General features: G+C 49.7%; 2 protein-coding genes across 7 annotated transcripts; both read right to left on the bottom strand.

Moving 5' to 3' along the window:
- Positions 1–42,429: 42,429 nt before the first annotated feature.
- LOC131563233 (uncharacterized) lies at positions 42,430–252,888 on the bottom strand. 4 transcript variants are annotated; one of them, XM_058813176.1, is made up of 2 exons: positions 251,329–252,888; positions 42,430–48,493 (listed from the first exon to the last, which is right to left on the bottom strand). In XM_058813176.1, the coding sequence occupies exon 2, from the start codon at positions 46,451–46,453 to the stop codon at positions 44,816–44,818; it is 1,638 nt and encodes a 545-aa protein (XP_058669159.1). In that variant the 5' UTR covers positions 46,454–48,493; positions 251,329–252,888; the 3' UTR covers positions 42,430–44,815. The 4 variants fall into 4 exon arrangements, with proteins under 4 accessions (XP_058669159.1, XP_058669161.1, XP_058669162.1 ...); XM_058813178.1 differs by lacking the exon at positions 251,329–252,888 and adding an exon at positions 49,798–50,034 and having other exon boundaries at positions 42,430–46,956; XM_058813179.1 differs by lacking the exon at positions 251,329–252,888 and adding an exon at positions 49,798–50,018 and having other exon boundaries at positions 42,430–46,576.
- On the bottom strand, positions 245,603–252,880 carry LOC131563232 (uncharacterized). 3 transcript variants are annotated; one of them, XM_058813173.1, is made up of 2 exons: positions 252,686–252,880; positions 245,603–249,875 (listed from the first exon to the last, which is right to left on the bottom strand). In XM_058813173.1, exon 2 carries the CDS (start codon positions 249,370–249,372, stop codon positions 247,735–247,737), a length of 1,638 nt encoding a protein of 545 aa, XP_058669156.1. In that variant the 5' UTR covers positions 249,373–249,875; positions 252,686–252,880; the 3' UTR covers positions 245,603–247,734. The 3 variants fall into 3 exon arrangements, with proteins under 3 accessions (XP_058669156.1, XP_058669157.1, XP_058669158.1); XM_058813174.1 differs by having other exon boundaries at positions 245,603–249,495; positions 252,686–252,833; XM_058813175.1 differs by having other exon boundaries at positions 245,603–249,465; positions 252,686–252,723.
- Positions 252,889–280,894: the final 28,006 nt, after the last annotated feature.

Below are 280,894 nucleotides of genomic sequence, written 5' to 3'. Positions count from 1 at the left end.
CCTAAAAGCGGAATTGGACACTCAGGTACATATAAAAATTCGTGAGTTATAATCTTGTTTCCAAAACACAAATCTAGGGGTTGCAGGAAAGGCCGTTTTTCCTCTTTCCCTGTAGCGCCGACTATTGTCGTTTCCTTGTTCCCAATTTGTCCTTGCAAATCATTCAATACAGGAAAAGTAGCTCCAGTATCTATTAGAAATCTGACCTCTTTATGCCCTAACTGTATATTTACAACAGGTTCCTTAACTTGTTCTACTGGTTCTATGTCTAGTCAGCTGGTATACTCTCCCAGGACCATCTCCTTGGTAGCCTGCTGGAACTGATTGCCCTGGTCAAACTGGTTATTCAAACTTGGGCAATTTTGCTTCCAATGCCCCTCCTGCTTACAATATGCACACTGATTCAGGCTTACCCCTTGGGTAACTGGTCTCCTACCCCGACCATTCCTGTTACGCCCCCTGAAATCTGGGTTCCCTCTGCCCTGTATTACTGCCAAAAGATTCTGCTGCTGCCTTTTACTAGCTTCTTTTTCCCGATTGTTATATACCTTCCAGACGACCTCGAGTAACTTATCCAAATTCCTTAATTCTTCCCCTTCTAATTTTTGCAATTTTCTACGAATGTCATCCTGTGATTGGCCCAAGAATATGAGAGCAAGCTGAACCTTTGCTTGCTCTGTATCCATTTGAAGGTCTGTATATTTCCTTGCTACCTCCTTAAGCCTCTCCAAAAACGCAGTGGGAGATTCCTTCTTTTCCTGTCGAACCTCATATAGTTTGAACCAATTTATAGTTTTGGGGACAGCATTCTGAACTCCTATTTGGATCCACTCTTGGTATTTCCATAATCTCCTCATATCGCATAATAAATTAGGGTCCCAATTTAGATCCTCAATTGGGAAATTCACATCTAAATTCCCTGTTACCAGCCCATTTCTAATATCTTCTCTTGCCCTCTCTTTGGCTGCCTTAAGTACCATTTCTTTTTCACTAGAATCCATCAGAGTATCTAATATTACTTGTACGTCATCCCAGTCAGGATTTTGAGTTTTCATAACCATTTTACTACGCGTGCCACTTTATCAGGATTTTCTCTATAAGTTCCGGCTGACTGTTTCCAAATAACTAAGTCTGCCAGGGAAAAAGGCACTTTTACAAATACTGGCCCTTCCACTCTGACACCTTGTCGCAAGGGGGCAATCACAGTCCGTTTTTGTTTCCTTATGCCATCTCTATGCACAGCTGGAGCAAGCTTTGCTCGACCCCAGGTTCTATGGGCTATTGGGGTCACTGATTCATTACCATCGCTATCTTTTTCACTCGCATACCTCTTTCCCCTTTCTATCACAGTTAGGTTTTACTCATCTTCCGAGGAAGAGGGATCAGGTGATGATGGGAGAGGAGGATAAAGAGGGAAAGGTGTACTAGATGAGACAGGTTCAGGGGTATGTGGGTGAGGAGCAGGTAGTGGGATAGGGTTAGGTTCTCTTGTTCCTATTGGAGCTACTTGTAAATCAATATCTGTATAATTTTCCCTACTCAAGCTTTCTCTTAATGCCAAGTGTTCTAAAGAACTATCCTCACAAACCCCACACTTTGCAGATGTTTTAACCACTATTAATCCACATTGATCCTGCCATTCTGGCTTTCCCCGTAAGTAGAAAAACAGATCAACATATGGGACTTCATCCTATTTTCCTTCTTATTTACAAAATGACATTAACTGCGAAATAGTGTTATATTGCAGAGTACCGTATTTTGGCCATTTTTCACCGTTCTCCAAGGCATATTCTGGCCACCATGAATTACAATAATCAATCAACTTAGTTTTACGTAATCCTTCCCCAAAGTTACCTTGTTTCCAAAGCGCTAATAAGGACCCCAAAGGAGAATTTTGCGGGATAGGGGTGTTACTGCCCAAAATCCTTTTAAGTTTCTCCATTTCAAAAATACCACAAATGCCGAACCCGCAACGCTTTCGCGATTGTCTTACAGAACAGCGCCTAGGCTTACACCAACAGGAATTCCTTTAGCCCAACCAAGCGTAGCTTTCGCTGCGTCTTATTGGCAGGCATCCAAACCAAAGTAAAAAGCACCTTACCTTTCTCCCGGGGACGTTTGTGAGCAGTGGAAGCGGTCGCGGCCGATGGGCTCCCCAAGAATCCCTCGGTGCTGGCTAGAGCATGATTGAGTCGCAAACTCGCTCAGCAGCACTCACAAGGGTCCCTTCTGGGGTTGCCAAAATGTTAGCATTCAAAAACACATAATCACAGAGCGATTATATGCGGTGCTTTTTATTAAGACCTCTGGGAATCGGGGTATATTCAACCCAAATCTGACTCCGACCATACATCCGAAATGATCGTGTTTTATACTCTATCGTTACATAACTTTCATGTTAATTATTAAACTTATATTGTTCTATTGTATACATAAATTTAGCCCCTCTCTGAATTTCCAACATAGTTTCTCACTATTCTTCTTATGGTTATAGAAGAATTACATTTAATTACTAAACAATCATCACATCTAACAATTATATAATTTATCATACTGCTTATGCAGGTGCAGTTGATCTGGGAAATCACAAAGCCTAACATTTTAGATTCTATCTTTAACTTTTTCCAGGGTTCCACTATCACTATGGCAAATCCAGGACAGAGGCCACCTATTGGTTATGTGAGTGTTCCCCTAAAGACCGGGGATGTCAGGGAGTTTAAGAAGGAGATGGGTACACTGATAGAGGACCCCGTCGGAGGCAGAAAAGTTAGATCAGTTTTTGGGACCAAACACATATACCTGGGTGCAGATGCAGTCTATGCTAGGAATTTTGTTTACAAGAGAAGATAGAGAGATGATCAGACAGGCAGGAATGTGGATTTGGGACAGAGAACTGAGGGACAAGGGCGGAGTGATCAGAAATGCCCTATCCAGGATCCAAATTGGAATAATCAGAATGCAGAGCATAGGTAGAATATGAGTGATCTCCGGTGGATAATTGTTCAAGGAATTTGTGGGTCAGTGCCTAGGGGGCATAATATAGGAAAAGCTTTGAGTGAGCAGCAGAGAAAGAATGAGTCCCCGGCAGAATGGTTAGAGATATTAAAGAAAGACTTGCAATTATATTCAGGCATAGATACTGATACTGCAGCGGGGCAGGTTCTTTAAAAACTCAGTTTGTAGCAAAATCTTGGGGAGACATCATGAAGAAGCTGGAAAAATTAGAAGATTGGCAGGACAGGGGACTTCAGGAATTACTGAGAGAAGCACAAAAGGTGTATGTAAGGAGAGATGAGGAAAAGCAGAAGGCAGATGCATGAATTTTGGTGGCGGCAGTTAAAGAAATGCAGGCAGCTTTGATTACAGAAAAACCTGCAGGAAAGAACAGAGCAGATGTCAGGATCTATTTTTAGGAACACAGGACCCATGTGTTTTTCTTGCCACAAGAAGGGGCATTTAAAAATTCTTGCCCTACCTTGAGGGGTGCAGGACCCACCTGTTTTTACTGTCATAAAAAGGGGCACCTACAAAAAAGATTTAGGAAGAAACAGCAAGAGGAGAAAAATTTTCAGGAGGATTAGGGAGGTCAGGGGCTCTATTTAATGAAGGGGACCAAAACACCACCAGAAGAGCCCTTGATAAAGTTCAAGATAGGTCCCCATAGTAAAGAAGTTGTATTTTTAGTGGATACTGGAGCTTCTCGGGCAACACTTAGAAAATTACCCCAGGGATGTAAGATAAGTCATGAGCGAGTTCCAGTAATTGGAGTTAAGGGAGAGGCTTTTCCCGTTCCTGTAATTAAAGGGGTGCAAATTGAAACAGATGACAAATTTGGAGTAAATGATTTATTGTTGATACTGGAGGCCGAGAATAATTCATTAGGCAGAGATCTAATAATAGCCTTGGATTTACAGATAAAACCCTGTGAAGAAAAACTTAAAAGTTATTCTTTAACTGGAGAGGATAATCTGGAAATTAATGATACAGTTTGGCATTCGGGTGAAGGGGGGAACCTCAACATTCCGCCTATTAAAATTGAAATACAGAATCGAGAAGTATCAATCTGAGTGAAGCAATATTCAATATCACTAGAGGGGCGGAAGGGATTAAAACCAGTGATTGAAAATTTAATACAGCAAGGAATATTAGAACCTTGCACGTCACCCCCTAATACTCACATCTTACGGGTAAAGAAACCTGACGGGAGTTACAGGCTGGTTCAAGATTTAAGGGCAATAAAACAAAGGACTATTACACATTTTCCAATAGTGGCTAACCCATATACTTTGTTGAGTCAATTGCCTCCTAATTACATGTGGTATAGTGTGGTGGATTTAAAAGATGCCTTTTGGACTTGCCCTTTGGATGAAGGCAGTAGAGATTATTTTGCTTTTGAGTGGGAAGATTGGGAGACAGGTAGAAGAGAACAGCTCAGGTGGACGGTACTACCGCAGGGTTTCACTGAGTCACCTAATCTTTTTGGGAGAGCATTAGAAAATCTCTTAAAAACTTTTGAGTTGCCTGAAGGAATCAAGTTGTTACAGTATGTGGATGATTTGTTATTAGCAGAGGAAACGGAGGAGAAAACTAGGAGGAGCACTATTCATTTGCTGAATTTTTTAGGTGAAAATGGTCTGAAAATATTCAGATCCAAATTACAGTTTGTGGAGTCAGAAGTCATGTACTTAGGTCATTGGATCAGTAAGGCAAAGAAAAAGCTGGACCCTGAGAGAGTTTGAAGAATATGAAACATGGGACCCCTGAAATAAAAAATAAGACAGTTTTTAGGTCTTTTGGGTTATTGCAGACAGTGGATTGAAGGATTTAGTGGAGAAGTGAAATTTTTGTATGAAAAATTGCCTACAAACCATTTTAAGTGGACTACGGAGGATTAGAAAAAATTTGAAGAGGTTAAAGAAGTTTTGTTGCAGGCTCCTGTACTAAGTCTTCCTGATTTGGGAAAACCCTTTCAGTTATTTGTAAGTACAACTCATCAGACAGCCTATGGGGTACTGACTCAAGACTGGGCAGGAAGCTTGAAACCAGTGGGCTATTGTTCAAAACTATTAAATCCAGTTAGTAAAGGCTGGCCATCATGTTTAAGGCTTTGGTAGTGCCTGCGTTGCTAGTGGAAGAGGCCCAAAAAGTAACCTTTGGTGCACCTTTGGAAGTATACACTCCTCACAATATTAGGGGAATTTTAGCACAAAAAGCTGAAAAATGGTTAAGAGATAGACGAATACTGAAGTACGAGGCTGTCTTGATTACCTCCCCTGAATTAGACTTGAAGGTGACACAAGTACAGAGCCCTGCTCAATTTCTTTATGGGGATCCAGGGGAACAGCTGGTACATGATTGCATAGAGGTTACAGAATTACAAACAAAAATACGTCCAGATTTGGGAGACCAAGAATTACAAAGGGGAGAAAAGTTAGTTACAGATGCGTCATCTCGGGTAGTGAGTGGGAAAAGAAAATCAGGTTATGCTATAATCAGTGGGGGACAGCTTGAGGTAAAGGAGTCTGGTCCCCTTAGTCCATCCTGGTCAGCACAAGCTTGTGAACTTAATGCATTAGTCCGTGCATCATTAATACTAAAAGGGAGAGAAGGGACTATTTATATGGACTCCAGATATGCTTTCAGTGTAGTACATACTTTTGGAAAAATTTGGAAGGAAAGGAGACTTATAAGCACTCAAGGAAAAGGGTTAGTACACGAGAGATTGATAATTCAGATACTTGAAGCTTTAAAGGGCCCAAAGAGAATAGCAGTGGTTCATGTAAAGGGGCACCAGAGAGGGAGGGATATTAGAGTCAGAGGAAATAATCCGGCCAATGAAGAAGCAAGAAGAGCAGCCTTAAGGAAAAGAGATACCGAAATCCTGACATTAAAAGAAACAGACATTCAGCAGGAGACACTTTCCCTTTCACTAGCAGAACTGGCAGCTATAAGGAAATTAGGAGCAACATTTAAGGAGGGAAAGTGGGTTCTTCCTGATGGCAGGATTATGATGCCAAAGCCAGTGGCACGTCAGATCTTAGATAACTTGCACAGACAGACACACTGGGGAACAAGAGCCCTTTGTGATCACTTTTTAAAATTTTATGGGTGTATAGAGATATTTGAAAGTGGAAAACAAATTACGCAGGGGTGTCTAAGTATGTGTTGAGGAGCCCTCTCTCTGGAGGACACAAAACAGCCTACAGGCCATTTGAAAAAATCCAGGCTGACTTCACAGAATTGTCTAAAGTGGGTCAGTGGAAGTATTTGTTAGTTATAATAGATCAATTAACTCTGTGGGAGAAGCATTTCCAGCAGCTTGGGCTACAGCTCAAACGGTGGCTAAAATATTGTTAGAACATGTAATTCCAAGATTTGGATTAGTGAGGGTCATTGATTCAGACCAGGGTACGCATTTCACTGCAATTTTAGAAACTGAGATTGATAACACCTGTTGTTAAAAGACCTCAGAGACAAGTAAAACATTGGGAGTGCGGTGAACATGGTTTAAAGTGTCATCTCTGGATGTGTATTGTTTGCGCACTTTGCTTTAACTTATGGTTGAGAGTAACTAAGAGGGAAGAGAAGGAGAGACGATTGATTTGTTGGTTTTGCTATGGTTATGTATTTAGCTGGCTAACTATAGAACGCATTGCTAGTGATTTTTTGAAATACCTTTGAGACTGGGACCCTTCCAGCAACAATTGGATTAACAGAGAACTTAGATCAATTGGTTCTTGCTATATTTGCTGTAGCACAAATAAGAGAACGAGCAATTAATGGCTTTATAGACCAGTGTCTTATAATCAATAGTTGTTGTGGAGAAGAAGTCTATATACCACATCGTAGGCACATTCCAGGGGCATATTAGTGCTACGAGTTTGCCTATTGGTGGCGACTTAATGAACTCCCCGCCCTTGAAGCAGAAAATAATTGGTAAAATCCTATTGTGGTTGGCACATCCCTGAGATTTTGGAAAATACAGGTTTATGGTGTTTCAGCCTAACCTTTTCCCTGTTCTTTTAATTTTAATTATCTTTTCTTAACCAGTCTGAACTGGGAAATGGCATTTAAAAGGGGAAAAGCAAGCTCTGAGAGGCTATGGGTACCAAGGAAACTAAAACCACCAGTGACTAGATCCCGGGATATTACCTTTGCTACTGAGAAGACTGGCATCTCGGCCCTTGGTTGCAACCCAAGGGGCCTTGAGAATGGTAGAAAGGTAGATTTCCTGAGGATTATTTTCACTGTGTTTATTATAGTACCCTGGACAGTTGGCCAAAGCCAGAAAGCCACACTGGACAGAGTTCAAGAAATGAAAGGATCGGCAATGAAAAAGCAAACAGAGAAAAACCAAGTCCCAGCAATTTCAACATTTGTGACTATTGCAATCACCCTGTTTGGATTAGGGACAAAATAGAATCTGTGTTAGTTCTGTCTGCTACAATTGCAGCAGCTTTATAGATGTTTGTGTTAAAAAGGGAAAGATGTATTGGGTAAGGAAAAATTTGGAATACAATGAATGAGCTCCTTATCCCCATGGCGATCAGATTTGCCCTCAATTCGAAAGATTCTTTTGTTTTGAAAGCGATGATAATGGAGATGATCCAAGTATAGGCATAGGAGGCTGGGAAATAAGAGAAAAATTAAAAGAGAACAGGAAAGAAGAAAAGGAACCAAAGGGGAATAGAGGAAAGAACAGGAGAAAAAAAGAGTCAAAAGAACTGGCCAAATTGTATAAACAACTAAAACAGCACTACAAAGATTGGGACCTGCCAGCCTCAAAAAGAATCCGTTTGTGGGATTGATGCAAGAGATTGCCGCAGAATTGGGATTATCCAAATGTTGGATTTATGGGGGTCTAAAAATGGCTGAAACATGGCTGTGGAAAGGTGAGAGCTTAGCTCCAGAGCAATTTTTAAAATGAACCACACCCAAATTTCTGGAACATTGAAGAGACCTGAAGGATAGATTTTAAGCCATCAAGTAATTGGAACCATTTGTATAACCCGAGAAGGAAAGAAATGTAATAAAATAGTGCAGCATACTCCTGTTAAGTCCACATTAGTAGTCAATACGGACAATGGTTCAAAAGTTTGGCGACCTGAAATTCCTGATGGATATGGGGGACCAATAAAAGAAACAAACTGTGAGTGGGATGATCAAATTGATTTATGCTGGTACAGAAGTCCTGGAGCTAACCCCTACCAATCCATCAGCAGCCTGAGGTCTTATTGGGAACAGCCAGAGAAAACTGATAAGAAATGGAAAGCCCCATAGGGGATATATCAGATTTGTGGGCAACGAGCATACAGTGAGTTACCTCAAAAATGGGGAGGAACCTCTACCTTAGGAGTAATACAACCCTCCTTCTTTGTTCTACTGAGGTCTAGGAGCAATACGTTAGGAACTCCATTGTATGAAACCCTGCAGCGGAAGAAAAGATATTTGAATTTCAATTTTCCAACAGCGGGGGGGAACCAAAAATGGGGAGAGGACAAATGGCCTGCAGAAAGAATTATAGCATATTATGACCCAGCAACATGGGCTCAGGACGGGCCATGGGGATATAGGACCCCAATTTACCTGTTGAATTGATTGATAAGGCTCCAAGCAGTAGTGGAAGTGGTGTCAAATAACACCTCCGGTGCCCTAAAATTGCTGGCCAGGCAATATTCACAAATGCGGGCGTTTGTGTACCAAAACAGGATTGCCCTAGACTATCTGTTAGCAGAAGGAGGAGGAGTTTCTGGGAGATTTAATTAATCTGAGTGCTGCATAGAAATTGATGATTATGGAGAAGCTATCACCGAACATGCGGAGGAAATTAAAAGGGTGGCTCATGTGCCAGTACAAAAGTAGAATTCAATCTTGAAAGCAGATTGGTGAGATAACCTCTTTGGAGGTGTTTGGTGGAAAAAGTTAGGATTCACGTTGTTATGTTCAGTTTTGGGACTTTTGTTTCTGCCTTGTATGATTCCATGTTTCAGTAGGCTAATTCACTCGTGATTCAAGGGATGCAGATTACAACAATGCCTCTAGATCCAGAATCAGCAGTGAAAGGAAAACCAAGATCTATAATGGTAGTAAGAGCTAAATCGACCTGTGTTAAAGAACAAGGAACCAATTAACTGTGGGCAGGACCCGGAGAGATTGAAATAACACAGGAAATGCTAACCAAATTTGAAAAAGAGTGTGAAAAACTAAAGGCAGCGAGAGAAATGCTAGGAAAGTTTGAAGTTGAAATGAGACAACAAGAAAATCCAAAATCTGAAGAATATAAAGGATATCGGGGCACAGTTTTTTGATAAAGCACAAATCAGTGATGAGGAAGAGAAATGAGGGATTTGTGGTAAATAAGTATGGTTCGTGCTGACAAAATTAAAACAGTAATCAATATTCATACAGTAATTAATATTTGGAAATAATAACACAGTTAAAACGTGTCATGCCCAGAAAGAAAGGGAGAGGAGGGGTTCGACCCCCCTCTTTCCTGCAGATGTTCAAAGCAGGAAAAAGCAAGAGATATCAGGTACTAAAAATTAAGAGAAAGAAAGGAAAATCTGGTTGGGACCCAGGAAAATGCCAGCTATAAGAGATTTATTGCTTTGAAGCTTAAATATAATATTATGTTCGTTTTGGCTTGCATTATGCTAGCTTAGTGCACATGTGTAACCCAAAAGTGAATCAAAAGACATCGAAGAAGAGGACAGCCTTCATCCAAAGATGACCCCCAAAAAGGGGTGCGACCACCAAAAGAATGGTGGAGCATGCGTGGTAAAGGTGGTGATGAGGGCGGAGGTAGAAGTGTGATGAATCGAAAATGGGAGGAGATGCCATTGGCATATGGCATAGAAGAGGAGAATCTTCAATTGGCAAGCTTGTTCGTGAGGTGGCAAGGGTCCAAGAACCTTGCAACCCGTACCCCACAGTTATCTTTTGCTTATGCACTATTATTGGAACCAAATGATCCCTTATTTTTAATCAAATTATACTGTCAATATTTCAAGTGTATCCAATTTTATATATTTTCTAAACTATTCAATTAGATTTGCTAATACCTCTAATATTGTTGGGTTTTTCTGATGATGGGGTAATTGGGCAAACATAACAATGAGCACAAAGCCTTTATTTCTGCAAGCTCAGGGATGCTGGGGGGATCTTTGCACCATCAGGCCCAGGTACAAGTCTCTGGATCCTCTAAAGGAACAGAGCCAGCCCCCTTGAGTGGGAGAAGGTGCGGCCTCAGTTGCAGCCCCGGGTGCCTCCTGTGGGCCAGGGCACGGCCCTGGCTGTAAATGTGTTGGGCTGCAGCACAGGGCCAGGGCGGAGCTCAGCAGCCTCATCAGAGCCCAGGGCCGCGGCCGTTGCCTGCCGGGGCCCGAGCCTGGCCCGGCCCAGCCTGGCCTGAGCAGCCCGGCCTGGCCCCAGAGGATGGGCTCTGTCCGCCCGCTGTGCCCGCAGGCCGGGCCCAAGGCTTTGCAAGAGGCTTTCTCCCAGCTTTGCAAAACCTCGGCCAAGTGACCCTTTGCTGTGCTGAGAAGAGTAAAAAACCTCCTCAAATGTAACCTCGCTGCACACCTCAAGAGGGATGCCTGCACACCTTAGGAGTGGCCATCAATACTCCTTTGTGATTCATGGGTGACCCCGGCATCCCTCGGTAGGGACCCGAAAATATCACTGTGTGTCTCATGAGGGATCCCTTCACCCCTCAGCAGGGACCCCAAAATATCACTGTGTACCTCATGAGGGACCCCTTCACCTCTGAGCACAGACCCCAAAATATCACATTGTGTCTCATGAGGTTCAGGCCCAGATCATCCCCCAGAAGGCAATGTACCCTCAGCCAAGAAACGCTCAGCATGGGCTCCCCCAGCCCTCCGGGCCCCGCCGCTGGTCACAGCAGCCCCTGCCTGGCTCCTGCCTGCCCCCACTGTGGGCATCCGTGGCTGCTCCTGGGCACAGAGCTGAGCCAGTGCTGCTGCCGGCTGGGCTTTGCACATGCTACCACCCGGACAGAGCTGTGAAAACTCAATTTCTTTATTAAAACATCAAATGTGGGCCAAGTCCTGCCCTGGCAGACAGGGGCTGGCCAACTTCAGTGCTGGCCAGGGAACAGGACGATGGGGCTCAGGGGAAGAGGGTCTCGTCTGGGAGGGGTGGGTTTTGGGAAGGGTTCATGACGGTGCTGCAGCCACAGAAGAGCAGAGAGGGGCAGACATGGAGAATTGGGATAAGAGGTCGGAAGAACTTTGCCTGAGATGTTAGGCTCCTCTTCTGACAATGAACAGGAGCACCTGTGGAGAGAGGAGGTGGCTGAGGCCCCAGCTGCCAGTGGGACACAGGGACCCTCCTGCACAGCAGGGCCCAGAGCTGGCAAGGCTCCCCAGCACGGCTGGAGCTGCTGGCACAGCTTGGCCCAGCTGCACAGCTGCCCCTCAAGGCCCCGGCGAGCAGGGCACGGCTCTGGGCAGGCTCCCTGGCCAGGAGCGGGCCCCAGAGCGCCTCTGCCTTTCAAGGGCAATCTTGTCCCTGCTCTTTCTCCTCCCCACCATGCTTTGCCTCTGCCCTGTGGCCCTGGGGCTGCTCTTGGCCAGGAAGCCTCAGTGGGAGCCAGCACTGCCTGCGGCCCCAGTGGGCCCCCCAGGACAAGGCCCAGCAATTAGGAGGCCAATGAAAGCTCTGGGCAGCAGCAGAACCCTTAGCAGAGTTCTTTGGACAACCATGGACTGGCCACAACTCCACACTAGCCTCACTGGGAATGTTCCCTGACTATGAGCAGTCTTTAAAGGAAGCTGTTTGAGGTAGAGAATCACAAAACACTCACAATTTTCTCTTCCAGCAAAACCAGATTGGTGCACAGCAAATCAACAGGCAAAGTGCTGCACCAGACACAATGGCCATCAACTTCACCAAACAAGGTTTTTCCCAGCAGAAAACTCTTCTCCAGATGTTGTCAGCACATGTTGAGGTGCCGGCTGCATCTGTGAGAGCAGTGGGGAGTGTGAGCCCATGATGTGCTGCACTGCTGAGCTAGCAGCACGGTGGATACAGCTAGGACGTTCTCACTCCCTGTTTCCCCCTGAGCTGGGGCCTGCAGGCACCTTGCTGCCCCTTGGCACACGACTGCTCAGTACCCGAACCCCTGAGCCTGCATGCCATAATTCCTCTGTGCTGTGCCCTTCTGCCCCAAGCAATACTTGTCAAAGGCATGGAAAAAGACAAGAAAAATGCCCAGGGTTTGGAGCTGCACCAGGGCCCTCCCTCCTGCAAACAGCTGCCTCTCTGCATCTACCCAGAGACTGGGAAATCGCAGGGGATCTCAGGTCTGTGGTGCAGCTTGGGCTCCCTGTCAGCTGATGCCCAATGCCTTCCTGCAGAGGCTGGGGAAAAGCTGCAGCCAGGCCAGGCTGGCAAACAGCCCTGCAAGGCATGCAAGCAGCAGTGGGGCAGTGAGGCTGCCATGGATCCCTTCCTGCTGTGCCGAGCACGGCGTGTCCAGATGTGCAGCCAAAGCCCCCGGCTGCTAAGCCCCAGGACAAGGCTGAGGGAATGCACCCACCACACTGGCTGTCCACATCACTCCGTTTTTTTTCTGGATGTTGGGATTCCTTCAGGGACTCACTCGCTCCTCCAGGTTTGCTCTTCCTTCTCAGGGGACCTTAAGAGAAATATTTCCATTTCCCGGGAATGGATGCCACAAAAGCAGGGCTCAGCCCATGGTGTCAGCAGGGACACCTGTCTCTGTCCTGTCACCTGCAGGCCGAGTTTTGGGCTCTGAGCTGGCAGCTCTCCCAAGGGAAAGGCCTTGACGACCGTCACCATCTCTCTGTGGCCCAGTAATGGGTATGTGTCGCAGAAATTTCTCCACAGAAATCCTTTATTTCACATTTCTGTGTCTTCGGGAGCCAGAGGCCCCCGAAGATAAGGTAAACAATTATTATCAGCTGCTGTGGAATGCAATAGGATTCACCTTGATTGGCTCATTTTCTATGTTGATAATTAAGGGCCAATCATCAGTTCAAGCCAGGGGACTGAGTCCTTGGCCACAACTTTGTTGTGGGTTCTTTTCTATCTCTTCTTAGCTTAGCTAGCTGCTCTGCAAACCTCTCTTTATATTCTTTTTAGTATAACTATAATGTATTATATCATATATTAATAAATCAAGCCTTCTGATCAAGATACAAGATTCACCGTCTCTCTCTCACCAGCAGCGACCCACTCAGGTCGCTGTAATAGGTATGGGCTTGGAATCCAGATCAACGTCATCAACAGGATCATTGTCATCATCAGGATCATCTTCATCATCACGTTCATCTGCAAAGAAAGGCAGGACAGAACAGCTCCTGTGACACTGCTGAATATTCTCCTTCAGGCCCGAGTGGCAGTGAGGGCACCTGGGTGATTGGTGCCCTCCAAGGCACTCCCTCAGCTCTGCCTTCCACTCAGGAGCAGGGCCAGGGGCACCTCGTGCCTGCAGTGGCCCCACACTGGGATGGAAGGAGCCCCCTGTGGGGCAGTTGGGGCAGAAAGGACTCCCTGGAGCTACTGCAGCTCCAAACATAGCCCCAGGCAGGGCCAGGGCTTGGCAGTGGCAGCAGGAGCAGCTCAGGCTCCCTGGGGCTGGCAAAGGAGCTGAGAAAGGCTCAGCCAGGGGCACAGCCCTGGGCCCGGCCCCTTCCCTCTCTGCTCTTCTCTGTGGCTGCACAGAGCACACAGAAGGACACAGTGGCATTGCACATGGGAGGAGGATGGACAGATAAATACTCCTTCCTCCCACTGACAGCGATACTGTGGGACCAGTGTTGGGTACAAGAGGTGAAATTTGGAGGCCAGGATTCCCAGAATCCATCAAACATCAGAGGATCTTAAGGGAAATGATGCTCTAACATTACTTGGGCAATGTTTACTCTGTTAGGAAAGGATTGCTGATAGCCTACCTTCACCAAGCTCTAACATCCTTATGCCGTGCTTTACCACCATTCCCAAATGATGCAAGTCAGGATCCCAGTCTAGAAAGGAGCACAGATGGGAACCGTTCCATGCTGTGCTGGGATCCCCTTCTGTAGGGAACCCAGCACTGGAAGGGGGTCAGGTAATGCTGCGTGTCAGCAATGCCAAGCAGCAGAGAGGGCAGCTCAAGCCTCAGCAGGGCTCAGGCCCAGAGGCACAGCAATTACCTCCTGTGGCTGTGCCTGGCATGGCCTCCCTTCCTGCAGCAGAGGCAGCCAATGAGCCCCTGCTTCCTCCGGGAAACTGCGCCTTCAGTGCATCCTCTCCTTCCATCTCTGCAGAAAGGAAAAGAGAAAGCTGGATCAGGTGGGGCTGTTCCCCAATGGGAAGGTGGCACCTTCAGGAAGCAATGCTTGCCCAAGTAATGGATAAGATGCAGAAGAAAGATCAGGTTACTGGGGCGGCTCAAGAGCCCTCCCTTTTCCAAAGAACTGCCCCTCCAGGTGTGCTCAGAGACCGGAAAATTGCAAGGGATCTCAAGCCCATGTTGCAGTTGGTGCTCTCTGTCATCAGATGCCCAATGCCTTCCTGCAGAGGCTGGGGAGAAGCTGCAGCCAGGCCAGGCTGGCAAACAGCCCTGCAGGGCGTGGAAGCAGCAGCGGGGCAGCCAGGCTGCCATGGATCCCTTCCCGCTGTGCCGGGCACGGCATGTCCAGATGTGCAGCCAAAGCCCCCGGCTGCTGAGCCCCAGGACAAGGCTGAGGGAATGCACCCACCATGGCGTCTCTCCAGGTCACTCAGGATCCCGGCCATGGGTCTGGACACCTCTAGAGACTTTTTGTCTCCTCCAGGCTTGTTCCTCCCTCTTGGGGGACCTTAAGAGAAGTGTTTGCATGTCAGAAGAGTGGACCCCACAGAAGCAGGGCTCAACCCGTGGGGTCAGCAGGGACACACTACTCACCCCTGTGATGGGAGCTGGGCTTGTGAGCAGCAACCCGGAAAGGAGCCTGAAAAGTCCTCCCTGCAGACACTCCTGTAACCCAACAGCCACAGAAGCTTCTGTCACCTGGTTCCAGCCAGGTTATCAATGATTATCCCCTGAGGGGGGAACATTGACAACATACCTACAGGAGGCTTATGAAGTTGGAAATCCTCATGGAGCCAAGCTGCTGCAGAAACTTTCCTAGCAAGCTCATCTAGAGGGAAGCAATAACCCAAACCCATTTCCATGGTGTCCTGGGATCCCCCCTCTGGTTTTGGGACCTGGGCACTGCAAGGTGGTCAGGTAAGGCTGTGGGAGCCAGATATGAATGGACAAGGCCAGAGCTGCACAGGCTCCTGGTCCCTCTCCACCCTCTTTGCAGGCCCTGTGACACATCCCTGGAGAGGAAACAGGGGCAGCCCCAGGGCCCTGGGGGCTCTCTCCCTCCCCCAGAGGAAACCCTCCCTGAAGGCCTGGGGAAAACCATCCCCAGCGCTTCCCGGGGAGCAGGGAGCGCTCTCCCGGGAAAGGGGAGCCAGGCTGCCGGCTCACCTGCTCGCCGCGCTTGCAGTGGAGCAGCCTGGGCAGCCCTGGCAGGCAGGGCCACGGCCAGGAGGAGCAGGAGGAAGAGGCGCAGAGCAAGGGCCATGCTGCCTTGCCCTCTGCCAGTCCCTCCAGTCTGCCTGGAGACAAGTGCCACATTCCCTCCTGTCAGCAGCTTCCCACTGGCAGCTGGGGCCTCAGCCACCTCTTGTCTCCACAGGTGCTCCTGTGCATCTTCAGAAGAGAGGCCTAGCAACTCGGGCAAAGAGAACTTGACCTGTTATCCCAGGTCTCCACTTATGCCCTTATCTGGCCTGCTGCGGCTGCAGCACCATCAGCGTGGCCTTCCCAAATTACTCTCCCCCAAAACGAGACCCTAAACCTCAGGGCCCCCTTGTCCTGTTCCCCAGCCAGGATTGAAGGTGGGCAGCTCCTGTCTGCCAGGGCCGAGCTTGGTCCACATTTTATATTTCAATAAAGAGATGGAGTTTTCACAGCTCTGTCCAGGTGATAGTAGCAGGAAAGCCCACGCGGCACCAGCACAAGCTGAGTTCCATGGCCAGGAGCAGCCGTGGATGGCCACGGTGTGGGGAGGCAGGAGCCAGGCAGGGGCTGCTGTGACCAGCGGTGGGGCCCCGAGGGCTGGGGGAGCCCATGCTGAGCGTCCCTGGGCTGAGGGCACATTTCCTTCCCTAGCATCAGCTGGGCCTGGGCCTCCTCCAGTGGCATGCCCAGGGAAAGAGGGAAGCCATCGGGAGCTGCTTGCCTTGAGAACAATGGAAAGAGGCTGGACTCTGAAGGAAGTCCTTCATAGCCTGAGGGATGAGCTCAGAGCCCGACAGACACTGCGCCTGTGGCAGCCCCAGATCTCTTATGAGCAGAGAGGGGATTTGCCCCCCAGGCCTCATCTATTCACCCAGGGACACATGGTGAACACAGACACACAGAAGATGGCTCAGCACTGGTGCTGCTCCCTGAGTGTTATGTTTGGGTTTCTCTAAAGGCATGCAGGGGCTTTGGGTCACCTCTGTGCTATGCAGGGGACTGGGGACACCAAGAAGTTGTGCAGGGAGTTTAATGTATGTCGCAAGTTGTGCAGGGGCATCTGTAAAATTGAGCAGAGGTCGTATGTCTTTCTTTGAGGGCATACGGGGATTTAGGGTGGCTGAGGACACCCATAAGATGTGCACGGGGTTTGGGTATCCCCTAAAGCGTGCAGATACCCTGAAGGCCTGTGTTGCATTATTTTTGTCAGCTTTGGCATCAAGTTCTTAATTTTTAAATACGGGCCAAAGGGCAGCAAAGTGCACAGTAGGGAGTTGGTGTCAGCACGGCAGGGCTGCTGCTGCCTGCGAAAGTGGGAATCACAACATGAGTGGAATTTTGGAGTTGACATTGCTCTTATATGTAGAACCAAAAAAAGTCTCACTTTTGCAATATCGTGTAACTCAGTTGTGAAAAAATCCCAGCTTGCAAATAGGTCCTGGGCGGGACATCCTCTCCTTGCTGGAAGAGCACCACTGGAGATCAATTCCAGCTAAATCCTGCCCAAGGCATGAGGTCACAGCAGGCTCTGAGGTCACAGATGTCCCAGACCCGGTGGTTGCACAGCAGCACAAGGAGTGAGCAGTCAGTGCTTGAGCACAACTGTTGCGGCAGCAGCAGCGGCGCTGGCAGCAGTGGTGCTGACATTGGGACAGCGGTGTCAGGACAGCGGTGGCAGCAAGAGCTGCGGGACTGGCAGAGGGCAAGGCAGCATGGCCCTTGCTCTGCGCCTCTTCCTCCTGCTCCTCCTGGCCGTGGCCCTGCCTGCCAGGGCTGCCCAGGCTGCTCCGCTGCAAGCGCGGCGAGCAGGTGAGCCGGCAGCCTGGCTCCCCTTTCCCGGGACAGCGCTCCCTGCTCCCCGGGAAGCGCTGGGGATGGTTTTCCCCAGGCCTTCAGGGAGGGTTTCCTCTGGGGGAGGGAGACAAGCCCCAGGGCCCTGGGCAGCCCCAGTTTCCTCTCCAGGGATGTGTCACAGGGCCTGCAAAGAGGGTGGAGAGTGACCAGGACCAGCCCAGAGCTCCCCAGGCCCCTGTGCAGCTCTGCCCTTTTCCATTGACATCTGGCTCCCAAAGACTTACCCGACCACCTTGCAGTGCCCAGGTCCCAAAAGCAGAGGGGGGATCCCAGGACACCATGGAAATGGTTTTGTGTGTTTGCTTCCCTCTAGATGAGCTTGCTAGGAAGGTTTCTCCAGCAGCTTGGCTCCATGAGGATTTCCAGCCTCTTCCGCCTCCTGCAGGTACATTGTCAATGTTCCCCTAAGCGGATAATCCTTGACAACCTGGCAGGAACCAGGTGACAGAAGCTTCTGTGGCTGTTGTGTTACAGGAGTCTCTGCAGAGAGGACTTATCAAGCTCCTTTCTGGGTTGCTGCTCAGAAGCCCAGCTCCCATCGCAGGGGTGAGTAGTGTGTCCCTGCTGACCCCACGGGCTGAACCCTTCTTCTGTGGGATCCACTCTTCTGACATGCAAACACGTCACTTAAGGTCCTCTGAGAGGGAGGAACAAGCCTGGAGGAGGCACTAATTCCCTAGAGGCGTTGCAATACATGGAAAGGACCCTGAGTGACCTGGAGAGACGCCGTGGTGGGTGCATTTCCCTCAGCCTTGTCCTGGGGCTCAGCAGCCGGGGGCTTTGGCTGCACATCTGGACACGCCGTGCCCGGCACAGCAGGAAGGGATCCATGGCAGCCTCACTGCCCCGCTGCTGCTTCCACGCCCTGCAGGGCTGTTTGCCAGCCTGGCCTGGCTGCAGCTTCTCCCCAGCCTCTGCAGGAAGGCATTGGGCATCAACTAAGTGAGAGCCCAAACTGCACCATGGGCCTGGGATTTCCCATTCTCTGGGAGATCTGGAGGGGCAGATATTTTGAGGAGGGAGGGCCCTGAGGCAGCCCCAAGGGCCTTGGCCTTTCCCTGATCCTTATCCATGTCTTTCACAAGTGATACTCCTTGAAGATGCCAGCTCCCCAGTGGGCAATGGCTCCACCTGGTCTGGCTGTCCCTTTTCCTTTCTCCAGAGATGGACCAAAAGTCTTTCCGGAAGGCAGCACATCCTGGAGGACGCAATGTACCCGTGCTAGCCACTGATACAGGAAGTGAGGAGATGCCAGACAGTGCCACAGAAGGTGATTGCTGTGCCAGGCTCAGCCCGGATAAGCAGTCCTGCTGGGGTCCCTCCTTGTGGGACATGTCCTGAAACCTGGGAGAGACTGCAGGGGGTGCCCATTGTGGGGAAAGGGCAGAGGGGGAGGGCAAAGATCCATTGTGTTTTTAGAGGGCCTGACTCTGTGGCCTGGGGCTGGGGGAGCTGTCACAGGGCAGGGAGGGCCAGGGCTGGCAGTGGCTGCTCAGGGATGGCTTTGGCCCGTGTCCCTCCAAGCAGCCACTGCCCAAGCAGCTGCACTGCCCCCGGGCTCTCCTCCCGGCCTGCTGGGCTTTGTTGGGTGGCACAGCCTGTGCCAAGGGGCGGCAAGGTGCCTGCAGGCCCCAGCTCTGGGGCAAACGGAGAACGTCCTGCCCACATCCACCGTGCTGCCAGCTCAGCAGTGCAGCACAGCACGGGCTGACGCTCCCCATTGCTCCCACAGACGTTGTCACTGAAGCAGGAATATATGGCCCGGATCCAATGCGCCTCCCAAGAATTGTCTGTCCCCAGGATGTGCGCAGGAAATGCATGATAGGCACAGTGGTGATAGTGTTCACTGTGCCACTTGTGCTGATAGGCTGCTATCTTGGCATTCGCAAGCTGTATGAGATCAGACGGTCTGTTGCTGATTTTTCTCCACAGTTTTCTTATAACTTTGCTCCACAGCATTGGTAGCCTGACTCGTAGTCGTGCTGCTGTAGAGTTGTGGCCAGTCCATGGTTGTCCAAAGAACTCTGGGGACGGTTCAGCTGCTGCCCTGAGCTTTCCTTGGCCTCCTCATTGCTGGGCCTTGTCCTGGGGGGCCCGCTGGGGCTGCAGCCAGTGCCGGCTCCCACTGAGGCTGCCTGGCCAAGAGCAGCCCCAGGGGCACAGGGCAGAGGCACAGCAAGTTCTCAGCAGTGTTTGGGCAGCACAGTTCAGGACAGGGCAATGCTTATCTTGTAGCTCATGTAAAGTTTAATGGCAACGGTGTTGCAGCACAAGCAAATATGCTCCAGTTCGGTGTTAAAACAAATCCAGCCTGATGAAGGTTTGGATTTGGCCGTGAAACTTTGCTCTTTTTGTGAGCCCTGTTCTGGATTGATTCCCAATCAGTCTTGGAGCCAATTCTGGGTGAAGGCTCATCCCAGCCCTGAGCGTTGGCAGTTCTGGCCTCAAAGGGACAGCTGAGGCTTCACTGGACATGACTGGGAATCAGGGCTCTATTATCAAAGGGCTTTGAGAAGTTTAAATTCCTATGTTTTTTCTACATGTTTTTCTTTATGAAATTCATTCACTTTTTCTAAACTTAGTTTTGAAACTAACTTGTTTTCCAGTGCCTATTCCAGTTTTTTGGTATAGTGAATGATGGCCCAATTATCCCATGGCTGAATTAAGAGACTGTAAGTACTATAAAATGGAATGAGGTTTACCGTCTTATGTCTTTCACAGACTCATGAAACTTTTGTTGGTTTATGTGACCAACAGAAGAGTTTTTCTCTACTTTTAATTCAAACAAGCGGCAGAGCCGGAACCTGTTGAGAAGAGTCTCTCCACTTCATAGCTAAAGTAAACTGCCAGGGTTCTTTGTTGAGCAATATAAAATCTATATTTTATGTATATACTCCTGTCAAGTTACTGATAGAAACGAGGGATTTGGACTCTGTGGGAAGTACTGACCAGCTGTGCATTGGCTCTCCAAAGCTCAGTCTGTAATAATCTATCTTTTTCAGAAGAGAATGTTCAGTTTCTTCCTGGCACTCACTCTTGCACTCGTACTCAAAAACACTTCTTGAAACAAATTTACAACGGCTCTTTATGGTCCCTTAGTTGACTTTTCTCTCTTTCTCCAGAGATGCCGATGAATACCGGGATGATGGCATTAATAAAGCTGCAAAGCAGATCCTGGAGAAGAGGGCATACATCTGCTCCCACCCTCTGGACAGGACCTTCTGATCCCTCCCTGACAGCAGGCACTCATCACTGGCAGTCAGGGAGGAATTTGCTGCAGTTTCATGATGGAGAGATTAAAAGCATCTGTTAATTAATGTCTTTGATAAATGTAATTGTATAAAAATACTACTTTCTAAACTCTATTTCAAAGGATAAGGATAAATAAAGAGATTTAATTTAAAGCTGAAATTATTTTGTCAGATAGGTAGATGGATATAGGAAGATTGGTAGGTATTAGATTGCTAGATAGTTAAATAACTAAGACAGAAATAGATAGATAGATAGATAGATAGATAGATAGATAGATAGATAGATAGATAGATGTATATGCATGTCTGTTCCTCTTGGAGTTTGATAAAGACAGGGAGAGGAAGTTTGGATGGGGAAATGTTTCTTCCCAGGGAAGGGACTGAGGGACTGTGTGATTTCTCAGTATCTTTTCACTTCAATCAGCTCCTCATTCCCTGAGCAAGTCTGAAAGACTTGGGCAATCAGAACAGTTCTGCTTTGGAGGCCCCTCCAGCTCTCTTGTCCAGCAGCACCACCAGGACACTGAGTCCCCAGTGTCCAGGGAGCTTCTGCTGTCACCCTGAGGGACACCATTGGTCACTGACGTCCATCGGGCCTCTGAGCCATTGACCACAACCCCCTGGATATGACCAGCCAGGCAATTGCTCGTTCTCCAAACTGTGCCTCCATCAGATCCACAGCTCACCAAAGGAGGGACATGAATGCAGGGCAGGGCTGATGTGTCCAGGGCATGGCAGAAGTCCAGAGTGGTGGCATCTCTAGCTCTTCCCTTGTGCACTGGGGTGTAACTTCGCGGCTGGGTCACAGGCAATATGTTCTCTGGCCAGCTCACTGCCTGAGTCCCATGGACAGTCACAAGAGAGGCTGCCCCTGGATCCCTACAGGGACCTTCCCGGCTGGCGGTGCGTACAGGGGCTCGCAGCTCCCTGCAGCCGACACCTGTGGCACGGGTGACACAGCAGCAACCCAGTACGAGGGACTGAGGCAAAGGAACTGAGAGAGAGATCACTTGTTTGAGTTCTAAGGAAGGTTTATGTCCCCAGAGGAGTCAGGGACAACTGACAATAACTGATTTTTAAGGAAGAGAGAGAAGAAGGGGAGGACACAACCTTTTACCAAGGGGAAGGCATTAGGGAAGGAGTGCAGAGCAAGGGCTATCCAACAGAAACCAACAAGGGGAAGGAGCAAACCTTGAAATCCAATCTTGCTTTGAGGAAGGGATGAACTACATGGTACACACCAGAACAAAAGGCTGTGCTGTCTTTGATGGACAGGGGCATTGACATATACTTGGTGAATAAACAACTCAGGACTGAACCACCAGAGAAACCAAATGGGATACGTGGAATGAAACATTACAAACGTATAACAAGGAGTATTTAAAACTTACTACAGAAGAACAAACTGTAAAATAACAGACCGCCACACTGTGGTGTTGCGGTGTGTCTCTATTGTGTTTTCAACTGCAATTCAGTTTCAATGGTCAGTTCAAACCCCCACCCCCCCGGCCCCATCTCTTGTATTGTTATAGCATATTTTATCCTTAATTGCTTGTTCTTTTGCACCTCTCTTGTTGGTTTTGCCCTGGTTTTCCATCTTCCCAAAAACCTGCCCTTTGTTCCAGAATGTTACCTCTTCCTTCTCCCAGTATGAACATGGTCAGTCCCTCCTCATACCTGCCCCTTTCTCCAGAAACTTCCCTGTCATTTTTGTATCCCCTGAGGTCTCATTGGTTTGTTTAAACTCTTCCCCTCCCCTGTAATTCCCAATTGGTTTAAACACTGTATTGCCTGCCTTATGCTTCTCCCCAGGTTTCTCCCAATTTGTTAAAGTTTTGTACCCTCCTCTTGAACCTCCCCTTGTTGAAAAACCCCTTCTAGAGCCTGGACTTGTGTCTTTCTGAGCCTGACCTTCCTGGGCATAAACACCTTTGGGAGTCATACAGAAGACCTCTCCTTGTTCCTTGTCCCTGCCCTTGAAGCATTCCCCCTGTGCCATAGAGCAAATGTGACCTATAGCAGCACCCAAATTGTGTGGCTTTTTGGGGGCAGCCTCCTCCTGGTGACAGTGCTGGGAGCAGCCCAGGCTGAAGAACTCTGGCACTGCGTCACTGAGGCAGCCAATCCATCATGGAAGGGCTCTGGCTTGGTCAGACCGCACACACCCACCCTATGCTCCTCAAGGTTTTTTTTGGCATATCCAAGCATTGAAGAGGTTGGGTGACTTTCCCCCCTGTTTTATTCACTGTGTCCTTTGAGGACCACAAAAGGAAGCAGTGCCTTAAATTGCACATGAAGAGCAAATGGTGAAGTAAAAGCTTCACCTTTCCTATGAAGCCAGAGGACTGTGTTAGCCATGGCCCACCAAAGGTGCCAAATTTCCAGCTGGGAAGCTGCTGACAGGAGGGAATGTGGAACTTGTCTCCAGCCAGAGATCACTCATTCCGCAGCATGCTGGGCTGTGGCTGACAGTGCCTGAGGAGCTCAGAAATCCCTGGATGTGATCTCCTGTGCCAGTGCCCAGAACACAGAGCAGTGAGCTCAGCTTGGGGAGGCAAGGCCAGCCCTTGGACACAACAGCCAGGCAAGCATGAGCTCCCTCCTAGAGAAGGAAAATTCCAGCCATGAGGTCCATCCCCAAGCAGGCCATGAGGTCACAGCAGGATTGTGAGGTCACAGCAGGCTCTGGGGTCACAGAGCCTTGTGGTTCTACAGCATCACAATGTCCAAACCCCCGGTGCCCGGCACAGCGGGAGGGCATCCATGGAAACCTCACTGCCTTGCTGCTGCTTCCATGCCCTGCAGGGCTGTTTTCTGGCCTGGCCTGGCTGCAGCTTCTCCCCAGCCTCTGCAGGAAGGCATTTGGCATCAGCTGGCAGGGAGCCCAAGCTGAAGCATGGGCTTAAGATCTGCTGGGGCTGCAACCAGGGCTCGCTCCCGCTGAGGCTTCCTGGCCAAAAACAGGGCAGAGGCAAAGGAAAATGTGGAGGAGAAAGAGCAGGGATTAGATTGCCCTTGAAAGGCAGAGGCGCTCTGGGGCCCGCTCTTGGCCAGGGAGCCTGCCCAGAGCCGTGCCCTGCTCGCCGGGGCCTTGAGGGACAGCTGTGCAGCTGGGCCAAGCTGTGCCAGTAGCTCCAGCCGTGCTGGGGAGCCTTGCCAGCTCTGGGCCCTGCTGTGCAGGAGGGTCCCTGTGTGCCACTGGCAGCTGGGGCCTCAGCCACCTCCTCTCTCCACAGGTGCTCCTGTGCATCTTCAGAAGAGAGGCCTAGCAACTCGGGCAAAGAGAACTTGGCCTGTTATCCCAGGTCTCCACTTATGCCCTTATCTGCCCTGCCGTGGCTGCAACACCGTCAGAAGGCCTTCTCACATTCCAAATTCGTTTTCCCCTCCAAAACAAGACCCTCTGCCCCAGAGTCCGCAAGTCCTGTTTCCCAGCCAGGAGTGAATGTGGGCAGCCCCTGTCTGCCAGGGTAGGGCTTGGCCCACATTTTATATTTCAATAAAGAAATGGAGTTGTCACAGCTCTGTCCAGATCGTAACAGCCACAAAGGCCACCTGGCAGCAGCACAGGCTGAGCTCCATGGCCAGGAGCAGCCGTGGATGGCCACGGTGTGGGCAGGCAGGAGCCAGGCAGGGGCTGCTGTGACCAGTGGGGGGTCCCCAGGGCTGGGGGAGCCCATGCTGAGCGTCCCTGGGCCGAGGACACATTTCCTTCCCTGGCATCATCTGAGCCCTGGCCCCATGAGGCAGGCATGGATATTTTGGGGTCCCTGCTGAGGGGTGCCGGGGTCACTCATGAATCACAAAGGAGTATTGATGGCCTCTTCTAAAGTGTGCAGGCATCCCTCATGAGGTGTGCAGTGGGGTTACATTTGAGGGTTTTTTTTACTCTTCTCAGCACAGCAAAGGGTCACTTGGCTGAGGTTTTGCAAAGCTGGGAGAAAGCCTCTTGCAAAGCCTTGGGCCCGGCCTGCGGGCACAGCAGACAGGCGGAGCCCATCCCCTGGGGCCAGGCCGGGCTGCTCAGGCCAGGCCGGGCCGGGCCAGGCTCGGGCCCCGGCAGGCAACGGCCATGGCCCTGGGCTCTGATGAGGCTGCTGAGCTCTGCCCTGGCCCTGTGCTGCAGCCCAACACATTTACGGCCAGGGCCGTGCCCTGGCCCACAGGAGGCACCCGGGGCTGCAACTGAGGCCGCGCCTTCTCCCACTCAAGGGGGCTGGCTCTGTTCCTTTGGAGGATCCAGAGCCTTGTACCTGGGCCTGATGGTGCAAAGATCCCCCCAGCATCCCTGAGCTTGCAGAAATAAAGGCTTTGTGCTGATTAATATGAAAAGCTGTATGGGTGGCCTGCAGCTAATGTTCTTTTGTTGCCTGGACCCCAGTCAGTGCTCGAGTCTAAATGAATGACCCAGCCTGAAGCTGGCCTTAAGACTGATTTGATGAGAGGGAGTGAAGATCTGTTGACTGCAAATTCTCCAGGAAAAAAGTACAGGAACTTGGATAATGCTGGTGACAAAAGCAGAGTGCAGAGTTGAACCTGTGAGGCCACCTCAATGCCTCCTCCCCCAACCCTTTTATTTTCATTTTGTTTAATATTCTGAGGGCCAGTTCTTGCATGAAATGGGCCCTCAGGAAAGAGCTGCTGGGCCTCCTGGCTGTGTCTGTTTGTGCTCCCTGTGCTTCTGGTTGCCAAGGTGTCAGGGTCTGTCCTAGTGGACAGATGACCTGATGGTTCGTAGGAATGATCTCAGAGTGCAAAACACCAACACAGTACAACGGGGTTTGCAGTGATAATCAAATCAAATGCAGTTTTATTGAAACAACTACAGCAAAAATGTGATAGAGGGATTAAGGGAGAAAAAGAGAGAGAAAGAGGGGGGGGGAGGGGGGATATAGCTACCAACGCAGAGACGAACTGTACCAACTGTACCAACTGTACCAACTGCACCAATTTTGGTGCAGTCCAGCCGAGGGTCCGCCTGTTACGCTGGGGAGATCAAAAAGGCTCTGGCTAACTCAGAGGTTTTTATTACTGAAAATTGCGAGGGGGGGGAAACAGATACAATAGGGAACAGACGTAACAGGTAGTCCATGTTCTCAGCAGTAAATGAGCTTGATAGATGTAACAGGTAGTTGGTGTTCTCAGCAGTAAATGAGAGCCATTGTTTTCTTGCTCCAGTGGTCACAATCTGCAGGCAAACATCTCGCTTTGGTCAGCTTGCCTCCCCACACACCTCCCCCGGGCTGGGGGTTTCAGTCCCAGTCCTTGGAAGGAGCAGAGGGGCCTTTTTAGGAGTTTCATGTCTCAGTCCTTGATGGAAAAGCTTCTCACATCTCCGTCTGTCTGTCACGGTGGTTGTAAAACAGGCAAGGGTCTTCTATGGGAGACCACCTGAAAGTCAGGAGAAGTCCAGCCAGGCCGAGAGGTGGGACAGCTTCCCAAGCTGCTATTGTTGCAAACGGGCCATGGTGTCCTCTTCTTAGCATACAGCAAACACTCCTGTGGAAACAACAGCTCAAAACTGAGCTTTCAGCTCTCAGGGCCCGTGGCGTGTGACTTTTCTCCTTCAGAGCCAGATATAGAGGGGGGGGGGTCTTCTCTTCAGTGGTCTCCCAAGGACGATCGTGAGGCAGATGAGGGAAAATTAGGACAGACTCTCACACAGGGCCAGCACCTCTGAGGACAGGGCGTCCTGCTCTGGGTGGTGGTGGCAACAGCATGTCCCCAGCAATAAGCCGGTAGCGCAGCCATGGGACAATGGACACTGGCACAGAAATGAGAGATGACAGGTCTAGTTTTCCCCGCCTGAGTTATTTGACAGGTCTTGTGAAGCTGCAGAATCATCCCTGTGAAGAGAGGAGGTGGCTGGGGAATTGGGAAAACAAACAATGGGGTATGCATAAGTTTTTGTAGATGCCCCATTCAGCATAGGCATTTTTAGGAAGTGATTTATTGAAGGAGTTTTGAAGCAACCATTACATTCAAAATGGAGAGGGTCCTCTGGAGCTGAATGATCAAAAGTACATCGAGGTATTAAGTTTAACCTTAACAGATATTGAAATTGAGATGGAAATTGATGAAGAGATACTAAGTCAAGTATTTCCCAGGGTATGGACCTCTGGTGTACCAGGGATGGCGAAAAATGCCTCCTCCATAGTAATTAAGCTTAAGGAAGGGACACAACAAGTCACAATTAGGCAGCAGTACCCCCTAAAGAATGAAGACAGGGAAGGAATCAGTCCAATAATTGAAAATTTTCTGCGGTTAGCATTATTAAAAGAATGCCAATCGGATTTCAATACTCCCATTTTACCTGCAATCTGATGGGTCAGACTGGATAGTACAGGATTTGAGGGCTGTCAATAAAGTAACAGAAGATCTGTATCCTGTGGTAGCCAATCCATATACTTTATGAACTTATTTAACACCTGAGCTAATCTGGTTAACCATTTCAGAATCAAATGATGCCTTCTTTTGCCTCCATATCCACAAAGTCAGACAGAAAATTTTTGCATTCGAATGGGAAAGTTGGCACAAAACCCAGCTCACATGGCCCGTGCTTCCTCAGCGCTTCAAAATTTCCCCTACTCTGTTTGGGGAGCAACTTGCAAAAGATCTGGAGTTTTGGGAAGCTCCACAGGAAGAAGGAAGGCTTTTGTAGTACCTGGATGATCTTCTAGTAGCCACTCGGACGAGGGAAGCATGTCTGGCCTGGACAGTAAGCCTTTTGAATTTCCTAGGACCCCAAGGACACAGAGTATCAAAGAAAAGGCACAGGCAGTGAAAGAGAAAGTAATCTACCTGGGGTACCAGGTGAGTGCTGGGCAACGGATGTCAGGGCAGGCTCGCAAGGAGCCATATGCCAAACCCCAAAACCCCAGACAATAAAGGAACTCCAAACCTTCTTAGGCATGGCAGGGTGGTGCCGGCTGTGGGTTTATACTTATGGACTGCTCGTAAGACTCCTCTATGCTCTTATTGCCAGTGGAAACAGAGATCTCCAGTGGACAAAGGAAGGCACACGGGCCTTTCACCAGCTAAAGAGTGCCCTCATGTCAGCTCCAGCTTTGGGACTTCCAGATGTAAGTGAACCATTCTTTCTGGTTTTCCCATGAAAGACAGGGAATTGCCCTGGGAATATTGGCTCAGGACTTGGGTCCATATCAGAGGGCAGTTGCTTACCTCTCCAAGCAACTAGATGCATCAGCAAAAGGATGGCCAGGTTGCCTCAGAGCTGTAGCAGCAGTCATGCTGAATATTCAAGAGGCATGCAAGTTTACCCTGGGACAAAAATGGCTGTGCTAGTGTCCCACACAGTGTCCGCAGCACTGGAAGCAAAGGGTGGCCTCTGGCTTTCACCACAGAAGTTTCTGAAATACCAGGCCATCATGGTAGAGCAAGATGATGTGGAGATAGTGGTGACTAATATTGTCAACCCAGCTTCTTTTCTCAGTGGAAATCAAGGAGAAGCAGTACACCACGATTGCCTGGAGACCATTGAAGCTACTTACTCCAGATGCCCAGAATTTTAAAGACACTCGTCTAGACGATACAGAGACCTGGTTCACTGATGGCAGTAGTAGCCACGTTGCCAGTGGAAAGCGACATGCTGGATATGCAGTGTCTACCTGCAGAGAAGTAATAGAATCCAGGCCCTTACAGACAGGCACCTCTGCACAGAAGGCAGCGATAATTGCCCTGACCCGTGCCTTGGAAATGGCAAAAGGAAAGAGAATAAACGTATGTACAGACTCAAGGTATGCATTCAGAGTTGTGCATGCACATGGAGCCATCTGGAACGAGAGGGGACTGCTAACCTCACAAAAAGAAGAGACAAGGCAGCTGCTGGAAGCAGTTCAGCTGCCTGAAAAGGCATATTAAGGCACGCCAGAGAGTGAGCTCAGAATTGGAAGAAGGAAATGAGCTAGTGGATGGAGAGGCAAATAAAGCAGCAAAAAGTGGAGTAATTATGGACAGATTTCCCTCAAAAGTAAGCCAAAATATAATAGTACTAATCAAAAGAGACATGCAACCACAAGGGGTGGGCTGCCGTTGAAAGACAGCCAGTAATCCCTTCCCATTTTTGTGATCACTAGTGAAAGAAGAGCACCAGAAAACACACTGGGGCCTAACTACTTAAAAGCTTTTATAAAGTGTGGCTCCTTTCCCAGAATGACTAAGGCTGCCAGTGATACAGAGTGCATCAAAATAAAGTGTTGACTTTTAAGTAGTAGTTTCCACAGGCTTTCTAAAATGCATATCTGATTGAAAGAGTCATTGCCAAGAATTAATCTGCCACTATTACTCAGGTAAACCAACAGTGAGATCCTTGCCTCCAGACAAACCCCAAAAATACCCCCGGCCAAAACTCGGTCAAATTAAGAGAGGCTATGGGCCAGGACAGCTGTAGCAAATTAACTTTTCAGAACTCCCAGAGAAAGGGGGGTATCTGTATTTATTAGTATTGACAGATACATTTTAAGGGTAGCCAGAAGCATTCCCCACCAGAACTGTCAAAGCTCTAGAGGTGACCAGAGTATTATTACAAGAAATAATACCATGCTTCAGAGCTCCATCCACAATATCCTCGGATAGAGGATCACATTTCATTTCCAAAATAGTGCCACCGATTAGTAGCCACCTGGGCATAGATTCATAGATTGAGAACTTCACACTCCATACCACCCACAATCAAGCAGCCAGGTGGAGAAAATGAATCATTTGATTAAGCAGCAGATTGTAAGACTGGGGCAGGATGTTAATCTACCCTGGCCCCAAGCTCTTCCACTGGCACTATTGCGAATGCAAACTAAACCACGAGCTAAAGAAATGCTGAGTCCTTTTGAAATGCTTTATGGAAGACCATATGGAATACAAAAGAGAATGTCCACCCACATTGGAGAGATAACCCTGGCCACCTGCATGCTGGCTTTAAGCAAACAGCTCAGAGAAATTGAGAAACACGTGGCTAGAACTCGGAGCAAAGAGCTAGACAGACCAGTACATAACATACAGTCGAGAGATTATGTATATGTTAAGCCTCTTGCAGAAAAGACTTTGGATGCACAGTGAGAGAGATCACTGCAAGTGCTTCTCACCACCTTCTCTGCAATCCAGACCAAGGAGTAGAATGCCTGGATCCATCACTCTCGAGTGAAGAAAGCCCCAGGAGCCCCTTAGAGAGGGACATCAAGAAACAATGAACTGAGATTAAAACTTACTCAGGCAAAATGAGTATATTGCAGCCAGGGGTAGTTTGTCATTTCAATTACAGAATTGATTTGTATATAATTATAAGTGGAGTCTTAGAATTAGAGAGTACCTCTATCCCAAGCAATGCTGAATGGCCTTGGTCCCAAGCTTTCAATCTGTATACGGGATCCATGGGAGAACTTTCTGAGATAAAAGAGCTAAACCTGTCCACTGTAGTAATTCATGAAGATCAGGTATATGAGGAGCAAGAGTGGCAAGAACGAGAACTGTGGACACTTCAGGAGATCAAGAGAGAAGAAATCAAAATAGAGTGCTAGGTAGTCAATGAGACGGCTTATGAGAAACCAGAGGAAATTAGTGTCTCAACCTCCCCGTATACAGGCACCAAGAAGTTTGTGATAGCCCAAGTGAACCAGACTGTTGGTGTAATTTCTCCTTGATACAGCCTGTAGAAGTGACCTGCCTTTAAGCTCGAGATGCTATAAAGCTCTCATTTAAATTTTAAATCAACACTGCACTTTTTACAATGGCAGGACCTTATACAACCCACACTAGTAATCAAATAGTTCAGACCCAAACCAAACCTGACCCTGAAGTGTGAGAAATAGGCCCCTACGCAGGGAAGAATGTAAGTGAAAACAACTGTTGTTCAATCCAGAATGGTCTCTCAAACGTGTTGAGTTGCTAGTGCAAATTAACTTCTCAAAAATCCAACCAGCCTGCTCCTCTTTCCTAAGAACATCCTTTGAGGGCTGCACAACGTGGTTACAAAGACAGATATACCTCAGGAGCAGAATAAGAAATTATCTAACTGGGATGTTAGGGAATGGATTGAGAGTTTTAAATGGAATTGATTCAGAAATACTGATGAATAAGCTGGCCACTGCAGCAGGTGACCTAGCAAAATTGAAGCAGCCTTATCAGTCAGCTCTATTGGCATTAGGAACTAGGCAGTGGCTGATTTCCAAAGTACTGCCAAAGTGGGAAAAGGCTGGGAGCCAAGACCACAGGGTAATATTAGAAGCATTTGGTACAGTTGGAAATAATGTGTCTTTAGCTTTCAGTTGTATACAAGCACAGTTATAGATGCAGGCAACAGCAGCTCTGATCATATGGGAAGGGGGTGAAGGTAATTTTCCAGCTGAAATTTGGGAAGTTGTCTGGGATAATGTGATTGATTTTGTAAAGAAGTTTCAATCCTGGTGGACTATAGTAAATTTCACCTATGATCCTGCTTCTAATGTGGCCACTGCCTTTGTCCTTACCTAACATAATGCCACTGTTTATGTTATCCGCCCCATCATTGCACTGGGATTAAATAATGAAAAAAGAGTGCTCTACCCTTCAGAACATAGGGTGTGGGCTGGAAAGGTGAATGAAAAGTGGCAAACAGTAAAGTTAGAATCCTGCATTACTAGAGAACAACTGGGATTCATTTGTGAAAGCAATACAATTAATGCCCAAATGTGTGTCTAGACACTGAACAGAGTATTTGCCACTTTGAGATTCATGCAGTCACTGATCAGAAAACTGTGCTCATGTATACTAGTAAAAGTTATGTGTGCCTGAGAACTGCTTGTGCTGCTGTAAAAATTGATAACAACAATATTATTTTGTCTAGAAGAAATAATTTTAATTTTTGTATTGCAATGTTGTTAAGATTATCGGGTGTGATTTTTTGTACATGGCCCCCGTGACATCCCACCAGTTGATTAAAACCAATTACACAATGGAACCAGACTATCACCAACTCCTGTTGGGATGGACCTTACATTGATAAAACAATTAATTAAGCACCAAGACCTACTGCAGATCTCGAAGGAAATTCCAGAAAACAGAGAAAGCCCTAATTACTGTCTCTCATGATACCAAAGAAATAACCAGAATTCTGCAAAGAGTAAAGCAAACTGCAGATCATCACTGGTGGGATGTGATCTTTGGGTGGTCACCAACTGACAATGGAATCCTTAATAAAATGTGTCATCCCATTATAGTTTTGTTAATATTAGCTGGAATAAGCTAATTTTAGGGTTATCCATTATATTGCTAATGTGATATTGGAGAATACTACAGCAAACAGCTGTGTTAACCTCCTTAGCAAAAGTACATGGTAAAGCATTAAGAGACAATTATTGTCATAGGGATTTGCATTAGATAAAAGAATTTACTTATTTTCTAGGAAAGGGGGAAAAAGAGACAGAGTAGAAATTTTTCAGAGTAGAAATCCATTTTGATTTAGGTGAAATGTACATCTTTGAGTTAAGTCTGTAGTTGGAGAACATAGCTGTTTAGTCTGACTGGTAAAAAGCCTAGGCTCAGAGAAACTGCTTCAGTCAAGGACAGAGATAAGGGGGTGGCGGGGGACACAGAGAGAGAGGAACTGCTATGAGAACAGGCCAACCTGACCTGGGAATTCTTTCTGATAAAGATTAACTAGCGGTAAATGTCCAACCAAATTTGTAAAAATGAATATGTATGAACCTATCGTAAAATTGGATGCATATCTATTTGAGAGAGTGATAAAAAAGGATCTGGAGTTCCCAGAGGTACGCATGTCTTTTAAAGAGAGGAATCTCCACATGCATCCAGCACAGTAATAAACATACCAACTTTACAACTTTCACAAAGTCGTGGAGTTGTGTTTATCTCCGCAAAAGAGGCCCCGGTGTCAGCTGGCTCACAGAGACCCTCCTGCACAGCAGGAGATTCCCACTGTGCTCAAAGTTTGCCTCTGAAGACTGAGAGATGAGCTTGTAAGAAATCCCGGAAATTATCAGGGAAAGGGCTTTAAGTCCGTTGTTGTCACTAGGTAAAATTCTCCAGTGGGAAAAGAGCCTCACCAGTACACTGGGTGTCTTGTGATGACTTAGTTCATCTAAGAGTAATGATCACCAATTAAATGCAGTTTTATTTTTTATTCGGCAAGCGTAAAAGTGTTCCAAATTTTTCAGAATTCTATAACTACTTTGAAAAATCCAAAACTACAATAGGAAAAGGGAAGAAATATTTAGGGATATTTTTCTACAAAAAATGTTTCTAAATATTTCTAAAATCTTCTGCTGTGTATAAATGTAAAACAAAGACAAAATGAGGTTGCTTTGTCTCAGGAGCCCCGTGCTCATCTGCTGCCTGCCCAGCCCTGGCTGTGCCCAGACAAGCAGCTCCGCCAGAGCTGGTGGTAGCACAGACACACCTGAGCTGAACCCCAAAGATGTTGCCAGGCTCAGGCCCTTCCCTGCTAGGAGGGCAGCACCTCCTGGCCTGGCTGGACACCAGGGGCAGCACCTTTGGGGACAGAGGCTCCTGCTCTGGGTGGTGATACCAACAAGCTGTCCCTAGCAATGAGCTGGTAATGCAGCCATGGAAGGGACAACGGACACGCGCACGGAGATGCGAGATGACAGGTCCAGTTCTCCCTGGCTTAGGTATTTGGCCAGTCTTGTGAAGCTGCAGAGGCATCCCTGTGGAGAGAGGAGGTGGCTGAGGCCCCAGCTGCCAGTGGCACACAGGGAGCCTCCTGCACAGCAGGGCCCAGAGCTGGCAAGGCTCCCCAGCTTCTCTGGACAATCACAGACTGGCAACAACACCACAGCAGCTTCTCTGGGAATGTTTCCTGTCTACAACATTAGACTTTTAAAAGAAGCTGTTTGAGGGAAAGGTGAACAAAACACTCACCCTTTTCTCTTCCAGCATGTCCAAATTTGGACACAGCATAAGATGAAAATAAGCTCCAAAAAAAGAAGGCCTGCAATTAATCCTATCCAGCAACCACTTCCATGGCCCTTCTGGGAATCAAGAAGATGTGCTGTGGTTCCAGCTGCACCTGTGGGAGCAATGGGGAGCGTCAGCCCGTGCTGTGCTGCACTGCTGAGCTGGCAGCACGGGGGATGCGGGCAGGACGTTCTCCGTTTCCCCCCGAGCTGGGGCCTGCAGGCACCGTGCTGCCCCTTGGCACAGGCTTTGCCACCCAACAAAGCCCAGCAGGCCGGGAGGAGAGCCCGGGGGCAGCGCAGCTGCTTGGGCAGTGGCTGCTTGGAGGGACACGGGCCAAAGCCATCCCTGAGCAGCCACTGCCAGCCCTGGCCCTCCCTGCCCCGTGACAGCTCCCCCAGCCCCAGGGCACAGAGTCAGGCCCTGTCAGGACCCAGTGCAGCCACTGCCCAGTCAGGAGCCAAGGCTGGCTCTGGCCCTGGGCTCGCAGCAGGGCTCCCGCTCAGGGCTGCTCCTGTGCCTTGGGCCTCAGGGCACTCAGGGCCAGCTCCGGAGCAGCTGCAGCAGGAGGGACATTGGTGCATGGGTCCCCTTTCCCTGGAGCTTTGAATGAGCTCCAGAGGTGCCTCCAGCTTTGGCTGCTGCTGGGCTATGCAAGGCCAGGACCTGGTGGAAAGAGGTGCCGCCACACAGCCCTGCTAAATGGCTGACCGTGGCAGAGCAATTACCTCCTGTGCCTGTGCCCATGTCTGGAATCTCCTCCATTCCTGCAGCAGGGGCTGCCAGTCGGCCTCTGCTTGCTTGGGGAAACATTCCCTTCTGTCCTGCCTTTTGCTCCTTCACTTGAAAAAGGAAAAAGTTCAGCTGGATCAGATGGAACAATTTCTGACTTCTTTTGGTGGCATCTTTAGGACATCAGGCTTATCAAAAATGGGGATAAGATTCAAAATCCATCTGGCCTTTTGGGGCTGGGCCAGGGCCCACCTTCCTCCAAATAGCTGCCAGGCCTGAGCAAAAGGTGTGAGGGGATCGCACAGGGCGAGGGCACACACGTGCATGGCTCTGTCCTGGCACCTGCAGCGATGCCCCCCTGGCCGAGCTTTGGGCTCTGAGCTGGCAGCTCTCCCAGGGGAAAGGCCTTGACCTACCCTCACCATCTCCCAGAGGCTCAATCCTGAACGTGGGTTGGGAAGCCGCACCACCTTCACCAACAGGTTCAGCTGCAAAGAAAGGAAGGACAGAACAGCTCCTGTGACACTGTAGGAGATCCTCAGGCTGCAGGAAAGGCTCAGCCCCGGGGCACAGCCCTGGGCCCGGCCCCTTCCCTCTCTGCTCTTCTCCGTGGCTGCACAGAGCACACAGAAGGACACATTGATATTGCACACGGAAGAAGGATGGACATCTACATGCTCCTTCCTCCGACTGACAGTCATCCTGTGGGATTCCTCAGGGCTCCAGAAGGGAGCAGGGCAAAGTTTCCAGAACTGAACAACCTTTAGAGGAACTTAAAGGAAATGCCATATGAGTGAGCTGTTGCCACATAGACATTGATTATTCTGTCAGGAAAGGTACGTTGAGAACTTGTCTCCAGCATCTGACAACATCTTCAAACCACCATTTACCAGCATTTCCAAATAACCCAAGTCATGATCCCAATCTAGAAGGGAGTAGAGATGCTTCAGAACCATTTCCATGATGTGCTGGGATCCCTTTCTGACTTGGGGAATTGGGCAATGCAAGGCTGTGGGGTAAGGCTGTGGGAGCCTGTGGCTCCTGATCACTCTCCAGACACTTTGCAGTCCCTGTGCAACATCCCTGGAGGGGCAGCTGGAGCAGCCCAAGGCCCTGGGGCTCTCTGGCTGTCACACAGGAAACCCTCACTAAATGCTCGGGGAAATCTGCAGTGCCACAGCTATTGCCCCCAACCTCTGTCTCGCCCTCCTGTTTGCCAACCTGCCCAAGGAACAGCTTCCCCAGCCCAAGGGCACATAGCCAGGCTCTGTCAGGACCCAGTGGAGCCTTGCTCTCCCCCTCTGCCCTTTCCCCACCATGGGCACCCCGTGCAGCCGCTCCCAGGTTTCGGGACGTGTCTCCCACGGAGGGAGCCCAGCAGGACAGCTCAGTACCCGAGTGCCCTGAGCCTGCTCGGGACAATTCCTCTGGGCTGTGCCCGCAGTGCCAAGCAGCAGAGAGGGCAGCTCAAGCCTCAGCAGGGCTCAGGCCCAGAGGCACAGCAATTACCTCCTGTGGCTGTGCCTTGCATCGTCTCCCTTCCTGCAGGAAATGCTGCCTTCCACAGAGCCTCTCTGTCCATCCCTTGAGAAAGGAAAAGGCTTGGTGGGATCAGATGCAAACATGGCACATCCAGGTGGCCTCTTCAGGAGGCAATACTTGTCCACAACATGGATAAGAATCAGGAAAATCCTGATCCCCACAAGCCTTTGGGGCTTCCTATGGCCCTCGCTCTGCAAAGCAGCCACACCTCAGGATGTGCTCAGACACCGGGAAAATGCAGGGGATCCATGGTGCAGTTTGGGCTGCCTGTCAGCTGATGCCCAATGCCTTCCTGCAGAGGCTGGGGAGGAGCTGCAGCCAGGCCAGGCTGGCAAACAGCCCTGCAGGGCCTGGAAGCAGCAGCGGGGCAGCCAGGCTGCCATGGATCCCTTCCCGCTGTGCCGGGCACGGCGTGTCCAGATGTGCAGCCAAAGCCCCCGGCTGCTGAGTCCCAGGACAAGGCTGAGGGAAATGCCCTCGCCATTCCCTTTGTGCAGCTCCGTCACGATTTGTTTAAGGATGGTATTTGGCTCATGGGCTTTCTTGTGCCCTGTGGCTTTGTTCTTCCCTTTCAGAGGACCTTAACAGAAAGTGGTTCCATTTCCTATGAATGGATCCCACAGAAGAAGGGCTCAACCTGTGGGGACAGCAGGGACACACTACTCACCCCTGTGATGAGAGCCTGGCTTCGGTGAAGGAACCAGCAAAGGAACAGGAAAAGTCCTCCCTGCAGACGCATCTGTAATACAACAGCCACAGAAGCTTCTGTAACCAGGTTCCTGCCAGGTTGTCAACAATTATTCCGTGGTGGGACAATGAGAACAAACCCGCAGGAGGCTCCAAAGGCTTCAAAACCGTCTTCAGCCAATCTAATGGAGAAATCTTCCTAGCAAGCTCATGTAGAACAGAGCAGAGATGAGAACGTTTTTCAGGGCATGCTGGGATGCCCGTCTGCCTCTGGGAAATGGGCACTGCAAGGGGGTTGGGTAAGGCTGTGGGAGCCAGATGTCAATGGACAAGGCCAAAGCTGCACAGGGGCCTGGGCAGCTCTGGGCAGGCTCCTGGTCACTCTGCACCCTCTTTCCATGCCCTGTGGGACACTCTTGGTGGGGCAGCTGAAGCAGCCCAGGGCCCTGTGGGCTCTCACTCCCACAGCTGCAACTCTTGCTAAAGTCCTGGGGAAAGCTGTAGCAGGCAGTGCCACAGCTATCCCCCTGTCCCTCTGACTCTCCTGCCCTTTCTCCTGCCTTTCCCACCTTCTTCTATCTCTCCATCTCTCTTTGCCTTGGGACCCCTTCCCCATCCCAAGGGCACATGGCCAGGCCCTGTCAGGACCCAGTGGAGCCTTGCTCTCCCCCTCTGCCCTTTCCCCACCATGGGCACCCCGTGCAGCTGCTCCCAGGTTTCGGGACGTGTCTCCCACGGAGGGAGCCCAGCAGGACAGCTCAGTACCCGAGTGCCCTGAGCCTGCTCGGGACAATTCCTCTGGGCTGTGCCCGTCTTGTCTGGGCTGTGCCCACAGTGCCAAGCAGCAGAGAGGGCAGCTCAAGCCGCAGCAGGGCTCAGGCCCAGAGGCACAGCAATTACCTCCTGTGGCTGTGCCTGGCATGGCCTGCCTTCCTGCAGCAGAGGCTGTCAGAGAGCCACTGCTTCCTCCGGGAAATGCACAGCCTTCCTTCTGCACAGCCTCTCCATCTGCTTCTGGAGAAAGGATGAGGTACAGCTGGATTAGGTAGTGCTGTTCCCCTTTGAGGATGGGGAATCTTCAAGAGGCAATGCTTGTCAAAGACATGGTGAAAAATGGTTAGGAAATCCCTATAAAATTTTTGTTTAGGCCAGGGCCCTCTGTACTCCAAACAGCTGCCCCTTCTGATTTGCCTGGAGATGGGAAATTGCAGGGGATCTGCGGTGCATTGTGCAGTTTGGGCTGCCTGCCAGCTGATGCCTCAATCAATCCTGCAGTGGCCGGGGAGAAGCTGCAGCCAGGCCAGGCTGGCAAACAGCCCTGCAGGGCGTGGAAGCAGCAGCGGGGCAGCGAGGCTGCCATGGATCCCTTCCCGCTGTGCCGGGCACGGCGTGTCCAGATGTGCAGCCAGAGCCCCCGGCTGCTGAGCCCCAGGACAAGGCTGAGGGAAATGCACCCACCTTGTCCTGCCTGCTGCATTTCCTTTGTCCTTTGCCTCATGTGTTCATATGACTCATGGGCTTTCTTCTGTCCTGCAGCTTTGTTCTTTCCTTTTAGAGGACATTAGAAAAACATGTTTCCTCCTCCCATTAATGGATCCCACAGAAGCAGGGCTCAGCCTGTGGGGTCAGCAGGGACACACTACTCACCCCTGCGATGGGAGGCAGGCTCCTGTGTAGGAATGAGGGAAGGATCAGGAAGAGTCCTCCCTGCAGACTCATCTGTAACACAAAGGCCACAGAATGTTCTGCCATCTCTGCTCAGCTGCACGGGCACCACTGAGCCGCAGGAGCAGTGAGGGGATCGCGCAGGGCGAGGGCACACACGCGCATGGCTCTGTCCTGGCACCTGCAGCGATGCCCCCCTGGCCGAGCTTTGGGCTCTGAGCTGGCAGCTCTCCCAGGGGAAAGGCCTTGACCTACCCTCACCATCTCCCAGAGGCTCAGTCGTGGACGTGGCTTGGGAAGCCGCACCACCTTCACCAACAGGTTCAGCTGCAAAGAAAGGCAGGACAGAACAGCTCCCGTGGCACTGCAGGAGATCCTCAGGCTGCAGGAAAGGCTCAGCCCCGGGGCACAGCCCTGGGCCCAGCACCTTCCCTCTCTGCTTTTCTCTGTGACTGCACAGCCCGCACGAAAGGACACAGTGGCATTGCACATGGGAGGAGGATGGACGGCTACATGCTCCTTCCTCCCACTGACACTCATCGTGTGGGATCACTCAGGGCTCCAGAAAGGAGCAGGGCAAGGTTTTCAGAACCCTTCTGCCCTGACTTAACCTCTAACGGAAATGGCAGAGGAACGAGCTCTTGCCACTTGGATTCTGATTAATATGTCACTAGAAAGGGAAATTCAGAACTTACCTCCTGCATTCTTCAAGACATTCGAAATATCATTCAACAACAATTCCAAATAATCAAAGCTGCGATCCAAATCTAGAAGGGAGCAAAGACCAGACCCATTTCCATGATGCACTGGCATCCCCTTCTCCCTCCGGGAACTGGGCACTGCAAGGGGGTCAGGAAAGTCCGTGGGGGCCAGATGTCAGTGGACAAGGCCAAAGCTGCACAGGGACCTGGGGAGCTCTGGGCAGGCTCCTGGTCACTCTGCACCCTCTTTGCCGGCACTGTGACACATGCCTGGAGAGGAAACAGGGCCAGCCCCAGGGCCCTGGGGGCTCTCTCCCTCCCCCAGAGGAAACCCTCCCTGAAGGCCTGGGGAAAACCATCCCCAGCGCTTCCCGGGGAGCAGGGAGCGCTGTCCCGGGAAAGGGGAGCCAGGCTGCCGGCTCACCTGCTCGCCGCGCTTGCAGCGGAGCAGCCTGGGCAGCCCTGGCAGGCAGGGCCACGGCCAGGAGGAGCAGGAGGAAGAGGTGCAGAGCAAGGGCCATGCTGCCTTGCCCTCTGCCAGTCCCGCAGCTCTTGCTGCCACCGCTGTCCTGACACCGCTGTCCCAATGTCAGCACCACTGCTGCCAGCGCCGCTGCTGCTGCCACAACAGTTGTGCTCAAGCACTGACTGCTCTCTCCTTGTGCTGCTGTGCAACCACCGGGTCTGGGACATCTGTGACCTCAGAGCCTGCTGTGACCACAGCCTGCTGTGACCCCTGAGCCTGCTGTGACCTCATGGCCTCAGCTGTACCCCTAGACTGTGCCCCCATCTGTACCAATGGGCTGCCCTGATTGTAAATGTTTTGCTTCATCAAAGGGCCATTGCTCAGCAAAACTTTTTGTTTTTCCAGCTTCCATTGCTGGTCGGTCAGGCTGTGTCTCTGAAAATGCTCTTGATTGTTGCAGTTTGAATTTATTTTATTGATTCCTGTTTAAGTGGTTCATGGTTTACCCGTGGGTTTTACCCTCCCTCAAAGCTGTCCCTCATGCCATTCCCCGCCCCTTGTTCCAGCTCTTTCCCTGCCTGCCACGGCACCCCAACCCCTTGCTTCCCGAAGGTGCCTTTGGGCCAATCTCTGACTGCAACAGCCCTTTGGAATTCCCCTATTCTGGAGCCCCCGTGGGCCCATGTGAGCCATCCTCTCCACCCTCCTACCGCAATGGGCCCCAGACACTTGACTAATCCCCTCACTGCTCCCCTGAGGATTCCCTATCGGTCAGCTGTTTGTATGCACCCCCTGACTTGTATCTGTATAAACCCCCTTGCACAATAAATCTAGGGGCTTTTTATCCTATTTCTTTCACCTGGAATAAACTCTTCCTTGCGGAACCTCAGAGGGCCTCCTCCTTTCTCCTCTGCCTGCTCCCTGTCGTGGCTGGTGTCTGGCACAGTAGAGCAAGTGGCTCTAAAGGTTCTGCCTCTGGGAAATCCCTATCCTGAGGCAGTTCCCTACTCCTGCGGTGGTGCCGGAGTTCTGAGAGTTAGCCCGGGTTCCAACTGTCTAGTCACTAACCCCCCTGTCCTGGTTTAGGGCAAATTTGTTAAAGAATCTGCAAAGGAGGGCCCCTCCAGAAAGCAAATCCCACACGGCCCCTCCCCCCCAACCGGTTTGGGAAAAAATTCCTCAGACAGAGGTGGAAAGAACCTGTTTATTTCAGGCACAGCACCCCCCAGCACACAAAATGAACAATACCCGATGACACCGCTCTGGGAAAGATGACAAAATCAGAAAGTCTCTTTCAGGGGTGGTTGCTCTGTTCTCAGTCCCTCCGGCACTGGGGCAGCTGCTGCAGGCAAAAACGGTGCAAATCCTCGGTGTTCCCAGGTCCCAGTCCGGAGCAGGTTTGAGATGGTCGAAGAAAAGGAGAGGAGAAACAGTCCAGGAAGGCATTTGGACTGTTTAGCTAGAGCTAGCTAATAAGCAGAGGCCAAAGCAGAGCAGAAGTGAGAGCAGAAAAGAGAGCAAGCAAAGCAACAAGCTGAAAGCAAGAAGTGAAAACAGCCCTAAGTACTGCCCCTCTCTGTGTCCGTGATAAGAGAAACCCAAACAAAACTTCCACTCTTCAGAGCCAGTCTTAAAGGCACCGAACAGATGAATGGGGATACAAGCATCATAACGTCACCCCAGGACATTCCACCCCTTATCCCCAAATCATCAACGTACTACAACACATCATGCATTATTCATACAAAATTTCCATCTGTTCCCCCAAAATGTACAAGCAATACCCATCATGCCTTCATCACATCCCCACACTGGACCACTGAATCCAGGCCCTATATTACAGAGCTGCAGGATTCCCCCTTTTCACTTTAGTCACTTAAAGCTCCATCTATCACTTGCTCAGACCTTCAACACTTACACATTTCCTTCTCCATCTTCCACTTGCCCAGACCTTCAACACTTACACATTTGCTTCTATCTCATGTCTGTATGGTTTAATGTACAGACGATGGCAGTAACATTCAATGAACAGCGATATTGCACATCATTCTTACCCCACAATCAGATCTCCTTGAGGTACACATCGTGTTGTTCCATCTCTTTGCATTATCCACCACGTGCAACCTGGTCCCTGAGCAAAGACAACCCCACGAATGTGTTTGTCTGTACTCGAGGCAGAGTTGATCCACACAGTCTTCCCTAACAAACCTCTGATATGTACCACTAGACTGGGCAGGACCTGCTCAGTTGGTGGAACCTCGGGTGTTAACTAACCAGGCGGCCTTTGCTAAGTGTTGCTCCCAGTGTTTGAAAGATCCCCCACCCAAAGCTTTCAACTGGGTTTTTAGTAGTCCATTGTACCTCTCCACTTTGCCTGCAGCTGGTGCATGGTAGGGAATATGGTACACCCACTCAATGCCATGTTCCCTAGCCCAGGTGTTGATAAGGCTGTTCTTGAAATGAGTCCCATTGTCTGGCTCAGTCCTCTCAGGGGTACCATGTCTCCACAGGACTTGCTTTTCAAGGCCCACGATGGTGTTCCGGGCTGTAGCATGAGACCCGGGGTAGGTTTCCAACCATCCAGTGGTGGCTTCCACCATGGTCAGCACGTAGCGTTTGCCCTGGCGTGTCTGGGGCAGTGCGATGGAGTCAATCTGCCAGGCCTCCCCATACTTGTACTTGGACCACCACCCACCGTACCACAGGGGCTTCACTCGCTTGGCCTGCTTGATGGCAGCACGCGTCTCACAGTCATGGATACCCTGAGAAATACTGTCCATGGTTCGATCCACCCCTCGGTCTTGTGCCCACCTATAGGTGGCATCTCTGCCCTGGTGGCCTGAGGCATCATGGGCCCATCTAGCTAGGAATAACTCTCCCTTATGCTCCCAATCTAGGTCTATTTTGGACACCCCTATCTTTGCAGCCTGCTCATTGTTTTGGTGCTCCTCATTGGCCCTACTCTTGGGTACGTGGGCATCTACATGGCAGACTTTCACAGGTAGCCTCCCTACCCTGGTAGCAATGTCTTTCCACTCATCAGCAGCCCAAATTGGTTTCCCTCTACGTTGCCAGTGATGCCGAATTTTGCCCCAAAAGGCGAAGAATAACTGGTTAAGAGACTCAGCCTAAGTCAGATAAGCAGGAGGTATTTTATTGCGACGCGTCGGAGAAATCACAAAATGGATTTCTGAGTCTCCCGTAACAAAAGCAGGCTTTTATACAGTTTTGAATATAGGATTACATCAGATCATATGCATAATCGTGAATATTCATAGGGGCGTGTTGTAGGCGGAGCATGGGCGGGGACACCTCTCTTGAGGATCATCTTGGTTGTCGTTCCGGTTGCCTTCATCATGGGCTGGGGTCTCCTGATGGGTCTTCCTCTTTAAACTTTTGAACTTCTTTCCTAATTTGGTCAATTCCCGGTGTACTTGGCTTGGTCTCTATGGCTTGGCAAAGTTCTTAGGGTCAGTTTGACATTGTTGGCTCTGAACATGCTTAGCCCATCAGTTCCCTACTCCTATCTCTCTTTTCTGTCATTGTGTTTCATGCTTTAGCTGATTTATTGCTTTATGTGTTTCCTAATGCTATGCTTTCTTCAAATGCCTCACATTCTATGATTTAACTCATTATTTCTTGAAGGCTATCTGTTTTGGGGTTTCATTCCCCCCTTTTTCTTATAACTTACGAATTCTTTCGTCAAATTTTAATCTTATAGGGCGTTGACATGCTCGTACCATAGCCCATCTTGCTGTGAATCAAAACAGAATGATCAGAGAGACTCATGCAACACATTCTCATGCAACACATTTTTCAAACTCTTCACAATCATGGCCTGGCGCTAAAGCGAAAGTCTATAGCTGCTCTATTCGGCATGATTAACACTTTGCACACCTGTAATTAATAAGCCTAAAACTTCTGTCGTTTTATTTGGCCCATCTTTGGCCTAACATTTCATTTGTTTAGCTCACTAGCTATAATACAACTGCAGCAATGAAATGCATCTCGTGTAGCTTTCACTTTTTTTTTTTCCTTCTTTCTTTTGAGTTTTGCTGTTCCCCACTTTCCTACCTTCAGTCTCTGAAGGTTCTCGATGCACTGACCCAATGCTTGGTCAGGATCTCCCTCAAAGGGCCCTACCACAGATGTTTGGGTCAGTGGGACTTGTTGTCTACACCGGGCAGCCACAATGTGAGAATTTCTCTTTATTTCTAGTCCTTTTAGTTCGTGAATCAAACGCCACCTCACAAAAGCAGTAATTATCTGTTCTGCACTCTCATACAAATTAAGTCCCTCTCTTCCTGGCAAACTTGTAAATTTACTTAACGCTCTAATCTAGCTATGTTCTCTTGCTCATTGGCCATGACACCTCTAACACCAAATTTGCCACACAAGTGCCTGATCATACCAGTAAGTATACCCACACCTAGCACACTTTAGAGCAACTCAAGCACAGCAAAACAAATTACTACAAGCACAACAGGTTGTACTATTCAGTGGTTTGGATTCATCAAATTGCGTGGTAAGAACCCAGTTTATCTAATCTTGTGGTGGGTTTGTTAGGGCTCTGGCAGCTGGTTCACTATATTGCGCGAGAAGCTGGAGGTCTTGCTGTACATTAAAGAAAAGCTTTCTCAGCAGTCGTCGTCCTTCATCTCTTGCTGTTATTCTATTCCACTACCCGACATCTCAGATACGTAAGGCTTTACCTATTTAGCAGGTATCTAGAGAGTCCCTCGAGAACTCAATGATCAGAGTTGTAAAGGTTTGAGGTGGAGTCAGAATTATAATGTCTGCTCCTCTTGTTTGTTCTCTGGAGCTTTCTTGACTCGTGGAGTGGATCTACGTGGTTTGCTCTTTGATCTGAACCGCAGTGAAGGTAGTCAGCAGCACTTGGAAAGCTTCCTCCCACTTCTCTTGTAGGGGTTCTCTTAAAAGATTCTTAACATACCCAATCACCGGGATTAAACTGATGCAATTTGCAATCAGGTTGTTTGGGTTGGTGCTCTATCATCACAGTAGCATTTTTATCAAACTGTTTCTCCACCGTAATTACATAATCGTAAATGTATTGATTACCGATTTGGTCTATGGCGTCCCCATTTACAACTTGCATAGCATAAGGTCTACCATACAAAATTTCAAATGGGCTTAACCTTTCTCTTGATCTCGGTTTGACTCTCAACCTCAGCAGAGCAAAATTTTGGCAATTTGCTGTTTGATAAGATGATTCATCTTTTCTACTTGCTCACTGGCCTGTGGACGGTAAGGCGTGTGTAATTGCTATTTGATTTGTAATGCTTTACTTATTGCTCTCACTACTTTTGCACAGAAATGTGTACCCCTATCCGAAGAAATGCTCTTCGGTACCCCAAACCGTGGAATAATTTCATTCAACAGTACTTTAGTTACCTCTCTTTCCTTATTTGTCCTACAAGGGAATGCTTCAGGCCACCCAGAAAATGTATCAGTTAATACCAACAAATACCGAAACCCCCCTTTTTCTTGGGAGTTCAGAAAAATCAATTTGCCATACTTCACCTGGGAATTTACCTCGATTTATGGCCCCTTGGTGTACCTTGGTTCTCGTATTTGGGTTGTTTTTCAGACACCACTCGCACTGGGACGTAACGTGTTTTACAGTAGTAAATAATTTTGGTCCTGCTATCTTGGTTTGCAAATATTGGTAAAGCGGATCTAGATTCCAGTGGGCCTTCTCATGTTCTGCTTTTACAAACTGCCACATCACATTTCCTGGTACTACTAACTGTCTTGTTTCCAATTGACCCCAACTATTTATTAGGGCCACTATTTCAACTTCCCTAGTTCTTGTGGCAGCCAATTTAGCTTCTGTATCTGCCTTCCTGTTCCCTATTTCTGGAACAGTGTCACCTTTCAGATGTCCCTTACAATGCATTATGGCCACTTGTGCTGGGAGTTGCACCGCCTCTAGCAATCGCAGAACCTCCTCTGCATGTTTGACTGTTTTTCCTTGTGTAGTCAACAGTCCTCTTTCTTTCCAGATGGCCCCATGAGCATGTACAACGGAAAAAGCATATTTAGAGTCTGTCCATATATTAATTTGCATGTTTTCCGCCAATTCCAGGGCTCGAGTCAGAGCTATCAGTTCTGCCTTTTGGGCTGAAGTCCCTGCAGGCAAGGGGTTCGACTCAATTACCCTTTCTGTAGTAGTGACTGCATAGCCAGCCATTCTTACTCCTCGCTTCACGAAGCTGCTGCCATCCGAGAACCAGTTGTCCGCATCTTCGAGCAGCTCTTCTTTGAGATCTGGGCGACTGGAGTAGACGGCTTCAATTGTTTCCAGGCAGTCGTGTTCGATGGGTTCTGCTGGGGCTCTCCCTTCTAGAAATGAAGCTGGGTTCACAATGTTAGTTACCTGAATGGTTACATCATCTGATTCAGCCAGGATGGCCTGGTATTTTAGGAATCTGGAAGGCGACAACCAATGGTTGCCTTTCTGTTCCAGCACAGCCGACACAGTGTGAGATACTAACACAGTCACCTTTTGGCCCAACGTGAGCTTCCTGGCCTCCTCTATGTTAATTATCACTGCGGCCACTGTCCTCAGACAGCCTGGCCATCCTTTACTTACTTCATCCAATCGCTTGGAGAAGTAGGCCACAGCCCTCTTGTGTGGTCCCAACTGCTGTGCTAAGACTCCTAGGGCCATCCCTTGTCGTTCATGGGAGAACAGCCAGAATGGTTTTAATACATCTGGGAGACCTAAGGCCGGTGCTCTCATTAGCTCCAGCTTCAACTTCCTGAAGGCCCCTTCTGCCTCGGGAGTGCAAACTAGAACATCCTTAGTTTCCTTCAACAAATCATACAGTGGTTTAGCGAGTATTCCATACTGGTAGATCCATAGCCGACACCAACCTGTCATCCCCAGAAAGGCGCGCAGATCTCTCACCGTCTCTGGTTTAGACATCTGGCAGATGGCCTCTTTCCTAGCTGCTCCCAGGGATCGCTGTCCTCTGGAGACTTCGTATCCCAGGTACACCACTTCTTTTGCACCAGCTGTGCTTTCTGTTGAGAGACTCGATATCCACTTAAACCCAGGAAATTTAACAAGGAAATAGTCCATTCAATGCATTCTTCTTCTGTCACTGTTGCTATTAGGAGGTCGTCTACATACACTGCAGAAGAGTGCCATCTCCCAGCGGCCTTTCTCACTGTTCTAAGGCAAAAATCTTTTGACTCTCGGGAGCTAAGGGAAGGCAGAAGAATGCGTCTTTCAAATTTAATACGGTGAACCAGGCCAAGTTGTCCTTCAGTCTAGTTAAAAGCGTGTATGGATTAGCGACTATCGGATGTAATGTCTTGGTTATTTCCTTTACTGCTCTCAGATCCTGAACTAGTCTATAAGCTCCATTAGGTTTCTTTACTGGCAGGATCGGTGTATTAAAATCCGATTCGCATTCTATCAATGACCTCAGTTCCAAAAACCTTTTGATTATGGGCTCAATCCCCTTCCTTTCTTCTATCCTCAGAGGGTATTGTTTTCTTACCACTGGTCTTGCCCCAATCGGTGCTGCTTGTTTTGATTTCAGGGGGAATTGTGGAAGGGGCTAGCAGCGGGCCTGTTAGCTAAAGGAAGAAGAAGTAAGAAGAAGAGGCTGATAAGGAGCTTTCTCCAAGGCCTTGGCAGCTTTCCCAGAAGCTTTGGCAGCTTTCCTGGAAGTTTTGGCAGCTTTCCCAGAAGCTCTGGTAGCATGCCAGGTAACTCCCTTGGCATCTGAACTTTCTTCACCAAGTTCCCCATCAGAGCCCCCTTCTACCTCAGCCCCCCCCCCCCCCGTCTGGTATCAGCCCCGACTCTTCGTCCGCATCTTACTCAGTTTCTCTCTCTATTCTCCATTCCTTTAAAGCTTCAAAGAGCGAGTTCCAGGTTACTGCTAAATCAACAGCTGTTTTATCTCCCGCTCGAGCAGTAGCCCAGACTAACGGGTGAGTCTTGCTCAGGATTTGCTCGAAATTGTGATTCTCAGGTTAAGGTTCTACACAGCTGATTGTTAGGCTTAGAACTAGCTGTAATCAGTCGTTCCTCATTTACTTGAAATTCTAATTTGTCTTTGTTGAATTTTATTATGGCTCCCAAGTTCTCCAATAGGTCTCTTCCCAATAAGGACTTTGGTGAATTTGGTAAATATAAGAACTGATGAATTCCCATTTGTTTCCCAATATTGTATTTAATGGGTTTTAAAAAGTAAGGCTTTTCTGGTTGGCCTGTTGCTCTCACAAATTGTACAAATTCATCACTTTTAGGTACCAATTCCTGATTTAAAACCGAAAAAGTTGCTCCCGTATTAATCAAAAGTACTGTTTGAACTGTGCTTTAACCCACTAAGTTAATTGATCTACTATAATTAACAAATATTTCCACCAACCTACTTTAAGCAAGTCTACAAAATCAACTTGGACCTTTTGAAATAGCCGTTAGGCTGTTTTGCATCCTCCAGGGGGAGGGCTTTTAAACACCTTTTTATTTACCATTTAACAGGTGAGACACCCCTGGGTAATTTGCTTTTTAATTTCAAATATCCTCATACACTCAAAGACATTTTAAAAAGTGGTCACAAAAGGCTCTTGTTTCCCAGTATGTCCGTCTATACAAGTTATCTAAAATCAAATGTGCCACTGGTTTTGGCATCATAATTCTATCATCAGGAAAAATTCACTTTTCTTCCTTAAATGTTGCTCCTAATTTCCTTATAGCTGCCAATTTTACTAGCGGAAGGGAAAGAGTCTCCTGCTGAATTTCTATTTTTTTTTTTTTTTTGTAAGGTCATGATTTCAGTATCTCCCTTTCTTAAGGTCGCTCTTTTTGCTTCTTTACCAGCCAAATTATTTCTCTGACTCTAATATCCCTCTCCCTCTGGTGTTTTTTTTTTTATATGAACTATCGCTTTTTTTTTTTTTTTTTTTTTAATTATCAAACCCCCATATATTAACCCCTTCCTTTGAGTGTTTATAAGTCTCCTTCCAAATTTCTCTAAAAGTATGTACTACACTAAAAACCTACTTTGGAGTCTGTATAAATAGTCCCTTTTTGCCTTTTTAAAATTCACAGGCTTGCTTGGAGTCTGTATAAATAGTCCCTTTTTGCCTTTTTAAAATTCACAGGCTTGCGCTGACCAGGAGGGACTAAGGGGACTAGACTCCTTCACCCTAAACTTTTTCCCACTTCACCTGAATGCCAACTCATGTCATTAATTTCTAGATTATCTTCTTCAGGTAAAGAATGAATTTCAAGTTTTCCTTCACAGGGTTTTATCTGTAAATTTAGGGCTAGTATTAGATCTCTGCCTAACATATTCTCCTCGGCCTCTGGTATCAACAATAAATCATTTACTCCAAATTTGTCATTTGTTTCAATTTTCGCTCCTTTTATTACAGGAACAGGGAAAGCTTCTCCTGTGATTCCGATTACTGAAACTCGCTCACAACTTATCTCACATCTCTGGGGTAATTTTGTCACTGTTGACCGAGAAACTCCTGTATTTACTAAAAAGTACAAATTCTTCACTCTGAGGACCTACTCTTAGCTTTATTATCAAGGGCTCTTCTAGGTGTAATTCGGTCCTCTTCGTTAAAGAAAACTCTTGCCCTCTCTGATTTTCTTGAGAAGTTTTCTCATCTTGCTGTTTCTTTCTGCCATTTTTTTGCAGGTGCCCCTTCTTATGACAATAAAAACAGGTAGGTCCCGCACCCTTCAAAGTGGGGCAAGAATTTTTAAAGTGTTTTTTTTCTTGCCGCGGAAAAAAACGCACAGGTCTTGTGTTCCTAAAAATAGATCCTGAATTCCACTGTTTGTCTTTCCCTGCAAATTTTTCTGTATTCAAAGCTGCCTGCATTTCTTGAACTGCTGCCACCAAAATTCTGGCATCTGCTTTCTGCTTTTTCTCATTTCTACTACATGCATCACAGCAACGTTCCTTAGGCTTTGGACCCTTCTTATCCCTTTCCAGGGCTAGTAGAACAGACACATGAAGACCACCAACTAATAGACCAGACAGACACATGAAAACCACCAACTAACAGACCTCTCTCCCATTCTCAGAAAGCAATCTTAGTTCTTGACCCTTAATTCACAGTATTATAACATTAAACACAATGTTAAAAAGTTTCCCACACAATAAAAACAAACTAAAGATACCAAGATAAACAAATACTCCTTCTAGCAGCAGGACTTTAACCTGCGTTTCTATTACCGGGACTCTCACCCAGTAGCAGGACTTTAACCTGCGTTTCTATTACCAGGACTCTAACCCAGTAGCAGGACTTTAACCTGCGTTTCTATTACCATGCCTCTAACCCAGCTGGGATTCTTTACTGGGGCGTCCCCCAGCTTTCCCTTCGGGCGGTCACGTCTGACCCCCGTTTCCCAACAAAGCGCTTTATCCCAAAACCAATAAACAATTCAAATACCTCTTAATTGGAGCAGGAGATGCAGGGAACCCTTCGTCCACCGAAAGCGCCGGTCCGGGGGGGAAGTCTCTTCTGACAAAAAATTCGTCAGGGGCGCCCAGAGAATCCCGACCCCGGACTCGGCCCGGGAGGACCTCTCAAGGCCCGGATCTCCTGTCTGGGCCCATCTGGGTCGCCAGAACATGATGCTGAATTTTGCCCCAAAAGGCGAAGAATAACTGCTTAAGAGACTCAGCCTAAGTCAGATAAGCAGGAGGTATTTTATTGCGACGCGTCGGAGAAATCACAAAATGGATTTCTGAGTCTCCCGTAACAAAAGCAGGCTTTTATACAGTTTTGAATATAGGATTACATCAGATCATATGCATAATCGTGAATATTCATAGGGGGCGTGTTGTAGGCGGAGCGTGGGCGGGGACACCTCTCTTGAGGATCATCTCGGTGGTCGTTCCGGTTGCCTTCATCATGGGCTGGGGTCTCCTGATGGGTCTTCCTCTTTAAACTTTTGAACTTCTTTCCTAATTTGGTCAATTCCCGGTGTACTTGGCTTGGTCTCTATGGCTTGGCAAAGTTCTTAGGGTCAGTTTGACATTGTTGGCTCTGAACATGCTTAGCCCATCAGTTCCCTACTCCTATCTCTCTTTTCTGTCATTGTGTTTCATGCTTTAGCTGATTTATTGCTTTATGTGTTTCCTAATGCTATGCTTTCTTCAAATGCCTCACATTCTATGATTTAACTCATTATTTCTTGAAGGCTATCTGTTTTGGGGTTTCATCAGTTAGCCTTTTTCCACCTCTCCAGCCATCCCCACAGAGCATTGGCTACCATCCATGAATCAGTGTAGAGGTAGAGCTTTGGCCACTTCTCTCTCTCAGCAATGTCTAGGGCCAGCTGAACATCTTTGAGTTCAGCGAGATGGCTTGATCCACCTTCTCCTTTGGTAGCTTGTGCAACCTGTTGTGTGGGGCTCCATACGACTGCTTTCCACTTCCGGTTCATCCCTACGATGCAACAGGAACCGTCAGTGAAAAGAGCTTAGCGTGTTTCCTCTGGGGACACTTGGTTATAGGGAGAAGCCTCTTCAGCACGTGTCACTGGTTCTTGCTCCTCTTCATCTGTGACACCAAAATTCTCACCTTCGGGGCAATTTGTAATTACCTCCAAAATCCCAGGGCGATTCAGTTTACCTATACGGGCGCACTGAGTGATGAGAGCAATCCACTTGCTCCATGTAGCACTGGCGACATGGTGAGTGGACGGAAACTTGCCTTTGAGCACCCACCCCAGCACTGGTAGTCAGGGTGCCAGGAGGAGTTGTGCTTCAGTGCCTATTACCTCCGAGGCAGCCTGGACTCCTTCATAGGCAGCCAAGATTTCCTTCTCTGTTGGAGTGTAGTTGGCTTCAGACTCTCTGTAGCTTCGACTCCAAAATCCCAGTGGTCGACCCCGAGTCTCCACAGACACCTTCTTCCAAAGGCTCCAGGACAAGCCATGGTTCCCGGCTGCAGAGTAGAGCATGTTCTTTACCTCTGGTCCTGTCCTGACTGGGCCAAGGGCTACTGCATGAGCAATCTCCTGCTTGATCTGTGCAAAGGCTTGTTGCTGCTCAGGGCCCCACTGGAAATTGTTCTTCTTGCGGGTGACTCGCGATCTGACTGTACTCAGGAATATGCATCCTCCAAAACGCTATTGCACCCAGGAAAGCTTGTGTCTCTTTCTTATTGGTGGGTGGAGACATTGCTGTGATCTTGTTGACGACATCTGTAGGAATCTGACGCCGTCCATCTTGCCACTTCACTCCCAGGAATTGAATCTCATGAGCTGGTCCCTTTACTTTGCTCTTTTTAATGGCGAAACCAGCTCCCAGGAGGATCTGGATGATTTTCTCCCCTTTCTCAAACACTTCCGCAGCTGTGTTCCCCCACACAGTGATGTCATCAATATATTGCAGGTGTTCTGGAGCCTCACCCTTTTCCAGTGCAGCCTGGATAAGTCCATGGCAGATGGTGGGGCTGTGCTTACACCCCTGGGGCAGTCGCTTCCAGGTGTACTGCACTCCCCTCCATGTGAAGGCAAACTGAGGCCTGCATTCTGCTGCCAGAGGAATGGAGAAAAATGCACTGGCAATGTCTACAGTGGCGTACCACCTTGCTGCCTGGGACTCCAGCTCATACTGGAGCTCTAATATGTCTGGCACGGCAGCACTCAGTGGTGGAGTCACTTCATTCAATGCACGGTAGTCCACAGTCAATCTCCATTCTCCTTCAGATTTTCGCACAGGCCAAATGGGGCTGTTGAAGGGTGACTGGGTCTTGCTGACCACCCCTTGGCTCTCCAGCTCAGGGATCATTTTGTGGATGGGGATCACAGCATCTCGAGTGGTCCTATACTGTTGTCGATGCACTATGGAAGTGGCAATTGGCACTCGTTGCTCTTCTCCCGTCAGGCATCCTACTGCAGATGGATTCTCAGACAACCCAGGCAAGGTGTTCAATTGCTGGATGCCCTCTGTCTCTACAGCAGCTATTCCAAATGCCCATCTGAGTCCCTCTGGGTCTTTGAAGTACCCATTAGAAGGTAGTCTATGCCCAAAATACACGGGGCCTCTGGGCAAGTCACAATAGGATGCTTCTTCCACTCATTTCCCGTTAGGCTCACATCAGCTTCCACCAAAGTGAAATCCTGGGATCCCCCTGGCACACCAGCAATAGAAACAGACTCTGTCCCCACATGTCTTGATGGGATTAATGTGCATGACGCACCAGTATCAACCAAAGCTTTGTAATCCTGTAGTTCCCGTGTGCCAGGCCAACAAATCCACACAGACCAGAAAACACGATTTTCTCTGGCCTCTACCTGGCTAGAGGCAGGGCCCCTCTAAGCCTGGTTATCCTTCTTTCCCTGGGCGTATGTTTTGGATGTTCCTTCGAGGGGATCAGACATGTCATCATCATCATACCTGGCCGTTCGGCTACAGGCAACTGGAGCTGCTTTCCTTCTGGTGGCTTCCTTCAGTTCACGCACCCATCGTGCCATAACAGCGGTACGTTTCCTATCCCACCTTCTCATGTTTTGCTCACAATCACGCAGGTAAAACCACAGCTCAACTCGTGGGGTGTACCTTCTCTCACCATCTGGGAAACGTCTGCCTTGGATACCAGAACCTCGGATCTGTACTGCTGAAATTTGGAGAAAGTCTTCTTTAATCTCCTCTCTAAGCTTCTTATGATTCTCCTCTATCTTATCCTCTAAGTTCTGCAGACGTGTTTCTACCGCTGCGATTCTGGCATGTGTCGGGCCATGCACAGCATCTGCATATGCTTGGAGCTTCCTTGCCATTTCAAGCACAGTCTCACCCCTCTCATCCCTCTTCATGATGGCTAAGGCAGAAGCATATTCATGTGGCCCAAGTCGTACAAGTTTTCGCCACATCGCAGACGTGCATGGTACTAAGTCTGGGTCCCTAGTTGTTACATCATCTGAGAAGATAATCTCTGCCACTGCCATTTCTCTCAGGTGTTGGATCCCTTGCTCTATGGTCTTCCACTGAGTTTGCTGCATATAGAGATCGTCTGCGCACAGGTATCTTTCTGCTACACTTCTGTCGTGGGGTGACAGCCTTTATCCCAATATCGTGGGTGTTGTATGGAGTCCCACTCGACGGGTTGCAGAGGCTACTGAAGGAGAGGGTGAATCCAGTCAATTTGCTGAAATCAAAGCTGTTCAACTGGCCCTAGGTATTGCAGAGAGAGAGAAGTGGCCAAAGCTCTATTTGTATGCCGATTCTTGGATGGTAGCCAACGCTCTATGGGGATGGCTGAAGAGATGGAAAGAGGCCAACTGGCAGCGCAGAGGAAAACCAATTTGGGCTGCGCAAGAGTGGAAAGATATCGCTACTTGGTTAGAGAAGTTACCTGTGAAGGTTCGCCATGTAGATGCCCGTGTCCCCAGAAGTAGAGCTAATGAAGAGCAGCAAAACAACCAGCAAGTACATAAGACTGCAAAGATAGGGGAGTTGAAGATAGATCTCGACTGGGAGCATAAGGTAGAGTTATTCTTAGCACGATGGGCCCATGATGCCTCAGGCCAGCAGGGCAGAGATGCCATCTATAAGTGGGCACGAGACCGAGGGGCGGATCTAACCATGGACAGTATCTCTCAGGTTATTCGTGACTGTGAGACGTGCGCTGCCATTAAGCAGGCCAAGCGGGTGAAGCCCCTCTGGTATGGGGGGCAGTGATCTAAGTACAAATACGGGGAGGCCTGGCAGATTGATTACATCACACTGCCTCAAACCCGCCAAGGCAAGCGCTATGTACTAACCATGGTAGAAGCCACCACGGGATGGTTGGAAACCTACCCTGTGTCTCATGCTACAGCCCGTAACACTATCGTGGGCCTTGAAAAGCAGGTCCTTTGGAGGCACGGTACTCCCGAGAGAATTGAGTTGGATAATGGAACTCATTTTAAAAACAATGTCATTAATACTTGGGCTAGGGAACATGGCATCGAGTGGGTATACCATATCCCCTATCATGCACCAGCTGCAGGGAAAGTGGAAAGGTACAATGGATTGTTAAAAACCACCTTAAAAGCATTGGGTGGGGGGGGGGTCTTTAAAAAACTGGGAGCAGCATTTGGCAAAGGCTACCTGGTTAGTTAACACTCGAGGTTCCACCAACTGAGCGGGTCCTGCTCAGTCTGAGCTCACTAATATAGTAGATGGGGATAAAGCCCCAGTGGCCCATGTCAGAGGTTTGTTGGAAAGACAGTATGGATCAACCCTGCCTCGAGTACAGACAAAACCATCCGTGGGATTGTCTTTGCTCAAGGACCAGGTTATACATGGTGGATAATGCAGAAAGATGGAACAACACGGTGCGTACCTCAGGGAGACCTGATTGTGGGATGAGACTCATATATGAATGTCATTGTTTGTTGAATGTGAGACAGAAGGAAACTGTAAGTATCAAAGGTCTGAGCAAGTAAGATGAGAGGAATGCGTAAGTGTCAAAGGTGTGAGTAAGTGAAATGAAAGTTTTTTATTGTATGTTCACGATATGGGATAAGGGGTGGAGTGTCGTGGGGTGACAGCCTTTATCCCAATATCGTGTGTTGTGTCTGGCAGCTGTGCTTTTTCTCTCTCCCCCCCCCCCGGCCGTCTTGCCGCGGCGGGGCGGGGAGGGAGGAGGGAGTGTGACCGGGGCACTTTCGCTTTTGGCTTCTGGCTGCTTGGCTTGGCTTGCCGCTTGCTTGCTTGCTTCCTTGCCCCTGCCTCGGCCCCTAGCTGATAGGTTTTTTTGCTGCTTTCTGCTTTCTGCGCTGTTTTTTTTTTCTTTTCTTTTGTTCCCTCTTTCTTACCCTCCCCTGAAGATATTGGACAGGCTCCGGACCTGACTTGAGACATCCAGGACCCCCGGAGTCTGAGAGAGAAGCTCAGTGCCCTCTACAACACTGCCTGGTTTCTTTTCTTTTCTTGTGTTGGGGAGTGTTCTTTTGTTACTTGTTAATAAATAGGTTTTGTTTTCCACTTTGCTCCTCCGAGGAATTCCTTCCCGAACCCAGTATTGGGGGAGGGGTGGTTGGAGGTTTGTTTTTTTTGGGGGCTCCCTTTTGGAGATTTCCCCTAATTTGTCCTAAACCAGGACAACTTCTTAGGACCCGTTCCCAGAGGCTGTGAGAGTTAGCCCCCCTCATCATTCCTTGGTCTATGGCAGGATCCTGTGACAGGGATCCCAAATGCCTGGCTTCAGTGCCATCCAGAATTGTAGCCTGGCCTGCAGCGTCCCAGAGACGGAGCAGCCAACTAATTATGGATTCATCAGACCTTCGAGTGTAATCCTTCCGTAGGCCACGAAGGTCCTTCAGGGAATAAGACTCAATATTTGCATCTGATCTTGCACCTGCTGCTTTGACTCCTGATTTTATGTCAGGAGGCGTTGAGGTTCCTTCTCCTTCATCATCATCATCCACTGCTCGATGGGTCTTGTCCGTGCATTTCCCACTTCTAGTGCTGGTAGCAACAGCCATGGGTTTAGATGCTGGCTTTGAGCCTGGAGTGTTAGCTGCAGCCTGAGTCACCGGGATAGTTGCTGATTTATCTCCCTGCCCCCTGCCTCTGTCTGCTGCCCGACAGTATCTAGCAGCGTGCGATAAGCGTATGCCAGGGCCCAGCTCACTGCAATGACCTTCCTCTCCTTAGGCTCATCCTGGTACTTCTCTTTCAGATATTTGCCCACCTCAGCTGGGTTCTGAATTTGTTCATGGGGAAAATCCCAGACTATAGGGTCAGAGAATTCCTTCAGGATTTGGCCCATATCCTCCCATTTCCCACACCACTCAGGATTTTCCACACCGGGGTGTTATCCTGAGTCAGGGGTCTCATCAGCCCGTCTAGAAATCTCAGCCCTCATTCCAGAGAAGCAGCAGGCTGTATAGAGGAAGGTTACCAGACTGAATACCAGAAAGATGGTTTCTTTAACATTGAGGGGAAACTGAACATCCTTCACTAGTGATGCAACAGATTCATAGGAGAAGAAGGAAAGCAGAGGCTGAAAATCCTCATTCCCTGCTGCTCCTCCTGCAACAAACTTGATGCATAACCATAGCCATGAACCATTCATACCTGGAGCAGACCCTAGCATGTTTATAAACTTCTTGCACATCATTGCCACCAAGCCCAGCAGGATAGCTACTCTGGTCACTGCCACTCTTATGTAAAAACTATGTATTAGGGACAATACTAAAGGTATTTCTGGATAAGAAAATAAACCTGGAGACCAGAGAGGTATTAAAATCTCAAAAAACCCTAGGGACATGAAATGCATGCAAACCTTCACCCCAATAGACATTATGAACTCAAAAAGCATGGCTACTATCTGACTTAAATGAACACAGAGTAATAGCAACCAAAATGCAGTCAAAACAGGGTTTTTCCACTCTCTCTCGAGCCCCACGTTGGGCGTCAATATTTTGTCCTGGTTTAGAGCAAATTTGTTAAAGAATCTGCAAAGGAGGGCCCCTCCAGAAAGCAAATCCCACACGGCCCTTCCGCCCAACCGGTTCGGGAAAAAATTCCTCAGACAGAGGTGGAAAGAACCTGTCTATTTACCAGACACAGCACCCCCCAGCACACAAAATGAACAATACCCCATGACACCGCTCTGGGAAAGATGACAAAATCAGAAAGTCTCTTTCGGGGGTGGTTGCTCTGTTCTCAGTCCCTCCGGCACTGGGGCAGCTGCTGCAGGCCAAAACGGTGCAAATCCTCGGTGTTCCCAGGTCCCAGTCCGGAGCAGGTTTGAGATGGTCAAAGAAAAGGAGAGGAGAAACAGTCCAGGAAGGCATTTGGACTGTTTAGCTAGAGCTAGCTAATAAGCAGAGGCCAAAGCAGAGCAGAAGCGAGAGCAGAAAAGAGAGCAAGCAAAGCAGCAAGCTGAAAGCAAGAAGTGAAAACAGCCCTATGTACTGCTCGTCTCTGTGTCCCTGATAAGAGAAACCCAAACAAAACTTCCACTCTTCAAAGCCAGTCTCAAAGGCACAGAACAGATGAATGGGGATACAAGCATCATAACGTCACCCCAGGACATTCCACCCCCGAATGTCCGTGCTTCAGGGCCTGCTCTGGTGCCCTGCCATCTCCCACACCACAATGGGATTCACATACTGCAGCACAGAGTTAGGCTTGTGCAACAGTGAAATGGGTGTGCTCGGCAGCGTTGCTGGAGGTACATCCCTACAGAACTAAAGAAAATGTGTGCGCCAAGCAAGGGCTTCAATAGGCACAGGAATTTTGGAAGGACAAGGTAGCAGAGAACAATGTAAAAATCAGCTGAAAATAAAAGGAGGAAATGCTGAAGGAGTTATTTGTGCACATTTGGAGATTTATTTTTCTTGGGTGCAAAGCAAAATCAAAAGGTCCTAAATGCCCAAAAGATTGGAAATGTGGAACGTCCTCCATAGCAGAGTGTTGGACCTCTGGATCCTTTAAAACAATTTTATGGTGGTGGAACAGTGGCAGCTTGAGCTGGTGCCTCGGGGGGCTCTGAACAAAGAACCCCTGGGCTTTGATACCCTCCCAGGTGAAGTGTGACAGTCTGGGGTACTACTTCTGTGTCCCAGTGCCCGGGCACTGGCTGGCACCACAGGTCCCCATGTGAAATTCAAACTTGTGTTTCGTGTGAGGTACAAACAGGCGCTGTGTGTAGCTGTGAATGCAAAATGTGTGGACACTGACAATGGGAGATCTGTGAATTCTAATAATAACTGAGGAGAATAAAGCATGTAAAAAGGCCTTTGAACCTATCTTTTGTTTGCAATTAACCCTGCTTGATTTAAGAGCATTGGAATTAAGGTGTTAAAGATGTTGCTTTTTGCCTGCGTTTAATTCATAAAGAGTTCTACAATAAAAATCTTCTGAAGTATAATTTTAGAATATAACTTGAATCGTTGAAACTATAGCTCTGGAATATATATAAAGGAAATATGCTTATCTCACGCCTTATTGAAGCAGAGAAAAACAGCTTGAGAAAGGAAGATGAACATCATCTCAAGGATTTATGGTTTCGACCAAAGGGAAGCTGGACATCACTGTTATGAGATTTAGAGTCTCTTCAATTAAAAGGTGGACACACATCTGGGGAGCTGGATCCCACCAGATGGGAGTCGTCTTTCTTCTTTTGGAAACTGGACCACCACCATCTGGGGATACTCCTTTGAGATACATCCTGAGAAATTAAAATCACAATAGTGTATAGAATTGTGATGTAATCATTTGGAATAAAAATTGCTCATGAGTAAAAGATTGGAAATAGAAACTGCGGAAAAAAGGTGATGAGTACCCCTATAAATACCTGTAACCCACAATTATCGGTGTGCAGTTGGAGGGAAAACTTCCCCCACTGTACCCAGCGCTGTATTGCTCATACTTTACCATAATAAATAATAAATTGATTGCTGCTTGATTATTTGCCTAGTCAAGCTTCTTATTCATAACAGATTTGGTGCATTGGCCGGGAATCTCCAAATCCATTGAGGGAGACTCCTGATCTTGGGGAGGCGCCCCACCTTGGAGGCTTCTGCCTCCAGTGGCCTTGAGTGACGGGAGAATCTCTCAGGGAAGAGGAAATCCATAAGGTAAATTATGAGCAAAGAATTTGGAGCTCCCAGAGTAGACTGCAGTAAAATTCACCTGTAATAAACTCGTGCATGAGTTTATTAAACTCTCACCCAGGTGAGAAAAGGAGGCTGTAATTATCGCTTGGTTTGGGGGGATAAGAACGGGTGGGTGTAGGTGTGTAAGAGTGTGAATGGTGTGTGTATGAGACGTGACCTAGTCACGACACGAGTGAGGAGTTCTTCTAACCTCGGTTTCGCTACCCCGCGAGGGGGGCGGCAGGTGAAGGAACAAAGCGTGTGGAAAAGGATTCTCTGTATGTAAAAGGTCGGGGGGGGTGAGATAAGATAATGGTTACGGAGAGGAATTTGTTTTCTTTTCCCGGTAGAGAATCAGAGGCGGGAGGATTTAGAAGGGACTTTTTATTAAGGAAATTCCTGACAAGAAAGGACTAAGGTCTGAACAAGTGAAGTCAAAGCGAGTGAGGGAACACCCGTTTGGTGGAAAAATGGGTCAATGCCAGAGCAAAAACCCAGGAGCTGGTATAAACCAGCAGGAAAATAAAGGTACTGAAAGTACTGGAAAAAGAGGGAGCATTTTGCCGGATATACCCCATGACAAACCCCTTGGGGTAATGTTAAAATTGTAAGATAAATGTGAATCCAGCAGAGGAAAAAAAATAAAGAGAAAATGATACAATATTGTATGGTAGAATGGACTAAGGAAATGATACAACCGGATAATTTATACTGGCCAATGTATGGGTCATCTGAAGGGTGGATCTGTAAAGCCTTGAATGCCTATGTAAATGAAAAGGACCCTATTAACCAAGAAGAAAGCGATTATGCTGCTTTATGGCATGGGTCCTGGCCTACTCCCCTGTATGCATTAAAAACCAAAAAGAAAAGGGATCAGTGGGACCCTTTAGATAACCTTCCCCCCCTTATCTACCACAGCCAGCTGCACTGGCAGAGGTGCCTCATCCAGCACCTAACCCAGCACCCTTTGCACCCATTCCAGCACCCGCTGCACTGCAAGCCCCAGAGGTTCCACGGCTGCTGCCACAAGCCCCGGTGGCTCCACTGCTTCTGCCACAAGCCCCGGTGGCTCCCGTCCCGCTGCCACAAGCCCCGGTGGCTCCACTGCTTCTGCCACAAGCCCCGGTGGCTCCCGTCCCGCTGCCACAAGCCCCGGTGGCTCCGCTCCCCATACTTGATTCACCACCAGCACACAGAATGAGAAGGCAGGAAAGGGCACGAGCAGAAAGCAGTGGGGATAGCAATAAAGAAGGGAAGGGGGGGCAGCTGTACCCATTAAGGAAAGTACCATTAGTAGGAAATCAAGGGACATCAGTCCTTGGGTATGTGCCAGCACCCCTGAACACTGGGGATGTAAGGACTTTTAAAGAAATAAATGGGAAGGTTACTTGAAGATCCTCTGGGGGTGTCTCAAAGGCTAGATCAGTTTCTAAGACCCAGACAGAGATTCAGTCAATTTTACGTAGAGTATACAAATGTATTTGGGATTAGATCCTGATACAGCTGTGGGGAAGCGTTAATCAAAACTCGGTTTGTGGCGAAATCATGGGAGGAAATTAGAAGGGAACTTGGAAAGTTAGACGGCTGGCAGGAGAGAGGTTTGCAAGAATTGTTAAGGGAAGCACAGAGAGAGAGATGAAGAGAAGGTGAAAGCTAAAGCTAAGGTTTTCATGGCTGCAGTAAAAGAGGCTCAGAATGGTAGTGCATCTTCAAGTAATGCTAAAAGCATGAGAAAAATAACAGGTGAGGGTTCTGAAAGACCTACCTGCTTTTACTGTGGTATGGAAGGACATGTTAAAAGGGTTTGCAGGAAGTGAGAGGCAGATCAAAAACTGTTTGTAGAGGAAAATTAAGAGTAGTTCCCCAAGGTGATGAAATCAGCCTTTTAGTAGATACGGCTGCTGAAAGATCAACAAGATTACCAAAAAGATGCAAAATCAGCCGGAAAACAGCTCAAGTAATTAGAGCAAAAGGGGAGGCCTTTAAGGTTCCCATTACTGAACAAGTACTAATTGAAGCAAAAGGACAAGTGGATATTAGGGATCTATTACTAGTTTCAGAAGCAGAATGCAATCTTTTGGGAAGGGACCTGATTATTTCATTAAGAAAAGATAAGGTGAGGACAATTTACACAGACTCAAAATATGCTTTTGGAACTGTGCACACATCTAGATAGAAAGAAGTTTGATAAACACTCAAGGGAAGAAACTGATCCATCAGGAGTTAAAAATCAGAGTGCTTGAAGCCCTGAAAAGACCTAAGAGAATAGCGGTAGTACATGTAAGAGGTCATCAACAAGGGTCAAGCTACGTAGTAAGAAGAAAAAGAGGCAGCTTGTAAACTAAAAAGACTATCCAGCTGAACACTATAGAGGAAATTCAAGAGAAGCTGCCAAAAAGCTATAGTACTCAAGAGGAGGAAGCTATAAAAAAATTAGAAGCTAAGAAAGAGCTGGGAAAATAGATACTCTCAGATAAGAGAGAGATTTTACCTAATGCTTATGCTAGAAGGATTTTAAGCCAGTTGCACCAACATACTCGTCGGGGAACAAGAGCCTTATGTGATCATTTTTTAAAATATTATAGATGTATTGGAATTTTTGAGATAGCAAAACGAATAACACAGGAGTGTTTGACATGTCAAAAAGTTAACAAAAAGGGAATGAGACAAGCTTCAACCGGCGGTAGAAAAATAGCCTACCGACCATTTGAAAGGGTTCAGGTGGATTATACTGAATTACCAAGGGTGGGCAGATGGAAATACTTGTTAATATTAGTAAATCAACTGACCCATTGCGTGGAGGCCTACCCGGCTGCCCCAGCCACGGTGAAGTTTGTAGTTAAAATATTGTTGGAACAAATCATTCCTCGATTTGGGGTTATCAGGGCCATTGATTCTGATCAAGGCTCCCACTTTACTTCCAGCATCATAAAAGGAGTAACAAAAGCCATGGGGATTTCCTGGGAATATCACACCCCTTGGCACCCCCAGAGCTCTGGGAGGGTAGAAAGAATGAACCAAACAATAACACAGCAGTTAACAAAATTAATGATTGAGGCCCAAATGTCATGGGTCAAATGTTTACCTTTAGCATTGCTTAATAGAAGGACACTTCCAAATGCAGATACGGGACTTTCTGCATGTGAGATGCTTTATGGGCTGCCTTATTCCCAGGAAGTACCCCAAACATCAACAGTCATAGCCGATATGACTATTCAAAAGTACATCCAGAAGATGGGACAACGTGTCCTAGAACTAAGGGAGAAAGGCATAATTGCTCAATCAGCCCCTCTCAGATTTAGCAGACATCAAATAAAACCAGGTGACTGGGTGCTGATTAAAAGCTAGAAGGAAGAGAGTTTGTCTCCTAGATGGGAAGGTCCATATTTAACTCTGCTGACCACTGATACAGCTATCTGAACTGCGGAAAAAGGCTGGACCCAGGCGTCGCGGGTCAAAGGCCCAGTGGAACCACCGACAGAGATGGAACCACCGACAGAGACGCCTGCTGAATCCCAGTGGAGAATTGCATCTACCCCCTGAGAACTGAAAATCAAGTTAAAAAGAGACTGATGTATGTCACGAAAACGCTCCTACCTTAAGCTGCAAAACCAATTGTACTCACGAGAGGTAGAATGTACTACTCTAAACTGTAAGTGTTATCCATGGGGTTGTTTTAAGTGTATAGAGTGTGAAGAATTTTGGTATACAAACCTACCAAGGGGACAGATCCCTAATGCTCTCTGCTGTAATTGTATGAAAGAAATAGAGAAAGAAACTGATAAAACTTTGTGGGCTCCAGTAAGGAAAGGATATAGTAAAACAGGAGATAAAGACTGGTGGAGAACCTGGCTACATGGAACAAGAGCAGGAATTGATTTGCAGGAAGTACCAAAAGCCAAATTAGAAAAAGTAGAGTGTGACAAGAGCAATTGGATACCGGACGAATATCAAATTAAAGCAAAAGAAGCCAAGCAGGAAGCCAAGTACCGCTGGAAGAGGGGGAGGCACATACACCAACCCTATTGTAGTCGCACATCCCCTGAACTCAGGGGCCAATTAGCCTGAATTAAAAAGATTCGGACCACAACCAAGATAAATAGAGATCTGAAGGCTCATGAGTCAAAAGGCAAAAATGAAATGGAAAATATCAGTGACTAAATCCCAAGGTATAAACTCTGCTACCGAGAAGATCTACATCTCGGCCCTTGGATGCAACCCAAGGGGCCTTGAGAGAGGTAGAGAGTTCAACCCCTTGAGGATTATTTTCACTGTATTGATCATTGCATCCCAGGCAATGGGCCTTAATAGCCTCACTCCTGAACTCCACATAATCCACGAGCGAGCTGCAGGATCAGAGCCTATTGCTCCAGCTGTCTGTGACAAATGCAATCATACTGTCTGGATTGGGGGAAAAATAGAATCAATGTTCATGGCACATTCCCATGTTAGTGAAGTGTGCTATGACCATAACCAATTAAAGATGTGCACTCTAGGTGGCAAATAAAACTGGGTTGGAGAAAATTTAAAACCTGAAGGTGTAAATGACCCATTGAAAGCCCAAATGGTATACATTAGATTGGTGGACAAAAAGCTTACAGAGAACTGCCCCATAGATAGAAAAGTTGAGATTGATGACTACGGAGAAACCATCCGGGGTTTAGCAGCAGAGATCAAAAGGGTGGCTCATGTCCCTGTCCAAAAACGGAAGTCCATTCTTCAAGCCTCATGGTGAGACCAGATGCTTAGAGGAGGAACTTAGTAGAAGAAAAAAGGGTTCCTGATATTGTCCTCATTAGCTAGGTTATTGTTTCTACCTTGCCTTATTCCATGTTTTATCCAACCAATCCACTCGGTTATTCAAAGCATGCAGATTGCAGTAACTGACTCAGAACTGGCTACCAGAGAAGCTGGTAGATTTGAGAAAAGAGCTAAGATAACCAAAATAATGAAATTAAAGATAAGAGACCAAAAAGAGAAAGCTTCCAAAGTTTTAGCCAGAGTTGAAGCCCAGACACGAATGAGTAAGAGAAATGAAAATTTATACAAGCAGAGGGGGGATTGTGAAATACAAAGTTGTGTTTCGTGTCAGGTACAAACAGGCGATGTGTGTAGTTGTGAATGCGAAATGTGTGGACACCGACAATGGGAGAGCTGTGAATTCTAATAATAACTGAGGGGAATAAAGCATGGAAAAAGGCCTTTGAACTTATCTTTTGTTTGCAATTAACCCTGCTTGATTTAAGAGCATTGGAATTAAGGTGTTAAAGAGGTGTCTTTTTGCTTGCATTTAATGCATAAAAAGCTCTGCTATAATAACCTTCTGAAGTATAATTTTAGAATATAACTTGTATTGTTGAAACTATAGCTTTGGAATATATATAAAGGAAATATGCTTATCTCACGCCTTATTGAAGCAGAGAAAAACAGCTTGAGAGAAGAAGATGAACATCATCTCAAGGGTTTATAGTTTTGACCAAAGGGAAGCTGGACATCACTGTTATGAGATTTAGAGTCTCTTCAATTAAAAGGTGGACACACATCTGGGGAGCTGGATCCCACCAGATGGGAGTCGTCTTTCTTCTTTCGGAAACTGGACCGTCACAATCTGGGGATACTCCTTTGAGATACATCCTGAGAAATTAAAATCACAACAGTGTATGAATTGTGATGTAATAATTTGGAATAAAAATTGCTGATGAGTAAAAGATTGGAAGTAGAAACTGCTTAAAAAAAGTGATGAGTACCCCTATAAATACCTGTAACCCTCAATTATCAGTGTGCAGTTGGAGGGAAAACTTCCCCCACTGTACCCAGCGCTGTATTGCTCATACCTTACCATAATAAATAATAAATTGATTGCTGCTTGAATATTGGCCTAGTCAAGCTTCTTGATCATAACAAGGATAAGGTAGCAGAGAACAATGTAAAAATCAGCTGAAAATAAAAGGAGGAAATGCTGAAAGAGTTATTTGTGCACATTTGGAGATTTATTTTTCTTGGGTGCAAAGCAAAATCAAAAGGTCCTAAATGCCCAAAAGATTGGAAATGTGGAACGTCCTCCATAGCAGAGTGTTGGACCTCTGGATCCTTAAAACAATTTTATGGTGGTGGAACAGTGGCAGCTTGAGCTGGTGCCTCTGGGGGACCCTGAACAAAGAACCCCTGGGCTTTGATACCCTCCCAGGTGAAGTGTGACAGTCTGGGGTACTGCTGCTGTGTCCCAGTGCCCGGGCACTGCCTGGCACCACAGGTCCCCAGAGCCTCTGTGGAGCCATCCCTCTCCTACAGTCAAGTTTGGTCTGTCACATTTGGCTTTTCTCTCTGATGCACTAGCAGGACCACAAGAGCACGTGGTGCTGAGGATGTAAAAATGCCTGTTCTGGCTGGAACATTGCTGTTGTGTGACAGCCTGCAGGCAGAGCGGGCAGCTGGAGGGATGTTGACTCGTGTCCCCGGTGCCAGCCGTGCTGCATACATGAGAGCTGCTGGGTGTTGGTGCTCGCTGGTGTTAGAAATAGGGCCAGGAGAGGAGCTAATTTAAAATGCCTTTATTAAAGACAGCTCTGGGTGGGGAACCCAAGGTGTCACGCACCAAGCCACTGCTCCCACTGGACGACGCTGAGGAGGAAGAGTACAGCTTTGTCTCTCGGCACAGCTGGGCCTTCCATCCTCACCAGAGTCCTTAGGAAGGCAAATATTGGCTTGCAGCCGAGGGCCATCTTCCAAGCTGGGTACTATCAAAATTATGGGGACAGGACGGAATCCAGCTCGGGCCAAGAGTCAGTGGCTTAGTGTGGTTCTGATGGGCTAAAGTCAAAGTTTATGTGCTGGTTTGTTGTTTGGAGAGGGTTCATATAGTTCCCACAGCCTCTCATTTAAATTCAGTCTGGGTGCAAGTCCTCCTGCGAGGAGGGGAGTAGGAAAAGTGGTTCTCGAAGGGAATGGATACAAATCCTGGGTGAGAGGGAAAGGGGAACAAATACAGAGAATGATGGGGAAAGATAAAAATACAGTGTGAAATAGCAACATCTAACAGCGGCAGCTAAAAGCAGGTCTTAGAATACTAACATTCAAAGTTTAACAAATGACTAACACGGGGTACAAATACAGAGTATGACAAGAAGAGATACAAATACAGGTAAAATAGTAACAGGCAAGTCCTAGAACTCTAACAGTCAGTGTTTAACAACAGACCAATATTTCAAATTAAGACCTTATCAATTTCATTAACGTCAACTACCAATGCCAACTCTGAAAAAGAGCTCTCATCTCCAGGATTTCATTCCTCACACTGGGACCCGGCCTGGCCCAGCACTACGGGGAGTTACAAAGCGTCTTCAATGAATCCCTGTGGCATTGTGTGTTTTATACGGGTTTTATTGTAAAGTTGGTTATTTTGGAAATTAGGATTTTGGTTTGACCCTCAGTTCCCCCCATGTTCTCCCTCATAAGGGTTTGTTCCTCCTGCCAGTTACCTGTCCATCATTGTAAGCAGCCCCCTTTCATTTCGAGAAATTTCTCTGTCAATCTTGCCTTACTTAACACATGATTTGTCCCCCGACCCTTCTCCCTCCCCAGTGCCATTGCTATTGCTTGGGTTGTGTCCCTCGCTCCTCCCCTGGGCTTCGTTCATTGGTCCCTTGTGTCCCCGTCGTGTCACGCCCTTCGCCTTTATAACTGCCCCCCCAACAATTTTTCTCTGAAATCGGTGCTGTCCCTGGCTGGGTCAGTAGAGCGGCTGGGCATCCCTACTATTGTCCAGTCCTTCCTTCCTTCGCCTCAGTGCTTTGCAGTGCTGCTCTCGCCTGCGGCGCTGCGCCGCAGACGGAGCCATAAGTCGGGGTCCTGGCAGCGAACCTGGGAGTGGCGGGATTGGTGCTCTCCACCCGTCAGCTGCTGTGGCCGTGGGACGAGACTGCAAATCCCCAGGCGTTAAACCACACGATTTAGCCTGGGATTTTAAGTTGTTTCGCAGTAAATCTTGTAAAAGGCCTGAGCAAGTCTCCTATGAACTGTCTCCCTGGCAAGCCCAGTCCCGGCCCCGAAGGTCCCTCAGCGTTGTCAGGGCAGTGGCAGGAGCCGGCAGCTCGCCCAGAGCGAGTCCCTGCCGCCCGGGATGGCCACAGGAGAGGCGGGCGGGCGGCGCCAGGGCCCTGCGCGGGGCTCCCCAGGCTCCTGTGGCATCGGTTCCGTCCCCTCGGGCGCCGAGCGGAGCCCGGAGCCGCCGCTCTGCCTGCGGGGCTGAGTGTGCCCGGCCCCGAAGGAGGCAGGGCCGGGGCTGTGGCGCCGCCTGCCCGGCGCTCAGCGCCGCCCGTGCCGTGCCCGTGCAGCGCGAGCCGGCGGGGCAGCTCCGGCTCGGCTCGTCGCCAGCGCCGTCCCGGCACGGCGGCTGCCCCAGGGCCGCGGCAGCCCCGAGCCGGACGGGCCCGGAGGGCCTCGGGAGGGAGCGCGGGAGGGCCCCGAGCCCTGCGGGCCTCAGCAAAGACTCCCGCCCCACTGCGGGCAGCAGGAGGGGCGCAAAGCCCCGGGACGCTTATGAGAGCCCACAGCCCTCTCCGCATGTGAAGTGACACCCCAAAACCCCGTCATGTGCCTCAGCAGAGACCCCAGCACCCTGCACACCTTGGGAGAGATCCCTCACTCCGTGCATGCCTCACACAAAATTCCAAATCCTTTGCATGACTTGAAGTGGACCCCAGCACCCCCCGTGCCTCAGAGGGAGCCTGAAATATCCCTGTGTGTCCCACAAGGGACCCCAGCCCCTCGTGCGCCTTATGAGGGTCCCCAAAGCCCCCAGGTGCCTTACGGGGAAGGCCAGGGCAGCTACGGCTAGGGTTCTGACCAGGAAACGGAGTGTGGCTGCAGCTGGGCTGTTGTGCCTCTGGGGCTGTTCATCAGCCCCATCGGGCCCCAAGGCCACACAGCCCTTCCCTTCCCTCCCATTCTGGCCCTCGTCCAGAGGAGAGACCCTGTGCAGCACCCTGCATTGGTGATGGGCCATCAATTAGGTTCTATCAAGTGTGTGTTAATTAGGGTGGGGCTTTGTTTTGCCTGCTGGAATTGCTGGTCAGGCTGTGGCTGTGGAGATGCTCTTGATGGCTTCCCTCTTTTCCTGGGCTTGCCACTGGAGGAGGTGCAGGCCCAGATGATGCCAGGGAAGGAAATGTGCCCTCAGCCCAGGGACGCTCAGCATGGGCTCCCCCAGCCCTGGGGACCCCGCTGCTGGTCACAGCAGCCCCTGCCTGGCTCCTGCCTGCCCACACCGTGGCCATCCACAGCTGCTCCTGGGCACGGAGCTGAGCCAGTGCTGCTGCCGGCTGGGCTTTGCTGCTGCTGCCACCCAGACACTGGGGTGACAGCTCCATCTCTTTATTGCAATAGAAGAACTGATTCGGGATGCTCTCAGTCCGTGGTCAGTTGAGCACTTCCAAATACTTTCCTGGGGCTTTCACCTTTGGCCCCGGATGGAGGGCTGTGCCTGTGGCCTCAAAGCACCACAGCGCTTTCAGGTACAAATGTAAACTGGTCAGATTCAGAGCTGCTGCTACTGCTCTTCCAGCTGTAGAGGTCTTGTGACCAGCCACCAGCTTTCAACTTTTCTTTGAGGTGGTGCCTGTGAAGAGAGGAGGTGGCTGAGGCCCCAGCTGCCAGTGGCACACAGGGAGCCTCCTGCACAGCAAGGCCCAGAGCTGGCAAGGCTCCCCAGCACGGCTGGAGCTGCTGGCACAGCTTGGCCCAGCTGCACAGCTGTCCCTCAAGGCTCCGGCGAGCAGGACGCGGCTCTGGGCAGGCTCCCTGGCCAGGAGCGGGCCCCACAGCGCCTCTGCCTTTCAAGGGCAATCTCGTCCCCGCTCTTTCTCCCCCCCACCTGCTTTGCCTCTGCCCTGTGCCCCTGGGGCTGCTGTGGCCAGGCAGCCTCAGTGGGAGCCAGCACTGGCTGCAGCCCCAGCGGGCCCCCCAGGACAAGGCCCAGCAATTAAGAGGCCAATGAAAGCTCAGAGCAGCAGCAGAACCCTCAGCAGAGTTCTTTGGACAGTCATGGACTGGCCACTCCTACACTGCAGCCTCACTGGGAATGTTTCCTTCCTATGAGAAGCATTTAGTGGGAGCTGTTTGAGGTTGAGAATTACAAAACACGATTTTCTCTTCCAGCAATACCAGATTGCTCATGGCTGGAATTTTCCTTCTCTGGGAGGGAGCTCATCCTGCCTGGCAGTTGTGTCCAATGGCTGGACTTGCCCCCACCCCCAAGCTGAGCTCAGCGCTCTGTGTTCTGGGCACTGGCACAGGAGATCACATCCAGGGATTTCTGAGCTCCTCAGGCACTGCCAGGCACAGCTCTGGCTGGAGACAAGTGCCACATTCCCTCCTGTCAGCAGCTTCCCAGCTGGAAATTTGGCACCTTGGGGAGGCCATGGCTAACACAGTCCTCTGGCTTCATAGGAAAGGTGAAGCTTTTACTTCACCATTTGCTCTTCATGTGCAATTTAAGGCACTGCTTCCTCTTGTGATCCTCAAAGGACACAGCCAATAAAACAGGGGGAAAAACCACCCAACCTCTTCAGTGCTTGGATATGTCAAAGGAAACCTTGAGGAGCACAAGGTGGGTCTGTGCTGCCTGACCAAGCCAGAGCCCTTCCATGATGGAGTGGCTGCCTCAGTGATGCGGTGCCAGAGTTCTTCAGCCTGGGCTGCTCCAAGCACTGTCACCAGGAGGGGGCTGCCCCCAAAAAGCCACACAATTTGGGGTGCGGCTGTAGGGCACAACTGCTGTATGGCACAGGGGGAATGCTTCAAGGGCAGGGACAAGGAACAAGGAGAGGTCTTCTGTATGACTCCCAAAGGTGTTTATGCCCAGGAAGGTCAGGCACAGAAAGACACAAGTCCAGGCTCTAGAAGGGGTTTTTCAGCAAGGGGAGGTTCAAGAGGAGAGTACAAAACTTTAACCAAGTGGGAGAAACCTGGGGAGAAGCATAAGGCAGGCAATACAGTGTTTAAACCAATTGGGAATTACAGGGGAGGGGAAGAGTTTAAACAAACCAATGAGACCTCAGGGGATACAAAAATGACAGGGAAGTTTCTGGAGAAAGGGGCAGGTATGAGGAGGGATTGACATTGCTTCCCTAGGAGAAGGAAGAGGGAACATTGAGGAACAAAGGGCAGGTCTTTGGGAAGATGGAAAACCAGGACAAAACCAACAAGAGAGGTGCAAAGGAACAATCCATTAAGGATAAAATATGCTATAACAATACAAGAGACTGGGAGGGGGGGCGAGTTTTAGAACTGACCATTGAAACTGAATTGCAGTTATAAACACAGTAGAGACACACCGCAACACCCCAGTGTGGTAGTCTGTTATTTTAGTTTGTTCTTCTATAGTAAGTTCTAAATATTCCTTGTAATATGTTTGTAATGCTTCATTCCACATATCCCATTTGGTTTCTCTGGTGGTTCAGTCCTGAGTTTTTTATTGACCAAGCATATGTCAATGCCCCTGTCCAACAAAGCACAGCCTTTTGTTCTGGTGTGTACACCGTCGTTCATCCCCTCCTCAAAGCAAGATTGGATTTCAAGGTTTGCTCCTTCCCCTTGTTGGTTTCTATTGGATAGCCCTTGCCCTGCACTCCTTCCCCAATGCCTACCCCTTGGTCAAAGGTTGTGTCACTCCCCTTCTTCCCTCCCTTCCTTAAAAATCAGTGTTTTGCCCTCAGTTATTGTCGCTTGTCCCTGACTCCTCTGGGGACATAAACCTTCCTTAGAACTCAAACAAGTGATCTCTCTCTCGGTTCCTTCGCCTCGGTCCCTTGTACTGGGTTGCTGCTGTGTCACCCGTGCCACAGGTGTCGGCTGCAGGGAGCTGCGAGCCCCTGTACGCACCGCCAGCCAGGAAGGTCCCTGTAGGGATCCAGGGGCAGCCTCTCTTGTGACTGTCCATGGGACTCAGGCAGTGAGCTGGCCAGAGAACATATTGCCTGTGACCCAGCCGCGAAGTTACACCCCAGTGCACAAGGGAAGAGCTAGAGATGCCACCACTCTGGACTTCTGCCATGCCCTGGACACATCAGCCCTGCCCAGCATCCTTGTCCCTCCTTTGGTGAGCTATGGATCTGATGGAGGCACAGTTTGGAGAACGAGCAATTGCCTGGCTGGTCACATCCAGGGGGTTGTGGTCAATGGCTCAGAGGCCCGATGGACGTCAGTGACCAATGGTGTCCCTCAGGGTGACAGCAGAAGCTCCCTGGACACTGGGGACTCAGTGTCCTGGTGGTGCTGCTGGACAAGAGAGCTGGAGGGGCCTCCAAAGCAGAACTGTTCTGATTGCCCAAGTCTTTCAGACTTGCTCAGTGAATGAGCAGCTGATTGAAGTGAAAAGATACTGAGAAACCACACAGTCCCTCAGTCCCTTCCCTGGGAAGAAACATCTCCCCATCCAAACCTCCCCTCCCTTTCTTTATCCAGCTCCAAGAGGAACAAACATATATATACATCTATCTATCTATCTATCTATCTATCTATCTATCTATCTATCTATGTCTATCTTAGTTATCTAGCTATCTAGCTATCTAAGTATCTATCTTCCTATATATCTACCCATCTGTCTATCTGACAAAATAATTTCAGCTTTAAATTAAATCTCTTTATTTATCCTTATCCTTTGAAGTACTTGTTTAGAAAGAATTTTTATTTTAAACAATTACATTTATTAAATGCATTAAATAACAGATGCTTTTAAGCTGTCCATTATGGAAACTGCAACAAATTCCTCCCTGACTGACAGTCATGAGCACCTCCTGTCAGGGAGGGATCAGAGCGTGTCCAGAGGGTGGGAGCAGATGTATGCCCTCTTCTTCAGGATCTGCTTTGCAGCTTTTTTAATGGAATCCTCCCGATTTTCATCTGCATCTATGGTGAAACAGAGAAAAGTCGTCTAAGGGAGCATAAAGAGCCATTGTAAATTTCTTTCAAGAAGTGGTTTTGAGTACAAATGCAAGAGGGAGTGCCAGGAAGAAATTTAATATTCTCTTCTGAAAAGATTGATTATTACAGACTGAGATTCGCAGAGCCAATGCACTGCTGGTCAGTACATCCCAAAGAGTCCAAATCTCTCATTTCTATCAGTCTCTTGACAGGAGTCTATACATATAATATAGATTTTAGATTGTTCCATAAAGGACCCTGGCAGTTTGCTTTAGCAATGAAGTGAAGTGACTCTGCTCAACAGGTTCCAGCTCTGCTGCTTGTTTGAATTAAAAGCAGAGAAAAACTCTTCTGTTGGTTAATTAACACTACCAAAAGTTTCACGAGTCTGTGAAAGACATAAGAGCAGAAAAATGATTCCATTTTATAGTACTTACAGTCTTCTAATTCAGGCATGGGATAATTAGGCCATCATTCATTATACCAAATAAGGGTATAAAGCACTGGAAAAGAAGTTATATTTTAAACTAAGTTTTAAAACAGTGAATGAATTTCATAAAGAAAACCACATTTTAACACAGAACTGGAGCACATTTGATTGTCCTCCAACACCACTGTTGCCATGAAAGTTTACATGAGCTACTAAATAAGCACTGTCCTGTCCTGAACTGTGCTGCCCAAACACTGCTGAGAACTTGCTGTGCCTCTGCCCTGTGCCCCTGGGGCAGCTCTTGGCCAGGCAGCCTCAGTGGGAGCCAGCACTGGCTGCAGCCCCAGTGGGCCCACCAGGACAAGGCCCAGCAATGAGGAGGCCAAGGAAAGCTCAGAGCAGCAGCAGAACCCTCAGCAGAGTTCTTTGGACAACCATGGACTGGCCACTCCTCCACAGCAGCATGACTACGAGTCAGGCCAGCAATGCTATGGAGCACAGTTATAAGAAAACCGTAGAGAAAAATCAGCAACTGACCGTCTGATCTCATACAGCTTGCGAATGCCAAGATAGCAGCCTATCAGCACAAGTGGCACAGTGAACACTATCACCACTGTGCCTATCATGCATTTCCTGCGCACATCCTGGGGACAGACAATTCTTGGGAGGCGCACAGGATCCGGGCCATATATTCCTGCTTCAGTGATAACGTCTGTGGGAGCAATGGGGAGCGTCAGCCCGTGCAGTGATGGAAAACCATCCCCAGCGCTTCCCGGGGAGCAGGGAGCGCTGTCCCGCGAAAGGGGAGCCAGGCTGCCGGCTCACCTGCTCGCCGCGCTTGCAGCGGAGCAGCCTGGGCAGCCCTGGCAGGCAGGGCCACGGCCAGGAGGAGCAGGAGGAAGAGGCGCAGAGCAAGGGCCATGCTGCCTTGCCCTCTGCCAGTCCCGCAGCGCTTGCTGCCACCGCTGTCCTGACACCGCTGTCCCAATGTCAGCACCACTGCTGCCAGCGCCGCTGCTGCTGCCGCAACAGTTGTGCTCAAGCACTGACTGCTCGCTCCTTGTGCTGCTGACCAACCACGGGGCTCTGGCACCTCTGTGACCTCAGAGCCTGCTGTGACCCCTGAGCCTGCTGTGACCTCATGGCCTCAGCTGTACCCCCAGAGTGGACCCTCAAGTGTAGCAATGGACTGCCTTGGTTGTAAATATTTTGAGGTTGCTTTGTCTGAGGAGCCCCGTGCTCAGCTGCTGCCTGCCCAGCCCTGGCTGTGCCCAGACAAGCAGCTCCGCCAGTGCTGGTGGTAGCAGAGACACACCTGAGAGGAACCCCAAAGATGTTGCCAGGCTCAGGCCCTTCCCTGCTAGGAGGGCAGCACCTCCTGGCCTGGCTGGACACCAGGGGCAGCACCTTTGGGGACAGAGGCTCCTGCGCTGGGTGGTGATACCAACAAGCTGTCCCTAGCAATGAGCTGGTAATGCAGCCGTGGCAGGGACAACAGACACGGGCACGGAGATGCGAGATGACAGGTCCAGTTCCCCCTGGCTGAGGTATTTGGCCAGTCTTGTGAAGCTGCAGATGCATCCCTATGGAGAGAGGAGGTGGCTGAGGCCCCAGCTGCCAGGGGCACACAGGGAGACTCCTGCACAGCAGGGCCCAGAGCTGGCAAGGCTCCCCATCTTCTCTCGACAATCACAGACTGGCAACAACACCACAGCAGCTTCTCTGGAAATGTTTCCTGTCTACAATATTAGACTTTTAAAAGAACGTGTTTGAGGGAAAGGTGAACAAAACACTCACCCTTTTCTCTTCCAGCAAGTCCAAATTTGGACTCAGCATAAGATGAAAATAAACTCCAAAAAGAGAAGGCCTGCAATTAATCCTATCCAGCAGCCTGTTCCCTTACAGAAACCCCTTCCAGGGCCCTTCTGGGAATCAGGAACATGTGCTGTGGTTCCAGCTGCACCTGTGGGAGCAATGGGGAGCGTCAGCCCGTGCTGTGCTGCACTGCTGAGCTGGCAGCACGGTGGATGCGGGCAGGACGTTCTGCGTTTCTCCCAGAGCTGGGGCCTGCAGGCACCTTGCCGCCCCTTGGCACAGTCTGTGCCACCCAACAAAGCCCAGCAGGCCGGGAGGAGAGCCCGGGGGCAGCGCAGCTGCTTGGGCAGTGGCTGCTTGGAGGGACATGGGCCAAAGCCATCCCTGAGCAGCCACTGCCAGCCCTGGCCCTCCCTGCCCCGTGACAGCTCCCCCAGCCCCAGGGAACTGACTGACACAAACTCCACAGCCAGCAAAGAGATTGTCCCAGTAATTGTCTGCTGCTCTTCTTCCCTGCAGTTGGTCCCAGAAACATCCCTCACACTGCTCTAAATGCCCACACATGGGCTGACCAGCCCCTGTGCTTTTCCAGTCTGCTCTCTAAAATTTTGCAGGAAATCCACCAGAAATTACAGGTTTCCTCTGGGAATTGCACACTACCGTTTGCTTCATTTTTTCCCAATACCTGGAATTTCCTGTATATAGTAATGCTCTTAAGGATCTCTGATACTTTTCAGCAATTTTTTTGTACTGAGACAGATGAAACAGCCTTACTGGTTTTACTTTTGGCAGGTCTGGTTTCTTCCTTAGCATGATGGTTTACTTATTATCTACATGTAAACTTATTTTTATTTATGTCTTTTTTTTCCCCAAGCAATTATTTTGACAATCTGTCATTCACTTCTTAGTCACTGTTGCATGTATGAACAATTTTGAATCTCTTTCTATAGGAATATAAAGGTCTCAGAAAGCTGTATTTGTAATTTTGATGGCACTCTGGCTTCACACCACAGGCCTGATTTGTGGCTCAATGCACAGATGCCTGTCTGAATTAAAACAATGTTTGTGAGGCAGCTGAAGAGCTTAGACCTCAGAGATTAAAATTCCTGGGAGGATGAGGAGGAGGAAGAAAGGATAAAAAGGTGTTACCAAAGTCTTCTAGTCTGCCAGAAGTATGGTAGACTACACATGTCTTCAAGTGTCCTTTAATTCCGGAACAACTCTCTACAGTGCCAGACACCAGGACAAATTACTCAAGACTTTGCCTCCCAATGCATCAGCTTTAGTTCTAGTGAGAGGTAGGCCTTAATTCCTGTGCGATTAGAGCAAATCCACAAAGCAACCTTGCCACTGTGTGAATGGAAAGAAGAATTTGCTTGTGAACAGGTGAATATGTCCCACTCAGTCATGACCAAAATTTGCCTTGACTTGGAAGCAAGTAGACAAGGAGCAATGCAGTATTTGGGTTTTATCTAGTGATAAATGGGGCATAAAGTTGTAACAACTTCCCTGTTTTACCGAACACAAGTACTGATACAGCCAATAATGCGCCCACATGAAGGGATCTTCAGGACATTGCTTTATTTCTTAGCCAGGAATAGGCAGCAAAATGGTGGCACTTATCTGAACTGGAAGCCGTGTTCCTCTCCTGTTTTTCCTTTATTGGAATTACCAATGTTATAAATTATCAAATCATGAGCCAAAATTGTCAAAAATTTAGCAAAGGTTTATTAATTTGTCTGTGACACCGAATTTTGGTCCTTGAAACCACCACAGCCAAAGAGACAGCGTCGAGCCTGGGATCGCTGCTGGGTGAACCTGTATCTGACCTCCCGAGTGTCAGAGTCTCCCCCGTTCCCGCACGCTGCTTCTTGCAACGAGGTTTTATGCAGTTTATTCTGCCCGAGGCAAAGATGACCAAATTTCCTTTGTATCTCTTCCCGTGCATTGCTGTTTCTTTCCATGTGCAGAGCTGGACAAAGGCCAAGTCCAGGTGTGCCATCGGCGTCAATCGGTTCAGGGATGCCGTGTATTCAGCTGCATCAGTTTGGCTCCGCTGACTATCTTGATAGATGCAATTGTCAAGGTGATAATCACTCTTAGGTGGCTCCCCATGACTCAAGAAACCAGTGATCATCGCCATGGAAGCTTCTCTTCTTATGTTAACGTGTTGATCATTATCTTAACTTGTGTCCAGGAGCTAGTTGAATCTAAATAGAGAGCTGCTCTGAGCCGGGATGGTCAAAGATATGATTTTGGATTTTGCAATATTTTATACCATTCATTAACAGCATGAATTATCCCTACCATACATTACTCCAATATTGCTGACGGGACGTGCCTTGGCTTGTCTGGCCCCTGCAGCTGAACCAAATCGCAGCAACTGTGGTGTTCCACCCCAGAGACATTTTCGGCCAGCTGGATGTTGCAGCTGGGCGCGTGGGGACAAGTCCAGACATGCCGGGACTCCGGTGCCAGCAGGATGGAGCTTCCTCCCCTGGAGGGTCTGCTCCTCAGGCTGCCCTCTGCCAGAGAAACTTTAAGGCAGTAGTGAAGGAAAGGAGTCAGTTCTGATGGAGGGTTTTAATCCAGAGCTTTATTCTGGCCCAAAGGCCACTGAATCCAGCAACTGCTCCAATGGAACTCCTGGACCGCATGGTTGCTCGCCCTTTTACCCGAGGGAGGGGAGGAGGGAAGGGATAGAGAGCCCACCAACCTGGGACAGGAGAGGGGGTCTCCAGGGACAAATGACACCTGGATGGCCCAATGGCCGCCCTGCCCCCCAGGGTAGAGGGCATCTTTTGAATCTGCCAATCACTCAATGCCCTTCTGGAATTGCAGGATTCAGAGACAGTGCTCAGCAGGGGTAAGACTGGGGAAAGGAGGGATGATGGACACACCTGGGAGGGAATCTTCAGGGGAGAAACCCGGGGTTTTGGGGTAAACCATGAAATCACACTGCAACACTCCTGGAGCACACTGTCTGTTATTTGCAGACTTCACTGCCCAGACCATGAATGCTCTCAGGGCCAATTGCTAAAGGACACAAGTCCCAAAATGCAAGTGCCACCTAATCACCCCAGCACTAATCCAGCACTGCTTTGATGGTGCCCAGGAGCACAGAATGGCTTGGCTTGGAAGGGATATTTAAAGGCCATCTAGTCGAATGTCCTGCAGTGAGCAGGGACACCTTTAAGTAGGTCGGGTTGCTGAGAGCATGAGCTTGAATGTCTGCAGGGATGGATGTCCACCCCTCTGGGCAACCTGTGCCAGGCTTTCAAAACCTACAGTGAAAAAAATGGGTTTCTTTTGTCCAATTTGAATCGACCGTCTTTTGGACTAAAACCATTCTCTCTTGGTCTGCTCACAAAAGGCTCTACTTAAAGTGCTGTCCCATCTCTTTTACAAGCCCCCTTAAGGTACTGAAAGGCAGCAATCAAGTCTCCCTGGAGTCTGCTCTCTTCAAGACTGAACGCCACCAGCTCTCCCAGCCTGCCTCCAAAGCAGAAGGGCTCCAGACCACAGAGCAATTTGTCCCTCCTCTGGACTAGATCCAACTGGACCATGGCTTTCCTGTGTGGGGAGCCCAGAGATGGATGCAGTACTCTGTCGTGGTAGAGACGGAGACAGTACAAAGCAACCCACTCCGTTTCCAGAAGGCTTCAAACCCTGTTTTTATTCTAGCATGCATGCTATTTCTACATTCCTACAAAGCTCATAAGTTTACACTTTACTCACTAGTCACGAGAGACAAGCAAAGTGCTTCTTAGAATAAGCAGTTACAAGTTTTCCTTATTTATCCTACTTTCTTTCTTGCTTTCAGTGTAAAAAACCTTGATAATAAATTCTTTCAGGGGTAAACCTGGATCCTCTTGTCCAAGTTCTCAATGGCTCACAGAGGTCACTGTAAAACCTCTTCCACTGTACTCCAGGTGGGGTCTCACCAGAGCAGAGGGGTGGAATCACCTCCTTCAAGCTGCAGGACACTCTCCTTTGGATGCACATGGCTGGCTCATGTGCCGCCTCTCATCTTGCAGCACCCCCAAGTCCATCTTGGCAGGGCTGCTCTCCATCCCTTCATGGCCCAGCCTGTGAGATCAGCTGGGCTGGGACTGTGTCAAAGCCCTTGGACAGAGCAGCTGGGAAGGACGAGCTCCCGGCCAAAGAAGGCAGATCCCACTCCCCACACACCTCCACCCTGGCCATGAGGTCACAGCAGGCTCTGAGGTCACAGATGTCCCAGACCCGGTGGTTGCACAGCAGCACAAGGAGCGAGCAGTCAGTGCTTGAGCACAACTGTTGCGGCAGCAGCAGCGGCGCTGGCAGCAGTGGTGCTGACATTGGGACAGCGGTGTCAGGACAGCGGTGGCAGCAAGAGCTGCGGGACTGGCAGAGGGCAAGGCAGCATGGCCCTTGCTCTGTGCCTCTTCCTCCTGCTCCTCCTGGCCGAGGCCCTGCCTGCCAGGGCTGCCCAGGCTGCTCCGCTGCAAGCGCGGCGAGCAGGTGAGGCGGCAGCCTGGCTCCCCTTTCCCGGGACAGCGCTCCCTGCTCCCCGGGAAGCGCTGGGGATGGTTTTCCCCAGGCCTTTAGGGAGGGTTTCCTCTGGGGGAGGGAGAGAGCCCCCACGGGCCCTGGGGCTGCCCCTGTTTCCTCTCCAGGGATGTGTCACAGGGCCTGCAAAGAGGGGGGAGGGTGTTCAGGAGCCAGCCCAAAGCTCCCCAGGCCCCTGTGCAGCTCTGCCCTTTTCCATTGACATCTGGCTCCCAAAGACTTACCCGACCACCTTGCAGTGCCCAGGTCCCAAAAGCAGAGGGGGGATCCCAGGACACCATGGAAATGGTTTTGTGTGTTTACTTCCCTCTAGATGAGCTTGCTAGGAAGGTTTCTCCAGCAGCTTGGCTCCATGAGGATTTCCAGCCTCTTCCGCCTCCTGCAGGTACATTGTCAATGTTCCCCTAAGCGGATAATCCTTGACAACCTGGCAGGAACCAGGTGACAGAAGCTTCTGTGGCTGTTGTGTTACAGGAGTCTCTGCAGAGAGGACTTATCAAGCTCCTTTCTGGGTTGCTGCTCAGGAGCCCAGCTACCATTGCAGGGGTGAGTAGTGTGTCCCTGCTGACCCCACGGGCTGAACCCTTCTTCTGTGGGATCCACTCTTCTGACATGCAAACACGTCACTTAAGGTCCTCTGAGAGGGAGGAACAAGCCTGGAGGAGGCACTAATTCCCTAGAGGCGTTGCAATACATGGAAAGGACCCTGAGTGACCTGGAGAGACGCCGTGGTGGGTGCATTTCCCTCAGCCTTGTCCTGGGGCTCAGCAGCCGGGGGCTTTGGCTGCACATCAGGACACGCCGTGCCCAGCACAGTGGGAAGGGATCCATGGCAGCCTGGCTGCCTCGCTGCTGCTTTCACACCCTGCAGGGCTGTTTGCCAGCCTGGCTTGGCTGCAGCTCCTCCCCAGCCTCTGCAGGGAGGCATTGGGCATCTGCTGAAAGGCAGCCAAAACTGCACCATGGGCCTGTGATCCCCTGCAATTTCCTGGTTTCTGAGCACATCTGGAGGTGCAGCTCTTTGGAGGAGGGAGGACCCTGCAGCAGCCCCAATAACCTGATCTTTCTTCAGCATCTTATCCATTACTTGGACACGCAGTGCCTCCTGCAGATGCCACCTTCCCATTGGAGAACAGCCCCCCCTGATCCAGCTGTGCCTTTTCTTTTCTGCAGAGATGGAAGGAGAGGATGCGCTGAAGGCTCAGTTTCCCGGAGGAAGCAGGGGCTCATTGGCAGCCTCTGCTCCAGGAAGGCAGGAGATGCCAGGCACAGCCACAGGAGGTAATTGCTGTGCCTCTGGGCCTGAGCCCTGCTGAGGCTTGAGCTGCCCTCTCTGCTGCTTGGCATTGCTGGCACGCAGCATTACCTGACCCCCTTCCAGTGCTGGCTTCCCTATAGAGGGGGATCCCAGCACAGCATGGAACGGTTCCCATCTGTGCTCCTTTCTAGACTGGGATCCTGAGTTGCGTAGATTGGAAATTCTGGTAAAGCAATACTTAAGGATGCTGGACCTTGGTGAAGGTAGGCTAGCAAAACCCCTTCCCTAACAGAGTAATCATTGTCCAAGTGAAATCCTTGCTCAGAGTAATATTCCTGTGTCATTCCCGTCAAGATCTGCTTAAGTTTGCTAAATTGTGGGAATCCTGTCTTCCAAATTTCTGCTCTTGTGTCCAACAGTGATCCCACAGGATCTCCGTCATAGAGAAAAAGGATCATTTATCTGTCCATCCCCCTGCCATGTGCAATGCCAGTGTGTCCTTCTGTGTGCTCTGTGCAGCCACAGAGAAGAGCAGAGAGGGAAGGGGCTGGGACCAGGGCTGTTCCATGGGGCTGAGCCTTTCTCAGCTCCTTTGCCGGCCCCAGGGAGCCTGAGCTGCTCCTGCTGCCACTGCCAAGCCCTGGCCTTGCCTGGGGCTGGGTTTGGAGCTGCAGCAGCTCCAGGGAGTCCTTTCTGCCCCGACTGCCACACAAGGGGCTCCTTCCATCCCAGTGTGGGGCCACTGCAGGCAGGAGGTGCCCCTGGCTCTGCTCCTGAGTGGAAGGCAGAGCTGAGGGACTGCCTGGGAGGGCACCAATCACCCAGGTGCCCTCACTGCCACTCCAGCAAGAAGTAAAAATGGAACAACTTTCTATTAAGGTCCTCCTAGTTGGATGAACCAAGGTACAGGAGACAAGAAATCCCTGGAGGCAGCCAAACTTCTGGACGAGATGCTCAGTGACCTGGAGAGGCCCCATGGTGAGAGCATTTCCCTCAGCCTTGTCCTGGGGCTCAGCAGCCGGGGGCTGTGGCTGCACATCTGGACACGCCGTGCCCGGCACAGCAGGAAGGGATCCATGGCAGCCTCGCTGCCCCGCTGCTGCTTCCATGCCCTGCAGGGCTGTTTGCCAGCCTGGCCTGGCTGCAGCTTCTCCCCAGCCTCTGCAGGAAGGCATTTGGCATCAGCTAAGTGAGAGTCCAAACTGCACCATGGGCCTGGGATTTCCCATTCTCTGGGCAGATCTGGAGGGGCAGATATTTTGAGGAGGGAGGGCTCTGAGGCAGCCCCAAGGGCCTTGGCCTTTTCCTGATCCCTATCCATGTCTTTCACAAGTGATACTCCTTGAAGATGCCAGCTCCCCAGTGGGCAATGGCTCCACCTGATCCGGCTGTCCCTTTTCCTTTCTCCAGAGATGGACCAAAAGTCTTTCCGGAAGGCAGCACATCCTGGAGGACGCAATGTACCCGTGCTAGCCACTGATACAGGAAGTGAGGAGATGCCAGACAGTGCCACAGAAGGTGATTGCTGTGCCAGGCTCAGCCCGGATGAGCAGTCCTGCTGGGGTCCCTCCTTGTGGGACATGTCCTGAAACCAGCGAGCCACTGCATGGGGTGCCCATGGTGGGGAAAGGGCAGAGGGGGAGGGCAAAGGTCCATTGTGTTTTTAGAGGGCCTGACTCTGTGCCCTGGGGCTGGGGGAGCTGTCACGGGGCAGGGCCAGCCAGGGCTGGCAGTGGCTGCTCAGGGATGGCTTTGGCCCGTGTCCCTCCACGCAGCCACTGCCCAAGCAGCTGCGCTGCCCCCGGGCTCTCCTCCCGGCCTGCTGGGCTTTGTTGAGTGGCACAGCCTGTGCCAAGGGGCGGCAAGGTGCCTGCAGGCCCCAGCTCTGGGGCAAACGGAAAACGTCCTGCCCACATCCACCGTGCTGCCAGCTCAGCAGTGCAGCACAGCACGGGCTCACGCTCCCCATTGCTCCCACAGACGTTATCACTGAAGCAGGAATATATGGCCCGGATCCAATGCGCCTCCCAAGAATTGTCTGTCCCCAGGATGTGCGCAGGAAATGCATGATAGGCACAGTGGTGATAGTGTTCACTGTGCCACTTGTGCTGATAGGCTGCTATCTTGGCATTCGCAAGCTGTATGAGATCAGACGGTCAGTTGCTGATTTTTCTCCACAGTTTTCTTATAACTGTGCTCCACAGCATTGGTAGCCTGACTCGTAGTCTGCTGCTGTGGAGTTGTGGCCAGTCCATGGTTGTCCAAAGAACTCTGGGGACGGTTCAGCTGCTGCCCTGAGCTTTCCTTGGCCTCCTCATTGCTGGGCCTTGTCCTGGGGGGCCCGCTGGGCCTGCAGCCAGTGCTGGCTCCCACTGAGGCTGCCTGGCCAAGAGCAGCCCCAGGGGCACAGGGCAGAGGCACAGCAAGTTCTCAGCAGTGTTTGGGCAGCACAGTTCAGGACAGGGCAATGCCTATTTTGTAGCTCATGTAAAGTTTAATGGCAACGGTGTTGCAGCACAAGCAAATATGCTCCAGTTCGGTGTTAAAACAAATCCAGCCTGATGAAGGTTTGGATTTGGCCGTGAAACTTTGCTCTTTTTGTGAGCCCTGTTCTGGATTGATTCCCAATCAATCTTGGAGCCAATTCTGGGTGAAGGCTCATCCCAGCCCTGAGCGTTGGCAGTTCTGGCCTCAAAGGGACAGCTGAGGCTTCACTGGACATGACTGGGAATCAGGGCTCTATTATCAAAGGGCTTTGAGAAGTTTAAATTCCTATGTTTTTTCTACATGTTTTTCTTTATGAAATTCATTCACTTTTTCTAAACTTAGTTTTGAAACTAACTTGTTTTCCAGTGCCTATTCCAGTTTTTTGGTATAGTGAATGATGGCCCAATTATCCCATGGCTGAATTAAGAGACTGTAAGTACTATAAAATGGAATGAGGTTTACCGTCTTATGTCTTTCACAGACTCATGAAACTTTTGTTGGTTTATGTGACCAACAGAAGAGTTTTTCTCTACTTTTAATTCAAACAAGCGGCAGAGCCGGAACCTGTTGAGAAGAGTCTCTCCACTTCATAGCTAAAGCAAACTGCCAGGGTTCTTTGTTGAGCAATATAAAATCTATATTTTATGTATATACTCCTGTCAAGTTACTGATAGAAACGAGGGATTTGGACTCTGTGGGAAGTACTGACCAGCTGTGCATTGGCTCTCCAAAGCTCAGTCTGTAATAATCTATCTTTTTCAGAAGAGAATGTTCAGTTTCTTCCTGGCACTCACTCTTGCACTCGTACTCAAAAACACTTCTTGAAACAAATTTACAACGGCTCTTTATGCTCCCTTAGTTGATTTTTCTCTCTTTCTCCAGAGATGCCGATGAAAACCGGGATGATGGCATTAAAAAAGCTGCAAAGCAGATCCTGGAGAAGAGGGCATACATCTGCTCCCACCCTCTGGACAGGACCTTCTGATCCCTCCCTGACAGCAGGCACTCATCACTGGCAGTCAGGGAGGAATTTGCTGCAGTTTCATGATGGAGAGATTAAAAGCATCTGTTAATTAATGTCTATGATAAATGTAATTGTATAAAAATACTACTTTCTAAACTCTATTTCAAAGGATAAGGATAAATAAAGAGATTTAATTTAAAGCTGAAATTATTTTGTCAGATAGGTAGATGGATATAGGAAGATTGGTAGGTATTAGATCGCTAGATAGTTAAATAACTAAGACAGAAATAGATAGATAGATAAATAGATAGATAGATAGATAGATAGATAGATAGATAGATAGATGTATATACATGTCTGTTCCTCTTGGAGTGGGATAAAGACAGGGAGAGGAAGTTTGGATGGGGAAATGTTTCTTCCCAGGGAAGGGACTGTGTGGTTTCTCAGTATCTTTTCACTTCAATCAGCTCCTCATTCACTGAGCAAGTCTGAAAGACTTGGGCAATCACAACAGTTCTGCTTTGGAGTCCCTTCCAGCTCTCTTGTCCAGCAGCACCACCAGGACACTGAGTCCCCAGTGTCCAGGGAGCTTCTGCTGTCACCCTGAGGGACACCATTGGTCACTGACGTCCATCGGGCCTCTGAGCCATTGACCACAACCCCCTGGATGTGACCAGCCAGGCAATTGCTCGTTCTCCAAATGGTGCCTCCATCACATCCATAGCTCATCAAAGGAGGGACAAGGATGCAGGGCAGGGCTGATGTGTCCAGGGCATGGCAGAAGTCCAGAGTGGTGGCATCTCTAGCTCTTCCCTTGGGCACTGGGGTGTAACTTCGCGGCTGGGTCACAGGCAATATGTTCTCTGGCCAGCTCACTGCCTGAGTCCCATGGACAGTCACAAGAGAGGCTGCCCCTGGATCCCTACAGGACCTTCCCGGCTGGCGGTGCGTACAGGGGCTCGCAGCTCCCTGCAGCCGACACCTGTGGCACGGGTGACACAGCAGCAACCCAGTACAAGGGACCGAGGCGAAGGAACCGAGAGAGAGATCACTTGTTTGAGTTCTAAGGAAGGTTTATGTCCCCAGAGGAGTCAGGGACAACTGACAATAACTGATTTTTAAGGAAGAGAGAGAAGAAGGGGAGGACACAACCTTTTACCAAGGGGAAGGCATTAGGGAAGGAGTGCAGAGCAAGGGCTATCCAACAGAAACCAACAAGGGGAAGGAGCAAACCTTGAAATCCAATCTTGCTTTGAGGAAGGGATGAACTACAGGGTACACACCAGAACAAAAGGCTGTGCTGTCTTTGATGGACAGGGGCATTGACATATACTTGGTGAATAAACAACTCAGGACTGAACCACCAGAGAAACCAAGTGGGATACGTGGAATGAAACATTACAAACGTATAACAAGGAGTATTTAAAACTTACTACAGAAGAACAAACTGTAAAATAACAGACCGCCACACTGTGGTGTTGCGGTGTGTCTCTATTGTGTTTTCAACTGCAATTCAGTTTCAATGGTCAGTTTAAACCCCCACCCCCCCCGGCCCCATCTCTTGTATTGTTATAGCATATTTTATCCTTAATTGCTTGTTCTTTTGCACCTCTCTTGTTGGTTTTGCCCTGGTTTTCCATCTTCCCAATAACCTGCCCTTTGTTCCTGAATGTTACCTCTTCCTTCTCACAGTATGAACATGGTCAGTCCCTCCTCATGCCTGCCCCTTTCTCCAGAAACTTCCCTGTCATTTTTGTATCCCCTGAGGTCTCATTGGTTTGTTTAAACTCTTCCCCTCCCCTGTAATTCCCAATTGGTTTAAACACTGTATTGCCTGCCTTATGCTTCTCCCCAGGTTTCTCCCAATTTGTTAAAGTTTTGTACCCTCCTCTTGAACCTCCCCTTGTTGAAAAACCCCTTCTAGAGCCTGGACTTGTGTCTTTCTGAGCCTGACCTTCCTGGGCATAAACACCTTTGGGAGTCATACAGAAGACCTCTCCTTGTTCCTTGTCCCTGCCCTTGAAGCATTCCACTTGTGCCATAGAGCAAATGTGACCTATAGCAGCACCCAAATTGTGTGGCTTTTTGGGGGCAGCCTCCTCCTGGTGACAGTGCTTGGAGCAGCCCAGGCTGAAGAACTCTGGCACCGCATCACTGAGGCAGCCACTCCATCATGGAAGGGCTCTGGCTTGGTCAGACCGCACACACCCACCCTATGCTCCTCAAGGTTTTTTTTGGCATATCCAAGCATTGAAGCGGTTGGGTGACTTTCCCCCCTGTTTTATTCACTGTGTCCTTTGAGGACCACAAAAGGAAGCAGTGCCTTAAATTGCACATGAAGAGCAAATGGTGAAGTAAAAGCTTCACCTTTCCTATGAAGCCAGAGGACTGGCCCCCCCAAGGTGCCAAATTTCCAGCTGGGAAGCTGCTGACAGGAGGGAATGTGGAACTTGTCCCCAGCCAGAGATCACTTACTCCTCAGCATGCTGGGATGTTGCTGACAGTGCCTGAGGAGCTCAGAAATCCCTGGATGTGATTTCCTGTGCCAGTGCCCAGAACACAGAGCAGTGAGCTCAGCTTGGGGAGGCAAGGCCAGCCCTTGCACACAACAGCCAGGCAAGCATGAGCTCTCTCCTAGAGAAGGAAAATTCCAGCCATGAGGTCCATCCCCAAGCAGGCCATGAGGTCACAGCAGGATTGTGAGGTCACAGCAGGCTCTGGGGTCACAGAGCCGTGTGGTTCTACAGCATCACAATGTCCAACCCCCGGTGCCCGGCACAGCGGGAGGGCATCCATGGAAACCTCACTGCCCCGCTGCTGCTTCCATGCCCTGCAGGGCTGTTTTCTGGCCTGGCCTGGCTGCAGCTTCTCCCCAGCCTCTGCAGGAAGGCATTTGGCATCAGCTGGCAGGGAGCCCAAGCTGAAGCATGGGCTTAAGATCTGCTGGGGCTGCAGCCAGTGCTGGCTCCCACTGAGGCTTCCTGGCCAAAAACAGGGCAGAGGCAAAGCAAAATGTGGAGGAGAAAGAGCAGGGATTAGATTGCCCTTGAAAGGCAGAGGTGCTCTGGGGCCCGCTCCTGGCCAGGGAGCCTGCCCAGAGCCGCGTCCTGCTCGCCGGGACCTTGAGGGACAGCTGTGCAGCTGGGCCAAACTGTGCCAGTAGCTCCAGCCGTGCTGGGGAGCCTTGCCAGCTCTGGGCCCTGCTGTGCAGGAGGCTCCCTGTGTGCCACTGGCAGCTGAGGCCTCAGCCACCTCTTGTCTCCACAGGTGCTCCTGTGCATCTTCAGAAGAGAGGCCTAGCAACTCGGGGAAAGAGAACTTGGCCTGTTATCCCAGGTCTCCACTTATGCCCTTATCTGCCCTGCCGTGGCTGCAACACCGTCAGAAGGCCTTCTCACATTCCAAATTCGTTTTCCCCTCCAAAACAAGGCCCTCTGCCCCAGAGCCCGCAAGTCCTGTTTCCCAGCCAGGAGTGAATGTGTGCAGCCCCTGTCTGCCAGGGTAGGGCTTGGCCCACATTTTATATTTCAATAAAGAAATGGAGTTGTCACAGCTCTGTCCAGATCGTAACAGCCACAAAGGCCACCTGGCAGCAGCACAGGCTGAGCTCCATGGCCAGGAGCAGCCGTGGATGCCCACGGTGTGGGCAGGCAGGAGCCAGGCAGGGGCTGCTGTGACCAGTGGGGGGTCCCCAGGGCTGGGGGAGCCCATGCTGAGCGTCCCTGGGCCGAGGACACATTTCCTTCCCTGGCATCATCTGAGCCCTGGCCCCATGAGGCAGGCATGGATATTTTGGGGTCCCTGCTGAGGGGTGCCGGGGTCACTCATGAATCACAAAGGAGTATTGATGGCCTCTTCTAAAGTGTGCAGGCATCCCTCATGAGGTGTGCAGTGGGGTTACATTTGAGGGGGTTTTTTACTCTTCTCAGCACAGCAAAGGGTTACTTGGCTGAGGTTTTGCGAAGCTGGGAGAAAGCCTCTTGCAAAGCCTTGGGCCCGGCCTGCGGGCACAGCAGACAGGCGGAGCCCATCCCCTGGGGCCAGGCCGGGCTGCTCAGGCCAGGCCGGGCCGGGCCAGGCTCGGGCCTCGGCAGGCAATGGCCATGGCTCTGGGCTCTGATGAGGCTGCTGAGCTCTGCCCTGGCCCTGTGCTGCAGCCCAGCACATTTACGGCCAGGGCTGTGCCCTGGCCCACAGGAGGCACCCAGGGCTGCAACTGAGGCCGCGCCTTCTCCCACTCAAGGGGGCTGGCTCTGTTCCTTTGGAGGATCCAGAGCCTTGTACCTGGGCCTGATGGTGCAAAGATCCCCCCAGCATCCCTGAGCTTGCAGAAATAAAGGCTTTGTGCTGATTAATATGAAAAGCTGTGTGGGTGGCCTGCAGCTAATGTTCTTTTGTTGCCTGGACCCCAGTCAGTGCTCGAGTCTAAATGAATGACCCAGCCTGAAGCTGGCCTTAAGACTGATTTGATGAGAGGGAGTGAAGCTCTGTTGACTGCAAATTCTCCAGGAAAAAAGTACAGGAACTTGGATAATGCTGGTGACAAAAGCAGAGTGCAGAGTTGAACCTGTGAGGCCACCTCAATGCCTCCTCCCCCAACCCTTTTATTTTCATTTTGTTTAATATTCTGAGGGCCAGTTCTTGCATGAAATGGGCCCTCAGGAAAGAGCTGCTGGGCCTCCTGGCTGTTTCTGTTTGTGCTCCCTGTGCTTCTGGTTGCCAAGGTGTCAGGGTCTGTCCTAGTGGACAGATGACCTGATGGTTGGTAGGAACGATCTCAGAGTGCAAAACACCAACACAGTACAACGGGGTTTGCAGTGATAATCAAATCAAATGCAGTTTTATTGAAACAACTACAGCAAAAATGTGATAGAGGGATTAAGGGAGAGAAAAAGAGAGAGAAAGAGAGAGGGGGGGGGGATATAGCTACCAACGCAGAGACGAACTGTACCAACTGTACCAACTGTACCAACTGCACCAATTTTGGTGCAGTCCAGCCGAGGGTCCGCCTGTTACGCTGGGGAGATCTCAAATGCTCTGGCTAACTCAGAGGTTTTTATTACTGAAAATTGCGAGAGGGGGGAAACAGATACAATAGGGAACAGATGTAACAGGTAGTCCATGTTCTCAGCAGTAAATGAGCTTGATAGATGTAACAGGTAGTCGGTGTTCTCAGCAGTAAATGAGAGCCATTGTTTTCTTGCTCCAGTGGTCACAATCTGCAGGCAAACATCTCGCTTTGGTCAGCTTGCCTCCCCACACACCTCCCCCGAGCTGGGGGTTTCAGTCCCAGTCCTTGGAAGGAGCAGAGGGGCCTTTTTAGGAGTTTCATGTCTCAGTCCTTGATGGAAAAGCTTCTCACATCTCCGTCTGTCTGTCACGGTGGTTGTAAAACAGGCAAGGGTCTTCTATGGGAGACCACCTGAAAGTCAGGAGAAGTCCAGCCAGGCCGAGAGGTGGGACAGCTTCCCAAGCTGCTATTGTTGCAAACGGGCCATGGTGTCCTCTTCTTAGCATACAGCAAACACTCCTGTGGAAACAACAGCTCAAAACTGAGCTTTCAGCTCTCAGGGCCCGTGGCGTGTGACTTTTCTCCTTCAGAGCCAGATATAGAGGGGGGGGGGTCTTCTCTTCAGTGGTCTCCCAAGGATGATCGTGAGGCAGATGAGGGAAAATTAGGACAGACTCTCACACAGGGCCAGCACCTCTGAGGACAGGGCGTCCTGCTCTGGGTGGTGGTGGCAACAGCATGTCCCCAGCAATAAGCTGGTAGCGCAGCCGTGGGACAATGGACACTGGCACAGAAATGAGAGATGACAGGTCTAGTTTTCCCCGCCTGAGTTATTTGACAGGTCTTGTGAAGCTGCAGAATCATCCCTGTGAAGAGAGGAGGTGGCTGGGGAATTGGGAAAACAAACAATGGGGTATGCATAAGTTTTTGTAGATGCCCCATTCAGCATAGGCATTTTTAGGAAGTGATTTATTGAAGGAGTTTTGAAGCAACCATTACATTCAAAAATGGAGAGGGTCCTCTGGAGCTGAATGATCAAAAGTACATCGAGGTATTAAGTTTAACCTTAACAGATATTGAAACTGAGATGGAAATTGATGAAGAGATACTAAGTCAAGTATTTCCCAGGGTATGGACCTCTGGTGTACCAGGGATGGCGAAAAATGCCTCCTCCATAGTAATTAAGCTTAAGGAAGGGACACAACAAGTCACAATTAGGCAGCAGTACCCCCTAAAGAATGAAGACAGGGAAGGAATCAGTCCAATAATCGAAAATTTTCTGCGGTTAGCATTATTAAAAGAATGCCAATCTGATTTCAATACTCCCATTTTACCTGCAATCTGATGGGTCAGACTGGATAGTACAGGATTTGAGGGCTGTCAATAAAGTAACAGAAGATCTGTATCCTGTGGTAGCCAATCCATATACTTTATGAACTTATTTAACCCCTGAGCTAATCTGGTTAACCAATTTAGAATCAAATGATGCCTTCTTTTGCCTCCATATCCACAAAGTCAGACAGAAAATTTTTGCATTCGAATGGGAAAGCCCTAAAAGTGGGCACAAAACCCAGCTCACATAGCCCGTGCCTCATCAGTGCTTCAAAATTTCCCCTACTCTGTTTGGGGAGCAACTTGCAAAAGATCTGGACTTTTGGGAAGCTCCACAGGAAGAAGGAAGGCTTTTGTAGGACCTGGATGATCTTCTAGTAGCCACTCGGACGAGGGAAGCATGTCTGGCCTGGACAGTAAGCCTTTTGAATTTCCTAGGACCCCAAGGACACAGAGTATCAAAGAAAAGGCACAGGCAGTGAAAGAGAAAGTAATCTACCTGGGGTACCAGGTGAGTGCTGGGCAACGGACGTTAGGGCAGACTCGCAAAGAACCATAAGCCAAACCCCAAAACCCCAGACAATAAAGGAACTCCAAACCTTCTTAGGCATGGCAGGGTGGTGCCGGCTGTGGGTTTATACTTATGGACTGCTCGTAAGACTCCTCTATGCTCTTATTGCCAGTGGAAACAGAGATCTCCAGTGGACAAAGGAAGGCACACGGGCCTTTCACCAGCTAAAGAGTGCCCTCATGTCAGCTCCAGCTTTGGGACTTCCAGATGTAAGTGAACCATTCTTTCTGGTTTTCCCATGAAAGACAGGGAATTGCCCTGGGAATATTGGCTCAGGACTTGGGTCCATATCAGAGGGCAGTTGCTTACCTCTCCAAGCAACTAGATGCATCAGCAAAAGGATGGCCAGGTTGCCTCAGAGCTGTAGCAGCAGTCATGCTGAATATTCAAGAGGCATGCAAGTTTACCCTGGGACAAAAATGGCTGTGCTAGTGTCCCACACAGTGTCCGCAGCACTGGAAGCAAAAGGTGGCCTCTGGCTTTCACCACAGAAGTTTCTGAAATACCAGGCCATCATGGTAGAGCAAGATGATGTGGAGATAGTGGTGACTAATATTGTCAACCCAGCTTCTTTTCTCAGTGGAAATCAAGGAGAAGCAGTACACCACGATTGCCTGGAGACCATTGAAGCTACTTACTCCAGATGCCCAGAATTTTAAAGACACTTGTCTAGACGATACAGAGACCTGGTTCACTGATGGCAGTAGTAGCCACGTTGCCAGTGGAAAGCGACATGCTGGATACACAGTGACTGCCTGCAGAGAAGTAATAGAATCCAGGCCCTTACAGACAGACTCCTCTGTGCAGAAGGCAGCGATAATTGCCCTGACCCGTGCCTTGGAAATGGCAAAAGGAAAGAGAATAAACGTATGTACAGACTCAAGGTATGCATTCAGAGTTGTGCATGCACATGGAGCCATCTGGAACGAGAGGGGACTGCTAACCTCACAAAAAGAAGAGACAATGCAGCTGCTGGAAGCAGTTCAGCTGCCTGAAAAGGCATATTAAGGCACACCAGAGAGTGAGCTCAGAATTGGAAGAAGGAAATGAGCTAGTGGATGGAGAGGCAAATAAAGCAGCAAAAAGTGGAGTAATTATGGACAGATTTCCCTCAAAAGTAAGCCAAAATGTAATAGTACTAATCAAAAGAGACATGCAACCACAAGGGGTGGGCTGCCGTTGAAAGACAGCCAGTAATCCCTTCCCATTTTTGTGATCACTAGTGAAAGAAGAGCACCAGAAAACACACTGGGGCCTAACTACTTAAAAGCTTTTATAAAGTGTGGCTCCTTTCCCAGAATGACCAAGACTGCCAGTGATACAGAGTGCATCAAAATAAAGTGTTGACTTTTAAGTAGTAGTTTCCACAGGCTTTCTAAAATGCATATCTGATTGAAAGAATCATTGCCAAGAATTAATCTGCCACTATTACTCAGGTAAACCAACAGTGAGATCCTTGCCTCCAGACAAACCCCAAAAATACCCCCAGGCCGAAACTCGGTCAAATTAAGAGAGGCCATGGGCCAGGACAGCTGTGGCAAATTAACTTTTCAGAACTCCCAGAGAAAGGGGGGTATCAGTATTTATTAGTATTGACAGATACATTTTAAGGGTACCAGAAGCATTCCCCACCAGAACTGTCAAAGCTCTGTCAAAGGTGACCAGGGTATTATTACAAGAAATAATACCATGCTTCAGAGCTCCATCCACAATATCCTCGGATAGAGGATCAATTTCATTTCCAAAATAGTGCCACCGATTAGTAGCCACCTGGGCATAGATTCATAGATTGATCACACTCCATACCACCCGCAATCAAGCCAGGTGGAGAAAATGAATCATTTGATTAAGCAGCAGATTGTAAGACTGGGACAGGATGTTAATCTACTCTGGCCCCTAGCTCTTCCACTGGCACTATTGCGAATGCAAACTTAACCACGAGCTAAAGAAAAGCTGAGTCCTTTTGAAATGCTTTATGGAAGACCATATGGAATACGAAAGAGAATGTCCACCCACATTGGAGAGATAACCCTGGCCACCTGCATGCTGGCTTTAAGCAAACAGCTCAGAGAAATTGAGAAACACGTGGCTAGAACTCGGAGCAAAGAGCTAGACAGACCAGTACATAACATACAGTCGAGAGATTATGTATATGTTAAGCCTCTTGCAGAAAAGACTTTGGATGCACAGTGAGAGATATCACTGCAAGTGCTTCTCACCACCTTCTCTGCAATCCAGACCAAGGAGTAGAATGCCTGGATCCATCACTCTCGAGTGAAGAAAGCCCCAGGAGCCCCTTAGAGAGGGACATCAAGAAACAATGAACTGAGATTAAAACTTACTCAGGCAAAATGAGTATATTGCAGCCAGGGGTAGTTTGTCATTTCAATTACAGAATTGATTTGTATATAATTATAACTGGAGTCTTAGAATTAGAGAGTACCTCTATCCCAAGCAATGCTGAATGGCCTTGGTCCCAAGCTTTCAATCTGTATACTGGATACATGGGAGAACTTTCTAAGATAAAAGAGCTAAACCTGTCCACTGTAGTAATTCATGAAGATCAGGTATATGAGGAGCAAGAGTGGCAAGAACGAGAACTGTGGACACTTCAGGAGATCAAGAGAGAAGAAATCAAAATAGAGTGCTAGGTAGTCAATGAGACGGCTTATGAGAAACCAGAGGAAATTAGTGTCTCAACCTCCCCGTATACAGGCACCAAGAAGTTTGTGATAGCCCAAGTGAACCAGACTGTTGGTGTAATTTCTCCTTGATACAGCCTGTAGAAGTGACCTGCCTTTAAGCTCGAGATGCTATAAAGCTCTCATTTAAATTTAAATAGGTACTACACTTTTTACAATGGCAGGACCTTATACAACCCACACTAGTAATCAAATAGTTCAGACCCAAACCAAACCTGACCCTGAAGTGTGAGAAATAGGCCCCTACGTAGGGAAGAATGTAAGTGAAAACAACTGTTGTTCAATCCAGAATGGTCTCTCAAACCTGTTGAGTTGCTGGTGCAAATTAACTTCTCAAAAATCCAACCAGCCTGCTCCTCTTTCCTAAGAACATCCTTTGAGGGCTGCACAACGTGGTTACAAAGACAGATATAGCTCAGGAGCAGAATAAGAAATTATCTAACTTGGATGTTAGGGAATGGATTGAGAGTTTTAAATGGAATTGATTCAGAAATACTGATGAATAAGCTGGCCACTGCAGCAGGTGACCTAGCAAAATTGAAGCAGCCTTATCAGTCAGCTCTATTGGCATTAGGAACTAGGCAGTGGCAGATTTCCAAAGTACTGCCAAAGTGGGAAAAGGCTGGGAGCCAAGACCACAGGGTAATATTAGAAGCACTTGGTACAGTTGGAAATAATGTGTCTTTAGCTTTCAGTTGTATACAAGCACAGTTATAGATGCAGGCAACAGCAGCTCTGATCATATGGGAAGGGGGTGAAGGTAATTTTCCAGCTGAAATTTGGGAAGTTGTCTGGGATAATGTGATTGATTTTGTAAAGAAGTTTCAATCCTGGTGGACTATAGTAAATTTCACCTATGATCCTGCTTCTAATGTGGCCACTGCCTTTGTTCTTACCTAACATAATGCCACTGTTTATGTTATCCGCCCCATCATTGCACTGGGATTAAATAATGAAAAAAGAGTGCTCTACCCTTCAGAACATAGGGTGTGGGCTGGAAAGGTGAATGAAAAGTGGCAAACAGTAAAGTTAGAATCCTGCATTACTAGAGAACAACTGGGATTCATTTGTGAAAGCAATACAATTAATGCCCAAATGTGTGTCTAGACACTGAACAGAGTATTTACCACTTTGAGATTCATGCAGTCACTGATCAGAAAACTGTGCTCATATATACTAGCAAAAGTTATGTGTGCCTGAGAACTGCTTGTGCTGCTGTAAAAATTGATAACAACAATATTATTTTGTCTAGAAGAAATAATTTTAATTTTTGTATTGCAATGTTGTTAAGATTATCGGGTGTGATTTTTGTACATGGCCCCCGTGACATCCCACCAGTTGATTAAAACCAATTACACAATGGAACCAGACTATCACCAACTCCTGTTGGGATGGACCTTACATTGATAAAACAATTAATTAAGCACCAAGACCTACTGCAGATCTCGAAGGAAATTCCAGAAAACAGAGAAAGCCCTAATTACTGTCTCTCATGATACCAAAGAAATAACCAGAATTCTGCAAAGAGTAAAGCAAACTGCAGATCATCACTGGTGGGATGTGATCTTTGGGTGGTCACCAACTGACAATGGAATCCTTAATAAAATGTGTCATCCCATTGTAGTTTTGTTAATATTAGCTGGAATAAGCTAATTTTAGGGTTATCCATTATATTGCTAATGTGATATTGGAGAATACTACAGCAAACAGCTGTGTTAACCTCCTTAGCAAAAGTACATGGTAAAGCATTAGGAGACAATTATTGTCATAGGGATTTGCATTAGATAAAAGAATTTACTTATTTTCTAGGAAAGGGGGAAAAGAGACCGAGTAGAAATTTTTCAGAGTAGAAATCCATTTTGATTTAGGTGAAATGTACATCTTTGAGTTAAGTCTGTAGTTGGAAAACATAGCTGTTTAGTCTGACTGGTAAAAAGCCTAGGCTCAGAGAAACTGCTTCAGTCAAGGACAGAGATAAGGGGGTGGCGGGGGACACAGAGACAGAGGAACTGCTATGAGAACAGGCCAACCTGACCTGGGAATTCTTTCTGATAAAGATTAACTAGCGGTAAATGTCCAACCAAATTTGTAAAAATGAATATGTAGGAACCTATCGTAAAATTGGATGCATATCTATTTGAGAGAGTGATAAAAAAGGATCTGGAGTTCCCAAAGGTACGCATGTCTTTTAAAGAGAGGAATCTCCACATGCATCCAGCACAGTAATAAACATACCAACTTTACAACTTTCACAAAGTCGTGGAGTTGTGTTTATCTCCGCAAAAGAGGCCCCGGTGTCAGCTGGCTCACAGAGACCCTCCTGCACAGCAGGAGATTCCCTCTGTGCTCAAAGTTTGCCTCTGAAGACTGAGAGATGAGCTTGTAAGAAATCCGGAAATTATCAGGGAAAGGGCTTTAAGTTTGTTGTTGTCACTAGGTAAAAATCTCCAGTGGGAAAAGAGCCTCACCAGTACACTGGGTGTCTTGTGATGACTTAGTTCATCTAAGAGTAATGATCACCAATTAAATGCAGTTTTATTTTTTATTCGGCAAGCGTAAAAGTGTTCCAAATTTTTCAGAATTCTAAAACTACTTTGAAAAATCCAAAACTACAATAAGAAAAGGGAAGAAATATTTAGGGATATTTTTCTACAAAAAATGTTTCTAAATATTTCTAAAATCTTCTGCTGTGTATAAATGTAAAACAAAGACAAAATGAGGTTGCTTTGTCTCAGGAGCCCCGTGCTCAGCTGCTGCCTGCCCAGCCCCGGCTGTGCCCAGACAAGCAGCTCCGCAGTGCTGGTGGTAGCACCAACACACCTGAGCTGAACCCCAAAGATGTTGCCAGGCTCAGGCCCTTCCCTGCTAGGAGGGCAGCACCTCCTGGCCTGGCTGGACACCAGGGGCAGCACCTTTGGGGACAGAGGCTCCTGCTCTGGCTGGTGATACCAACAAGCTGTCCCTAGCAATGAGCTGGTAATGCAGCCGTGGCAGGGACAACAGACACGGGCACGGAGATGCGAGATGACAGGACCAGTTCTCCCTGGCTGAGGTATTTGGCCGGTCTTGTGAAGCTGCAGAGGCATCCCTGTGGAGAGAGGAGGTGGCTGAGGCCCCAGCTGCCAGTGGCACACAGGGAGCCTCCTGCACAGCAGGGCCCAGAGCTGGCAAGGCTCCCCAGCTTCTCTGGACAATCACAGACTGGCAACAACACCACAGCAGCTTCTCTGGGAATGTTTCCTGTCTACAACATTAGACTTTTAAAAGAAGCTGTTTGAGGGAAAGGTGAACAAAACACTCACCCTTTTCTCTTCCAGCAAGTCCAAATTTGGACACAGCATAAGATGAAAATAAGCTCCAAAAAAAGCAGGCCTGCAATTAATCCTATCCAGCAACCCCTTCCATGGCCCTTCTGGGAATCAGGAACATGTGCTGTGGTTCCAGCTGCACCTGTGGGAGCAATGGGGAGTGTCAGCCCGTGCTGTGCTGCACTGCTGAGCTGGCAGCACGGTGGATGTGGGCAGGACGTTCTCCGTTTGCCCCAGAGCTGGGGCCTGCAGGCACCTTGCCGCCCCTTGGCACAGGCTGTGCCACCCAACAAAGCCCAGCAGGCCGGGAGGAGAGCCCAGGGGCAGCGCAGCTGCTTGGGCAGTGGCTGCTTGGAGGGACACGGGCCAAAGCCATCCCTGAGCAGCCACTGCCAGCCCTGGCCCTCCCTGCCCCGTGACAGCTCCCCCAGCCCCAGGGCACAGAGTCAGGCCCTGTCAGGACCCAGTGCAGCCCCTGCCCAGTCAGGAGCCAAGGCTGGCTCTGGCCCTGGGCTCGCGGCAGGGCTCCCGCTCGGGGCTGCTCCTGTGCCTTGGGCCTCTGGGCACTCAGGGCCAGCTCCGGAGCAGCTGCAGCGGGAGGGACGTTGGTGCACGAGTCCCCTTTCCCCGGGGGTGTGAATGAGCTCCAGAGGCCTCCAAGGCTCCAGAGGCTCCTCCAGCTTTGGCTGGTACTGGGCCATGCAAGAGCAGGACCTGGTGGAAAGAGATGCCGCCACACAGCCCTGCTAAATGGCTGACAGTGGCAGAGCAATTACCTCCTGTGCCTGTGCCCATGTCTGGCATCTCCTCCTTTCCTGCAGCAGGGGCTGCCAGTCGGCCTCTGCTTGCTTGGGGAAACACTCCCTTCTGTTCTGCCTTTTGCTCCATCACTTGAGAAAGGAAAAAGTTCAGCTGGATCAGATGGAACAATTTCTGATTTCTTTTGGTGGCATCTTTAGGACATCAGGCTTATCAAAATGGGGATAAGATTCAAAACCATCTGGCCTTTTGGGGCTGGGCCAGGGCCCACCTTCCTCCAAAGAGCTGCAAGGCCTGAGCAGAAGTTTTGAGGGGATTGTGCAGGGTGAGGGCACACACGTGCATGGCTCTGTCCTGGCACCTGCAGCGATGCACCCCTGGCTGAGCTTTGGGCTCTGAGCTGGCAGCTCTCCCAGGGGAAAGGCCTTGACCTACCCTCACCACCTCCCAGAGGCTCAGTTCTGAACGTGGGTTGGGAAGCCAGATCACCTTCACCAACAGGTTCAGCTGCAAAGAAAGGCAGGACAGAACAGCTCCCGTGGCACTGTAGGAGATCCTCAGGCTGCAGGAAAGGCTCAGCCCCGGGGCACAGCCCTGGGCCCGGCCCCTTCCCTCTCTGCTTTTCTCTGTGAATGCACAGCCCGCACGAAAGGACACAGTGGCATTGCACATGGGAGGAGGATGGACGGCTAAATGCTCCTTCCTCCCACTGACAGTCATCCTGTGGGATCACTCAGGGCTCCAGAAAGGAGCAGGGCAAGGTTTTCAGAACCATTCTGCCCTGACTTAAGCTCTAACGAAAATGGCAGATGAACGAGCTCTTGCCACTTGGATACTGATTAATATGTCACTAGAAAGGAAAATTCAGAACTTACCTCCAGCATTCTTCAAGACATTCGAAATATCATTCAACAACAATTCTAAATCATCAAAGTCGCGATCCGAATCTAGAAGGGAGCAAAGACCAGACCCATTTCCATGATGCACTGGCATCCCCTTCTGCCTCCGGGAACTGGGCACTGCAAGGGGGTCAGGAAAGTCCGTGGGGGCCAGATGTCAGTGGACAAGGCCAAACTGCACAGGGGCCTGGGGAGCTCTGGGCTGGCTCCTGGTCACTCTCCACCCTCTTTGCAGACCCTGTGACACATGCCTGGAGAGGAAACAGGGCCAGCCCAGGGCCCGTGGGGGTTCTCTCCTTCCCCCAGAGGAAACCCTCCCTGAAGGCCTGGGGAAAACCATCCCCAGCGCTTCCCGGGGAGCAGGGAGCGCTGTCCCGCGAAAGGGGAGCCAGGCTGCCGGCTCACCTGCTGGCCGCGCTTGCAGCGGAGCAGCCTGGGCAGCCCTGGCAGGCAGGGCCACGGCCAGGAGGAGCAGGAGGAAGAGGCGCAGAGCAAGGGCCATGCTGCCTTGCCCTCTGCCAGTCCCGCAGCAACAGTTGTGCTCAAGCACTGACTGCTCGCTCCTTGTGCTGCTGTGCAACCACGGGGCTCTGGCACCTCTGTGACCTCAGAGCCTGCTGTGACCCCTGAGCCTGCTGTGACCTCATGGCCTCAGCTGTACCCCCAGAGTGGACCCTCAAGTGTAGCAATGGACTGCCTTGGTTGTAAATATTTTGCTTCAATAAAGGGCCACTGCTCAGCAAAACCTTTGTTTTGCCTGCTGACATTGCTGGTCAGGCTGTGTCCCTGGAGATGGTCCAGGCCCAGATGATGCCAGGGAAGGAAATGTGCCCTCAGCCCAGGGATGCTCAGCATGGTCTCCCCCAGCCCTCGGGGCCCCGCTGCTGGTCACAGCAGCCCCTGCCTGGCTCCTGCCTGCCCACACCGTGGGCATCCACGGCTGCTCCTGGGCACGGAGCTGAGCCAGTGCTGTTAAAACTAAGTTTTAAAACAGTGAATGAATTTCATAAAGAAAACCACATTTTAACATAGAACTGGAGCACATTTGCTTGTCCTGCAACACCACTGTTGCCATGAAAGTTTACATGAGCTACTAAATAAGCACTGTAGCACTGTCCTGTCCTGAACTCTGCTGCCCAAACACTGCTGAGAACTTGCCCTCCCTCTGCCCTGTGCCCCTGGGGCTGCCCTTGGCCAGGCAGCCTCAGTGGGAGCCAGCACTGGCTGCAGCCCCAGCGGGGCCCCCAGGACAAGGCCCAGCAATGAGGAGGCAAATGAAAGCACTGGGCAGCAGCAGAACCCTCCCCAGAGTTCTTTGGACAATCATGGATTGGCCACAACTCCACAGCAGCACGACTACGAGTCAGGCTACCAATGCTACGGAGCACAATTGTAACTAAACTGTTGAGAAAAATCAGCAACTGACCATCTCATCTCGATTGCCAGCTTGCGAATGCCAAGATAGCAGCCTATCAGCACAAGTGGCACAGTGCACACTATCACCACTGTGCCTATCATGCACGTCCTCTGCGCATCCTGGGGGCAGACAATTCTTGCGAGGCGCACTGGATCCGGGCCGTATATTCCTGCTTCAGTGAAAACGTCTGAGGGAGCAATGGGGAGCGTCAGCCCGTGCTGTGCTGCACTGCTGAGCTGGCAGCACGGTGGATGCGGGCAGGACGTTCTGCGTTTCCCCCAGAGCTGGGGCCTGCAGGCACCTTGCCGCCCCTTGGCACAGGCTGTGCCACCCAACAAAGCCCAGCAGGCCGGGAGGAGAGCCCGGGGGCAGCGCAGCTGCTTGGGCAGTGGCTGCTTGGAGGGACACGGGCCAAAGCCATCCCTGAGCAGCCACTGCCAGCCCTGGCCCTCCCTGCCCCGTGACAGCTCCCCCAGCCCCAGGGCACAGAGTCAGGCCCTGTCAGGACACAATGGAGCCTTGCTCTCCCCCTCTGTCCTTTCCCCACCATGGGCACCCCATGCAGTGGCTTGCTGGTTTCAGGACATGTCTCACAAGAAGGGACCCCAGCAGGACTGCTTATCCGGGCTGAGCCTGGCACAGCAATCACCTTCTGTGGCACTGTCTGGCATCTCCACACTTCCTGTATCAGTGGCTAGCACGGGTACATTGCGTCCTCCCGGATGTGCAGCCTTCTGGAAAGACTTTTGGTCCATCTCTGGAGAAAGGAAAAGGGACAGCCGGATCAGGTGAAGCCATTGCCCAATGGGGAGGTGACGGCGTCACGATGTACCCCTACTTAAAGGAATAGATAAGGATCAGGGAAAGGCAAGGGCTCTTGGGGCTGCCAATTGGCCCTCCCTCCTCCAAACAGCTGCCCCTCCAGATCTGCACATAGACTGGGAAATTGCAGGGGTGCATTTTGGGCTGCCTGTCAGCAGATGCCAAATGCCTTCGTGCAGAGGCTGGGGAGAAGCTGCAGCCAGGCCAGGCTGGCAAACAGCCCTGCAGGGCGTGGAAGCAGCAGCGAGGCAGCGAGGCTGCCATGGATCCCTTCCTGCTGTGCTGGGCACGGCGTGTCCAGATGTGCAGCCAAAGCCCCCGGCTGCTGAGCCCCAGGACAAGGCTGAGGGAAATGCACCCACCACGGCGCCTCTCCAGGTCATTCAGCATCTTGTCCAGAAGTTTGGCTGCCTCCAGAGATTTCTTCTCTCCTGTATCTTGCTTCTTCAAACTAGGAGGATCTTAACAGAAAAATGTTCCAATTCTCCTTTAGGCCTGAGTGGCAGTGAGGGCACCTGGGTGATTGGTGCCCTCCAAGGCACTCCCTCAGCTCTGCCTTCCCCTCAGGAGCAGAGCCAGGGGCACCTCGTGCCTGCAGTGGCCCCACACTGGGATGGAAGGAGCCCCCTGTGGGGCAGTCGGGGCAGAAAGGACTCCCTGGAGCTGCCAGAAGCTCCAAACCCAGCCCCAGGCAAGGCCAGGGCTTGGCAGTGGCAGCAGGAGCAGCTCAGGCTCCCTGGGGCCAGTAAAGGAGCTGAGAAAGGCTCAGCCACGGGGAACAGCCCTGGGCCCAGCCCCTTCCCTCTGTGCTCCTCTCTGTAGCTGCAGAGACCACACAGAAGGACACACTGGCATTGCACACGGGAGGAGGATGGACAGATAAATGATCCTTACTGCCACTGACAGCGATCCTGTGTTATTAGCAAAAAGGGCCTTTGCAAAATATCCTCAGATGTTTAATGGAGCCGCGCGGTGAAATATTCAGGTCACAGGCACACACACAGGGTGGGTCCAGCATTCTCTCTCTGGGGGCCTGGGGTCTGACCTTGGTCTCAGGGCACTACAAAGGGCCAATCAAGGAAATGGGAGGCAGTGGTTCAGGGACATTGCAAGAGGGGAAGGAGCTCATAGGGTGTAACTTAGGGGATGCGTCCACAGTGGGATCCCTCAGGCTCCAAAAAGAAACAGGAACAGGTTATCAGATTATTTCAACCAAGAGATTCTGTTAAGGGAAAGGGGTCATAAGTGACCTCTTTTCACATAGAAACTGATTATTTTGCCAGGAACAGGAGAACGTACCTCCAGATTTTTCAAGAGGTTTCAAGCCATCATCCGATAGATCATCCAGATAATGCATGTTGCCATCCCAGTCTAGAAGGGAGCACAAACAGACCAGTTTCCATGGTGGGCTGGCATCCCCCTCTGCCGTAGGCAACTGGACACTGCAAGGGCGTCGGGTAAGGCTGTGGGAGCCAGATGTGAATGGACAAGGCCAAAGCTGCACAGGGGCCTGGGGAGCTCTGGGCTGGCTCCTGGTGATTCTCCACCCTCTCTGCCAGCCCTGTGACACATGCCTGGAGAGGAAACAGGGCCAGCCCAGGGCCCGTGGGGGCTCTCTCCCTCCCCCAGAGGAAACCCTCCCTGAAGGCCTGGGGAAAACCATCCCCAGCGCTTCCCGGGGAGCAGGGAGCGCTGTCCCGGGAAAGGGGAGCCAGGCTGCCGGCTCACCTGCTGGCCGCGCTTGCAGCGGAGCAGCCTGGGCAGCCCTTGCAGGCAGGGCCACGGCCAGGAGGAGCAGGAGGAAGAGGCGCAGAGCAAGGGCCATGCTGCCTTGCCCTCTGCCAGTCCCGCAGCTCTTGCTGCCACCGCTGTCCTGACACCGCTGTCCCAATGTCAGCACCACTGCTGCCACCGCCGCTGCTGCTGCCGCAACAGTTGTGCTCAAGCACTGACTGCTCGCTCCTTGTGCTGCTGTGCAACCACGGGGCTCTGGCACCTCTGTGACCTCAGAGCCTGCTGTGACCTCATGGCTGGGGCAGGATTTTGTTAGAATGGATCACAAGAGGTACCCTTCCAGCAAGGAGAGGATGTCCCTCCTGGTACCTATTTGCAATGTCATTTTGTTTTCCACAGGAAGTGAGTTATAAAACATTGGACAAGTGAGGCTTTTCATGGTTCTATATACAACAGCAATTCCAAATCCAAAATCCCACTCATGTTGGTGATTCCCACTATTGCAGGCAGCGGCAGCCCTGCCATGCTAACACCGAGTCCCTGCTCTGTGCTGTGCGGCCATTTGGCCCGTGTTTAAAAAGTGAAGAACTTGATGCCAAAGCTGACAAAAATTATGCAACACGGGACATCAGGGTACCTGCACGCTTTAGGGGACACCCAAACACCGTGCACATCGCATGGGTGTCCTCAGCCACCCTAAAATCCCCCTGTGGCCTCCACAAGAGACCCCCAAGCCCTGCTCAATTTACAGCTGTCCCTCAGCTGTCCCCTGCACACCTTTGGACATACATTAAATTCCCTGCACAATTTCTTGGTGTCCCCAGTCCCCTGCACAGCACAGAGGTGACCCAAAGCCCCTGCATGCCTTTAGAGGCACCCAAACATAACACTCAGGGAGCAGCACCAGTGCTGAGCCATCTTCTCTGTGTGTGTCTGTGTTCACCATGTGTCCCTGGGTGAACAGATGAGGCCTGGGGGGCAAATCCCCACTCTGCTCATAAGAGATCCGGGGCTGCCACAGGCCCAGTGTCTGTCGGGCTCTGAGCTCATCCCTCAGGCTATGAAGGACTTCCTTCAGAGTCCAGCCTCTTTCCATTGTTCTCAAGGCAAGCACCTCCCGATGGCTTCCCTCTTTCCCTGGGCATGCCACTGGAGGAGGCCCAGGCCCAGCTGATGCCAGGGAAGGAAATGTGCCCTCAGCCCAGGGACGCTCAGCATGGGCTCCCCCAGCCCTCGGGGCCCCGCCGCTGGTCACAGCAGCCCCTGCCTGGCTCCTGCCTGCCCACACCGTGGGCATCCACGCCTGCTCCTGGCCATGGAGCTCAGCCCGTGCTGCTGCCAGGTGGGCTTTCCTGCTGCTGCTGCTGCCACCCGGACACTGGGCTGGCAGCTCCATCTCTTCATAGCAACAGAAGAGCTCATTCGGGAAGTGCTGCAGTGCCAGATTTCTTCAGCCCGACTAGCTGCCAACACCACCACCCAGAGTGGGCCGCCCCCAGAAAACTGTCAGCTCTGGGGTTTGGCTGTAGGGCACAGCTGCTTTACAGCACAGGTGGACTGTGCTGGGGTAGGGACAAGGAACAGGGAGAGCTCTTCTGTATGTTTGTTCCCTGCCGACTCGGCAACAGAATGACACTGAATTACTGCCATACACCGATTTCCAAACTGGGGAGGTCCCTGGGGAGGATACAGTCTTTAGCCAATTGGGAGAAACTGAGGGTGGAACACAAGGCGGGGAATACAATGTTTAAACCAATAGGGGATTAAAGGGGAGGAGGACAACTTAAACAAACCAATAGGATTTCAAAGAATACCAAATGGATAGGGAAGTTTCTAGGCTTGGGGAGGGATTGGCATTGAATGGGAGGAGGAACAGGGAACTAAAGGGCAGGACTTTGGGGAGATGGACAACTAGGGCAAAGCCAACAACACAGAGGGTAAAGGAACGACCCATTGGCAATAAGATATGGTATAAAAATACCAAATAAAGGGGTGTCATAAAACTGACTACTGGAACCGAATTACAATCAAAAACATGCACCGCAACAGGGAAGCTCTCAGTCAGGGCTCTGTTGAGCACTTCCAAATACTTTCCTGGCATCAATAGAAGGCCAAACTTGCCCTTATTACAAGCAAACAGAGTGTTCCCCAACAGTAACCTCTTCCAAACCCCTGTGAAACATGCTTGTTTTATTATTGGCTTTTTGCAAATATTAAAATGAAATTTATATGTGTTATCTTAGAAACCAATGATGTATTAATTTTCTCAAGTAGTCTTATAAATATAATTTTAGGTTATAACAGAATGTTAAAATATAAACGACACTATGTAAGATACTTGTTTGAAAGCAAGGGCTCATAGCGAGGTAGCAGCCATAGAACACTGCAATTTGCCAGAGAAAAGCAATTTATTGCTCTCCTGTCAGAAGAAACTAAATTCTTCCTGCCTCGCTCAGCCCTCAGAAAGCTGGTTAGGACTAAGAGGGAGAGGTTGACGATGACCAGACAAAATCCTGTGCTTGAATGGAATTTATGCATCATGTATGAGATGCATGAATATGCAACAGGTTTTTTTTTTTAAGGGTTAATCCTCCGTTAACATGTGTTATTTTTCGACTTATATTGCCCAGAAAATAGGTACCCAGATGTCCGTAACTCTTTGTTTCTATTGTCTCCTATTCTCCTAATCCAAATTGTCCAAAATTTTTATCACTCAAATGATACTGCTATTTTTATAAACATTTTATTATTAACAAAATTTTAAAAACAAGTGATTAACATTTTTCACACCTCTTCTGGGAATCAGGAACATGTGCTGTGGTTCCAGCTGCACCTGTGGGAGCAATGGGGAGCGTCAGCCCGTGCTGTGCTGCACTGCTGAGCTGGCAGCACGGTGGATGCGGGCAGGACGTTCTGCGTTTCCCCCAGAGCTGGGGCCTGCAGGCACCTTGCCGCCCCTTGGCACAGGCTGTGCCACCCAACAAAGCCCAGCAGGCCGGGAGGAGAGCCCGGGGGCAGCGCAGCTGCTTGGGCAGTGGCTGCTTGGAGGGACATGGGCCAAAGCCATCCCTGAGCAGCCACTGCCAGCCCTGGCCCTCCCTGCCCCGTGACAGCTCCCCCAGCCCCAGGGAACCGACTGACACAAACTCCACAGCCAGCAAAGAGATTGTCCCAGTAATTGTCTGCTGCTCTTCTTCCCTGCAGTTGGTCCCAGAAACATCCCTCACACTGCTCTAAATGCCCACCCATGGGCTGACCAGCCCCTGTGCTTTTCCAGTCTGCTCTCAGAAATTTTGCAGGAAATCCACCATAAATTACAGGTTACCTCTGGGAATTGCACACTACCGTTTGCTTCATTTTTTCCCAATACCTGGAATTTCCTGTATATAGTAATGCTCTTAAGGATCTCTGATACTTTTCAGCAATTTTTTTGTACTGAGACAGATGAAACAGCCTTACTGGTTTTACTTTTAGCAGGTCTGGTTTCTTCCTTAGCATGATGGTTTACTTATTATCTACATGTAAACTTATTTTTATTTATGTCTTTTTGTTCCCCAAGCAATTATTTTGACAATCTGTCATTCACTTCTTATCACTGTTGCATGTATGAACAATTTTGAATCTCTTTCTATAGGAATATAAAGGTCTCAGAAAGCTGTATTTGTAATTTTGATGGCACTCTGGCTTCACACCACAGGCCTGATTTGTGGCTCAATGCACAGATGCCTGTCTGAATTAAAACAATGTTTGTGAGGCAGCTGAAGAGCTTAGACCTCAGAGATTAAAATTCCTGGGAGGATGAGGAGGAGGAAGAAAGGATAAAAAGGTGTTACCAAAGTCTTCTAGTCTGCCAGAAGTATGGTAGACTACACATGTCTTCAAGTGTCATTTAATTCCGGAACAACTCTCTACAGTGCCAGACACCAGGACAAATTACTCAAGACTTTGCCTCCCAATGCATCAGCTTTAGTTCTAGTGAGAGGTAGGCCTTAATTCCTGTGTGATTAGAGCAAATCCACAAAGCAACCTTGCCACTGTGTGAATGGAAAGAAGAATTTGCTTGTGAACAGGTGAATATGTCCCACTCAGTCATGACCAAAATTTGCCTTGACTTGGAAGCAAGTAGACAAGGAGCAATGCAGTATTTGGGTTTTATCTAGTGATAAATGGGGCATAAAGTTGTAACAACTTCCCTGTTTTACCGAACACAAGTACTGATACAGCCAATAATGCACCCACATGAAGGGATCTTCAGGACATTGCTTTATTTCTTAGCCAGGAATAGGCAGCAAAATGGTGGCACTTATCTGAACTGGAAGCCGTGTTCCTCTCCTGTTTTTCCTTTATTGGAATTACCAATGTTATAAATTATCAAATCATGAGCCAAAATTGTCAAAAATTTAGCAAAGGTTTATTAATTTGTCTGTGACACCGAATTTTGGTCCTTGAAACCACCACAGCCAAAGAGACAGCGTCGAGCCTGGGATCGCTGCCGGGTGAACCTGTATCTGACCTCCCGAGTGTCAGAGTCTCCCCCGTTCACGCACGCTGCTTCTTGCAACAAGGTTTTATGCAGTTTATTCTGCCCGAGGCAAAGATGACCAAATTTCCTTTGTATCTCTTCCCGTGCATTGCTGTTTCTTTCCATGTGCAGAGCTGGACAAAGGCCAAGTCCAGGTGTGCCATCGGCGTCAATCGGTTCAGGGATGCCGTGTATTCAGCTGCATCAGTTTGGCTCCGCTGACTATCTTGATAGATGCAATTGTCAAGGTGATAATCACTCTTAGGTGGCTCCCCATGACTCAAGAAACCAGTGATCATCGCCATGGAAGCTTCTCTTCTTATGTTAACGTGTTGATCATTATCTTAACTTGTGTCCAGGAGCTAGTTGAATCTAAATAGAGAGCTGCTCTGAGCCGGGATGGTCAAAGATATGATTTTGGATTTTGCAATATTTTATACCATTCATTAACAGCATGAATTATCCCTACCATACATTACTCCAATATTGCTGACAGGACGTGCCCTGGCTTGTCTGGCCCCTGCAGCTGAACCAAATCGCAGCAACTGTGGTGTTCCACCCCAGAGACACTTTCGGCCAGCTGGATGTTGCAGCTGGGCGCATGGGGACAGGTCCAGACATGCCGGGACTCCGGTGCCAGCGGGATGGAGCTTCCTCCCCTGGAGGGTCTGCTCCTCAGGCTTCCCTCTGCCAGAGAAACTTTAAGGCAGTAGTGAAGGAAAGGAGTCGGTTCTGATGGAGGGTTTTAATCCAGAGCTTTATTCTGGCCCAAAGGCCACTGAATCCAGCAACTGCTCCAATGGAACTCCTGGACCGCATGGTTGCTCGCCCTTTTACCCGAGGGAGGGGAGGAGGGAAGGGATAGAGAGCCCACCAACCTGGGACAGGAGAGGGGGTCTCCAGGGACAAATGACACCTGGATGGCCCAATGGCCGCCCTGCCCCCCAGGGTAGAGGGCATCTTTTGAATCTGCCAATCACTCAATGCCCTTCTGGAATTGCAGGATTGACAGACAGTGCTCAGCAGGGGTAAGACTGGGGAAAGGAGGGATGATGGACACACCTGGGAGGGAATCTTCAGGGGAGAAACCCGGGGTTTTGGGGTAAACCATGAAATCACACTGCAACACTCCTGGAGCACACTGTCTGTTATTTGCAGACTTCACTGCCCAGACCATGAATGCTCTCAGGGCCAATTGCTAAAGGACACAAGTCCCAAAATACAAGTGCCACCTAATCATCCCAGCACTAATCCAGCACTGCTTTGATAGTGCCCAGGAGCACAGAATGGCTTGGCTTGGAAGGGATATTTAAAGGCCATCTAGTCGAATGTCCTGCAGTGAGCAGGGACACCTTTAAGTAGGTCAGGTTGCTGAGAGCATGAGCTTGAATGTCTGCAGGGATGGATGTCCACCCCTCTGGGCAACCTGTGCCAGGCTTTCAAAACCTACAGTGAAAAAAATGGGTTTCTTTTGTCCAATTTGAATCGACCGTCTTTTGGACTAAAACCATTCCCTCTTGGTCTGCTCACAAAAGGCTCTACTTAAAGTGCTGTCCCATCTCTTTTACAAGCCCCCTTAGGTACTGAAAGGCAGCAATCAAGTCTCCCTGGAGTGTGCTCTCTTCAAGACTGAACGCCACCAGCTCTCCCAGCCTGCCTCCAAAGAAGAAGGGCTCCAGACCACAGAGCAATTTGTCCCTCCTCTGGACTAGATCCAACAGGACCATGGCTTTCCTGTGTGGGGAGCACAGAGATGGATGCAGTACTCTGTCGTGGTAGAGACGGAGACAGTACAAAGCAACCCACTCCGTTTCCAGAAGGCTTCAAACACTGTTTTTATTCTAGCATGCATGCTTGTTGTACATTCCTACAAAGCTCATAATTTTACACTTTACTCACTGGTCACGAGAGACAAGCAAAGTGCTTCTTAGAATAAGCAGTTACAAGTTTTCCTTATTTATCCTACTTTCTTTCTTGCTTTCAGTGTAAAAAACCTTGATAATAAATTCTTTCAGGGGGAAAACTGGATCCTCTTGTCCAAGTTCTCAATGGCTCACAGAGGTCACTTTAAAACCTCTTCCACTGTACTCCAGGTGGGGTCTCACCAGAGCAGAGGGGTGGAATCACCTCCTTCAAGCTGCAGGACACTCTCCTTTGGATGCACATGGCTGGCTCATGTGCCGCCTCTCATCTTGCAGCACCCCCAAGTCCATCTTGGCAGGGCTGCTCTCCATCCCTTCATGGCCCAGCCTGTGAGATCAGCTGGGCTGGGACTGTGTCACAGCCCTCGGACAGAGCAGCTGGGCAGGACGAGCTCCCGGCCAAAGAAGGCAGATCCCACTCCCCACACACCTCCACCCTGGCCATGAGGTCACAGCAGGCTCAGGGGTCACAGCAGGCTGAGGTCACAGCAGGCTCTGAGGTCACAGATGTCCCAGACCCGGTGGTTGCACAGCAGCACAAGGAGCGAGCAGTCAGTGCTTGAGCACAACTGTTGCGGCAGCACCAGCAGCGGCGGTGGCAGCAGTGGTGCTGACATTGGGACAGCGGTGTCAGGACAGCGGTGGCAGCAAGAGCTGCGGGACTGGCAGAGGGCAAGGCAGCATGGCCCTTGCTCTGCGCCTCTTCCTCCTGCTCCTCCTGGCCGTGGCCCTGCCTGCCAGGGCTGCCCAGGCTGCTCCGCTGCAAGCGCGGCGAGCAGGTGAGCCGGCAGCCTGGCTCCCCTTTCCCGGGACAGCGCTCCCTGCTCCCCGGGAAGCGCTGGGGATGGTTTTCCCCAGGCCTTTAGGGAGGGTTTCCTCTGGGGGAGGGAGAGAGCCCCCACGGGCCCTGGGCTGCCCCTGTTTCCTCTCCAGGGATGTGTCACAGGGCATGGAAAGAGGGTGGAGAGTGACCAGAACCAGCCCAAAGCTCCCCAGGCCCCTGTGCAGCTCTGCCCTTTTCCATTAACATCTGGCTCCCAAAGACTTACCCGACCACCTTGCAGTGCCCAGGTCCCAAAAGCAGAGGGGGGATCCCAGGACACCATGGAAATGGTTTTGTGTGTTTGCTTCCCTCTAGATGAGCTTGCTAGGAAGGTTTCTCCAGCAGCTTGGCTCCATGAGGATTTCCAGCCTCTTCCGCCTCCTGCAGGTACATTGTCAATGTTCCCCTAAGCGGATAATCCTTGACAACCTGGCAGGAACCAGGTGACAGAAGCTTCTGTGGCTGTTGTGTTACAGGAGTCTCTGCAGAGAGGACTTATCAAGCTCCTTTCTGGGTTGCTGCTCAGAAGCCCAGCTCCCATCGCAGGGGTGAGTAGTGTGTCCCTGCTGACCCCACGGGCTGAACCCTGCTACTGTGGGATCCACTCTTCTGACATGCAAACACGTCACTTAAGGTCCTCTGAGAGGGAGGAACAAGCCTGGAGGAGGCACTAATTCCCTAGAGGCGTCGCAGTACATGGAAAGGACCCTGAGTGACCTGGAGAGACGCCGTGGTGGGTGCATTTCCCTCAGCCTTGTCCTGGGGCTCAGCAGCCGGGGGCCGTGGCTGCATATCTGGACACACGGTGCCCGGCACAGTGGGAAGGGATCCATGGCAGCCTCGCTGCCTCGCTGCTGCTTTCACGCCCTGCAGGGCTGTTTGCCAGCCTGGCCTGGCTGCAGCTTCTCCCCAGCCTCTGCAGGAAGGCATTTGGCATCTGCTGAAAGGCAGCCAAAACTGCACCATGGGCCTGTGATCCCCTGCAATTTCCTGGTTTCTGAGCACATCTGGAGTTGCAGCTCTTTGGAGGAGGGAGGACCCTGCAGCAGCCCCAATAACCTGATCTTTCTTCTGCATCTTATCCATTACTTGGACACGCAGTGCCTCCTGCAGATGCCACCTTCCCATTGGAGAACAGCCCCCCCTGATCCAGCTGTCCCTTTTCCTTTCTGCAGAGATGGAAGGAGAGGATGCGCTGAAGGCGCAGTTTCCCGGAGGAAGCAGGGGCGCATTGGCAGCCTCTGCTCCAGGAAGGCAGGAGATGCCAGGCACAGCCACAGGAGGTAATTGCTGTGCCTCTGGGCCTGAGCCCTGCTGAGGCTTGAGCTGCCCTCTCTGCTGCTTGGCATTGCTGGCACGCAGCATTACCTGACCCCCTTCCAGTGCTGGCTTCCCTATAGAGGGGGATCCCAGCACAGCATGGAACGGTTCCCATCTGTGCTCCTTTCTAGACTGGGATCCTGAGTTGCGTAGATTGGAAATTCTGGTAAAGCAATACTTAAGGATGCTGGACCTTGGTGAAGGTAGGCTAGCAAAACCCCTTCCCTAACAGAGTAATCATTGTCCAAGTGAAATCCTTGCTCAGAGTAATATTCCTGTGTCATTCCTGTCAAGATCCGCTTAAGTTTGCTAAATTGTGGGAATCCTGTCTTCCAAATTTCTGCTCCTGTGTCCAACAGTGATCCCACAGGATCTCAGTCATAGAGAAAAAGGATCATTTATCTGTCCATCCACCTGCCATGTGCAATGCCAGTGTGTCCTTCTGTGTGCTCTGTGCAGCCACAGAGAAGAGCAGAGAGGGAAGGGGCTGGGCCCAGGGCTGTTCCATGGGGCTGAGCCTTTCTCAGCTCCTTTGCCGGCCCCAGGGAGCCTGAGCTGCTCCTGCTGCCACTGCCAAGCCCTGGCCTTGCCTGGGGCTGGGTTTGGAGCTGCAGCAGCTCCAGAGAGTCCTTTCTGCCCTGCAGGGGCTCCTTCCATCCCAGTGTGGGGCAACTGCAGGCAGGAGGTGCCCCTGGCTCTGCTCCTGAGTGGAAGGCAGAACTGAGGGAGTGCCTTGGAGGGCACCAATCACCCAGGTGCCCTCACTGCCACTCCAGCAAGAAGTAAAAATGGAACAACTTTCTATTAAGGTCCTCCTAGTTGGATGAACCAAGGTACAGGAGACAAGAAATCCCTGGAGGCAGCCAAACTTCTGGACGAGATGCTCAGTGACCTGGAGAGGCCCCATGGTGAGAGCATTTCCCTCAGCCTTGTCCTGGGGCTCAGCAGCCGGGGGCTTTGGCTGCACATCTGGACACACCATGCCCGGCACAGCGGGAAGGGATCCATGGCAGCCTCGCTGCCCCGCTGCTGCTTCCACGCCCTGCAGGGCTGTTTGCCAGCCTGGCCTGGCTGCAGCTTCTCCCCAGCCTCTGCAGGAAGGCATTTGGCATCTGCAGACAGAGAGCTCAAACCGCAACATGGTTCATACATGCCCTGAGATCCCCTGCAATTGCCTGGACCATGGGGAGATCAGGAATGACAGCAGTTTTGAGAAGGGAAAATCCTGGCCAATCCCAAAAGTTTTTATGATTTCTTGCTCCTTATCCATCAGTTTGACCAGTATTGCCTCCTGAAGATGCCACCTCCCAGAAAGGGGAACATCTCCATCTAATTTAGCTGTCTCTTTTTCTTTCTCCAGACATGAACCGAAAGGCTGTGCCGAAAACAGCATTTCCTGCAGGAAGCAGGGACTCATTGGCAGCCTCTGCTGCAGGAAGGGAGGTGATGCCCAGCACAGTCACAGGAGGTAATTGCTAGGCCTCTGGGCCTGAGCCCTGCTGAGGCTTGAGCTGCCATCTTGGCTGTGCGTCAGTGCCTGCCCTCCAGGGATGTCAGACAGGCCCTGCAAAGAGGGTGCAGAGTGACCAGGAGCCAGCCCAGAGCTCCCCAGGCCCTTGTGCAGCTTTGGCCTTGTCCATTCACATCTGGCTCCCACAGCCTTACCCGATCCCCTTGCAGTGCACAGTTCCCATAGGCAGAGGGGGATGCCAGCACACCATGGAAATGGGTCTGATCTGTGCTCCCTTCCAGATGAGAGTGGTGCCATTGCTTTGCCAGCAGCTGCGATGGAAGATGGTTTGGAGCACTTGGGAGCTTCTGCAGGTATGTTCTGACAGAATAATCACTGGCAACCTGGCAGGAACCAGGTGACAGAAGCTTCTGTGGCTCTTGAGTTACAGGTGTGCCTGCAGGGAGGATCTTCCCAGGTCCTTTGGTGGATGTTGCACACAAGCCCAGCTCCCATCGCAGGGGTGAGTAGTGTGTCCCTGCTGACCCCACAGCCTGAGCCCTGCTTCTGTGGAATGTATTCCTGGTTAAATGGAAATACTTTATCTTAAGGTCCTCTGAGAGGGAGGAAAAAACTTACAAAACAGAATGTGCCCCTGGAGGAATCCAAACAACTGGACCAAATCCTGACTGACCTGGAGAGGCGCCGTGGTGGGTGCATTTCCCTCAGCCTTGTCCTGGGGCTCAGCAGCCGGGGGCTTTGGCTGCACATCTGGACACGCCGTGCCCGGCACAGCAGGAAGGGATCCATGGCAGCCTCGCTGCCCCGCTGCTGCTTCCATGCCCTGCAGGGCTGTTTGCCAGCCTGGCCTGGCTGCAGCTTCTCCCCAGCCTCTGCACGAAGGCATTGGGCATCAGCTAAGTGAGAGCCCAAACTGCACCATGGGCCTGGGATTTCCCATTCTCTGGGCAGATCCGGTGGGGCAGATATTTGGAGGAGGGAGAGCCCTGTGGTAGCCCCAAGAGTCTTGGCCTCTCCCTGATCCTTATCCATGTCTTTTACAAGTGGTACCTCCTGAAGATGCCACCTCCCCACTGGGCAATGGCTCCACCTGATCTGGCTGTCCCTTTTCCTTTCTCCAGAGATGGACCAAAAGTCCTACCAGAAGGGAGCACATCCTGGAGGACGCAATGTACCTGTGCTAGCAACTGATACAGGAAGTGAGGAGATGCCAGACAGTGCCTCAGAAGGTGATTGCTGTGCCAGGATCAGCCCGGCTGAGCAGTCCTGCTGGGGTCCCTCCGTGTGGGACATGTCCTGAAACCTGGGAGAGACTGCATGGGGTGCCCATGGTGGGAAAAGGGCAGAGGGGGAGAGCAAAGATCCATTGTGTTTTTAGAGGGCCTGACTCTGTGCCCTGGGGCAGGGAGGGCCAGGGCTGGCAGTGGCTGCTCAGGGATGGCTTTGGCCCGTGTCCCTCCAAGCAGCCACTGCCCAAGCAGCTGCGCTGCCCCCGGGCTCTCCTCCCGGCCTGCTGGGCTTTGTTGGGTGGCACAGCCTGTGCCAAGGGGCGGCAAGGTGCCTGCAGGCCCCAGCTCTGGGGGAAACGCAGAACGTCCTGCCCGCATCCACCATGCTGCCAGCTCAGCAGTGCAGCACAGCACGGGCTGACGCTCCCCATTGCTCCCACAGACGTTGTCACTGAAGCAGGAATATATGGCCCGGATCCAGTGCGCCTCCCAAGAATTGTCTGTCCCCAGGATGTGCGCAGGAAATGCATGATAGGCACAGTGGTGATAGTGTTCACTGTGCCACTTGTGCTGATAGGCTGCTATCTTGGCATTTGCAAGCTGTATGAGATCAGACGGTCAGTTGCTGATTTTTCTCTAAAGTTTTCTTATAACTCTGCTCTGTAGCATTGGTAGCCTGACTCGTAGTCATGCTGCTGTGGAGTTGTGGCCAGTCCATGATTGTCCAAAGAACTCTGGGGATGGTTCAGCTGCTGCCCTGAGCTTTCCTTGGCCTCCTCATTGCTGGGCCTTGTCCTGGGGGGCCCGCTGGGGCTGCAGCCAGTGCTGGCTCCCACTGAGGCTGCCTGGCCAAGGGCAGCCCCAGAGGCACAGGGCAGAGGCACAGCAAGTTCTCAGCAGTGTTTGGGCAGCACAGTTCAGGACAGGACAGTGCTACAGTGCTTATTTAGTAGCTCATATAAACTGTCATGGCAACAGTGGTGTTGCAGGACAAGCAAATGTGCTCCAGTTCAGTGTTAAAATGTGGTTTTCTTTATGAAATTCTTTCACTGTTTTAAAATTTAGTTTCAAATATAACTTCTTTTCCAGTGCTTTATACCGTTATTTGGTATAATGGTGTCCTAATTATCCCATGGCTGAATTAGAAGACTGTAAGTACTATAAAATGGAATGATTTTTCTGCTCTTATGTCTTTCACAGACTCATGAAACTATTCGTAGTGTGATGTAACCAACAGAAGAGTTTTTCTCTGCTTTTAATTCAAACAAGCAGCAGAGCTGAAACCTGTTGAGCAGAGTCTCTCCACTTCATAGCTAAAGCAAACTGCCAGGGTTCTTTATGGAACAATCTAAAATCTATATTATATGTATAGACTCCCGTCAAGTGACTGATAGAAACGAGGGATTTGGACTCTGTGGGAAGTACTCATCAGCAGTGCATTGGCTCTGCAAATCTCAGTCTGTAATAATCTATCTTTTTCAGAAGACAATGCTCAGTTTCTTCCTGGCACTCACTCCTGCATTTGTACTCAAAACCACTTCTTGAAAGAAATTTACAACCTCTCTTTATGCTCCCATAATTGACTTTTCTCTGTTTCGCCATAGATGCAGATGAAAATCGGGAGGATTCCATTAAAAAACCTGCAAAGCAGATCCTGAAGAAGAGGGCATACATCTGCTCCCACCCTCTGGACAGGACCTTCTGATCCCTCCCTGACAGCAGGCACTCATGAATGTCAGTCAGGGACGAATTTGCTGCAGTTCCAGAATTTGACACCTTGAAAGCATCTGTTATTTAATGTCTTTAATACATGTAATGGCATAAAATAAAACTTCTTCATAAACACTATTTCATAGAAAAAGGAAAAATAAACAGATTTTATTTAAAGTGGAATAGATATACATATATATGTCTGTTGCTCTTGGAGCTGGATAAAGACAGGGGAGGTTTGGATGGGGAGATGTTTCTTCCCAGGGAAGGGACTGTGTGGTTTCTCAGTATCTTTTCACTTCAATCAGCTGCTCATTCACTGAGCAAGTCTGAAAGACTTGGGCAATTACAACAGTTCTACTTTGGAGGCACCTCCAGCTCTCTTGTCCAGCAGCACCACCAGGACACTGAGTCCCCAGTGTCCAGGGAGCTTCTGCTGTCACCCTGAGGGACACCATTGGTCACTGACGTCCATCGGGCCTCTGAGCCATTGACCACAACCCCCTGGATGTGACCAGCCAGGCAATTGCTCGTTCTCCAAACTGTGCCTCCATCAGATCCATAGCTCATCAAAGGAGGGACATGGATGCTGGGCAGGGCTGATGTGTCCAGGGCATGGCAGAAGTCCAGAGTGGTGGCATCTCTAGCTCTTCCCTTGTGCACTGGGGTGTTGTGGTGTCTCTCTATTGTATATTCAATTGCAATTCAGTTTTACCAGTCAGTTCTGAAATCCCCTGCAGTCTTTTGTGTTGTTATAGCATATTTTATCCTTAATCGATTGTTCCTTTGCACCTCTCTTGTTGGTTTTGCCCTGGGTTTCCATCTTCCCAAAAACCTGCCCTTTGTTCCTCAATGTTCTGTATTCCTGCTCCCAGGAAGAACAATGTCAATCCCTCCTCATACCTGCCCCTTTCTCCAGAAACTTCCCTGTCATTTTTGTATACCACGAGCTGTGTTAGCCATGGCCCCCCCAAGGTGCCAAATTTCCAGCTGGGAAGCTGCTGACAGGAGGGAATGTGGCACTTGTCCCCAGCCAGAGATCACTCATTCCTCAGCATGCTGGGCTGTGGCTGACAGTGCCTGAGGAGCTCAGAAATCATTGGATGTGATCTCCTGTGCCAGTGCCCAGAACACAGAGCAGTGAGCTCAACTTGTTGGGGCATGTCCAGCCGTTGGACACAACCGCCAGGCAGGAGGAGCTCCCTCCCAGAGAAGGAAAATTCCAGCCATGAGGTCCATCCCCAAGCAGGCCATGAGGTCAATCAGGATTGTGAGGTCACAGCAGGCTGAGGTCCAAACAGACTCTGGGGTCACAGCATCACAATGTCCAGCCCATCAGTCCTTAGCAATTCTTGCACACATTGGGACAGCGGTGTCAGGACAGGGGTGGCAGCAAGAGCTGCGGGACTGGCAGAGGGCAAGGCAGCATGGCCCTTGCTCTGCGCCTCTTCCTCCTGCTCCTCCTGGCCGTGGCCCTGCCTGCCAGGGCTGCCCAGGCTGCTTTGCTGCAAGCGCGGCCAGCAGGTGAGCCGGCAGCCTGGCTCCCCTTTCGCGGGACAGCGCTCCCTGCTCCCCGGGAAGCGCTGGGGATGGTTTTCCCCAGGCCTTCAGGGAGGGTTTCCTCTGGGGGAGGGAGAGAGCCCCCACGGGCCCTGGGCAGCCCCTGATTCCTCTCCAGGGATGTGTTACAGGGCCTGCAAAGAGGGTGCAGAGTGACCAGGAGCCAGCCCAGAGCTCCCCAGACCCCTGTGCAGCTTTGGCCTTGTGCATTCACATCTGGCTCCCACAGCCTTACATGACCCCCTTGCAGTGCCCATTTATTATAGACAGAGGGGGATCCCAGGAAACAATGGAAATGTTCTGGTCTTTGCTCTCTTCTAGACTGGAATGATAAGATGGCTTAAATGCAAAAGCTGGTGAATGACAATATGAAGACTCTAGGGCATGGTGGAGGCAATTTCTCTGTGTGCTTTATTGACAAAATAATCAGTGTCCATGTGGGAAAGGCTCACTCATGAGCCCGCTCCCTTAACATAATCTCTGGGTATAAAGAATCTGGACATCTTGCCCTGCTCCCTTCTGTGATCCCACAGGATTTCTGTCAGTGGGAGGAAGGAGCATTTATCTGTCCATCCTCCTCCCATGTGCAGTGCCAGTGTGTCCTTCTGTGTGCTCTGTGCAGCCACAGAGAAGAGCAGAGAGGGAAGGGGCCGGGCCCAGGGCTGTTCCATGGGGCTGAGACTTTCTCAGCTCCTTTGCCGGTCCCAGGGAGCCTGAGCTGCTCCTGCTGCCACTGCCAAGCCCTGGCCCTGCCTGGGGCTGGGTGTGGAGGTTCAGCAGCTCCAGAGAGTCCTGACTGCCCCACAGGGGGCTCCTTCCATCCCAGTGTGGGGCCACTGCAGGCACGAGGTCGCCCTGGCCCTGCTCCTGAGTGGAAGGCAGAGCTGAGGGAGTGCCTTGGAGGGCACCAATCACCCAGGTGCCCTCACTGCCACTTGGGCCTGAAGGAAAAATGGAACTTTCCATTAAGGTCCTCCTAAATGGAAGAACCGAGACATAGGAGACACGAAATCCTTGGAGGCAGCCAAACATCTGGACCAGATGCTGAATGACCTGGAGAGACGCCGTGGTGGGTGCATTTCCCTCAGCCTTGTCCTGGGGCTCAGCAGCCGGGGGCTTTGGCTGCACATCTGGACACGCCGTGCCCGGCACAGTGGGAAGGGATCCATGGCAGCCTCGCTGCCCCGCTGCTGCTTCCACGCCCTGCAGGGCTGTTTGCCAGCCTGGCCTCTGCAGGAAGGCATTGGGCATCAGTTCACAGGCAGCCCAAACTGCACCACGGGCCATACATGCCCTGAGATCCCCTGCAATTTCCTAATCTCCAGTCAAATCAGGTGTAGGGGCTTTTTTGGTCAGGGAGGGCCCTGGCCCAGCCCCAATAACCTGGCTATTTTCCTGATCCTTATCCATGACTTCACAAGTATTGTCTCCTGAAGTTGCCAGCTCCTGCAAAGATTCCATTTGATCCAGCTGTGCTTTTTCCTTTCTCAACCGTTGTAGCAAAAGTCCATGCAGATGGGGCCATATCCTGTAGGAAGCAATGGCTTTGTGCCAGCCACTGATGCAGGAAAGAAGGAGATGCCAGACATGGGCACAGGTACAGGAGAATATGCTCTGCTAGGCTCAGCCCTTGGCGGGGATGTGTGGCAGCAGCTCTTCCCCCAGGGCCTGCCCTTTCCCAGCCTGGCACAAGCCAAAGCTGGAGGAGCCTCAGGAGCCTTGGAGGCCTCTGGAGCTCATTCACAGCCCCAGGGAAAGGGGACTCGTGCACCAACGTCCCTCCCGCTGCAGCTGCTCCGGAGCTGGCCCTGAGTGCCCAGAGGCCCAAGGCACAGGAGCAGCCCCGAGCGGGAGCCCTGCCACGAGCCCAGGGCCCGAGCCAGCCTTGGCTCCCAACTGGGCAGGGGCTGCACCGGGTCCTGACAGGGCCTGACTCTGTGCCCTGGGGCTGGGGGAGCTGTCACGGGGCAGGGAGGGCCAGGGCTGGCAGTGGCTGCTCAGGGATGGCTTTGGCCCGTGTCCCTCCAAGCAGCCACTGCCCAAGCAGCTGCGCTGCCCCCGGGCTCTCCTCCCGGCCTGCTGGGCTTTGTTGGGTGGCACAGCCTGTGCCAAGGGGCGGCAAGGTGCCTGCAGGCCCCAGCTCTGGGGGAAACGCAGAACGTCCTGCCCGCATCCACCGTGCTGCCAGCTCAGCAGTGCAGCACAGCACGGGCTGACGCTCCCCATTGCTCCCACAGAAGTGCTTGGCAAGTCGGACACTGATGCCCAGAATCCATGGAAAACCCCAAGAATTATCTGCCCCCAGGACGTGCGCAGGTCCTGCATGACTGGCACGGTAGTGACACTGTTCACTGTGCCAATTTCCATGGTGCTGTGCTATGTCGGGTTCCGGTGGTGGAAGGGAAAGAAACGGTAAGTTGTTGCTCATCTCTACCGACCAGCTTCTTTAAAGGTTGCACACAGTCAGGGAACATTCAGGGATCAGAGAAGCTGCAGTGTAGGTGTGGCCAGTCCATGGTTGTGCAAAGAACTCTGCTAAGGGTTCTGCTGCTGCCCAGAGCTTTCATTGGCCTCTTAATTGCTGGGCCTTGTCCTGGGGGGCCCGCTGGGGCTGCAGCCAGTGCTGGCTCCCAGTGACGCTGCCTGGCCAAGAGCCAGGGCCACAGGGCAGAGGCACAGCAAGGTGTGGAGGAGAAAGAGCAGGGACGAGATTGCCCTTGAAAGGCAGAGGCACTCTGGGGCCCGCTCCTGGCCAGGGAGCCTGCCCAGAGCCGTGCCCTGCTTGCCGGGGCCTTGAGGGGCAGCTGTGCAGCTGGGCCAAGCTGTGCCAGCAGCTCCAGCCGTGCTGGGGAGCCTTGCCAGCTCTGGGCCTTGCTGTGCAGGAGGCTCCCTGTGTGCCACTGGCAGCTGGGGCCTCAGCCACCTCCTCTCTCCACAGTCGTGCTGCCGCCGCTCCAGCATCCCGGCCGAGAAGGCGTGCCTCTCCCTCGCCCCCAGAGAGCCCAGAGACCGTTGCCTTTGACAGCTCTCACACAAGGCCTCGGCAGCAGCAGTTGCCCAAGAAAGCAGAGCACCAGCCCTCCGTGCCTCCCCCACGGCCCCCCAGCCCGGCCTTGTAGCGGAAGCCTCCCGAGATCCCCCCACCTCCTCCCCTCCCGAGCCCACCGCCCTGGTCCAACTAGGACTGCAACTGGGCCAGCCACGCAGGGCTTGGGCCACCAACAGCTTGGCCACCTGCCCTCCTCTACAATGAGCACGTGTTACCTACGGGCAACAGCCAGAGTCAGTTTTCACACTCTTGGACCTTCAACAGGAAGGGCTGAAGATTCTTCCCATGCCCTTTCTCATCCTTTACCTCTTTGATTTTTATACAGTTGGGAGCTGGTTGCATATCTTAAAGACTTTTTTAGCACTGCATGTTTTGCCTTATCTGTCAAGGGAAAAAAAATAAAAGAAATTTTCAGTTTTGATTTCATTTTTAGTGTGGTTGGGCTGCTCACATTTTGAGCAATTAATTTTCCATGGTACTGCTTCTTTTTTCCTTACTATCCATAAAAATTCATCTGGACATAAAAATCACCAGCATTACTGAGATTTACCTCAAAGCCTAAATAGGGAATCTAGCACCAAACATTCTTCCTGTGTACTGCACAACAAGAAATATTCAGAGGAAAATATAGTTGCAGGTGAGGCTCGTGGAACTCCCGGAATACTGAGCCTGCAGAGGAGGCAGACAGCCCTGGCAGTGGCTGAGGGGACTTCTCATCACAGACTCCTCCGAAAGTGTGTCACTCCAGGAGGAGAAAGCATTTCAACCTGTGCCTTACCTTCCTCCTGTGCTAAAATGTAAGGTTCCTCCTGAGCTACAAACAATTCTCCATTCCTCAACAAAGCTACTCATGTTCTTGACTTATCTTAAAGAGCAATAGCAAATGTGGTCAGAAATTTCTCATCAAAGCCTGTTTGCAGAGAAACGCCGCCATATGTGAGAAAATAGTTCTTAGCATCAGCTCAGTCAAAAGAAAGCCAACAATTGAGCAGTGCTTTAAATGAACTTGAATTCTCTTTCCTCACCTATCAGCCGGATTGGTTTTGTGGGAAATAGGTATGAATTTTGCTGCCAAAATTTAAACACTAATTAATATTGATACAGTAATTAATATTGAGAAATAATAAAGCAGTTAAAATGTGCCATGCCAAGAAAGAAAGGGAGAGGAGGGTTTCCACCCCCCCCCCTTTCCTGCAGATGTTCAAGGACACGAAAAAGCAAGAGATAACAGTTACTAAAAATTAACAGAAAGAAGGGAAAATCTGGTTGGGTCCCAGGAAAATGCCAGCTATAAAAGATTTATTGCTTTGATGCTTAAATGTGGTAATATGTTAGTTTTGCCTTACATTCTACTGGCTTGATGCGCATGTGTAACCCAAGGGTGAGTTAGGGACATCGAAGAAGAGGAGAGGCCTTCATCAAAAATGACCCCCAAAGAGAAAAGGAGGCCGTGAGTATCACCAGGTTTTGGGTCTGGGGGGCGGCTGTATGCATGTGTGAGTGTGTGTGGAGTATCTGAGACAGAGGCTGGGCAGTCCTGCACCCCTCAAGCAGGTGAGGCCTCCCGGTACCGCGTTTCCAAGATATCCGCAAGGAGACTGGCCAGTAAAGGAGGGAAGTGAAAGAAAAGTGAACGAGTGGGGACCCCAGGAGGGTTTGACCCAGGGGGAAGGAGGGTGTCTCTGGTCCAAGCACCTGTGGGAAGGTCCTTGAGCAGGAGGGATTGACTCAGTAGGGAGAATGAGAAGGAAAGTGATTGAATAGGTTCAATTTCCTTGGAGGGCTTGGTAGCTGGCAATTTAGTATGAGATTAGATGGTGAGAGAACATGGCTAATGGATTGAGAAAGAGTGAGAAATAGGAGTGGAACAAGTAGATTGAAAAGGCAGTGAGACAGAGTAGTAAGTGAGGAAGTTGAACCACAAGGTGAGTGTGGAAAACCAAGACTCTCCTGGTACTGGGGATCTCTTAGTTTGTTGCCGCCAGAGATGGGTCAGGGAAAAAGTAAGTCCTTAGACCCAGGGGCTGCAGATTGAGTGAAAAATTCGCAGGAGTTTAGGGTATCTGGGGACTTGGAGGGGGGTTCTCAGGAAGGAAGCATTCCTCAGGACAGCCCACTGGCGATGATACAGTTTTGGGATGGAATGGGAATCCTGAAGGGGAAAAAGTAAACGAAAATGATTAAGTATTACATGTTTGAATGTGTTGGAAAAGAAATGAAATTTAGCAAAATGTTTAATTATAGTGAGTTGTGTGTGAATTGGTTTGTTAAAAGCAGGTTTGTAGCCGTTGAAAGTGTGTTGGGTTTTGTGTGTAACCTAGTAGGTAATCTTAGGGATTTAATAAATATTTCAACTAGTGCAGGAAAGTAAGAATGCTAACCTGTCTGGAGGCAGCATACAATGCTCTTAGAATAAGATAAGCAGAAGATTAATGATCTTGTTTGTGAACCAAGGAATGTATCACAAGGGGTCTGTGACCAGGCAAGGGGAACGGGGAACTGTTTCTTGGAGACTTTGTTGTGAATCGCATGTATAAGAGGGAAGCATCCATACGTGAAATTGGGGGCTCGGATTTTGGGACGTGTGTCCCCCAAGCTCCCCGGGCCATTAATAAAGCACCCACAAAACTTATCCGAGTTTTGTGTAATCTATCAATCGGGCAACAGTTTTCTGGCGACCGCGGCAGGACTCCAAGGGCTGCTGGGGCGGTTCGCGTCCCGATCCACTCCAAGCCGGCACCGAGCACTTCGCGGGGAGTCATCGGTCGTCTCCGACCCCCGCGCCTGTCGGACAAACTTCCAAGGTAAGCCCGAAGGTGCTTTATATTGGAAAAAGGTGATAATTGGATTTGGATTTGGTGGTTGGTAGAAAAGCCTAGGCTCTGGCCATAAGACGTCTAAGTACGCAGTACCGGAACTCGCCTCCTGTTTTTTTTTTAGGGAAGGACGGCGAGAAGGTATATTGGTTTAAGGTATATTGGTTTATTGGGATTAAAGGTGGAATTAAAGGCTGTAATATGATGTCTTTTAAAACTTTTAAAATCTTAGTGCAAGCCAATGGAAAAATACCTTAAAATACGCCATTAGGTTGTATATTGAACGATGGAAAAGTGAGGGGTATTATCAAGAATTGGATAAAAGTAAAATGATAGATTATTGTAATCATTGGTGGCCTGAATATGAGATTGGGGAAGTGGGATGGCCGGTGAATGGTACACTGGAATTGGGGATAATGGAATCTTTGATGCAATTTTTAAGGAGAAATGAGAAATGGGATGAAATACCATATTTGGATTTGTTTACATTTTATACCGGAAAGAGGAATGGGAAAAGGAGTGCAGTATCTTGGTTTTAGAAGTGAATGATGAGAGGGAGTGTGTGGGATGTAAAGAAAGAAAGGAGCGTAATTTGTATCCTTCAGTCGAGGAAGATTTGTCTTATTGTATAGCACCCTCAAGGGTTCTGGTTGCTCCTAATGTGCCCCCTGCTCCCCCTGCAGATATATCTATAAAAATGGGATCTAGTGAGAGTGATAGTGATGGTGGTGATGGTGAAAAGAATGAGAGTGTAAAAAGAACTCCGTTACCAGGGCGGACTCGCCAGGGAAGGAAGGGGCAGAAGGGGCCACATTTAATTGCGCCGTTAAGGGAAGCTGTGGGACCACAGGGAGAAAGGATACTTATAAAGGTGCCTTTCTTCCCCGGGGATTTGGTAATATGGAAGCAATCAGCGGGGAGTTATCGGGAGGATCCTGAAAGGGTGGCAAGGGTGGTTAAAATGGTAATAAAGACTCAGGATCTGGACTGGAATGATTTACAGGTATTATTAGATACTATAATGGATTCCACGGAAAAGGAAATGGTTATTAGAGCCACTAGAGAAAAGGCTCGTGAGGAGATTTGGTTGAGACAACTAAATGAGACAGTTGATGAATTGGTACCAAGTGAGGAACCTAAGTGGGACCCAAACTCTACGGGAGGAATAAGGGCTGTAAAACGATATCAGGAATTGTTGGTGGAAGGAATTAGGACAGGAATACCTAAGACTATGAATTGGTCTAAGTTGTATTCGGTCAAGCAGGACAAAAATGAGTTTCCGTCTGCCTTTTTGGAACGATTAAAAGACATGGCTCGGAAGTTTACTAATTTAGATGTAGAGGATCAATCAGGAAAACCTCAATTGGCATTGTTGTTTATGGGGCAATTGCAAGAGGATATTAGGAAAATGTTACAAAAGCTGGAAGGAGAGGATACTAGGAGTTTGGATAAAATGCTGGAGGTAGCGTGGAAGGTATACAACAACAGGGAACAAGAAACTGCAAAAAGACAACAAGCTAGTATTCTGGCTGTAATGCAACAGACAGGGGCAGGAGGAAGACCCATTAGGGGTCGAGGTGGGGGAGGAGGTAATCGCGGACAGAGGGGGTTGGCAAGAGGTCGGGGAGGATTTGGGTTTGCACCTAACATGGGGAGGTTGGATCCAAACCAGTGTGTGTTTTGCCGACAATTGGGACACTGGAAAAATGAATGCCCGGTTAGAGGAAGTATGGGCATGGGAAACATGGGATTAAGGACAGGTCCAATGGGGAATGCTCCTGTGGGAGGATTCACGGGAGGACCAGCAGAGGTTGCTCAAGCACTAGTTTTGGGAAACTATCAGACTCAAAGCTGACTAGAAAAGGATTTAAGGGTAGTTTTAGAGATAGGTGGAAAGGATCAAGAAGTTATGGTAGATACTGGAGCTACATATTCTGTACTCAATAGACGATTGGGACCTTTGAGTGACACAACGGTACAGGTGGTGGGGACAACAGGGAAGCTAGAGGAACAACCATTTTTACAACCTTTAAATCTTAGGTTTGGGGGGAAGGAATTAGATCACCAATTTTTGTATATGCCAAACTGCCCCACACCCCTTCTTGGCAGAGACCTGTTGTCTCGACTTAATGTGAAAATAATATTTGAAGGGGGAAGGGTGAAATTGGAAATACCTGAGGAACAAATAGCAGGCATTTTTGTGATCAAGGAAGTGGATGCCTCTCCTATTCCAGAAGAAATTGAGCAGGCTGTAGTACCCTGGGTATGGGAGTCAGGGGTCCCCGGAAAATCTAAAGCTGCGTAGCCAGTAAAGGTGGAACTAAAGGAAGGGGCCCAACCAGTGAGGGTAAAGCAATACCCCTTGAAGCTTGAGGCAAGGAGGGGAGTAGCCCCGTTAATTAAACAATTTTTGGTTCAAGGAATATTACAGGAACGTGAATCAGAGTATAATACTCCAATTTTTCCAGTAAAGAAACCTAATGGTAAGTACCGTTTGGTACAGGACTTGAGGGCTATTAATGAATAGTGAAAGACATACATCCAGTTGTTGCTAATCCTTACACCTTGTTAACATCTGTATCAGAGGAGTTTAAATGGTTCTCAGTGATTGACCTTAAAGATGCCTTCTTCTGCATCCCACTGGCAGTAGAGAGTAGGAAATATTTTGCCTTCGAGTGGGAGAGTCCTGATTTTGGGAGAAAGAAGCAGCCCTACTATTTTTGGAAACCAACTGGCCAAGGAGCTGGAGGAATGGAAGATAACCCAGGTAACAATATCCCCATCCTTGTATGTAGTCCTGCAGTACATGGACGACATTTTTCTGGCTACTAAGGAAAGGGAAATGTGTGTGGAATTAACAATTAAATTACTCAACATGCTTGGCCAAGCAGGGTATCGGGTTTCTAAGGAAAAAGCTCAATTGGTCAAAAATAGCGTTATTTATCTCAGTTGTGAGATCACACAAGGGCAGAGACGTTTGGGAGTAAACCGAATAGAGGCAATATGTGCTATTCCTTTGCCTCATAACCATCAGGAATTGAGATCTTTTCTAGGAATGGTGGGATGGTGTCGACTGTGGGCCAGGGCATGGCCCTGGCTGTAAATGTGCTGGGCTGCAGCACAGGGCCAGGGCAGAGCTCAGCAGCCTCATCAGAGCCCAGGGCCATGGCCGTTGCCTGCCGGGACCCGAGCCTGGCCCGGCCCGGCCCAGCCTGAGCAGCCCGGCCTGGCCCCAGGGGATGGGCTCCGCTCTCTTGCTGTGCCCGCAGGCCGGGCCCAAGGCTTTGCAAGAGGCTTTCTCCCAGCTTTGCAAAACCTCGGCCAGGTGACCCTTTGCTGTGCTGAGAAGAGTAAAAAACCCCCTCAAATGTAACCCCGCTGCACGCTTCATGAGGGATCCCTGCACACTTTAGAAGAGGCCATCAATACTCCTTTGTGATTCATGAGGGATCCCTGCACCCATCAACAGGGACCCCAAAATATCACTTTGTGCCTCATGAGGGACCCCTTCACCTCTGAGCACAGACCCCAAAATATCACATTGCGTCTCATGAGGTTCAGCCCAGATCATCCCCCAGAAGGCAATGTGCCCTCAGCCCAGGAACGCTCAGCATGGGCTCCCCCAGCCCTCAGGGCCCCGCCGCTGGTCACAGCAGCCCCTGCCTGGCTCCTGCCTGACCCCACCGGGGGCATCCACGGCTGCTCCTGGGCACAGGGCTCAGCCTGTGCTTCCACTGGGTGGGCTTTGCACATGCTACCACCTGGACAGAGCTGTGACAACACCATTTCTTTATTAAAACATCAAATGTGGGCCAAGCCCTGCCCTGGCAGACAGGGGCTGGCCAACTTAAGTGCTGGGCGGGGAACAGGACCAGGGGGCTCAGGGGCAGAGGGTCTCGTTTGGGAGGGGTGGGTTTTGGGAAGGGTTCATGACGGTGCTGCAGCCGTGGAAGAGCAGATAGGGGCAGACGTGGAGAATTGGGATAAGAGGTTGGAAGAACTTTGCCTGAGATGTTAGGCTCCTCTTCTGACAATGAACAGGAGCACCTGTGGAGAGAGGAGGTGGCTGAGGCCCCAGCTGCCAGTGGGACACAGGGACCCTCCTGCACAGCAGGGCCCAGAGCTGGCAAGGCTCCCCAGCACGGCTGGAGCTGCTGGCACAGCTTGGCCCAGCTGCACAGCTGCCCCTCAAGGCCCCGGCGAGCAGGGCACAGCTCTGGGCAGGCTCCCTGGCCAGGAGCAGGCCCCACAGCGCCTCTGCCTTTCAAGGGCAATCTCGTCCCTGCTCTTTCTCCTCCACACCTTGCTGTGCCTCTGCCCTGTGGCCCTGGGTCTGCTCTTGGCCAGGCAGCCTAAGTGGGAGCCAGCACTGGCTGCAGCCCCAGCGGGCCCACCAGGACAAGGCCCAGCAATGAGGAGGCCAATGAAAGCTCTGGGCAGCAGCAGAACCCTTAGCAGAGTTCTTTGGACAACCATTCACTGGCCACAACTCCACAGTAGCCTCACTGGGAATGTTCCTTGACTATGAGCAGTCTTTAAAGGAAGCTGTTTGAGGTAGAGAATCACAAAACACGATTTTCTCTTCCAGCAATACCAGATTGCTGCACAGCAAATCAACAGGCAAAGTGCTGCACCAGACACAATGGCCATCAACTTCACCAAACAAGGTTTTTCCCAGCAGAAAACTCTTCTCCAGATGTTGTCAGCACATGTTGAGGTGCCGGCTGCATCTGTGGGAGCAATGGGGAGTGTGAGCCCGTGCTGTGCTGCACTGCTGAGCTGGCAGCACGGTGGATACGGCCAGGACATTCTCACTCCCTGTTTCCCCCTGAGCTGGGGCCTGCAGGCACCTTGCTGCCCCTTGACACAGGAGTGCTCAGTGCCCGAACCCCTGCGCCTGCATGCCATAATTCCTCTGTGCTGTGCCCATCTGCCCCAGGCAATACTTGTCAAAGGCATGGAAAAAGACAAGAAAAATGCCCAGGGTTTTGGAGCTGCACCAGGGCCCTCCCTCCTGCAAACTGCTGCCTCGCTGCATCTACCAAGAGACTGGGAAATCGCAGGGGATCTCAGGCCTGTAGTGAAGTTTGGGCTGCCTGTCAGCAGATGCCAAATGCCTTCCTGCAGAGGCTGGGGAGAAGCTGCAGCCAGGCCAGGCTGGCAAACAGCCCTGCAGGGCGTGGAAGCAGCAGCGGGGCAGCGAGGCTGCTATGGATCCCTTCCCACTGTGCTGGGCACGGCGTGTCCAGATGTGCAGTCAAAGCCCCCGGCTGCTGAACCCCAGGACAAGGCTGAGGGAATGCACCCACCACGGCGTCTCTCCAGGTCACTCAGTATCCTGGCCATGGGTCTGGACACCTCTAGAGACTTTCTGTCTCCTCCAGGCTTGTTCCTCCCTCTCAGATGACCTTAAGTCACGTGTTTCCATGTCAGAAGAGTGGACCCCACAGAAGCAGGGCTCAGCCCGTGGGGTCAGCAGGGACACACTACTCACCCCTGCGATGGGAGCTGGGCTTGTGAGCAGCAACCCAGAAAGGAGCCTGAAAAGTCCTCCCTGCAGACACTGCTGTAACACAAGAGCCACAGAAGCTTCTGTCACCTGGTTCCAGACAGGTTGTCAATGATTATCCTCTGAGGGGAGCATTGACAACACACCTGCAGGAGGCTTATGAGGTTGGAAATCCTCATGGAGCCAAGCTGCTGGAGAAACCTTCCTAGCAAGCTCATCTAGAGGGAAGCAATAACCCAAACCCATTTCCATGGTGTCCTGGCATCCCCCCTCTGCTTTTCAGAGGGTAACGCCGTGGGAGCCAGACATGAATGGACAAGGCCAGAGCTGCACAGGGGCCTGGGGAGCTCTGGGCTGGCTCCTGGTCACTCTGCACCCTCTTTGCAGGCCCTGTGACACATCCCTGGAGAGGAAACTGGGGCAGCCCAGGGCCCGTGGGGGCTCTCTCCCTCCCCCAGAGGAAACCCTCCCTCAAGGCCTGGGGAAAACCATCCCCAGCGCTTCCCGGGGAGCAGGGAGCGCTGTCCCGGGAAAGGGGAGCCAGGCTGCCGGCTCACCTGCTGGCCGCGCTTGCAGCGGAGCAGCCTGGGCAGCCCTGGCAGGCAGGGCCACGGCCAGGAGGAGCAGGAGGAAGAGGCGCAGAGCAAGGGCCATGCTGCCTTGCCCTCTGCCAGTCCCGCAGCTCTTGCTGCCACCGCTGTCCTGACACCGCTGTCCCAATGTCAGCACCACTGCTGCCACCGCCACTGCTGCTGCCGCAACAGTTGTGCTCAAGCACTGACTGCTCGCTCCTTGTGCTGCTGTGCAACCACGGGGCTCTGGCACCTCTGTGACCTCAGAGCCTGCTGTGACCTCATGGCTGGGGCAGGATTTTGTTAGAATGGATCACAAGAGGTACCCTTCCAGCAAGGAGAGGATGTCCCTCCTGGTACCTATTTGCAATGTCATTTTGTTTTCCACAGGAAGTGAGTTATAAAACATTGGACAAGTGAGGCTTTTCATGGTTCTATATACAACAGCAATTCCAAATCCAAAATCCCACTCATGTTGGTGATTCCCACTATTGCAGGCAGCGGCAGCCCTGCCATGCTAACACCGAGTCCCTGCTCTGTGCTGTGCGGCCATTTGGCCCGTGTTTAAAAAGTGAAGAACTTGATGCCAAAGCTGACAAAAATTATGCAACACGGGACATCAGGGTACCTGCACGCTTTAGGGGACACCCAAACACCGTGCACATCGCATGGGTGTCCTCAGCCACCCTAAAATCCCCCTGTGGCCTCCACAAGAGACCCCCAAGCCCTGCTCAATTTACAGCTGTCCCTCAGCTGTCCCCTGCACACCTTTGGACATACATTAAATTCCCTGCACAATTTCTTGGTGTCCCCAGTCCCCTGCACAGCACAGAGGTGACCCAAAGCCCCTGCATGCCTTTAGAGGCACCCAAACATAACACTCAGGGAGCAGCACCAGTGCTGAGCCATCTTCTGTGTGTGTGTGTCTGTGTTCACCATGTGTCCCTGGGTGAACAGATGAGGCCTGGGGGGCAAATCCCCACTCTGCTCATAAGAGATCCGGGGCTGCCACAGGCCCAGTGTCTGTCGGGCTCTGAGCTCATCCCTCAGGCTATGAAGGACTTCCTTCAGAGTCCAGCCTCTTTCCATTGTTCTCAAGGCAAGCACCTCCCGATGGCTTCCCTCTTTCCCTGGGCATGCCACTGGAGGAGGCCCAGGCCCAGCTGATGCCAGGGAAGGAAATGTGCCCTCAGCCCAGGGACGCTCAGCATGGGCTCCCCCAGCCCTCGGGGCCCCGCCGCTGGTCACAGCAGCCCCTGCCTGGCTCCTGCCTGCCCACACCGTGGGCATCCACGCCTGCTCCTGGCCATGGAGCTCAGCCTGTGCTGCTGCCAGGTGGGTTTTGCTGCTGCTGCTGCCACCCGGACACTGGGCTGGCAACTCCATCTCTTCATAGCAACAGAAGAGCTCATTCGGGAAGTGCTGCAGTGCCCGATTTCTTCAGCCCGACTAGCTGCCAACACCACCACCCAGAGTGGGCCGCCCCCAGCAAACTGTCAGCTCTGGGGTTTGGCTGTAGGGCACAGCTGCTTTACAGCACGGGTGGACTGTGCTGGGGTAGGGACAAGGAACAGGGAGAGCTCTTCTGTATGTTTGTTCCCTGCCGACTCGGCGACAGAATGACACTGAATTACTGCCATACACCGATTTCCAAACTGGGGAGGTCCCTGGGGAGGATACAGTCTTTAGCCAATTGGGAGAAACTGAGGGTGGAACACAAGGCGGGGAATACAATGTTTAAACCAATAGGGGATTAAAGGGGAGGAGGACAACTTAAACAAACCAATAGGGTTTCAAAGGATACCAAATGGATAGGGAAGTTTCTAGGCGTTGGGAGGGATTGACATTGGATGGGAGCAAGAACAGGGAACTAAAGGGCAGGACTTTGGGGAGATGGACAACTAGGGCAAAGCCAACAACACAGAGGGGAAAGGAACGACCCATTGGCAATAAGATATGGTATAATAATACCAAATAAAGGGGTGTCATAAAACTGACTACTGGAACCGAATTACAATCAAAAACATGCACCGCAACAGGGAAGCTCTCAGTCAGGGCTCTGTTGAGCACTTCCAAATACTTTCCTGGCATCAATAGAAGGCCAAACTTGCCCTCATCACAAGCAAACAGAGTGTTCCCCAACAGTAACCTCTTCCAAACCCCTGTGAAACATGCTTGTTTTATTATTGGCTTTTTGCAAATATTAAAATGAAATTTATATGTGTTATCTTAGAAACCAATGATGTATTAATTTTCTCAAGTAGTCTTATAAATATAATTTTAGGTTATAACAGAATGTTAAAATATAAACGACACTATGTAAGATACTTGTTTGAAAGCAAGGGCTCATAGCGAGGAAGCAGCCATAGAACACTGCAATTTGCCAGAGAAAAAGAATTTATTGCTCTCCTGTCAGAAGAAACTAAATTGTTCCTGCCTCGCTCAGCCCTCAGAAAGCTGGTTAGGACTAAGAGGGAGAGGTTGACGATGACCAGACAAAATCCTGTGCTTGAATGGAATTTATGCATCGTGTATGAGATGCATGAATATGCAACAGGTTTTTTTTTTTAAGGGTTAATCCTCTGTTAACATGTGTTATTTTTCGACTTATATTGCCCAGAAAATAGGTACCCAGATGTCCGTAACTCTTTGTTTCTATTGTCTCCTATTCTCCTAATCCAAATTGTCCAAAACTTTTTATCACTCAAATGATACTGCTATTTTTATAAACATTTTACTATTAACAAAATTTTAAAAACAAGTGATTAACATTTTTCACACCTCTTCTGGGAATCAGGAACATGTGCTGTGGTTTCTGCTGCACCTGTGGGAGCAATGGGGAGCGTCAGCCCATGCTGTGCTGCACTGCTGAGCTGGCAGCACGGTGGATGCGGGCAGGACGTTCTCCGTTTGCCCCAGAGCTGGGGCCTGCAGGCACCTTGCCGCCCCTTGGCACAGGCTGTGCCACCCAACAAAGCCCAGCAGGCCGGGAGGAGAGCCCGGGGGCAGCGCAGCTGCTTGGGCAGTGGCTGCTTGGAGGGACACGGGCCAAAGCCATCCCTGAGCAGCCACTGCCAGCCCTGGCCCTCCCTGCCCCGTGACAGCTCCCCCAGCCCCAGGGAACCGACTGACACAAACTCCACAGCCAGCAAAGAGATTGTCCCAGTAATTGTCTGCTGCTCTTCTTCCCTGCAGTTGGTCCCAGAAACATCCCTCACACTGCTCTAAATGCCCACACATGGGCTGACCAGCCCCTGTGCTTTTCCAGTCTGCTCTCTAAAATTTTGCAGGAAATCCACCATAAATTACAGGTTACCTCTGGGAATTGCACACTACCGTTTGCTTCATTTTTTCCCAATACCTGGAATTTCCTGTATATAGTAATGCTCTTAAGGATCTCTGATACTTTTCAGCAATTTTTTTGTACTGAGACAGATGAAACAGCCTTACTGGTTTTACTTTTGGCAGGTCTGGTTTCTTCCTTAGCATGATGGTTTACTTATTATCTACATGTAAACTTATTTTTATTTATGTCTTTTTGTTCCCCAAGCAATTATTTTGACAATCTGTCATTCACTTCTTATCACTGTTGCATGTATGAACAATTTTGAATCTCTTTCTATAGGAATATAAAGGTCTCAGAAAGCTGTATTTGTAATTTTGATGGCACTCTGGCTTCACAGCACAGGCCTGATTTGTGGCTCAATGCACAGATGCCTGTCTGAATTAAAACAATGTTTGTGAGGCAGCTGAAGAGCTTAGACCTCAGAGATTAAAATTCCTGGGAGGATGAGGAGGAGGAAGAAAGGATAAAAAGGTGTTACCAAAGTCTTCTAGTCTGCCAGAAGTATGGTAGACTACACATGTCTTCAAGTGTCATTTAATTCCGGAACAACTCTCTACAGTGCCAGACACCAGGACAAATTACTCAAGACTTTGCCTCCCAATGCATCAGCTTTAGTTCTAGTGAGAGGTAGGCCTTAATTCCTGTGTGATTAGAGCAAATCCACAAAGCAACCTTGCCACTGTGTGAATGGAAAGAAGAATTTGCTTGTGAACAGGTGAATATGTCCCACTCAGTCATGACCAAAATTTGCCTTGACTTGGAAGCAAGTAGACAAGGAGCAATGCAGTATTTGGGTTTTATCTAGTGATAAATGGGGCAAGAAGTTGTAACAACTTCCCTGTTTTACCGAACACAAGTACTGATACAGCCAATAATGCACCCACATGAAGGGATCTTCAGGACATTGCTTTATTTCTTAACCAGGAATAGGCAGCAAAATGGTGGCACTTATCTGAACTGGAAGCCGTGTTCCTCTCCTGTTTTTCCTTTATTGGAATTACCAATGTTATAAATTATCAAATCATGAGCCAAAATTGTCAAAAATTTAGCAAAGGTTTATTAATTTGTCTGTGACACCGAATTTTGGTCCTTGAAACCATGACAGCCAAAGAGACAGCGTCGAGCCTGGGATCGCTGCCGGGTGAACCTGTATCTGACCTCCCGAGTGTCAGAGTCTCCCCCGTTCCCGCACGCTGCTTCTTGCAACGAGGTTTTATGCAGTTTATTCTGCCCGAGGCAAAGATGACCAAATTTCCTTTGTATCTCTTCACGTGCATTGCTGTTTCTTTCCATGTGCAGAGCTGGACAAAGGCCAAGTCCAGGTGTGCCATCGGCGTCAATCGGTTCAGGGCTGCCGTGTATTCAGCTGCATCAGTTTGGCTCCGCTGACTATCTTGATAGATGCAATTGTCAAGGTGATAATCACTCTTAGGTGGCTCCCCATGACTCAAGAAACCAGTGATCATCGCCATGGAAGCTTCTCTTCTTATGTTAACATGTTGATCATTATCTTAACTTGTGTCCAGGAGCTAGTTGAATCTAAATAGAGAGCTGCTCTGAGCCAGGATGGTCAAAGATATGATTTTGGATTTTGCAATATTTTATACCATTCATTAACAGCATGAATTATCCCTACCATACATTACTCCAGTATTGCTGACGGGACGTGCCTTGGCTTGTCTGGCCCCTGCAGCTGAACCAAATCGCAGCAACTGTGATGTTCCACCCCAGAGACATTTTCGGCCAGCTGGATGTTGCAGCTGGGCGCGTGGGGACAAGTCCAGACATGCCGGGACTCCGGTGCCAGCGGGATGGAGCTTCCTCCCCTGGAGGGTCTGCTCCTCAGGCTTCCCTCTGCCAGAGAAACTTTAAGGCAGTAGTGAAGGAAAGGAGTCGGTTCTGATGGAGGGTTTTAATCCAGAGCTTTATTCTGGCCCACAGGCCACTGAATCCAGCAACTGCTCCAATGGAACTCCTGGACCGCATGGTTGCTCGCCCTTTTACCCGAGGGAGGGGAGGAGGGAAGGGATAGAGAGCCCACCAACCTGGGACAGGAGAGGGGGTCTCCAGGGACAAATGACACCTGGATGGCCCAATGGCCGCCCAGCCCCCCAGGGTAGAGGGCATCTTTTGAATCTGCCAATCACTCAATGCCCTTCTGGAATTGCAGGATTCAGAGACAGTGCTCAGCAGGGGTAAGACTGGGGAAAGGAGGGATGATGGACACACCTGGGAGGGAATCTTCAGGGGAGAAACCCGGGGTTTTGGGGTAAACCATGAAATCACACTGCAACACTCCTGGAGCACACTGTCTGTTATTTGCAGACTTCACTGCCCAGACCATGAATGCTCTCAGGGCCAATTGCTAAAGGACACAAGTCCCAAAATACAAGTGCCACCTAATCATCCCAGCACTAATCCAGCACTGCTTTGATAGTGCCCAGGAGCACAGAATGGCTTGGCTTGGAAGGGATATTTAAAGGCCATCTAGTCGAATGTCCTGCAGTGAGCAGGGACACCTTTAAGTAGGTCGGGTTGCTGAGAGCATGAGCTTGAATGTCTGCAGGGATGGATGTCCACCCCTCTGGGCAACCTGTGCCAGGCTTTCAAAACCTACAGAGAAAAAAATGGGTTTCTTTTGTCCAATTTGAATCGACCGTCTTTTGGACTAAAACCATTCCCTCTTGGTCTGCTCACAAAAGGCTCTACTTGAAGTGCTGTCCCATCTCTATTACAAGCCCCCTTAAGGTACTGAAAGGCAGCAATCAAGTCTCCCTGGAGTGTGCTCTCTTCAAGACTGAACGCCACCAGCTCTCCCAGCCTGCCTCCAAAGCAGAAGGGCTCCAGCCCTCAGAGCAATTTGTCCCTCCTCTGGACTAGATCCAACAGGACCATGGCCTTCCTGTGTGGGGAGCCCAGAGATGGATGCAGTACTCTGTCGTGGTAGAGACGGAGACAGTACAAAGCAAGACACTCCGTTTCCAGAAGGCTTCAAACCCTGTTTTTATTCTGGCATGCATGCTTGTTGTACATTCCTACAAAGCTCATAAGTTTACACTTTACTCACTGGTCACGAGAGACAAGCAAAGTGCTTCTTAGAATAAGCAGTTACAAGTTTTCCTTATTTATCCTACATTTTTTCTTGCTTTCAGTGTAAAAAACCTTGATAATAAATTCTTTCAGGGGGAAACCTGGATCCTCTTGTCCAAGTTCTCAATGGCTCACAGAGGTCACTGTAAAACCTCTTCCACAGTACTCCAGGTGGGGTCTCACCAGAGCAGAGGGGTGGAATCACCTCCTTCAAGCTGCAGGACACTCTCCTTTGGATGCACATGGCTGGCTCATGTGCAGCCTCTCATCTTGCAGCACCCCCAAGTCCATCTTGGCAGGGCTGCTCTCCATCCCTTCATGGCCCAGCCTGTGAGATCAGCTGGGCTGGGACTGTGTCACAGCCCTCGGACAGAGCAGCTGGGCAGGACGAGCTCCCGGCCAAAGAAGGCAGATCCCACTCCCCATACACCTCCACCCTGGCCATGAGGTCACAGCAGGCTCTGAGGTCACAGAGGTGCCAGAGCCCCGTGGTTGCACAGCAGCACAAGGAGCGAGCAGTCAGTGCTTGAGCACAACTGTTGCGGCAGCAGCAGCGGCGGTGGCAGCAGTGGTGCTGACATTGGGACAGCGGTGTCAGGACAGCGGTGGCAGCAAGAGCTGTGGGACTGGCACAGGGCAAGGCAGCATGGCCCTTGCTCTGCGCCTCTTCCTCCTGCTCCTCCTGGCCGTGGCCCTGCCTGCAAGGGCTGCCCAGGCTGCTCCGCTGCAAGCGCGGCCAGCAGGTGAGCCGGCAGCCTGGCTCCCCTTTCCCGGGACAGCGCTCCCTGCTCCCCGGGAAGCGCTGGGGATGGTTTTCCCCAGGCCTTCAGGGAGGGTTTCCTCTGGGGGAGGGAGAGAGCCCCCATGGCCCCTGGGCTGCCCCTGTTTCCTCTCCAGGGATGTGTCACAGGGCCTGCAAAGAGGGTGGAGAGTGACCAGGAGCCAGACCAAAGCTCCCCAGGCCCCTGTGCAGCTCTGCCCTTTTCCATTGACATCTGGCTCCCAAAGACTTACCCGACCACCTTGCAGTGCCCAGGTCCCAAAAGCAGAGGGGGGATCCCAGGACACCATGGAAATGGTTTTGCGTGTTGGCTTCCCTCTAGATGAGCTTGCTAGGAAGGTTTCTCCAGCAGCTTGGCTCCATGAGGATTTCCAGCCTCTTCCACCTCCTGCAGGTACAGTGTCAATGTTCCCCTAAGCGGATAATCCTTGACAACCTGGCAGGAACCAGGTGACAGAAGCTTCTGTGGCTGTTGTGTTACAGGAGTCTCTGCAGAGAGGACTTATCAAGCTCCTTTCTGGATTGCTGCTCAGAAGCCCAGCTCCCATTGCAGGGGTGAGTATTGTGTCCCTGCTGACCCCACGGGCTGAGCCCTGCTTCTGTGGGATCCACTCTTCTGACATGCAAACACGTCACTAAGGTCCTCCGAGAGGGAGGAACAAGCCTGGAGGAGGCACTAATTCCCTAGAGGCGTTGCAATACATGGAAAGGACCCTGAGTGACCTGGAGAGACGCCGTGGTGGGTGCATTTCCCTCAGCCTTGTCCTGGGTCTCAGCAGCCGGGCGCTTTGGCTGCACATCTGGACACGCCGTGCCCAGCACAGCGGGAAGGGATCCATGGCAGCCTCGCTGCCCCGCTGCTGCTTCCACGCCCTGCAGGGCTGTTTGCCAGCCTGGCCTGGCTGCAGCTTCTCCCCAGCCTCTGCAGGGAGGCATTTGGCATCTGCTGACAGAGAGCCCAAACTTCACCATAGGCCTGTGATCCCCTGCAATTTCCTGGTTTCTGAGCACATCTGGAGGTGCAGCTCTTTGGAGGAGGGAGGACCCTGCAGCAGCCCCAATAACCTGATCTTTCTTCTGCATCTTATCCATTACTTGGACACGCAGTGCCTCCTGCAGATGCCACCTTCCCATTGGGGAACAGCCCCACCTGATCCAGCTGTCCCTTTTCCTTTCTGCAGAGATGGAAGGAGAGGATGCGCTGAAGGCTCAGTTTCCCGGAGGAAGCAGGGGCGCATTGGCAGCCTCTGCTGCAGGAAGGCAGGAGATGCCAGGCACAGCCACAGGAGGTAATTGCTGTGCCTCTGGGCCTGAGCCCTGCTGAGGCTTGAGCTGCCCTCTCTGCTGCTTGGCATTGCTGGCACGCAGCATTACCTGACCCCCTTCCAGTGCTGGCTTCCCTATAGAGGGGGATCCCAGCACAGCATGGAACGGTTCCCATCTGTGCTCCTTTCTAGACTGGGATCCTGAGTTGCGTAGATTGGAAATTCTGGTAAAGCAATACTTAAGGATGCTGGACCTTGGTGAAGGTAGGCTAGCAAAACCCCTTCCCTAACAGAGTAATCATTGTCAAAGTGAAATCCTTGCTCAGAGTAATATTCCTGTGTCATTCCCATCAAGACCCGCTTAAGTTTGCTAAATTGTGGGAATCCTGTCTTCCAAATTTCTGCTTTTGTGTCCAACAGTGATCCCACAGGATCTCAGTCATAGAGAAAAAGGATCATTTATCTGTCCATCCCCCTGCCATGTGCAATGCCAGTGTGTCCTTCTGTGTGCTCTCTGCAGCCATGGAGAAGAGCAGAGAGGGAAGGGGCTGGGCCCAGGTCTATTCCATGGGGCTGAGCCTTTCTCAGCTCATTTGCCGGCCCCAGGGAGCCTGAGCTGCTCCTGCTGCCACTTCCAAGCCCTGGCCTTGCCTGGGGCTGGGTTTGGAGCTGCAGCAGCTCCAGGGAGTCCTTTCTGCCCCGATGGCCCCACAGGGGGCTCCTTCCATCCCAGTGTGGGGCCACTGCAGGTACAAGGTGCCCCTGGCCCTGCTCCTGAGTGGAAGGCAGAGCTGAGGGAGTGCCTTGGAGGGCACCAATCACCCAGGTGCCCTCACTGCCACTCCAGCAAGAAGTAAAAATGGAACAACTTTCTATTAAGGTCCTCCTAGTTGGATGAACCAAGGTACAGGAGACAAGAAATCCCTGGAGGCAGCCAAACTTCTGGACGAGATGCTCAGTGACCTGGAGAGGCCCCATGGTGGGTGCATTTCCCTCAGCCTTGTCCTGGGGCTCAGCAGCCGGGGGCTTTGGCTGCACATCTGGACACGCCGTGCCCGGCACAGCGGGAAGGGATCCATGGCAGCCTCACTGCCCCGCTGCTGCTTCCACGCCCTGCAGGGCTGTTTGCCAGCCTGGCCTGGCTGCAGCTTCTCCCCAGCCTCTGCAGGAAGGCATTTGGCATCTGCAGACAGAGAGCTCAAACCACACCATGGGTCATACATGCCCTGAGATCCCCTGCAATTGCCTGGACCATGGGGAGATCAGGAATGACAGCAGTTTTGAGAAGGGAAAATCCTGGCCAATCCCAAAAGTTTTTATGATTTCTTGCTCCTTATCCATCAGTTTGACCAGTATTGCCTCCTGAAGATGCCACCTCCCAGAAAGGGGAACATCTCCATCTAATTTAGCTGTCTCTTTTTCTTTCTCCAGAGATGAACCGAAAGGCTGTGCCGAAAACAGCATTTCCTGCAGGAAGCAGGGGCTCATTGGCAGCCTCTGCTGCAGGAAGGGAGGTGATGCCCAGCACAGTCACAGGAGGTAATTGCTAGGCCTCTGGGCCTGAGCCCTGCTGAGGCATGAGCTGCCATCTTGGCTGTGCGTCAGTGCCTGCCCTCCAGGGATGTCAGACAGGCCCTGCAAAGAGGGTGCAGAGTGACCAGGAGCCAGCCCAGAGCTCCCCAGGCCCCTGTGCAGCTTTAGCCTTGTCCATTCACATCTGGCTCCCACAGCCTTACCCGATCACCTTGCAGTGCCCAGTTCCCATAGGCAGAGGGGGATGCCAGCACACCATGGAAATGGGTCTGGTCTGTGCTCCCTTCTAGATGAGAGTGGTGCCATTGCTTTGCCAGCAGCCGGGATGGAAGATGGTTTGGAGCACTTGGGAGCTTCTGCAGGTATGTTCTGACAGAATAATCACTGGCAACCTGGCAGGAACCAGGTGACAGAAGCTTCTGTGGCTCTTGAGTTACAGGTGTGCCTGCAGGGAGGATCTTCCCAGGTCCTTTGGTGGATGTTGCACACAAGCCCAGCTCCCATCGCAGGGGTGAGTAGTGTGTCCCTGCTGACCCCACAGGCTGAGCCCTGCTTCTGTGGAATGTATTCCTGGTTAAATGGAAATACTTTATCTTAAGGTCCTCTGAGAGGGAGGAAAAAACTTACAAAACAGAATGTACCCCTGGAGGAAGCCAAACAACTGGACCAAATCCTGATTGACCTGGAGAGGCACCGTGGTGGGTGCATTTCCCTCAGCCTTGTCCTTGGGCTCAGCAGCCGGGGGCTGTGGCTGCACATCTGGACACGCCGTGCCCGCCACAGTGGGAAGGGATCCATGGCAGCCTCGCTGCCCCGCTGCTGCTTCCACGCCCTGCAGGGCTGTTTGCCAGCCTGGCCTGGCTGCAGCTTCTCCCCAGCCTCTGCACGAAGGCATTGGGCATCTGCTGACAGGCAGCCCAAACTGCACCATGGGCCTGTGATCCCCTGCAATTTCCTGGTTTCTGAGCACATCTGGAGGTGCAGCTCTTTGGAGGAGGGAGGACCCTGCAGCAGCCCCAATAACCTGATCTTTCTTCTGCATCTTATCCATTACTTGGACACGCAGTGCCTCCTGCAGATGCCACCTTCCCATTGGGGAACAGCCCCACCTGATCCAGCTATCCCTTTTCCTTTCTGCAGAGATGGAAGGAGAGGATGCGCTGAAGGCTCAGTTTCCCGGTGGAAGCAGGGGCTCATTGGCAGCCTCTGCTGCAGGAAGGCAGGAGATGCCAGGAACAGCCACAGGAGGTAATTGCTGTGCCTGTCGATGGAAGGGAACCAGGACATCAGTTTGATCATCACAGGCTCAGTTTTATTGATCAGTACGGCGGGTTAAATACAGTTAATAATGAACTTCATGCATATTGCAAAAGTTGAGCTCAGGATTGGTTAGCTTACATATCAGCATCTACGCCTACTTTTACATTCCTATGGTTCTACTTTTGATACTTTCTACATATTCTTAGGATATTCCAGGACTAATCTCAACTCCCTTCCTTCATGTTGCAGTGAGGTCACTGCTGACTCTTTCCTTTCAGCTTGCTGACTGCTGACTTTTCTCCTTCAGCTTAACCAGCGGCATTATCTCAGAATGACCTTTCTCAGCTAACCAATTATTAATAATACTCTCCACATTTCCCCCGTTTTCTTCTTGTGCAAGGAGATTAGTTTGCCATGTTTTTGCTATTGTACGGCTGACCATGTTTTGAATACAGTTAAAGATACAAGGCAAAATAAGCAAAAACAGTAAAATTACACCCAGAAGTCCTATAGCATAGATCACAAGGTTCCTCAGCCACGGTCCAAGTCCTAAGCCTTTAAGCCATTCGTCAATTCCTAAACCGTCTTCTTCCTTAAGTTTGTGAAGTCCCTGTTGCAGTTCTTTTATCTTAGTGTGAATGGACACCGAATGATCAGACAGATTCATGCAACACATTCCCTCAAACTCTTCACATCCATGCCCTTGTGCTAAGAGCAAAAAATCTACAGCAGCTCTATTCTGCAAAACAGCATGGTTAACACTTTGCACATCTGCAGTTAACATGTCTAGAATTTGTAATGTTTTGTTCAGCTCATCCCTTGCCCAGCATCCTAATTGCTTTGCTAAATTCATGGCTTTATTGGCAGATCCTCCTGGCAAGATAGTTGAAACCACCACCTGTTTAAATGTGCCCCAAAATCGTGGATCTCCTATCTTGCTGCAGTCTAGGTCATGTATGCTACGTTTTCTCCTGTTTGAATTTTGACTCAGCTGCATTAGCAAGGATACATTAGGATGAAACAATGACAATTTTCCCAAAAAACAGGGTCCACCCTGTGGTTTAGCTGGTATACCATTCCATGCCCTGTCTCCACAAATCAAAAATATTCCTGTGGGTAATTTCATTGGAGCCGTGATATTTGTGCCGTTACATTGACTGTAATGCTGTGGAGAGAATTCACTCACATTCAGGGATGAATCTAGGGTGGCCCATGTTTCTTTAGGTTGGTTTAAATTCTGAGCACCCGAAAGTTTGAAGCTAAACCATCCACCAGCTGTAGTGTTAGATATGCTGGCATTTGTACTTCCAAAAAGATCCAATTCTTCAGGAGGAGAACGCAAAGAGGTGTTAAGTGATTGGATTAGTAAGCATTGACGATAGCCATCACTCTGACCTGCAGTATACCCTTGTTGCACCGGCATTGTGATGTTTGACATGTTAGACATACATAAGGTTTGATTGTTTATCAAACTGCAAAATTCTCCAGGAGACCACACCGGAAGTCCCACCAGGCATGTTCGAAATGGGTTAGTGACTCCTCCAAGACTGAGACAAAGTGATGATTGGTTAGTTTGATTAGCAAGTGTCACCCATAAATTTTCCCTTGGTTGATTAAAGCGTGTTACTCCTACTGCCTCACTTGCTACAGCATTGAGCAGTATAACAAAAACAAATCTCATTTTTCTTTCTGCTTGCTTTGCTTTTCCTTTTCTTCCTTCTGCTTGCGTTGTCTTTCCTTTCTACGCTGTCTTTTCCCTGGTTTGCTAGATTGTCTATTGCAAGGCTGAGTCAATTTTTGAATATACTGATCTAATTCTAAATTAGCATCCTTGCTCACAGATATAGCATGAGGTAAGTTTGAAGGCAAATCAGCTTTACAGCGAGCTGCTATGATGCGTGAGGCTTTAGTAATTTCAAATATTCTAAGGTTTTCCTGTAACTTCCACCTAAGATATGCTATAACCACTTGTTCTGCACTCTCAAAGAGCTGTAATCCTGTCCGTCCTGGCAGGCCAGTACCTTGTTCAAGAGCTCTAACCCAGATATGATTTCGAATCCACTTTCCAAAACAAGATGTACACCATAAATATCCCAATGACTTCTGTGGATACCAATAAACCTGATTACAATCTGCACAATGCAAAGCTACCCATGCATAGCATTTATCTTTATCCTTTTTGCAAACATAACAAGGAAGTGAATGTAAGTAAGGACCAGTATAAAAATCTGGTTCTTCAATCCAAAGCAACCAATTCAATGGTGGTGATCGCAAAGCCTCTTCAGCTTTTTTACTATATGAGGCTAACAGCTCAAGGTCTTTCTTTAACACAAGGCGTATCTTATTTCGTAATCATAGTTCTTGTTCGTTATCCTCCTCAACAACTATATCCTCCTGAGGGTCCCACAACTGTAAAAGTGTTCTAATCATAGAAAATTAATTAGCAATCACTGATATCCTTATTCAAATGAGACCGTTCCCTTTTTGCCTTCCTTTTCTTATCTGTCTTCAATCTTGCTGCTCCTGATTTTACTGGTCCTGCCACTTGCAAACTTAATTTTTGCAACTTATCAATGCAGCAATCTAATGCCCTATCAGGATCCCCTTGGAAGGGTCCTACAACTGAATGCTGTGTTAAAGGCACTAATTTCCTACACCTTATAGAAACTATACGTGACTTACTTTGAACCTTAATTCTATTTACAATACATTGTACTTCCCATCGATAATAAGCAAGAATTTTCTGTTCAGGAGACTCATAAAGATTTAAAGCTATATATGCGTTTTGCCCTGTTTGTCTCCTTAATTCATCTTGCCAGCTTTTGCCCCACGTGTGCTCGTGTTCACAAGTGTGACACCACAAATCCCACAATAATGATTGTTCTATCCAAAAAGTTCTTTCACAACCCCCACAACGTAGAGCTATCCAGGCAGCACAATGTGGATTGTGACAGTCAAGGCAATGTAATTTCGCTGGATTTGTTAAGTGAAAGGTTGATAATGAGTCAATAAAACCAATCAGCTCCTGGGCCGTCCAATAGTGACGTGTCAGTGCTCTGTCCACCGCTTCCGAGTACCCCTTCAATTGAAACAGTAGTGGTTGTAGGACTAGAAGCAGTTTCTTCCCCAGTTGCTCCCTGTCCTCCTCCGTAAGGCGATCCACCAGAGGCTGCATCAAAAACAGGTTTAGTCCACTTAGCAGGCACCCACAAAGGCCCTGTAGGTGAGGAAACACAAAGATACCCCCGACCCCAATATAATACTTTTGCAGGTTTTTCCCATAATCCTGTACTTGGGTTCTTATACTTAACCCAGATCTCTGTTTCCTTAGTATTTTCCTGACCTGCCCTCGGATGATGTTTCATTGCTGGAGGGGTATCATCTTCCCCAAAAATGCATAAATGATTAATCACATACAAAACCTTAGACAAACATGCTTGTGGATCTGCCAAATCTTGATGTTTTTCAATATACTGCTTAAGGGTACCGTTTGCTCTTTCCACTATTGCCTGTCCAGTAGAAGAGTGTGGAATACCTGTCACGTGTTTAACAGACCACTGATTCAAAAATTTCCGAACCCTAGCACTTACATAAGCTGAACCATTATCGGTTTTGATACTCTTTGGAACTCCCATAACAGCAAAACAACTTAACAGGTGTCTGATAACCTGTATAGCTTTCTGTCCTGCCTGAGCTGTAGCCCATATGTAATGGCTGTATGTATCTATGGTGACGTGCACATGCTTGACTTTACCAAATCTGGCTATGTGTGTAACATCCATTTGCCATATCTCATTTATTTTTAAACCTCGAGGATTAACCCCGATGCCTAGACCTATCCCACCATTATGATAACTACATGTTGGACATGCTCTGACAATGGCCTTGGCTTCTGACAAACTCAGCTCAAAGTGTTTTGCTAAACCTCTTGCATTTTGATGATACCTACTATGTGCTTCTCTGGCCAATGTGTGCTTATCAATAGGACAAGAATTATCAATGGGTAGGGTAACCAATTTATCTGCACGTTCATTCCCTTCACCTAAACCTTCAGACCACTTATGACTTCTAATATGAATCACAGAATATGCTGCATTTCTCTCCCGTAAAGCCTTCCTTAACTGTATCAGTAACTCATACAATCGTTTATTATTCACTTCCTTAATTGCTGCTTCCTCTATTCGTTTGACTACTCCTGCAACATACATAGAGTCTGTGACCACATTTAAAGGCTCCTGTAAGTTGGACACCGCCCATACTACTGCTAACAATTCCAAAGTTTGTAAGCTATCTGCAGGGTCTGCTGTGAGGAGTTGATGCTTCCATTGTCCCTTTTCTTGCCAGGTAACAGCAGCACGCCTTGATTTCTTTCCTGCATCTGTAAAAACTGTAATAGCTCCTTCTATGGGGTTTTCTTCTCTCAAAGGTCAAGTGATCCAGTTCCATTCTGTCATCCATTGCAAAACTCTAGGCACTAATTTACTAGTCTCTACTTTAGCAGGTGACATCAATAATGATTCTTGTAAATTCTTCGAATTAATCAAATACCAGTCCAAGGTTTCTTTTTCCATAGGCAGTCTAATAGTAACAGGTTCTCTACCATCCACTTCAAGAATTCTGAGACGCCCCTTTTTGATTAATGCAGCCAATTGTTCAATTTTTGAAGATATTGTTTTCTTGTGCTGTAGTGGTGGTGATAACCATTCCAACACCCGTATCTCCCCTGTTTTCTTTTGCAACTGAGAGAGAGCACCAAACAAGTGGCAAGGGCTATTCCAGATAGTAAGGTCAATGGGGTGGTCGAGTTGTCGACGAGACACATACCCTTGCTGTACACAGTTACTAATCTGCTGCAAGGCAAGATGATGCTCCTTTGTTAGGTGTACAGGAGTAGTAGGGTCCACGCCTTTTAACAAAGGCCGTAGGGTTTCTAATAAATGATTTGGTATTCCCACAATAGGCTTCAGCCACTGTAAGTCTCCCAGTAACTTCTGTGCATCATGTAGAGTTTTAATGTCCAATTGTAATTCCAATTTTTGTGGTATTACTATTTGATCCATCAGAGTCCATCCCAAATATTTCCAGGGCTTTGTAGTCTGAATTTTCTCTGCAGCAATAACAAGTGAATATGCAGCTAGAGTATTTTTAATAGTGTCAATCTGTAAAGAAGAGAATGGCTGTTGCTGTGCAAACAAAATATCGTCCATGTAATGATATATTATAGTTGCTGGCCATTTGCGACGTAGTGGCTGTAATGCAGCATCAACATAAAGCTGACATAAAGTGGGGGAGTTGCGCATGCCCTGCGGAAGAGATGTCCATTCAAATCTTTTATCTGGTTCTCCACGATTTATTGCTGGTAAAGTAAAAGCAAATCTCTTCATGTCATCAGGATGTAGGCCAATAGTGAAAAAACAATCCTTTAAGTCAATAATTAAAAGCAGCCAGTGTTCTGGAATCATAGCTGGATTTGGAAGACCAGGCTGTAAGGCCCCCATTGGTTCCATTTGGTCATTTACAGCCCTCAAATCGTGTATCAATCGATATTTCCCTGATTTCTTTTTGATTACAAAAATAGGTGTGTTCCAAGGGCTTGTGGACAGTCGTAGGTGTCCCTTTGTATATTGTTCCTGTACCAATTCATGGGCATGCATAAGACTCTCCCCTTTTAATGGCCATTGCTTAACCATCACCGGCGTATTTGTTTTCCAGGTGAGTGGAATGGGGAAAGTCCAAGCAATGGCAATTACCCCAAAGGGTGCTGATTAGTTAACACCACTCCCAATTGTGTTAAAATATCCCTTCCAATTAAGCAGGAAACTGTAGGAGGCAGTTGAACAATTGAAAACACAGCAGATATTTGTTGATTCTCAATGCACACAGACAAAGACGGCGATCTACTTGCCAATGTAAATCCTCCCACTCCTGTGAGCATGTTTGATGATGGAAATAGAGGCCAATGTTGTGGCCACGCTTCTGGAGAAATGATGCTGGTATCTGCTCCTGTATCCAATAATCCATAAAGGGTTATGCTTTGATGACCATAAGTGATTTCAACCTTTTGCTTTGGTCTATTTTGTAAATCCACAGTTAAAAGTGTAACACCAGTAGAGCCAAAACCTTTTTCATCCCGTGTTTGCCCAGTAAATGATTGTATTCCAGATGTCATTTGTGACAATGGTACCAATTGTGCAATGCGTTGTCCCTTTGTAATTTTAATCGGAGGATAAAGGGTGTAAGCCATGATTTGTATTTCCCCTGTAAAATCCTCATCGATAACACCAGGCAAAACAAATAATCCCAACATAGTTATAGAAGAACGTCCCAGCAATAATGCTCCACATGTTTGTCCATTTAATATAAGAGGACCCTTTACTCCAGTGGGTATCCTCTCAGGTCGATTCGTCCTTAGTGTGACGTCTACTGCTGCTGATAAGTCCAAGCCGAGGCTCCCGGTTGTTGCGGGTTGCAGACAGGAGGTAGCAGCGATGTTACAGCAGCTGCTGGTGTCTCCGATGTCACGGTGGTAACTTGTATCTGTCCCTCAGTGCCGCATCAGTAACACTTGATGAATGGTTTCGAGCCTCCTTGCGTGACTGCCAGTGAGCCGTTTGGGAGAGGAGCAAGAGCAGCTAACGCTGATTTTGACTATGCTTTTGCAACCCTAATCCTAATTCCTTTAAGGCTTCTGCTATAAATGCCTATGAAGCTGTTGGCATTAATGCCATTCCCTCTAATGCTTCCTCAATAGTCCAATTTGCCCCTAAAGTAGCTAACACTCTTTGGGTTGCTGGATTGCTATTTTGCAAGGCACACTGCTTCAATAGCGCCCTGCAACACCAGCCCGATATATAGCAGTAGCTGTTCTATCGATAAAATTTCCAAATGATTCTTCCCTTCCTTGCTTAATACCCATATAAGCCGGTAACCCTCCTGGCTCTTTAACCATATCTATTGCAGCACGCACCAACCTCATAGCCTCTGTAAGTTTATCTGCTCCCGATATCATCTGTGCCTCTGTACGAAAATATGCCCCTAAGCCCATCAGCTCCTCTACTGTCACCCCATGTAATGGGTCTCCCTGGGCTCATTGTACAGCAACCGATTCATTTACCAACGCGTGCCAATGGACGTTAAACAATAACTGCTGATGCTGAGTAAATATCAACCGAACTATTCCTCTTAAATCATTAGGACATAAAACCTGAGTATTAAAAAGATAATCTAACATTTGTTTAACAGGTTCACTTTTTACTCCAAACTGACTAACCGTAGAACGTAGCTGAGTTAACAGCTTCCAATCTAAGGGAGTATATTCTGCTATATTATGCGTAAGGTTCCCCTGTGCATCATACTGTGGTGTGTATGTAACTGGGCATGCAAGACTAGAAGCTATTTCCACTGCCTCACCATCCCCCATTTGCATTACTTCCCTCGCCAAAGCAGCCCAAGCTTCCCTCCTCTGTTTAGCCATCTCCCCCCATGGATCACGGCGTGCCCCCGGGATGGGATCTGGCTCTTTAAGGGTGCTATGCTGCTGGCGCTTCGGTACAGACACCGAGGTTTCGCGCGGGGGGGGCAGTGAAGCAGGAGCTGGCTCGCGCGGGGGAAGCAGAGGCCCCCCCGCTGGAGCTGACAGTGAAACCGGAGCCGATTCACGCGGAGTCGGCGGGGGAAGCGGCCCCCCCGCCGAAGCTGTAACCGGAGCCGGCTCGCTGAGGGGAAGCGGCGGAGGCAAGGCTGGCGGCGGAGGCAAAGCTGGCTTGCTCCCACCCCCACCATCCGACCCGCCTGAAGCTGGTGGCGGAGGCAAAGCTGGCTTGCTCTTACCCCCACCATCCGACTCGCCCTCCCCCTCTGACAGGAAAGGTGCAGACGGTTCCACTGCGCCTATAGAAAAATCCTCCACACCACTTTGCTGGGGACTCTTAGGCATAAGTACCTTAGTTACAGAAGGTGCAAGGGGATCATCTTCACGACCATACCCTATATTCCTCTTATGAGCTTCTGTTGCCCTTTCTGCTGCCTTTCTCTCAGAGACCTGCTGCAGTAACGTGTTATACACGACCCGCCATACCTTTCCGAATTTCTTTGCTGACTTATCATCGCCTAGCACTGTATCCCACAATATTTCCCCAAACTTTCTCCACTCTGATAACTCATGAACTGTATGAGGATTAGAAAAGATACCCTTAGCATGGCCATAAGCTAATAACCCTTGTAACTCCTTTTTTAAATCTATCCCTTTTATCCCACGCCGCTCTAAATAGGCGGTAAATAAATCATATGCTGCTTGCCTATCCATACCTCTTAATCAGCGCGCGCTGTTGCAGCTCTCCAGGCTCCTGCGACACGTACTGGCTTAAGTCACCGTTGTAAACCTTAAGGGTGCTTCAAATTCCGGCACCGTCCCTGCTGCAGGGGGACCCAGACCCAACTTCCTCGACCGTGGCGTAATCCCTTTTTCTTTTAATCCGAGAAAAAGGGCAGAGATTCGGTTATGCCCGCATTCTCCACCATTTGTCGATGGAAGGGAACCAGGACATCAGTTTGATCATCACAGGCTCAGTTTTATTGATCAGTACGGCGGGTTAAATACAGTTAATAATGAACTTCATGCATATTGCAAAAGTTGAGCTCAGGATTGGTTAGCTTACATATCAGCATCTACGCCTACTTTTACATTCCTATGGTTCTACTTTTGATACTTTCTACATATTCTTAGGATATTCCAGGACTAATCTCAACTCCCTTCCTTCATGTTGCAGCGAGGTCACTGCTGACTCTTTCCTTTCAGCTTGCTGACTGCTGACTTTTCTCCTTCAGCTTAACCAGCGGCATTATCTCAGAATGACCTTTCTCAGCTAATCAATTATTAATAATACTCTCCACATGTGCCTCTGGGCCTGAGCCCTGCTGAGGCTTGAGCTGCCCTCTCTGCTGCTTGGCACTGCTGGCACGCAGCATTACCTGACCCCCTTCCAGTGCTGGCTTCCCCATAGAGGGGGATCCCAGCACAGCATGGAACGGTTCCCATCTGTGCTCCTTTCTAGACTGGGATCCTGAGTTGCGTAGATTGGAAATTCTGGTAAAGCAATACTTAAGGATGCTGGACCTTGGTGAAGGTAGGCTAGCAAAACCCCTTCCCTAACAGAGTAATCATTGTCAAAGTGAAATCCTTGCTCAGAGTAATATTCCTGTGTCATTCCTGTCAAGATCCACTTAAGTTTGCTAAATTGTGGGAATCCTGTCTTCCAAATTTCTGCTCCTGTGTCCAACAGTGATCCCACAGGATCTCAGTCATAGAGAAAAAGGATCATTTATCTGTCCATCCTCCTCCCGTGTGCAATGCCAGTGTGTCCTTCTGTGTGCTCTGTGCAGCCACAGAGAAGAGCAGAGAGGGAAGGGGCTGGGCCCAGGTCTATTCCATGGGGCTGAGCCTTTCTCAGCTCATTTGCCGGCCCCAGGGAGCCTGAGCTGCTCCTGCTGCCACTGCCAAGCCCTGGCCTTGCCTGGGGCTGGGTTTGGAGCTGCAGCAGCTCCAGGGAGTCCTTTCTGCCCCGCAAGGGGCTCCTTCCATCCCAGTGTGGGGCAACTGCAGGTACAAGGTGCCCCTGGCCCTGCTCCTGAGTGGAAGGCAGAGCTGAGGGAGTGCCTTGGAGGGCACCAATCACCCAGGTGCCCTCACTGCCACTCCAGCAAGAAGTAAAAATGGAACAACTTTCTATTAAGGTCCTCCTAGTTGGATGAACCAAGGTACAGGAGACAAGAAATCCCTGGAGGCAGCCAAACTTCTGGACGAGATGCTCAGTGACCTGGAGAGGCCCCATGGTGAGAGCATTTCCCTCAGCCTTGTCCTGGGGCTCAGCAGCCGGGGGCTTTGGCTGCACATCTGGACACGCCGTGCCCGGCACAGCGGGAAGGGATCCATGGCAGCCTCGCTGCCCCGCTGCTGCTTCCACGCCCTGCAGGGCTGTTTGCCAGCCTGGCCTGGCTGCAGCTTCTCCCCAGCCTCTGCAGGAAGGCATTTGGCATCTGCAGACAGAGAGCTCAAACCGCAACATGGTTCATACATGCCCTGAGATCCCCTGCAATTGCCTGGACCATGGGGAGATCAGGAACGACAGCAGTTTTGAGAAGGGAAAATCCTGGCCAATCCCAAAAGTTTTTATGATTTCTTGCTCCTTATCCATCAGTTTGACCAGTATTGCCTCCTGAAGATGCCACCTCCCAGAAAGGGGAACATCTCCATCTAATTTAGTTGTCTCTTTTTCTTTCTCCAGAGATGAACCGAAAGGCTGTGCCGAAAACAGCATTTCCTGCAGGAAGCAGGGGCTCATTGGCAGCCTCTGCTGCAGGAAGGGAGGTGATGCCCAGCACAGTCACAGGAGGTAATTGCTGTGCCTCTGGGCCTGAGCCCTGCTGAGGCTTGAGCTGCCATCTTGGCTGTGCGTCAGTGCCTGCCCTCCAGGGATGTCAGACAGGGCCTGCAAAGAGGGTGCAGAGTGACCAGGAGCCAGCCCAGAGCTCCCCAGGCCCTTGTGCAGCTTTGGCCTTGTCCATTCACATCTGGCTCCCACAGCCTTACCCGATCACCTTGCAGTGCACAGTTCCCATAGGCAGAGGGGGATGCCAGCACACCATGGAAATGGGTCTGGTCTGTGCTCCCTTCCAGATGAGAGTGGTGCCATTGCTTTGCCAGCAGCCGGGATGGAAGATGGTTTGGAGCACTTGGGAGTTTCTGCAGGTATGTTCTGACAGAATAATCACTGGCAACCTGGCAGGAACCAGGTGACAGAAGCTTCTGTGGCTCTTGAGTTACAGGTGTGCCTGCAGGGAGGATCTTCCCAGGTCCTTTGGTGGATGTTGCACACAAGCCCAGCTCCCATCGCAGGGGTGAGTAGTGTGTCCCTGCTGACCCCACTGGCTGAGCCCTGCTTCTGTGGAATGTATTCCTGGTTAAATGGAAATACTTTATCTTAAGGTCCTCTGAGAGGGAGGAAAAAACTTACAAAACAGAATGTGCCCCTGGAGGCATCCAAACAACTGGACCAAATCCTGATTGACCTGGAGAGGCACCATGGTGGGTGCATTTCCCTCAGCCTTGTCCTGGGGCTCAGCAGCCGGGGGCTTTGGTTGCACATCTGGACACGCCGTGCCCGGCACAGCAGGAAGGGATCCATGGCAGCCTCGCTGCCCTGCTGCTGCTTCCATGCCCTGCAGGGCTGTTTGCCAGCCTGGCCTGGCTGCAGCTTCTCCCCAGCTTCTGTGCAAAGGCATTGGGCATCAGCTAAGTGAGAGCCCAAACTGCACCATCGGCCTGGGATTTCCCATTCTCTGGGCAGATCTGGAGGGGCAGCTATTTGGAGGAGGGAGGGCCCTGTGGTAGCCCCAAGGGCCTTGGCCTTTCCCTGATCCTTATCCATGTCTTTTACAAGTGGTACCTCCTGAAGATGCCACCTCCCCACTGGGCAATGGCTCCACCTGGTCTGGCTGTCCCTTTTCCTTTCTCCAGAGATGGACCAAAAGTCTTTCCGGAAGGCAGCACATCCTGGAGGACGCAATGTACCCGTGCTAGCCACTGATACAGGAAGTGAGGAGATGCCAGACAGTGCCACAGAAGGTGATTGCTGTGCCAGGCTCAGCCCGGCTGAGCAGTCCTGCTGGGGTCCCTCCGTGTGGGACATGTCCTGAAACCTGGGAGAGACTGCACGGGGTGCCCATGGTGGGGAAAGGGCAGAGGGGGAGGGCAAAGATCCATTGTGTTTTTAGAGGGCCTGACTCTGTGCCCTGGGGCAGGGGGGCCAGGGCTGGCAGTGGCTGCTCAGGGATGGGTTTGGCCCGTGTCCCTCCAAGCAGCCACTGCCCAAGCAGCTGCGCTGCCCCCGTGCTCTCCTCCCGGCCTGCTGGGCTTTGTTGGGTGGCACAGCCTGTGCCAAGGGGCGGCAAGGTGCCTGCAGGCCCCAGCTCTGGGGCAAACGGAGAACGTCCTGCCCGCATCCACCGTGCTGCCAGCTCAGCAGTGCAGCACAGCACGGGCTGACGCTCCCCATTGCTCCCACAGACGTTGTCACTGAAGCAGGAATATATGGCCCGGATCCAATGCGCCTCCCAAGAATTGTCTGTCCCCAGGATGTGCGCAGGAAATGCATGATAGGCACAGTGGTGATAGTGTTCACTGTGCCACTTGTGCTGCTAGGCTGCTATCTTGGCATTCGCAAGCTGTATGAGATCAGACGGTCAGTTGCTGATTTTTCTCCACAGTTTTCTTATAACTGTGCTCCACAGCATTGGTAGCCTGACTCGTAGTCTGCTGCTGTGGAGTTGTGGCCAGTCCATGGCTGTCCAAAGAACTCTGGGGACGGTTCAGCTGCTGCCCTGAGCTTTCCTTGGCCTCCTAATTGCTGGGCCTTGTCCTGGGGGGCCCGCTGGGGCTGCAGCCAGTGCTGGCTCCCACTGAGGCTGCCTGGCCAAGAGCTGCCCCAGGGGCACAGGGCAGAGGCACAGCAAGTTCTCAGCAGTGTTTGGGCAGCACAGTTCAGGACAGGGCAATGCTTATTTTGTAGCTCATGTAAAGTTTAATGGCAACGGTGTTGCAGCACAAGCAAATATGCTCCAGTTCAGTGTTAAAACAAATCCAGCCTGATGAAAGTTTGGATTTGGCCGTGAAACTTTGCTCTTTTTGTGAGCCCTGTTCTGGATTGATTCCCAATCAGTCTTGGAGCCAATTCTGGGTGAAGGCTCATCCCAGCCCTGAGCGTTGGCAGTTCTGGCCTCAAAGGGACAGCTGAGGCTTCACTGGACATGACTGGGAATCAGGGCTCTATTATCAAAGGGCTTTGAGAAGTTTAAATTCCTATGTTTTTTCTACATGTTTTTCTTTATGAAATTCACTCACTTTTTCTAAACTTAGTTTTGAAACTGACTTGTTTTCCAGTGCCTATTCCAGTTTTTTGGTATAGTGAATGATGGCCCAATTATCCCATGGCTGAATTAAGAGACTGTAAGTACTATAAAATGGAATGAGGTTTACCGTCTTATGTCTTTCACAGACTCATGAAACTTTTGTTGGTTTATGTGACCAACAGAAGAGTTTTTCTCTACTTTTAATTCAAACAAGCGGCAGAGCAGGAACCTGTTGAGAAGAGTCTCTTCACTTCATAGCTAAAGCAAACTGCCAGGGTTCTTTATTGAGCAATATAAAATCTATATTTTATGTATATACTCCTGTCAAGTTACTGATAGAAACGAGGGATTTGGACTCTGTGGGAAGTACTGACCAGCTGTGCATTGGCTCTCCAAAGCTCAGTCTGTAATAATCTATCTGTTTCAGAAGAGAATGTTCAGTTTCTTCCTGGCACTCACTCTTGCACTCGTACTCAAAAACACTTCTTGAAACAAATTTACAACGGCTCTTTATGGTCCCTTAGTTGACTTTTCTCTGTTTCTCCAGAGATGCCGATGAATACCGGGATGATGGCATTAAAAAAGCTGCAAAGCAGATCCTGGAGAAGAGGGCATACATCTGCTCCCACCCTCTGGACAGGACCTTCTGATCCCTCCCTGACAGCAGGCACTCATCACTGTCAGTCAGGGAGGAATTTGCTGCAGTTTCATGATGGAGAGATTAAAAGCATCTGTTAATTAATGTCTTTGATAAATGTAATTGTATAAAAATACTACTTTCTAAACTCTATTTCAAAGGATAAGGATAAATAAAGAGATTTAATTTAAAGCTGAAATTATTTTGTCAGATAGGTAGATAGATAGATATATAGGAAGATAAGTAGGTATTAGATCGCTAGATAGTTAAATAACTAAGACAGAAATAGATAGATAGATAGATAGATAGATAGATAGATAGATAGATGTATATACATGTCTGTTCCTCTTGGAGTGGGATAAAAACAGGGAGAGGAAGTTTGGATGGGGAAATGTTTCTTCCCAGGGAAGGGATTGTGTGGTTTCTGAGTATCTTTTCACTTCAATCAGCTGCTCATTCACTGAGCAAGTCTGAAAGACTTGGGCAATCACAACAGTTCTGCTTTGGAGTCCCTTCCAGCTCTCTTGTCTGGCAGCACCACCAGGACACTGAGTCCCCAGTGTCCAGGGAGCTTCTGCTGTCACCCTGAGGGACACCATTGGTCACTGACGTCCATCGGGCCTCTGAGCCATTGACCACAACCCCCTGGATGTGACCAGCCAGGCAATTGCTCATTCTCCAAATTGTGCCTCCATCAGATCCATAGCTCATCAAAGGAGGGACAAGGATGCAGGGCAGGGCTGATGTGTCCAGGGCATGGCAGAAGTCCAGAGTGGTGGCATCTCTAGCTCTTCCCTTGTGCACTGGGGTGTAACTTCGCGGCTGGGTCACAGGCAATATGTTCTCTGGCCAGCTCACTGCCTGAGTCCCATGGACAGTCACAAGAGAGGCTGCCCCTGGATCCCTACAGGGACCTTCCCGGCTGGCGGTGCGTACAGGGGCTTGCAGCTCCCTGCAGCCGACACCTGTGGCACGGGTGACACAGCAGCAACCCAGTACGAGGGACTGAGGCGAAGGAACCGAGAGAGAGATCCCTTGTTTGAGTTCTAAGGAAGGTTTGTGTCCCAAGGAAGGTTTGTGTCCCCAGAGGAGTCAGGGACAACTGACAATAACAGATTTTTAAGGAAGAAAGAGAAGAACAGGAGGACACAACCTTTTACCAAGGGGAAGGCATTAGGGAAGGAGTGCAGAGCAAGGGATATCCAATAGAAACCAACAAGGGGAAGGAGCAAACCTTGAAATCCAATCTTGCTTTGAGGAAGGGATGAACTACAGGGTACACACCAGAACAAAAGGCTGTGCTGTCTTTGATGGACAGGGGCATTGACATATACTTGGTGAATAAACAACTCAGGACTGAACCACCAGAGAAACCAAGTGGGTTACGTGGAATGAAACATTACAAACGTATAACAAGGAGTATTTAAAACTTACTACAGAAGAACAAACTGTAAAATAACAGACCGCCACACTGTGGTGTTGCGGTGTGTCTCTATTGTGTTTTCAACTGCAATTCAGTTTCAATGGTCAGTTCAAACCCCCACCCCCCCCCCCCCGCCCCATCTCTTGTATTGTTATAGCATATTTTATCCTTAATTGCTTGTTCTTTTGCACCTCTCTTGTTGGTTTTGCCCTGGTTTTCCATCTTCCCAAAGACCTGCCCTTTGTTCCTGAATGTTACCTCTTCCTTCTCCCAGTATGAACATGGTCAGCCCCTCCTCATGCCTGCCCCTTTCTCCAGAAACTTCCCTGTCATTTTTGTATCCCTTGAGGTCTCATTGGTTTGTTTAAACTCTTCCCCTCCCCTGTAATTCCCAATTGGTTTAAACACTGTATTGCCTGCCTTATGCTTCTCCCCAGGTTTCTCCCAATTTGTTAAAGTTTTGTACCCTCCTCTTGAACCTCCCCTTGTTGAAAAACCCCTTCTAGAGCCTGGACTTGTGTCTTTCTGAGCCTGACCTTCCTGGGCATAAACACCTTTGGGAGTCATACAGAAGACCTCTCCTTGTTCCTTGTCCCTGCCCTTGAAGCATTCCCCCTGTGCCATAGAGCAAATGTGACCTATAGCAGCACCCAAATTGTGTGGCTTTTTGGGGGCAGCCCCCTCCTGGTGACAGTGCTGGGAGCAGCCCAGGCTGAAGAACTCTGGCACCGCGTCACTGAGGCAGCCACTCCATCATGGAAGGGCTCTGGTTTGGTCAGACCGCACACACCCACCCTATGCTCCTCAAGGCTTTTTTTGGCATACCCAAGCATTGAAGAGGTTGGGTGACTTTCCCCCCTGTTTTATTCACTGTGTCCTTTGAGGATCACAAGAGGAAGCAGTGCCTTAAATTGCACATGAAGAGCAAATGGTGAAGTAAAAGCTTCACCTTTCCTATGAAGCCAGAGGACTGTGTTAGCCATGGCCCACCCAAGGTGCCAAATTTCCAGCTGGGAAGCTGCTGACAGGAGGGAATGTGGAACTTGTCTCCAGCCAGAGATCACTTACTCCTCAGCATGCTGGGATGTTGCTGACAGTGCCTGAGGAGCTCAGAAATCATTGGATGTGATTTCCTGTGCCAGTGCCCAGAACACAGAGCGCTGAGCTCAGCTTGGGGAGGCAAGGCCAGCCCTTGCACACAACAGCCAGGCAAGCATGAGCTCCCTCCTAGAGAAGGAAAATTCCAGCCATGAGGTCCATCCCCAAGCAGGCCATGAGGTCACAGCAGGATTGTGAGGTCACAGCAGGCTCTGGGGTCACAGAGCCGTGTGGTTCTACAGCATCACAATGTCCAACCCCCGGTGCCCGGCACAGCGGGAGGGCATCCATGGAAACCTCACTGCCTTGCTGCTGCTTCCATGCCCTGCAGGGCTGTTTTCTGGCCTGGCCTGGCTGCAGCTTCTCCCCAGCCTCTGCAGGAAGGCATTTGGCATCAGCTGGCAGGGAGCCCAAGCTGAAGCATGGGCTTAAGATCTGCTGGGGCTGCAACCAGTGCTCGCTCCGGCTGAGGCTTCCTGGACAAAAACAGGGCAGAAGCAAAGGAAAATGGGGAGGAGAAAGAGCAGGGATTAGATTGCCCTTGAAAGGCAGAGGTGCTCTGGGGCCCGCTCTTGGCCAGGGGGCCTGCCCAGAGCCGTGCCCTGCTCGCCGGGGCCTTGAGGGGCAGCTGTGCAGCTGGGCCAAGCTGTGCCAGCAGCTCCAGCCGTGCTGGGGAGCCTTGCCAGCTCTGGGCCCTGCTGTGCAGGAGGGTCCCTGCGTCCCACTGGCAGCTGAGACCTCAGCCACCTCCTGTCTCCACAGGTGCTCCTGTGCATCTTCAGAAGAGAGGCCTAGCAACTCGGGCAAAGAGAACTTGACCTGTTATCCCAGGTCTCCACTTATGCCCTTATCTGCCCTGCCGTGGCTGCAACACCGTCAGAAGGCCTTCTCACATTCCAAATTCGTTTTCCCCTCCAAAACAAGACCCTCTGCCCCAGAGCCCGCAAGTCCTGTTTCCCAGCTAGGAGTGAGTGTGGGCAGCCCCTGTCTTCCAGGGTAGGGCTTGGCCCAAATTTTATATTTCAATAAAGAAATGGAGTTGTCACAGCTCTGTCCAGATCGTAACAGCCGCAAAGGCCACTCCGCAGCAGCACAGGCTGAGCTCCATGGCCAGGAGCAGGCGTGGATGCCCACGGTGTGGGCAGGCAGGAGCCAGGCAGGGGCTGCTGTGACCAGTGGGAGGGCCCTGAGGGCTGGGGGAGCCCATGCTGAGCGTCCCTGGGCCGAGGACACATTTCCTTCCCTGGCATCATCTGAGCCCTGGCCCCATGAGGCAGGCATGGATAGTTTGGGGTCCCTGCTGAGGGGTGCCGGGGTCACTCATGAATCACAAAGGAGTAATATTGATGGCCTCTTCTAAAGTGTGCAGGGATCCCTCATGAGGTGCGCAGCGGAGTTACATTTGAGGGGGATTTTTACTCTTCTCAGCACAGCCGGGGTCACTTGGCTGAGGTTTTGCAAAGCTGGGAGAAAGCCTCTTGCAAAGCCTTGGGCCCGGCCTGCAGGCACAGCAAGAGAGCGGAGCCCATCCCCTGGGGCCAGGCCGGGCTGCTCAGGCCAGGCCGGGCCCCAGGGGCAGGCTCGGGTCCCGGCGGGCAAGGGCCGGGGCCTTGGGCTCTGATGAGGCTGCTGAGCTCCACCCTGGCCCTGTGCTGCAGCCCAACACATTTACAGCCAGGGCCGTGCCCTGGCCCACAGGAGGCACCCGGGGCTGCAACTGAGGCCGCGCCTTCTCCCCCTCAAGGGGGCTGGTTCTGTTCCTTTGGAGGATCCAGAGCCTTGTACCTCGGCCTGATGGTGCAAAGATCCCCCCAGCATTCCTGAGCTTGCAGAAATAAAGGCTTTGTGCTGATTAATATGAAAAGCTGTGTGGGTGGCCTGCAGCTAATGTTCTTTTGTTGCCTGGACCCCAGTCAGTGCTCGAGTCTAAATGAATGACCCAGCCTGAAGCTGGACTTAAGACTGATTTGATGAGAGGGAGTGAAGCTCTGTTGACTGCAAATTCTCCAGGAAAAAAGTACAGGAACTTGGATAATGCTGGTGACAAAAGCAGAGTGCAGAGTTGAACCTGTGAGGCCACCTCAATGCCTCCTCCCCCAACCCTTTTATTTTCATTTTGTTTAATATTCTGAGGGCCAGTTCTTGCATGAAATGGGCCCTCAGGAAAGAGCTGCTGGGCCTCCTGGCTGTGTCTGTTTGTGCTCCCTGTGCTTCTGGTTGCCAGGGTGTCAGGGTCTGTCCTAGTGGACAGATGACCTGATGGTTCGTAGGAATGATCTCAGAGTGCAAAACACCACACGGTACAACGGGGTTTGCAGTGATAATCAAATCAAATGCAGTTTTATTGAAACAACTACAGCAAAAATGTGATAGAGGGATTAAGGGAGAGAAAAAGAGAGAGAAAGAGAGAGAGAGAGAGGGGGGATATAGCTACCAACTCAGAGACGAACTGTACCAACTGTACCAACTGTACCAACTGCACCAATTTTGGTGCAGTCTAGCCGAGGGTCCGCCTGCTACGCTTGGGAGATCTCAAAGGCTCTGGCTAACTCAGAGGTTTTTATTACTGAAAATTGCGAGGGGGGGAAACAGATACAATAGGGAACAGATGTAACAGGTAGTCCATGTTCTCAGCAGTAAATGAGCTTGATAGATGTAACAGGTAGTCGGTGTTCTCAGCAGTAAATGAGAGCCATTGTTTTCTTGCTCCAGTGGTCACAATCTGCAGGCAAACATCTCGCTTTGGTCAGCTTGCCTCCCCACACATCTCCCCCGGGCTGGGGGTTTCAGTCCCAGTCCTTGGAAGGAGCAGAGGGGCCTTTTTAGGAGTTTCATGTCTCAGTCCTTGATGGAAAAGCTTCTCACATCTCCGTCTGTCTGTCACGGTGGTTGTAAAACAGGCAAGGGTCTTCTATGGGAGACCACTTGAAAGTCAGGAGAAGTCCAGCCAGGCCGAGAGGTGGGACAGCTTCCCAAGCTGCTATTGTTGCAAACGGGCCATGGTGTCCTCTTCTTAGCATACAGCAAACACTCCTGTGGAAACAACAGCTCAAAACTGAGCTTTCAGCTCTCAGGGCCCGTGGCGTGTGACTTTTCTCCTTCAGAGCCAGATATAGAGGAGGGGGGGGTCTTCTCTTCAGTGGTCTCCCAAGGATGATCGTGAGGCAGATGAGGGAAAATTAGGACAGACTCTCACACAGGGCCAGCACCTCTGAGGACAGGGCGTCCTGTTCTGGGTGGTGGTGGCAACAGCATGTCCCCAGCAATAAGCTGGTAGCGCAGCCATGGGACAAGGGACACTGGCACAGAAATGAGAGATGACAGGTCTAGTTTTCCCTGCCTGAGTTATTTGACAGGTCTTGTGAAGCTGCAGAATCATCCCTGTGAAGAGAGGAGGTGGCTGGGGAATTGGGAAAACAAACAATGGGGTATGCATAAGTTTTTGTAGATGCCCCATTCAGCATAGGCATTTTTAGGAAGTGATTTATTGAAGGAGTTTTGAAGCAACCATTACATTCAAAAATGGAGAGGGTCCTCTGGAGCTGAATGATCAAAAGTACATTGAGGTATTAAGTTTAACCTTAACAGATATTGAAATTGAGATGGAAATTGATGAAGAGATACTAAGTCAAGTATTTCCCAGGGTATGGACCTCTGGTGTACCAGGGATGGCGAAAAATGCCTCCTCCATAGTAATTAAGCTTAAGGAAGGGACACAACAAGTCACAATTAGGCAGCAGTACCCCCTAACGAATGAAGACAGGGAAGGAATCAGTCCAATAATTGAAAATTTTCTGCGGTTAGCATTATTAAAAGAATGCCAATCTGATTTCACTACTCCCATTTTACCTGCAATCTGATGGGTCAGACCGGATAGTACAGGATTTGAGGGCTGTCAATAAAGCAACAGAAGATCTGTATCCTGTGGTAGCCAATCCATATACTTTATGAACTTATTTAACACCTGAGCTAATCTGGTTAACCATTTTAGAATCAAATGATGCCTTCTTTTGCCTCCATATCCACAAAGTCAGACAGAAAATTTTTGTATTTGAATGGGAAAGCCCTAAAAGTGGGCACAAAACCCAGCTCACATGGCCCGTGCCTCCTCAGTGCTTCAAAATTTCCCCTACTCTGTTTGGGGAGCAACTTGCAAAAGATCTGGAGTTTTGGGAAGCTCCACAGGAAGAAGGAAGGCTTTTGTAGTACCTGGATGATCTTCTAGTAGCCACTCGGATGAGGGAAGCATGTCTGGCCTGGACAGTAAGCCTTTTGAATTTCCTAGGACCCCAAGGACACAGAGTATCAAAGAAAAGGCACAGGCAGTGAAAGAGAAAGTAATCTACCTGGGGTACCAGGTGAGTGCTGGGCAACGGACGTTAGGGCAGACTCGCAAAGAACCATAAGCCAAACCCCAAAACCCCAGACAATAAAGGAACTCCAAACCTTCTTAGGCATGGCAGGGTGGTGCCGGCTGTGGGTTTATACTTATGGACTGCTCGTAAGACTCCTCTATGCTCTTATTGCCAGTGGAAACAGAGATCTCCAGTGGACAAAGGAAGGCACACGGGCCTTTCACCAGCTAAAGAGTGCCCTCATGTCAGCTCCAGCTTTGGGACTTCCAGATGTAAGTGAACCATTCTTTCTGGTTTTCCCATGAAAGACAGGGCATTGCCCTGGGAATATTGGCTCAGGACTTGGGTCCATATCAGAGGGCAGTTGCTTACCTCTCCAAGCAACTAGATGCATCAGCAAAAGGATGGCCAGGTTGCCTCAGAGCTGTAGCAGCAGTCATGCTGAATATTCAAGAGGCATGCAAGTTTACCCTGGGACAAAAATGGCTGTGCTAGTGTCCCACACAGTGTCCGCAGCACTGGAAGCAAAGGGTGGCCTCTGGCTTTCACCACAGAAGTTTCTGAAATACCAGGCCATCATGGTAGAGCAAGATGATGTGGAGATAGTGGTGACTAATATTGTCAACCCAGCTTCTTTTCTCAGTGGAAATCAAGGAGAAGCAGTACACCACGATTGCCTGGAGACCATTGAAGCTACTTACTCCAGATGCCCAGAATTTTAAAGACACTCGTCTAGACGATACAGAGACCTGGTTCACTGATGGCAGTAGTAGCCACGTTGCCAGTGGAAAGCGACATGCTGGATACGCAGTGTCTACCTGCAGAGAAGTAATAGAATCTAGGCCCTTACAGACAGACTCCTCTGCGCAGAAGGCAGCGATAATTGCCCTGACCCGTGCCTTGGAAATGGCAAAAGGAAAGAGAATAAACGTATGTACAGACTCAAGGTATGCATTCAGAGTTGTGCATGCACATGGAGCCATCTGGAAAAACGTATGTACAGACTCAAGGTATGCATTCAGAGTTGTGCATGCACATGGAGCCATCTGGAAAAACGTATGTACAGACTCAAGGTATGCATTCAGAGTTGTGCATGCACATGGAGCCATCTGGAACGAGAGGGGACTGCTAACCTCACAAAAAGAAGAGACAATGCAGCTGCTGGAAGCAGTTCAGCTGCCTGAAAAGGCATATTAAGGCACACCAGAGAGTGAGCTCAGAATTGGAAGAAGGAAATGAGCTAGTGGATGGAGAGGCAAATAAAGCAGCAAAAAGTGGAGTAATTATGGACAGATTTCCCTCAAAAGTAAGCCAAAATATAATAGTACTAATCAAAAGAGACATGCAACCACAAGGGGTGGGCTGCCGTTGAAAGACAGCCAGTAATCCCTTCCCATTTTTGTGATCACTAGTGAAAGAAAAGCACCAGAAAACACACTGGGGCCTAACTACTTAAAAGCTTTTATAAAGTGTGGCTCCTTTCCCAGAATGACTAAGGCTGCCAGTGATACAGAGTGCATCAAAATAAAGTGTTGACTTTTAAGTAGTAGTTTCCACAGGCTTTCTAAAATGCATATCTGATTGAAAGAATCATTGCCAAGAATTAATCTGCCACTATTACTCAGGTAAACCAACAGTGAGATCCTTGCCTCCAGACAAACCCCAAAAATACCCCCAGGCCAAAACTCGGTCAAATTAAGAGAGGCCATGGGCCAGGACAGCTGTGGCAAATTAACTTTTCAGAACTCCCAGAGAAAGGGGGGTATCTGTATTTATTAGTATTGACAGATACATTTTAAGGGTAGCCAGAAGCATTCCCCACCAGAACTGTCAAAGCTCTGTCAAAGGTGACCAGGGTATTATTACAAGAAATAATACCATGCTTCAGAGCTCCATCCACAATATCCTCGGATAGAGGATCACATTTCATTTCCAAAATAGTGCCACCGATTAGTAGCCACCTGGGCATAGATTCATAGATTGAGAACTTCACACTCCATACCACCCGCAATCAAGCAGCCAGGTGGAGAAAATGAATCATTTGATTAAGCAGCAGATTGTAAGACTGGGGCAGGATGTTAATCTACCCTGGCCCCAAGCTCTTCCACTGGCACTATTGCGAATTCAGACTAAACCACGAGCTAAAGAAAAGCTGAGTCCTTTTGAAATGCTTTATGGAAGACCATATGGAATACGAAAGAGAATGTCCACCCACATTGGAGAGATAACCCTGGCCACCTGCATGCTGGCTTTAAGCAAACAGCTCAGAGAAATTGAGAAACACGTGGCTAGAACTCGGAGCAAAGAGCTAGACAGACCAGTACATAACATACAGTCTAGAGATTATGTATATGTTAAGCCTCTTGCAGAAAAGACTTTGGATGCACAGTGAGAGAGATCACTGCAAGTGCTTCTCACCACCTTCTCTGCAATCCAGACCAAGGAGTAGAATGCCTGGATCCATCACTCTCGAGTGAAGAAAGCCCCAGGAGCCCCTTAGAGAGGGACATCAAGAAACAATGAACTGAGATTAAAACTTACTCAGGCAAAATGAGTATATTGCAGCCAGGGGTAGTTTGTCATTTCAATTACAGAATTGATTTGTATATAATTATAAGTGGAGTCTTAGAATTAGAGAGTGCCTCTATTCCAAGCAATGCTGAATGGCCTTGGTCCCAAGCTTTCAATCTGTATACGGGATCCATGGGAGAACTTTCTGAGATAAAAGAGCTAAACCTGTCCACTGTAGTAATTCATGAAGATCAGGTATATGAGGAGCAAGAGTGGCAAGAACGAGAACTGTGGACACTTCAGGAGATCAAGAGAGAAGAAATCAAAATAGAGTGCTAGGTAGTCAATGAGACGGCTTATGAGAAACCAGAGGAAATTAGTGTCTCAACCTCCCCGTATACAGGCACCAAGAAGTTTGTGATAGCCCAAGTGAACCAGACTGTTGGTGTAATTTCTCCTTGATACAGCCTGTAGAAGTGACCTGCCTTTAAGCTTGAGATGCTATAAAGCTCTCATTTAAATTTAAATAGGTACTACACTTTTTACAATGGCAGGACCTTATACAACCCACACTAGTAATCAAATAGTTCAGACCCAAACCAAACCTGACCCTGAAGTGTGAGAAATAGGCCTCTACGTAGGGAAGAATGTAAGTGAAAACAACTGTTGTTCAATCCAGAATGGTCTCTCAAACGTGTTGAGTTGCTAGTGCAAATTAACTTCTCAAAAATCCAACCAGCCTGCTCCTCTTTCCTAAGAACATCCTTTGAGGGCTGCACAACGTGGTTACAAAGACAAATATAGCTCAGGAGCAGAACAAGAAATTATCTAACTGGGATGTTAGGGAATGGATTGAGAGTTTTAAATGGAATTGATTCAGAAATACTGATGAATAAGCTGGCCACTGCAGCAGGTGACCTAGCAAAATTGAAGCAGCCTTATCAGTCAGCTCTATTGGCATTAGGAACTAGGCAGTGGCTGATTTCCAAAGTACTGCCAAAGTGGGAAAAGGCTGGGAGCCAAGACCACAGGGTAATATTAGAAGCACTTGGTACAGTTGGAAATAATGTGTCTTTAGCTTTCAGTTGTATACAAGCACAGTTATAGATGCAGGCAACAGCAGCTCTGATCATATGGGAAGGGGGTGAAGGTAATTTTCCAGCTGAAATTTGGGAATTTGTCTGGGATAATGTGATTGATTTTGTAAAGAAGTTTCAATCCTGGTGGACTATAGTAAATTTCACCTATGATCCTGCTTCTAATGTGGCCACTGCCTTTGTCCTTACCTAACATAATGCCACTGTTTATGTTATCCGCCCCATCATTGCACTGGGATTAAATAATGAAAAAAGAGTGCTCTACCCTTCAGAACATAGGGTGTGGGCTGGAAAGGTGAATGAAAAGTGGCCAACAGTAAAGTTAGAATCCTGCATTACTAGAGAACAACTGGGATTCATTTGTGAAAGCAATACAATTAATGCCCAAATGTGTGTCTAGACACTGAACAGAGTATTTACCACTTTGAGATTCATGCAGTCACTGATCAGAAAACTGTGCTCATGTATACTAGTAAAAGTTATGTGTGCCTGAGAACTGCTTGTGCTGCTGTAAAAATTGATAACAACAATTTTGTCTAGAAGAAATAATTTTAATTTTTGTATTGCAATGTTGTTAAGATTATCGGGTGTGATTTTTTGTACATGGCCCCCGTGACATCCCACCAGTTGATTAAAACCAATTACACAATGGAACCAGACTATCACCAACTCCTGTTGGGATGGACCTTACATTGATAAAACAATTAATTAAGCACCAAGACCTACTGCAGATCTCGAAGGAAATTCCAGAAAACAGAGAAAGCCCTAATTACTGTCTCTCATGATACCAAAGAAATAACCAGAATTCTGCAAAGAGTAAAGCAAACTGCAGATCATCACTGGTGGGATGTGATCTTTGGGTGGTCACCAACTGACAATGGAATCCTTAATAAAATGTGTCATCCCATTGTAGTTTTGTTAATATTAGCTGGAATAAGCTAATTTTAGGGTTATCCATTATATTGCTAATGTGATATTGGAGAATACTACAGCAAACAGCTGTGTTAACCTCCTTAGCAAAAGTACATGGTAAAGCATTAAGAGAGAATTATTGTCATAGGGATTTGCATTAGATAAAAGAATTTACTTATTTTCTAGGAAAGGGGGAAAAAGAGACAGAGTAGAAATTTTTCAGAGTAGAAATCCATTTTGATTTAGGTGAAATGTACATCTTTGAGTTAAGTCTGTAGTTGGAAAACATAGCTGTTTAGTCTGACTGGTAAAAAGCCTAGGCTCAGAGAAACTGCTTCAGTCAAGGACAGAGATAAGGGGGTGGCGGGGACACAGAGACAGAGGAACTGCTATGAGAACAGGCCAACCTGACCTGGGAATTCTTTCTGATAAAGATTAACTAGCGGTAAATGTCCAACCAAATTTGTAAAAATGAATATGTATGAACCTATCGTAAAATTGGATGCATATCTATTTGAGAGAGTGATAAAAAAGGATCTGGAGTTCCCAGAGGTACGCATGTCTTTTAAAGAGAGGAATTTCCACATGCATCCAGCACAGTAATAAACATAGCAACTTTACAACTTTCACAAAGTCGTGGAGTTGTGTTTATCTCCGCAAAAGAGGCCCCGGTGTCAGCTGGCTCACAGAGACCCTCCTGCACAGCAGGAGATTCCCACTGTGCTCAAAGTTCGCCTCTGAAGACTGAGAGATGAGCTTGTAAGAAATCCGGAAATTATCAGGGAAAGGGCTTTAAGTCTGTTGTTGTCACTAGGTAAAATTCTCCAGTGGGAAAAAAGCCTCACCAGTACACTGGGTGTCTTGTGATGACTTAGTTCATCTAAGAGTAATGATCACCAATTAAATGCAGTTTTATTTTTTATTCGGCAAGCGTAAAAGTGTTCCAAATTTTTCAGAATTCTATAACTACTTTGAAAAATCCAAAACTACAATAGGAAAAGGGAAGAAATATTTAGGGATATTTTTCTACAAAAAATGTTTCTAAATATTTCTAAAATCTTCTGCTGTGTATAAATGTAAAACAAAGACAAAATGAGGTTGCTTTGTCTCAGGAGCCCCGTGCTCAGCTGCTGCCTGCCCAGCCCCGGCTGTGCCCAGACAAGCAGCTCCGCAGTGCTGGTGGTAGTACAGACACACCTGAGCTGAACCCCAAAGATGTTGCCAGGCTCAGGCCCTTCCCTGCTAGGAGGGCAGCACCTCCTGGCCTGGCTGGACACCAGGGGCAGCACCTTTGGGGACAGAGGCTCCTGCTCTGGCTGGTGATACCAACAAGCTGTCCCTAGCAATGAGCTGGTAATGCAGCCGTGGCAGGGACAACAGACACGGGCACGGAGATGCGAGATGACAGGACCAGTTCTCCCTGGCTGAGGTATTTGGCCAGTCTTGTGAAGCTGCAGAGGCATCCCTGTGGAGAGAGGAGGTGGCTGAGGCCCCAGCTGCCAGTGGCACACAGGGAGACTCCTGCACAGCAGGGCCCAGAGCTGGCAAGGCTCTCCAGCTTCTCTGGACAATCACAGACTGGCAACAACACCACAGCAGCTTCTCTGGGAATGTTTCCTGTCTACAACATTAGACTTTTAAAAGAAGCTGTTTGAGGGAAAGGTGAACAAAACACTCACCCTTTTCTCTTCCAGCAAGTCCAAATTTGGACACAGCATAAGATGAAAATAAGCTCCAAACAAAGAAGGCCTGCAATTAATCCTATCCAGCAACCCCTTCCATGGCCCTTCTGGGAATCAGGAACATGTGCTGTGGTTCCAGCTGCACCTGTGGGAGCAATGGGGAGTGTCAGCCCGTGCTGTGCTGCACTGCTGAGCTGGCAGCACGGGGGATGCGGGCAGGACGTTCTCCGTTTCCCCCAGAGCTGGGGCCTGCAGGCACCGTGCTGCCCGTTGGCACAGGCTGTGCCACCCAACAAAGCCCAGCAGGCCGGGAGGAGAGCCCAGGGGCAGCGCAGCTGCTTGGGCAGTGGCTGCTTGGAGGGACACGGGCCAAAGCCATCCCTGAGCAGCGACTGCCAGCCCTGGCCCTCTCTGCCCCGTGACAGCTCCCCCAGCCCCAGGGCACAGAGTCAGGCCCTGTCAGGACCCAGTGCAGCCCCTGCCCAGTCAGGAGCCAAGGCTGGCTCTGGCCCTGGGCTCGCGGCAGGGCTCCCGCTCGGGGCTGCTCCTGTGCCTTGGGCCTCAGGGCACTCAGGGCCAGCTCCGGAGCCGCTGCAGCAGGAGGGACATTGGTGCATGGGTCCCCTTTCCCTGGAGCTGTGAATGAGCTCCAGAGGTGCCTCCAGCTTTGGCTGCTGCTGGGCTATGCAAGGGCAGGACCTGGTGGAAAGAGGTGCCGCCACACAGCCCTGCTAAATGGCTGACAGTGGCAGAGCAATTACCTCCTGTGCCTGTGCCCATGTCTGGAATCTCCTCCTTTCCTGCAGCAGGGGCTGCCAGTCGGCCTCTGCTTGCTTGGGGAAACATTCCCTTCTGTCCTGCCTTTTGCTCCTTCACTTGAAAAAGGAAAAAGTTCAGCTGGATCAGATGGAACAATTTCTGACTTCTTTTGGTGGCATCTTTAGGACATCAGGCTTATCAAAAATGGGGATAAGATTCAAAATCCATCTGGCCTTTTGGGGCTGGGCCAGGGCCCACCTTCCTCCAAATAGCTGCCAGGCCTGAGCAAAAGGTGTGAGGGGATCGCGCAGGGCAAGGGCACACACGTGCATGGCTCTGTCCTGGCACCTGCAGCGATGCCCCCCTGGCCGAGCTTTGGGCTCTGAGCTGGCAGCTCTCCCAGGGGAAAGGCCTTGACCTACCCTCACCATCTCCCAGAGGCTCAATCCTGAACGTGGGTTGGGAAGCCGCACCACCTTCACCAACAGGCTCAGCTGCAAAGAAAGGCAGGACAGAACAGCTCCTGTGACACTGTAGGAGATCCTCAGGCTGCAGGAAAGGCTCAGCCCCGGGGCACAGCCCTGGGCCCGGCCCCAACCCTCTCTGCTCTTCTCCGTGGCTGCACAGAGCACACAGAAGGACACATTGATATTGCACACGGAAGAAGGATGGACAGCTACATGCTCCTTCCTCCGACTGACAGTCATCCTGTGGGATCCCTCAGGGATCCAGAAGGGAGCAGGGCAAAGTTTCCAGAACTGAACAACCTTTAGAGGAACTTAAAGGAAATGCCATATGAGTGAGCTGTTGCCGCATAGACATTGATTATTCTGTCAGGAAAGGTACGTTGAGAACTTGTCTCCAGCATCTGACAACATCTTCAAACCACCATTTACCAGCATTTCCAAATAACCCAAGTCATGATCCCAATCTAGAAGGGAGTAGAGATGCTTCAGAACCATTTCCATGATGTGCTGGGATCCCTTTCTGACTTGGGGAATTGGGCAATGCAAGGCTGTGGGGTAAGGCTGTGGGAGCCTGTGGCTCCTGATCACTCTCCAGACACTTTGCAGTCCCTGTGCAACATCCCTGGAGGGGCAGCTGGAGCAGCCCAAGGCCCTGGGGCTCTCTGGTTGCCACACAGGAAACCCTCACTAAATGCTCCGGGAAATCTGCAGTGCCACAGCTATTGCCCCCAACCTCTGTCTCGCCCTCCTGTTTGCCAACCTGCCCAAGGAACAGCTTCCCCAGCCCAAGGGCACATAGCCAGGCTCTGTCAGGACCCAGTGGAGCCTTGCTCTCCCCCTCTGCCCTTTCCCCACCATGGGCACCCCGTGCAGCCGCTCCCAGGTTTCGGGACATGTCTCCCACGGAGGGAGCCCAGCAGGACAGCTCAGTACCCGAGTGCCCTGAGCCTGCTCGGGACAATTCCTCTGGGCTGTGCCCGCAGTGCCAAGCAGCAGAGAGGGCAGCTCAAGCCGCAGCAGGGCTCAGGCCCAGAGGCACAGCAATTACCTCCTGTGGCTGTGCCTTGCATCGTCTCCCTTCCTGCAGCAGAGGCTGTCAGAGAGCCACTGCTTCCTCCGGGAAATGCACAGCCTTCCTTCTGCACAGCCTCTCCATCTGCTTCTGGAGAAAGGATGAGGTACAGCTGGATTAGGTAGTGCTGTTCCCCTTTGAGGATGGGGAATCTTCAAGAGGCAATGCTTGTCAAAGACATGGTTAAGAATGGTTAGGAAATCCCTATAAAATTTTTGTTTAGGCCAGGGCCCTCTGTACTCCAAACAGCTGCCCCTTCTGATTTGCCTGGAGATGGGAAATTGCAGGGGATCTGCGGTGCATTGTGCAGTTTGGGCTGCCTGCCAGCTGATACCTCAATCAATCCTGCAGAGGCTGGGGAGAAGCTGCAGCCAGGCCAGGCTGGCAAACAGCCCTGCAGGGCATGGAAGCAGCAGCGGGGCAGCCAGGCTGCCATGGATCCCTTCCCGCTGTGCCGGGCACGGCGTGTCCAGATGTGCAGCCAGAGCCCCCGGCTGCTGAGCCCCAGGACAAGGCTGAGGGAAATGCACCCACCTTGTCCTGCCTGCTGCATTTCCTTTGTCCTTTGCCTCATGTGTTCATATGACTCATGGGCTTTCTTCTGTCCTGCAGCTTTGTTCTTTCCTTTTAGAGGACATTAGAAAAACATGTTTCCTCCTCCCATTAATGGATCCCACAGAACCAGGGCTCAGCCTGTGGGGTCAGCAGGGACGCACTACTCACCCCTGCGATGGGAGGCAGGCTCCTGTGTAGGAATGAGGGAAGGATCAGGAAGAGTCCTCCCTGCAGACTCATCTGTAACACAAAGGCCACAGAATGTTCTGCCGCCTCTACTCAGCTGCACGGGCACCACTGAGCCGCAGGAGCAGTGAGGGGATCGCACAGGGCGAGGGCACACACGCGCATGGCTCTGTCCTGGCACCTGCAGCGATGCCCCCCTGGCCGAGCTTTGGGCTCTGAGCTGGCAGCTCTCCCAGGGGAAAGGCCTTGACCTACCCTCACCATCTCCCAGAGGCTCAGTCGTGGACGTGGCTTGGGAAGCCGCACCACCTTCACCAACAGGTTCAGCTGCAAAGAAAGGCAGGACAGAACAGCTCCCGTGGCACTGCAGGAGATCCTCAGGCTGCAGGAAAGGCTCAGCCCCGGGGCACAGCCCTGGGCCCAGCACCTTCCCTCTCTGCTTTTCTCTGTGACTGCACAGCCCGCACGAAAGGACACAGTGGCATTGCACATGGGAGGAGGATGGACGGCTAAATGCTCCTTCCTCCCACTGACACTCATCGTGTGGGATCACTCAGGGCTCCAGAAAGGAGCAGGGCAAGGTTTTCAGAACCCTTCTGCCCTGACTTAACCTCTAACGGAAATGGCAGAGGAACGAGCTCTTGCCACTTGGATTCTGATTAATATGTCACTAGAAAGGGAAATTCAGAACTTACCTACAGCATTCTTCAAGACATTCGAAATATCATTCAACAACAATTCCAAATAATCAAAGCTGCGATCCAAATCTAGAAGGGAGCAAAGACCAGACCCATTTCCATGATGCACTGGCATCCCCTTCTCCCTCCGGGAACTGGGCACTGCAAGGGGGTCAGGAAAGTCCGTGGGGGCCAGATGTCAGTGGACAAGGCCAAAGCTGCACAGGGGCCTGGGGAGCTCTGGGCAGGCTCCTGGTCACTCTGCACCCTCTTTGCCGGCCCTGTGACACATGCCTGGAGAGGAAACAGGGCCAGCCCCAGGGCCCTGGGGGCTCTCTCCCTCCCCCAGAGGAAACCCTCCCTGAAGGCCTGGGGAAAACCATCCCCAGCGCTTCCCGGGGAGCAGGGAGCGCTGTCCCGGGAAAGGGGAGCCAGGCTGCCGGCTCACCTGCTGGCCGCGCTTGCAGCGGAGCAGCCTGGGCAGCCCTGGCAGGCAGGGCCACGGCCAGGAGGAGCAGGAGGAAGAGGCGCAGAGCAAGGGCCATGCTGCCTTGCCCTCTGCCAGTCCCGCAGCTCTTGCTGCCACCGCTGTCCTGACACCGCTGTCCCAATGTCAGCACCACTGCTGCCAGCGCCGCTGCTGCTGCCGCAACAGTTGTGCTCAAGCACTGACTGCTCACTCCTTGTGCTGCTGTGCAACCACCGGGTCTGGGACATCTGTGACCTCAGAGCCTGCTGTGACCTCAGCCTGCTGTGACCCCTGAGCCTGCTGTGACCTCATGGCCTCAGCTGTACCCCTAGACTGTGCCCCCATCTGTACCAATGGGCTGCCCTGATTGTAAATGTTTTGCTTCATCAAAGGGCCATTGCTCAGCAAAACTTTTTGTTTTTCCAGCTTCCATTGCTGGTCGGTCAGGCTGTGTCTCTGAAAATGCTCTTGATTGTTGCAGTTTGAATTTATTTTATTGATTCCTGTTTAAGTGGTTCATGGTTTACCCGTGGGTTTTACCCTCCCTCAAAGCTGTCCCTCATGCCATTCCCCGCCCCTTGTTCCAGCTCTTTCCCTGCCTGCCACGGCACCCCAACCCCTTGGTTCCCGAAGGAGCCTTCGGGCCAATCTCTGACTGCAACAGCCCTTTGGAATTCCCCTATTCCGGAGCCCCCGTGGGCCCATGTGAGCCATCCTCTCCACCCTCCTACCGCAATGGGCCCCAGACACTTGAGTAATCCCCTCACTGCTCCCCTGAGGATTCCCTATTGGTCAGCTGTTTGTATGCACCCCCTGACTTGTATCTGTATAAACCCCCTTGCACAATAAATCTAGGGGCTTTTTATCCTATTTCTTTCACCTGGAATAAACTCTTCCTTGTGGAACCTCAGAGGGCCTCCTCCTTTCTCCTCTGCCTGCTCCCTGTCGTGGCTGGTGTCTGGCACAGTAGAGCAAGTGGCTCTAAAGGTTCTGCCTCTGGGAAATCCCTATCCTGAGGCAGTTCCCTACTCCTGCGGCGGTGCCGGAGTTCTGAGAGTTAGCCCGGGTTCCAACTGTCTCGTCACTAACCCCCCTGTCCTGGTTTAGGGCAAATTTGTTAAAGAATCTGCAAAGGAGGGCCCCTCCAGAAAGCAAATCCCACACGGCCCCTCCCCCCCAACCGGTTTGGGAAAAAATTCCTCAGACAGAGGTGGAAAGAACCTGTTTATTTCAGGCACAGCACCCCCCAGCACACAAAATTAACAATACCTGATGACACCGCTCTGGGAAAGATGACAAAATCAGAAAGTCTCTTTCGGGGGTAGTTGCTCTGTTCTCAGTCCCTCCGGCACTGGGGCAGCTGCTGCAGGCCAAAACGGTGCAAATCCTCGGTGTTCCCAGGTCCCAGTCCGGAGCAGGCTTGAGATGGTCGAAGAAAAGGAGAGGAGAAACAGTCCAGGAAGGCATTTGGACTGTTTAGCTAGAGCTAGCTAATAAGCAGAGGCCAAAGCAGAGCAGAAGTGAGAGCAGAAAAGAGAGCAAGCAAAGCAACAAGCTGAAAGCAAGAAGTGAAAACAGCCCTAAGTACTGCCCCTCTCTGTGTCCGTGATAAGAGAAACCCAAACAAAACTTCCACTCTTCAGAGCCAGTCTTAAAGGCACCGAACAGATGAATGGGGATACAAGCATCATAACGTCACCCCAGGACATTCCACCCCTTATCCCCAAATCATCAACATACTACAACACATCATGCATTATTCATACAAAATTTCCATCTGTTCCCCCAAAATGTACAAGCAATACCCATCATGCCTTCATCACATCCCCACACTGGACCACTGAATCCAGGCCCTATATTACAGAGCTGCAGGATTCCCCCTTTTCACTTTAGTCACTTAAAGCTCCATCTATCACTTGCTCAGACCTTCAACACTTACACATTTCCTTCTCCATCTTCCACTTGCCCAGACCTTCAACACTTACACATTTGCTTCTATCTCATGTCTGTATGGTTTAATGTACAGACGATGGCAGTAACATTCAATGAACAGCGATATTGCACATCATTCTTACCCCACAATCAGATCTCCTTGAGGTACACATCGTGTTGTTCCATCTCTTTGCATTATCCACCACGTGCAACCTGGTCCCTGAGCAAAGACAACCCCATGAATGTGTTTGTCTGTACTCGAGGCAGAATTGATCCACACAGTCTTCCCTAACAAACCTCTGATATGTACCACTAGACTGGGCAGGACCTGCTCAGTTGGTGGAACCTCGGGTGTTAACTAACCAGGCGGCCTTTGCTAAGTGTTGCTCCCAGTTTTTGAAAGATCCCCCACCCAAAGCTTTCAACTGGGTTTTTAGTAGTCCATTGTACCTCTCCACTTTGCCTGCAGCTGGTGCATGGTAGGGAATATGGTACACCCACTCAATGCCATGTTCCCTAGCCCAGGTGTTGATAAGGCTGTTCTTGAAATGAGTCCCATTGTCTGGCTCAGTCCTCTCAGGGGTACCATGTCTCCACAGGACTTGCTTTTCAAGGCCCACGATGGTGTTCCGGGCTGTAGCATGAGACCCGGGGTAGGTTTCCAACCATCCAGTGGTGGCTTCCACCATGGTCAGCACGTAGCGTTTTCCCTGGCGTGTCTGGGGCAGTGCGATGGAGTCAATCTGCCAGGCCTCCCCATACTTGTACTTGGACCACCACCCACCGTACCAGAGGGGCTTCACTCGCTTGGCCTGCTTGATGGCAGCACGCGTCTCACAGTCATGGATACCCTGAGAAATACTGTCCATGGTTCGATCCACCCCTCGGTCTTGTGTCCACCTATAGGTGGCATCTCTGCCCTGGTGGCCTGAGGCATCATGGGCCCATCTAGCTAGGAATAACTCTCCCTTATGCTCCCAATCTAGGTCTATTTTGGACACCCCTATCTTTGCAGCCTGCTCATTGTTTTGGTGCTCCTCATTGGCCCTACTCTTGGGTACGTGGGCATCTACATGGCAGACTTTCACAGGTAGCCTCCCTACCCTGGTAGCAATGTCTTTCCACTCATCAGCAGCCCAAATTGGTTTCCCTCTACGTTGCCAGTGATGCCGAATTTTGCCCCAAAAGGCGAAGAATAACTGCTTAAGAGACTCAGCCTAAGTCAGATAAGCAGGAGGTATTTTATTGCGACGCGTCGGAGAAATCACAAAATGGATTTCTGAGTCTCCCGTAACAAAAGCAGGCTTTTATACAGTTTTGAATATAGGATTACATCAGATCATATGCATAATCGTGAATATTCATAGGGGGCGCGTTGTAGGCGGAGCATGGGCAGGGACACCTCTCTTGAGGATCATCTCGGTGGTCGTTCCGGTTGCCTTCATCATGGGCTGGGGTCTCCTGATGGGTCTTCCTCTTTAAACTTTTGAACTTCTTTCCTAATTTGGTCAATTCCCGGTGTACTTGGCTTGGTCTCTATGGCTTGGCAAAGTTCTTAGGGTCAGTTTGACATTGTTGGCTCTGAACATGCTTAGCCCATCAGTTCCCTACTCCTATCTCTCTTTTCTGTCATTGTGTTTCATGCTTTAGCTGATTTATTGCTTTATGTGTTTCCTAATGCTATGCTTTCTTCAAATGCCTCACATTCTATGATTTAACTCATTATTTCTTGAAGGCTATCTGTTTTGGGGTTTCATCAGTTAGCCTTTTTCCACCTCTCCAGCCATCCCCACAGAGCATTGGCTACCATCCATGAATCAGTGTAGAGGTAGAGCTTTGGCCACTTCTCTCTCTCAGCAATGTCTAGGGCCAGCTGAACATCTTTGAGTTCAGCGAGATGGCTTGATCCACCTTCTCCTTTGGTAGCTTGTGCAACCTGTTGTGTGGGGCTCCATACGACTGCTTTCCACTTCCGGTTCATCCCTACGATGCGACAGGAACCGTCAGTGAAAAGAGCGTAGCGTGTTTCCTCTGGGGGCACTTGGTTATAGGGAGGAGCCTCTTGAGCACGTGTCACTGGTTCTTGTTCCTCTTCATCTGTGACACCAAAATTCTCACCTTCGGGGCAATTTGTAATTACCTCCAAAATCCCAGGGCGATTCAGTTTACCTATACGGGCGCACTGAGTGATGAGAGCAATCCACTTGCTCCATGTAGCACTGGTGGCATGGTGAGTGGAAGGAAACTTGCCTTTGAGCATCCACCCCAGCACTGGTAGTCAGGGTGCCAGGAGGAGTTGTGCTTCAGTGTATATTACCTCCAAGGCAGCCTGGACTCCTTCATAGGCAGCCAAGATTTCCTTCTCTGTTGGAGTGTAGTTGGCTTCAGACCCTCTGTAGCTTCGACTCCAAAATCCCAGTGGTCGACCCCGAGTCTCCACAGACACCTTCTTCCAAAGGCTCCAGGACAAGCCATGGTTCCCGGCTGCAGAGTAGAGCATGTTCTTTACCTCTGGTCCTGTCCTGACTGGGCCAAGGGCTACTGCATGAGCAATCTCCTGCTTGATCTGTGCAAAGGCTTGTTGCTGCTCAGGGCCCCACTGGAAATTGTTCTTCTTGCGGGTGACTCGCGATCTGACTGTACTCAGGAATATGCATCCTCCAAAACGCTATTGCACCCAGGAAAGCTTGTGTCTCTTTCTTATTGGTGGGTGGAGACATTGCTGTGATTTTGTTGATGACATCTGTAGGAATCTGACGCCGTCCATCTTGCCACTTCACTCCCAGGAATTGAATCTCATGAGCTGGTCCCTTTACTTTGCTCTTTTTAATGGCGAAACCAGCTCCCAGGAGGATCTGGATGATTTTCTCCCCTTTCTCAAACACTTCCGCAGCTGTGTTCCCCCACACAGTGATGTCATCAATATATTGCAGGTGTTCTGGAGCCTCACCCTTTTCCAGTGCAGCCTGGCTCAGTCCATGGCAGATGGTGGGGCTGTGCTTACACCCTGGGGCAGTCGCTTCCAGGTGTACTGCACTCCCCTCCATGTGAAGGCAAACTGAGGCCTGCATTCTGCTGCCAGAGGAATGGAGAAAAATGCACTGGCAATGTCTATAGTGGCGTACCACTTTGCTGCCTGGGACTCCAGCTCATACTGGAGCTCTAATATGTCTGGCACGGCAGCACTCAGTGGTGGAGTCACTTCATTCAATGCACGGTAGTCCACAGTCAATCTCCATTCTCCTTCAGATTTTTGCACACGCCAAATGGGGCTGTTGAAGGGTGACTGGGTCTTGCTGACCACCCCTTGGCTCTCCAGCTCAGGGATCATTTTGTGGATGGGGATCACAGCATCTCGAGTGGTCCTATACTGTCGTCGATGCACTATGGAAGTGGCAATTGGCACTCGTTGCTCTTCTCCCGTCAGGCATCCTACTGCAGATGGATTCTTAGACAACCCAGGCAAGGTGTTCAATTGCTGGATGCCCTCTGTCTCTACAGCAGCTATTCCAAATGCCCATCTGAGTCCCTCTGGGTCTTTGAAGTACCCATTAGAAGGTAGTCTATGCCCAAAATACACGGGGCCTCTGGGCCAGTCACAATAGGATGCTTCTTCCACTCATTTCCCGTTAGGCTCACATCAGCTTCCACCAAAGGGAAATCCTGGGATCCCCCTGTCACACCAGCCATAGAAACAGACTCTGTCCCCACATGTCTTGATGGGATTAATGTGCATGGCGCACCAGTATCAACCAAAGCTTTGTAATCCTGTAGTTCCCGTGTGCCAGGCCAACAAATCCACACAGACCAGAAAACACGATTTTCTCTGGCCTCTACCTGGCTAGAGGCAGGGCCCCTCTAAGCCTGGTTATCCTTCTTTCCCTGGGCGTATGTTTTGGATGTTCCTTCGAGGGGATCAGACATGTCATCATCATCATACCTGGCCATTCGGCTACAGGCAACTGGAGCTGCTTTCCTTCTGGTGGCTTCCTTCAGTTCACGCACCCATCGTGCCATAACAGCGGTACGTTTCCTATCCCACCTTCTCATGTTTTGCTCACAATCACGCAGGTAAAACCACAGCTCAACTCGTGGGGTGTACCTTCTCTCACCATCTGGGAAACGTCTGCCTTGGATACCAGAACCTCGGATCTGTACTGCTGAAATTTGGAGAAGGTCTTCTTTAATCTCCTCTCTAAGCTTCTTATGATTCTCCTCTATCTTATCCTCTAAGTTCTGCAGAAGTGTTTCTACCGCTGCGATTCTGGCATGTGTCGGGCCATGCACAGCATCTGCATATGCTTGGAGCTTCCTTGCCATTTCAAGCACAGTCTCACCCCTCTCATCCCTCTTCATGATGGCTAAGGCAGAAGCATATTCATGTGGCCCAAGTCGTACAAGTTTTCGCCACATCGCAGACGTGCATGGTACTAAGTCTGGGTCCCTAGTTGTTACATCATCTGAGAAGATAATCTCTGCCACTGCCATTTCTCTCAGGTGTTGGATCCCTTGCTCTATGGTCTTCCACTGAGTTTGCTGCATATAGAGATCGTCTGCGCACAGGTATCTTTCTGCTACACTTCTGTCGTGGGGTGACAGCCTTTATCCCAATATCGTGGGTGTTGTATGGAGTCCCACTCGACGGGTTGCAGAGGCTACTGAAGGAGAGGGTGAATCCAGTCAATTTGCTGAAATCAAAGCTGTTCAACTGGCCCTAGGTATTGCAGAGAGAGAGAAGTGGCCAAGGCTCTATTTGTATACCGATTCTTGGATGGTAGCCAACGCTCTATGGGGATGGCTGAAGAGATGGAAAGAGGCCAACTGGCAGCGCAGAGGAAAACCAATTTGGGCTGCGGAAGAGTGGAAAGATATCGCTACTTGGTTAGAGAAGTTACCTGTGAAGGTTCGCCATGTAGATGCCCGTGTCCCCAGAAGTAGAGCTAATGAAGAGCAGCAAAACAACCAGCAAGTACATAAGACTGCAAAGATAGGGGAGTTGAAGATAGATCTCGACTGGGAGCATAAGGGAGAGTTATTCTTAGCACGATGGGCCCATGATGCCTCAGGCCAGCAGGGCAGAGATGCCATCTATAAGTGGGCACGAGACCGAGGGGTGGATCTAACCATGGACAGTATCTCTCAGGTTATTCGTGACTGTGAGACGTGCGCTGCCATTAAGCAGGCCAAGCGGGTGAAGCCCCTCTGGTATGGGGGGCAGTGATCTAAGTACAAATACGGGGAGGCCTGGCAGATTGATTACATCACACTGCCTCAAACCCGCCAAGGCAAGCGCTATGTACTAACCATGGTAGAAGCCACCACGGGATGGTTGGAAACCTACCCTGTGTCTCATGCTACAGCCCGTAACACTATCGTGGGCCTTGAAAAGCAGGTCCTTTGGAGGCACGCTACTCCCGAGAGAATTGAGTCGGATAATGGAACTCATTTTAAAAACAATGTCATTAATACTTGGGCTAGGGAACATGGCATCGAGTGGGTATACCATATCCCCTATCATGCACCAGCTGCAGGGAAAGTGGAAAGGTACAATGGATTGTTAAAAACCACCTTAAAAGCATTGGGTGGGGGGGGGGTCTTTAAAAAACTGGGAGCAGCATTTGGCAAAGGCTACCTGGTTAGTTAACACTCGAGGTTCCACCAACTGAGCGGGTCCTGCTCAGTCTGAGCTCACTAATATAGTAGATGGGGATAAAGCCCCAGTGGCCCATGTCAGAGGTTTGTTGGAAAGACAGTATGGATCAACCCTGCCTCGAGTACAGACAAAACCATCCGTGGGATTGTCTTTGCTCAAGGACCAGGTTATACATGGTGGATAATGCAGAAAGATGGAACAACACGGTGCGTACCTCAGGGAGACCTGATTGTGGGATGAGACTCATATATGAATGTCATTGTTTGTTGAATGTGAGACAGAAGGAAACTGTAAGTATCAAAGGTCTGAGCAAGTAAGATGAGAGGAATGCGTAAGTGTCAAAGGTGTGAGTAAGTGAAATGAAAGTTTTTTATTGTATGTTCACGATATGGGATAAGGGGTGGAGTGTCGTGGGGTGACAGCCTTTATCCCAATATCGTGTGTTGTGTCTGGCAGCTGTGCCTTTTCTCTCTCCCCCCCCCCCGGCCGTCTTGCTGCGGCGGGGCGGGGAGGGAGGAGGGAGTGTGACCGGGGCACTTTCGCTTTTGGCTTCTGGCTGCTTGGCTTGGCTTGCCGCTTGCTTGCTTGCTTCCTTGCCCCTGCCTCGGCCCCTAGCTGATAGGTTTTTTTGCTGCTTTCTGCTTTCTGCGCTGGTTTTTTTTTTCTTTTCTTTTGTTCCCTCTTTCTTACCCTCCCCTGAAGATATTGGACAGGCTCCGGACCTGACTTGAGACATCCAGGACCCCCGGAGTCTGAGAGAGAAGCTCAGTGCCCTCTACAACACTGCCTGGTTTCTTTTCTTTTCTTGTGTTGGGGAGTGTTCTTTTGTTACTTGTTAATAAATAGGTTTTGTTTTCCACTTTGCTCCTCCGAGGAATTCCTTCCCGAACCCAGTATTGGGGGAGGGGTGGTTGGAGGTTTGTTTTTTTTGGGGGCTCCCTTTTGGAGATTTCCCCTAATTTGTCCTAAACCAGGACAACTTCTTAGGACCCGTTCCCAGAGGCTGTGAGAGTTAGCCCCCCTCATCATTCCTTGGTCTATGGCAGGATCCTGTGACAGGGATCCCAAATGCCTGGCTTCAGTGCCATCCAGAATTGTAGCCTGGCCTGCAGCGTCCCAGAGACGGAGCAGCCAACTAATTATGGATTCATCAGACCTTCGAGTGTAATCCTTCCGTAGGCCACGAAGGTCCTTCAGGGAATAAGACTCAATATTTGCATCTGATCTTGCACCTGCTGCTTTGACTCCTGATTTTATGTCAGGAGGCGTTGAGGTTCCTTCTCCTTCATCATCATCATCCACTGGTCGATGGGTCTTGTCCGTGCATTTCCCACTTCTAGTGCTGGTAGCAACAGCCATGGGTTTAGATGCTGGCTTTGAGCCTGGAGTGTTAGCTGCAGCCTGAGTCACCGGGATAGTTGCTGATTTATCTCCCTGCCCCCTGCCTCTGTCTGCTGCCCGACAGTATCTAGCAGCGTGCGATAAGCGTATGCCAGGGCCCAGCTCACTGCAATGACCTTCCTCTCCTTAGGCTCATCCTGGTACTTCTCTTTCAGATATTTGCCCACCTCAGCTGGGTTCTGAATTTGTTCATGGGGAAAATCCCAGACTATAGGGTCAGAGAATTCCTTCAGGATTTGGCCCATATCCTCCCATTTCCCACACCACTCAGGATTTTCCACACCGGGGTTTTATCCTGAGTCAGGGGTCTCATCAGCCCGTCTAGAAATCTCAGCCCTCATTCCAGAGAAGCAGCAGGCTGTATAGAGGAAGGTTACCAGACTGAATACCAGAAAGATGGTTTCTTTAACATTGAGGGGAAACTGAACATCCTTCACTAGTGATGCAACAGATTCATAGGAGAAGAAGGAAAGCAGAGGCTGAAAATCCTCATTCCCTGCTGCTCCTCCTGCAACAAACTTGATGCATAACCATAGCCATGAACCATTCATACCTGGAGCAGACCCTAGCATGTTTATAAACTTCTTGCACATCATTGCCACCAAGCCCAGCAGGATAGCTACTCTGGTCACTGCCACTCTTATGTAAAAACTATGTATTAGGGACAATACTAAAGGTATTTCTGGATGAGAAAATAAACCTGGAGACCAGAGAGGTATTAAAATCTCAAAAAACCCTAGGGACATGAAATGCATGCAAACCTTCACCCCAATAGACATTGTGAACCCAAAAAGCATGACTACTATCTGACTTAAATGAACACAGAGTAATAGCAACCAAAATGCAGTCAAAACAGGGTTTTTCCACTCTCTCTCGAGCCCCACGTTGGGCGTCAATATTTTGACTGGTTTAGAGCAAATTTGTTAAAGAATCTGCAAAGGAGGGCCCCTCCAGAAAGCAAACGCACACGGCCCTTCCGCCCAACCGGTTCGGGAAAAAATTCCTCAGACAGAGGTGGAAAGAACCTGTCTATTTACCAGACACAGCACCCCCCAGCACACAAAATGAACAATACCCGATGACACCGCTCTGGGAAAGATGACAAAATCAGAAAGTCTCTTTCGGGGGTGGTTGCTCTGTTCTCAGTCCCTCCGGCAATGGGGCAGCTGCTGCAGGCCAAAACGGTGCAAATCCTCGGTGTTCCCAGGTCCCAGTCCAGAGCAGGTTTGAGATGGTCGAAGAAAAGGAGAGGAGAAACAGTCCAGGAAGGCATTTGGACTGTTTAGCTAGAGCTAGCTAATAAGCAGAGGCCAAAGCAGAGCAGAAGCGAGAGCAGAAAAGAGAGCAAGCAAAGCAGCAAGCTGAAAGCAAGAAGTGAAAACAGCCCTATGTACTGCTCGTCTCTGTGTCCCTGATAAGAGAAACCCAAACAAAACTTCCACTCTTCAAAGCCAGTCTCAAAGGCACAGAACAGATGAATGGGGATACAAGCATCATAACATCACCCCAGGACATTCCGCCCCCGAATGTCCGTGCTTCAGGGCCTGCTCTGGTGCCCTGCCATCTCCCACACCACAATGGGATTCACATACTGCAGCACAGAGTTAGGCTTGTGCAACAGTGAAATGGGTGTGCTCGGCAGCGTTGCTGGAGGTACATCCCTACAGAACTAAAGAAAATGTGTGCGCCAAGCAAGGGCTTCAATAGGCACAGGAATTTTGGAAGGACAAGGTAGCAGAGAACAATGTAAAAATCAGCTGAAAATAAAAGGAGGAAATGCTGAAGGAGTTATTTGTGCACATTTGGAGATTTATTTTTCTTGGGTGCAAAGCAAAATCAAAAGGTCCTAAATGCCCAAAAGATTGGAAATGTGGAACGTCCTCCATAGCAGAGTGTTGGACCTCTGGATCCTTTAAAACAATTTTATGGTGGTGGAACAGTGGCAGCTTGAGCTGGTGCCTCTGGGGGCTCTGAACAAAGAACCCCTGGGCTTTGATACCCTCCCAGGTGAAGTGTGACAGTCTGGGGTACTGCTGCTGTGTCCCAGTGCCCGGGCACTGGTTGGCACCACAGGTCCCCATGTGAAATTCAAACTTGTGTTTCGTGTGAGGTACAAACAGGCGCTGTGTGTAGCTGCGAATGCAAAATGTGTGGACACTGACAATGGGAGATCTGTGAATTCTAATAATAACTGAGGAGAACAAAGCATGGAAAAAGGCCTTTGAACCTATCTTTTGTTTGCAATTAACCCTGCTTGATTTAAGAGCATTGGAATTAAGGTATTAAAGATGCTGCTTTTTGCCTGCGTTTAATTCATAAAGAGTTCTGCAATAAAAATCTTCTGAAGTATAATTTTAGAATATAACTTGAATCGTTGAAACTATAGCTCTGGAATATATATAAAGGAAATATGCTTATCTCACGCCTTATTGAAGCAGAGAAAAACAGCTTGAGAAAGGAAGATGAACATCATCTCAAGGATTTATGGTTTCGACCAAAGGGAAGCTGGACATCACTGTTATGAGATTTAGAGTCTCTTCAATTAAAAGGTGGACACACATCTGGGGAGCTGGATCCCACCAGATGGGAATCGTCTTTCTTCTTTTGGAAACTGGACCACCACCATCTGGGGATACTCCTTTGAGATACATCCTGAGAAATTAAAATCACAACAGTGTATGGAATTGTGATGTAATAATTTGGAATAAAAATTGCTCACGAGTAAAAGATTGGAAATAGAAATAGTACCCCTATAAATACCTGTAACCCACAATTATCGGTGTGCAGTTGGAGGGAAAACTTCCCCCACTGTACCCAGCGCTGTATTGCTCATACTTTACCATATTAAATAATAAATTGATTGCTGCTTGATTATTTGCCTAGTCAAGCTTCTTATTCATAACAGATTTGGTGCATTGACCGGGAATCTCCAAATCCATTGAGGGAGACTCCTGATCTTGGGGAGGCGCCCCACCTTGGAGGCTTCTGCCTCCAGTGGCCTTGAGTGACGGGAGAATCTCTCAGGGAAGAGGAAATCCATAAGGTAAATTATGAGCAAAGAATTTGGAGCTCCCGGAGTAGACTGCAGTAAAATTCACCTGTAATAAACTCGTGCATGAGTTTATTAAACTCTCACCCAGGTGAGAAAAGGAGGCTGTAATTATCGCTTGGTTCGGGGGGATAAGAACGGGTGGGTGTAGGTGTGTAAGAGTGTGAATGGTGTGTGTATGAGACGTGACCTAGTCACGACACGAGTGAGGAGTTCTTCTAACCTCGGTTTCGCTACCCCGCGAGGGGGGCGGCAGGTGAAGGAACAAAGCGTGTGGAAAAGGATTCTCTGTATGTAAAAGGTCGGGGGGGGTGAGATAAGATAATGGTTACGGAGAGGAATTTGTTTTCTTTTCCCGGTAGAGAATCAGAGGCGGGAGGATTTAGAAGGGACTTTTTATTAAGGAAATTCCTGACAAGAAAGGACTAAGGTCTGAACAAGTGAAGTCAAAGTGAGTGAGGGAACACCCGTTTGGTGGAAAAATGGGTCAATGCCAGAGCAAAAACCCAGGAGCTGGTATAAACCAGCAGGAAAATAAAGGTACTGAAAGTACTGGAAAAAGAGGGAGCATTTTGCCGGATATACCCCATGACAAACCCCTTGGGGTAATGTTAAAATTGTAAGATAAATGTGAATCCAGCAGAGGAAAAAAAATAAAGAGAAAATGATACAATATTGTATGGTAGAATGGACTAAGGAAATGATACAACCGGATAATTTGTACTGGCCAATGTATGGGTCATCTGAAGGGTGGATCTGTAAAGCCTTGAATGCCTATGTAAATGAAAAGGACCCTATTAACCAAGAAGAAAGCGATTATGCTGCTTTATGGCATGGGTCCTGGCCTACTCCCCTGTATGCATTAAAAACCAAAAAGAAAAGGGATCAGTGGGACCCTTTAGATAACCTTCCCCCCTTATCTACCACAGCCAGCTGCACTGGCAGAGGTGCCTCATCCAGCACCTAACCCAGCACCCTTTGCACCCATTCCAGCACCCGCTTCACTGCAAGCCCCAGAGGTTCCACGGCTGCTGCCACAAGCCCCGGTGGCTCCACTGCTTCTGCCACAAGCCCCGGTGACTCCCGTCCCGCTGCCACAAGCCCCGGTGGCTCCGCTCCCCATACTTGATTCACCACCAGCACACAGAATGAGAAGGCAGGAAAGGGCACGAGCAGAAAGCAGTGGGGATAGCAATAAAGAAGGGAAGGGGGGGCAGCTGTACCCATTAAGGAAAGTACCATTAGTAGGAAATCAAGGGACATCAGTCCTTGGGTATGTGCCAGCACCCCTGAACACCGGGGATGTAAGGACTTTTAAAGAAATAAATGGGAAGGTTACTTGAAGATCCTCTGGGGGTGTCTCAAAGGCTAGATCAGTTTCTAAGACCCAGACGGAGATTCAGTCAATTTTACGTAGAGTATACAAATGTATTTGGGATTAGATCCTGATACAGCTGTGGGGAAGCGTTAATCAAAACTCGGTTTGTGGCGAAATCATGGGAGGAAATTAGAAGGGAACTTGGAAAGTTAGACGGCTGGCAGGAGAGAGGTTTGCAAGAATTGTTAAGGGAAGCACAGAGAGAGAGATGAAGAGAAGGTGAAAGCTAAAGCTAAGGTTTTCATGGCTGCAGTAAAAGAGGCTCAGAATGGTAGTGCATCTTCAAGTAATGCTAAAAGCATGAGAAAAATAACAGGTGAGGGTTCTGAAAGACCTACCTGCTTTTACTGTGGTATGGAAGGACATGTTAAAAGGGTTTGCAGGAAGTGAGAGGCAGATCAAAAACTGTTTGTAGAGGAAAATTAAGAGTAGTTCCCCAAGGTGATGAAATCAGCCTTTTAGTAGATACGGCTGCTGAAAGATCAACAGTGCAAAGATTACCAAAAAGATGCAAAATCAGCCGGAAAACAGCTCAAGTAATTAGAGCAAAAGGGGAGGCCTTTAAGGTTCCCATTACTGAACAAGTACTAATTGAAGCAAAAGGACAAGTGGATATTAGGGATCTATTACTAGTTTCAGAAGCAGAATGCAATCTTTTGGGAAGGGACCTGATTATTTCATTAAGAAAAGATAAGGTGAGGACAATTTACACAGACTCAAAATATGCTTTTGGAACTGTGCACACATCTAGATAGAAAGAAGTTTGATAAACACTCAAGGGAAGAAACTGATCCATCAGGAGTTAAAAATCAGAGTGCTTGAAGCCCTGAAAAGACCTAAGAGAATAGCGGTAGTACATGTAAGAGGTCATCAACAAGGGTCAAGCTACTTAGTAAGAAGAAAAAGAGGCAGCTTGTAAACTAAAAAGACTATCCAGCTGAACACTATAGAGGAAATTCAAGAGAAGCTGCCAAAAAGCTATAGTACTCAAGAGGAGGAAGCTATAAAAACATTAGAAGCTAAGAAAGAGCTGGGAAAATAGATACTCTCAGATAAGAGAGAGATTTTACCTAATGCTTATGCTAGAAGGATTTTAAGCCAGTTGCACCAACATACTCATCGGGGAACAAGAGCCTTATGTGATCATTTTTTAAAATATTATAGATGTATTGGAATTTTTGAGATAGCAAAACGAATAACACAGGAGTGTTTGACATGTCAAAAAGTTAACAAAAAGGGAATGAGACAAGCTTCAACCGGCGGTAGAAAAATAGCCTGCCAACCATTTGAAAGGGTTCAGGTGGATTATACTGAATTACCAAGGGTGGGCAGATGGAAATACTTGTTAATATTAGTAAATCAACTGACCCATTGCGTGGAGGCCTACCCGGCTGCCCCAGCCACGGTGAAGTTTGTAGTTAAAATATTGTTGGAACAAATCATTCCTCGATTTGGGGTTATCAGGGCCATTGATTCTGATCAAGGCTCCCACTTTACTTCCAGCATCATAAAAGGAGTAACAAAAGCCATGGGGATTTCCTGGGAATATCACACCCCTTGGCACCCCCAGAGCTCTGGGAGGGTAGAAAGAATGAACCAAACAATAACACAGCAGTTAACAAAATTAATGATTGAGGCCCAAATGTCATGGGTCAAATGTTTACCTTTAGCATTGCTTAATAGAAGGACACTTCCAAATGCAGATACGGGACTTTCTGCATGTGAGATGCTTTATGGGCTGCCTTATTCCCAGGAAGTACCCCAAACATCAACAGTCATAGCCGATATGACTATTCAAAAGTACATCCAGAAGATGGGACAACGTGTCCTAGAACTAAGGGAGAAAGGCTTAATTGCTCAATCAGCCCCTCTCAGATTTAGCAGACATCAAATAAAACCAGGTGACTGGGTGCTGATTAAAAGCTAGAAGGAAGAGAGTTTGTCTCCTAGATGGGAAGGTCCATATTTAACTCTGCTGACCACTGATACAGCTATCTGAACTGCGGAAAAAGGCTGGACCCAGGCGTCGCGGGTCAAAGGCCCAGTGGAACCACCGACAGAGATGGAACCACCGACAGAGACGCCTGCTGAATCCCAGTGGAGAATTGCATCTACCCCCTGAGAACTGAAAATCAAGTTAAAAAGAGACTGATGTATGTCACGAAAACGCTCCTACCTTAAGCTGCAAAACCAATTGTACTCACGAGAGGTAGAATGTACTACTCTAAACTGTAAGTGTTATCCATGGGGTTGTTTTAAGTGTATAGAGTGTGAAGAATTTTGGTATACAAACCTACCAAGGGGACAGATCCCTAATGCTCTCTGCTGTAATTGTATGAAAGAAATAGAGAAAGAAACTGATAAAACTTTGTGGGCTCCAGTAAGGAAAGGATATAGTAAAACAGGAGATAAAGACTGGTGGAGAACCTGGCTACATGGAACAAGAGCAGGAATTGATTTGCAGGAAGTACCAAAAGCCAAATTAGAAAAAGTAGAGTGTGACAAGAGCAATTGGATACCGGACGAATATCAAATTAAAGCAAAAGAAGCCAAGCAGGAAGCCAAGTACCGCTGGAAGAGGGGGAGGCACATACACCAACCCTATTGTAGTCGCACATCCCCTGAACTCAGGGGCCAATTAGCCTGAATTAAAAAGATTCGGACCACAACCACGATAAATAGAGATCTGAAGGCTCATGAGTCAAAAGGCAAAAATGAAATGGAAAATATCAGTGACTAAATCCCAAGGTATAAACCCTGCTACCGAGAAGATCTACATCTCGGCCCTTGGATGCAACCCAAGGGGCCTTGAGAGAGGTAGAGAGTTCAACCCCTTGAGGATTATTTTCACTGTATTGATCATTGCATCCCAGGCAATGGGCCTTAATAGCCTCACTCCTGAACTCCACATAATCCACGAGCGAGCTGCAGGATCAGAGCCTATTGCTCCAGCTGTCTGTGACAAATGCAATCATACTGTCTGGATTGGGGGAAAAATAGAATCAATGTTCATGGCACATTCCCATGTTAGTGAAGTGTGCTATGACCATAACCAATTAAAGATGTGCACTCTAGGTGGCAAATAAAACTGGGTTGGAGAAAATTTAAAACCTGAAGGTGTAAATGACCCATTGAAAGCCCAAATGGTATACATTAGATTGGTGGACAAAAAGCTTACAGAGAACTGCCCCATAGATAGAAAAGTTGAGATTGATGACTACGGAGAAACCATCCGGGGTTTAGCAGCAGAGATCAAAAGGGTGGCTCATGTCCCTGTCCAAAAACGGAAGTCCATTCTTCAAGCCTCATGGTGAGACCAGATGCTTAGAGGAGGAACTTAGTAGAAGAAAAAAGGGTTCCTGATATTGTCCTCATTAGCTAGGTTATTGTTTCTACCTTGCCTTATTCCATGTTTTATCCAACCAATCCACTCGGTTATTCAAAGCATGCAGATTGCAGTAACTGACTCAGAATTGGCTACCAGAGAAGCTGGTAGATTTGAGAAAAGAGCTAAGATAACCAAAATAATGAAATTAAAGATAAGAGACCAAAAAGAGAAAGCTTCCAAAGTTTTAGCCAGAGTTGAAGCCCAGACACGAATGAGTAAGAGAAATGAAAATTTATACAAGCAGAGGGGGGATTGTGAAATACAAAGTTGTGTTTCGTGTCAGGTACAAACAGGCGATGTGTGTAGTTGTGAATGTGAAATGTGTGGACACCGACAATGGGAGAGCTGTGAATTCTAATAATAACTGAGGGGAATAAAGCATGGAAAAAGGCCTTTGAACTTATCTTTTGTTTGCAATTAACCCTGCTTGATTTAAGAGCATTGGAATTAAGGTGTTAAAGAGGTGTCTTTTTGCTTGCATTTAATGCATAAAAAGCTCTGCTATAATAACCTTCTGAAGTATAATTTTAGAATATAACTTGTATTGTTGAAACTATAGCTTTGGAATATATATAAAGGAAATATGCTTATCTCACGCCTTATTGAAGCAGAGAAAAACAGCTTGAGAGAAGAAGATGAACATCATCTCAAGGGTTTATAGTTTTGACCAAAGGGAAGCTGGACATCACTGTTATGAGATTTAGAGTCTCTTCAATTAAAAGGTGGACACACATCTGGGGAGCTGGATCCCACCAGATGGGAGTCGTCTTTCTTCTTTTGGAAACTGGACCGTCACAATCTGGGGATACTCCTTTGAGATACATCCTGAGAAATTAAAATCACAACAGTGTATGGAATTGTGATGTAATAATTTGGAATAAAAATTGCTGATGAGTAAAAGATTGGAAGTAGAAACTGCTTAAAAAAAGTGATGAGTACCCCTATAAATACCTGTAACCCTCAATTATCAGTGTGCAGTTGGAGGGAAAACTTCCCCCACTGTACCCAGCGCTGTATTGCTCATACCTTACCATAATAAATAATAAATTGATTGCTGCTTGAATATTGGCCTAGTCAAGCTTCTTGATCATAACAAGGACAAGGTAGCAGAGAACAATGTAAAAATCAGCTGAAAATAAAAGGAGGAAATGCTGAAGGAGTTATTTGTGCACATTTGGAGATTTATTTTTCTTGGGTGCAAAGCAAAATCAAAAGGTCCTAAATGCCCAAAAGATTGGAAATGTGGAACGTCCTCCATAGCAGAGTGTTGGACCTCTGGATCCTTAAAACAATTTTATGGTGGTGGAACAGTGGCAGCTTGAGCTGGTGCCTCTGGGGGACCCTGAACAAAGAACCCCTGGGCTTTGATACCCTCCCAGGTGAAGTGTGACAGTCTGGGGTACTGCTGCTATGTCCCAGTGCCCGGGCACTGCCTGGCACCACAGGTCCCCAGAGCCTCTGTGGAGCCATCCCTCTCCTACAGTCAAGTTTGGTCTGTCACATTTGGCTTTTCTCTCTGATGCACTAGCAGGACCACAAGAGCACGTGGTGCTGAGGATGTAACAATGCCTGTTCTGGCTGGAACATTGCTGTTGTGTGACAGCCTGCAGGCAGAGCGGGCAGCTGGAGGGATGTTGACTCGTGTCCCTGGTGCCAGCCGTGCTGCATACATGAGAGCTGCTGGGTGTTGGTGCTCGCTGGTGTTAGAAATAGGGCCAGGAGGGGAGCTAATTTAAAATGCCTTTATTAAAGACAGCTCTGGGTGGGGAACCCAAGGTGTCACGCACCAAGCCACTGCTCCCACTGGACGACGCTGAGGAGGAAGAGTACAGCTTTGTCTCTCGGCACAGCTGGGCCTTCCATCCTCACCAGAGTCCTTAGGAAGGCAAATATTGGCTTGCAGCCGAGGGCCATCTTCCAAGCTGGGTACTATCAAAATTATGGGGACAGGACGGAATCCAGCTCGGGCCAAGAGTCAGTGGCTTAGTGTGGTTCTGATGGGCTAAAGTCAAAGTTTATGTGCTGGTTTGTTGTTTTGAGAGGGTTCATATAGTTCCCACAGCCTCTCATTTAAATTCAGTCTGGGTGCAAGTCCTCCTGCGAGGAGGGGAGTAGGAAAAGTGGTTCTCGAAGGGAATGGATACAAATCCTGGGTGAGAGGGAAAGGGGAACAAATACAGAGAATGATGGGGAAAGATAAAAATACAGTGTGAAATAGCAACATCTAACAGCGGCAGCTAAAAGCAGGTCTTAGAATACTAACATTCAAAGTTTAACAAATGACTAACACGGGGTACAAATACAGAGTATGACAAGAAGAGATACAAATACAGGTAAAATAGTAACAGTCAGCAACGGCAACTGAAGGCAAGTCCTAGAACTCTAACAGTCAGTGTTTAACAACAGACCAATATTTCAAATTAAGACCTTATCAATTTCATTAACGTCAACTACCAATGCCAACTCTGAAAAAGAGCTCTCATCTCCAGGATTTCATTCCTCACACTGGGACCCGGCCTGGCCCAGCACCACGGGGAGTTACAAAGCGTCTTCAAGGAATCCCTGTGGCATTGTGTGTTTTATACGGGTTTTATTGTAAAGTTGGTTATTTTGGAAATTAGGATTTTGGTTTGACCCTCGGTTCCCCCCATGTTCTCCCTCATAAGGGTTTGTTCCTCCTGCCAGTTACCTGTCCATCATTGTAAGCAGCCCCCTTTCATTTCGAGAAATTTCTCTGTCAATCTTGCCTTACTTAACACATGATTTGTCCCCCGACCCTTCTCCCTCCCCAGTGCCATTGCTATTGCTTGGGTTGTGTCCCTCGCTCCTCCCCTGGGCTTCGTTCATTGGTCCCTTGTGTCCCCGTCGTGTCACGCCCTTCGCCTTTATAACTGCCCCCCCAACAATTTTTCTCTGAAATCGGTGCTGTCCCTGGCTGGGTCAGTAGAGCGGCTGGGCATCCCTACTATTGTCCAGTCCTTCCTTCCTTCGCCTCAGTGCTTCGCAGTGCTGCTCTCGCCTGCGGCGCTGCGCCGCAGACGGAGCCATAAGTCGGGGTCCTGGCAGCGAACCTGGGAGTGGCGGGATTGGTGCTCTCCCCCCGTCAGCTGCTGTGGCCGTGGGACGAGACTGCAAATCCCCAGGCGTTAAACCACACGATTTAGCCTGGGATTTTAAGTTGTTTCGCAGTAAATCTTGTAAAAGGCCTGAGCAAGTCTCCTATGAACTGTCTCCCTGGCAAGCCCAGTCCCGGCCCCGAAGGCCCCTCAGCGTTGTCAGGGCAGTGGCAGGAGCCGGCAGCTCGCCCAGAGCGAGTCCCTGCCGCCCGGGATGGCCACAGGAGAGGCGGGCGGGCGGCGCCAGGGCCCTGCGCGGGGCTCCCCAGGCTCCTGTGGCATCGGTTCCGTCCCCTCGGGCGCCGAGCGGAGCCCGGAGCCGCCGCTCTGCCTGCGGGGCTGAGTGTGCCCGGCCCCGAAGGAGGCAGGGCCGGGGCTGTGGCGCCGCCTGCCCGGCGCTCAGCGCCGCCCGTGCCGTGCCCGTGCAGCGCGAGCCGGCGGGGCAGCTCCGGCTCGGCTCGTCGCCAGCGCCGTCCCGGCACGGCGGCTGCCCCAGGGCCGCGGCAGCCCCGAGCCGGACGGGCCCGGAGGGCCTCGGGAGGGAGCGCGGGAGGGCCCCGAGCCCTGCGGGCCTCAGCAGAGACTCCCGCCCCACTGCGGGCAGCAGGAGGGGCGCAAAGCCCCGGGACGCTTATGAGAGCCCACAGCCCTCTCCGCATGTGAAGTGAGACCCCAAAACCCCGTCATGTGCCTCAGCAGAGACCCCAGCACCCTGCACACCTTGGGAGAGATCCCTCACTCCGTGCATGCCTCACACAAAATTCCAAATCCTTTGCATGACTTGAAGTGGACCCCAGCACCCCCCGTGCCTCAGAGGGAGCCTGAAATATCCCTGTGTGTCCCACAAGGGACCCCAGCCCCTCGTGCGCCTTATGAGGGTCCCCAAAGCCCCCAGGTGCCTTACGGGGAAGGCCAGGGCAGCTACGGCTAGGGTTCTGACCAGGAAACGGAGTGTGGCTGCAGCTGGGCTGTTGTGCCTCTGGGGCTGTTCATCAGCCCCATCGGGCCCCAAGGCCACACAGCCCTTCCCTTCCCTCCCATTCTGGCCCTCGTCCAGAGGAGAGACCCTGTGCAGCACCCTGCATTGGTGATGGGCCATCAATTAGGTTCTATCAAGTGTGTGTTAATTAGGGTGGGGCTTTGTTTTGCCTGCTGGAATTGCTGGTCAGGCTGTGGCTGTGGAGATGCTCTTGATGGCTTCCCTCTTTTCCTGGGCTTGCCACTGGAGGAGGTGCAGGCCCAGATGATGCCAGGGAAGGAAATGTGCCCTCAGCCCAGGGACGCTCAGCATGGGCTCCCCCAGCCCTGGGGACCCCGCCGCTGGTCACAGCAGCCCCTGCCTGGCTCCTGCCTGCCCACACCGTGGCCATCCACGGCTGCTCCTGGGCACGGAGCTGAGCCAGTGCTGCTGCCGGCTGGGCTTTGCTGCTGCTGCCACCCAGACACTGGGGTGACAGCTCCATCTCTTTATTGCAGTAGAAGAACTGATTCGGGATGCTCTCAGTCCGTGGTCAGTTGAGCACTTCCAAATACTTTCCTGGGGCTTTCACCTTTGGCCCCGGATGGAGGGCTGTGCCTGTGGCCTCAAAGCACCACAGCGCTTTCAGGTACAAATGTAAACTGGTCAGATTCAGAGCTGCTGCTACTGCTCTTCCAGCTGTAGAGGTCTTGTGACCAGCCACCAGCTTTCAACTTTTCTTTGAGGTGGTGCCTGTGAAGAGAGGAGGTGGCTGAGGCCCCAGCTGCCAGTGGCACACAGGGAGCCTCCTGCACAGCAAGGCCCAGAGCTGGCAAGGCTCCCCAGCACGGCTGGAGCTGCTGGCACAGCTTGGCCCAGCTGCACAGCTGTCCCTCAAGGCTCCGGCGAGCAGGACGCGGCTCTGGGCAGGCTCCCTGGCCAGGAGCGGGCCCCACAGCGCCTCTGCCTTTCAAGGGCAATCTCGTCCCCGCTCTTTCTCCTCCCCACCTGCTTTGCCTCTGCCCTGTGCCCCTGGGGCTGCTGTGGCCAGGCAGCCTCAGTGGGAGCCAGCACTGGCTGCAGCCCCAGCGGGCCCCCCAGGACAAGGCCCAGCAATTAAGAGGCCAATGAAAGCTCAGAGCAGCAGCAGAACCCTCAGCAGAGTTCTTTGGACAGTCATGGACTGGCCACTCCTACACTGCAGCCTCACTGGGAATGTTTCCTTCCTATGAGAAGCATTTAGTGGGAGCTGTTTGAGGTTGAGAATTACAAAACACGATTTTCTCTTCCAGCAATACCAGATTGCTCATGGCTGGAATTTTCCTTCTCTGGGAGGGAGCTCATCCTGCCTGGCAGTTGTGTCCAATGGCTGGACTTGCCCCCACCCCCAAGCTGAGCTCAGCGCTCTGTGTTCTGGGCACTGGCACAGGAGATCACATCCAGGGATTTCTGAGCTCCTCAGGCACTGCCAGGCACAGCTCTGGCTGGAGACAAGTGCCACATTCCCTCCTGTCAGCAGCTTCCCAGCTGGAAATTTGGCACCTTGGGGAGGCCATGGCTAACACAGTCCTCTGGCTTCATAGGAAAGGTGAAGCTTTTACTTCACCATTTGCTCTTCATGTGCAATTTAAGGCACTGCTTCCTCTTGTGATCCTCAAAGGACACAGCCAATAAAACAGGGGGAAAAACCACCCAACCTCTTCAATGCTTAGATATGTCAAAGGAAACCTTGAGGAGCACAAGGTGGGTCTGTGCTGCCTGACCAAGCCAGAGCCCTTCCATGATGGAGTGGCTGCCTCAGTGATGCGGTGCCAGAGTTCTTCAGCCTGGGCTGCTCCAAGCACTGTCACCAGGAGGGGGCTGCCCCCAAAAAGCCACACAATTTGGGGTGCGGCTGTAGGGCACAACTGCTGTATGGCACAGGGGGAATGCTTCAAGGGCAGGGACAAGGAACAAGGAGAGGTCTTCTGTATGACTCCCAAAGGTGTTTATGTCCAGGAAGGTCAGGCACAGAAAGACACAAGTCCAGGCTCTAGAAGGGGTTTTTCAGCAAGGGGAGGTTCAAGAGGAGAGTACAAAACTTTAACCAAGTGGGAGAAACCTGGGGAGAAGCATAAGGCAGGCAATACAGTGTTTAAACCAATTGGGAATTACAGGGGAGGGGAAGAGTTTAAACAAACCAATGAGACCTCAGGGGATACAAAAATGACAGGGAAGTTTCTGGAGAAAGGGGCAGGTATGAGGAGGGATTGACATTGCTTCCCTAGGAGAAGGAAGAGGGAACATTGAGGAACAAAGGGCAGGTCTTTGGGAAGATGGAAAACCAGGACAAAACCAACAAGAGAGGTGCAAAGGAACAATCCATTAAGGATAAAATATGCTATAACAATACAAGAGACTGGGAGGGGGGGCGAGTTTTAGAACTGACCATTGAAACTGAATTGCAGTTATAAACACAGTAGAGACACACCGCAACACCCCAGTGTGGTAGTCTGTTATTTTAGTTTGTTCTTCTATAGTAAGTTCTAAATATTCCTTGTAATATGTTTGTAATGCTTCATTCCACATATCCCATTTGGTTTCTCTGGTGGTTCAGTCCTGAGTTTTTTATTGACCAAGCATATGTCAATGCCCCTGTCCAACAAAGCACAGCCTTTTGTTCTGGTGTGTACACCGTCGTTCATCCCCTCCTCAAAGCAAGATTGGATTTCAAGGTTTGCTCCTTCCCCTTGTTGGTTTCTATTGGATAGCCCTTGCCCTGCACTCCTTCCCCAATGCCTACCCCTTGGTCAAAGGTTGTGTCACTCCCCTTCTTCCCTCCCTTCCTTAAAAATCAGTGTTTTGCCCTCAGTTATTGTCGCTTGTCCCTGACTCCTCTGGGGACATAAACCTTCCTTAGAACTCAAACAAGTGATCTCTCTCTCGGTTCCTTCGCCTCGGTCCCTCGTACTGGGTTGCTGCTGTGTCACCCGTGCCACAGGTGTCGGCTGCAGGGAGCTGCGAGCCCCTGTACGCACCGCCAGCCAGGAAGGTCCCTGTAGGGATCCAGGGGCAGCCTCTCTTGTGACTGTCCATGGGACTCAGGCAGTGAGCTGGCCAGAGAACATATTGCCTGTGACCCAGCCGCGAAGTTACACCCCAGTGCACAAGGGAAGAGCTAGAGATGCCACCACTCTGGACTTCTGCCATGCCCTGGACACATCAGCCCTGCCCAGCATCCTTGTCCCTCCTTTGGTGAGCTATGGATCTGATGGAGGCACAGTTTGGAGAACGAGCAATTGCCTGGCTGGTCACATCCAGGGGGTTGTGGTCAATGGCTCAGAGGCCCGATGGACGTCAGTGACCAATGGTGTCCCTCAGGGTGACAGCAGAAGCTCCCTGGACACTGGGGACTCAGTGTCCTGGTGGTGCTGCTGGACAAGAGAGCTGGAGGGGCCTCCAAAGCAGAACTGTTCTGATTGCCCAAGTCTTTCAGACTTGCTCAGTGAATGAGCAGCTGATTGAAGTGAAAAGATACTGAGAAACCACACAGTCCCTCAGTCCCTTCCCTGGGAAGAAACATCTCCCCATCCAAACCTCCCCTCCCTTTCTTTATCCAGCTCCAAGAGGAACAAACATATATATACATCTATCTATCTATCTATCTATCTATCTATCTATCTATCTATCTATCTACCTATCTATCTATCTAAGTCTATCTTAGTTATCTAGCTATCTAGCTATCTAAGTATCTAACTATCTTCCTATATATCTACCCATCTGTCTATCTGACAAAATAATTTCAGCTTTAAATTAAATCTCTTTATTTATCCTTATCCTTTGAAGTACTTGTTTAGAAAGAATTTTTATTTTAAACAATTACGTTTATTAAATGCATTAAATAACAGATGCTTTTAAGCTGTCCATTATGGAAACTGCAACAAATTCCTCCCTGACTGACAGTAATGAGCACCTCCTGTCAGGGAGGGATCAGAGCGTGTCCAGAGGGTGGGAGCAGATGTATGCCCTCTTCTTCAGGATCTGCTTTGCAGCTTTTTTAATGGAATCCTCCCGATTTTCATCTGCATTTATGGTGAAACAGAGAAAAGTCGTCTAAGGGAGCATAAAGAGCCATTGTAAATTTCTTTCAAGAAGTGGTTTTGAGTACAAATGCAAGAGGGAGTGCCAGGAAGAAATTTAATATTCTCTTCTGAAAAGATTGATTATTACAGACTGAGATTCGCAGAGCCAATGCACTGCTGGTCAGTACATCCCAAAGAGTCCAAATCTCTCATTTCTATCAGTCTCTTGACAGGAGTCTATACATATAATATAGATTTTAGATTGTTCCATAAAGGACCCTGGCAGTTTGCTTTAGCAATGAAGTGACTCTGCTCAACAGGTTCCAGCTCTGCTGCTTGTTTGAATTAAAAGCAGAGAAAAACTCTTCTGTTGGTTAATTAACACTACCAAAAGTTTCACGAGTCTGTGAAAGACATAAGAGCAGAAAAATGATTCCATTTTATAGTACTTACAGTCTTCTAATTCAGGCATGGGATAATTAGGCCAACATTCATTATACCAAAGAAGGGTATAAAGCACTGGAAAAGAAGTTATATTTTAAACTAAGTTTTAAAACAGTGAATGAATTTCATAAAGAAAACCACATTTTAACAAAGAACTGGAGCACATTTGATTGTCCTCCAACACCACTGTTGCCATGAAAGTTTACATGAGCTACTAAAAAAGCACTGTCCTGTCCTGAACTGTGCTGCCCAAACACTGCTGAGAACTTGCTGTGCCTCTGCCCTGTGCCCCTGGGGCTGCTCTTGGCCAGGCAGCCTCAGTGGGAGCCAGCACTGGCTGCAGCCCCAGTGGGCCCCCCAGGACAAGGCCCAGCAATGAGGAGGCCAAGGAAAGCTCAGAGCAGCAGCAGAACCCTCAGCAGAGTTCTTTGGACAACCATGGACTGGCCACTCCTCCACAGCAGCATGACTACGAGTCAGGCCAGCAATGCTATGGAGCACAGTTATAAGAAAACCGTAGAGAAAAATCAGCAACTGACCGTCTGATCTCATACAGCTTGCGAATGCCAAGATAGCAGCCTATCAGCACAAGTGGCACAGTGAACACTATCACCACTGTGCCTATCATGCATTTCCTGCGCACATCCTGGGGACAGACAATTCTTGGGAGGCGCATTGGATCCGGGCCATATATTCCTGCTTCAGTGACAACGTCTGTGGGAGCAATGGGGAGCGTCAGCCTGTGCAGTAATGGAAAACCATCCCCAGCGCTTCCCGGGGAGCAGGGAGCGCTGTCCCGGGAAAGGGGAGCCAGGCTGCCGGCTCACCTGCTGGCCGCGCTTGCAGCGGAGCAGCCTTGGCAGCCCTGGCAGGCAGGGCCACGGCCAGGAGGAGCAGGAGGAAGAGGCGCAGAGCAAGGGCCATGCTGCCTTGCCCTCTGCCAGTCCCGCAGCTCTTGCTGCCACCGCTGTCCTGACACTGCTGTCCCAATGTCAGCACCACTGCTGCCAGCGCCGCTGCTGCTGCCGCAACAGCTGTGCTCAAGCACTGACTGCTCGCTCCTTGTGCTGCTGAGAATCCACGGGGCTCTGGCACCTCTGTGACCTCAAAGCCTGCTGTGACCCCTGAGCCTGCTGTGACCTCATGGCCTCAGCTGTACCCCCAGAGTGGACCCTCAAGTGTAGCAATGGACTGCCTTGGTTGTAAATATTTTGAGGTTGCTTTGTCTGAGGAGCTCCATGCTCAGCTGCTGCCTGCCCAGCCCTGGCTGTGCCCAGACAAGCAGCTCTGCCAGTGCTGGTGGTATCACAGACACACCTGAGAGGAACCCCAAAGATGTTGCCAGGCTCAGGCCCTTCCCTGCTAGGAGTGCAGCACCTCCTGGCCTGGCTGGACACCCAGGGGCAGCACCTTTGGGGACAGAGGCTCCTGCTCTGGGTGGTGATACCAACAAGCTGTCCCTAGCAATGAGCTGGTAATGCAGCCGTGGAAGGGACAACAAACACGGGCACGGAGATGCGCGATGACAGGTCCAGTTCCCCCTTGCTGAGTTATTTGGCCAGTCTTGTGAAGCTGCAGATGCATCCCTGTGGAGAGAGGAGGTGGCTGAGGCCCCAGCTGCCAGGGGCACACAGGGAGCCTCCTGCACAGCAGGGCCCAGAGCTGGCAAGGCTCCCCATCTTCTCTGGACAATCACAGACTGGCAACAACACCACAGCAGCTTCTCTGGGAATGTTTCCTGTCTACAAAATTAGACTTTTAAAAGAACGTGTTTGAGGGAAAGGTGAACAAAACACTCACCCTTTTCCCTTCTAGTTTCTCTTCTAGCAAGTCCAAATTTGGACTCAGCATAAGATGAAAATAAACTCCAAAAAAAGAAGGCCTGCAATTAATCCTATCCAGCAGCCTGTTCCCTTACAGAAACCTCTTCCAGGGCCCTTCTGGGAATCAGGAACATGTGCTGTGGTTCCAGCTGCACCTGTGGGAGCAATGGGGAGCGTCAGCCCGTGCTGTGCTGCACTGCTGAGCTGGCAGCACGGTGGATGCGGGCAGGACGTTCTGCGTTTCTCCCAGAGCTGGGGCCTGCAGGCACCTTGCCGCCCCTTGGCACAGGCTGTGCCACCCAACAAAGCCCAGCAGGCCGGGAGGAGAGCCCGGGGGCAGCGCAGCTGCTTGGGCAGTGGCTGCTTGGAGGGACACGGGCCAAAGCCATCCCTGAGCAGCCACTGCCAGCCCTGGCTGGCCCTGCCCCGTGACAGCTCCCCCAGCCCCAGGGAACCGACTGACACAAACTCCACAGCCAGCAAAGAGATTGTCCCAGTAATTGTCTGCTGCTCTTCTTCCCTGCAGTTGGTCCCAGAAACATCCCTCACACTGCTCTAAATGCCCACACATGGGCTGACCAGCCCCTGTGCTTTTCCAGTCTGCTCTCTAAAATTTTGCAGGAAATCCACCAGAAATTACAGGTTTCCTCTGGGAATTGCACACTACCGTTTGCTTCATTTTTTCCCAATACCTGGAATTTCCTGTATATAGTAATGCTCTTAAGGATCTCTGATACTTTTCAGCAATTTTTTTGTACTGAGACAGATGAAACAGCCTTACTGGTTTTACTTTTGGCAGGTCTGGTTTCTTCCTTAGCATGATGGTTTACTTATTATCTACATGTAAACTTATTTTTATTTATGTCTTTTTGTTCCCCAAGCAATTATTTTGACAATCTGTCATTCACTTCTTAGTCACTGTTGCATGTATGAACAATTTTGAATCTCTTTCTATAGGAATATAAAGGTCTCAGAAAGCTGTATTTGTAATTTTGATGGCACTCTGGCTTCACACCACAGGCCTGATTTGTGGCTCAATGCACAGATGCCTGTCTGAATTAAAACAATGTTTGTGAGGCAGCTGAAGAGCTTAGACCTCAGAGATTAAATTTCCTGGGAGGATGAGGAGGAGGAAGAAAGGATAAAAAGGTGTTACCAAAGTCTTCTAGTCTGCCAGAAGTATGGTAGACTACACATGTCTTCAAGTGTCATTTAATTCCGGAACAACTCTCTACAGTGCCAGACACCAGGACAAATTACTCAAGACTTTGCCTCCCAATGCATCAGCTTTAGTTCTAGTGAGAGGTAGGCCTTAATTCCTGTGTGATTAGAGCAAATCCACAAAGCAACCTTGCCACTGTGTGAATGGAAAGAAGAATTTGCTTGTGAACAGGTGAATATGTCCCACTCAGTCATGACCAAAATTTGCCTTGACTTGGAAGCAAGTAGACAAGGAGCAATGCAGTATTTGGGTTTTATCTAGTGATAAATGGGGCAAGAAGTTGTAACAACTTCCCTGTTTTACCGAACACAAGTACTGATACAGCCAATAATGCGCCCACATGAAGGGATCTTCAGGACATTGCTTTATTTCTTAGCCAGGAATAGGCAGCAAAATGGTGGCACTTATCTGAACTGGAAGCCGTGTTCCTCTCCTGTTTTTCCTTTATTGGAATTACCAATGTTATAAATTATCAAATCATGAGCCAAAATTGTCAAAAATTTAGCAAAGGTTTATTAATTTGTCTGTGACACCGAATTTTGGTCCTTGAAACCACCACAGCCAAAGAGACAGCGTCGAGCCTGGGATCGCCGCCGGGTGAACCTGTATCTGACCTCCCGAGTGTCAGAGTCTCCCCCGTTCACGCACGCTGCTTCTTGCAACGAGGTTTTATGCAGTTTATTCTGCCCGAGGCAAAGATGACCAAATTTCCTTTGTATCTCTTCACGTGCATTGCTGTTTCTTTCCATGTGCAGAGCTGGACAAAGGCCAAGTCCAGGTGTGCCATCGGCATCAATCGGTTCAGGGATGCCGTGTATTCAGCTGCATCAGTTTGGCTCCCCTGACTATCTTGATAGATGCAATTGTCAAGGTGATAATCACTCTTAGGTGGCTCCCCATGACTCAAGAAACCAGTGATCATCGCCATGGAAGCTTCTCTTCTTATGTTAACGTGTTGATCATTATCTTAACTTGTGTCCAGGAGCTAGTTGAATCTAAATAGAGAGCTGCTCTGAGCCAGGATGGTCAAAGATATGATTTTGGATTTTGCAATATTTTATACCATTCATTAACAGCATGAATTATCCCTACCGTATATTACTCCAATATTGCTGACGGGACGTGCCTTGGCTTGTCTGGCCCCTGCAGCTGAACCAAATCGCAGCAACTGTGGTGTTCCACCCCAGAGACACTTTCGGCCAGCTGGATGTTGCAGCTGGGCGCGTGGGGACAAGTCCAGACATGCCGGGACTCCGGTGCCAGCGGGATGGAGCTTCCTCCCCTGGAGGGTCTGCTCCTCAGGCTTCCCTCTGCCAGAGAAACTTTAAGGCAGTAGTGAAGGAAAGGAGTCGGTTCTGATGGAGGGTTTTAATCCAGAGCTTTATTCTGGCCCAAAGGCCACTGAATCCAGCAACTGCTCCAATGGAACTCCTGGACCGCATGGTTGCTCGCCCTTTTACCCAAGGGAGGGGAGGAGGGAAGGGATAGAGAGCCCACCAACCTGGGACAGGAGAGGGGGTCTCCAGGGACAAATGACACATGGATGGCCCAATGGCCGCCCTGCCCCCCAGGGTAGAGGGCATCTTTTGAATCTGCCAATCACTCAATGCCCTTCTGGAATTGCAGGATTCAGAGACAGTGCTCAGCAGGGGTAAGACTGGGGAAAGGAGGGATGATGGACACACCTGGGAGGGAATCTTCAGGGGAGAAACCCGGGGTTTTGGGGTAAACCATGAAATCACACTGCAACACTCCTGGAGCACACTGTCTGTTATTTGCAGACTTCACTGCCCAGACCATGAATGCTCTCAGGGCCAATTGCTAAAGGACACAAGTCCCAAAATACAAGTGCCACCTAATCATCCCAGCACTAATCCAGCACTGCTTTGATGGTGCCCAGGAGCACAGAATGGCTTGGCTTGGAAGGGGCATTTAAAGGCCATCTAGTCGAATGTCCTGCAGTGAGCAGGGACACCTTTAAGTAGGTCAGGTTGCTGAGAGCATGAGCTTGAATGTCTGCAGGGATGGATGTCCATCCCTCTGGGCAACCTGTGCCCGGCTTTCAAAACCTACAGTGAAAAAAATGGGTTTCTTTTGTCCAATTTGAATCGACTGTCTTTTGGACTAAAACCATTCTCTCTTGGTCTGCTCACAAAAGGCTCTACTTAAAGTGCTGTCCCATCTCTTTTACAAGCCCCCTTAAGGTACTGAAAGGCAGCAATCAAGTCTCCCTGGAGTCTGCTCTCTTCAAGGCTGAACGCCACCAGCTCTCCCAGCCTGTCTCCAAAGAAGAAGGGCTCCAGCCCTCAGAGCAATTTGTCCCTCCTCTGGACTAGATCCAACAGGACCATGGCCTTCCTGTGTGGGGAGCACAGAGATGGATGCAGTACTCTGTCGTGGTAGAGACGGAGACAGTACAAAGCAACCCACTCCGTTTCCAGAAGGCTTCAAACCCTGTTTATATTCTAGCATGCATGCTTGTTGTACATTCCTACAAAGCTCGTAAGTTTACACTTTACTCACTGGTCACGAGAGACAAGCAAAGTGCTTCTTAGAATAAGCAGTTACAAGTTTTCCTTATTTATCCTACTTTCTTTCTTGCTTTCAGTGTAAAAAACCTTGATAATAAATTCTTTCAGGGGTAAACCTGGATCCTCTTGTCCAAGTTCTAAATGGCTCACAGAGGTCACTGTAAAACCTCTTCCACATTACTCCAGGTGGGGTCTCACCAGAGCAGAGGGGTGGAATCACCTCCTTCAAGCTGCAGGACACTCTCCTTTGGATGCTCATGTGCCGCCTCTCATCTTGCAGCACCCCCAAGTCCATCTTGGCAGGGCTGCTCTCCATCCCTTCATGGCCCAGCCTGTGAGATCAGCTGGGCTGGGACTGTGTCACAGCCCTCGGACAGAGCAGCTGGGAAGGACGAGCTCCCGGCCAAAGAAGGCAGATCCCACTCCCCACACACCTCCACCCTGGCCATGAGGTCACAGCAGGCTCTGAGGTCACAGAGGTGCCAGAGCCCCGTGGTTGCACAGCAGCACAAGGAGCGAGCAGTCAGTGCTTGAGCACAACTGTTGCGGCAGCAGCAGCGGCGGTGGCAGCAGTGGTGCTGACATTGGGACAGCGGTGTCAGGACAGCGGTGGCAGCAAGAGCTGCGGGACTGGCAGAGGGCAAGGCAGCATGGCCCTTGCTCTGCGCCTCTTCCTCCTGTTCCTCCTGGCCGTGGCCCTGCCTGCCAGGGCTGCCCAGGCTGCTCCGCTGCAAGCGCGGCCAGCAGGTGAGCCGGCAGCCTGGCTCCCCTTTCCCGGGACAGCGCTCCCTGCTCCCCGGGAAGTGCTGGGGATGGTTTTCCCCAGGCCTTGAGGGAGGGTTTCCTCTGGGGGAGGGAGAGAGCCCCCAGGGCCCGGGGCTGGCCCCTATTTCCTCTCCAGGGATGTGTCACAGGGCCTGCAAAGAGGGTGCAGAGTGACCAGGAGCCTGCCCAGAGCTCCCCAGGCCCCTGTGCAGCTCTGGCCTTGTCCATTAACATCTGGCTCCCATGGCCTTTCCCAACCCCCTTGCAGTGCCCAGTTCCCTAAGGCAGAGGGGGATCCCAGCACACCATGGAAATGGGTCCGTTTGTGCTCCATTCTAGATTGGGATGGCGTCATAGATTATCTGGATGCCCTATCAGATGATGGCTTGAAACCCCTGGAGAATGCTGGTGGTAAGTTCTCTCTTTGCCTTTCCTGACAAAATTATCCGTGTCCATGTGCGAAGAGGTCACCCATGAACCCTTTAGGTTAACATCATTTCAGGGTTGAAAGAATCTAGTAACCTTTCCCTGCTCCCTTCTGGACCCTGAGCAATCCCACTCTGGAGGCCCTGAGGGGCATCCCCTAAGCTACACCACATTGGCTCCCTCCACTGTTCTTATGTTCCTGAGCCATTGCCTCCCATTTCCTTGATTGGCCCTTTGTAGTGCCCTCAGACCAACGTCAGGCCTTGGGCCCCCAGAGAGAGAAAGCTGGACCCACTGTGTGTCTGTTTCTGGGACCTGAATATTTCACTGCACGGCTGAATTAAACATCTGCGGATATTTTGCAAAGGCCCTTTTTGCTTCTTTACCTTAAACTTTACTAGCAGCAATGGAGGCTGCAAAATCCCCCAGGATTGCTGCCATTGAGAAAAAGGATCATTTATCTGTCCAACATCCTCCCATGTGTAATGCCACTGTGTCCTTCTGTGTGCTCTGTGCAGCCACAGAGTAGAGCACAGAGGGAAGGGGCCGGGCCCAGGGCTGTTCCCCGGGGCTGAGCCTTTCTCAGCTCCTTTGCCGGCCCCAGGGAGCCTGAGTTGCTCCTGCTGCCACTGCCAAGCCCTGGCCCTGCCTGGGGCTGGGTTTGGAGCTGCAGCAGCTCCAGGGAGTCCTTTCTGCCCCGACTGCCCTGCAAGGGGCTCCTTCCATCCCAGTGTGGGGCCACTGCAGGCACGAGGTGCCCCTGGCCCTGCTCCTGAGTTGAAGGCAGAGCTGAGGGAGTGCCTGGGAGGGCACCAATCACCCAGGTGCCCTCACTGCCACTTGGGCCTGAAGGAGAAATGGGACTTTCCATTAAGGTCCTCCTAAATGGAAGAACCGAGACATAGGAGACACGAAATCCTTGGAGGCAGCCAAACTTCTGGACCAGATGCTGAATGACCTGGAGAGGCGCCGTGGTGGGTGCATTTCCCTCAGCCTTGTCCTGGGGCTCAGCAGCCGGGGGCTTTGGCTGCACATCTGGACACGCCATGCCCGGAACAGCGGGAAGGGATCCATGGCAGCCTCGCTGCCCCGCTGCTGCTTCCACGCCCTGCAGGGCTGTTTGCCAGCCTGGCCTGGCTGCAGCTTCTCCCCAGCCTCTGCAGGAAGGCATTTGGCATCTGCAGACAGAGAGCTCAAACCGCAACATGGTTCATACATGCCCTGAGATCCCCTGCAATTGCCTGGACCATGGGGAGATCAGGAATGACAGCAGTTTTGAGAAGGGAAAATCCTGGCCAATCCCAAAAGTTTTTACGATTTCTTGTTCCTTATCCATCAGTTTGACCAGTATTGCCTCCTGAAGATGCCACCTCCCAGAAAGGGGAACATCTCCATCTAATTTAGCTGTCTCTTTTTCTTTCTCCAGAGATGAACCAAAAGGCTGTGCCGGAAACAGCATTTCCTGCAGGAAGCAGGGGCTCATTGGCAGCCTCTGCTGCAGGAAGGGAGGTGATGCCCAGCACCGTCACAGGAGGTAATTGCTGTGCCTCTGGGCCTGAGCCCTGCTGAGGCTTGAACTGCCATCTTGGCTGTGCGTCAGTGCCTGCCCTCCAGGGATGTCAGACAGGGCCTGCAAAGAGGGTGCAGAGTGACCAGGAGCCAGCCCAGAGCTCCCCAGGCCCCTGTGCAGCTTTGGCCTTGTCCATTCACATCTGGCTCCCACAGCCTTACCCGATCCCCTTGCAGTGCACAGTTCCCATAGGCAGAGGGGGATGCTAGCACACCATGGAAATGGGTCTGATCTGTGCTCCCTTCCAGATGAGAGTGGTGCCATTGCTTTGCCAGCAGCTGGGATGGAAGATGGTTTGGAACCCAGGGGAGCTTCTGCAGGTAAGTTCTGAGAGAATATTCATTGACAACCTGGCAGGAACTGTGTGACAGAAGCTTCTGTGGCTCTTGAGTTACAGGTGTGTCTGCAGGGAGGATCTTCCCAGGTCCTTTGGTGGATGTTGCACACAAGCCCAGCTCCCATCGCAGGGGTGAGTAGTGTGTCCCTGCTGACCCCACAGCCTGAGCCCTGCTTCTGTGGAATGTATTCCTGGTTAAATGGAAATACTTTATCTTAAGGTCCTCTGAGAGGGAGGAAAAAACCTATAAAACAGAATGTACCACTGGAGGAAGCCAAACAACTGGACCAAATCCTGATTGACCTGGAGAGGCCCCATGGTGGGTGCATTTCCCTCAGCCTTGTCCTGGGGCTCAGCAGCCGGGGGCTTTGGCTGCACATCTGGACACTCCGTGCCCGGCACAGTGGGAAGGGATCCATGGCAGCCTCGCTGCCCCGCTGCTGCTTCCACGCCCTGCAGGGCTGTTTGCCAGCCTGGCCTGGCTGCAGCTTCTCCCCAGCCTCTGCAGGAAGGCATTGGGCATCAGCTAAGTGAGAGCCCAAACTGCACCATGGGCCTGGGATTTCCCATTCTCTGGGCAGATCCGGTGGGGCAGATATTTGGAGGAGGGAGAGCCCTGTGGCAGCCCCAAGAGGCTTGGCCTCTCCCTGGTCCTTATCCATGTCTTTTACAAGTGGTACCTCCTGAAGATGCCACCTCCCCACTGGGCAATGGCTCCACCTGATCTGGCTGTCCCTTTTCCTTTCTCCAGAGATGGACCAAAAGTCTTACCAGAAGGGAGCACATCCTGGAGGACGCAATGTACCTGTGCTAGCAACTGATACAGGAAGTGAGGAGATGCCAGACAGTGCCACAGAAGGTGATTGCTGTGCCAGGCTCAGCCCGGCTGAGCAGTCCTGCTGGGGTCCCTCCGTGTGGGACATGTCCTGAAACCTGGGAGAGACTGCATGGGGTGCCCATGGTGGGGAAAGGGCAGAGGGGGAGAGCAAAGATCCATTGTGTTTTTAGAGGGCCTGACTCTGTGCCCTGGGGCAGGGAGGGCCAGGGCTGGCAGTGGCTGCTCAGGGATGGGTTTGGCCTGTGTCCCTCCAAGCAGCCACTGCCCAAGCAGCTGCGCTGCCCCCGGGCTCTCCTCCCGGCCTGCTGGGCTTTGTTGGGTGGCACAGCCTGTGCCAAGGGGCGGCAAGGTGCCTGCAGGCCCCAGCTCTGGGGCAAACGGAGAACGTCCTGCCCGCATCCACCGTGCTGCCAGCTCAGCAGTGCATCACAGCACGGGCTGACGCTCCCCATTGCTCCCACAGACGTTGTCACTGAAGCAGGAATATATGGCCCGGATCCAATGCGCCTCCCAAGAATTGTCTGTCCCCAGGATGTGCGCAGGAAATGCATGATAGGCACAGTGGTGATAGTGTTCACTGTGCCACTTGTGCTGATAGGCTGCTATCTTGGCATTCGCAAGCTGTATGAGATCAGACGGTCAGTTGCTGATTTTTCTCTACGGTTTTCTTATAACTCTGCTCTGTAGCATTGGTAGCCTGACTCGTAGTCATGCTGCTGTGGAGTTGTGGCCAGTCCATGGTTGTCCAAAGAACTCTGGGGATGGTTCAGCTGCTGCCCTGAGCTTACATTGGCCTCCTAATTGCTGGGCCTTGTCCTGGGGGGCCCGCTGGGGCTGCAGCCAGTGCCGGCTCCCACTGAGGCTGCCTGGCCAAGGGCAGCCCCAGAGGCACAGGGCAGAGGCGCAGCAAGTTCTCAGCAGTGTTTGGGCAGCACAGTTCAGGACAGGACAGTGCTGCAGTGTTATTTAGTAGCTCATATAAACTGTCATGGCAACAGTGGTGTTGCAGGACAAGCAAATGTGCTCCAGTTCAGTGTTAAAATGTGGTTTTCTTTATGAAATTCTTTCACTGTTTTAAAATTTAGTTTCAAATATAACTTCTTTTCCAGTGCTTTATACCGTTATTTGGTATAATGGTGTCCTAATTATCCCATGGCTGAATTAGAAGACTGTAAGTACTATAAAATGGAATGATTTTTCTGCTCTTATGTCTTTCACAGACTCATGAAAATATTCGTAGTGTGATGTAACCAACAGAAGAGTTTTTCTCTGCTTTTAATTCAAACAAGCAGCAGAGCTGAAACCTGTTGAGCAGAGTCTCTCCACTTCATAGCTAAAGCAAACTGCCAGGGTTCTTTATGGAACAATCTAAAATCTATATTATATGTATAGACTCCCATCAAGTGACTGATAGAAACGAGGGATTTGGACTCTGTGGGAAGTACTCATCAGCAGTGCATTGGCTCTGCAAATCTCAGTCTGTAATAATCAATCTTTTTCAGAAGACAATGTTCAGTTTCTTCCTGGCACTCACTCCTGCATTTGTACTCAAAACCACTTCTTGAAAGAAATTTACAACCTCTCTTTATGCTCCCATAATTGACTTTTCTCTGTTTCGCCATAGATGCAGATGAAAATCGGGAGGATTCCATTAAAAAACCTGCAAAGCAGATCCTGAAGAAGAGGGCATACATCTGCTCCCACCCTCTGGACAGGACCTTCTGATCCCTCCCTGACAGCAGGCACTCATCACTGTCAGTCAGGGACGAATTTGCTGCAGTTCCAGAATTTGACACCTTGAAAGCATCTGTTATTTAATGTCTTTAATACATGTAATGGCATAAAATAAAACTTCTTCATAAACACTATTTCATAGAAAAAGGAAAAATAAACAGATTTTATTTAAAGTGGAATAGATATACATATATATGTCTGTTCCTCTTGGAGCTGGATAAAGACAGGGGAGGTTTGGATGGGGAGATGTTTCTTCCCAGGGAAGGGACTGTGTGGTTTCTCAGTATCTTTTCACTTCAATCAGCTGCTCATTCACTGAGCAAGTCTGAAAGACTTGGGCAATTACAACAGTTCTACTTTGGAGGCACCTCCAGCTCTCTTGTCCAGCAGCACCACCAGGTCACTGAGTCCCCAGTGTCCAGGGAGCTTCTGCTGTCACCCTGAGGGACACCATTGGTCACTGACGTCCATCGGGCCTCTGAGCCATTGACCACAACCCCCTGGATGTGACCAGCCAGGCAATTGCTCATTCTCCAAACTGTGCCTCCATCAGATCCACAGCTCACCAAAGGAGGGACATGGATGCTGGGCAGGGCTGATGTGTCCAGGGCATGGCAGAAGTCCAGAGTGGTGGCATCTCTAGCTCTTCCCTTGTGCACTGGGGTGTTGTGGTGTCTCTCTATTGTATATTCAATTGCAATTCAGTTTTACCAGTCAGTTCTGAAATCCCCTGCAGTCTTTTGTGTTGTTATAGCATATTTTATCCTTAATCGATTGTTCCTTTGCACCTCTCTTGTTGGTTTTGCCCTGTGTTTCCATCTTCCCAAAAACCTGCCCTTTGTTCCTCAATGTTCTGTATTCCTGCTCCCAGGAAGAACAATGTCAATCCCTCCTCATACCTGCCCCTTTCTCCAGAAACTTCCCTGTCATTTTTGTATACCACAAGCTGTGTTAGCCATGGCCCCCCCAAGGTGCCAAATTTCCAGCTGGGAAGCTGCTGACAGGAGGGAATGTGGCACTTGTCTCCAGCCAGAGATCACTCATTCCTCAGCATGCTGGGCTGTGGCTGACAGTGCCTGAGGAGCTCAGAAATCATTGGATGTGATCTCCTGTGCCAGTGCCCAGAACACAGAGCAGTGAGCTCAACTTGTTGGGGCATGTCCAGCCGTTGGACACAACCGGCAGGCAGGAGGAGCTCCCTCCCAGAGAAGGAAAATTCCAGCCATGAGGTCCATCCCCAAGCAGGCCATGAGGTCAATCAGGATTGTGAGGTCACAGCAGGCTGAGGTCCAAACAGACTCTGGGGTCACAGCATCACAATGTCCAGCCCATCAGTCCTTAGCAATTCTTGCACACATTGGGACAGCGGTGTCAGGACAGCGGTGGCAGCAAGAGCTGCGGGACTGGCAGAGGGCAAGGCAGCATGGCCCTTGCTCTGCGCCTCTTCCTCCTGCTCCTCCTGGCCGTGGCCCTGCCTGCCAGGGCTGCCCAGGCTGCTCCGCTGCAAGCGCGGCGAGCAGGTGAGCCGGCAGCCTGGCTCCCCTTTCCCGGGACAGCACTCCCTGCTCCCCGGGAAGCGCTGGGGATGGTTTTCCCCAGGCCTTCAGGGAGGGTTTCCTCTGGGGGAGGGAGAGAGCCCCCACGGGCCCTGGGCAGCCCCTGATTCCTCTCCAGGGATGTGTCACAGGGCCTGCAAAGAGGGTGGAGAGTGACCAGGAGCCAGCCCAGAGCTCCCCAGACCCCTGTGCAGCTTTGGCCTTGTGCATTCACATCTGGCTCCCACAGCCTTACATGACCCCCTTGCAGTGCCCATTTATTATAGACAGAGGGGGATCCCAGGAAACAATGGAAATGTTCTGGTCTTTGCTCTCTTCTAGACTGGAATGATAAGATGGCTTAAATGCAAAAGCTGGTGAATGACAATATGAAGACTCTAGGGCATGGTGGAGGCAATTTCTCTGTGTGATTTATTGACAAAATAATCAGTGTCCATGTGGGAAAGGCTTACTCATGAGCCCGCTCCCTTAACATAATCTCTGGGTATAAAGAATCTGGACATCTTGCCCTGCTCCCTTCTGTGATCCCACAGGATTTCTGTCAGTGGGAGGAAGGAGCATTTATCTGTCCATCCTCCTCCCATGTGCAGTGCCAGTGTGTCCTTCTGTGTGCTCTATGCAGTCATGGAGAAGAGCAGAGAGGGAAGGGGCTGGGACCAGGGCTGTTCCATGGGGCTGAGACTTTCTCAGCTCCTTTGCTGGCCCCAGGGAGCCTGAGCTGCTCCTGCTGCCACTGCCAAGCCCTGGCCCTGCCTGGGGCTGGGTGTGGAGGTTCAGCAGCTCCAGAGAGTCTTGACTGCCCCACAGGGGGCTCCTTCCATCCCAGTGTGGGGCCACTGCAGGCACGAGGTCGCCCTGGCCCTGCTCCTGAGTGGAAGGCAGAGCTGAGGGAGTGCCTTGGACGGCACCAATCACCCAGGTGCCCTCACTGCCACTTGGGCCTGAAGGAAAAATGGAACTTTCCATTAAGGTCCTCCTAAATGGAAGAACCGAGACATAGGAGACACGAAATCCTTGGAGGCAGCCAAACATCTGGACCAGATGCTGAATGACCTGGAGAGACGCCGTGGTGGGTGCATTTCCCTCAGCCTTGTCCTGGGACTCAGCAGCCAGGGGCTTTGGCTGCACATCTGGACACGCCGTGCCCGGCACAGTGGGAAGGGATCCATGGCAGCCTCACTGCCCCGCTGCTGCTTCCACGCCCTGCAGGGCTGTTTGCCAGCCTGGCCTGGCTGCAGCTTCTCCCCAGCCTCTGCAGGGAGGCATTTGGCATCTGCTGACAGGCAGCCCAAACTGCACCATAGGCCTGTGATCCCCTGCAATTTCCTGGTTTCTGAGCACATCTGGAGGTGCAGCACTTTGGAGGAGGGAGGACCCTGCAGCAGCCCCAATAACCTGATCTTTCTTCTGCATCTTATCCATTACTTGGACACGCAGTGCCTCCTGCAGATGCCACCTTCCCATTGGGGAACAGCCCCACCTGATCCAGCTGTCCCTTTTCCTTTCTGCAGAGATGGAAGGAGAGGATGCGCTGAAGGCTCAGTTTCCCGGAGGAAGCAGGGGCTCATTGGCAGCCTCTGCTGCAGGAAGGCAGGAGATGCCAGGCACAGCCACAGGAGGTAATTGCTGTGCCTCTGGGCCTGAGCCCTGCTGAGGCTTGAGCTGCCCTCTCTGCTGCTTGGCATTGCTGGCACGCAGCATTACCTGACCCCCTTCCAGTGCTGGCTTCCCCATAGAGGGGGATCCCAGCACAGCATGGAACGGTTCCCATCTGTGCTCCTTTCTAGACTGGGATCCTGAGTTGCGTAGATTGGAAATTCTGGTAAAGCAATACTTAAGGATGCTGGACCTTGGTGAAGGTAGGCTAGCAAAACCCCTTCCCTAACAGAGTAATCATTGTCCAAGTGAAATCCTTGCTCAGAGTAATATTCCTGTGTCATTCCTGTCAAGATCCGCTTAAGTTTGCTAAATTGTGGGAATCCTATCTTCCAAATTTCTGCTCCTGTGTCCAACAGTGATCCCACAGGATCTCAGTCATAGAGAAAAAGGATCATTTATCTGTCCATCCACCTGCCATGTGCAATGCCAGTGTGTCCTTCTGTGTGCTCTGTGCAGCCACAGAGAAGAGCAGAGAGGGAAGGGGCTGGGCCCAGGGCTGTTCCATGGGACTGAGCCTTTCTCAGCTCATTTGCCGGCCCCAGGGAGCCTGAGCTGCTCCTGCTGCCACTGCCAAGCCCTGGCCCTGCCTGGGGCTGGGTTTGGAGCTGCAGCAGCTCCAGGGAGTCCTTTCTGCCCCGCATGGGGCTCCTTCCATCCCAGTGTGGGGCCACTGCAGGTACAAGGTGCCCCTGGCCCTGCTCCTGAGTGGAAGGCAGAGCTGAGGGACTGCCTGGGAGGGCACCAATCACCCAGGTGCCCTCACTGCCACTCCGGCAAGAAGTAGAAATGGAACAACTTTCTATTAAGGTCCTCCTAGTTGGATGAACCAAGGTACAGGAGACAAGAAATCCCTGGAGGCAGCCAAACTTCTGGATGAGATGCTCAGTGACCTGGAGAGGCCCCATGGTGAGAGCATTTCCCTCAGCCTTGTCCTGGGGCTCAGCAGCCGGGGGCTTTGGCTGCACATCTGGACACGCCGTGCCCGGCACAGTGGGAAGGGATCCATGGCAGCCTCGCTGCCCCGCTGCTGCTTCCACGCCCTGCAGGGCTGTTTGCCAGCCTGGCCTGGCTGCAGCTTCTCCCCAGCCTCTGCACGAAGGCATTTGGCATCTGCAGACAGAGAGCTCAAACCGCAACATGGTTCATACATGCCCTGAGATCCTCTGCAATTGCTGGACCATGGGGAGATCAGGAATGACAGCAGTTTTGAGAAGGGAAAATCCTGGCCAATCCCAAAAGTTTTTATGATTTCTTGCTCCTTATCCATCAGTTTGACCAGTATTGCCTCCTGAAGATGCCACCTCCCAGAAAGGGGAACATCTCCATCTAATTTAGCTGTCTCTTTTTCTTTCTCCAGATATGAACCAAAAGGCTGTGCCGAAAACAGCATTTCCTGCAGGAAGCAGGGGCTCATTGGCAGCCTCTGCTGCAGGAAGGGAGGTGATGCCCAGCACAGTCACAGGAGGTAATTGCTGTGCCTCTGGGCCTGAGCCCTGCTGAGGCTTGAGCTGCCATCTTGGCTGTGCGTCAGTGCCTGCCCTCCAGGGATGTCAGACAGGGCCTGCAAAGAGGGTGCAGAGTGACCAGGAGCCAGCCCAGAGCTCCCCAGGCCCCTGTGCAGCTTTGGCCTTGTCCATTCACATCTGGCTCCCACAGCCTTACCTGATCTCCTTGCAGTGCACAGTTCCCATAGGCAGAGGGGGATGCCAGCACACCATGGAAATGGGTCTGATCTGTGCTCCCTTCCAGATGAGAGTGGTGCCATTGCTTTGCCAGCAGCCGGGATGGAAGATGGTTTGGAGCACTTGGGAGCTTCTGCAGGTATGTTCTGACAGAATAATCACTGGCAACCTGGCAGGAACCAGGTGACAGAAGCTTCTGTGGCTCTTGAGTTACAGGTGTGCCTGCAGGGAGGATCTTCCCAGGTCCTTTGGTGGATGTTGCACACAAGCCCAGCTCCCATCGCAGGGGTGAGTAGTGTGTCCCTGCTGACCCCACAGCCTGAGCCCTGCTTCTGTGGAATGTATTCCTGGTTAAATGGAAATACTTCATCTTAAGGTCCTCTGAGAGGGAGGAAAAAACTTACAAAGCAGAATGTGCCCCTGGAGGAATCCAAACAACTGGACGAAATCCTGATTGACATGGAGAGGCACCGTGGTGGGTGCATTTCCCTCAGCCTTGTCCTGGGGCTCAGCAGCCGGGGGCTTTGGCTGCACATCTGGACACACCGTGCCTGGCACCGTGGGAAGGGATCCATGGCAGCCTCGCTGCCCCGCTGCTGCTTCCACGCCCTGCAGGGCTGTTTGCCAGCCTGGCCTGGCTGCAGCTTCTCCCCAGCCTCTGCACGAAGGCATTGGGCATCTGCTGACAGGCAGCCCAAACTGCACCATAGGCCTGTGATCCCCTGCAATTTCCTGGTTTCTGAGCACATCTGGAGGTGCAGCTCTTTGGAGGAGGGAGGACCCTGCAGCAGCCCCAATAACCTGATCTTTCTTCTGCATCTTATCCATTACTTGGACACGCAGTGCCTCCTGCAGATGCCACCTTCCCATTGGGGAACAGCCCCCCCTGATCCAGCTGTCCCTTTTCCTTTCTGCAGAGATGGAAGGAGAGGATGCGCTGAAGGCTCAGTTTCCTGGAGGAAGCAGGGGCTCATTGGCAGCCTCTGCTGCAGGAAGGCAGGAGATGCCAGGCACAGCCACAGGAGGTAATTGCTGTGCGTCTCGGCCTGAGCCCTGCTGAGGCTTGAGCTGCCCTCTCTGCTGCTTGGCACTGCTGGCACGCAGCATTACCTGACCCCCTTCCAGTGCTGGCTTCCCCATAGAGGGGGATCCCAGCACAGCATGGAACGGTTCCCATCTGTGCTCCTTTCTAGACTGGGATCCTGAGTTGCGTAGATTGGAAATTCTGGTAAAGCAATACTTAAGGATGCTGGACCTTGGTGAAGGTAGGCTAGCAAAACCCCTTCCCTAACAGAGTAATCATTGTCCAAGTGAAATCCTTGCTCAGAGTAATATTCCTGTGTCATTCCCGTCAAGATCTGCTTAAGTTTGCTAAATTGTGGGAATCCTGTCTTCCAAATTTCTGCTCTTGTGTCCAACAGTGATCCCACAGGATCTCAGTCATAGAGAAAAAGGATCATTTATCTGTCCATCCCCCTGCTATGTGCAATGCCAGTGTGTCCTTCTGTGTGCTCTCTGCAGCCATGGAGAAGAGCAGAGAGGGAAGGGGCTGGGCCCAGGGCTATTCCATGGGACTGAGCCTTTCTCAGCTCATTTGCCAGCCCCAGGGAGCCTGAGCTGCTCCTGCTGCCACTGCCAAGCCCTGGCCCTGCCTGGGGCTGGGTTTGGAGCTTCTGGCAGCTCCAGGGAGACCTTTCTGCCCCAACTGCCCCGCATGGGGCTCCTTCCATCCCAGTGTGGGGCCACTGCAGGCACGAGGTGCCCCTGGCCCTGCTCCTGAGTGGAAGGCAGAGCTGAGGGAGTGCCTTGGAGGGCACCAATCACCCAGGTGCCCTCACTGCCACTCCGGCAAGAAGTAGAAATGGAACAACTTTCTATTAAGGTCCTCCTAGTTGGATGAACCAAGGTACAGGAGACAAGAAATCCCTGGAGGCAGCCAAACTTCTGGACGAGATGCTCAGTGACCTGGAGAGGCCCCATGGTGAGAGCATTTCCCTCAGCCTTGTCCTGGGGCTCAGCAGCCGGGGGCTTTGGCTGCACATCTGGACACACCATGCCCGGCACAGTGGGAAGGGATCCATGGCAGCCTGGCTGCCCCGCTGCTGCTTCCACGCCCTGCAGGGCTGTTTGCCAGCCTGGCCTGGCTGCAGCTTCTCCCCAGCCTCTGCAGGAAGGCATTTGGCATCTGCAGACAGAGAGCTCAAACCGCAACATGGTTCATACATGCCCTGAGATCCCCTGCAATTGCCTGGACCATGGGGAGATCAGGAATGACAGCAGTTTTGAGAAGGGAAAATCCTGGCCAATCCCAAAAGTTTTTATGATTTCTTGCTCCTTATCCATCAGTTTGACCAGTATTGCCTCCTGAAGATGCCACCTCCCAGAAAGGGGAACATCTCCATCTAATTTAGCTGTCTCTTTTTCTTTCTCCAGATATGAACCAAAAGGCTGTGCCGAAAACAGCATTTCCTGCAGGAAGCAGGGGCTCATTGGCAGCCTCTGCTGCAGGAAGGGAGGTGATGCCCAGCACAGTCACAGGAGGTAATTGCTGTGCCTCTGGGCCTGAGCCCTGCTGAGGCTTGAGCTGCCATCTTGGCTGTGCGTCAGTGCCTGCCCTCCAGGGATGTCAGACAGGCCCTGCAAAGAGGGTGCAGAGTGACCAGGAGCCAGCCCAGAGCTCCCCAGGCCCCTGTGCAGCTTTGGCCTTGTCCATTCACATCTGGCTCCCACAGCCTTACCTGATCTCCTTGCAGTGCACAGTTCCCATAGGCAGAGGGGGATGCCAGCACACCATGGAAATGGGTCTGATCTGTGCTCCCTTCCAGATGAGAGTGGTGCCATTGCTTTGCCAGCAGCCGGGATGGAAGATGGTTTGGAGCACTTGGGAGCTTCTGCAGGTATGTTCTGACAGAATAATCACTGGCAACCTGGCAGGATCCAGGTGACAGAAGCTTCTGTGGCTCTTGAGTTACAGGTGTGCCTGCAGGGAGGATCTTCCCAGGTCCTTTGGTGGATGTTGCACACAAGCCCAGCTCCCATCGCAGGGGTGCGTAGTGTGTCCCTGCTGACCCCACTGGCTGAGCCCTGCTTCTGTGGAATGTATTCCTGGTTAAATGGAAATACTTTATCTTAAGGTCCTCTGAGAGGGAGGAAAAAACCTACAAAACAGAATGTGCTGCAGGAAGGGAGGTGATGCCCAGCACAGTCACAGGAGGTAATTGCTGTGCCTCTGGGCCTGAGCCCTGCTGAGGCTTGAGCTGCCATCTTGGCTGTGCGTCAGTGCCTGCCCTCCAGGGATGTCAGACAGGCCCTGCAAAGAGGGTGCAGAGTGACCAGGAGCCAGCCCAGAGCTCCCCAGGCGCTTGTGCAGCTTTGGCCTTGTCCATTCACATCTGGCTTTATCTTAAGGTCCTCTGAGAGGGAGGAAAAAACTTACAAAACAGAATGTGCCCCTGGAGGCATCCAAACAACTGGACCAAATCCTGATTGACCTGGACAGGCACCGTGGTGGGTGCATTTCCCTCAGCCTTGTCCTGTGGCTCAGCAGCCGGGGGCTTTGGCTGCACATCTGGACACGCCGTGCCCGGCACAGTGGGAAGGGATCCATGGCAGCCTGGCTGCCCCGCTGCTGCTTCCACGCCCTGCAGGGCTGTTTGCCAGCCTGGCCTGGCTGCAGCTTCTCCGCAGCCTCTGCAGGAAGGCATTGGGCATCAGCTAAGTGAGAGCCCAAACTGCACCATGGGCCTGGGATTTCCCATTCTCTGGGCCGATCCAGAGGTGCAGCTCATTGGAGGAGGGAAGGCCCTGTGGTAGCCCCAAGAGCTTTGGCCTCTCCCTGATCCTTATCCATGTCTTTTACAAGTGGTACCTCCTGAAGATGTCACCTCCCCAGTGGGCAATGGCTCCACCTGATCTGGCTGTCCCTTTTCCTTTCTCCAGAGATGGACCAAAAGTCTTTCCGGAAGGCAGCACATCCTGGAGGACGAAATGTCCCCGTGCTAGCCACTGATACAGGAAGTGAGGAGATGCCAGACAGTGCCACAGAAGGTGATTGCTGTACCAGGCTCAGCCAGTCTGAGCAGTCCTGCTGGGGTCCCTCCTTGTGGGACATGTCCTGAAACCAGCGAGCCACTGCATGGGGTGCCCATGGTGGGGAAAGGGCAGAGGGGGAGGGCAAAGATCCATTGTGTTTTTAGAGGGCCTAACACTGTACTGTGGGGCTGGGGGATCTGTCACGGGGCAGGGAGGGCCAGGGTGGCAGTGGCTGCTCAGGGATGGTTTTGGCCTGTGTCCCTCCAAGTAGCCACTGCCCAAGCAGCTGCGCTGCCCCCGGGCTCTCCTCCCAGCCTGCTGGGCTTTGTTGGGTGGCACAGCCTGTGCCAAGGGGCGGCAAGGTGCCTGCAGGCCCCAGCTCTGGGGGAAACGGAGAACGTCCTGCCCGCATCCACCGTGCTGCCAGCTCAGCAGTGCAGCACAGCACGGGCTGACGCTCCCCATTGCTCCCACAGACGTTGTCACTGAAGCAGGAATATATGGCCCGGATCCAATGCGCCTCCCAAGAATTGTCTGTCCCCAGGATGTTCGCAGGAAATGCATGATCGGCACAGTGGTGATAGTGTTCACTGTGCTACTTGTGCTGCTAGGCTGCTATCTTGGCATTCGCAAGCTGTATGAGATCAGACGGTCAGTTGCTGATTTTTCTCCACAGTTTTCTTATAACTTTGCTCCACAGCATTGGTAGCCTGACTCGTAGTCATGCTGCTGTGGAGTTGTGGCCAGTCCATGGCTGTCCAAAGAACTCTGGGGACGGTTCTGCTGCTGCCCTGAGCTTTCATTGGCCTCCTAATTGCTGGGCCTTGTCCTGGGGGGCCCGCTGGGGCTGCAGCCAGTGCTGGCTCCCACTGAGGCTGCCTGGCCAAGAGCAGCCCCAGGGGCACAGGGGAGAGGCACAGCAAGTTCTCAGCAGTGTTTGGGCAGCACAGTTCAGGACAGGGCAATGCTTATTTTGTAGCTCATGTAAAGTTTAATGGCAACGGTGTTGCAGCACAAGCAAATATGCTCCAGTTCGGTGTTAAAACAAATCCAGCCTGATGAAGGTTTGGATTTGGCCGTGAAACTTTGCTCTTTTTGTGAGCCCTGTTCTGGATTGATTCCCAATCAGTCTTGGAGCCAATTCTGGGTGAAGGCTCATCCCAGCCCTGAGCGTTGGCAGTTCTCGCCTCAAAGGGACAGCTGAGGCTTCACTGGACATGACTGGGAATCAGGGCTCTATTATCAAAGGGCTTTGAGAAGTTTAAATTCCTATGTTTTTTCTACATGTTTTTCTTTATGAAATTCATTCACTTTTTCTAAACTTAGTTTTGAAACTAACTTGTTTTCCAGTGCCTATTCCAGTTTTTTGGTATAGTGAATGATGGCCCAATTATCCCATGGCTGAATTAAGAGACTGTAAGTACTATAAAATGGAATGAGGTTTACCGTCTTATGTCTTTCACAGACTCATGAAACTTTTGTTGGTTTATGTGACCAACAGAAGAGTTTTTCTCTGCTTTTAATTCAAACAAGTGGCAGAGCCGGAACCTGTTGAGAAGAGTCTCTTCACTTCATAGCTAAAGCAAACTGCCAGGGTTCTTTATTGAGCAATATAAAATCTATATTTTATGTATATACTCCTGTCAAGTTACTGATAGAAACGAGGGATTTGGACTCTGTGGGAAGTACTGACCAGCTGTGCATTGGCTCTCCAAAGCTCAGTCTGTAATAATCTATCTTTTTCAGAAGAGAATGTTCAGTTTCTTCCTGGCACTCACTCTTGCACTCGTACTCAAAAACACTTCTTGAAAGAAATTTACAACGGCTCTTTATGCTCCCTTAGTTGATTTTTCTCTCTTTCTCCAGAGATGCCGATGAATACCGGGATGATGGCATTAAAAAAGCTGCAAAGCAGATCCTGGAGAAGAGGGCATACATCTGCTCCCACCCTCTGGACAGGACCTTCTGATCCCTCCCTGACAGCAGGCGCTCATCACTGTCAGTCAGGGAGGAATTTGCTGCAGTTTCATGATGGAGAGATTAAAAGCATCTGTTAATTAATGTCTTTGATAAATGTAATTGTATAAAAATACTACTTTCTAAACTCTATTTCAAAGGATAAGGATAAATAAAGAGATTTAATTTAAAGCTGAAATTATTTTGTCAGATAGGTAGATGGATATAGGAAGATTGGTAGGTATTAGATTGCTAGATAGTTAAATAACTAAGACAGAAATAGATAGATAGATAGATAGATAGATAGATAGATAGATAGATAGATAGATAGATAGATGTATATACATGTCTGTTCCTCTTGGAGTGGGATAAAGACAGGGAGAGGAAGTTTGGATGGGGAAATGTTTCTTCCCAGATAAAGGATTGTGTGGTTTCTCAGTATCTTTTCACTTCAATCAGCTGCTCATTCACTGAGCAAGTCTGAAAGACTTGGGCAATCAGAACAGTTCTGCTTTGGAGGCCCCTCCAGCTCTCTTGTCCAGCAGCACCACCAGGACACTGAGTCCCCAGTGTCCAGGGAGCTTCTGCTGTCACCCTGAGGGACACCATTGGTCACTGACGTCCATCGGGCCTCTGAGCGAGCCATTGACCACAACCCCCTGGATGTGACCAGCCAGGCAATTGCTCGTTCTCCAAATTGTGCCTCCATCAGATCCATAGCTCACCAAAGGAGGGACAAGGATGCTGGGCAGGGCTGATGTGTCCAGGGCATGGCAGAAGTCCAGAGTGGTGGCATCTCTAGCTCTTCCCTTGTGCACTGGGGTGTAACTTTGCGGCTGGGTCACAGGCAATATGTTCTCTGGCCAGCTCACTGCCTGAGTCCCATGGACAGTCACAAGAGAGGCTGCCCCTGGATCCCTACAGGGACCTTCCCGGCTGGCGGTGCGTACAGGGGCTCGCAGCTCCCTGCAGCCGACACCTGTGGCACGGGTGACACAGCAGCAACCCAGTACAAGGGACCGAGGCGAAGGAACCGAGAGAGAGATCACTTGTTTGAGTTCTAAGGAAGGTTTATGTCCCCAGAGGAGTCAGGGACAACTGACAATAACTGATTTTTAAGGAAGAGAGAGAAGAAGGGGAGGACACAACCTTTTACCAAGGGGAAGGCATTAGGGAAGGAGTGCAGAGCAAGGGCTATCCAATAGAAACCAACAAGGGGAAGGAGCAAACCTTGAAATCCAATCTTGCTTTGAGGAAGGGATGAACTACAGGGTACACACCAGAACAAAAGGCTGTGCTGTCTTTGATGGACAGGGGCATTGACATATACTTGGTGAATAAACAACTCAGGACTGAACCACCAGAGAAACCAAGTGGGATACGTGGAATGAAACATTACAAACGTATAACAAGGAGTATTTAAAACTTACTACAGAAGAACAAACTGTAAAATAACAGACCGCCACACTGTGGTGTTGCGGTGTGTCTCTATTGTGTTTTCAACTGCAATTCAGTTTCAATGGTCAGTTCAAACCCCCACCCCCCGCCCCATCTCTTGTATTGTTATAGCATATTTTATCCTTAATTGCTTGTTCTTTTGCACCTCTCTTGTTGGTTTTGCCCTGGTTTTCCATCTTCCCAAAAACCTGCCCTTTGTTCCAGAATGTTACCTCTTCCTTCTCCCAGTATGAACATGGTCAGTCCCTCCTCATACCTGCCCCTTTCTCCAGAAACTTCCCTGTCATTTTTGTATCCCCTGAGGTCTCATTGGTTTGTTTAAACTCTTCCCCTCCCCTGTAATTCCCAATTGGTTTAAACACTGTATTCCCTGCCTTATGCTTCTCCCCAGGTTTCTCCCACTTGGTTTAAGTTTTGTACTCTCCTCTTGAACCTCCCCTTGCTGAAAAACCCCTTCTAGAGCCTGGACTTGTTTCTTTCTGTGCCTGACCTTCCTGGACATAAACACCTTTGGGAGTCATACAGAAGACCTCTCCTTGTTCCTTGTCCCTGCCCTTGAAGCATTCCACCTGTGCCATAGAGCAAATGTGACCTATAGCAGCACCCAAATTGTGTGGCTTTTTGGGGGCAGCCTCCTCCTGGTGACAGTGCTTGGAGCAGCCCAGGCTGAAGAACTCTGGCACTGTGTCACTGAGGCAGCCACTCCATCATGGAAGGGCTCTGGCTTGGTCAGACCGCACACACCCACCCTATGCTCCTCAAGGTTTTTTTTGGCATATCCAAGCATTGAAGAGGTTGGGTGACTTTCCCCCCTGTTTTATTCACTGTGTCCTTTGAGGACCACAAAAGGAAGCCTTAAATTGCACATGAAGAGCAAATGGTGAAGTAAAAGCTTCACCTTTCCTATGAAGCCAGAGGACTGTGTTAGCCATGGCCCACCCAAGGTGCCAAATTTCCAGCTGGGAAGCTGCTGACAGGAGGGAATGTGGAACTTGTCTCCAGCCAGAGATCACTTACTCCTCAGCATTCTGGGCTGTGGCTGACAGTGCCTGAGGAGCTCAGAAGTCATTGGATGTGATCTCCTGTGCCAGTGCCCAGAACACAGAGCAGTGAGCTCAGCTTGGGGAAGCAAGGCCAGCCCTTGGACACAACAGCCAGGCAAGCATGAGCTCCCTCCTAGAGAAGGAAAATTCCAGCCATGAGGTCCATCCCCAAGCAGGCCATGAGGTCACAGCAGGATTGTGAGGTCACAGCAGGCTCTGGGGTCACAGAGCCGTGTGGTTCTACAGCATCACAATGTCCAACCCCCGGTGCTCGGCACAGCGGGAGGACATCCATGGAAACCTCACTGCCTGCTGCTGCTTCCATGCCCTGCAGGGCTGTTTTCTGGCCTGGCCTGGCTGCAGCTTCTCCCCAGCCTCTGCAGGAAGGCATTTGGCATTAGCTGGCAGGGAGCCCAAGCTGAAGCATGGGCTTAAGATCTGCTGGGGCTGCAGCCAGTGCTGGCTCCCACTGAGGCTTCCTGGCCAAAAACAGGGCAGAGGCAAAGCAAAATGTGGAGGAGAAAGAGCAGGGATTAGATTGCCCTTGAAAGGCAGAGGCGCTCTGGGGCCCGCTCCTGGCCAGGGAGCCTGCCCAGAGCCGTGCCCTGCTCGCCGGGGCCTTGAGGGGCAGCTGTGCAGCTGGGCCAAGCTGTGCCAGCAGCTCCAGCCGTGCTGGGGAGCCTTGCCAGCTCTGGGCCCTGCTGTGCAGGAGGCTCCCTGTGTGCCACTGGCAGCTGGGGCCTCAGCCACCTCTTGTCTCCACAGGTGCTCCTGTGCATCTTCAGAAGAGAGGCCTAGCAACTCGGGCAAAGAGAACTTGACCTGTTATCCCAGGTCTCCACTTATGCCCTTATCTGCCCTGCCGTGGCTGCCACACCGTCAGAAGGCCTTCTCACATTCCAAATTCGTTTTCCCCTCCAAAACAAGACCCTCTGCCCCAGAGCCCGCAAGTCCTGTTTCCCAGCCAGGAGTGAATGTGGGCAGCCCCTGTCTGCCAGGGTAGGGCTTGGCCCACATTTTATATTTCAATAAAGAAATGGAGTTGTCACAGCTCTGTCCAGATCGTAACAGCCACAAAGGCCACCTGGCAGCAGCACAGGCTGAGCTCCATGGCCAGGAGCAGCCATGGATGCCCACGGTGTGGGCAGGCAGGAGCCAGGCAGGGGCTGCTGTGACCAGTGGGGGGGCCCTGAGGTCTGGGGGAGCCCATGCTGAGCGTCCCTGGGCCGAGGACACATTACCTTCCCTGGCATCATCTGAGCCCTGGCCCCATGAGGCAGGCATGGATATTTTGGGGTCCCTGCTGAGGGGTGCCGGGGTCACTCATGAATCACAAAGGAGTATTGATGGCCTCTTCTAAAGTGTGCAGGCATCCCTCATGAGGTGTGCAGTGGGGTTACATTCGAGGGGGTTTTTTACTCTTCTCAGCACAGCAAAGGGTTACTTGGCCGAGGTTTTGCAAAGCTGGGAGAAAGCCTCTTGCAAAGCCTTGGGCCCGGCCTGCAGGCACAGCAGACAGGCGGAGCCCATCCCCTGGCGCCAGGCCGGGCTGCTCAGGCCAGGCCGCGCCGGGCCAGGCTCGGGCCCCGGCAGGCAACGGCCATGGCCCTGGGCTCTGATGAGGCTGCTGAGCTCCGCCCTGGTCCTGTGCTGCAGCCCAACACATTTATGGCCAGGGCCGTGCCCTGGCCCACAGGAGGCACCCGTGGCTGCAACTGAGGCCGCGCCTTCTCCCACTCAAGGGGGCTGGCTCTGTTCCTTTGGAGGATCCAGAGCCTTGTACCTGGGCCTGATGGTGCAAAGATCCCCCCAGCATCCCTGAGCTTGCAGAAATAAAGGCTTTGTGCTGATTAATATGAAAAGCTGTATGGGTGGCCTGCAGCTAATGTTCTTTTGTTGCCTGGACCCCAGTCAGTGCTCGAGTCTAAATGAATGACCCAGCCTGAAGCTGGCCTTAAGACTGATTTGATGAGAGGGAGTGAAGATCTGTTGACTGCAAATTCTCCAGGAAAAAAGTACAGGAACTTGGATAATGCTGGTGACAAAAGCAGAGTGCAGAGTTGAACCTGTGAGGCCACCTCAATGCCTCCTCCCCCAACCCTTTTATTTTCATTTTGTTTAATATTCTGAGGGCCAGTTCTTGCATGAAATGGGCCCGCAGGAAAGAGCTGCTGGGCCTCCTGGCTGTGTCTGTTTGTGCTCCCTGTGCTTCTAGTTGCCAGGGTGTCAGGGTCTGTCCTAGTGGACAGATGACCTGATGGTTCGTAGGAATGATCTCAGAGTGCAAAACACCAACACAGTACAACGGGGTTTGCAGTGATAATCAAATCAAATGCAGTTTTATTGAAACAACTACAGCAAAAATGTGATAGAGGGATTAAGGGAGAGAAAAAGAGAGAGAAAGGGAGGGAGGGGGGATATAGCTACCAACGCAGAGACGAACTGTACCAACTGTACCAACTGTACCAACTGCACCAATTTTGGTGCAGTCCAGCCGAGGGTCCGCCTGTTACGCTGGGGAGATCAAAAAGGCTCTGGCTAACTCAGAGGTTTTTATTACTGAAAATTGCGAGGGGGGGAAACAGATACAATAGGGAACAGATGTAACAGGTAGTCCATGTTCTCAGCAGTAAATGAGCTTGATAGATGTAACAGGTAGTCGGTGTTCTCAGCAGTAAATGAGAGCCATTGTTTTCTTGCTCCAGTGGTCACAATCTGCAGGCAAACATCTCGCTTTGGTCAGCTTGCCTCCCCACACACCTCCCCCGGGCTGGGGGTTTCAGTCCCAGTCCTTGGAAGGAGCAGAGGGGCCTTTTTAGGAGTTTCATGTCTCAGTCCTTGATGGAAAAGCTTCTCACATCTCCGTCTGTCTGTCACAGTGGTTGTAAAACAGGCAAGGGTCTTCTATGGGAGACCACCTGAAAGTCAGGAGAAGTCCAGCCAGGCCGAGAGGTGGGACAGCTTCCCAAGCTGCTATTGTTGCAAACGGGCCATGGTGTCCTCTTCTTAGCATACAGCAAACACTCCTGTGGAAACAACAGCTCAAAACTGAGCTTTCAGCTCTCAGGGCCCGTGGCGTGTGACTTTTCTCCTTCAGAGCCAGATATAGGGGGGGGGGGGGGGGGGGGTCTTCTCTTCAGTGGTCTCCCAAGGACGATCGTGAGGCAGATGAGGGAAAATTAGGACAGACTCTCACACGACCCCGTGACTCACGATTGTGTTGAAGGGATCTTCATCAACAGGGCTCTGGGGTGTCGCTGATCAGTCTTGCTGTGTATTGGTAGCATACCCAGAAAAGTAGAGACAGTATGACAGAGAGAGAGAAAAGAGAAAAGGAGGAAAAGAAAGGATGGAAAAAAGAAGGGGAAAAAGGGAGAGAATAAACAAACATAGTTAATATTGATTATCATAACAATTTTCGCAAATGGTTGATTTATTAAAACAATATTATTTTTATAACAATTTCAAAAAATGGTTAAAACAAATCACAAATAATCAAAAGCAAAAGCAATAAACTAATCATAATATAAGCATTAACTTCAAAATAATTTTCTAAAACCATTAACTGAAAATAAAAATATAATTTCACAAAATCATAAAGGGTACTCAGGATTACTCTAAAACACATATGCTTAATTCATAATTGCTTTGTGTCAAATGTCTTGGGGATTTCCACAGTGCAGGGGACAGCAGCCAAATTGTGTGCTTTAACTATACACGTCAATCCTGTCAGCTGTTTCACCATCTTCTAGTTCATAACGACTAGGATTGCTGATAAAATAACATCAAACAGAATTAAAATCAAAAGCATAACAATGGGATGACACACACTGTTCAAGACACCCACGGCAGTAGGAGACCACCCAAAAGTGTGTCCCACCACCTGGGCTTGGCATCTTTCTTCACTCTTTCCATGACACGATGTATCTGTCTTACATTGTGATGAACAGTCACCAGGGTCTTCTGTCCGCTTTCCTTGATCTTCTCCAGGATTTCAACCAAGTTCTGATGGAGCAGCAGTTGTCTTACCAAAGTAAGATTCATCTCAATAGGAGTAGGCATCAGCTTGTGAATCAGTGTGTAGTTGTATTGCAATAGGTAGTGAGAAGTGACTGGAGCTTCACAAGAAAAAATCACATTCTGAAATTTTAGTAAAGTTACAAGCACAGAAATTGGAATGATTTTTAGTACCTCCTATAGCATTTTATATGAGCACAAAATAACAAATGGTTCTAAAGCATGTGCATCTATTGCCTATGTATATAAGAACTGTTTCAAAAGCCTCATTAGGACAAATCTAAAAATGACAGATATTTTGCTCTATGTCTTAACAAATTTCTTGAGCTATGATTACATTGCTTTCACAGATAAGCCCTTGTTGTTCTCGGGTAATACAAGATTCCAAATTAACTGTTTGCTATTTCTTACCAATTTGACGGGCCCATTCTCTATGTTCAGAAAAAATAGAGAATGGCTCCGTCGTAATTCAGTTCTAATGCTATAACAGGGAAAATCAAATGCACTGGGGCATTGTGTATGGTTAACACCAAAACTGTGGTTGTATTTAAAATGGGGTCACAGGTCAAATTTCACTAGGTTCCACCAGGACTGGAATTCTCTTTCAAAATCAGTGGCACTGTCCCAAATTATTTTCCAGATTTCAGTGGGAAAAGTGCCTTCTTCACCTTCTCTTATAATTGAAGCAGAAATTGGCTGCATCCACAGTTGTGCCTGGATACAGCTGAGAGCCAAAGAAACATTGTTTTGTGTAGCACAAAGTGCATCAATTATCATTTACATTTGCCTTCTCCCAATTTGGTAATATGTTTGATAGCAGCCACTGGTGTGTTCACAAAAGCCAATAAGAATGACTGCAGTGGTTGCTGTAATTTGATCAAATCTCTAATTGTGACAGCCAATTTATTCAAGTTCAATTAATTTACATGTCATGTGTAATATCATCACCCGGTGTTACCATAAGGGGAAGGGAAAACATTATTTCTGTTGTCCATCACTAGTGTTATCATGGTTTATCAGGTCTTCATGTCCCTCGGAGTTCTTCTGAAAAGTAAACACAACAGACTCTGCCGTGAATAGGCAGAAAGTTAGAACAATGGAATTGTCAGAGAGGTTTTGAACAGCAGTGGTACTTCCCCTACAGCAGCAGGGAGTCCACCAAAAACAGGTTGTCCAGGGTAAGGTCCTGGGCTCTTGAAATCATCATCTGGTCCCTGTAGTGAAGGAATTATGCTTGGAGCTGTCTGGCAAAAAGCAGTGATTTTGGAACACTCATTTACCCCCCATCTATAGTAAGAGGTATGAGAAGTCCATTTAATCTTTTCACCTTCTGCCCTATCCTGCACACTTTTGACAGTAAAGTGAGAAACATTACCAGATTGAATTTCCTGTGGGTTTAGGAAAATCCCAAACCATCCCTGCATTGCTTTAACAGTATTATCTCCTGTAGTTCTTTTAAAAGCATCAGCCTGGAGCAATGCAAATATAAACATAGCATAGGACTTGGTGTTAATACAGACAAGAAAGCAATTCTATCCCTCACTTTGGAAAATGCTCCAAACAGTTAACAGTTCCCCAACCTGGGCATTGTCCTGTTTCTCTCTGTTAGCAGAAGCGGGGGAGAGAGGAGGGGTTTCTTTAGTCACAGAGGCAGGTTTATTTTGGCTGCTACCCAAGCTGCCAGTTTCTTGGATTGCCCAGTTCTCCTCTACTTCCCTGGGAGCCAAGCCAACCACAAACACCCCTTCCCAGGTAGTGTACCTTTTCTCAGCATCTTTGAAACCACAGGAATAAAAACCAACAGGCTTTATCAGACCCTCGGGACCTTGTTGCCAAATGTTTACTGAAAGTTGTGAGGAGGCAAATCCCCACTCCACCTGAAAGGGGTCTATAGGATGGATAGGGTCCAGTGCCTGATGAGCTGTCACTTCAAGAATCAGCAACTGCAATGTTTCCTTCTGAGAAGAAGTACAATCCCATTTTATTCTTTTTCTCAGCAAGTCATAAAGGGAAACAAAAGGGTCATTCTGGTTACTAAGAAGTTTATCTGGTCTTTCTATAGGAGACATAGCTACTATGGTTTTCTGAAGGAGAATTGCTGTAGGTTTAAGTGTTCCCGGAAGCCCTTGAGTTAAAGAGGTCATAATTTCAGGCTTTACAGGTGATTGGATTGGAGATTCAAGACCAGGAATTAATTTATTTTCATTAATCGATTGCAGGCAGCCAGCTTTGTGAATGTTTTCCAGGAGTTGGTCGGGGGTACCAACCAAAGGGTCTCTCCTTTCCAAGGGGTTAAGCCCCCCTGCCCAATGAGCTGTGTGCTGAGTCAGGGACCATGGGATGCGTCTGTCTGCTGTTGTTAGGAACACCCTATGTCCCCAGCACCCACCGGCTTCTTGTTCTGACAAAAGAATTTGATCTCCCCCAGTGAGAGACACTTGACAAATGTGTTCTGTTTCAGATTTTTGAGGGAGAAGCCCATACTGCTTTGCAAGTTTTGTTAATTCAGTAGCAGTGTACGGGATTTCTTTAGTGGTTCTGTGCGGGCTAAGATCTTCATTATTGATATAGTTGCATTCTGTTTTAATTAAAGGTTTTATGTTGTTACAGCAGTGTTTCTCGCAATTTTTCATCAGGGCTAATTCTTTTTGAGGGCAATTTTGATTAATGTGAGGATGTTTTTTGTCTTCTGTTTCTTTTGAAAAATCAGTGTTCTGTGAATTTTTAACATGTTCCTCTCTCAGGGCAGCCCGTAACAAGTTATTTACATTTCTTTCTTCATCCAATTGTTTTTGCAAAACTTCAACTAGGTTTTGCAGGGAGTCTATGATAGCATTTTCCTCACTTTTTCGCTTAAAGCGAGTTTCTATGGCTGCTGTTAGGCAGGTGCCCAAGAGTGAGCAGAGTATGGTTTTATTTGTGCCCAGTTTGAATTTTGTTTCATGTTGCAAAGAAAATATTCTATCAATAATATTTTCTAAGTTAAACCAATTGCAGTTTGCCCATTCTTCTCCCCCCAGAGAAGGTGTGGCATTGTATTTAGCAAGCAGAGCATAAAATTCAGCTTTACCTTTTGCACTGAAGTTTTTAGTCATTTTGTGAGGGGACCAAAGCTACACCAGGGAGTTAACTTAAGTCACACAGACTTTCCACTGTCCCCTTGCTTTCTGGGAAGTTGAAGAGACAGAATCAGTCTGGAAGGCTCTGTGAGGTTGCTTCAAATTTGTCTCTTCCTTCCCAGACAGTACAGATACGCACCCACATGAACACACACACACAAATGTTTTCTTTGTGAGGGGACCAGAAACCTAGAACAGGGAAAAAGCCACTAAGCCTTTGCCAGGCCGCCCCTCGCTCCCTGTGTAGGTGAAGGGACAATATCTGTCTAAAAGGCACAGCTTAATTACTTCAAGTATGACCCTTCCCTTTTTAGACAGTCCAGGTACACAAAAATACAACAGTAAAAACAGTAACAGTTTCAAATTCAGCTCAAATACAACAGTAACAGGTTCAGATTCAACTCAAATACAACAACAACAGTATCAATATCAATATCAATATCAGTAACAGCATCAATATCAGGATCAGGAGAAGTATCAGTGTCGGTGTCAGTGCCGGTATCAGAGTCACCAACAGTAGTGACAGTAACAGTTTCCCCTGTTTTGCACTGAGAGATCTTTTGTGCCAATTCCGGAGACAGAGCACTCAATTAAGCATGGGATTTGCCTGCAAATCCCTCTGTTTAATGGAATTCTGTCCATGACGCCAATTTAATGTCAGGGTCTGTCCTAGTGGACAGATGACCTGATGGTTCGTAGGAATGATCTCAGAGTGCAAAACACCAACACGGTACAAGGGGGTTTGCAGTGATAATCAAATCAAATGCAGTTTTATTGAAATAACTACAGCAAAAATGCGATAGAGGGATTAAGGGAGAGAAAAAGAGAGAGAAAGAGAGAGAGAGAGAGAGAGAGGGGATATAGCTACCAACTCAGAGACGAAGTCCTTTGGTGCAGTCTAGCCGAGGGTCCGCCTGCTACGCTGGGGAGATCTCAAATGCTCTGGCTAACTCAGAGGTTTTTATTACTGAAAATTGCGAGGGGGGGAAACAGATACAATAGGGAACAGATGTAACAGGTAGTCCATGTTCTCAGCAGTAAATGAGCTTGATAGATGTAACAGGTAGTCGGTGTTCTCAGCAGTAAATGAGAGCCATTGTTTTCTTGCTCCAGTGGTCACAATCTGCAGGCAAACATCTCGCTTTGGTCAGCTTGCCTCCCCACACACCTCCCCCGGGCTGGGGGTTTCAGTCCCAGTCCTTGGAAGGAGCAGAGGGGCCTTTTTAGGAGTTTCATGTCTCAGTCCTTGATGGAAAAGCTTCTCACATCTCCGTCTGTCTGTCACGGTGGTTGTAAAACAGGCAAGGGTCTTCTATGGGAGACCACCTGAAAGTCAGGAGAAGTCCAGCCAGGCCGAGAGGTGGGACAGCTTCCCAAGCTGCTATTGTTGCAAACGGGCCATGGTGTCCTCTTCTTAGCATACAGCAAACACTCCTGTGGAAACAACAGCTCAAAACTGAGCTTTCAGCTCTCAGGGCCCGTGGCGTGTGACTTTTCTCCTTCAGAGCCAGATATAGAGGGGGGGGGGTCTTCTCTTCAGTGGTCTCCCAAGGATGATCGTGAGGCAGATGAGGGAAAATTAGGACAGACTCTCACACAGGGCCAGCACCTCTGAAGACAGGGCGTCCTGCTCTGGGTGGTGGTGGCAACAGCATGTCCCCAGCAATAAGCTGGTAGCGCAGCCATGGGACAAGGGACACTGGCACAGAAATGAGAGATGACAGGTCTAGTTTTCCCCGCCTGAGTTATTTGACGGGTCTTGTGAAGCTGCAGAATCATCCCTGTGAAGAGAGGAGGTGGCTGGGGAATTGGGAAAACAAACAATGGGGTATGCATAAGTTTTTCTATATGCCCCATTCAGCATAGGCATTTTTAGGAAGTGATTTATTGAAGGAGTTTTGAAGCAACCATTACATTCAAAAATGGAGAGGGTCCTCTGGAGCTGAATGATCAAAAGTACATTGAGGTATTAAGTTTACCCTTAACAGATATTGAAATTGAGATGGAAATTGATGAAGAGATACTAAGTCAAGTATTTCCCAGGGTATGGACCTCTGGTGTACCAGGGATGGCGAAAAATGCCTCCTCCATAGTAATTAAGCTTAAGGAAGGGACACAACAAGTCAGAATTAGGCAGCAGTATAAAGAATGAAGACAGGGAAGGAATCAGTCCAATAATTGAAAATTTTCTGCAGTTAGCATTATTAAAAGAATGCCAATCTGATTTCAATACTCCCATTTTACCAGCAATCTGTTGGGTCAGACCGGATAGTACAGGATTTGAGGGCTGTCAATAAAGTAACAGAAGATCTGTATCCTGTGGTAGCCAATCCATATACTTTATGAACTTATTTAACACCTGAGCTAATCTGATTAACCATTTTAGAATCAAATGATGCCTTCTTTTGCCTCCATATCCACAAAGTCAGACAGAAAATTTTTGCATTCGAATGGGAAAGCCCTAAAAGTGGGCACAAAACCCAGCTCATATGGTCCATGTGTCTGAAGGCTTCAAAATTTCCCCTACTCTGTTTGAGGAGCAACTTGCAAAAGATTTGGAGTTTTGGGAAGCTCAATAGGAAGAAGGAAGGCTTTTGTAGTACGTGGATGATCTTCTAGTAGCCACTCGGACGAGGGAAGCATGTCTGGCCTGGACAGTAAGCCTTTTGAATTTCCTAGGACCCCAAGGACACAGAGTATCAAAGAAAAAGGCACAGGCAGTGAAAGAGAAAGTAATCTACCGGGGGTACCAGGTGAGTGCTGGGCAACGGACGTTAGGGCAGGCTCGCAAGGAGCCATATGCCAAACCCCAAAACCCCAGACAATAAAGGAACTCCAAACCTTCTTAGGCATGGCAGGGTGGTGCCGGCTGTGGGTTTATACTTATGGACTGCTCGTAAGACTCCTCTATGCTCTTATTGCCAGTGCAAACAGAGATCTCCAGTGGACAAAGGAAGGCACACGGGCCTTTCACCAGCTAAAGAGTGCCCTCATGTCAGCTCCAGCTTTGGGACTTCCAGATGTAAGTGAACCATTCTTTCTGGTTTTCCCATGAAAGACAGGGAATTGCCCTGGGAATATTGGCTCAGGACTTGGGTCCATATCAGAGGGCAGTTGCTTACCTCTCCAAGCAGCTAGATGCATCAGCAAAAGGATGGCCAGGTTGCCTCAGAGCTGTAGCAGCAGTCATGCTGAATATTCAAGAGGCATGCAAGTTTACCCTGGGACAAAAATGGCTGTGCTAGTGTCCCACACAGTGTCCGCAGCACTGGAAGCAAAGGGTGGCCTCTGGCTTTCACCACAGAAGTTTCTGAAATACCAGGCCATCATGGTAGAGCAAGATGATGTGGAGATAGTGGTGACTAATATTGTCAACCCAGCTTCTTTTCTCAGTGGAAATCAAGGAGAAGCAGTACACCACGATTGCCTGGAGACCATTGAAGCTACTTACTCCAGATGCCCAGAATTTTAAAGACACTCGTCTAGACGATACAGAGACCTGGTTCACTGATGGCAGTAGTAGCCACGTTGCCAGTGGAAAGCGACATGCTGGATACGCAGTGTCTACCTGCAGAGAAGTAATAGAATCCAGGCCCTTACAGACAGACTCCTCTGCGCAGAAGGCAGCGATAATTGCCCTGACCCGTGCCTTGGAAATGGCAAAAGGAAAGAGAATAAACGTATGTACAGACTCAAGGTATGCATTCAGAGTTGTGCATGCACATGGAGCCATCTGGAACGAGAGGGGACTGCTAACCTCACAAAAAGAAGAGACAAGGCAGCTGCTGGAAGCAGTTCAGCTGCCTGAAAAGGCATATTAAGGCACACCAGAGAGTGAGCTCAGAATTGGAAGAAGGAAATGAGCTAGTGGATGGAGAGGCAAATAAAGCAGCAAAAAGTGGAGTAATTATGGACAGATTTCCCTCAAAAGTAAGCCAAAATATAATAGTACTAATCAAAAGAGATATGCAACCACAAGGGGTGGGCTGCCGTTGAAAGACAGCCAGTAATCCCTTCCCATTTTTGTGATCACTAGTGAAAGAAGAGCACCAGAAAACACACTGGGGCCTAACTACTTAAAAGCTTTTATGAAGTGTGACTCCTTTCCCAGAATGACTAAGGCTGCCAGTAATACAGAGTGCATCAAAATAAAGTGTTGACTTTTAAGTAGTAGTTTCCACAGGCTTTCTAAAATGCATATCTGATTGAAAGAATCATTGCCAAGAATTAATCTGCCACTATTACTCAGGTAAACCAACAGTGAGATCCTTGCCTCCAGACAAACCCCAAAAATACCCCCAGGCCAAAACTCGGTCAAATTAAGAGAGGCCATAGGCCAGGACAGCTGTGGCAAATTAACTTTTCAGAACTCCCAGAGAAAGGGGGGTATCTGTATTTATTAGTATTGACAGATACATTTTAAGGGTAGCCAGAAGCATTCCCCACCAGAACTGTCAAAGCTCTGTCAAAGGTGACCAGGGTATTATTACAAGAAATAATACCATGCTTCAGAGCTCCATCCACAATATCCTCGGATAGAGGATCACATTTCATTTCCAAAATAGTGCCACCGATTAGTAGCCACCTGGGCATAGATTCATAGATTGAGAACTTCACACTCCATACCACCCGCAATCAAGCAGCCAGGTGGAGAAAATGAATCATTTGATTAAGCAGCAGATTGTAAGACTGGGGCAGGATGTTAATCTACCCTGGCCCCAAGCTCTTCCACTGGCACTATTGCGAATGCAAACTAAACCACGAGCTAAAGAAATGCTGAGTCCTTTTGAAATGCTTTATGGAAGACCATATGGAATACGAAAGAGAATGTCCACCCACATTGGAGAGATAACCCTGGCCACCTGCATGCTGGCTTTAAGCAAACAGCTCAGAGAAATTGAGAAACACGTGGCTAGAACTCGGAGCAAAGAGCTAGACAGACCAGTACATAACATACAGTCTAGAGATTATGTATATGTTAAGCCTCTTGCAGAAAAGACTTTGGATGCACAGTGAGAGAGATCACTGCAAGTGCTTCTCACCACCTTCTCTGCAATCCAGACCAAGGAGTAGAATGCCTGGATCCATCACTCTCGAGTGAAGAAAGCCCCAGGAGCCCCTTAGAGAGGGACATCAAGAAACAATGAACTGAGATTAAAACTTACTCAGGCAAAATGAGTATATTGCAGCCAGGGGTAGTTTGTCATTTCAATTACAGAATTGATTTGTATATAATTATAACTGGAGTCTTAGAATTAGAGAGTACCTCTATCCCAAGCAATGCTGAATGGCCTTGGTCCCAAGCTTTCAATCTGTATACGGGATCCATGGGAGAACTTTCTGAGATAAAAGAGCTAAACCTGTCCACTGTAGTAATCCATGAAGATCAGGTATATGAGGAGCAAGAGTGGCAAGAACGAGAACTGTGGACACTTCAGGAGATCAAGAGAGAAGAAATCAAAATAGAGTGCTAGGTAGTCAATGAGACGGCTTATGAGAAACCAGAGGAAATTAGTGTCTCAACCTCCCCGTATACAGGCACCAAGAAGTTTGTGATAGCCCAAGTGAACCAGACTGTTGGTGTAATTTCTCCTTGATACAGCCTGTAGAAGTGACCTGCCTTTAAGCTTGAGATGCTATAAAGCTCTCATTTAAATTTAAATAGGTACTACACTTTTTACAATGGCAGGACCTTATACAACCCACACTAGTAATCAAATAGTTCAGACCCAAACCAAACCTGACCCTGAAGTGTGAGAAATAGGCCTCTACGTAGGGAAGAATGTAAGTGAAAACAACTGTTGTTCAATCCAGAATGGTCTCTCAAACGTGTTGAGTTGCTAGTGCAAATTAACTTCTCAAAAATCCAACCAGCCTGCTCCTCTTTCCTAAGAACATCCTTTGAGGGCTGCACAACGTGGTTACAAAGACAGATATAGCTCAGGAGCAGAACAAGAAATTATCTAACTTGGATGTTAGGGAATGGATTGAGAGTTTTAAATGGAATTGATTCAGAAATACTGATGAATAAGCTGGCCACTGCAGCAGGTGACCTAGCAAAATTGAAGCAGCCTTATCAGTCAGCTCTATTGGCATTAGGAACTAGGCAGTGGCTGATTTCCAAAGTACTGCCAAAGTGGGAAAAGGCTGGGAGCCAAGACCACAGGGTAATATTAGAAGCACTTGGTACAGTTGGAAATAATGTGTCTTTAGCTTTCAGTTGTATACAAGCACAGTTATAGATGCAGGCAACAGCAGCTCTGATCATATGGGAAGGGGGTGAAGGTAATTTTCCAGCTGAAATTTGGGAAGTTGTCTGGGATAATGTGATTGATTTTGTAAAGAAGTTTCAATCCTGGTGGACTATAGTAAATTTCACCTATGATCCTGCTTCTAATGTGGCCACTGCCTTTGTCCTTACCTAACATAATGCCACTGTTTATGTTATCCGCCCCATCATTGCACTGGGATTAAATAATGAAAAAAGAGTGCTCTACCCTTCAGAACATAGGGTGTGGGCTGGAAAGGTGAATGAAAAGTGGCCAACAGTCAAGTTAGAATCCTGCATTACTAGAGAACAACTGGGATTCATTTGTGAAAGCAATACAATTAATGCCCAAATGTGTGTCTAGACACTGAACAGAGTATTTGCCACTTTGAGATTCATGCAGTCACTGATCAGAAAACTGTGCTCATGTTTACTAGTAAAAGTTATGTGTGCCTGAGAACTGCTTGTGCTGCTGTAAAAATTGATAACAACAATTTTGTCTAGAAGAAATAATTTTAATTTTTGTATTGCAATGTTGTTAAGATTATCGGGTGTGATTTTTTGTACATGGCCCCCGTGACATCCCACCAGTTGATTAAAACCAATTACACAATGGAACCAGACTATCACCAACTCCTGTTGGGATGGACCTTACATTGATAAAACAATTAATTAAGCACCAAGACCTACTGCAGATCTCGAAGGAAATTCCAGAAAACAGAGAAAGCCCTAATTACTGTCTCTCATGATACCAAAGAAATAACCAGAATTCTGCAAAGAGTAAAGCAAACTGCAGATCATCACTGGTGGGATGTGATCTTTGGGTGGTCACCAACTGACAATGGAATCCTTAATAAAATGTGTCATCCCATTGTAGTTTTGTTAATATTAGCTGGAATAAGCTAATTTTAGGGTTATCCATTATATTGCTAATGTGATATTGGAGAATACTACAGCAAACAGCTGTGTTAACCTCCTTAGCAAAAGTACATGGTAAAGCATTAGGAGACAATTATTGTCATAGGGATTTGCATTAGATAAAAGAATTTACTTATTTTCTAGGAAAGGGGGAAAAGAGACCGAGTAGAAATTTTTCAGAGTAGAAATCCATTTTGATTTAGGTGAAATGTACATCTTTGAGTTAAGTCTGTAGTTGGAGAACATAGCTGTTTAGTCTGACTGGTAAAAAGCCTAGGCTCAGAGAAACTGCTTCAGTCAAGGACAGAGATAAGGGGGTGGCGGGGGACACAGAGACAGAGGAACTGCTATGAGAACAGGCCAACCTGACCTGGGAATTCTTTCTGATAAAGATTAACTAGCGGTAAATGTCCAACCAAATTTGTAAAAATGAATATGTAGGAACCTATCGTAAAATTGGATGCATATCTATTTGAGAGAGTGATAAAAAAGGATCTGGAGTTCCCAAAGGTACGCATGTCTTTTAAAGAGAGGAATCTCCACATGCATCCAGCACAGTAATAAACATACCAACTTTACAACTTTCACAAAGTCGTGGAGTTGTGTTTATCTCCGCAAAAGAGGCCCCGGTGTCAGCTGGCTCACAGAGACCCTCCTGCACAGCAGGAGATTCCCACTGTGCTCAAAGTTTGCCTCTGAAGACTGAGAGATGAGCTTGTAAGAAATCCCGGAAATTATCAGGGAAAGGGCTTTAAGTCTGTTGTTGTCACTAGGTAAAATTCTCCAGTGGGAAAAGAGCCACACCAGTACACTGGGTGTCTTGTGATGACTTAGTTCATCTAAGAGTAATGATCACCAATTAAATGCAGTTTTATTTTTTATTCGGCAAGCGTAAAAGTGTTCCAAATTTTTCAGAATTCTATAACTACTTTGAAAAATCCAAAACTACAATAGGAAAAGGGAAGAAATATTTAGGGATATTTTTCTACAAAAAATGTTTCTAAATATTTCTAAAATCTTCTGCTGTGTATAAATGTAAAACAAAGACAAAATGAGGTTGCTTTGTCTCAGGAGCCCCGTGCTCAGCTGCTGCCTGCCCAGCCCTGGCTGTGCCCAGACAAGCAGCTCCGCAGTGCTGGTGGTAGCACAGACACACCTGAGCTGAACCCCAAAGATGTTGCCAGGCTCAGGCCCTTCCCTGCTAGGAGCGCAGCACCTCCTGGCCTGGCTGGACACCAGGGGCAGCACCTTTGGGGACAGAGGCTCCTGCTCTGGGTGGTGATACCAACAAGCTGTCCCTAGCAATGAGCTGGTAATGCAGCCGTGGAAGGGACAACAAACACGGGCACGGAGATGCGAGATGACAGGTCCATTTCTCCCTGGCTGAGTTATTTGGCCTGTCCTGTGAAGCTGCAGAGGCATCCCTGTGGAGAGAGGAGGTGGCTGAGGCCCCAGCTGCCAGGGGCACACAGGGAGCCTCCTGCACAGCAGGGCCCAGAGCAGGCAAGGCTCTCTAGCTTCTCTGGACAATCACAGACTGGCAACAACACCACAGCAGCTTCTCTGGGAATGTTTCCTGTCTACAACATTAGACTTTTAAAAGAAGGTGTTTGAGGGAAAGGTGAACAAAACACTCACCCTTTTCTCTTCCAGCATGTCCAAATTTGGACACAGCATAAGATGAAAACAAGCTCCAAAAAAAGCAGGCCTGCAATTAATCCTATCCAGCAACCCCTTCCATGGCCCTTCTGGGAATCAGGAACATGTGCTGTGGTTCCAGCTGCACCTGTGAGAGCAATGGGGAGCGTCAGCCCGTGCTGTGCTGCACTGCTGAGTTGGCAGCACGGGGGATGCGGGCAGGACGTTCTCCGTTTCCCCCAGAGCTGGGGCCTGCAGGCACCTTGCCGCCCTTTGGCACAGGCTGTGCCACCCAACAAAGCCCAGCAGGCCGGGAGGAGAGCCCGGGGACAGCGCAGCTGCTTGGGCAGTGGCTGCTTGGAGGGACACGGGCCAAAGCCATCCCTGAGCAGCCACTGCCAGCCCTGGCCCTCCCTGCCCCGTGACAGCTCCCCCAGCCCCAGGGCACAGAGTCAGGCCCTGTCAGGACCCAGTGCAGCCCCTGCCCAGTCGGGAGCCAAGGCTGGCTTTGGCCCTGGGCTCGCGGCAGGGCTCCCGCTCGGGGCTGCTCCTGTGCCTTGGGCCTCTGGGCACTCAGGGCCAGCTCCGGAGCAGCTGCAGCAGGAGGGACATTGGTGCATGGGTCCCCTTTCCCTGGGGCTGTGAATGAGCTCCAGAGGTGCCTCCGGCTTTGGCTGGTACTGGGCCATGCAAGGGCAGGACCTGGTGGAAAGAGGTGCCGCCACACAGCCCTGCTAAATGTCTGACAGTGGCAGAGCAATTACCTCCTGTGCCTGTGCCCATGTCTGGAATCTCCTCCATTCCTGCAGCAGGGGCTGCCAGTCGGCCTCTGCTTGCTTGGGGAAACATTCCCTTCTGTCCTGCCTTTTGTTCCATCACTTGAAAAAGGAAAAAGTTCAGCTGGATCAGATGGAACAATTTCTGACTTCTTTTGGTGGCATCTTTAGGACATCAGGCTTATCAAAAATGGGGATAAGATTCAAAATCCATCTGGCCTTTTGGGGCTGGGCCAGGGCCCACCTTCCTCCAAACAGCTGCCAGGCCTGAGCAAAAGGTGTGAGGGGATTGCGCAGGGCGAGGGCACACACGTGCATGGCTCTGTCCTGGCACCTGCAGCGATGCCCCCCTGGCCGAGCTTTGGGCTCTGAGCTGGCAGCTCTCCCAGGGGAAAGGCCTTGACCTACCCTCACCATCTCCCAGAGGCTCAGTCGTGGACGTGGCTTGGGAAGCCGCACCACCTTCACCAACAGGTTCAGCTGCAAAGAAAGGCAGGACAGAACAGCTCCCGTGACACTGTAGGAGATCCTCAGGCTGCAGGAAAGGCTCAGCCCCGGGGCACAGCCCTGGGCCCGGCCCCAACCCTCTCTGCTCTTCTCCGTGGCTGCACAGAGCACACAGAAGGACACATTGATATTGCACACGGAAGAAGGATGGACAGCTACATGCTCCTTCCTCCGACTGACAGTCATCCTGTGGGATCCCTCAGGGATCCAGAAGGGAGCAGGGCAAAGTTTCCAGAACTGAACAACCTTTAGAGGAACTTAAAGGAAATGCCATATGAGTGAGCTGTTGCCACATAGACATTGATTATTCTGTCAGGAAAGGTACATTGAGAACTTGTCTCCAGCATCTGACAACATCTTCAAACCACCATTTACCAGCATTTCCAAATAACCCAAGTCATGATCCCAATCTAGAAGGGAGTAGAGATGCTTCAGAACCATTTCCATGATGTGCTGGGATCCCTTTCTGACTTGGGGAATTGGGCAATGCAAGGCTGTGGGGTAAGGCTGTGGGAGCCTGTGGCTCCTGATCACTCTCCAGACACTTTGCAGTCCCTGTGCAACATCCCTGGAGGGGCAGCTGGAGCAGCCCAAGGCCCTGGGGCTCTCTGGCTGCCACACAGGAAACCCTCACTAAATGCTCGGGGAAATCTGCAGTGCCACAGCTATTGCCCCCAACCTCTGTCCCGCCCTCCTGTTTGCCAACCTGCCCAAGGAACAGCTTCCCCAGCCCAAGGGCACATAGCCAGGCTCTGTCAGGACCCAGTGGAGCCTTGCTCTCCCGCTCTGCCCTTTCCCCACCATGGGCACCCCATGCAGCCGCTCCCAGGTTTCGGGACGTGTCTCCCACGGAGGGAGCCCAGCAGGACAGCTCAGTACCCGAGTGCCCTGAGCCTGCTCGGGACAATTCCTCTGGGCTGTGCCCGCAGTGCCAAGCAGCAGAGAGGGCAGCTCAAGCCTCAGCAGGGCTCAGGCCCAGAGGCACAGCAATTACCTCCTGTGGCTGTGCCTTGCATCGTCTCCCTTCCTGCAGGAAATGCTGCCTTCCACAGAGCCTCTGTGTCCATCCCTTGAGAAAGGAAAAGGCTTGGTGGGATCAGATGCAAACATGGCACATCCAGGTGGCCTCTTCAGGAGGCAATACTTGTCCACAACATGGATAAGAATCAGGAAAATCCTGATCCCCACAAGCCTTTGGGGCTTCCTATGGCCCTCGCTCTGCAAAGCAGCCACACCTCAGGATGTGCTCAGACACCGGGAAAATGCAGGGGATCCATGGTGCAGTTTGGGCTGCCTGTCAGCTGATGCCCAATGCCTTCCTGCAGAGGCTGGGGAGGAGCTGCAGCCAGGCCAGGCTGGCAAACAGCCCTGCAGGGCGTGGAAGCAGCAGCGGGGCAGCCAGGCTGCCATGGATCCCTTCCCTCTGTGCCGGGCAAGGCGTGTCCAGATGTGCAGCCAAAGCCCCCGGCTGCTGAGCCCCAGGACAAGGCTGAGGGAAATGCCCTCGCCATTCCCTTTGTGCAGCTCCGTCACGATTTGTTTAAGGATGGTATTTGGCTCATGGGCTTTCTTGTGCCCTGTGGCTTTGTTCTTCCCTTTCAGAGGACCTTAACAGAAAGTGGTTCCATTTCCTATGAATGGATCCCACAGAAGAAGGGCTCAACCTGTGGGGACAGCAGGGACACACTACTCACCCCTGTGATGAGAGCCTGGCTTCGGTGAAGGAACCAGCAAAGGAACAGGAAAAGTCCTCCCTGCAGACGCATCTGTAACACAACAGCCACAGAAGCTTCTGTAACCAGGTTCCTGCCAGGTTGTCAACAATTATTCTGTGGTGGGACAATGAGAACAAACCTGCACGAGGCTCCAAAGGCTTCAAAACCGTCTTCAGCCAATCTAATGGAGAGATCTTCCTAGCAAGCTCATGTAGAACAGAGCAGAGATGAGAACGTTTTTCAGGGCATGCTGGGATGCCCGTCTGCCTCTGGGAAATGGGCACTGCAAGGGGGCTGGGTAAGGCTGTGGGAGCCAGATGTCAATGGACAAGGCCAAAGCTGCACAGGGGCCTGGGCAGCTCTGGGCAGGCTCCTGGTCACTCTGCACCCTCTTTCCATGCCCTGTGGGACACTCTTGGTGGGGCAGCTGAAGCAGCCCAGGGCCCTGTGGGCTCTCACTCCCACAGCTGCAACTCTTGCTAAAGTCCTGGGGAAAGCTGTAGCAGGCAGTGCCACAGCTATCCCCCTGTCCCTCTGACTCTCCTGCCCTTTCTCCTGCCTTTCCCACCTTCTTCTATCTCTCCATCTCTCTTTGCCTTGGGACCCCTTCCCCATCCCAAGGGCACATGGCCAGGCCCTGTCAGGACCCAGTGGAGCCTTGCTCTCCCCCTCTGCCCTTTCCCCACCATGGGCACCCCGTGCAGCCGCTCCCAGGTTTGGGGACGTGTCTCCCACGGAGGGAGCCCAGCAGGACAGCTCAGTACCCGAGTGCCCTGAGCCTGCTCGGGACAATTCCTCTGGGCTGTGCCCGCAGTGCCAAGCAGCAGAGAGGGCAGCTCAAGCCTCAGCAGGGCTCAGGCCCAGAGGCACAGCAATTACCTCCTGTGGCTGTGCCTTGCATCGTCTCCCTTCCTGCAGCAGAGGCTGTCAGAGAGCCACTGCTTCCACTGGGAAATGCACGGCCTTCCTTCTGCACAGCCTCTCCATCTGCTTCTGGAGAAAGGATGAGGTACAGCTGGATTAGGTAGTGCTGTTCCCCTTTGAGGATGGGGAATCTTCAAGAGGCAATGCTTGTCAAAGACATGGTGAAAAATGGTTAGGAAATCCCTATAAAATTTTTGTTTAGGCCAGGGCCCTCTGTACTCCAAACAGCTGCCCCTTCTGATTTGCCTGGAGATGGGAAATTGCAGGGGATCTGCGGTGCATTGTGCAGTTTGGTCTGCCTGTCAGCTGATGCCACAATCAATCCTGCAGAGGCTGGGGAGAAGCTGCAGCCTGGCCAGGCTGGCAAACAGCCCTGCAGGGCGTGGAAGCAGCAGCGGGGCAGCGAGGCTGCCATGGATCCCTTCCTGCTGTGCCAGGCACGGCGTGTCCAGATGTGCAGCCAGAGCCCCCGGCTGCTGAGCCCCAGGACAAGGCTGAGGGAAATGCACCCACCTTGTCCTGCCTGCTGCATTTCCTTTGTCCTTCGCCTCATGTGTTCATATGACTCATGGGCTTTCTTCTGTTCTGCAGCTTTCTTCTTTCCTTTTAGAGGACCTTAGAAAAACATGTTTCCTCCTCCCATTAATGGATCCCACAGAAGCAGGGCTCAGCCTGTGGGGTCAGCAGGGACACACTACTCACCCCTGCGATGGGAGGCAGGCTCCTGTGTAGGAATGAGGGAAGGATCAGGAAGAGTCCTCCCTGCAGACTCATCTGTAACACAAAGGCCACAGAAGCTTCTGCCGCCTCTACTCAGCTGCACAGGCACCACTGAGCCGCAGGAGCAGTGAGGGGATCGCACAGCGCGAGGGCACACATGCGCATGGCTCTGTCCTGGCACCTGCAGCGATGCCCCCCTGGCCGAGCTTTGGGCTCTGAGCTGGCAGCTCTCCCAGGGGAAAGGCCTTGACCTACCCTCACCATCTCCCAGAGGCTCAATCCTGAACGTGGGTTGGGAAGCCACACCACCTTCACCAACAGGTTCAGCTGCAAAGAAAGGCAGGACAGAACAGCTCCCGTGGCACTGCAGGAGATCCTCAGGCTGCAGGAAAGGCTCAGCCCCGGGGCACAGCCCTGGGCCCAGCCCCTTCCCTCTCTGCTTTTCTCTGTGACTGCACAGCCCGCACGAAAGAACACAGTGGCATTGCACATGGGAGGAGGATGGACGGCTACATGCTCCTTCCTCCCACTGACAGTCATCGTGTGGGATCCCTCAGGGCTCCAGAAAGGAGCAGGGCAAGGTTTTCAGAACCCTTCTGCCCTGACTTAACCTCTAACGGAAATGGCAGAGGAACGAGCTCTTGCCACTTGGATTCTGATTAATATGTCACTAGAAAGGGAAATTCAGAACTTACCTACAGCATTCTTCAAGACATTCGAAATATCATTCAACAACAATTCCAAATAATCAAAGCTGCGATCCAAATCTAGAAGGGAGCAAAGACCAGACCCATTTCCATGATGCACTGGCATCCCCTTCTCCCTCCGGGAACTGGGCACTGCAAGGGGGTCAGGAAAGTCCGTGGGGGCCAGATGTCAGTGGACAAGGCCAAAGCTGCACAGGGGCCTGGGGAGCTCTGGGCAGGCTCCTGGTCACTCTGCACCCTCTTTGCCGGCCCTGTGACACATGCCTGGAGAGGAAACAGGGCCAGCCCCAGGGCCCTGGGGGCTCTCTCCCTCCCCCAGAGGAAACCCTCCCTGAAGGCCTGGGGAAAACCATCCCCAGCGCTTCCCGGGGAGCAGGGAGCGCTGTCCCGGGAAAGGAGAGCCAGGCTGCCGGCTCACCTGCTGGCCGCGCTTGCAGCGGAGCAGCCTGGGCAGCCCTGGCAGGCAGGGCCACGGCCAGGAGGAGCAGGAGGAAGAGGCGCAGAGCAAGGGCCATGCTGCCTTGCCCTCTGCCAGTCCCGCAGCGCTTGCTGCCACCGCTGTCCTGACACCGCTGTCCCAATGTCAGCACCACTGCTGCCAGCGCCGCTGCTGCTGCCGCAACAGTTGTGCTCAAGCACTGACTGCTCGCTCCTTGTGCTGCTGTGCAACCACGGGGCTCTGGCACCTCTGTGACCCCTGAGCCTGCTGTGACCTCATGGCCTCAGCTGTACCCCTAGACTGTGCCCCCATCTGTACCAATGGGCTGCCCTGATTGTAAATGTTTTGCTTCATCAAAGGGCCATTGCTCAGCAAAACTTTTTGTTTTTCCAGCTTCCATTGCTGGTCGGTCAGGCTGTGTCTCTGAAAATGCTCTTGATTGTTGCAGTTTGAATTTATTTTATTGATTCCTGTTTAAGTGGTTCATGGTTTACCCGTGGGTTTTACCCTCCCTCAAAGCTGTCCCTCATGCCATTCCCCGCCCCTTGTTCCACCTCTTTCCCTGCCTGCCACGGCACCCCAACCCCTTGCTTCCCGAAGGTGCCTTCGGGCCAATCTCTGACTGGAACAGCCCTCTGGAATTCCCCTATTCCGGAGCCCCCGTGGGCCCATGTGAGCCATCCTCTCCACCCTCCTACCGCAATGGGCCCCAGACACTTGAGTAATCCCCTCACTGCTCCCCTGAGGATTCCCTATTGGTCAGCTGTTTGTATGCACCCCCTGACTTGTATCTGTATAAACCCCCTTGCACAATAAATCTAGGGGCTTTTTATCCTATTTCTTTCACCTGGAATAAACTCTTCCTTGTGGAACCTCAGAGGGCCTCCTCCTTTCTCCTCTGCCTGCTCCCTGTCGTGGCTGGTGTCTGGCACAGTAGAGCAAGTGGCTCTAAAGGTTCTGCCTCTGGGAAATCCCTATCCTGAGGCAGTTCCCTACTCCTGCGGTGGTGCCGGAGTTCTGAGAGTTAGCCCGGGTTCCAACTGTCTAGTCACTAACCCCCCTGTCCTGGTTTAGGGCAAATTTGTTAAAGAATCTGCAAAGGAGGGCCCCTCCAGAAAGCAAATCCCACACGGCCCCTCCCCCCCAACCGGTTTGGGAAAAAATTCCTCAGACAGAGGTGGAAAGAACCTGTTTATTTCAGGCACAGCACCCCCCAGCACACAAAATGAACAATACCCCATGACACCGCTCTGGGAAAGATGACAAAATCAGAAAGTCTCTTTCGGGGGTGGTTGCTCTGTTCTCAGTCCCTCCGGCACTGGGGCAGCTGCTGCAGGCCAAAACGGTGCAAATCCTCGGTGTTCCCAGGTCCCAGTCCGGAGCAGGTTTGAGATGGTCGAAGAAAAGGAGAGGAGAAACAGTCCAGGAAGGCATTTGGACTGTTGAGCTAGAGCTAGCTAATAAGCAGAGGCCAAAGCAGAGCAGAAGCGAGAGCAGAAAAGAGAGCAAGCAAAGCAACAAGCTGAAAGCAAGAAGTGAAAACAGCCCTAAGAACTGCCCCTCTCTGTGTGCGTGATAAGAGAAACCCAAACAAAACTTCCACTCTTCAGAGCCAGTCTTAAAGGCACCGAACAGATGAATGGGGATACAAGCATCATAACGTCACCCCAGGACATTCCACCCCTTATCCCCAAATCATCAACATACTACAACACATCATGCATTATTCATACAAAATTTCCATCTGTTCCCCCAAAATGTACAAGCAATACCCATCATGCCTTCATCACATCCCCACACTGGACCACTGAATCCAGGCCCTATATTACAGAGCTGCAGGATTCCCCCTTTTCACTTTAGTCACTTAAAGCTCCATCTATCACTTGCTCAGACCTTCAACACTTACACATTTCCTTCTCCATCTTCCACTTGCCCAGACCTTCAACACTTACACATTTGCTTCTATCTCATGTCTGTATGGTTTAATGTACAGACGATGGCAGTAACATTCAATGAACAGCGATATTGCACATCATTCTTACCCCACAATCAGATCTCCTTGAGGTACACATCGTGTTGTTCCATCTCTTTGCATTATCCACCACGTGCAACCTGGTCCCTGAGCAAAGACAACCCCATGAATGTGTTTGTCTGTACTCGAGGCAGAATTGATCCACACAGTCTTCCCTAACAAACCTCTGATATGTACCACTAGACTGGGCAGGACCTGCTCAGTTGGTGGAACCTCGGGTGTTAACTAACCAGGCGGCCTTTGCTAAGTGTTGCTCCCAGTGTTTGAAAGATCCCCCACCCAAAGCTTTCAACTGGGTTTTTAGTAGTCCATTGTACCTCTCCACTTTGCCTGCAGCTGGTGCATGGTAGGGGATATGGTACACCCACTCAATGCCATGTTCCCTAGCCCAGGTGTTGATAAGGCTGTTCTTGAAATGAGTCCCATTGTCTGGCTCAGTCCTCTCAGGGGTACCATGTCTCCACAGGACTTGCTTTTCAAGGCCCACGATGGTGTTCCGGGCTGTAGCATGAGACCCGGGGTAGGTTTCCAACCATCCAGTGGTGGCTTCCACCATGGTCAGCACGTAGCGTTTTCCCTGGCGTGTCTGGGGCAGTGCGATGGAGTCAATCTGCCAGGCCTCCCCATACTTGTACTTGGACCACCGCCCACCGTACCACAGGGGCTTCACTCGCTTGGCCTGCTTGATGGCAGCACGCGTCTCACAGTCATGGATACCCTGAGAAATACTGTCCATGGTTCGATCCACCCCTCGGTCTTGTGCCCACCTATAGGTGGCATCTCTGCCCTGGTGGCCTGAGGCATCATGGGCCCATCTAGCTAGGAATAACTCTCCCTTATGCTACCAATCTAGGTCTATTTTGGACACCCCTATCTTTGCAGCCTGCTCATTGTTTTGGTGCTCCTCATTGGCCCTACTCTTGGGTACGTGGGCATCTACATGGCAGACTTTCACAGGTAGCCTCCCTACCCTGGTAGCAATGTCTTTCCACTCATCAGCAGCCCAAATTGGTTTCCCTCTACGTTGCCAGTGATGCCGAATTTTGCCCCAAAAGGCGAAGAATAACTGCTTAAGAGACTCAGCCTAAGTCAGATAAGCAGGAGGTATTTTATTGCGACGCGTCGGAGAAATCACAAAATGGATTTCTGAGTCTCCCGTAACAAAAGCAGGCTTTTATACAGTTTTGAATATAGGATTACATCAGATCATATGCATAATCGTGAATATTCATAGGGGGCGCGTTGTAGGCGGAGCATGGGCAGGGACACCTCTCTTGAGGATCATCTCGGTGGTCGTTCCGGTTGCCTTCATCATGGGCTGGGGTCTCCTGATGGGTCTTCCTCTTTAAACTTTTGAACTTCTTTCCTAATTTGGTCAATTCCCGGTGTACTTGGCTTGGTCTCTATGGCTTGGCAAAGTTCTTAGGGTCAGTTTGACATTGTTGGCTCTGAACATGCTTAGCCCATCAGTTCCCTACTCCTATCTCTCTTTTCTGTCATTGTGTTTCATGCTTTAGCTGATTTATTGCTTTATGTGTTTCCTAATGCTATGCTTTCTTCAAATGCCTCACATTCTATGATTTAACTCATTATTTCTTGAAGGCTATCTGTTTTGGGGTTTCATTCCCCCCTTTTTCTTATAACTTACGAATTCTTTCGTCAAATTTTAATCTTATAGGGCGTTGACATGCTCGTACCATAGCCCATCTTGCTGTGAATCAAAACAGAATGATCAGAGAGACTCATGCAACACATTCTCATGCAACACATTTTTCAAACTCTTCACAATCATGGCCTGGCGCTAAAGCGAAAGTCTATAGCTGCTCTATTCGGCATGATTAACACTTTGCACACCTGTAATTAATAAGCCTAAAACTTCTGTCGTTTTATTTGGCCCATCTTTGGCCTAACATCTCATTTGTTTAGCTCACTAGCTATAATACAACTGCAGCAATGAAATGCATCTCGTGTAGCTTTCACTTTTTTTTTTCCTTCTTTCTTTTGAGTTTTGCTGTTCCCCACTTTCCTACCTTCAGTCTCTGAAGGTTCTCGATGCACTGACCCAATGCTTGGTCAGGATCTCCCTCAAAGGGCCCTACCACAGATGTTTGGGTCAGTGGGACTTGTTGTCTACACCGGGCAGCCACAATGTGAGAATTTCTCTTTATTTCTAGTCCTTTTAGTTCGTGAATCAAACGCCACCTCACAAAAGCAGTAATTATCTGTTCTGCACTCTCATACAAATTAAGTCCCTCTCTTCCTGGCAAACTTGTAAATTTACTTAACGCTCTAATCTAGCTATGTTCTCTTGCTCATTGGCCATGACACCTCTAACACCAAATTTGCCACACAAGTGCCTGATCATACCAGTAAGTATACCCACACCTAGCACACTTTAGAGCAACTCAAGCACAGCAAAACAAATTACTACAAGCACAACAGGTTGTACTATTCAGTGGTTTGGATTCATCAAATTGCGTGGTAAGAACCCTGTTTATCTAATCTTGTGGTGGGTTTGTTAGGGCTCTGGCAGCTGGTTCACTATATTGCGCGAGACGCTGGAGGTCTTGCTGTACATTAAAGAAAAGCTTTCTCAGCAGTCGTCGTCCTTCATCTCTTGCTGTTATTCTATTCCACTACCCAACATCTCAGATACGTAAGGCTTTATCTATTTAGCAGGTATCTAGAGAGTCCCTCGAGAACTCAATGATCAGAGTTGTAAAGGTTTGAGGTGGAGTCAGAATTATAATGTCTGCTCCTCTTGTTTGTTCTCTGGAGCTTTCTTGACTCGTGGAGTGGATCTACGTGGTTTGCTCTTTGATCTGAACCGCAGTGAAGGTAGTCAGCAGCACTTGGAAAGCTTCCTCCCACTTCTCTTGTAGGGGTTCTCTTAAAAGATTCTTAACATACCCAATCACCGGGATTAAACTGATGCAATTTGCAATCAGGTTGTTTGGGTTGGTGCTCTATCATCACAGTAGCATTTTTATCAAACTGTTTCTCCACCGTAATTACATAATCGTAAATGTATTGATTACCGATTTGGTCTATGGCGTCCCCATTTACAACTTGCATAGCATAAGGTCTACCATACAAAATTTCAAATGGGCTTAACCTTTCTCTTGATCTCGGTTTGACTCTCAACCTCAGCAGAGCAAAATTTTGGCAATTTGCTGTTTGATAAGATGATTCATCTTTTCTACTTGCTCACTGGCCTGTGGACGGTAAGGCGTGTGTAATTGCTATTTGATTTGTAATGCTTTACTTATTGCTCTCACTACTTTTGCACAGAAATGTGTACCCCTATCCGAAGAAATGCTCTTCGGTACCCCAAACCGTGGAATAATTTCATTCAACAGTACTTTAGTTACCTCTCTTTCCTTATTTGTCCTACAAGGGAATGCTTCAGGCCACCCAGAAAATGTATCAGTTAATACCAACAAATACCGAAACCCCCCTTTTTCTTGGGAGTTCAGAAAAATCAATTTGCCATACTTCACCTGGGAATTTACCTCGATTTATGGCCCCTTGGTGTACCTTGGTTCTCGTATTCGGGTTGTTTTTCAGACACCACTCGCACTGGGACGTAACGTGTTTTACAGTAGTAAATAATTTTGGTCCTGCTATCTTGGTTTGCAAATATTGGTAAAGCGAATCTAGATCCCAGTGGGCCTTCTCATGTTCTGCTTTTACAAACTGCCACATCACATTTCCTGGTACTACTAACTGTCTTGTTTCCAATTGACCCCAACTATTTATTAGGGCCACTATTTCCACTTCCCTAGTTCTTGTGGCAGCCAATTTAGCTTCTGTATCTGCCTTCCTGTTCCCTATTTCTGGAACAGTGTCACCTTTCAGATGTCCCTTACAATGCATTATGGCCACTTGTGCTGGGAGTTGCACCGCCTCTAGCAATCGCAGAACCTCCTCTGCATGTTTGACTGTTTTTCCTTGTGTAGTCAGCAGTCCTCTTTCTTTCCAGATGGCCCCATGAGCGTGTACAACGGAAAAAGCATATTTAGAGTCTGTCCATATATTAATTTGCATGTTTTCCGCCAATTCCAGGGCTCGAGTCAGAGCTATCAGTTCTGCCTTTTGGGCTGAAGTCCCTGCAGGCAAGGGGTTCGACTCAATTACCCTTTCTGTAGTAGTGACTGCATAGCCAGCCATTCTTACTCCTCGCTTCACGAAGCTGCTGCCATCCGAGAACCAGTTGTCCGCATCTTCGAGCAGCTCTTCTTTGAGATCTGGGCGACTGGAGTAGACGGCTTCAATTGTTTCCAGGCAGTCGTGTTCGATGGGTTCTGCTGGGGCTCTCCCTTCTAGAAATGAAGCTGGGTTCACAATGTTAGTTACCTGAATGGTTACATCATCTGATTCAGCCAGGATGGCCTGGTATTTTAGGAATCTGGAAGGCGACAACCAATGGTTGCCTTTCTGTTCCAGCACAGCCGACACAGTGTGAGATACTAACACAGTCACCTTTTGGCCCAACGTGAGCTTCCTGGCCTCCTCTATGTTAATTATCACTGCGGCCACTGTCCTCAGACAGCCTGGCCATCCTTTACTTACTTCATCCAATCGCTTGGAGAAGTAGGCCACAGCCCTCTTGTGTGGTCCCAACTGCTGTGCTAAGACTCCTAGGGCCATCCCTTGTCGTTCATGGGAGAACAGCCAGAATGGTTTTGATACATCTGGGAGACCTAAGGCCGGTGCTCTCATTAGCTCCAGCTTCAACTTCCTGAAGGCCCCTTCTGCCTCGGGAGTCCAAACTAGAACGTCCTTAGTTTCCTTCAACAAATCATACAGTGGTTTAGCGAGTATTCCATACTGGTAGATCCATAGCCGACACCAACCTGTCATCCCCAGAAAGGCGCGCAGATCTCTCACCGTCTCTGGTTTAGACATCTGGCAGATGGCCTCTTTCCTAGCTGCTCCCAGGGATCGCTGTCCTCTGGAGACTTCGTATCCCAGGTACACCACTTCTTTTGCACCAGCTGTGCTTTCTGTTGAGAGACTCGATATCCACTTAAACCCAGGAAATTTAACAAGGAAATAGTCCATTCAATGCATTCTTCTTCTGTCACTGTTGCTATTAGGAGGTCGTCTACATACACTGCAGAAGAGTGCCATCTCCCAGCGGCCTTTCTCACTGTTCTAAGGCAAAAATCTTTTGACTCTCGGGAGCTAAGGGAAGGCAGAAGAATGCGTCTTTCAAATCTAATACGGTGAACCAGGCCAAGTTGTCCTTCAGTCTAGTTAAAAGCGTGTATGGATTAGCGACTATCGGATGTAATGTCTTGGTTATTTCGTTTACTGCTCTCAGATCCTGAACTAGTCTATATGCTCCATTAGGTTTCTTTACTGGCAGGATCGGTGTATTAAAATCCGATTCGCATTCTATCAATGACCTCAGTTCCAAAAACCTTTTGATTATGGGCTCAATCCCCTTCCTTTCTTCTATCCTCAGAGGGTATTGTTTTCTTACCACTGGTCTTGCCCCAATCGGTGCTGCTTGTTTTGATTTCAGGGGGAATTGTGGAAGGGGCTAGCAGCGGGCCTGTTAGCTAAAGGAGCGAGAAGTAAGAAGAAGAGGCTGATAAGGAGCTTTCTCCAAGGCCTTGGCAGCTTTCCCAGAAGCTTCGGCAGCTTTCCTGGAAGTTTTGGCAGCTTTCCCAGAAGCTCTGGTAGCATGCCAGGTAACTCCCTTGGCATCTGAACTTTCTTCACCAAGTTCCCCATCAGAGCCCCCTTCTACCTCAGCCCCCCCCCCCCCCCCCCCCCCCCCCCCCCGGTCTGGTATCAGCCCCGACTCTTCGTCCGCATCTTACTCAGTTTCTCTCTCTATTCTCCATTCCTTTAAAGCTTCAAAGAGCGAGTTCCAGGTTACTGCTAAATCAACAGCTGTTTTATCTCCCGCTCGAGCAGTAGCCCAGACTAACGGGTGAGTCTTGCTCAGGATTTGCTCGAAATTGTGATTCTCAGGTTAAGGTTCTACACAGCTGATTGTTAGGCTTAGAACTAGCTGTAATCAGTCGTTCCTCATTTACTTGAAATTCTAATTTGTCTTTGTTGAATTTTATTATGGCTCCCAAGTTCTCCAATAGGTCTCTTCCCAATAAGGGCTTTGGTGAATTTGGTAAATATAAGAACTGATGAATTCCCATTTGTTTCCCAATATTGTATTTAATGGGTTTTAAAAAGTAAGTCTTTTCTGGTTGGCCTGTTGCTCTCACAAATTGTACAAATTCATCACTTTTAGGTACCAATTCCTGATTTAAAACCGAAAAAGTTGCTCCCGTATTAATCAAAAGTACTGTTTGAACTGTGCTTTAACCCACTAAGTTAATTGATCTACTATAATTAACAAATATTTCCACCAACCTACTTTAAGCAAGTCTACAAAATCAACTTGGACCTTTTGAAATAGCCGTTAGGCTGTTTTGCATCCTCCAGGGGGAGGGCTTTTAAACACCTTTTTATTTACCTTTTAACAGGTGAGACACCCCTGGGTAATTTGCTTTTTAATTTCAAATATCCTCATACACTCAAAGACATTTTAAAAAGTGGTCACAAAAGGCTCTTGTTTCCCAGTATGTCCGTCTATACAAGTTATCTAAAATCAAATGTGCCACTGGTTTTGGCATCATAATTCTATCATCAGGAAAAACTCACTTTTCTTCCTTAAATGTTGCTCCTAATTTCCTTATAGCTGCCAATTTTACTAGCGGAAAGGAAAGAGTCTCCTGCTGAATTTCTATTTTTTTTTTTTTTTTATAAAGTCATGATTTCAGTATCTCCCTTTCTTAAGGTCGCTCTTTTTGCTTCTTTACCAGCCAAATTATTTCTCTGACTCTAATATCCCTCTCCCTCTGGTGTTTTTTTTTTTTATATGAACTATCGCTTTTTTTTTTTTTTTTTTTTTTTTTAATTATCAAACCCCCATATATTAACCCCTTCCTTTGAGTGTTTATAAGTCTCCTTCCAAATTTCTCTAAAAGTATGTACTACACTAAAAACCTACTTTGGAGTCTGTATAAATAGTCCCTTTTTGCCTTTTTAAAATTCACAGGCTTGCGCTGACCAGGAGGGACTAAGGGGACTAGACTCCTTCACCCTAAACTTTTTCCCACTTCACCTGAATGCCAACTCATGTCATTAATTTCTAGATTATCTTCTTCAGGTAAAGAATGAATTTCAAGTTTTCCTTCACAGGGTTTTATCTGTAAATTTAGGGCTAGTATTAGATCTCTGCCTAACATATTCTCCTCGGCCTCTGGTATCAACAATAAATCATTTACTCCAAATTTGTCATTTGTTTCAATTTTCGCTCCTTTTATTACAGGAACAGGGAAAGCTTCTCCTGTGATTCCGATTACTGAAACTCGCTCACAACTTATCTCACATCCCTGGGGTAATTTTGTCACTGTTGACCGAGAAACTCCTGTATTTACTAAAAAGTACAAATTCTTCACTCTGAGGACCTACTCTTAGCTTTATTATCAAGGGCTCTTCTAGGTGCAATTCGGTCCTCTTCGTTAAAGAAAACTCTTGCCCTCTCTGATTTTCTTGAGAAGTTTTCTCATCTTGCTGTTTCTTTCTGCAATTTTTTTGCAGGTGCCCCTTCTTATGACAATAAAAACAGGTAGGTCCCGCACCCTTCAAAGTGGGGCAAGAATTTTTAAAGTGTTTTTTTTCTTGCCGCGGAAAAAAACGCACAGGTCTTGTGTTCCTAAAAATAGATCCTGAATTCCACTGTTTGTCTTTCCCTGCAAATTTTTCTGTATTCAAAGCTGCCTGCATTTCTTGAACTGCTGCCACCAAAATTCTGGCATCTGCTTTCTGCTTTTTCTCATTTCTACTACATGCATCACAGCAACGTTCCTTAGGCTTTGGACCCTTCTTATCCCTTTCCAGGGCTAGTAGAACAGACACATGAAGACCACCAACTAATAGACCAGACAGACACATGAAAACCACCAACTAACAGACCTCTCTCCCATTCTCAGAAAGCAATCTTAGTTCTTGACCCTTAATTCACAGTATTATAACATTAAACACAATGTTAAAAAGTTTCCCACACAATAAAAACAAACTAAAGATACCAAGATAAACAAATACTCCTTCTAGCAGCAGGACTTTAACCTGCGTTTCTATTACCGGGACTCTCACCCAGTAGCAGGACTTTAACCTGCGTTTCTATTACCAGGACTCTAACCCAGTAGCAGGACTTTAACCTGCGTTTCTATTACCATGCCTCTAACCCAGCTGGGATTCTTTACTGGGGCGTCCCCCAGCTTTCCCTTCGGGCGGTCACGTCTGACCCCCGTTTCCCAACAAAGCGCTTTATCCCAAAACCAATAAACAATTCAAATACCTCTTAATTGGAGCAGGAGATGCAGGGAACCCTTCGTCCACCGAAAGCGCCGGTCCGGGGGGGAAGTCTCTTCTGACAAAAAATTCGTCAGGGGCGCCCAGAGAATCCCGACCCCGGACTCGGCCCGGGAGGACCTCTCAAGGCCCGGATCTCCTGTCTGGGCCCATCTGGGTCGCCAGAACATGATGCCGAATTTTGCCCCAAAAGGCAAAGAATAACTGCTTAAGAGACTCAGCCTAAGTCAGATAAGCAGGAGGTATTTTATTGCGACGCGTCGGAGAAATCACAAAATGGATTTCTGAGTCTCCCGTAACAAAAGCAGGCTTTTATACAGTTTTGAATATAGGATTACATCAGATCATATGCATAATCATGAATATTCATAGGGGGCGCGTTGTAGGCGGAGCGTGGGCAGGGACACCTCTCTTGAGGATCATCTTGGTGGTCGTTCCGGTTGCCTTCATCATGGGCTGGGGTCTCCTGATGGGTCTTCCTCTTTAAACTTTTGAACTTCTTTCCTAATTTGGTCAATTCCCGGTGTACTTGGCTTGGTCTCTATGGCTTGGCAAAGTTCTTAGGGTCAGTTTGACATTGTTGGCTCTGAACATGCTTAGCCCATCAGTTCCCTACTCCTATCTCTCTTTTCTGTCATTGTGTTTCATGCTTTAGCTGATTTATTGCTTTATGTGTTTCCTAATGCTATGCTTTCTTCAAATGCCTCACATTCTATGATTTAACTCATTATTTCTTGAAGGCTATCTGTTTTGGGGTTTCATCAGTTAGCCTTTTTCCACCTCTCCAGCCATCCCCACAGAGCATTGGCTACCATCCATGAATCAGTGTAGAGGTAGAGCTTTGGCCACTTCTCTCTCTCAGCAATGTCTAGGGCCAGCTGAACATCTTTGAGTTCAGCGAGATGGCTTGATCCACCTTCTCCTTTGGTAGCTTGTGCAACCTGTTGTGTGGGGCTCCATACGACTGCTTTCCACTTCCGGTTCATCCCTACGATGCAACAGGAACCGTCAGTGAAAAGAGCTTAGCGTGTTTCCTCTGGGGACACTTGGTTATAGGGAGAAGCCTCTTCAGCACGTGTCACTGGTTCTTGTTCCTCTTCATCTGTGACACCAAAATTCTCACCTTCGGGGCAATTTGTAATTACCTCCAAAATCCCAGGGCGATTCAGTTTACCTATACGGGCGCACTGAGTGATGAGAGCAATCCACTTGCTCCATGTAGCACTGGCGACATGGTGAGTGGAAGGAAACTTGCCTTTGAGCACCCACCCCAGCACTGGTAGTCAGGGTGCCAGGAGGAGTTGTGCTTCAGTGTATATTACCTCCAAGGCAGCCTGGACTCCTTCATAGGCAGCCAAGATTTCCTTCTCTGTTGGAGTGTAGTTGGCTTCAGACTCTCTGTAGCTTCGACTCCAAAATCCCAGTGGTCGACCCCGAGTCTCCACAGACACCTTCTTCCAAAGGCTCCAGGACAAGCCATGGTTCCCGGCTGCAGAGTAGAGCATGTTCTTTACCTCTGGTCCTGTCCTGACTGGGCCAAGGGCTACTGCATGAGCAATCTCCTGCTTGATCTGTGCAAAGGCTTGTTGCTGCTCAGGGCCCCACTGGAAATTGTTCTTCTTGCGGGTGACTCGCGATCTGACTGTACTCAGGAATATGCATCCTCCAAAACGCTATTGCACCCAGGAAAGCTTGTGTCTCTTTCTTATTGGTGGGTGGAGACATTGCTGTGATCTTGTTGACGACATCTGTAGGAATCTGACGCCGTCCATCTTGCCACTTCACTCCCAGGAATTGAATCTCATGAGCTGGTCCCTTTACTTTGCTCTTTTTAATGGCGAAACCAGCTCCCAGGAGGATCTGGATGATTTTCTCCCCTTTCTCAAACACTTCCGCAGCTGTGTTCCCCCACACAGTGATGTCATCAATATATTGCAGGTGTTCTGGAGCCTCACCCTTTTCCAGTGCAGCCTGGATAAGTCCATGGCAGATGGTGGGGCTGTGCTTACACCCCTGGGGCAGTCGCTTCCAGGTGTACTGCACTCCCCTCCATGTGAAGGCAAACTGAGGCCTGCATTCTGCTGCCAGAGGAATGGAGAAAAATGCACTGGCAATGTCTACAGTGGCGTACCACCTTGCTGCCTGGGACTCCAGCTCATACTGGAGCTCTAATATGTCTGGCACGGCAGCACTCAGTGGTGGAGTCACTTCATTCAATGCACGGTAGTCCACAGTCAATCTCCATTCTCCTTCAGATTTTCGCACAGGCCAAATGGGGCTGTTGAAGGGTGACTGGGTCTTGCTGACCACCCCTTGGCTCTCCAGCTCAGGGATCATTTTGTGGATGGGGATCACAGCATCTCGAGTGGTCCTATACTGTTGTCGATGCACTATGGAAGTGGCAATTGGCACTCGTTGCTCTTCTCCCGTCAGGCATCCTACTGCAGATGGATTCTCAGACAACCCAGGCAAGGTGTTCAATTGCTGGATGCCCTCTGTCTCTACAGCAGCTATTCCAAATGCCCATCTGAGTCCCTCTGGGTCTTTGAAGTACCCATTAGAAGGTAGTCTATGCCCAAAATACACGGGGCCTCTGGGCAAGTCACAATAGGATGCTTCTTCCACTCATTTCCCGTTAGGCTCACATCAGCTTCCACCAAAGTGAAATCCTGGGATCCCCCTGGCACACCAGCAATAGAAACAGACTCTGTCCCCACATGTCTTGATGGGATTAATGTGCATGACGCACCAGTATCAACCAAAGCTTTGTAATCCTGTAGTTCCCGTGTGCCAGGCCAACAAATCCACACAGACCAGAAAACACGATTTTCTCTGGCCTCTACCTGGCTAGAGGCAGGGCCCCTCTAAGCCTGGTTATCCTTCTTTCCCTGGGCGTATGTTTTGGATGTTCCTTCGAGGGGATCAGACATGTCATCATCATCATACCTGGCCGTTCGGCTACAGGCAACTGGAGCTGCTTTCCTTCTGGTGGCTTCCTTCAGTTCACGCACCCATCGTGCCATAACAGCGGTACGTTTCCTATCCCACCTTCTCATGTTTTGCTCACAATCACGCAGGTAAAACCACAGCTCAACTCGTGGGGTGTACCTTCTCTCACCATCTGGGAAACGTCTGCCTTGGATACCAGAACCTCGGATCTGTACTGCTGAAATTTGGAGAAAGTCTTCTTTAATCTCCTCTCTAAGCTTCTTATGATTCTCCTCTATCTTATCCTCTAAGTTCTGCAGACGTGTTTCTACCGCTGCGATTCTGGCATGTGTCGGGCCATGCACAGCATCTGCATATGCTTGGAGCTTCCTTGCCATTTCAAGCACAGTCTCACCCCTCTCATCCCTCTTCATGATGGCTAAGGCAGAAGCATATTCATGTGGCCCAAGTCGTACAAGTTTTCGCCACATCGCAGACGTGCATGGTACTAAGTCTGGGTCCCTAGTTGTTACATCATCTGAGAAGATAATCTCTGCCACTGCCATTTCTCTCAGGTGTTGGATCCCTTGCTCTATGGTCTTCCACTGAGTTTGCTGCATATAGAGATCGTCTGCGCACAGGTATCTTTCTGCTACACTTCTGTCGTGGGGTGACAGCCTTTATCCCAATATCGTGGGTGTTGTATGGAGTCCCACTCGACGGGTTGCAGAGGCTACTGAAGGAGAGGGTGAATCCAGTCAATTTGCTGAAATCAAAGCTGTTCAACTGGCCCTAGGTATTGCAGAGAGAGAGAAGTGGCCAAAGCTCTATTTGTATGCCGATTCTTGGATGGTAGCCAACGCTCTATGGGGATGGCTGAATAGATGGAAAGAGGCCAACTGGCAGCGCAGAGGAAAACCAATTTGGGCTGCGGAAGAGTGGAAAGATATCGCTACTTGGTTAGAGAAGTTACCTGTGAAGGTTCGCCATGTAGATGCCCGTGTCCCCAGAAGTAGAGCTAATGAAGAGCAGCAAAACAACCAGCAAGTACATAAGACTGCAAAGATAGGGGAGTTGAAGATAGATCTCGACTGGGAGCATAAGGTAGAGTTATTCTTAGCACGATGGGCCCATGATGCCTCAGGCCAGCAGGGCAGAGATGCCATCTATAAGTGGGCACGAGACCGAGGGGCGGATCTAACCATGGACAGTATCTCTCAGGTTATTCGTGACTGTGAGACGTGCGCTGCCATTAAGCAGGCCAAGCGGGTGAAGCCCCTCTGGTATGGGGGGCAGTGATCTAAGTACAGATACGGGGAGGCCTGGCAGATTGATTACATCACACTGCCTCAAACCCGCCAAGGCAAGCGCTATGTACTAACCATGGTAGAAGCCACCACGGGATGGTTGGAAACCTACCCTGTGTCTCATGCTACAGCCCGTAACACTATCGTGGGCCTTGAAAAGCAGGTCCTTTGGAGGCACGGTACTCCCGAGAGAATTGAGTTGGATAATGGAACTCATTTTAAAAACAATGTCATTAATACTTGGGCTAGGGAACATGGCATCGAGTGGGTATACCATATCCCCTATCATGCACCAGCTGCAGGGAAAGTGGAAAGGTACAATGGATTGTTAAAAACCACCTTAAAAGCATTGGGTGGGGGGGGGGGTCTTTAAAAAACTGGGAGCAGCATTTGGCAAAGGCTACCTGGTTAGTTAACACTCGAGGTTCCACCAACTGAGCGGGTCCTGCTCAGTCTGAGCTCACTAATATAGTAGATGGGGATAAAGCCCCAGTGGCCCATGTCAGAGGTTTGTTGGAAAGACAGTATGGATCAACCCTGCCTCGAGTACAGACAAAACCATCCGTGGGATTGTCTTTGCTCAAGGACCAGGTTATACATGGTGGATAATGCAGAAAGATGGAACAACACGGTGCGTACCTCAGGGAGACCTGATTGTGGGATGAGACTCATATATGAATGTCATTGTTTGTTGAATGTGAGACAGAAGGAAACTGTAAGTATCAAAGGTCTGAGCAAGTAAGATGAGAGGAATGCGTAAGTGTCAAAGGTGTGAGTAAGTGAAATGAAAGTTTTTTATTGTATGTTCACGATATGGGATAAGGGGTGGAGTGTCGTGGGGTGACAGCCTTTATCCCAATATCGTGTGTTGTGTCTGGCAGCTGTGCTTTTTCTCTCTCCCCCCCCCCCGGCCGTCTTGCCGCGGCGGGGCGGGGAGGGAGGAGGGAGTGTGACCGGGGCACTTTCGCTTTTGGCTTCTGGCTGCTTGGCTTGGCTTGCCGCTTGCTTGCTTGCTTCCTTGCCCCTGCCTCGGCCCCTAGCTGATAGGTTTTTTTGCTGCTTTCTGCTTTCTGCGCTGTTTTTTTTTCTTTTCTTTTGTTCCCTCTTTCTTACCCTCCCCTGAAGATATTGGACAGGCTCCGGACCTGACTTGAGACATCCAGGACCCCCGGAGTCTGAGAGAGAAGCTCAGTGCCCTCTACAACACTGCCTGGTTTCTTTTCTTTTCTTGTGTTGGGGAGTGTTCTTTTGTTACTTGTTAATAAATAGGTTTTGTTTTCCACTTTGCTCCTCCGAGGAATTCCTTCCCGAACCCAGTATTGGGGGAGGGGTGGTTGGAGGTTTGTTTTTTTTGGGGGCTCCCTTTTGGAGATTTCCCCTAATTTGTCCTAAACCAGGACAACTTCTTAGGACCCGTTCCCAGAGGCTGTGAGAGTTAGCCCCCCTCATCATTCCTTGGTCTATGGCAGGATCCTGTGACAGGGATCCCAAATGCCTGGCTTCAGTGCCATCCAGAATTGTAGCCTGGCCTGCAGCGTCCCAGAGACGGAGCAGCCAACTAATTATGGATTCATCAGACCTTCGAGTGTAATCCTTCCGTAGGCCACGAAGGTCCTTCAGGGAATAAGACTCAATATTTGCATCTGATCTTGCACCTGCTGCTTTGACTCCTGATTTTATGTCAGGAGGCGTTGAGGTTCCTTCTCCTTCATCATCATCATCCACTGCTCGATGGGTCTTGTCCGTGCATTTCCCACTTCTAGTGCTGGTAGCAACAGCCATGGGTTTAGATGCTGGCTTTGAGCCTGGAGTGTTAGCTGCAGCCTGAGTCACCGGGATAGTTGCTGATTTATCTCCCTGCCCCCTGCCTCTGTCTGCTGCCCGACAGTATCTAGCAGCGTGCGATAAGCGTATGCCAGGGCCCAGCTCACTGCAATGACCTTCCTCTCCTTAGGCTCATCCTGGTACTTCTCTTTCAGATATTTGCCCACCTCAGCTGGGTTCTGAATTTGTTCATGGGGAAAATCCCAGACTATAGGGTCAGAGAATTCCTTCAGGATTTGGCCCATATCCTCCCATTTCCCACACCACTCAGGATTTTCCACACCGGGGTGTTATCCTGAGTCAGGGGTCTCATCAGCCCGTCTAGAAATCTCAGCCCTCATTCCAGAGAAGCAGCAGGCTGTATAGAGGAAGGTTACCAGACTGAATACCAGAAAGATGGTTTCTTTAACATTGAGGGGAAACTGAACATCCTTCACTAGTGATGCAACAGATTCATAGGAGAAGAAGGAAAGCAGAGGCTGAAAATCCTCATTCCCTGCTGCTCCTCCTGCAACAAACTTGATGCATAACCATAGCCATGAACCATTCATACCTGGAGCAGACCCTAGCATGTTTATAAACTTCTTGCACATCATTGCCACCAAGCCCAGCAGGATAGCTACTCTGGTCACTGCCACTCTTATGTAAAAACTATGTATTAGGGACAATACTAAAGGTATTTCTGGATAAGAAAATAAACCTGGAGACCAGAGAGGTATTAAAATCTCAAAAAACCCTAGGGACATGAAATGCATGCAAACCTTCACCCCAATAGACATTATGAACTCAAAAAGCATGGCTACTATCTGACTTAAATGAACACAGAGTAATAGCAACCAAAATGCAGTCAAAACAGGGTTTTTCCACTCTCTCTCGAGCCCCACGTTGGGCGTCAATATTTTGTCCTGGTTTAGAGCAAATTTGTTAAAGAATCTGCAAAGGAGGGCCCCTCCAGAAAGCAAATCCCACACGGCCCTTCCGCCCAACCGGTTCGGGAAAAAATTCCTCAGACAGAGGTGGAAAGAACCTGTCTATTTACCAGACACAGCACCCCCCAGCACACAAAATGAACAATACCCCATGACACCGCTCTGGGAAAGATGACAAAATCAGAAAGTCTCTTTCGGGGGTGGTTGCTCTGTTCTCAGTCCCTCCGGCACTGGGGCAGCTGCTGCAGGCCAAAACGGTGCAAATCCTCGGTGTTCCCAGGTCCCAGTCCGGAGCAGGTTTGAGATGGTCAAAGAAAAGGAGAGGAGAAACAGTCCAGGAAGGCATTTGGACTGTTTAGCTAGAGCTAGCTAATAAGCAGAGGCCAAAGCAGAGCAGAAGCGAGAGCAGAAAAGAGAGCAAGCAAAGCAGCAAGCTGAAAGCAAGAAGTGAAAACAGCCCTATGTACTGCTCGTCTCTGTGTCCCTGATAAGAGAAACCCAAACAAAACTTCCACTCTTCAAAGCCAGTCTCAAAGGCACAGAACAGATGAATGGGGATACAAGCATCATAACGTCACCCCAGGACATTCCACCCCCGAATGTCCGTGCTTCAGGGCCTGCTCTGGTGCCCTGCCATCTCCCACACCACAATGGGATTCACATACTGCAGCACAGAGTTAGGCTTGTGCAACAGTGAAATGGGTGTGCTCGGCAGCGTTGCTGGAGGTACATCCCTACAGAACTAAAGAAAATGTGTGCGCCAAGCAAGGGCTTCAATAGGCACAGGAATTTTGGAAGGACAAGGTAGCAGAGAACAATGTAAAAATCAGCTGAAAATAAAAGGAGGAAATGCTGAAGGAGTTATTTGTGCACATTTGGAGATTTATTTTTCTTGGGTGCAAAGCAAAATCAAAAGGTCCTAAATGCCCAAAAGATTGGAAATGTGGAACGTCCTCCATAGCAGAGTGTTGGACCTCTGGATCCTTTAAAACAATTTTATGGTGGTGGAACAGTGGCAGCTTGAGCTGGTGCCTCGGGGGGCTCTGAACAAAGAACCCCTGGGCTTTGATACCCTCCCAGGTGAAGTGTGACAGTCTGGGGTACTACTTCTGTGTCCCAGTGCCCGGGCACTGGCTGGCACCACAGGTCCCCATGTGAAATTCAAACTTGTGTTTCGTGTGAGGTACAAACAGGCGCTGTGTGTAGCTGTGAATGCAAAATGTGTGGACACTGACAATGGGAGATCTGTGAATTCTAATAATAACTGAGGAGAATAAAGCATGTAAAAAGGCCTTTGAACCTATCTTTTGTTTGCAATTAACCCTGCTTGATTTAAGAGCATTGGAATTAAGGTGTTAAAGATGTTGCTTTTTGCCTGCGTTTAATTCATAAAGAGTTCTACAATAAAAATCTTCTGAAGTATAATTTTAGAATATAACTTGAATCGTTGAAACTATAGCTCTGGAATATATATAAAGGAAATATGCTTATCTCACGCCTTATTGAAGCAGAGAAAAACAGCTTGAGAAAGGAAGATGAACATCATCTCAAGGATTTATGGTTTCGACCAAAGGGAAGCTGGACATCACTGTTATGAGATTTAGAGTCTCTTCAATTAAAAGGTGGACACACATCTGGGGAGCTGGATCCCACCAGATGGGAGTCGTCTTTCTTCTTTTGGAAACTGGACCACCACCATCTGGGGATACTCCTTTGAGATACATCCTGAGAAATTAAAATCACAATAGTGTATAGAATTGTGATGTAATCATTTGGAATAAAAATTGCTCATGAGTAAAAGATTGGAAATAGAAACTGCGGAAAAAAGGTGATGAGTACCCCTATAAATACCTGTAACCCACAATTATCGGTGTGCAGTTGGAGGGAAAACTTCCCCCACTGTACCCAGCGCTGTATTGCTCATACTTTACCATATTAAATAATAAATTGATTGCTGCTTGATTATTTGCCTAGTCAAGCTTCTTATTCATAACAGATTTGGTGCATTGGCCGGGAATCTCCAAATCCATTGAGGGAGACTCCTGATCTTGGGGAGGCGCCCCACCTTGGAGGCTTCTGCCTCCAGTGGCCTTGAGTGACGGGAGAATCTCTCAGGGAAGAGGAAATCCATAAGGTAAATTATGAGCAAAGAATTTGGAGCTCCCAGAGTAGACTGCAGTAAAATTCACCTGTAATAAACTCGTGCATGAGTTTATTAAACTCTCACCCAGGTGAGAAAAGGAGGCTGTAATTATCGCTTGGTTTGGGGGGATAAGAACGGGTGGGTGTAGGTGTGTAAGAGTGTGAATGGTGTGTGTATGAGACGTGACCTAGTCACGACACGAGTGAGGAGTTCTTCTAACCTCGGTTTCGCTACCCCGCGAGGGGGGCGGCAGGTGAAGGAACAAAGCGTGTGGAAAAGGATTCTCTGTATGTAAAAGGTCGGGGGGGGTGAGATAAGATAATGGTTACGGAGAGGAATTTGTTTTCTTTTCCCGGTAGAGAATCAGAGGCGGGAGGATTTAGAAGGGACTTTTTATTAAGGAAATTCCTGACAAGAAAGGACTAAGGTCTGAACAAGTGAAGTCAAAGCGAGTGAGGGAACACCCGTTTGGTGGAAAAATGGGTCAATGCCAGAGCAAAAACCCAGGAGCTGGTATAAACCAGCAGGAAAATAAAGGTACTGAAAGTACTGGAAAAAGAGGGAGCATTTTGCCGGATATACCCCATGACAAACCCCTTGGGGTAATGTTAAAATTGTAAGATAAATGTGAATCCAGCAGAGGAAAAAAAATAAAGAGAAAATGATACAATATTGTATGGTAGAATGGACTAAGGAAATGATACAACCGGATAATTTATACTGGCCAATGTATGGGTCATCTGAAGGGTGGATCTGTAAAGCCTTGAATGCCTATGTAAATGAAAAGGACCCTATTAACCAAGAAGAAAGCGATTATGCTGCTTTATGGCATGGGTCCTGGCCTACTCCCCTGTATGCATTAAAAACCAAAAAGAAAAGGGATCAGTGGGACCCTTTAGATAACCTTCCCCCCCTTATCTACCACAGCCAGCTGCACTGGCAGAGGTGCCTCATCCAGCACCTAACCCAGCACCCTTTGCACCCATTCCAGCACCCGCTGCACTGCAAGCCCCAGAGGTTCCACGGCTGCTGCCACAAGCCCCGGTGGCTCCACTGCTTCTGCCACAAGCCCCGGTGGCTCCCGTCCCGCTGCCACAAGCCCCGGTGGCTCCACTGCTTCTGCCACAAGCCCCGGTGGCTCCCGTCCCGCTGCCACAAGCCCCGGTGGCTCCGCTCCCCATACTTGATTCACCACCAGCACACAGAATGAGAAGGCAGGAAAGGGCACGAGCAGAAAGCAGTGGGGATAGCAATAAAGAAGGGAAGGGGGGGCAGCTGTACCCATTAAGGAAAGTACCATTAGTAGGAAATCAAGGGACATCAGTCCTTGGGTATGTGCCAGCACCCCTGAACACTGGGGATGTAAGGACTTTTAAAGAAATAAATGGGAAGGTTACTTGAAGATCCTCTGGGGGTGTCTCAAAGGCTAGATCAGTTTCTAAGACCCAGACAGAGATTCAGTCAATTTTACGTAGAGTATACAAATGTATTTGGGATTAGATCCTGATACAGCTGTGGGGAAGCGTTAATCAAAACTCGGTTTGTGGCGAAATCATGGGAGGAAATTAGAAGGGAACTTGGAAAGTTAGACGGCTGGCAGGAGAGAGGTTTGCAAGAATTGTTAAGGGAAGCACAGAGAGAGAGATGAAGAGAAGGTGAAAGCTAAAGCTAAGGTTTTCATGGCTGCAGTAAAAGAGGCTCAGAATGGTAGTGCATCTTCAAGTAATGCTAAAAGCATGAGAAAAATAACAGGTGAGGGTTCTGAAAGACCTACCTGCTTTTACTGTGGTATGGAAGGACATGTTAAAAGGGTTTGCAGGAAGTGAGAGGCAGATCAAAAACTGTTTGTAGAGGAAAATTAAGAGTAGTTCCCCAAGGTGATGAAATCAGCCTTTTAGTAGATACGGCTGCTGAAAGATCAACAAGATTACCAAAAAGATGCAAAATCAGCCGGAAAACAGCTCAAGTAATTAGAGCAAAAGGGGAGGCCTTTAAGGTTCCCATTACTGAACAAGTACTAATTGAAGCAAAAGGACAAGTGGATATTAGGGATCTATTACTAGTTTCAGAAGCAGAATGCAATCTTTTGGGAAGGGACCTGATTATTTCATTAAGAAAAGATAAGGTGAGGACAATTTACACAGACTCAAAATATGCTTTTGGAACTGTGCACACATCTAGATAGAAAGAAGTTTGATAAACACTCAAGGGAAGAAACTGATCCATCAGGAGTTAAAAATCAGAGTGCTTGAAGCCCTGAAAAGACCTAAGAGAATAGCGGTAGTACATGTAAGAGGTCATCAACAAGGGTCAAGCTACGTAGTAAGAAGAAAAAGAGGCAGCTTGTAAACTAAAAAGACTATCCAGCTGAACACTATAGAGGAAATTCAAGAGAAGCTGCCAAAAAGCTATAGTACTCAAGAGGAGGAAGCTATAAAAAAATTAGAAGCTAAGAAAGAGCTGGGAAAATAGATACTCTCAGATAAGAGAGAGATTTTACCTAATGCTTATGCTAGAAGGATTTTAAGCCAGTTGCACCAACATACTCGTCGGGGAACAAGAGCCTTATGTGATCATTTTTTAAAATATTATAGATGTATTGGAATTTTTGAGATAGCAAAACGAATAACACAGGAGTGTTTGACATGTCAAAAAGTTAACAAAAAGGGAATGAGACAAGCTTCAACCGGCGGTAGAAAAATAGCCTACCGACCATTTGAAAGGGTTCAGGTGGATTATACTGAATTACCAAGGGTGGGCAGATGGAAATACTTGTTAATATTAGTAAATCAACTGACCCATTGCGTGGAGGCCTACCCAGCTGCCCCAGCCACGGTGAAGTTTGTAGTTAAAATATTGTTGGAACAAATCATTCCTCGATTTGGGGTTATCAGGGCCATTGATTCTGATCAAGGCTCCCACTTTACTTCCAGCATCATAAAAGGAGTAACAAAAGCCATGGGGATTTCCTGGGAATATCACACCCCTTGGCACCCCCAGAGCTCTGGGAGGGTAGAAAGAATGAACCAAACAATAACACAGCAGTTAACAAAATTAATGATTGAGGCCCAAATGTCATGGGTCAAATGTTTACCTTTAGCATTGCTTAATAGAAGGACACTTCCAAATGCAGATACGGGACTTTCTGCATGTGAGATGCTTTATGGGCTGCCTTATTCCCAGGAAGTACCCCAAACATCAACAGTCATAGCCGATATGACTATTCAAAAGTACATCCAGAAGATGGGACAACGTGTCCTAGAACTAAGGGAGAAAGGCATAATTGCTCAATCAGCCCCTCTCAGATTTAGCAGACATCAAATAAAACCAGGTGACTGGGTGCTGATTAAAAGCTAGAAGGAAGAGAGTTTGTCTCCTAGATGGGAAGGTCCATATTTAACTCTGCTGACCACTGATACAGCTATCTGAACTGCGGAAAAAGGCTGGACCCAGGCGTCGCGGGTCAAAGGCCCAGTGGAACCACCGACAGAGATGGAACCACCGACAGAGACGCCTGCTGAATCCCAGTGGAGAATTGCATCTACCCCCTGAGAACTGAAAATCAAGTTAAAAAGAGACTGATGTATGTCACGAAAACGCTCCTACCTTAAGCTGCAAAACCAATTGTACTCACGAGAGGTAGAATGTACTACTCTAAACTGTAAGTGTTATCCATGGGGTTGTTTTAAGTGTATAGAGTGTGAAGAATTTTGGTATACAAACCTACCAAGGGGACAGATCCCTAATGCTCTCTGCTGTAATTGTATGAAAGAAATAGAGAAAGAAACTGATAAAACTTTGTGGGCTCCAGTAAGGAAAGGATATAGTAAAACAGGAGATAAAGACTGGTGGAGAACCTGGCTACATGGAACAAGAGCAGGAATTGATTTGCAGGAAGTACCAAAAGCCAAATTAGAAAAAGTAGAGTGTGACAAGAGCAATTGGATACCGGACGAATATCAAATTAAAGCAAAAGAAGCCAAGCAGGAAGCCAAGTACCGCTGGAAGAGGGGGAGGCACATACACCAACCCTATTGTAGTCGCACATCCCCTGAACTCAGGGGCCAATTAGCCTGAATTAAAAAGATTCGGACCACAACCACGATAAATAGAGATCTGAAGGCTCATGAGTCAAAAGGCAAAAATGAAATGGAAAATATCAGTGACTAAATCCCAAGGTATAAACTCTGCTACCGAGAAGATCTACATCTCGGCCCTTGGATGCAACCCAAGGGGCCTTGAGAGAGGTAGAGAGTTCAACCCCTTGAGGATTATTTTCACTGTATTGATCATTGCATCCCAGGCAATGGGCCTTAATAGCCTCACTCCTGAACTCCACATAATCCACGAGCGAGCTGCAGGATCAGAGCCTATTGCTCCAGCTGTCTGTGACAAATGCAATCATACTGTCTGGATTGGGGGAAAAATAGAATCAATGTTCATGGCACATTCCCATGTTAGTGAAGTGTGCTATGACCATAACCAATTAAAGATGTGCACTCTAGGTGGCAAATAAAACTGGGTTGGAGAAAATTTAAAACCTGAAGGTGTAAATGACCCATTGAAAGCCCAAATGGTATACATTAGATTGGTGGACAAAAAGCTTACAGAGAACTGCCCCATAGATAGAAAAGTTGAGATTGATGACTACGGAGAAACCATCCGGGGTTTAGCAGCAGAGATCAAAAGGGTGGCTCATGTCCCTGTCCAAAAACGGAAGTCCATTCTTCAAGCCTCATGGTGAGACCAGATGCTTAGAGGAGGAACTTAGTAGAAGAAAAAAGGGTTCCTGATATTGTCCTCATTAGCTAGGTTATTGTTTCTACCTTGCCTTATTCCATGTTTTATCCAACCAATCCACTCGGTTATTCAAAGCATGCAGATTGCAGTAACTGACTCAGAACTGGCTACCAGAGAAGCTGGTAGATTTGAGAAAAGAGCTAAGATAACCAAAATAATGAAATTAAAGATAAGAGACCAAAAAGAGAAAGCTTCCAAAGTTTTAGCCAGAGTTGAAGCCCAGACACGAATGAGTAAGAGAAATGAAAATTTATACAAGCAGAGGGGGGATTGTGAAATACAAAGTTGTGTTTCGTGTCAGGTACAAACAGGCGATGTGTGTAGTTGTGAATGCGAAATGTGTGGACACCGACAATGGGAGAGCTGTGAATTCTAATAATAACTGAGGGGAATAAAGCATGGAAAAAGGCCTTTGAACTTATCTTTTGTTTGCAATTAACCCTGCTTGATTTAAGAGCATTGGAATTAAGGTGTTAAAGAGGTGTCTTTTTGCTTGCATTTAATGCATAAAAAGCTCTGCTATAATAACCTTCTGAAGTATAATTTTAGAATATAACTTGTATTGTTGAAACTATAGCTTTGGAATATATATAAAGGAAATATGCTTATCTCACGCCTTATTGAAGCAGAGAAAAACAGCTTGAGAGAAGAAGATGAACATCATCTCAAGGGTTTATAGTTTTGACCAAAGGGAAGCTGGACATCACTGTTATGAGATTTAGAGTCTCTTCAATTAAAAGGTGGACACACATCTGGGGAGCTGGATCCCACCAGATGGGAGTCGTCTTTCTTCTTTCGGAAACTGGACCGTCACAATCTGGGGATACTCCTTTGAGATACATCCTGAGAAATTAAAATCACAACAGTGTATGAATTGTGATGTAATAATTTGGAATAAAAATTGCTGATGAGTAAAAGATTGGAAGTAGAAACTGCTTAAAAAAAGTGATGAGTACCCCTATAAATACCTGTAACCCTCAATTATCAGTGTGCAGTTGGAGGGAAAACTTCCCCCACTGTACCCAGCGCTGTATTGCTCATACCTTACCATAATAAATAATAAATTGATTGCTGCTTGAATATTGGCCTAGTCAAGCTTCTTGATCATAACAAGGATAAGGTAGCAGAGAACAATGTAAAAATCAGCTGAAAATAAAAGGAGGAAATGCTGAAAGAGTTATTTGTGCACATTTGGAGATTTATTTTTCTTGGGTGCAAAGCAAAATCAAAAGGTCCTAAATGCCCAAAAGATTGGAAATGTGGAACGTCCTCCATAGCAGAGTGTTGGACCTCTGGATCCTTAAAACAATTTTATGGTGGTGGAAGAGTGGCAGCTTGAGCTGGTGCCTCTGGGGGACCCTGAACAAAGAACCCCTGGGCTTTGATACCCTCCCAGGTGAAGTGTGACAGTCTGGGGTACTGCTGCTGTGTCCCAGTGCCCGGGCACTGCCTGGCACCACAGGTCCCCAGAGCCTCTGTGGAGCCATCCCTCTCCTACAGTCAAGTTTGGTCTGTCACATTTGGCTTTTCTCTCTGATGCACTAGCAGGACCACAAGAGCACGTGGTGCTGAGGATGTAAAAATGCCTGTTCTGGCTGGAACATTGCTGTTGTGTGACAGCCTGCAGGCAGAGCGGGCAGCTGGAGGGATGTTGACTCGTGTCCCCGGTGCCAGCCGTGCTGCATACATGAGAGCTGCTGGGTGTTGGTGCTCGCTGGTGTTAGAAATAGGGCCAGGAGAGGAGCTAATTTAAAATGCCTTTATTAAAGACAGCTCTGGGTGGGGAACCCAAGGTGTCACGCACCAAGCCACTGCTCCCACTGGACGACGCTGAGGAGGAAGAGTACAGCTTTGTCTCTCGGCACAGCTGGGCCTTCCATCCTCACCAGAGTCCTTAGGAAGGCAAATATTGGCTTGCAGCCGAGGGCCATCTTCCAAGCTGGGTACTATCAAAATTATGGGGACAGGACGGAATCCAGCTCGGGCCAAGAGTCAGTGGCTTAGTGTGGTTCTGATGGGCTAAAGTCAAAGTTTATGTGCTGGTTTGTTGTTTGGAGAGGGTTCATATAGTTCCCACAGCCTCTCATTTAAATTCAGTCTGGGTGCAAGTCCTCCTGCGAGGAGGGGAGTAGGAAAAGTGGTTCTCGAAGGGAATGGATACAAATCCTGGGTGAGACGGAAAGGGGAACAAATACAGAGAATGATGGGGAAAGATAAAAATACAGTGTGAAATAGCAACATCTAACAGCGGCAGCTAAAAGCAGGTCTTAGAATACTAACATTCAAAGTTTAACAAATGACTAACACGGGGTACAAATACAGAGTATGACAAGAAGAGATACAAATACAGGTAAAATAGTAACAGGCAAGTCCTAGAACTCTAACAGTCAGTGTTTAACAACAGACCAATATTTCAAATTAAGACCTTATCAATTTCATTAACGTCAACTACCAATGCCAACTCTGAAAAAGAGCTCTCATCTCCAGGATTTCATTCCTCACACTGGGACCCGGCCTGGCCCAGCACTACGGGGAGTTACAAAGCGTCTTCAATGAATCCCTGTGGCATTGTGTGTTTTATACGGGTTTTATTGTAAAGTTGGTTATTTTGGAAATTAGGATTTTGGTTTGACCCTCAGTTCCCCCCATGTTCTCCCTCATAAGGGTTTGTTCCTCCTGCCAGTTACCTGTCCATCATTGTAAGCAGCCCCCTTTCATTTCGAGAAATTTCTCTGTCAATCTTGCCTTACTTAACACATGATTTGTCCCCCGACCCTTCTCCCTCCCCAGTGCCATTGCTATTGCTTGGGTTGTGTCCCTCGCTCCTCCCCTGGGCTTCGTTCATTGGTCCCTTGTGTCCCCGTCGTGTCACGCCCTTCGCCTTTATAACTGCCCCCCCAACAATTTTTCTCTGAAATCGGTGCTGTCCCTGGCTGGGTCAGTAGAGCGGCTGGGCATCCCTACTATTGTCCAGTCCTTCCTTCCTTCGCCTCAGTGCTTTGCAGTGCTGCTCTCGCCTGCGGCGCTGCGCCGCAGACGGAGCCATAAGTCGGGGTCCTGGCAGCGAACCTGGGAGTGGCGGGATTGGTGCTCTCCACCCGTCAGCTGCTGTGGCCGTGGGACGAGACTGCAAATCCCCAGGCGTTAAACCACACGATTTAGCCTGGGATTTTAAGTTGTTTCGCAGTAAATCTTGTAAAAGGCCTGAGCAAGTCTCCTATGAACTGTCTCCCTGGCAAGCCCAGTCCCGGCCCCGAAGGTCCCTCAGCGTTGTCAGGGCAGTGGCAGGAGCCGGCAGCTCGCCCAGAGCGAGTCCCTGCCGCCCGGGATGGCCACAGGAGAGGCGGGCGGGCGGCGCCAGGGCCCTGCGCGGGGCTCCCCAGGCTCCTGTGGCATCGGTTCCGTCCCCTCGGGCGCCGAGCGGAGCCCGGAGCCGCCGCTCTGCCTGCGGGGCTGAGTGTGCCCGGCCCCGAAGGAGGCAGGGCCGGGGCTGTGGCGCCGCCTGCCCGGCGCTCAGCGCCGCCCGTGCCGTGCCCGTGCAGCGCGAGCCGGCGGGGCAGCTCCGGCTCGGCTCGTCGCCAGCGCCGTCCCGGCACGGCGGCTGCCCCAGGGCCGCGGCAGCCCCGAGCCGGACGGGCCCGGAGGGCCTCGGGAGGGAGCGCGGGAGGGCCCCGAGCCCTGCGGGCCTCAGCAAAGACTCCCGCCCCACTGCGGGCAGCAGGAGGGGCGCAAAGCCCCGGGACGCTTATGAGAGCCCACAGCCCTCTCCGCATGTGAAGTGACACCCCAAAACCCCGTCATGTGCCTCAGCAGAGACCCCAGCACCCTGCACACCTTGGGAGAGATCCCTCACTCCGTGCATGCCTCACACAAAATTCCAAATCCTTTGCATGACTTGAAGTGGACCCCAGCACCCCCCGTGCCTCAGAGGGAGCCTGAAATATCCCTGTGTGTCCCACAAGGGACCCCAGCCCCTCGTGCGCCTTATGAGGGTCCCCAAAGCCCCCAGGTGCCTTACGGGGAAGGCCAGGGCAGCTACGGCTAGGGTTCTGACCAGGAAACGGAGTGTGGCTGCAGCTGGGCTGTTGTGCCTCTGGGGCTGTTCATCAGCCCCATCGGGCCCCAAGGCCACACAGCCCTTCCCTTCCCTCCCATTCTGGCCCTCGTCCAGAGGAGAGACCCTGTGCAGCACCCTGCATTGGTGATGGGCCATCAATTAGGTTCTATCAAGTGTGTGTTAATTAGGGTGGGGCTTTGTTTTGCCTGCTGGAATTGCTGGTCAGGCTGTGGCTGTGGAGATGCTCTTGATGGCTTCCCTCTTTTCCTGGGCTTGCCACTGGAGGAGGTGCAGGCCCAGATGATGCCAGGGAAGGAAATGTGCCCTCAGCCCAGGGACGCTCAGCATGGGCTCCCCCAGCCCTGGGGACCCCGCCGCTGGTCACAGCAGCCCCTGCCTGGCTCCTGCCTGCCCACACCGTGGCCATCCACAGCTGCTCCTGGGCACGGAGCTGAGCCAGTGCTGCTGCCGGCTGGGCTTTGCTGCTGCTGCCACCCAGACACTGGGGTGACAGCTCCATCTCTTTATTGCAATAGAAGAACTGATTCGGGATGCTCTCAGTCCGTGGTCAGTTGAGCACTTCCAAATACTTTCCTGGGGCTTTCACCTTTGGCCCCGGATGGAGGGCTGTGCCTGTGGCCTCAAAGCACCACAGCGCTTTCAGGTACAAATGTAAACTGGTCAGATTCAGAGCTGCTGCTACTGCTCTTCCAGCTGTAGAGGTCTTGTGACCAGCCACCAGCTTTCAACTTTTCTTTGAGGTGGTGCCTGTGAAGAGAGGAGGTGGCTGAGGCCCCAGCTGCCAGTGGCACACAGGGAGCCTCCTGCACAGCAAGGCCCAGAGCTGGCAAGGCTCCCCAGCACGGCTGGAGCTGCTGGCACAGCTTGGCCCAGCTGCACAGCTGTCCCTCAAGGCTCCGGCGAGCAGGACGCGGCTCTGGGCAGGCTCCCTGGCCAGGAGCGGGCCCCACAGCGCCTCTGCCTTTCAAGGGCAATCTCGTCCCCGCTCTTTCTCCTCCCCACCTGCTTTGCCTCTGCCCTGTGCCCCTGGGGCTGCTGTGGCCAGGCAGCCTCAGTGGGAGCCAGCACTGGCTGCAGCCCCAGCGGGCCCCCCAGGACAAGGCCCAGCAATTAAGAGGCCAATGAAAGCTCAGAGCAGCAGCAGAACCCTCAGCAGAGTTCTTTGGACAGTCATGGACTGGCCACTCCTACACTGCAGCCTCACTGGGAATGTTTCCTTCCTATGAGAAGCATTTAGTGGGAGCTGTTTGAGGTTGAGAATTACAAAACACGATTTTCTCTTCCAGCAATACCAGATTGCTCATGGCTGGAATTTTCCTTCTCTGGGAGGGAGCTCATCCTGCCTGGCAGTTGTGTCCAATGGCTGGACTTGCCCCCACCCCCAAGCTGAGCTCAGCGCTCTGTGTTCTGGGCACTGGCACAGGAGATCACATCCAGGGATTTCTGAGCTCCTCAGGCACTGCCAGGCACAGCTCTGGCTGGAGACAAGTGCCACATTCCCTCCTGTCAGCAGCTTCCCAGCTGGAAATTTGGCACCTTGGGGAGGCCATGGCTAACACAGTCCTCTGGCTTCATAGGAAAGGTGAAGCTTTTACTTCACCATTTGCTCTTCATGTGCAATTTAAGGCACTGCTTCCTCTTGTGATCCTCAAAGGACACAGCCAATAAAACAGGGGGAAAAACCACCCAACCTCTTCAGTGCTTGGATATGTCAAAGGAAACCTTGAGGAGCACAAGGTGGGTCTGTGCTGCCTGACCAAGCCAGAGCCCTTCCATGATGGAGTGGCTGCCTCAGTGATGCGGTGCCAGAGTTCTTCAGCCTGGGCTGCTCCAAGCACTGTCACCAGGAGGGGGCTGCCCCCAAAAAGCCACACAATTTGGGGTGCGGCTGTAGGGCACAACTGCTGTATGGCACAGGGGGAATGCTTCAAGGGCAGGGACAAGGAACAAGGAGAGGTCTTCTGTATGACTCCCAAAGGTGTTTATGTCCAGGAAGGTCAGGCACAGAAAGACACAAGTCCAGGCTCTAGAAGGGGTTTTTCAGCAAGGGGAGGTTCAAGAGGAGAGTACAAAACTTTAACCAAGTGGGAGAAACCTGGGGAGAAGCATAAGGCAGGCAATACAGTGTTTAAACCAATTGGGAATTACAGGGGAGGGGAAGAGTTTAAACAAACCAATGAGACCTCAGGGGATACAAAAATGACAGGGAAGTTTCTGGAGAAAGGGGCAGGTATGAGGAGGGATTGACATTGCTTCCCTAGGAGAAGGAAGAGGGAACATTGAGGAACAAAGGGCAGGTCTTTGGGAAGATGGAAAACCAGGACAAAACCAACAAGAGAGGTGCAAAGGAACAATCCATTAAGGATAAAATATGCTATAACAATACAAGAGACTGGGAGGGGGGGCGAGTTTTAGAACTGACCATTGAAACTGAATTGCAGTTATAAACACAGTAGAGACACACCGCAACACCCCAGTGTGGTAGTCTGTTATTTTAGTTTGTTCTTCTATAGTAAGTTCTAAATATTCCTTGTAATATGTTTGTAATGCTTCATTCCACATATCCCATTTGGTTTCTCTGGTGGTTCAGTCCTGAGTTTTTTATTGACCAAGCATATGTCAATGCCCCTGTCCAACAAAGCACAGCCTTTTGTTCTGGTGTGTACACCGTCGTTCATCCCCTCCTCAAAGCAAGATTGGATTTCAAGGTTTGCTCCTTCCCCTTGTTGGTTTCTATTGGATAGCCCTTGCCCTGCACTCCTTCCCCAATGCCTACCCCTTGGTCAAAGGTTGTGTCACTCCCCTTCTTCCCTCCCTTCCTTAAAAATCAGTGTTTTGCCCTCAGTTATTGTCGCTTGTCCCTGACTCCTCTGGGGACATAAACCTTCCTTAGAACTCAAACAAGTGATCTCTCTCTCGGTTCCTTCGCCTCGGTCCCTCGTACTGGGTTGCTGCTGTGTCACCCGTGCCACAGGTGTCGGCTGCAGGGAGCTGCGAGCCCCTGTACGCACCGCCAGCCAGGAAGGTCCCTGTAGGGATCCAGGGGCAGCCTCTCTTGTGACTGTCCATGGGACTCAGGCAGTGAGCTGGCCAGAGAACATATTGCCTGTGACCCAGCCGCGAAGTTACACCCCAGTGCACAAGGGAAGAGCTAGAGATGCCACCACTCTGGACTTCTGCCATGCCCTGGACACATCAGCCCTGCCCAGCATCCTTGTCCCTCCTTTGGTGAGCTATGGATCTGATGGAGGCACAGTTTGGAGAACGAGCAATTGCCTGGCTGGTCACATCCAGGGGGTTGTGGTCAATGGCTCAGAGGCCCGATGGACGTCAGTGACCAATGGTGTCCCTCAGGGTGACAGCAGAAGCTCCCTGGACACTGGGGACTCAGTGTCCTGGTGGTGCTGCTGGACAAGAGAGCTGGAGGGGCCTCCAAAGCAGAACTGTTCTGATTGCCCAAGTCTTTCAGACTTGCTCAGTGAATGAGCAGCTGATTGAAGTGAAAAGATACTGAGAAACCACACAGTCCCTCAGTCCCTTCCCTGGGAAGAAACATCTCCCCATCCAAACCTCCCCTCCCTTTCTTTATCCAGCTCCAAGAGGAACAAACATATATATACATCTATCTATCTATCTATCTATCTATCTATCTATCTATCTATCTATCTATCTATCTATGTCTATCTTAGTTATCTAGCTATCTAGCTATCTAAGTATCTATCTTCCTATATATCTACCCATCTGTCTATCTGACAAAATAATTTCAGCTTTAAATTAAATCTCTTTATTTATCCTTATCCTTTGAAGTACTTGTTTAGAAAGAATTTTTATTTTAAACAATTACATTTATTAAATGCATTAAATAACAGATGCTTTTAAGCTGTCCATTATGGAAACTGCAACAAATTCCTCCCTGACTGACAGTCATGAGCACCTCCTGTCAGGGAGGGATCAGAGCGTGTCCAGAGGGTGGGAGCAGATGTATGCCCTCTTCTTCAGGATCTGCTTTGCAGCTTTTTTAATGGAATCCTCCCGATTTTCATCTGCATCTATGGTGAAACAGAGAAAAGTCGTCTAAGGGAGCATAAAGAGCCATTGTAAATTTCTTTCAAGAAGTGGTTTTGAGTACAAATGCAAGAGGGAGTGCCAGGAAGAAATTTAATATTCTCTTCTGAAAAGATTGATTATTACAGACTGAGATTCGCAGAGCCAATGCACTGCTGGTCAGTACATCCCAAAGAGTCCAAATCTCTCATTTCTATCAGTCTCTTGACAGGAGTCTATACATATAATATAGATTTTAGATTGTTCCATAAAGGACCCTGGCAGTTTGCTTTAGCAATGAAGTGAAGTGACTCTGCTCAACAGGTTCCAGCTCTGCTGCTTGTTTGAATTAAAAGCAGAGAAAAACTCTTCTGTTGGTTAATTAACACTACCAAAAGTTTCACGAGTCTGTGAAAGACATAAGAGCAGAAAAATGATTCCATTTTATAGTACTTACAGTCTTCTAATTCAGGCATGGGATAATTAGGCCATCATTCATTATACCAAATAAGGGTATAAAGCACTGGAAAAGAAGTTATATTTTAAACTAAGTTTTAAAACAGTGAATGAATTTCATAAAGAAAACCACATTTTAACACAGAACTGGAGCACATTTGATTGTCCTCCAACACCACTGTTGCCATGAAAGTTTACATGAGCTACTAAATAAGCACTGTCCTGTCCTGAACTGTGCTGCCCAAACACTGCTGAGAACTTGCTGTGCCTCTGCCCTGTGGCCCTGGGGCAGCTCTTGGCCAGGCAGCCTCAGTGGGAGCCAGCACTGGCTGCAGCCCCAGTGGGCCCACCAGGACAAGGCCCAGCAATGAGGAGGCCAAGGAAAGCTCAGAGCAGCAGCAGAACCCTCAGCAGAGTTCTTTGGACAACCATGGACTGGCCACTCCTCCACAGCAGCATGACTACGAGTCAGGCCAGCAATGCTATGGAGCACAGTTATAAGAAAACCGTAGAGAAAAATCAGCAACTGACCGTCTGATCTCATACAGCTTGCGAATGCCAAGATAGCAGCCTATCAGCACAAGTGGCACAGTGAACACTATCACCACTGTGCCTATCATGCATTTCCTGCGCACATCCTGGGGACAGACAATTCTTGGGAGGCGCACAGGATCCGGGCCATATATTCCTGCTTCAGTGATAACGTCTGTGGGAGCAATGGGGAGCGTCAGCCCGTGCAGTGATGGAAAACCATCCCCAGCGCTTCCCGGGGAGCAGGGAGCGCTGTCCCGCGAAAGGGGAGCCAGGCTGCCGGCTCACCTGCTCGCCGCGCTTGCAGCGGAGCAGCCTGGGCAGCCCTGGCAGGCAGGGCCACGGCCAGGAGGAGCAGGAGGAAGAGGCGCAGAGCAAGGGCCATGCTGCCTTGCCCTCTGCCAGTCCCGCAGCGCTTGCTGCCACCGCTGTCCTGACACCGCTGTCCCAATGTCAGCACCACTGCTGCCAGCGCCGCTGCTGCTGCCGCAACAGTTGTGCTCAAGCACTGACTGCTCGCTCCTTGTGCTGCTGACCAACCACGGGGCTCTGGCACCTCTGTGACCTCAGAGCCTGCTGTGACCCCTGAGCCTGCTGTGACCTCATGGCCTCAGCTGTACCCCCAGAGTGGACCCTCAAGTGTAGCAATGGACTGCCTTGGTTGTAAATATTTTGAGGTTGCTTTGTCTGAGGAGCCCCGTGCTCAGCTGCTGCCTGCCCAGCCCTGGCTGTGCCCAGACAAGCAGCTCCGCCAGTGCTGGTGGTAGCAGAGACACACCTGAGAGGAACCCCAAAGATGTTGCCAGGCTCAGGCCCTTCCCTGCTAGGAGGGCAGCACCTCCTGGCCTGGCTGGACACCAGGGGCAGCACCTTTGGGGACAGAGGCTCCTGCGCTGGGTGGTGATACCAACAAGCTGTCCCTAGCAATGAGCTGGTAATGCAGCCGTGGCAGGGACAACAGACACGGGCACGGAGATGCGAGATGACAGGTCCAGTTCCCCCTGGCTGAGGTATTTGGCCAGTCTTGTGAAGCTGCAGATGCATCCCTATGGAGAGAGGAGGTGGCTGAGGCCCCAGCTGCCAGGGGCACACAGGGAGACTCCTGCACAGCAGGGCCCAGAGCTGGCAAGGCTCCCCATCTTCTCTCGACAATCACAGACTGGCAACAACACCACAGCAGCTTCTCTGGAAATGTTTCCTGTCTACAATATTAGACTTTTAAAAGAACGTGTTTGAGGGAAAGGTGAACAAAACACTCACCCTTTTCTCTTCCAGCAAGTCCAAATTTGGACTCAGCATAAGATGAAAATAAACTCCAAAAAGAGAAGGCCTGCAATTAATCCTATCCAGCAGCCTGTTCCCTTACAGAAACCCCTTCCAGGGCCCTTCTGGGAATCAGGAACATGTGCTGTGGTTCCAGCTGCACCTGTGGGAGCAATGGGGAGCGTCAGCCCGTGCTGTGCTGCACTGCTGAGCTGGCAGCACGGTGGATGCGGGCAGGACGTTCTGCGTTTCTCCCAGAGCTGGGGCCTGCAGGCACCTTGCCGCCCCTTGGCACAGTCTGTGCCACCCAACAAAGCCCAGCAGGCCGGGAGGAGAGCCCGGGGGCAGCGCAGCTGCTTGGGCAGTGGCTGCTTGGAGGGACATGGGCCAAAGCCATCCCTGAGCAGCCACTGCCAGCCCTGGCCCTCCCTGCCCCGTGACAGCTCCCCCAGCCCCAGGGAACTGACTGACACAAACTCCACAGCCAGCAAAGAGATTGTCCCAGTAATTGTCTGCTGCTCTTCTTCCCTGCAGTTGGTCCCAGAAACATCCCTCACACTGCTCTAAATGCCCACACATGGGCTGACCAGCCCCTGTGCTTTTCCAGTCTGCTCTCTAAAATTTTGCAGGAAATCCACCAGAAATTACAGGTTTCCTCTGGGAATTGCACACTACCGTTTGCTTCATTTTTTCCCAATACCTGGAATTTCCTGTATATAGTAATGCTCTTAAGGATCTCTGATACTTTTCAGCAATTTTTTTGTACTGAGACAGATGAAACAGCCTTACTGGTTTTACTTTTGGCAGGTCTGGTTTCTTCCTTAGCATGATGGTTTACTTATTATCTACATGTAAACTTATTTTTATTTATGTCTTTTTTTTCCCCAAGCAATTATTTTGACAATCTGTCATTCACTTCTTAGTCACTGTTGCATGTATGAACAATTTTGAATCTCTTTCTATAGGAATATAAAGGTCTCAGAAAGCTGTATTTGTAATTTTGATGGCACTCTGGCTTCACAGCACAGGCCTGATTTGTGGCTCAATGCACAGATGCCTGTCTGAATTAAAACAATGTTTGTGAGGCAGCTGAAGAGCTTAGACCTCAGAGATTAAAATTCCTGGGAGGATGAGGAGGAGGAAGAAAGGATAAAAAGGTGTTACCAAAGTCTTCTAGTCTGCCAGAAGTATGGTAGACTACACATGTCTTCAAGTGTCCTTTAATTCCGGAACAACTCTCTACAGTGCCAGACACCAGGACAAATTACTCAAGACTTTGCCTCCCAATGCATCAGCTTTAGTTCTAGTGAGAGGTAGGCCTTAATTCCTGTGCGATTAGAGCAAATCCACAAAGCAACCTTGCCACTGTGTGAATGGAAAGAAGAATTTGCTTGTGAACAGGTGAATATGTCCCACTCAGTCATGACCAAAATTTGCCTTGACTTGGAAGCAAGTAGACAAGGAGCAATGCAGTATTTGGGTTTTATCTAGTGATAAATGGGGCATAAAGTTGTAACAACTTCCCTGTTTTACCGAACACAAGTACTGATACAGCCAATAATGCGCCCACATGAAGGGATCTTCAGGACATTGCTTTATTTCTTAGCCAGGAATAGGCAGCAAAATGGTGGCACTTATCTGAACTGGAAGCCGTGTTCCTCTCCTGTTTTTCCTTTATTGGAATTACCAATGTTATAAATTATCAAATCATGAGCCAAAATTGTCAAAAATTTAGCAAAGGTTTATTAATTTGTCTGTGACACCGAATTTTGGTCCTTGAAACCACCACAGCCAAAGAGACAGCGTCGAGCCTGGGATCGCTGCTGGGTGAACCTGTATCTGACCTCCCGAGTGTCAGAGTCTCCCCCGTTCCCGCACGCTGCTTCTTGCAACGAGGTTTTATGCAGTTTATTCTGCCCGAGGCAAAGATGACCAAATTTCCTTTGTATCTCTTCACGTGCATTGCTGTTTCTTTCCATGTGCAGAGCTGGACAAAGGCCAAGTCCAGGTGTGCCATCGGCGTCAATCGGTTCAGGGATGCCGTGTATTCAGCTGCATCAGTTTGGCTCCGCTGACTATCTTGATAGATGCAATTGTCAAGGTGATAATCACTCTTAGGTGGCTCCCCATGACTCAAGAAACCAGTGATCATCGCCATGGAAGCTTCTCTTCTTATGTTAACGTGTTGATCATTATCTTAACTTGTGTCCAGGAGCTAGTTGAATCTAAATAGAGAGCTGCTCTGAGCCGGGATGGTCAAAGATATGATTTTGGATTTTGCAATATTTTATACCATTCATTAACAGCATGAATTATCCCTACCATACATTACTCCAATATTGCTGACGGGACGTGCCTTGGCTTGTCTGGCCCCTGCAGCTGAACCAAATCGCAGCAACTGTGGTGTTCCACCCCAGAGACATTTTCGGCCAGCTGGATGTTGCAGCTGGGCGCGTGGGGACAAGTCCAGACATGCCGGGACTCCGGTGCCAGCAGGATGGAGCTTCCTCCCCTGGAGGGTCTGCTCCTCAGGCTTCCCTCTGCCAGAGAAACTTTAAGGCAGTAGTGAAGGAAAGGAGTCAGTTCTGATGGAGGGTTTTAATCCAGAGCTTTATTCTGGCCCAAAGGCCACTGAATCCAGCAACTGCTCCAATGGAACTCCTGGACCGCATGGTTGCTCGCCCTTTTACCCGAGGGAGGGGAGGAGGGAAGGGATAGAGAGCCCACCAACCTGGGACAGGAGAGGGGGTCTCCAGGGACAAATGACACCTGGATGGCCCAATGGCCGCCCTGCCCCCCAGGGTAGAGGGCATCTTTTGAATCTGCCAATCACTCAATGCCCTTCTGGAATTGCAGGATTCAGAGACAGTGCTCAGCAGGGGTAAGACTGGGGAAAGGAGGGATGATGGACACACCTGGGAGGGAATCTTCAGGGGAGAAACCCGGGGTTTTGGGGTAAACCATGAAATCACACTGCAACACTCCTGGAGCACACTGTCTGTTATTTGCAGACTTCACTGCCCAGACCATGAATGCTCTCAGGGCCAATTGCTAAAGGACACAAGTCCCAAAATGCAAGTGCCACCTAATCACCCCAGCACTAATCCAGCACTGCTTTGATGGTGCCCAGGAGCACAGAATGGCTTGGCTTGGAAGGGATATTTAAAGGCCATCTAGTCGAATGTCCTGCAGTGAGCAGGGACACCTTTAAGTAGGTCGGGTTGCTGAGAGCATGAGCTTGAATGTCTGCAGGGATGGATGTCCACCCCTCTGGGCAACCTGTGCCAGGCTTTCAAAACCTACAGTGAAAAAAATGGGTTTCTTTTGTCCAATTTGAATCGACCGTCTTTTGGACTAAAACCATTCTCTCTTGGTCTGCTCACAAAAGGCTCTACTTAAAGTGCTGTCCCATCTCTTTTACAAGCCCCCTTAAGGTACTGAAAGGCAGCAATCAAGTCTCCCTGGAGTCTGCTCTCTTCAAGGCTGAACGCCACCAGCTCTCCCAGCCTGCCTCCAAAGCAGAAGGGCTCCAGACCACAGAGCAATTTGTCCCTCCTCTGGACTAGATCCAACTGGACCATGGCTTTCCTGTGTGGGGAGCCCAGAGATGGATGCAGTACTCTGTCGTGGTAGAGACGGAGACAGTACAAAGCAACCCACTCCGTTTCCAGAAGGCTTCAAACCCTGTTTTTATTCTAGCATGCATGCTTGTTCTACATTCCTACAAAGCTCATAAGTTTACACTTTACTCACTAGTCACGAGAGACAAGCAAAGTGCTTCTTAGAATAAGCAGTTACAAGTTTTCCTTATTTATCCTACTTTCTTTCTTGCTTTCAGTGTAAAAAACCTTGATAATAAATTCTTTCAGGGGTAAACCTGGATCCTCTTGTC

Source organism: Ammospiza caudacuta, chromosome 12, assembly GCF_027887145.1.
Source record: "Ammospiza caudacuta isolate bAmmCau1 chromosome 12, bAmmCau1.pri, whole genome shotgun sequence".
NCBI lineage: Eukaryota > Metazoa > Chordata > Aves > Passeriformes > Passerellidae > Ammospiza > Ammospiza caudacuta.
Note: the sequence above shows the minus strand (reverse complement) of the source record. Positions and strands in the feature narration are given on the sequence as shown.

Coding starts and splice junctions, on each gene's coding strand:
- LOC131563233 (XM_058813176.1), bottom strand. CDS start 46,453: ATGGACTATTTCCTTGTTAAATTTCCTGGGTTTAAGTGGATATCGAGT.
- LOC131563232 (XM_058813173.1), bottom strand. CDS start 249,372: ATGGACTATTTCCTTGTTAAATTTCCTGGGTTTAAGTGGATATCGAGT.